The sequence below is a fragment of the Dipteris shenzhenensis genome, chromosome 32, assembly GCF_047967505.1.
Source record: "Dipteris shenzhenensis isolate YYH24624 ecotype China chromosome 32, Dip_SZ_1.0, whole genome shotgun sequence".
Lineage (NCBI taxonomy): Eukaryota > Viridiplantae > Streptophyta > Polypodiopsida > Gleicheniales > Dipteridaceae > Dipteris > Dipteris shenzhenensis.
In genome coordinates this window covers 40,246,064-40,534,421 of record NC_141627.1, presented here as the reverse complement: position 1 = coordinate 40,534,421, position 288,358 = coordinate 40,246,064, and the positions used below count along the sequence as shown (strand labels likewise).

At 43.8% G+C, this 288,358-nt stretch overlaps 4 protein-coding genes and 1 long non-coding RNA gene across 8 annotated transcripts; 2 read left to right on the top strand and 3 right to left on the bottom strand.

The window, feature by feature from the left end:
• Positions 1–24,361: 24,361 nt before the first annotated feature.
• Positions 24,362–26,721, bottom strand: LOC147880751 (GATA transcription factor 4-like). The gene is made up of 2 exons (XM_087370940.1): positions 26,223–26,721; positions 24,362–26,103 (listed from the first exon to the last, which is right to left on the bottom strand). Exons 1-2 carry the CDS (start codon positions 26,583–26,585, stop codon positions 25,210–25,212), a joined length of 1,257 nt encoding a protein of 418 aa, XP_087227066.1. The 5' UTR covers positions 26,586–26,721; the 3' UTR covers positions 24,362–25,209.
• Positions 26,722–42,104: 15,383 nt separating this feature from the next.
• On the bottom strand, positions 42,105–43,245 carry LOC147880750 (uncharacterized). Its single transcript, XR_015540606.1, has 2 exons — positions 42,730–43,245; positions 42,105–42,621 (listed from the first exon to the last, which is right to left on the bottom strand). It is a non-coding gene; the product is annotated as an uncharacterized LOC147880750 (long non-coding RNA).
• A 6,920-nt stretch (positions 43,246–50,165) lies between these two features.
• Positions 50,166–128,799, top strand: LOC147880749 (ribosomal RNA-processing 7 protein). The gene is made up of 5 exons (XM_087371135.1): positions 50,166–50,535; positions 50,625–50,792; positions 107,797–107,894; positions 108,087–108,294; positions 128,532–128,799. Exons 1-5 carry the CDS (start codon positions 50,226–50,228, stop codon positions 128,615–128,617), a joined length of 870 nt encoding a protein of 289 aa, XP_087227261.1. The 5' UTR covers positions 50,166–50,225; the 3' UTR covers positions 128,618–128,799.
• A 35,399-nt stretch (positions 128,800–164,198) lies between these two features.
• On the bottom strand, positions 164,199–250,157 carry LOC147880748 (sterile alpha motif (SAM) domain-containing protein). Its single transcript, XM_087370810.1, has 10 exons — positions 248,889–250,157; positions 241,575–241,742; positions 222,770–223,108; positions 168,528–168,591; positions 168,057–168,274; positions 167,724–167,837; positions 167,434–167,539; positions 165,837–166,048; positions 165,613–165,716; positions 164,199–165,518 (listed from the first exon to the last, which is right to left on the bottom strand). Exons 1-10 carry the CDS (start codon positions 250,155–250,157, stop codon positions 165,362–165,364), a joined length of 2,751 nt encoding a protein of 916 aa, XP_087226936.1. The 3' UTR covers positions 164,199–165,361.
• A 17,643-nt stretch (positions 250,158–267,800) lies between these two features.
• On the top strand, positions 267,801–269,067 carry LOC147880747 (asterix-like protein). Of its 4 annotated transcripts, none has more exons than XM_087371033.1 (4): positions 267,813–268,168; positions 268,422–268,522; positions 268,609–268,681; positions 268,869–269,067. In XM_087371033.1, the coding sequence occupies exons 1-3, from the start codon at positions 268,034–268,036 to the stop codon at positions 268,676–268,678; spliced, it is 306 nt and encodes a 101-aa protein (XP_087227159.1). In that variant the 5' UTR covers positions 267,813–268,033; the 3' UTR covers positions 268,679–268,681; positions 268,869–269,067. The 4 variants fall into 4 exon arrangements, with proteins under 4 accessions (XP_087227160.1, XP_087227159.1, XP_087227158.1 ...); XM_087371032.1 differs by having other exon boundaries at positions 267,817–268,168; positions 268,609–268,705; XM_087371034.1 differs by having other exon boundaries at positions 267,801–268,168; positions 268,464–268,522; positions 268,609–269,067.
• The last annotated feature ends 19,291 nt before the right edge of the window (positions 269,068–288,358 follow it).

Sequence of the window (288,358 nt, the reverse complement as noted above, 5' to 3'; positions counted from 1 at the left end):
GAGAGGCGTCCTCTTAAGGATGCTCATTGGGATCTAGAGGAGTGGTTTTGGCCCCCTCATCTTGGGCATTCTAACAGGGTGCAGGGGGGGTGGAGGAGGTGGCCTTCTTCTGTTGCACGACCAGTATAGCTTGTCTTTTGCAATTGGAGGAAGTAGCTTGGACTCCCTCGAGGGAGCGGCACTAGGCCAAGCAAGAGGTCCCTAGGGAGATCAGTCCCCGTTTCTAGTCACAACTTTGGTCTAGCTTGTGCCTACAAAATATTTCCTAGTTCCTTCTAGATGTTAGCACAAGGAGGCTTACCCATTGACCCCTGGTTGGAGAAGATGAGGGTGGATGTCAGATGTCATTGCTATCTAGATGGCATAATAGTAATGATTCCTCACTGCCTTTGGGATGCCATGCAGCACAGAGGGTATGGTCAGCATGTGTGGAAATGCTAGGAGATAAGGCCCTCATAGCTTTCATACTAACCCATTGAGATGGTGACAGTATGAGGTGATTTTGTCATTTGGTGAGGCATCCAAGGTATCGAAGAAGGAAGGATCACAATACTAATTCTTAATGTTGAAGGGGATATCAAACTGGGAACTTATTGAATTTTCACAAAACAAATAATATGAGGCCTTGATTGTAGGACTTAGGTCCAAAATACATGAATAAAGATAATTGGAAATTCTATGTTGGTCACTAAGGGATAAGTACCAAATGCTCATGCAATATTGTTGGAGAATTAGAGAAAGGCCTCACAACCACTAGCAAGGTTTTCTTGAATATTACTACCCTTGTTTGAGACAACAAAATCCATTTGAGGAATCTAAGGTGGAAAACTTGAGTAGAGATTACGAGAGAGTTCAGCCTAAACAACAAAAGCCAGTCACTTGTTCTGAGTAGAATACAACTTTGGAGTGGTAGCCAACAGTGGAAGGGGGGATCTTTCCTAGTTTATAGTAGAGAGTTTAGCTGGGTGGAGAGTACCTCTTTCTTCCCTATATCCACACCAAGTAGGGACATGGGTGATCTCTATAGGGTTCTTGAATGACAAGTGGAAACTTCATGACTCCAAAGAGAAATGGAAATTCAGGTTCTATGACATTTGGTCTCCTTCAATTCCAGACAAAATATCTACCCTGATGTGGCTCGTATTGCATAAAGCTATGTGGACCAATGTCAGAGGACTTAGGATTGGGAAGGGTAATGGTAAATGTATGAATTTCCCTCTATCAAATGAAGATATCTTCCATCTCTTTGTGGCTTGCCCTATGGCCAGAAAGGTTTGGAAAATAGTCCACCAACTGGAGATAGGGGAGCCAGTGAATTGGAAGGCCATCTTACTTGGAGACTCTGCAAGGACAAAATAGGACACCTGGTCACCCCTTAGAGCACATGCACTTCGGTTCATATGGGTAACCAAGAATAATCTTCAGTTTAATCAAGTTATTTTGCAAGCTGACTTACTGTTTGTTAACTAGTGAGTAGGACCAGAAGAAAATCATAGAACTGATTCACCGTTTCAAAGCAGAGCTGCCCTCTTCAATGCTGACTTACAAGAACACACTCAAAGCTACTTTGGAATTGATAATTCCACACCCTTTGAAGTCCCCATTGAGATCACTGAGTTTCTTAATCCACAAAGGTCAAAAAGGAACTAGACTCACCTTGTGAAGCCCAGGCAAGTGACACTGACAGCTCTAGGGACTAAGAGAGTTTCAATTACTCTGATTACTTTAATGATGACAATACAGATGACACTGAGGACTCCTATGTCCCTATCTTTTGATTTTGTTGCTACTGTTTTTATTTTACTTCAGAAATGTTTTGATGAAACTCTCCCCATGGGGACTGGTTGTTCTTTACCAAAGAACATGTAAATATTTATGATGATGATGATGATATTCTAATATAACACAAATTTTTCTACCCAAAAAAAAAATCCATTTGAGGAAAAGGAGAAAGATGATCAATCAACATGGTTGCAAACTCCTAAGAAAACTTTCATGTTTTTGAGGCATTTAACATATACTTCAAAAAATTCCATGGGCACCTTTAGTTGTTCAGTCAGTATAGACAATGTAATGTAAAAGATAGAAAAAGAGAAGTTTAAGGGAAATTTTCCTTAAAAAGTGGAAATTGTTCACAAAAAAGGTAAACTCACAATTTTCTGACATTCTTACGAAATTAATAGAATGTTAGTTGGACTAAGAAACCAACCAGGCCATGTTCTTCTTTGCACAAAAATAGGTACCTTATCTATATCTTCAAGCTTAACTAGCTATATCTTTGCAAGTGTAATATATATATCCTATGGTAATTTCTCTACCACCAACATTAAGAACCTAAGAAAGTATAACCAAGCAAGGTAAATGCTCCTATACAAGGCTATAACAACTCCAACTTCAAATGAAAGAGTTCGCAAAGGAAAGTAACTAAGGCCAAAAGCAACAAGCAAGAAGCATGGACAAAAACATTGAATATGTATGTATGTATGTATGTACGTGCATGCGTGCACCTCTCTCTCTCTCTCTCTCTCTCTCTCTCTCTCCATATATACATATATACATATACATATCTATGTACATATATACATATACATATATATGTATGTATATGTATATATATATATATATATATATATAGGTATGTATATACATATATGTATACACACACACACACACATATATATATGTATATATAAGATATATACATATATATACATATACATATACATATACATACACATACACATGCACATACACATGCACATACACACACATACACACACACATACACACACACACATACACATACATACATACATACATACATACATACATACATACATACATGCATACATGCATACATACATACATACATACATACATACATACATACATACATACATACATACATATATATATATATATATATATATATATATATATCAATCATCTATCTATATATCTACACACACACACTCATGCACGCACGCACACACACCTATAGAGAGAGAGAGAGAGAGATGTGTGTGTGTGTGTAGATAGATAGATAGATAGATAGTGTGTGTGTGTGTGTGTGTGTGTAGATAGATAGATAGATACATACATAGATAGAGAGAGAGAGAGAGAGAGAGAGCGCGATCTATTAACATGTTAGCTCTGTAGATTTCTGTTGAAGGAGGTTGAATGCTCTATCCTGAAGATTCTTACGAATGCAACTTTCCATTGTTGCATGCCGAGTTTATCGGGTACAGAAACAGGCTTTATAGAGTTGTGATGGATGTCTGTGTTCTTACTTGATCTCTGTGAATTATTGCTATGTTTAGAATGCGAGGAGTCCATTCGAAAACCATGCATTTGATTGGGATTATAGGTCATTAGAGAGAACAGAAAGAGAAAGAGTAGGTTCTAGAGTACGTGTATTCAAGTATTCCCTTGTTTAGTATGTAGGGTAAGCGATGGAGTATTTTTGAGAAGGCTATGGAGTGGCCGAAGTTGCTTGTCGATCATCTATGTTTGCCTATAAAAGTAGGGATAGGTATAGTGGAATGGTAGCTACAAATATTAGGTTGACTATTGCATAATCAAGAGTGCAAGTGCCTTCAATCGGGAGCTACAAACAAAGAGATTATTTTGCTATGGCTGGTGCTTGTGAGATGGATATGGCAAAAAGCGCAGGAGGTGACTCTGTCTTTCATCTGTTATATTTCATTTTATTGTTTTTTTGTGAAGGGAGCTACGAACTTTGAATCTTTGAATGAAGCTGTTTTGGGTAGTGTGTGGTTATAGTTTGGGCCAGATTAAAATCGAAGAGAGCAGTTTGTTCTCCAGTTTGGGTAGGATCCCATGAACGATGATAGTTGAAAGCCATAATGTTTACCCAGGCTAAGTTTTTGGCAATAAACTAGATAGGATATGTTCCTGCTCCCGGAAAGAGGACGGTAATGTTGAATTCAACCGATGTGAAGGCCTACCAAAACGTGTCTTTGTTTTTGTCTTCATGAGTTATCTCTCTGTCAAGACAAAGTGGAGCGGAGTTCTCGCCACAATAATCCAAAAAACATTCCTATGAGCTCTTACTTATATGCACAAGGTGTGTCAAGTGAAAAAAGTGAAATAATTTAAGAAATAGTATACAAGAATTACATAGACCATCCACATCATGTACAACAAATCCTTGCTCATCACAGTCAAACCACGTTGACCCGGTACGTTACTCGTATCCCATCGACCTAACCTCTAACCACGGCCTAACCTGCCACCTTGATTAATGCGTGTCAGAGTTAATTATCCCGTTGAATTGATAGCCATTGACCTGTGGCCTTAGAGCTATTCCACTAACCGTTGCTATCTCGTTATTCTGCCACCAATGTGGTAGGCCCACCCCCATGTTTGTGGTCATATTCATATCCCGTCGCCCGCCGTTGTGTTACACCTATCACACAACCATTGCTATAATTATTCTGCCGGCCTAGTTATCCCACCATCCGTCACTATTTTCTATCCCTGTGCTCGTTGCCATAAATATACTGCTGACCAGCGCATTGATCAGTATCCCATCGACCTCTTTATCTCACTGCCCATTGTCTTAAATTCATCCCTATGCCCGTAGGGATACCACTTGCATCTTATCTCACGGAACATGTGGCAAGATTTATTCCTTCGATCGTTGTGTTACACCTACTCCGTCGCCCGTCGCTATAATTATTCCACTGACTGCTGCTCTATCGTATCCTACTGCCTGGTGTGATACCCTATCCCTATGACCGTCGTCATAGAGCTATCCCTACAACTATTGGGATACCTTTGTGGTAGTATAGGTAGAACCTCAGTCTAGCCTGAATGTGCCTAGTTAAACATCTCCTACATTCACTTGAGGTCTAGGAGAATCTTATCCAGGGAACCTATGCCGGAAGATAGTGCTTCGAGCTACACCGAGCCCACCCTTTGCCCTAGCTAGGGATCCGAAAGCTCAATTCCTAGCCCCCACTCCTTAATAGGCCTCTGACAAAAAGATCTATCTAGCTCTGACGGGACGGAGAGCTTGGACGAAGTAATGTGCTGAGAGGTACATTCTCCAATATGTTTAGACGTTTAGGCCAAACAGAGTCGGCCAACATCGAGAACCCCTTCACCGGCATGTCTGCAGGAAGGGAAGGTCAGCAACATCCAACTCCTGAACCACAGGCCGAGATGGAAACCACATTTGTAGACCCATGACCCTCTGCCTATGCAAGACCTTCCCAATGGGAACACATGGATGATGAAGATCCATGGATGAAGGAATTCTGAGGGCAAGATCTCAGCCAAGGGGATGTGAGGAACTTCCAAGGAGGGGTGCCTTATGAACCCCCAATAGCCCAGGTGCCACCAACCTTCATCAACAACTATGGGGCACCATAGCTCCCACCTTATCGCCCATTGCATGGAACCAATGTTCCCATGCCCCATGACCCACCCCCTCTAGAGTCGGCCGACATGGAGAACCCCTTCACCGGCATGTCTGCAGGAAGGGAAGGTCAACAACATCCAACTCTTGAACCACAGGCCGGGATGGAAACCACCTTTGTAGACCCAGGACCCTTTGCCTATGCAAGACCTTCCCAATGGGAACACATGGATGATGAAGATCCATGGATGAAGGAATTCTAAGGGCATAATCTCAGCCAAGGGGATGTGAGGAACTTCCAAGGAGGGGCGCCTTATGAACCCCCAATAGCCCAGGTGCCATCAACCTTTGTCAACTATGGGGCACCACAGTTCCCACCTTATCACCCATTGCATGGAACCAATGTTCCCATGCCCCAGGACCCACCCCCTCCAGGAGTACGTCCCTTCCCATCCATACCTGTTGCACCGATGAACGTAGGCCAGGGCATATCCATGCCAATGCTGATACTAGCATCTACATGGATACCACCACTAGGGCTAGGCTTAAGGCTAGCCCTACGTCCCATCAAGCCCATAGCAACACCACCCCCGCCAACTGCTCAAACAATGTTAATTGATGAGGCAATGTGCATCTTGGTGAATGCCCTAGGAAGGGGGGCCACACCACCTCCACCTACCCTAGTGTTTCCCGTAGAGATTGCAAATCCCTTGAGCAGCCAACCCATAGCTATCTCCAAGTTAATGACCAAGTTCCTTGGAGAAGGAGACCGGGTCTCCCATGTGGACAAATTTGAACAAATTTGTGAAGCTTTTGGTGCTCTTGGGGACCTAGAAATGGCCAATGCGTTTGGTCTCAGCTTGGATGGCAAAGCAAGCCAATGGTATAGGGCTCTCACCCCAGAAGAGAAAATCAACTGGGAGACATTGAGAAAGGCCTTCATTGTGGGGTCGCCCCCAGCAACCATAAATGGAGCCCAATTAATCAATTGTATGAAGTAAAGAAGAATGACAAGGAATCCCTAAGGGATTACATTGCTAGGATCAAGCACCTCAATGCTCACTATGAACCGTATGGGTGGATGAGCGACGAACAACTATTGCGAATGAAAAGGAGTCAGATGAATTCTAGTATGCACCTCTTCCCGAGCCAGAATTCTCTCAAAACTGGATGCACATCTTAGCCAATATAGATGTCCTAGAGAGGATAGGGTTTCATATCACCACCCCAGAGCTCAAGGGTCTAACCCCAGTGGTTCCCCTAAGAATTTTCACATGCTCAACCCTTGAGAGGTTAGCAAAGGAAATGTAAGGGCAAAATCCAACCTCCATTGGCTAATCATACGTGGGTGCCACGACTGCTCACCATGAGTTCTCCTCCAATTGGGGAGACAAGGTGAGTAAGATAACCTCCACTATTAGCTCTATAAGTGCAATGGAAGAGCACCTTCAGGTCCGAAACTCCCAGTATCCAAAATCCTAGCTACGGCCAAAAGGACCACTGCTCCGACACAAATAAATGATGAGACTGAAGAAAAAGAGGACCTATGACAAGTACCAGTGCATTACAAGGCTTACATGATTGAGGATCGCAAGATCTTATACCAACAAGCCAAAAGGTCTCAGGAAGACGAGTGCTCCCAAGTGTATGACCCCGGTCAAGGAGGTAAACCTAGCCTCAGAAGGGCAAGAACCCCAACTCGTATTTGTCTCGCCAATGATCTCACCCCCAATGAGGAGAACACTTTAATAGCTCTCCTATGAGAATACAAAGATTCATGGCTTGGAAGTACACCAACATGAAAGGGGTCCCTGTCGAAGTAGTGCAGCACACAATCCCCATGCTAGGCTGATACGTCAACGCCCCTACCCTATGAATCTCAAATATGCACTCATAGTGAGGGAGGAAATCCAAAAACTCATAGATGCAGGATTCATCTATGAGATTGATCATATGGAGTGGGTATCACCCATCGTAATAGTCCTAAAAGAAGAATGGAAAAATTAGAGTATGCGTGGATTTGAAAAAAGTTAATGCTGCCACTAGGCATGACCACTACCCCTTGCTATTCACTGAACATGTTCTAGAAAGGGTAGCCAGAAAGGAAGCCTATAGCTTCCTAGATGGATTCTTGGGTTACAACCAAGTGTCTATCGCCCCGCAAGATCAACATAAAACCGCCTTCGCAACCGAGTGGGGTGTGTATGCAGCTAGGGTGATGATATTTAGATTAACCAATGCCCTTGCCACCTTCCAACGGATGATGATCATGGTATTCAAGGAATATCTAAGAGACTTCATGGAAGTCTTTTTGGATGACATCTACATGAACTCGACGTGGGATGACCTCTTGAAGTACCTCAGGCTTGTCCTCGAGAAGTGCCACATATTCTTGAATCCTCTTAAGTGCTAATTCTGATCAAACATGGTGTCATTCTTGGCCACATAGTGTCCCAAAATGGAATCTCTACAGACCACAATAAAATCAAACTCATCCTAGAGTTACCATCCCCTTACCAACACCAAGGGAGTCCAATGATTTATTGGCCACACAGGCTATTACAGGAGGTTCATCTTGTTCTATGCGAACATAGCCTGCCCATTATACAAACTGCTAGTATCCTTTGAGTGGACCGAGGAATGCCAAAAATCCTTTGAAACTCTCAAACTAGCTCTAGCCACTGCACCGGTGTTGCGATCACCTGACTGGAATCTAATATTCCACGTCCATATCGATGCCTCCAACTTTGCCATCGGGTGTGTGTTAGCACAACCCTAGGAGCATAATCTGGATTACCTGGTATACTTTGCGAGCCGCCAACTAAATGAGGCCGAGGTTAACTACATCACAACCAAGAGGGAAGGTCTGGCCATGGTCTATGCAGCCAAGAAGTTCAAGCACTACTTGTTGGCTAACAAGTTTGTCTTCTTCGTGGACCACCAAGCATTGTTATACTTGGTCAAAAAGCCTTGCATGACTGGATGCATCACTAGGTAGATGCTAATCCTTTTGGAGTTTGACTTCACAGTCACTGTACACATAAGGGGAAAACCCATATCCTAGCCGACCACCTGTGGAGAATCCCAAACGGTGAACTCCCAATGGGAGTCGAAGATGACCTCCCTGACGCTTCTCTCTTCTTCCTCGACATCATCCCTGAATGGGCGACTGAGATTGGTGGCCACTACCTAGTGAATGGACTACCCTTGGTCCAGGCCCTTAAGAAGGATAGAGCCCACAAACTCCTTAAGGATGTAGCACCATATCAACTGATAGCAGGCCAACTATACCGCAAGGGCAAGGATGGCATCCTGCGAAGATGTGTGTGCGAGCACAAATACATCGATGTGCTTGAAGAAGCCCACTTGGGAATCGTAGGAGGTCATTTTTCCACTGATGTTATAGCATGTAAGGTGCTACAAGCTGGTCTTTGGTGGTCGACTCTCTTCGGAGACACGGCCGAATTCATCAAATGATGCGACCCCTACCTGCGTATCCAAATCCCACACAAGGTGGACATGATGCCCTTGACCAGAATCCTTACTGATCAACCCTTAGAGAAATGGGACATCAATTTCATTGGAGTCGTAATCCCAGCAGCTAAGGGAACCGGGGACACACACATGCATCCATGGTCAGCACTAGATGATTAGGGTCAGTGCATCCAATTTTGCATTTTTTCACCATCTTGCATGCTGGCCTCACAATCAGTCCCACACCGCACAATTGGTCTCCAAGGAAACGGTTTCTTGAGGATTATTTAAAAGGTAAACACCCAAAAGATAATTTTTGCATTGATAAAGCTATCCTAGTAGTTCACCTCACAATTCTCATTTTAATCCAATGCATTTTTGTAAATATATACAAGAAAAGTTGAGAGTACTATATCCTTCCCCATAAGGTATGAAAGTGTACTCTTCCAAGTTGCCAACATCCTTTGCCACAATGTCATGCCCAAGATTCCATCTTGCAAATCCAATGGAGAGGCGTTCCAACTCACCTGGCACCATCACAGCAAAAATGCAAGTTAGAATGATACATTTTCAAGACTCATGAGTTGGCATTTAAAAGCTATTAAAATGGTTATAAAATGTTGGAGAAATTCCTAAGGGAATATAAGGAAAATCCAAGTAATACTTAAGACTCCAAAAGAAATACCATTTTTCAGAGGAATTTTTTTGGCATTTAGAGACCTTTAAAGGTTCAAAAATAGGCCCCTTAATGCCTTATACCATAAAAAGTAACTTCTTTTTTCGAGGGAATCTCCATCTTTTAACAATGTCTCAAAAGTATAGAACAATGAAAATGTCATACAAATTTTCTCTCTAGTTTTAAAGTCTCTACTCCTATGGAGAAAAGTCCAAAAGTTTCTTTAGCATTGCTCCAAAATTATCTACCTAAGAAACCTACTATGTTCACCCAACCCAAAACTTTGTACAATAGGTTTTTCATTTTAAAGCATGGCCAAAGAAAGTGCATAATACTTTCCATTGTGCAACACACAAGGGAACATTAGAGCAATGTTAGTCCACCTACTCAATCTACCTCTATAAATATTACTCTGATGAGACAACTTCTACACCAAGTCCGCTACCAAGATCATCTTCATCAAACCACATTCTAAAAACTAAACCATAGAATGCATATCTATTTCTCATTACCCAACCATAGATTGTATCATCTAGAACTCACTCTGCTAGGATTACTCATCTTAACCTCTTGCCTCCCCCTAGGGTCCCTCTGAGCCATATGTGAGTCACTAGCTAACCAAGGTTAGCCAAGAATGTAGCATTCCCCCCCCTTCAAGTATTTACATCCTTGAAAATCAATTCAAGGAAGCTTTTCTTTAAGTCAACAGCTCTCTCCCAAGTTGAATCTTCATCTAGCCTATTAATGTAAGACTTAACAATAATCCTATTGTTGAGTTGTTTTTTCCCTTATTTGGGTAAAGCTTCTAGACTTGTCTCTATCTCTCTACAATCACACACCTAATCTCTATTGTGGGCTAGAGCTAGAGAAGGAGTAGCTTATTACCCCATGGGGAAATCCTCAAGTGCGTATTCAATTAGATCTGGCTAAATATCTTCCCTATTCCTTAATCATTTACTCCAAGAATGATCAAATTTAAAGGGAGCCACCCTACTATACAAAAACTTGCCCAATTCTTACTTCCTCTATGGCCTATTTTCCCTTTAAAAAAGACTAAACAAAAGCACCTCCCCACACTTTGCTAGTTCAAAAGAAGCAATGGACTCCAAAGGCAACATCATGCCTTCAAATAGATAGACCCTAGTAAGGGGACCATAAGAACAAGAAGTGAGTTACTATTCTCTAAGAAATCTCCCAATTTGGCAAAAAAGGGTAAGATAGTCCCAAAATCACCTTTGATATCCTAGAAAGTATTGATGTAGAGACAAAGAGTGGTTTCAAGGTGTTATGAACAAAGAAGAGGACATTATAGTAGTGAAGGAGGGGTGGTCAATTAGCTTAAAGAGGACATTAACAAAGAAGATAATTGAATGAAGGAGTGTTCTGAGGAAGACTTATCTAATTACCTACTAGATGCAAAAGACTTTCTAGTGTCATCCAAAGCAGAATTTATCCTTCAAAATAAGAGAGGGAAGTTAAAGATGGGACTCTAGGTCAAGTGCTAAGTCCTACAAAAAAGGGGAATAAAAAGAATGGTAAGTTAACCTATCTCTTACTTGACCCTAAATGTTGGTGGATTAACAAATCCTAGTAGAAGTCTAGAGCTAGCCAGTTAGCTAAGAGAAAATGCAAATGTTCCCCCTTGCTTACACCTTTAAGAAGTTAAGTTAAGAATGAGCTACTGATGTAAATATAAGATTGCAAACAAAAGAAGGGAATGGTTTTGTACTAAACATGAGGAAGGAAAGGGAGGAAAAGCAATAGTTATACTCTCACACTTTGGAGATTGTGACATCACGTTTTGTTGACCCCTGGGGTAAGCAGGTGGTGCTCAATGTGACCTAAAATGTATGTAGTTTTCAAATTGCTACAACATATGCTTCCATTGGTTGTACTACAAGGAAGCAATTTCGGGTCACTCTAGCTTGTTTGGATGGTAAGGCTCAAAGAAGTTTTCACTATGGCACAATTACCCTAGGACATGTGATGCCACATGGTTGATGATCAGAGGCAGAGAGGTTTTGGAGTGGAATAGAATCAAAGAAGCTCACTAGGTAGTTGATTTTTGAACTCTTAGAATGTTTACTTGATCCACATATTGGAGTTAAGAGAAGGGAAGCCTAGTTCGACATGTTCTATCTGGTCCCCTTAAGTCAAGAACTGACACCGAGACCTTCTCCTTTTTACCACTTTTTGATCATACGCTTGCAATACTAAGGTGTGACTTTGGGAAAGGGAAAGTGACACCCTTCTGGTTTAATTAGATCCCATACTCTTTGGTCAAAAATCCACTCAAGATCAAATTTCAAATGTTTAGAGGGTGGGCCTACTCTATTTCCATGGATCAGGCAATTAGAGATACTTAGGGGGTGCTCAAAAGGGCAAGAAAAAATACATTGAAGATCAAGGCAAAGATCATGGACACTCTAAATCTCAAACTTATGGAGCTTGAAGAGAATGCAACATTAGATGATGCCCAAGTTCAGACTCAATTACTTATTGCCAAAAATGAAATGAGATTGCACGCTCAAGTCAAACGAAAATAACAAATATCTATTGTAGAAGGCAAATAGACAGACCAACCAAAGAAACTTGTCCCTTGGCACTCGGCCATTCACCACACCAATGTGACATTTGGCAGAGTTCTCTTTCTCAAATCCAAGATTTTTGCATTCTTCTTGCACGCGCATATGCCACCCATGTTGACTATTTTTGGCATTCTTTCCTACACACATACATCAGCCTTGTATAGCCTCTTGGCTATGGCTGACACTCAGTTGTTGTCATCTTCATTTTATAGGCTTGATCCTTGGTACACAATTTCTCTTCCACCATGACTTGGTTCATATTTATAGGTTTAGCATAAGCCCCCCACCGATGGCTGCTCAAGCATAAGCCCCCCAGTGGACAGCTTAGTGTTCTCATGGGTAGACACTCTCATCAGTACATGGGTAAGCCTCTTGCATAGAGCACCAAAGTGCCTCCAACATGGAGTTATCCACATCACACAGTTGATAATACACCAATCATGACTCCGAATGAGATCCGTGTGAGTGGAAAGAGAACCTTTTTTGGCCATTTATTGCCATAGGGTATGTACCAGTTATGATGCACACTCGAGCCTCATTGGTCTTGAGAGTTTGGATCAGATGCTTTGAATGTTAGCATTGATTAGCCTACAGTTTTTAATCATGCACATTTGTCGGTAAGCCCTCAGCATGAGGCACATTTGGTAGTAAGTCCTCAACATGAGGCATACTTGACGGTAAGCCCTAAGCATGAGGTAGTCCCATCTACATCAACACAGTTTGACTCTAGTGATGTACAACCATCACATTCATGCATGGATCTAACACCATTTACTATCACATTAGATGCAAACATGTAGCAGGACTTCAATTATGATCATGTAATTATTTAGCAACAAGTAAGTCCTCAGTACGAGGCACACACATCTTCATGTACATGTAAAGATAAATGCCACAATGCAACCATCTCTTCAGTGATTCCATTCCAGCATCGATCCCTAATGCTTCCACCTCTCACACGGAGCATACTTTGGGCTCAAATCCCTTCAACAATTCAAATCAACACATCAATCTTCAAGACATTCCAACATCATCTCATTTATGCCACTTTGCACCTCCCTTGCCAGTGATCACCACCTCTTTTGATGAGCAGATCATTCCTTAGCATGAGGATACCTATGCATTAGTGTGGTCTTGTCCCAGTGCAGTAGACATCATTAGGTTCAGCCATAGCACAACCTAGGGAGACTCAATGTTTCAGCATGCACTTATGGTCATAGTATAGAGTCCTTACTTGATGCAGATTAGTGGTTGGATCCAAGACTTCAGATTAGTCCTTATATTAGCATTCGGCACCTCATATACCTCAGGGACATCTTATATTTTCTTAGCGATATTTCAAGCTTCTAGGCCTTTATACCACTAGCTCCCTCTTGACGAGTCTATGGCAAATGCTACATCCCATGCCGATAGACGTTTAGCCATGCACACAGTAGATGACCTTCAGCTCATGACAATTGAGCATACAAGTTTGACACATTGGCATACCTTGTCACTTTTACGAGCCTCTTCATTAGTAGAGTGGTGTATCATACCTACACCTTCAGCCCTAGATCTTCAGCCCCTAGGTCACTCTATCCACACTGACTATGCAGTCTTCTTCGACCCCACATCATTCAATAGAGATTATAGCTCTACTGTAGCATACCTTTCACATTTCTATAAGCTCTTTTGGGTTGGTGACATTCTTATATGTCACAACCTACTGGATTCTTTCTCCATTGCTACATCGACTAGCTTCACATCCGAGTGCCTCATTTATAGAGTAGCTACACAGTCCATGGTGACTTATGACGTGTTCAGCCTTGACATGTTCAACATGCAGCCATACACACGGTTCTTCATGCAATCATCTTTTGATCGATCAATCTTTGATCCAGGTGGTCTTTACTTTATGCATATTTCCTTCCTCTTTCCTTCAGCCTATCTTTTGGGTTTTATTCCCAAAGGCAAAGGATGACCCCACAACTTCAGTTGTGGATGCTATCATATGCACCAAATGAAACACAAAAAGGTCTTGTACATGCACTCTCTTCTTACCCAGTACAATTTAAGAGGAGGTGTTGAGGATGGTGTACATTGCACCATACCTCTAGGACATTAGGGACAAACCCTAACCCTAACCCTAAGGGGTTCACATGTATATAAGCTATATCATGTGCACACTGCACTCCTCTCTCTCTTCCCCTCTCACTTCTGCTCTAAAAAACTATGGCTTCCAAATAATAGTAGCATCCAAAGTATGCACCTTCTCTATGTTCTCATGAAATTCTTTTGTTAACTTGGACCTCTATTTCATTGCCTTCCCATCTCTGAGCCTAGGGTGAATATCACTTGGGACTTTTGGGGTATTTCATGTAATCTAAGCTAGAGTTGAACCCCCCACCATGGAACTCAACACAAAACCATTTGTTTGAAGCATCTACACCTCATGTTGTTGTAAACCTATCCCCTCTTCCACTGGCCATACTCCTGGTGTGGGGCCTAGAATGCCTATCACCAAACTTTCATCAACATTCCAAGAATGAGCATTTGACACATTCCAAAAACAAATATATGCCTCCTTAATGCCTCACCCTTGAAGTAGCCTAAAATGGGCCATCATGCTCTAAACTTGGTGGAGAAAATTAGCCATAACTTTAAAAAATGCTTATTTTGATGCATGTAACTTTGTTAAATGTTGAAACAAACACAATATATGTGTAAATCATGTCTTGCCATTTGATTTGAAATGTCACATGACCCCATTTAGATTTGTTAATCAAAATATATAGGCTGTCAAATTTTTATGCTAGGACAGGCCACATCGGCACGACCTATTCTAGAAAAAAAATTTCCATTTTAATTATCTATTGTAAGTCTAAAATGGACTCACAAAAGGCACTTAGAAAGGAAAACTAGAATGCTTGGCCAGCTGCTATTTATATTGTAAGTAGCTAATAGTAGGCCAGTTGATCTAATGGCTTGGAATGTGCCACATGGCTTCGTATGATTTCAAAGTTTCATAAAACTCTCTAGTGCTGGCGAAGTAATTATTTTACCTAGAACAGGCCACACTGGCGTGCTTTTGTCCTAGGTTTAAAAAATCACCTTTTGAAGTTTCTTTTGTGAGTGCATCTCATACTTCACCAGCTTGCCAATAGAGCTATAAAACTAAAGTTTTTATGCTAGAATAGACATGTGTGGCTTGTTAGAGCATTAAAGTTTAACAAGCTATACCTTTTAATTGGAAAATCCAAATGGGTTCATGTAGCATATCAAATCAATTGGCAAGACATTGTGTACACATCTATCATGTTTGTTTCAACATTTAATAAAGTTCCATGCATAAAAATAAGCATTTAATGATTTGAAATGACACATGACCCCATTTAGATTTGTTAATCAAAATATATAGGCTGTCAATTTTTTATGCTAGGATAGGCCACACCAGCATGACCTATTCTAGCAAAAAACATTACATTTTAATTATCTACTCTAAGTCTAAAATGCACTCACAAAAGGCACTTAGAAAGGAAAACTAGAATGCTTGGCCAGCTGATAAGTATATTGTAAGTAGCTAATAATAGGCCAGTTGATCTAACGGCTTGGAATGTGCCACATGGCTTCGTATGATTTTAGAGTTTCATAAAACGTTCTAGTGCTAGCCAAGTAATTATTTTACCTAGAATAGGCCACACCGGCGTGGCTTGTCCTAGGTTTAAAAATTTACAGTGCATCTCATACTTCATCTAGCTTGCCAATAGAGCTATAAAACTAAATTTTTTATGCTAGAACAAACTACACCGGTGTGGCTTGTTAGAGCATTAAAGTTGAACAGGCTATACCTTTTGATTGGAAAATCCAAATGGGTTCATGTAGCATATCAAATCAAATGGCAAGACATTGTGTACACATCTATCATGTTTGTTTCAACATTTAATAAAGTTACATGCATAAAAATAAGCATTTAATGAGGTTATGGCTAATTTTCTCCACCAAGTTTAGAGCATGATTGCCCATTTTAGGCTTTTTATTTTTCAAGGCTGAGTTTAGTAGGATAGCCCAATTAGGCACTCCTTTTCAAAGTGGGGTCTTTGAAACATTTTCATTTTTTGAAAATATGTTGGAAAGCTACATCAAGATTGAGATGCACTCTTATAGGCTAGCCATGTGCGGCCTATTCTAGCATTAAAAATTTTAGTTTTATAGCTATAATGAAATACTAAAATGTTAATTATTGACACTCTCATGGGCACTTGGAAATGCAAATATTTTTATCTAGGTATTAAAATTTGCATTTCCAAGAGCCTGTAAGAGTACACATCAAGCTTGAGGCAGCTTGTCAACATAGATTACAAAAGAAAAATTTTAATGTTAGAACAGGATGCACCGACGTAGCCTATTCTGGCTTTTTCCTTTTTTTAGATCTGCTTGAAGACTTAAATGTCTCTTATTATCACATGCAAAATACTTTTTTTACCTAGAATAAGCCACGCCAACGTGGTTTGTTCTAGGTTTAAAAATTTGGCTTTCCAAGTGGTTTTTTTGAGTCCCATCTCAAGCTTCATCCACCTTGCCAACATAGATTAAAAAAAGAAAATTTTTATGCTAGAACAGGCCGTGCTAGCACAACCAATTTTAGCATTAAATTTTTCCTTTTTAAAAGTTTGCTTAAAGATTTAAATGTCTCTTATCATCACTTACAAAAGGCACTTGGAAAGGCAATTTTTTAAATCTAGAACTAGTTAAAAGTCTTCAAATTTAATGATGGTGATGATGCATGAGAATGCTTGTTTGGTGGGTTTTTCTCGGATTCTACTTTGCTCAAAAAATCTCACTCAGTGGTTGGGAACGGGTAGACAATGAAGGTGGTTAGAGCCAACATTTTTAAGAGAAGTAGATTACACCTTTCATACTATAAATAGCAATACACCTTCTCCATACCAAGAAGCAACATGTTAGATCAAAGAAGTGATGAAGGTGACTTAATAAGGAGGGTCAACCAAATCGGTTCTTTCAACGACCATGCAATGGCAACAACAACATAACTGGTTGAAGACATTTGGAAAAACTGGTGCTCCACATGCTCTGTATCACTACTAGTAGATGGTACATGCTACAAGTAACATGAATTAAAAAGGCTCTTCAGTAACGAAACATTACTACAATTAAAAGAAACTAGTTTAGGAACCAAGAGTGGAAGACTTACCTCAATAACTATTGATCAACTAAGCTTTACCCCCTCCAACTCGAATGTGTCAAAGAGACTATTGTTGCTCTGGTTTTTAAACTCATACACATTCTTGATTGGCAAGCAACTAACCACACAACTCTATAATCAACCAAGATTGTCCATAAGAGAGTAGCACAATATGCAAGCTAAACATCAAACCAATTGCAATTACTATAAAAAAGTCAGAAGTAAATTACTTATGGAGTACGTGATGAAGGAGCCCTTGTCATTGCTTCCAAGGTGACATGGTCCCATCTTTTCTTGTAGAATTCATGCTACACATCTTTGCAGGATCTTCTTATTATTTTCATTTTTAATGTAAATTGATCAAAATTATCTACAATGGCCCTAATGCTACTGATAATAGTGGCTTGTTCCCCGTAAACTCTACAAAATCTTGGACAAATGAACATATACTTTTATTCTTTTAGAACATTGTGAACTCCTAGTTACATATATAAGCTCATTTTTTGCTTTCAAGCTTTTCTTGAATGTGCATAATTTTCTGACTTAATTTTACTTCAGCATTAAGTGGTCTTTCATCCAACTTGTTTTGGTCCAGGATGGTGGTATATGGCCCAACTTGTTCCCAAAGTATATCAAAAAATATGAAGACTTAACTAAAAAGTGAGCTAGATCAACTAACCATTGACTTTCAAGGGGGTGGACTAGCTCCACCACCTTGGATGCATCATAGAGAGAAAGATGTTGTTTTTTATAATGTTAAAAAGTATAAGTCTTCTTTAAAAGATTTCATGTTTGAATTTAAAGATGTTTTTTCATCTGATTTACCTGATGGTTTACCTCCTGAGAGAAGTGGATCATAAAATAGATTTAATTCCTGGATCTACCCTTGTTTGTAAACCCCCATATAGGCTTAGTCAAATGGAGGAACATGAGGTCGAAAGACAGTTAATGGAATATCTTAGAAAGGGCCAAATCCAAACAAGTATTCACCTTGGTCCTGCACCAGTTTAACTGGTAAAGAAAAAGGATGGTACGGTAATCTGTACTGCATGGGAGCTGGTAGAAAACCTGCATGCTCGCTCACGCAAGCCTACACCAAGGGGCAAAATACTTTACTAAAATTGATTTAAGATCAGGTTATCATCAAGTACGAATTAGGGAAGAAGATGTCCCTAAGACATCATTTCGTACTAGGTATGGGCATAATCAATTTAAAGTAATGCCATTTGGATTAACAAATGATCAGATTCCGACGATGTGAGGGATTTAGACTCCAATGGTGCAATTCTAGTAAACCAGGGAAGAAGAACACACACTCCACATTGGGGCAATCAATCTTGCCAATTCAATCAAAATAATGCTCCTCAAAGCTGGTCCTTTTGTAGATAGGCTAGCAACTGACAAGTTCCAAGGTGTGAGCCATAACGTAAGCATCACAATGAGCGAGAGATCCCAATTTTAGATTATCAAAATCAACCTCAATAACAGAATCATCCCCCGCACCTCAAGCCAATGCCATGTTGGTGCAGCTCGAGAAAGAGTGTTTGCAACTTTCATGACACTTATGAATAGTGTCTTAAGGCCATATCTAGGGAAATTTGCTGTAGTATTTCTAGACGATATCCTTATTTATAGTAAAACCAGAAAAAAACATTTGGAACATTTGCAAAAAGTGTTCCAACTGCTTAGAGATAATTCACTCTTTGCAAAAGAATCCAAATGTGAATTCTTTGCAAAAGAAGTGAAATACTTGGGACATATAATATCCCAAGAAGGGGTTCGTATGGACCCTGACAAAGTAAGGGCCATATTGGAATGGCCACATCCTACAAATCTAGAAGAATTACATATATTCTTAGGTTTGTCAGGATTCTATAGGAGATTCATCCAAGATTATGCTAAGATTGCTGTTCCGATGACGGACCAGCTTAAGGGGAAGGGAAGCACCTTCATATGGGATGAACCTCAAAAGAGAAGTTTTGAAAATTTAAAGGCAGCTATAGCGGCAGCTCCTGTCTTAAAAGTAGTGGATCCCAATGAACCATTCGTGGTTGAGACAGATGCTAGTGATTTTGCTGTTGGGGCAGTACTTATACAAAAAGGTCGACCAGTGGCTTTTGAAAGCAAAAAGCTAGATCGTGCCCAACGGAATTACTCGACATATGAGAAGGAACTATATGCTATAGTCTATGCTTTAAAGAAGTGGAGGCACTATTTATATGGTGCAAAATTTGAGATCATCTTTGATCAAGAAAGCATTAAATGGATTTGTAATCAGCCAGAGCTTAAAGGTAGAAAAGCTAGATGGGCTGAGTTAATGCAAGAGTTTGATATACAATTGACATATAGGAAAGGGAAGTTTAATGTGGTATCAGACTGTCTTAGCCGAATGCCAATCGTTAATGAATTGAGTTTTACTCAATTTCAGAATGATTTCCTAGAGTCCTTAAAAGGGAAATGTGAATTGAGCAATTAAAAACAGGGATCCAACTAATCAAGAGGCTTTCACTGAGGAGTCGCATGGAAATGGCGACACACCACAGGTTGGTGATAAAGGACTCAAGTGGAGAAAATATACTATTGAAGATGGCTACCTACTCTACAAGGGTAGAGTATGTGTCCCACATGATAATGACATTAGGCGCCAAATCCTTTTTGAATGTCATGATAGTCCGAGTGCTGGACACCCGGGAATTCAGAAGACATTTACTTTTGAAAAGACAATTCTTTTGGCCTGGAATAGGTAAGGACGTCCAAGATTATGTATTGAAGTGCCAAAAATGCCAGGTCAATAAGGCTGAACGCCTTAAGGTAGGAGGTCTCCTACACCCATTGGAGATTCCATCTGGCAGATGGGAAAGCATCTCCATGGATTTCATTGTGGGACTACCTAGGACACAGAGGGGGTACAACTCTGTGTGGGTAATTGTGGATCGATTGACCAAGATGGCTCATTTTATTCCTGTCAATGAAGATGTTAAAACTCTAGAATTAGCTAGGCTATTTGTGGAGCATATCTATAGACTGTATGGGCTACTCGCCGGTATTGTTAATGACCGGGATAGCAAATTTAACAGCCATTTTTGGAGGGCTATGTTTAAGAGGTTGGAAACTTCATTGAATATGAGCACCGCGGATCATCCACAAAGTGATGGTCAAACTGAACGGGTCAATCAAATCATTGAGGATATGCTTCGAGCATATGTAAGTAAACGACAAACTAATTGGGAGCAGTATTTGCCCATATTAGAATTTGCATATAACAGTGCCAAACATTCAGCTATAGGTTTCAGTCCATTCATGATGATGTATGGATTTCAACCTAGAGCCCCAATGACAGTGGGACTTGATAAAGAGAAGGTTCAAGCGGCCCAAGACTTTCTTGAGGATATGAATCAAATGCTTAATTTAGCTAAAGATAGCATAAGAAGAGCTCAAGATAGAGCACGAAGTTATGCAAACCCCCACCGTAGAAAGTTGGAGTTTGAAGTAAATGAGAAAGTCTACCTTAAGGTACCTGAATCTTCAAAATCTCTAAAAACATGTAAATGTCCAAAGTTGTCTCCTAGGTATTGTGGACCATTCACAATACTTAAGAGGATTGGAGAACTTGCTTACAAATTAGCCTTACCTGAGGGATGTAGAGTACATCTAGTTTTTCATGTTAGTAGGCTAAAAAGAAAATTAGGAGATGATGATAATCTCATTGGAAATGAAGTCCTAGAACTTATTGAACCCGCATCTTTACCACATGAACCAGAAAAAATTTTAGATACACAAGAAAAAAGAACGCGACATGCTATATGCAAAGAATGTCTGGTTAAGTGGAAAGATAGATCTGAAGAGAGTTCAACATGGGAAAAGGTAAGCAGTCTCCAGAGGAAGTTTCCCAATTTTGTTTTCGAGGATGTAAACAATTCTTAAGGGGAAGGGAATGTTACGTCAACTATAATACCGTGTGACCACGGTATAAGGTGGGAAGCCAGAGGGCTTGACAACACTTGCATTAATAGGGCCCTGGGCCTAAAGGGCTTAGATCTAGGGTCACGCCTAGGTCTAGGCATTTATGAGGTGGTGCATAAGGAGTCCTAGAGAGGGCTATAAAGAGAGGAGTCCCTTGTGGGACATGTGGCACCAAAGTTGGAGGCCAAGTGGCAAGTGTCGGGCTAGGAGGGAGGATTCTAGAGGGAGCCAAAAAAAGAAAGGAGGTTTAGGGGGCTCCAAGAGAAGGGAATCCGTGGTCAGGTGGATTATTATGACAGCAGAAGCCCTTGAGGTTTGAGGACTCGCAACAAAATAAGAGGGGAGCCACTGGGCACCCCTACCAAATACAATAAATCAAATTCAAACAACCCACAATCCCACTGCTAAGGCAAAGAATAGCCGACGTGTTGCCAAACAACATAGCCACCATTCTAGTAAACACATCCCCAAACCCGAGTCTCTTCGAGACAATCAAGATTACTCCCAACATTCACCCCAACATACATGGTCATAAGCCTTGTCTAGGTCTATCCAAAAAGCATGCATTTTGGTTTAGTTACTAGTAGGAGAGGCATAATCTAACATGGAGATAAGATTCAGAATATTTTCAAATATTATCATCGCCCTTAACAAAACCGGTTTACTCTTTGTCCACAATCTTCATCATACAAACCTCTCGAATTTTGAGGGCCAAAGCTTTGGCAACAACTTTATATAAGATATTAAGCATGGTAATAGGGTGCCAATCTCCCACTTGCAATCGACTTTGACTCTTAGGAAATAACTTGTTCAAACCAGTATTAACATCCTATGAGAGGGTGCACTTCAAAGATGAGGCATTTGTGATCTCAATGAGATCTTTGCCCAAAACATCCCAAATACAAATAAAAAATTATGTTGTGAGACCATCTGAGCTCGGGGCCTTGCTTTTTATCATTTTAGACACGGCCTCCTAGAGCTCCTCTAGCGAAAACTATGAGGCTCCTCTAAGATTCAGATACTCGGGGTTCAAGGCCCTCAAGAGACTTAGAATCGGCCTTCAACTAATCATTGTCTTGCACTGTTCACATGAGACCCAACTAGGCCATTTAGATGCTTTATAAATATACTAGCTAGCGAGAAGTCTGTTTCAATCTTACCATCTTGATCTAGGACTCTGTCAATAATAGCTTCACGTTGATGTTTCCTTATGACAGATTGAAAAAAGAACTTTGTAGGGCAATCACGCAACTTTAGCCAGTTTTGCTTATTGTACATATTCTTTGGCTTGTGTTCAATCTGGGTTAACAGGGTGGATATAATAAGGTCTCCTGGAGACAAGATCAAGCACGGTCCTAAGGCATTCCTAATGACCGACAAATCCTTCAATTTCCAATTCTTAGCCCTATCGCTCTTTTTCCAAGATTATTTCCTTCTCCTTAGTCATATTCGGTTCTTTTTTCACATGCTCTTTAGCCGTATTTGGTTCTTTTTTTTTTAGCAATTGGCAACTTCAAGGGCTATACTCAGAGTTTTCTCTGTATAGTGGAGATAATTAAGTTGACTAGGGCATCACGCACTATGGCTTTGATGGCTTGCTTCCATCTGCAATAACAAGGATCTTCAAGATGATTGTTTCACTTTCTTCCAAATCGTTCGAATACAACTTGCTATTAAATTTATATGGTACATCATGAGATTTGTCCACCTTAGGAGGAATACATAAGGACCAAAAGAGAGGAACATGATCGGATAGACAAGCGTGAGTATTCTTCTTTCATTCAAGCATGCATCCCCTGACACATAGATCCTGTCGAGCTTCCTGGCCTTTAAATTCATCACCAATCCTCCTATTGCTCTATGAAAAATGCTAGTATTAGATCTTGAAGATATAGGTGAGCTTGGGATAAGCTTTTTTGGCATGATAGACTTGGTTGAAGATGCAACCCTTGATGTAAATATGTCTTCTTCATTACCTATCGTGAAGAAATATTTTGATCCTTTGTTGTTCAATAGGTACTTGCATTATGACATTCATTTCTTGATTTGATTGTGATTATACAAAGATATTTTAATCTCAAATTTGGTGTGGATATGCTTCCTATTTTAATTCTTGAAATTATATAAAATCAAGATAAAATCATTTTTTGAGTTATTAGAAATCACTTTCTGTAATTGTAGGCAAGCTATTGCTCATATGGCCTTACTATCCATATGGCTTTCTATTGAACATGCTCGACAACATGTCCATCCAAGTGCACGTTAGGTAGGGTGCAAGGAAATGTCCATATGGCTTTCTGTGGAACATGCTCAACGACATGTCCATCCAAGTGCACATTAGGTAGGGTGCAAGGAAATGCCATTGACTTACCATAAGCATGGAGCATTTGCAACCTAACTTAACCCAACGTAGGCAACTACTAAGGCAAATGGTCTCTAGAACCACAAGCTTGAAACATGTACTCTCCATTAGAAATTTAATCATAGGACTAGGTCTTTTGACAATCGATAATGCATGGGAGGAAGGGAAGGCAAAATGCAAGAGGAATTTCAACCTTAGTGTCCATATGGCACATACTCCCAACTACATGTGTTGTTCAAGTGGAGCACTAGGAAAGGTTACGGTCTTACGATGGCCATGCAAGCTAACTTAACCAAAGTATAAGTCTTGGTAACTTAGAGGGTGTTCCCACTAGTTTTCCACAATGAATCTTAAGCATTTGTGAGCAAAACTTGGTGATGGTTCCCATGGGTCCTTATGAAAAAAGCTAACTTAACCAAAGTATAAGTCTTAGTAACTTAGAGGGTGTTCCCACTAGTTTTCCACAATGAATCTTAAGCATTTGTGAGCAAAACTTGGTGATGGTTCCCATGGGTCCTTATGAAAAATGCAACAAGAGATCCCATCTGTGACGAAAACTAGGCAATTACATCCATCTCTGATGGAAAGCATGCAATGCGATTGGATGAAAGATGATCAAATGCCTTGGCCACCAAAATGTCCGAGTGGAGACACATATTCCCATCCCATGCGAGGCGATGCAAGGCTAGTGCCGAGCAAGTTGGCAAATAAAGCAGTTGAGCAAGAAAAGGCAAATTGGGTCTCTAGAAGAACAAGTACTATGAGCAGAAAATTCCACCATCTTTTGACAACCCATAAAGCGTGGAAGGAATTGCGGTGGGTGGTAGTGGCTGGGTCAACACGCTGGCACGATGCAACTTCCTTGTGATCACCTAAACCCACCATTTTCGTCTTTTCTTCACACCTTTCGCACCAAGATTTCTGGCAGTGCCTATGGTAATTGCTATTTCTTGCATGCTTCCCACAATCTCCGCATGGCTCCCTGGGTGGGGCTTTTACGTCACACCGTTTGAGATCCAAAGTCCTCGACATCAATAGATGCCTATTTTCGTTCGCACGGCCGATCATCCTGTGCATGCCGTGCTTGCTTTCGGCGCTACTATTGGACACGCTTGTAATAGTTCATGATAAAGAAACGGCTTTTGCCTGGCGTAGTTGCTTTTGCTCAGAACAGCAAAATTTACTCACTTTTCCAAATGCATTTCACGTGAACACATATATTGTTGCGCAGACCAACAACCCTGCTCATACAACGTTTAAAGAACTATACAGCTGCAAGCCAACAATTTCTTCAGTTAATTCACACCATATGACTCAAAGGTGTGAACTCTTTACTACCTAGAGGCTAGTACTAACAGATGCAAATTACAAGAACCCATGGATGTTAATACGCCACCTTACAACGTGTGCAGCGTGCAATTCCTACCTGTCCCTGACTCTCCTAATCTACTTGTGTAAAATGGGTTCGCCTGTACTTGAATGCCCGATACAATGTATCTATGTGGAAAGACTGTGGGACAAAATTCGACTCGTTCCTTGGGAATTTTACAATTTACAGACTGCGCAGACCGTCCATTCTGTTTATTCATCGACGCTGTTTATGGTTTCTTCCTTCCTCTCTCCTTTCCTCTGTTCTTCCTTCGTCAAAATATTTGCGACTTCACAAAGCTCGGTTTGTGAATGACAATCTTCCTCGAGAATTTTTTGGACCACCTCTGTTGCAGCAATGTCGTGCCTTGCGTGAAGACTCTGCTCGTCTCCTTCGCTCCTCTGTGGCACTGCGTTGAAATCTTCCTGCTCTTCGAATTCTTTTAGCTTCCTCATCTCTAAGATTCTCTTGTGAGAATTGGAATGAACTTCGCTCACAAAACTAGGACTGCCGGCGGGCCTGTACTCGGGCAATAGTCTACCAGACTTGTAGCGTACCCCGCAAGCGTTACACAACGTCTTAGGACCCATAGGACCGGCTCTCCACTGGGGCGTTTTCTGGACTAAGCAGTGAGAGCACCTGCGAGGCTGGGAAGGTTCCAAACTTCTGCCTTCCAACGCAACTCTTTTTGTCTTCTTGGACGGCCGTAATGAGAGGTCACCTTCTTGCTCTGAAGAGCGCAGCTCACTCTCTCCTGAGCAGTCTATGAAGACCGTGTCTCGAGCTCCGAGGTTGTTCTCCACCAGAGTGGGTATTAACCTATCAAGAGACCAAACTCGGCCCCCAGTTCGGGACCTTTTACTTCTCGTTCGGCTAGGAACAACGAAGGATGGACTCAAACAGCACAACCTTCCACCTTGCTCCAATACGGATATCGGACTTGGACTCTGAAACTTGTCGCTAGCCTTGTGGGCGCCTCTGCTGCTACCCTTGGAACCGTTTAAATCACCAGAGCTTAAAAGTGGAGTAAGCGTTGTATCAGCGGAGTAAGAACTGTCCTCGACGAAACTAGAGAGCCACTCCAATTGGTCCGCTAACTCGTCAGACTGTCAAAGCAAGCGAAGACGAAGCACATGTAAGAACAAGGCAATTCAATACTCGCGCTGCGTGTCACATAACCACTCCACAAAATGTGCATGTAAAGCTTCGAGGCTTGGTGGCATACCGGGATGCAAAGCCCGCTAGAAGGCTGGCCAACGTCGTCGTGTGTCATGCCGCGAGAGCAAATTTTATCGGTGGGCGAGGTGGAGGCGAGGGCAGCAGCCGCAGTGTCGGGAACCAACGAGGCGTTGGAGGGGAGAGAGAGGCTGGAGGAAGAGGAGGAGGGGGGGGGGTGAGGGGAGGTGGGAGAGAGGAGGTCGTCGTCGTTGGGGAAGTCGAGGAGGTCATCGACGCGAAAGGCATCGGGGGGAGGGGGGAAGGAGGGGGAATCGGGGAGGAGGAGGGATTTGGAGAGGCGAAGGAGGGGGTGGGAGGGAGGGAGAAAGGAGGAGCAGGGAGGAGGGAAGGCGAGGGGGATGGAGTCCATGGCTATGGCGATGGAGCAGGAGGAGCAACAACAAGGTCACAAGAAGAATTAAGGCAAGGTAAGGTGGAACAAGGAAAGCTGTAAAGACGACGACGAGGAAGACGCAGCACAAAGCTTGTGAGCGTGAGTTGGTGCCGTCGCCATCTACGGATCCCCTCGCTATCTATCCCCCTATTTATGCCCCCTAGCTTTTTTATCCACCTTCTTCTTTCCCATCTCTTATTTCCTTTCCAATTTAGAGGTTAATTTTCTTTTTAAGCGGCGGAGTTTGCATTGTAATACTCATTTCGGGATGGTGTTTCCTTATTTTCAGAAAATGTTGTTTTCCTTTTTGGACAGCCTATATTCTACCCTTTTTTGGCAAAAAGTGGCGGAAATTACAGCCCGCCAGCTTTGACCATTCCGCCTGGCGGGCGACTTGCGTAAAAAGGCAAGGTTACTCAAACTGCCGGCCACCCTTACAAAGTGGCCAGCCAATGGCAGCTATGGGCCGGTGTTGCGAACAATTTTTTAAATTTAGCATCCCCGCTAATTTTAATACTTTGAAGTTTGCAGTGTGCACCCTTCTTTAGCTTATCTCTCAATCATCGATGGATTAATCTCCCGTCGCTATCTGGCTAACCCAAAATTATTCGTTTATTCCTGGATTTTTCTCTGACCATTTAATTTCTGTTCGTCTTTCAAAGTTCAAAATTCATACGTTCCGCACCCTACACTTCTAAGCGAACCTACTCTCGTTGGTTGCACGTGGAAAACCGCCGCGAGAATGCGGTGGATCATTTCAAACAAGCGGCGCATATTTCTGTATTCCTTGCATCGCCCATTCCCGTATATCGACAAGCACATACGTGGCTGCGGAATCGATGTTCACAGTGACGGTTTCCAAACCGCAAAGAATGCGATCTTCGAGGAGCCAAGCTGTACAGGGTAGCCTGTAGCACCCACCTAGCTGATGCAAATTCGAAAATGACGCTACTGATCCGGAAAGTCTCTGTTCAATGTTCACAGTTTATCTCAAAACTCTGCAGGCCGAAGTGCTACGGAAATAACAATGTCCAATCCCGATTCCCCGCAATAAACTAAAAATTTTCCAAACAAAAAACGAGGAACGTGATCGAAGCCGCTAAAAGCGGATATACGTTACAGAGAAGTTTTAATCCAGTAGGCGCTCTAGGCGCTCTTAATCTCTCACGCAAACTCAGGTCATAATAGCACTCCTTATTACCTTAGTCCCTGACCGTTTCGTGTGCCGGCATGTCTGCCGGCCGGCTCTCTGTCCTCCCACGCGCTTCAAACAATTTCACCAATCCAAATTCTTAACACTTTTCAAGCACGGCCACGGACCACGGTGCCACCATTCAAATTCAAGACGATAGAACCCTCGTCGAAGCTTCGTAGTAAGGTCTCTTCAAATGGAATACAACCGTGAGTAGACTTGATACTGAAGGACAAAATCTGACAGTGGCCTTCAAAAGTAAGGAAATAGGGGTAAAGACGTGTATTTATATGCAAAAATTTGAAACCTTGTTCAATTGTTGGCCTTCATTTGCAAGACGAATTTTTTTATTGGCCTTCCTTAGAGTCTCTAAAGGCCTTTGAAGCCCATTGAAGGCTTCAAATTTCAGGGCCGTGACCACGTCCGGCGCGCCCTACTGGCCACCTCATCTTTTACTTATTTTTATTTTCATTTGCCCTACTATCACCAATTTTTACTTGCTCCTTCTAGCATTAAACCTGACGCTAAGAGCCACTCCACACGAGAGGAAGATCTGCAACTCGTGCCATTCAATGGTTTAGTTCATAGGCCCAAATTGTCAACTAGTATGAAGGATTTATTACAGGTTTGACTAAGGTCTAAGTACTTGCATGTCTGCATCTAAGAGCTGGCATTTTCGTTTGGCCTCATCTGTACTAGCTTGTGCACTACAGCCAAACGCTAGATCCAAATGGCAGCGGTCTATTGGTTGCGGAAAGAATGGTGATTTGGTGCTAGAAATGGCACCCTAAAAATGGAGGTGCAAATTTGAGCAGCAATGGTGCTTTAAGTTGGTCTTGAAATATGTTCCAACCTCAAAAAACCACCACCAACCTCACATTTTGAGCAACGTGTGCATTGGCTCTAAGGGCCTGTTTCCACGATTGAGCGATGCGACGGTCGTTTGAGCATAGGTGGGCAGTAGACAGAGCAACTGTGTGGACAACTGCAGAGGATAGAGCAACTTTCATGTCTCTATCGAAGACTCATTGGATCGATCTACGGGTTTTGGAAATGCTAGATGCGCCACCTGAGAACGCAACCAACATCGCCATCCTTTCATCTTTTTCAAGTGTAACCTAAATAGGGGACGCATCGCGCACACGAGTCCATGCATTTGCGCTCCATGGAAATAGACCCTAAGTACCCTAAATTTTGCAATCATCCACCCACGGCATTTGAAACTAAAGCCTTATCTCAAAGTAGGCACGTAGTTTCTTAAATTGTTAATCTTTTACAACACATGTTGATTGCATGTGTCTTTATGTACAAGATTGTGCAAAGGTTGTAAATCAATTAGCTGTAACAATGGGCTTTAAAGTCTCTTCATTTCTTTTTTGAACAAAAGAATACACCACTCGAGCAATATCCATCAGGACTCGAACCACTACAAGTATAGAGTGAGGCTCACCTTTATTGTTAATTTGTATAAGCAAAGTTTTCTGTCGAAGCCATCTAATCTATACTAGAAGTCTAATGTTTCATGCCCCCTCTCCCAAGGCTTTTGAAATGTAGTACTACTATGTAATTCCATCCACCCTATTTTGAAATGTAGTGCTACTATTTAATTCCATCCATCCTCCCACCCATGTGTAGGATGCATGCTTCACTTCTCTCTCTCTCTCTCTCTCTCTCTCTCTCTCTCTCTCTCACACACACACACAAACACACAAAACACTCAATAACCCACCCCACATGTTAGCCACCCATGTTCCAAGCATCTCCTTCTATTCCTTCTTACCTTTTACCCTTTTCATCATCTTAGCACATGGGTCCGCTTTTCTCAAAGTGAATACATGTATTCTACTTCATAATACATGCAACTAGCAAATTGTCTTTCCACTTTTCACTTGAAGTTTATTTAAACCCACATCCTTACAATCGATTTCAATGATGCTTTTGTGTCTTTGCCTTATGTGTCACACAAAACCACTACGAAGTGTTATAATATGTGAGTGATAAATATTACTCTTTAAAACAAAAGTAGTACATCTAGCTAGTTGGCATCAAGGGCATGACACTATTGTACATTTTAAAATTTTCATCTAGAGATATAAATGGACTAGCGAAAAACCAATTGATGGCAAATGATAGCCTTCTAATGACCTCATTCCCTTGAGAGTATGCAATATTTTGTAGCTCTCATTTTTTACAAGGATGGAGTTGCGATGTTTACATTGTTATAGTTTAGGGGGTATCAAAGGTGTACGCATAATACATCTCATCATACATATCATCTTTTAAATGCTAAGAGTTTTCACTATTCATAGATATCCTAGGATAGTTTGAAGAAATTATCAATATAATGATACTTGACCTAACTTTTGTCCATGTGGATTCAATGTTTTAACCCTCCCACTCAATGTTCATGTGGATTCAATGTTCTAACCCTCTCACTCAATGTCCACAAGTAGATATGAAAAAAGGTGATGATTCGTCATCTAAATTGTCAACAAGGTTACTTGTCTTCAGGATCCCACCCAAGACTATTGCCTTTTGAATCCTCCTCCAAGATATCTACAAGTTTACCTATCACATCTGAATCCAACTCAATACTTGTACATTCCAGATCTTAGTTTAAGCTTCATAATTCATCTTAAATTACCCATTCATATTTCGGATTCACTCTGAAGATCAAATACAAATCATCGCTTGCCTCTTCGTCCTCCTCATTTGAGGACTCACATGTGAATTACTAATCTCCACACACATGCCCCCTTCTCAATGACTCAATGTGGGCTTACACCTAGTCAGATGCTCCATGTGTGTGTGTGTGTGTGTGTGTGAACATAGGCATGCATGTGCATGCACGCACACGCAAACAAGTGCAGACACGTGTCCACTTGTTTGCATGTGTGCACATGTGAATGTGTTTGTGCACATGTGTGTGTGTGTGTGCACATGTAGCATGCATCAGTGCATTTGTGTGTGCTCTTCCTAAAGATAGATAGATATACATAAGCCATCACATATAAATAGACAAATATATAAAAAAATAAATAAATAAGATAAATTCATCTTCCTTTAAGGAAATATGGCACAATGTTCACTTGAGAATGGTAGAAATATTGTCAATATATCACATACATGTAACTCGTGTGTTTCTTAAAGTGTTGCAAAAACGTTTGTATCCAAATTGATCTAGGCAATCCACACTTTATTGTAAGACCAAAAGTATTATCGCTACTTTAAATTTGTTGAATGTAAGTGTTGTCTTGCAAGTCATGTAATCTTTATTATGTATTACATTAGAATCTATGCCCACACAATAGAGCTACTTTATTTGCCTACATAGAAAATACATATTTATTGGAAGCCCAACTATAAGGACCACCAGTATTCCTCCACTTACATGGATCACCCTATATACCTCATGAAGGAAAGGTTAAGTCCTCTTGATTAAGCATAAGAGAAACACATAGAGATCATAATCTACATTTAAGAAAATGATTGTTTTAGTTGACATTCTTTTCTTCTTCTTCTTTTTTGTTAAATAAAGCCAAATTTGTTAATGCGGGGGATGATCAGTCCCCTAGAAGGACTGATCAAAAGGAGATGTGATCCCTAGGCCTATGCTGTGCACATCCATACATGCTCACATCAGCCCTGCTACCACTGCAGTGATCTACTAACCAGGGGGTCTTTGAGGTGCAAATTCTAGCTGAAGTCTCTAAGATTTGCCTTAGCGAATTTTGAGATGAAGGATACCTCCCCCCTTACCATGATGTCTCTTTGAAATACAACACTCCCAAACTCATAAAAAACTATGGCCCTAACATGCAGCCAGGATGCTCTTAATGTAGATGGGAGCCCACAAGGCACCATTTGGACATCAAGCCTTACTACCTGATAGCTGCTTGCACTACTTTACTCCACACACCTCTAGTGATCGGGAAGTGCCAAAAAAAATGACAACTATTTAAGATCACACTACCACACAAGGGGCACACAGATGAGACTGGCATAACTTGTGACAGCTTACCTTTCAAGGGGAGCCACTAATGCGTGCTCTTCCAAAGGAGGAAAGAAGACTTACCCGATTTACATTATTTTAAGGTTTCTTTGAATCTACATTTCCACCACCTCAGGCCCCTACAAAGGCCCCATTTTTTATTTAGTACCAATACAGTCGAGGGATCCTACAACAGCTACCAACAGACTAGGTTGGCCGAAATCTTCTTAAGCATTGTTTTGCCCCGGCACCATTAACTTGCTCTATCAGTCTTCGACACCAAATAGTTGGAAGGCCACGGCTCTAGAATTCTCTTCATTACTGCTTGCAACAGGTCTGCCTCCCCTTGCATCTGGGAATGCCTTTCTTGGAGGATCTCCAACAGCACCCGATTGGCCCTTGTTGAGTCCCAAATATCTTGCCAAGATTGGAGTCCTTCTTGAATGCCCCCGCACTCTGGGTAAGTCATGTAAGGCAAATGAGTTGTTTGCCTTTCTCATGGTTGCGCTCCACCATAGGTCTTCTAATAAGCTTGCATCCCCTCCAAGATCGAGTCTGCCTTTCCATGCAAGCATCCCCACCATCAATTTCCATGCCTCAACCAACTTGATGATCATCTGTAATAGAAATCCTACTCTGAGCTTGTCACACCACATCAACCCTACCAAGACCCCGCACCTCTGCCTTTCCCTTTATCGTGATAAAGGCCCTAGTGATAACTTTCCAGGGTGCCATCCTGCAGAACAATTTTGGAAGTCATTTAAAGAGGAGGGCATCATTTTTTAGGCTGATGTCAGGGTGACCGACAACTTTGCTTTCATCTTGTCTCGAAACCAAAGAAACCGTTGTCTCAAAGAGATGTTTATCCCCAACGAGGCCCCAAGATACTTTATTACCTTCCCATGTTGAATTATATGTGCGTGCAAACTTCGGATCCATATGGGCAGGGGCTGCCAATCTATCCTCAACAAGAATGATTTGTGCATGCACCTTGGTCTAAGGGGACGATCACGCATGTACCTTGGTTCCCGAATTTGATGCGAGTGAGCGAACCAGGCAGGCTGGGTTACTTCGGGTGGAACTCAGGTGCAATGCAGTCACACGTCCTTATTCCAAAGCTCAACGGCTCCTTTAAAGCAGTGGGGGCTGAAGGCACATGGGGGCCTTGGGCAAGGCTAGCCGGTGGCTCTATGTGCACATCCACCACCCATGTGTCATTCCCTCATGTCTCTCCATGCCACTGCATTTTACCCCTTTTCACCCACATACTCTCCTTTTGCCACCCTACAAAACGTATTGGCCCCCTTCAACCTCTCATTTCTCACATCTACTCCACACACTCTCAAGCTTCTTTGCACATGCCTCCTCCCAATGGCTTGCCCTCCACTGCCTTGGTGACAACCCTCATTCTTGCCATGCTTGTAGCCCTTCAAGCCATGTTTCTTTGCCGCCATGCATCCTTAGCTACCCTTTCATGTGCCTCTTCCTCTCGTTTACATGCACCGCAACGTAGAGCCCCTCCCCACAACTTTGCAAACCCAATTCCTCTCTTGTTGACCATTATTCACAATCAAATGAGGGTGCAACTCATGGACCTCGTCACGCAAGGTGGTGCTATTTGCACTACATGAAGCCAAGGAGCTTGGAATGGTGGAATCACTACATTGCATTCACACGCAGTGATGATGTGCGATTTCATGAGATCTTTCGCTTGCCCATCTCTTGACAAAATATGAAGAAGAAGAGTGGAGATGAGGAGAGAGGGCACAGCTAGAGAGCACACCACAAATGACTAACTGTACACTAGATTTAGTTGAAAATGTAGAATATATACAAACCCATTTAGGGTTAGGGTTAGGGGATCTAACCCTTTTCTTTATAGCACTCTATTGGGTTAGTGCTATGCACATATGATCACATGATGGTGCTATCCGCACATGATCACATGATGTTGAGAGTGAACTCTCAACACCTTCCCTCAAGATCAACATCATGAAGTAGGCCTTCCCTCAAGATGATGATTCTAGGGAATCGAAGAAGGACTGAGCATAACATTCCATCACACCCCTTTAATGGGAATGTCCTTGCTCTGCATCAAACCAAGAGCTAGTCGGTGTTTCTCGAATAGTTCTTTACCGAGTGGTTTGGTAAAGATGTCTGCAACATTCTCTTTGCTATCACAATGCTGCAGTGTAATGTCACCAAGTAACACTCTTTCTCTGATGAAGTGCTCTTTGACATCAATGTGCTTTGTCCTGGAGTGATATACTGGATTCCAATGCTTGAGCCGATTGATTATCGAAGTATATTGTTGTTGGCTTTGACTCATCAAAGTAATCTATTTCTAACAATAGTCTTTTGAGCCATATAGCCTCACATGCACCTGTAGTGAGTGCTCTATATTCTGCTTTAGGCGAAGACAAAGAAACAGTTGGTTGTTTGTTTGACAACCATGATATAGTACCTTGACCAAGGAAAAATGCATATCCCTGTGTGGATCTCCTGGTCTCATGATCTCCAACATAGTCACTGTCACAGTATCCATGCAACCGTGGATGACTTCCTCTGTATTATATCCCAAACTGTCTTATATCTTTGATGTATCTCAAGACTCTTTTGGCTGCATTCCAGTGAGACTGTTTTGGATTTGCCATAAACTGTGCTGAACTTACTGCCTAATAGATATCTAGCCAAGTGATAGTCAGATATATAAGAGATTCGATGAGCTGCCTGTAGTATCTATCATTGACTGTAGTCTTTTCTGAATCTTTAGTAAGTTTCAAACTTTGTTCCATGGGAGTGGCTGCAATCTTGCAATCTGCCATATGAATCTTCTTCAGGAGACTGTCAACATACTTGAGTTGACTCATGAATGTGCTATCCGAATCTCTCCAGAACTCAATTCCAAGACAATAGTGCATAAGTCCAAGATCTTTCATGTCAAACTTTGCAGATAAGTCTTGTTTTAGTTTTCTAATGAAGCTATCCTTGCTTCCTGTCACAATCAAATCATCTACATACAAAAGCGCAATAGTAATGTCTTCCCCTTGAACTTTGTAATAGAGAGTATGATCTGCATTGGACTTCATGTATCCCAGATCAACAAAATACTTGTCGATTCTATTGTACCAACTTCTGGGTGCTTGCTTTAAGCCGTAGAGACTTTTGAGATGGGGCAAACCTTATTCTCTTTTCCTGGTTCAACATAACCTACTGGTTGTTACATGTAGACTTCCTCGTCTAGGTAACCATTGAGAAATGAATTCTTGACATCGAGCTAGTACACATTCCATCTACTGAGTGTCGCTAGTGATATCAAGAACCATATGGAATCCATCTTTGCTACTGGAGCATAAGTCTTATCATAGTCTTGACCATATTGCTGTGCAAATCCTTTTGCAACTAGTCTGGCTTTGTATCTTTGAATACTTCCATCTAGATTGTACTTCACTTTGTATACCCATTTGTTTGCTATGGCCTTTTTTCCTGGTGGAAGGTCGCATAATTCCCAAGTATTATTCTTATACAAAGCATCCATTTCTTCATTCATAGCAGTTTGCCATTCTAGCTTGTCTACTGCATCTTTGAAGTACACTGGCTCTTCTATAGCCATGATGGTAGTGGATTGCGTTGCCTTTCTGAGCATATGTCAATTTGGCTGGAGGTCTGCTTTCCCTAATAGAGCGTCCGAGCTATTGTGGCTCAGCTTGGGGTGTTTCTGGCAATTCTTGCTCTTCTTCATCAACCTGTTCTATAGATGACTGTGAAGTCGATGCTTCCATCTCCTATATATTTGAGGTTTTCCATTCTAATTCCTCATCAAAGATTACATCTCTGGAGATAATGACCTTGCAGATCATACAACTTGTATGCTTTGCTTGCTTCACTATAGCCAACCATGATGCATTTGCGTGACTTCGCATCTAATTTCTATGATGATCATCATGTTTGGGGGCATATGCTATGAAACCAAATATGCGGAGATGCCCAATGTGTGGCTTATGTCCAGTGAACGCTTCATAAGGAGTCATACCCTGTATCAGTTCGGTCGGTAAGCAAGTAGTTCGCAGTGGCTATTGCTTTTGCCCAATACTGATTCGAAAGATGTTTTTCACTAAGCATTGCCATAGCACTATCTGCTAAAGTCCCATTCTTCCTTTCAGCTCTTGCATTTTGCTGAGGAGTATTTGCACATGTGAATTGTCTTCGAATGCCGTGACTTCTACAAAAGTTCATGAATGCTAAAGACATGTATTCACCTCCTCTATCTAATCTCATGACTTTGATCTTTCTTCCTGTCTGGTTTTCTACCATGGCTTTGAATTCTTGAAATCTGGAAAACGCTTCAGATTTCTCTTTCAGAAAGTAGACCCAACAATATATGTTATAGTCGTCAATGAAAGTCAAGTAGTAAAGTGAACCATTCATGCTGCGGGTCTGGGCATAAGCCCATACATCTGTATGAATCAAATCAAGAATACCTCGTGCACAAGAGGTACTTCTACCAAAATTGGTTCACTTTAGTTTACCGAAGCAGCATGCTTCGTAAACTTTTCCAAGAAACTATAGCTTAGGAATCCCAATTGCCATATTCTGATTCCTAAGATCTAACAAGTACTTGAAATTGACATGACCATATCTTTTGTGCCATTTTACAGATAGTGGCATATGTTGCAGTTGAGCTGACATGGCATGTTTATTTGGTACTATAGCTAGCATTCTGTATAATCGTCCTTCCTTGACACCTTTTGCTACTAGCTGACATCTTCTAGATTTATCTCTAATAGTGCATTCATCTCTGTCGAAGATGACTCAGTAGTTGTGTTCCGTCATTTGACCTAATGACAAGAGGTTCTTACTAAGCTTTGGAATAGAGTACATCTTTCATCAATCCTTTTGTACTAGGGAAATTGTTCATATGGATAACACCTGTCTCTTGAACTAGATCTGGTGTATTATCTGTTGTGTAAATGACATTTTTCTAACCTTCTAATGGTTTCATCTCTGTGAACCATTCCTCATGATTTGTCATGTGAGATGATGCGCCGCTGTCGATATACCAAGGATCCTATCTTGCTTGGTCGACTTGATAGCTAAAATCCTCTTTTGGATTGAAATCAGTGTCTAGGTACACTCTAGGTACACTATATCAGTTTGCTGCATTTCCTCATTTGCAAGAAACATATTCTCATGTTCATTTGCAAAATGATTGTGACTAGATTGTCCACCACGATGATTTCCTCTACCGTGGAAATTCACTTGATTACTGCTGGATTGACCGCCTTGGTCGTACTGCTTCTTATGGCAATCTCTTTCATAGTGTCCAAACTTGTGACAGTAGTTGCACGAAATGTTTGACACGTTGGTGGATGCATTCCCTCGTCCTTGGAATCTTCCTCGATTGGAATGATTTCCTCTTTAGTGATTCTAATGTTGCTAAGGATGATGCTGATGCTGACTTTGATTTTGTTGTTGACGATGTCCACGTCTCTGGAATGATCTACCTCTGTCTCTGCTTCTGTCTGAAGCTATGAATGACTGATCATTAGAACGATCTTTTTGTGCTTGGATGGCTTGCATTCTGAGTTCTTCACCAAGCAATACTAACTAAAGCTCTTCCAGTGTTGAAATTTGTCGTTGAATGGCAATACTCTGGACTAGATTCTCGTATCCCTCTCCTAGTCCATTCAGGATGACTTGAACCATTTCTGCTAAATTCATGGTCTCTCCTTCTGTTGCGAGTTGATTGTTGTAGTCTTTTATCCAGAGTACATAAGCATGACCGGTTTCGATGCTGTTGCGAAAACTCTGGTTGATTTGATTTCTCAATGTGAGAATCCTGGATGTGTTCTTGGACTCGTAGAGAATTGCAAACATATCCCATGCTTCTTTTGATGTCTTGACTGTGTTGAGCTGTCCTAGCATGACATCTTGCACATTCGGCTTGATCAGCTGATATGCATACTTGTCTTTCTTATCCCATTCTGCCTGAGCTCGAGCAATGGCAAGATCTGCTACAGGTGTGAAAACTATTTGTGTAGCTGTAGATCCCGTTGCTGGTACTATGACAACAGGTGGAGTAGAGCTATTGCTGGCTAGATCATCCAATGGTCTAGGTGTAGATCCATCGCCATACTCCCATTTGTCATGAAGTACAAGAATGGTCTCCATTAGGTATTTCCATGTGCCGTAATTGGAGTTGTCTAGCTTAGCAGATGCCTCCAAATTGAGGTTGCTAATCGTAGACATGGTGCAAGAAAAATGTACTCAAAGTGTCGTGAAGATCTCTGTATGAATCAACTGCAAAACACTGACTGTGGCAAGTGAAATCTCTGAATTGCTGTCGATGAAGATAGAACTGCAATATATAAACTCTGATCTGAATTACAAGGCTTGTGGCAAATGATGCCAGGAATAGCCAATAGGCTTTACAAGGCTGAAATGATGTGTACAATGCCGTGAAATATAGTCAAATAGGCTTTACAATGATGGCATGTGTGTGAAATCAAATCATGTGCTATTTGCCCACTAAACAATCGACAATGCCTCTGAACACTCTAAAGTCTGCTCATTGAACTGATGAATGTCAGGTTTCAGGTAATGTGATGATGTGAAACCGTATGTGAGCATATGGCCAAACTCCGAGTAGGTACTAGTTGGGAATTTCGGGCATGGCTTAGATTGGCAACTTGAGGAGATTCAAAGCGTCCCCTCTATGGTGATCTAGTCTACTCTCATCTAGATCTATACCAACCGTCGATCGATGAAAGAACAACAAATAATTCCTTTTCTTTGTTCTTTTTAAGTGCTAGGTCAGCTTCCCTTTTTGGAGTGCCCTCAAATTCTTCCTGGATCAAGAGATACAACTTGATCTAGGTGGAGGCGAAAAAGGAGTGCAAACGTGCTCAATGATGATGTGTCACTGTGGGTCACATGCAATGATGATGTGGCATTGTTCCTAGCAGGGATGTGCTAGTGGAGCCCTGTGACTAGGTGGCAAGAGTGGTCACATGAAGTGCCTATGAAGAGACACAGGTGCCCAGCTAACACTGATGAGGTGTCATTGGTGATGTGACAGTGATGATGTCAGCTGTGCTGACATGGTAGTTGAGGTGGTAGATGACATGGATGCCATGTGTCAAGGTGACATGGCAGTTGTGTCATTGTGTTGATGTGGTAGTCAGTGCCATGTGTCAGTCGATGGTGATGTGGCACTGGGGACCATGGTGTTGACATGGCACTTACTAAGGTGGCAGATAGGGTGCAACATGGCACCTTTCTGACCAAGTCTTAGATTGTGGTGACTCTAAGGATAAGATGACTAGGGTTTGCCCCGTGTCAATCTTAGCTACACCGAAATCTTCTAGATTCTGTTTCCTATGACACTTAAACATTGCCTTGTTTTGCAATGTAATCTGTGGCCAGATGGTGCATGAAAAGTGCTCTTTAGACGTGAAGCACTGGCTAGCATTGGAGGTGTTGTTTGCAGTTGTGGACTCTGAGTCACTTGTCAATGGAGGGTTTGAGCCAACGGGCTGTAGGAGTGTGGCCTGGTTGGACGTTGTCGATAGTCAAGGTAGCCGCTTGGTCGCAGAAGATGGTGCTTTGGAGTTTGACAGTCGGTTGTGCAGCTGCTATTGCGAGCTTGGCTCTTTCCAATGACGGGTTGAAGAACCCACTAGCAAGCTCGAAAGGGTCCTACCAGGAGGTCGTAGAGCTGAGAGTATGGAGGCGGCTGTGTGCAGAGCGTATGGACAGCCGTGGAGATCCGATCGTTGTGCATGTAGCGGCCTAGAGCATGGAGCCACGGATGGAGCCAACTGTGAAATAGAGTTCAAAGCTTCCTCCACAGAAGTACCCTATCTCGTCGTCAGGTATATAAACGGACCAGTTACGTATGGAGCAGAGCTTGTGGCGGGACTGTTGGCTAGAGCGTGGCCAAGGCTACGCTATCGCTGCTGTCGATTGGGAGAACCACCTTAAGCTGTGAGGTCGTATTGCATTGTTGGAGTCCGGCGGCTGTGGATCTCGGTTGCTGTGCCGTTTGTATGGCTGCAGACTAGTGGAGCGAGCCTTTGGATGCCTAAAGATGAAGTGGCAATACCTCAACAAGAAGATCCTGAATCCGAAGCGAAGGCTTGTGGTAAAGAGTATGGTCGCTTGTTGCATTTTGTACAACATGCTACTCAACGGAGATGAGGACATGGATGGCGAGGATAATGGAGATAATCCTCCCACATAGGTTGAGCAACCATCTTTGGCCCCTATGCAGCAACAACCTCGTGGTGCTACTGCTACAGCTCGGAGAGAGGCTTTGGCTAATTATGTGGCATAGCCACACTTTTGCATTGCCATTGTGGTGTTTTGTGGCTTCATGTACTCTCGAGCTCTCCTTGAGGCACCTCATGTTGGTGTCATGAACTACTTTTCATGTTAGTAATATGAACTCAACTTCCATTGTTCCTTTTCATTTTCATTTGTTCACTTCATGCTAGTGCAAGTGTGCATTTTTATTCATCTTATTATTCAATGTGCATAAGTATGAGAAAGTGCAAAGAAGGTCATGACATCTATAAGTATGTGACCGCATTTGATAATTTCATGTAACTATTACTTGCACTAAACCCAAATGTGGGATGACTTGAAACGTGGGATCATCTTACCCTTGCACCCATCAAAATGTGGGATCATTTGATAAGTTCATCTCACCTATACACCCACCAAATTGTGGGATCATTTGATAAGTTCATCTCACCCATACACCCACTAAGTTGTGGGATCATTTGATAAGTTCATCTCACCCATACACCCAACAAATTGTGGGATCACTTGATAAGTTCATGTATCCTAAACTTGAATGCGGCAACCATAGTGGCATCATTCGTTCACCTTCATGTCACCAATTCCTTGCACTAACCCCAAATGTAATTATTCCTTGCAGTAACCCAAATGTGGGTTGACCTGAAACATGGGATCATCTTACCTATACACCCATCAAAATGTGGGATCATTTCATAAGTTCATCTCACCCATACACCCACCAATTGTGGGATCATTTGATAAGTTTATCACACCCAAACACTCACCAAATTGTGGGATCATTTGATAAGTTCATCTCACCCATACACCCACCAAATTGTGGGATCATTTGATAAGTTCATCTCACCCATACACCCACCAAATTGTGGGATCATTTGACAAGTTCATCTCACCCATACACCCACCAAATTATGGGATCATTTGATAAGTTCATGTATCCTAAACTTGCATGCGGCAACCGTAGTGGCATCATTTGTTCACCCTTCATGTCAATGAGTCAATGCCCCTAATTTTCCTTGTAAAGACCTACCATAGTGGATCATTTGAGGAGTTCATGTATCTCTTCCATGCATGCTACCACCATGGCAGGATCATTTGGTAAGTTCATGCATAGACCCAACAAAATGTAGCATCAAACTTGCATGCATTCTCCTATTCATTCTATACAAAGTACGACATATGTATTGTAATAAAATCAATGAAAAGATATGTTTTGCATAAATGGCTACTTGTGGTGACAAACATAGTTTGGTGATAAACACTTGTTGAAAAGTAATGCAGATCAGGAGGATGCACATGAGATCAGGAGGATGCATCATGCGCAGTACCTTTCATTGCAAGTCTTGCTTGTGTTTACGAAAAGTGAATGAGAAAGTATTGGCATCATGTGTATTTTGTTATGTTTTCCTCCTACCATTTGGAAAGAGCAAACATGGATACCTATTTGAGGAAACACATGCACACCCAACATTAAGTAGAAGTCTCTATCTATGATCCTTCTATGTCCCCCAAACCTCACATGTACATTGACCCATGACATTGCAAGAGAGGTAGCAACAAATAAGCATCTGAAAAGTCTCTGACCTAAAACAAAAGTCTTATTTCTGAAGCATGGAAAACAGTATAGTCTCATATGCTAGTCATTTGGACAAAAGGACATCAAATACCCCTACATATGCATTCTAAATCTAAGATTGCAGAGGATTGGGCAGCCAACAAAGGATTTCATTCCCATGTGAGAAGAATAATTACAAAAAAGTAAGCAACCGCTTAGCTTATGCGTCCACCAACATGACCCAAAAATCTTTCCAAAAGTGTGCAACAACATTATGACAAAGGTTTAAACATTACAACGAAGTCTCCAACATTTTAAAAAAAGACTCCCACAGTGCTTCAAAATTCACTAACATATCAATTGTAGGAGTAGTGGCAAAAGCGAGTATCATTGCATAATCATAGGTGTCAACATTGAAAGGTTCCAACGTGTCTCCTTAAGTAATAACCATTACATTAAACTTCTGCAAAAGTCTTCAACATAGCAACACAAGTCTCCAACTTCACATCATAGATGAGCATCACAATTTTGCAACATAACTTGAAAGGCACATCCTACCACTAGTGGCTGCAAAGGTGTTTTATGGCAGAGGCAATCTCAAACAACACAGCATTGCTCTCACACTCTATGGCTATACGATCACGATGGAAACGCACACTCTCTAAGAACTCCTCCCTTGAAATTTCGACGAGATCTTTATCATGGACTAGCCTCTCCTTCTCCATTGCAGCCCGCGCTCCATCCATGCTAGCAAAGCATTCAATGAGCTGTCGAGAAGTCTCCTAGAACTCCTTTTTTACAATGGACAGGCGACCTTGCTTGCGGCGATGTCTCCCAGAGGTGTGTTATGCCACAGAAACCGCATCAATGTCATCGTCATCGTCACTCTCAAGCACCACAGAAGATCTCGATTGTTCTACAGATGGCTCGTGGGTAGGTTGCTCATCACAAGGTGCTGCATTCAAAAGGGATGGGACAAGCAAACCTGTGAGAAAGATTGTCTGCTGCAAAGTTCGAACGAAGGCACACTCAAACTTTAGGAAAGAAAAGACAAAATTGCAACCTATGAACTCAGCTGCTGTATTAATTAAAATGTCGCCAGGAGTGATAGCCCGTTGGCTGCCAAAGCGTGCCTCCATAGCCTTGAAAAGCTCCTTGTCAAAGGATCCTAGAAGACCAGGGGAGACAACCTTATCATCCTTCACAGCCCAGTACAAGTCATGGCTAGATGGAATCGATCTCTCGTAGTCCGAAATTGCCTTGAATGGCTTCCAAATGCAATTCCAACGGTTCTCGCACTCCAATGGAGTTTAGATCAGGTCTCCCATTTAGCTAGCTTTCTATGATCACCTCATGAGGGCACCGGAGTTCATATGAGCCAACACCAGATTCTGCGCGTCAAGCAAGGCAATCCTCTGCCCTTGACCAATTCTGTGTCAACACCCTATCCGAGTTTGCAATGTCTTGTGCAAGGGTGGAGATGTCATCAGCTGCAGTAGGGGTGACCTTGACGGGTGAAGCAACGACCTCGTTCATAATAGCTATCACCGTCCTCCCTTGGAACCCTCGGTGATAGTAGTAGGGGGGGCATTGTGCCCCTCTACACCCCCCCTTCGTAGAGTGGGTATAAACATGCATGGGTCTAAAGCATGGCTAAAAACAACCTCTTAAAAAAGATCAAGCTCCACATACAATATTTTCTCCATTCTTCCTCATTTCATAGTGCAGGAAGTTGTGACTTTCTTCTGAAGAATGAATCTTGATGGAAACCATTGGTCTAGCTCGAGAGGCTCACATGGTAATGACCTCAACTCCCCAAGCTATCAAGTTTCTTGTCTCTCTGGAGGATAAACACCAGGTGAAGAAAGCCATACAATCACTTTAGGATCGGGCATTAGCACGTAGGATAGTTGGCTTCATGCCCACCAGGAGCCAGGTACATGATTGGTTGTGGGCGCGCTTAGCATTGGTCACATACAAGAGTTTACCATCTATGGCAAAGGGTTTTTCCTTCTCCATTTGTTTGTTGATACCACATAGGCTCTGGTGGAGCGAGACCAATAGCTTTTGGGCCCGTGCCTTATTTACTTTATCCCTTGGTACCATGGTTTCATGGTTGATGATATGGAGCTAAACTATCATACACCTCACTTTCTAGTCATGATTAGGTTCTTGGGGCTCCCCAAAAAGTACAGGTCCATTCTCCACTCCATTGGTAGAGCCTTCATCATGGTGTTGAGCTACCACCACAAACGGCCATGCCTGCGTTGCAAATGATGGAGTCCCAAACTCAGATTGATTGTGGAGAGCCCAAAGACTCTTTCAGAGATCTTTTTAGAGACACTAGATGGTGGCAAGTTTAGACAGTGTGTTGAGATTTCTAGGCTTTCCATGGCAGTGCTTATAGTGTAGGCAAATGGGATGTTTTTTGTGGGTGCAGAACACCCTAATCTTCTTTTTCATTCATTTATATATGTGTTTGAGTATTGTACATAACCGAGGTAAAGGCACAGTGACCTTTAACCCCCACAACCTCCCGCTTAAAGGACAATGTGCCTTTAAGGGAGAACAACCAGTGAGCATACTATCCAATGCCCATCAATACATGACAATACTCAAACCACTGACTAGGTAGACTCCTCGTCAGCATATCTACAGGGTTATCATCTGTATGAACCTTGACAAGATCTATGCGCTTGTCCTCAAGTACCTCCCTGATGAAATGGTACCTGACCTCAATGTATTTGGTCTTTGCATGAAAGACCGGATTCCGTGCTAGGTAAATAGCACTCATGGAATCACTATGCAATGTCGGCACACCTGTATGAATCCCCAAATCTCCCACTAGCCGATCAAGCCATATAGCCTCCTTGCAACCCTGTGCGGCTGCAACATACTCAGCCTCTATGGTAGACAAAGCAACGCACTTCTATGCGCGAGACATCCACGACATTGCACCACCTACAAAGGTGAACACATAACCAGAAGTGGATCTCCTACTATCCACATGCCCTGCATAGTCTGAATCTGTGTACTCAAGTACACGCATGTCTCCTCTACCAAAGCAGATGCACATCTCCTTGGTACTCTTCATGTACCTCATGATGTACTTAACTGCCTCCCAATGCCTGTTTCCTGAATTAGCCATATACCGGCTAACAACTCCCACTGCAAATGCAATGTCTGGTCTAGTAGCTATCATAGCATACATAAGACTATACATAAGACTCCCAACCGCTGATGCATAAGGAACCTTGGCCATCATGGCCCTCTCCTCATCTGATTTGGGACTATCTGTATGACTCAATTTCACATATGTAGGCAATGGAGTACTCACTGCCTTCCCCTCCTCCATATTGAAATGTTGCAATACTTTTGTAACATACTCCCTCTGTGAAAGCCAAAGGAGTTTCCTACTCCGATCACGCATGATGCGCATACCAAGAATATGACTTGCAAGTCCCAAATCCTTCATATCAAAGGCCTCATGCAACTTGGCCTTTAATGCATCTAGCTCATAAGTATTCTTGCTAGCCAATAGCATATCATCCACATATAATGCCAGGAGTATCAGGCTATTATCCTTAGCCCCTTTAGTGTAGAGGCAGTGATCAATTTCACTCAACCCTAGGACCGAATGAAAGCATCAAACTTCTGATACCATTCTCTAGGCGCTTGCTTAAGACCATAGAGACTCTTCTTCAGCTTGCAAACTAAATGCTCTTTGCCCTTTTCTTCAAAGCCTTCTGGTTGCACCATGTAAATTTCCTCATGCAGATCCCCATGCAAGAAAGCTGTCTTGACATCCATTTGCATAAGCTCCATATTCTCTACTGCCACTAGTCCAAGCATGCATCTAAGTGTGCTCATCTTCACAACCAGAGAGAATATCTCATCAAAGTCCACACCCTTCTCTTGCTTGAACCCTTTAGTGACCAAACGGGCCTTGTACCTAGGCACATCATCACTTGTGACCTTCATCTTGTAGACCCATTTACATGGCAATGCTTTCTTTCCATGTGGCGAAGAAAACAAGTCCCAAGTCTTATTCTTCATAAGTGAACTCATCTCTGATTGCATAGCATACTCCTACTTGCGTTGATCCTCACGCATCATAGCCTCTCTGTAGCAAGAAGGCTCCCCACAATCAATAAGCATCACATAGTCTACCCCTTGAACAAACCTATCAGGCGGTCTAGACACTCTAGATGATCTTCTCAAGGGCATTTCAGCTTGCTATCCCACCTGCATATCAGCCACATTTGGATCATCATTTCCACCAATAGATGATCCATCATCTACCCTTGATTATATACCTGTGGGAGTACTTGGTGGTACCATTTCTTGTACATTTGGTGCATGGACAGCTTGCTGTCTATCAACATATGCAAGTGGATTCACATCCTGGAAAGTGATTCTCCTCATTTCCACATCCCTCATGGGTGCCTTATGCATCTTCTTCTCATTGAAGGCTACATCATGGCTGCGTATGATCTTCTTTGCTTCTGGATCCCAGAGACGATAGCCCATCTCTCCACTTTCACCATAACCTAGAAAGATGCATTTCCTAGACTTAGGATCTAGCTTCTTTCGAAGCTCTCTTGACACATGTGCATATGCCTCACACCCAAATATATGCAAATGAGAGTAAGAGGGCTTCTTGCCACTTCATGCCTCTTCAGGAATACCACCATCCAAACTCTTACTAGGTGATCTATTGATCACGTGCATTGCAGTCTTCATTGCCTCAGCCCAAAAACCACCAGAAAGACTTGCATTGGAAAGCATGCATTGCAACCTTTCTTGAATGGTACAGTTCATCTTTTTTGTAACTAGATTTTGCTTTGGAGTACGAGGGGATGTGAGCTCCCTCTTAATCCCACGTGTATCATAGAAATGCTGAAAGTCATGAGAGAGATACTCTCCACCATTGTCAGTCCGTAGGCATTAAAGCGTTCTACCTGACTGATTCTCAACCAAGGCCAGCCATTTCTGAAATACCTGGAACACATCACTTTTCCGAGCTATAGCATAAGCCCACACTTTCCTAGTTGCATCATCAATGAATGTCACATAGTATTCAGCCCCACCTAATGACCGTGTAGGCAGGGGACCACATACGTCTGAATGCACCAAATCAAGCTTTTTAAACTCTTTCTTTCCCCTTCTTTTATGGGCTGATTTAGTATGCTTCCCATAGAGACAGTGCTCACAAAATTCAAAATCAGAGAAACTCAAATGCAGGACATAACCCAAATGACATAAGAGTTTCATCCCATTTTAGCTCATATGGCCCAACTGGCAATGCCATAAAGAAGTGCTTGGCTACTCGATTATTGCAACAACATGATCAAACACCCCTGATACATGTAAGGGATACAAAGTCCCACACGTGGCACCCCTGGCCAAAAGCATAGAGCCCTGCTGAATTTTTCAACTCCCAGAACCAAAGGTGGTTTGAAAACCAGCATCATCTAGCTGACCTGTTGAAATGAGACTCTTGATCAACTTAGGCACATGTCTCACATTTTTCAAAATAAATGCAGACCCATTTGCAAAAGAAAACTTTATGTCACGTACTCCCACTATGTCACATGCATAGTCATTTCCAAGATGCACACAACCTGTCTTTCCACTGTCATAAGTGGAGAACCATTCCCTATGGGGAGTAACATGGAATGAAGCACCAGAATCCAAAATCCAATCCTGGGAATATGCATCATCTGAAGTGGTAAGCAACTATGCAGATAAGTTAGACATGAAGAGAATGTCATTGTCACTATCATGTGTGATTGCATTGATCTCCTCGATCTTCACTTTTCCTTTGTCCTCCCTTGGACTCTCTTTCCTCTGATTTGCACCCCAATTTGCATTCTTTTTCTTATCCTTTTGCTCTCTTTTAAGCTTGTAGCAATGCTCTCTTTTAAGCTTATAGCAATCCTTTTTCATGTGGCCCTTCTTGCGACAATAATGACACTCAATGTTCCGTGCCCTAGACTTGCTACGGGACTTCCCTCTTTCTTGAAACTTCCCCTTGGACTGTGATCTGCCCCTTTGCACATTTAAGGTTGGATCCTGCTTGTTGCCTTCCATTGACTTCCATCTAATCTCCTTGGCCAACAAGCTACCAACCACATCATCAAAGTTCAATACTCCACCAGGTGCAGAGTTACTAATAGCAGTATGGAAAGTATCCCATGAGGATGGTAATGAGCATAAGAGAAATATTGCCCTCATTTCTGCATCGAAATTCAGCCTTTGATCTTGAAGCTGATTGAAAATGATATGAAATTCATTCAAATGCAAAGCTACGGATACTCCCTCCTTCATGTGCAGCTCAAACAATCTCTTCATGAGATAGACTTTGTTTGAGGCAGTCTCTTTCTCATATGTAGCACACAACTTTTTCCATAAAGCTTCCGTAGTCTTTTCAGTGACTACTGTGAAATAAACTGTCTCCCCAAGATGAAGTCTAATGGTAGACTTTGCCAATGCATCCAACTCATTCCATTCATTTGTGGACATAGTTGCAGGCTTAACTGCAATCCCTTGCAAGGGTTTTATCTGCTTCTTTTGAATAAGCACATCCCTTATCTGTTCTTTTCACAAAGAAAAGTTTGTCCCATCAAACTTTTTAATGCTGAAAAATTCCTCTTCAGACATGGAAGAGGATGCCATGATGCAAATAAAGCAAAATCCCAAATGCTAGTGCCTGCAAGAGAGAATCACACCAAATGCCAGGTGCACCCAAATGTGTATGCCACAATAGAGTGAAATATCACCAAAACTCAAAGCGCAAAGCATCAAAAGATACAGCTGACTCATGTGCATGTACTATGCATCCATATGAGCAAATCTGGCCCAAAAGAAAATGCCAACTGCAATGGCAATCCAAAATGCCAATAAGTGCTAAATGGCTCAAGCATAAACACCGTCCATGGGCATATGCATCAACAATATTTCATCCAAGAGAGCATAACACTATCAGTGCATCAACTGCAATGTGTCAAAGCTGTCCCTCAGCATAAAATAGCATCCATGTGCAAAGCATCCATTAAAAATAGCATCCCACAAGGCAATCTGGGCCTATCAGTGCATCCAATATGGATCACAATGCATCCAAATGGCCTATAAATCATCCACTACAACCCGATGCCCACCATGAATGAGCGCACATGGCTCAAACTGCAACCAGAGTGATCTGCATAAGGTATGCTCAAGAAATAAAGGTCCCACTGCAATGATCGCTACTGAAAATAGAACCTGAGATGCCTCAAAACATGGGCGCCATTGTATAATCGGACTCAGCAAGACAATCTACAAATCTCTCTCTTTTGCTGGAACTCCAAAATCCCAACCGATGAGTGAGAAGTGGGAGTCAACACTTATCCACAGCCATATGGCATAAATCTAAGGTTTCAAAACCTTAGAATGAAAAATGCATAACAGAGAGATGATATCAAATACAAAGAGATCTATAACTCTAAAAATGCTCCACCAAATCGTGCAAGAACTGATAGGTAGGGGTCTTTAGACATCCGAAACGCAATGGGATACACGGTTTTGGAAACCGTGGTCCCAATCACTAGGTCCAACACACGGACTAAAAAAAGTTTTTGGAAACTGAATTGTTTGTAAACTCCACTGGAGTGCGAATGATGAGCAACATAGAAATTTTAGGACCTCCTGAGTCCACCGGAACTAATAGATCTACAAATGGTTGCTCCAAACTTGAGTTCCAACACCCGGGCAGAAAAACGTTAAAACTAACACAGTGAGTCAGAAATCCAATGAAATGATCCTAAATTCAAGAATGAAGGTGTTTCCAAGCTCTTGAAGTGAAATGGACACCAAAAGCAGGCAATGGTTGCCTCTACAAGTCAATATGGAGTCTCTGTCATCGAACAGAATAGGAAAAAGCTTTTAAAAAATGACTTTTTCTTTGAAAACACTTAACAGGCTCTCAAAACCACTTCGCAAAACCAAAGTGACTTTTCCAAAGGTTCCTTCTAGGTCTCTGCGCACTCGGATGCAAGTAAAATTACCCACAAAGCTTCCGACAGAGCTTCTCCTTCCTCCCACACAGCTGCTGAGCTTCCAGGCATTCACGCACGCTCAGCTAGATCACCCGGGCTCTGATACCAGTTGAGAGTGCTCTCAACGGAAGCAAAACGGAAGAGGGAGAGAGAGAAACAAAGAGCCACACAAGTTTTTAATGGGTGCAGAACACCCTAATCTTCTTTTTCATTCATTTATATATGTGTTTGAGTATTGTAGATAACCGGGGTAAAGGCACAATGACCTTTAACCCCCACATTTTGCTGGTGGTAGATAAACCATTTTGTATAAAAAATACCTCGAAAGTTTTATTAAAGACCACTTAAGAATGTAATTTCCATTTTAAGGTTAAAAGAACTTAAAAGAACTTAAAAGAACTAGTTATGTTAAGCTCACTAAATACCGTATCTCGTCCTTGGAGGGTTTAAGAGGGGTTTAGGATTTATCACACGAAGCTCTAAGGCAGCTCAGGCATACAGTCTGTCTTGTGGGAGGTTGGCCATGGCTGTGCCTGCTCAGCTCAAAGCCTTCAAGCTCAAGAAGAAGCGAAAAAAAGATGCCAAGAGACAGGCTGACGCTTCTCAAGCACCTCAGACTTGCCTTGTGGACATAGAAGCAAGTCCTCAGGCTTTGTTGAAACGCAGATCGAAGAAAAGAAAGGAAACCAAAATGGTCAAACTTGCAGAAACTCGCCATTTCGACAGCTGTCGAGCGCAGGAATCTCCTGTAGGGAACACTCAGCCGGACAAGAAGCAAAGGTCTGCAGATGAGGAAGAGGAAGTAGAACCGTCTTCGTCGTTAGGGGAAAAAAGTACATGTTCTAAGCCTTACCGTTATTTATAGACATCGCATTCGCTATCTTCTCTCTTTCTTTAAACGTTGCGCTGGGCGCACTTGCAGAGGGCAGAAAAGCAAAAAGAAATCAAGTAGAACCATTGGTGAACCGCAAGGCAAAGCGCAAGGCGACGGGTGACCCTTTGGGAGATAGCAACACTGTGGTGAATCTGCAAAGGAAGCCTCCTATAGAGGTTCAGTCAAGCAAAGACGGCCCTTTGAGGGGAATGAAAAGTATGTGAAGTCTCCTTATGTAGTTTTGAGTTCTTTTGCTTTGTAAGGTACGTAATGCTTCCTTTGGAAAGGGATATGCACATGTATGTCCATTCGATTCTCTGTTTGTTGGCTGCTGCTTTGGGAAAAGTGATATCACTTTTAAAAAATAATTCTAACGGCGAGAGGTTAAGAAGCCACCATCCCTACAAATAGATCCATGTTGCCTAGAGATTGCAGGAGCAAATGTTAGATACAGAAGCAATTAGACACCCAACAAAACCAATTGCCGCAATTCATTCGGGACCTCAGTTTGGGTCCGGGAGCATAAGTATAGTGTTTTAATTGGCTCCATCACCTCTGAAGATAAATAATAACAACAGAGTCAAAGGTGCAGTAGCTAGGCTTCGCCTTCAAAAACGACTACGAAGAAGAGTAGCCAGGGAGCTTGGTCGCTTAGGTCTGAGAGGAAAGCCAATAAAGAATAGTGCGCTGATATCCTAAACTGCCGTGTGGCATCACCCTAGCAGCCTAGAGTACAAAGTACAAAGTAGAAGTCAAATAAAAAACCACTGAACTAACCCCCTTGCACCAGTGTGATCTTGAACTCGATGTCAATAGAGGTGAAAAGAAAATGAAAAACAACAGAGAATGCCGGAGATGCACTTGTGCAATCTCAAACTCTCTGCATCTAAGCACCTCATTAAAAAATCACATGAGATCTGCACAAGAAACTAGCTCTGACACGAATGCAATAAAAATAATTTCTAGACTTGGCAAAATACCTAGATAGTCATTTGGGTGAGATTGAACAAGGTTTAGCATATGTGTTAGAAGATCAATGTCCCCCCCGGTTGTAAGGCCCCCAAATGAGGAGAGCCAGGAGGAGGACAGGGCTCTTGGGGAAGGAAAGGGAGGAGAAGAGAGGGGGGCAAGCTAGAGCCACCCCTAGCCAATGTTGGTCAGCCAGTCGTCCAGTTGTTACAGTCCTCCCCACCCAAAAAAGAATTTATCCTCAAATTCTGAGAAGTCACTGGAACAATAGAGGAAAACAGTGAGAAGGATCATGTCTAAGCACAATTATGATTAGTGCATTGGCTGAGTAATATGGGTAGTGCCACAATAGATGAGGGCTGCCAAGAGGATTCATATCCCGGGAGGCCCCTCCATTTGATGTAGTTTACCACATAGGATTTATTCCTGAGTACATGGTTCTTGAAACCAATGATTTTCTCTGGAATGTACTGAATCTGTCCCTCATCATCCATTGGAGGTAATTCCTCAATTGTTTGTTCAGAAAGACCCAAGTACTTTTTCAAGAGCGAGACATGGAATACATTATGAATTTGGAAGATGGGGGCAGTTCCATCTGGTAAGCCACTTCACCAACTCTCTCTAGCACTTTGTAAGAGCCATAATATCTAGGAGCAAGCTTAGTATCGGTGTTTCCCTTCAGAGATGCATATTTGGACTTGTGGAGCCTGAGAAACACATAATCTCCCTTCTCGAAACAGAGTTCTCTTCGATTCTGATCTGCATATGGTTTCATATGGGCTTGGGCCTTATTCATGCTATCCTTGCATTACTGTGGGCCAGATCATCCCTTGCTTGTTGGTCGGCCATTGCACTATCAACAATTGTGGAAGGCACATGAACTTCACAGCCATACATAGCTTCAAATGGGCTTATCCTAATGAAGCTATGTTTGGTACTATTATAGCAGAATTCAGCCAGATGAAGCCACTTGTCCCAAGTTGTCTGCAGGCCGGTTTCACACCCATCTGCCCAAAAATGGACAGACAGGGTGACGCCCAATCAGAAGCTGCGCCCGTGAGGAAGTGACTTCACATTTGTCCTACCGCTCACATTTGTCCTACCGCGCGCTGCAAAAAGGTGACTTGGAATCCAAGTCTCACCCGAAAACTAAGAAAAACTTCGGCTGCCTTTATGCAGCACCCAAGGGAGTGTCCGCCGTCGACGTACCAATCAGTAATTGTGTCAAGGATTGAACCTGGGACCCACAGTCAGAAAGGCAGAGAACCTTACCAACTGCCCTAGCAATACTTGGTGTGAGAAGATCGTGGTATTTAATATTTAGCCTTAACTATCCGCCCTATTGTGAAAGGGGTTGGGGCAGGCGCGGCTTTTGATCAATATAAATTGTCGGACAAGCGATTTGGGGGTCTCCCTTGCGGACGGGTGTGAAACCCCCCTGAGTTTCAAAACAGAAATGTCTGAGATATTCTCCCAGCCATCTATTAACTCTTTCTGTGTGGCCATCAGTTTGGGATGATCAAAGCCTCTAATTATTGTTGCAGATACACTTTGCAGCCTCTGCTCCATTCTCTGATTGTTGAACTTGATTTCATTAGTCAATTCCCTAAGGAGTATAGGGCCCAACAACCTCTAATTAGCTGCTTCTGGCTTGATTGCAACTGATCTGGTTGGATAGCTTGCATGACAATCTGACTATTTCCCTCAGGCTCTTAACTTTGAGTTGAAGCTTCGGCCTGCTCTGCTGCAACTGAATCCAATCCAAAGTTTCCAATGTCAGCAAGGGCTTCTCTCTCCATCCTAGGGTCTGATTCCAACAGTACTTGCTTTCTAGCCTGATAAAAGGGTTCTTTGAAGGCATTTCAGGAAAAACAGAGAACTCTAGAATTCAATATCCCCAATGTTTTGATCCAAAATTAAAAAATTTCTCCAATCTTAGAACATTTTCTTTATTCAGTGGAGCTTAGTCAGAAAATAGAATAGTATATTTGTAGAATTGCTGGAGATCAACAGGATTTGAAGAATCTGAAGATTGTGCATGGTAGAACGAGAATGTGTTCCTAAATTGGGGAAAGTCAAATTTAATTGAAATAATACTTAGCACAACCCCTCCATACAAAATTGCGATTCAGTTGGGCTTGTCAAAACAGCGGCAGTTTCTTGAAAATTCAAAATTCAGCTTCTGGGCCCAGATTCCGCTCCAATTCGAAATTTCTCCAAGCTTAGTACATGCATTGGATCCAATTGAGCATCAGCAGAGGAAAAAGTAGAGAAATCCCAGGATTGCAGAAAATTAGTTAGAATTAGGCACATCTGTCTATTGCACCTGGCAAGACATCTTGTTCCAAAATTGGGGAAAATGACCTCTGATTGCAGAAATGCTTTGCACATCCCTTTCAACAAAGTTTGCCATTTGGATCTCGAATAGGTGGGTACACTTATGTAATTACTTTGGTTATTACCACCAAACGGTAGAAATAGAGTACAAGATTTTGGAGCTATGAGCTTTTTACGTCTTCCATGGGTCTAATAGGATTAGGTTTGCAGGACAAGGATTCTTTCAAAACTATGTGGTGTGAATGGAGGATTTTATCCTGCATTGGCTACTCCAGCCTATCCAGTGCCTAGTGCTGCTCTAGTGATCCAGCTAAAGCTCTTCTGTCGCACAGCTTCATACTGCATATTGTGGGTCAATTAGGTGGTTATTTAATAATAGTTTGGCAGGTTTACTGTCTTATTTAATATTAAGTAGTTGATAATGTGAAGACTTTGCATTAGATTCCATGTCATGGTTGGTTAGAAATGGGTATCGTAAGGGTTAGACACTTGAGACACCTTAGAAACGACATGCATAAGATCTTTCTTTTTTTTTGGGTGGAGTTAACTTAAAAAAAAATTTCAAAATCAAACATGTCTGCTAGTTTTTTAGTGTGAACATCGGTTGTTTACTTGTGTAATGGTTCTCCCTCTCAATTTAGCATTTGATCATTTGATTCTTTGTATTGGCTAGGCTATTATTTGTGAAAAGGAGTCATATTCATCTGAGGTATATTGCTTCTCATGGCGCAATGCAAGCAGCCCAAACTTCTGCCTTGGGCCACACATTGGAGTCTCTCAGCCTTAGGTCAAGTCAAAAATTGAGTCCTTGTTCACTAGTACCCATTGGAGAACAGTAGGTTAGTGTTTCCGTTTTAGGGTTCTAGATAGGTCTAGGTCTTAGCCTAGGTTAGGAGCCCAGAAGGGCCTCAAAAGGGCTGGACCAAGTGAGCTCCCCATCAAGGAAGAATGGGCTGTGGAAGGGCTGCCTTTAAAGGCTTCCCTGTGCCCCTCCCTAGGCAGCTAAGGGGTTGGGAAGTGAGCCCAACCAGCCGGCCAACCAGCCAGTTGGCTGGTTGGGCTGGTTGGCTCACTCCCTACCAGCCCCATAGGGCCCTATATAAAGGGGGGGCTACTGCCTTCATTTCTCATCCGGTTCCCCTGCAAAAGCCTTCAGTTTTCCAGCCCGGTGCAGCCCTCAGCCCTTCCAGATGTCCCCTGCAAGACGACAATCAGTTCAGCAGTCCCTAAGGGTGATCCAGGAAGGTGTCGATGCAGCACCATAGCCTGGCTTGGAGTTGAGGTTTGGGGTTCCTCACTCAGCAGCTTTCTTTTACAGTTTTCAGCTCTTTTCTCAGTTTTTTCACAGCTCTTTTTAGCTCGCTATTTCTCAGCTTTCATATAGATCTCTCAAGTTCCGTAGCTTAGATTCCCGTCTTCCCTTCATCCAAACACAAACGCCTTCTGGCCCAACTTGAAGAAACTTCATGGTAGTTGGGCGAAAAAGACAAGTAGCTGGAGGAAACGCAGAACTAGCTCGAAGAAAAGAAACTATAGAGGACAAACTTGAAGAAGGTATGGGACTGTTAGAATTTGAAAAACTGCTCTTGCTGATGCACGAGGAGCGTAAACAAGAGGTAGCACTTCGGCGTGACGACATGGCCCAAGCCGAGAAGCAGCACCGACTGGACGGGGAAGCCATGTTGCTCCCGCACAAATAGATGTTAGCTACTATGCAGGCTAGCATGAGCACTACTTCCTCCTCGGGTTCGACTACACTAAAGAATACTCCACTCCCCCAGTCCACTCCGAATTTCACGAAAGATGACCGTAAGTGCGACCACTCAGCCATTTTGCAGTTTATTTATCAATTTGTAGTATTCAAGACGAACAAAACAAAATCCACCTGGGGGCCTAGTGGCAGCACTGGTCTAAAACTTATACGAATCTGACCACTCAAGTCACAAGTTTTAAGTGGGGTACGTGTGTGACCGACCTCAAAGCTCAGTTTATGCCGCCTGAGTACTTGATGAATCTGGAAGACGAGTTTTCTTGTCTAGCCCAAAATGGTCTATTGGTATTAACCTTTAGTAATAAGGTTAATCCCTTCTAGTTCCTGCTATGGGTGATGGAGTTTATGGTTTTCAATCTTATGAGTGACTATCGTGAGATTGAAACTACACTATGTTGTGTTTTTAGAGGATGAGTTTGGGAATGTTCATGGAATCATCTAGGTATATATAGTAATAAGGTGATTACCTTGGCCCAGCAATTAGGCATGTTGGACACCAACAAGCTCAAGTAGTTCATTAGGGGGTTGGAACATTTGATTCCCTGTGTGGAATTTCGACCCAGAATTAGGAAATGATGCTGAATGAGGGAAAGCCTAAGCAGGGCCAACCAGGAGTTAAAGGCCCGCAGCAGTCCACAACCCCAACGGGTAAAGGCCCTCAGCCAAAGGACAATAGCTTTCAAAAGAAGGACAACCATCAATTAGCTGGCCAGAAAAAAGAGTCTAAGTCCAAGATGTCTCTAAATGAAAAAGCTAAGGCAGACATTACGGGAGGATACTTACAGCCAGACAAACAGAAGCGGTACCGTGCTGAGCATCGTTGTTTCCATTGCCACCACATTGTTGGGCATGGAAAGGACGATTGCTCCAACTGGTTGGCCGAGAAGGCTGCAATAGCGCCAACTTCTACCATTGCCACTCTTTTGGCACTCCCAGCTTCACCTATCACAATGACGAACGTAGTTCTACTTGCTTTGAATGGCGTACCCTTAGAGGATAAGGAGGGGGGCACGCTCGACGAGCAAAATAAAGCCCTCATCAGAGCCTTTGGCATGGCTAAAGGACAATGATTTGTTGTCTTATTTGACATGGGGAGTTCAGAAGACGCTATCTCCCCTTAGCTTGCCAAAAAGATAGGGTGCACTTTAGTGCCTCCTGAGTTTGCGGTGGACGGGTTCACACCCGGGCTATAGACTCAAATCACACACAAGGCCAAAAAATTTTATTTCTCAGTTCAAAAGGCCTCTTTTCAGCGTGACTTCATCCTCACACCTCTTGTAGGTTGCGACATGATACAGGGTATCCAGTGGTTCCGAGAATTTTCACTTGTGTCCGATTGGCGGCAGGATTCCTTCACCATTCTCGAAGGACTACTTGAGCCAGCCATCATCCACAGGGATAGAAGCATTCCTGGCATCCCACTGATCTCCCACATCCAAGCAGCTCGTGCTGTTTGCAAAGGTGCCATATGCGCATTGGTGTATGTTCGCTATCAGCTCAATTCCGTGCAGCCAACTCCTCCTTTGGGGCAGGCCATGCGATCTTATCCAGGAGTTCCAAGATATTATGCTCCAAGATGATCTTCCACCACAGCTTCGGCGTCTCATGGACTCAAGGACCATTGGATTGAATTAGTCCCAGACTCAACGCCTCCCAGTAAGTTTCCTTACCGATTATCTAAGACTATGGAGGCAGAGTTAGAACAGCAATGCATGTAGCTATTACGTTGGGTTTATCCCATCACCTTTTGCGGCTCCAATTCTATTGGTCCAGAAAAAGGATAAGATGGCACAATTATGTGTCAACTATAGGGAACTCAACAAAATCACCATAGAAAAGGCCACTGTATCAGAGATTGAAGGGAAGGATCTTGACTCTATGAAAACAGAGTACGTGGACTCTTCAGAGTTTGGCACTCAATATCAGTTTGCCTTAACTCTTCCGCCTGGCCATTATTCAATGCAAGATGGATGGTTATTCTATAAGCAAAGACTTTATGTGCTCAAAGACAAGTGGCAAGCTCTACTACTTGACGCCCATGATTTCCTCACAGGTGACCATCGCGGCATCAATAGTACACTGGAGAAGGTAGAGTGCTATTTTTCTTGGCTTAAACTGCGGAAGGATGTATATAGCTATATGCAAAGATGCCAAAAGGTAAAGGTGTCCCATTAGAAGGCGGCAAGATTGCTTCAGTCCTTATTGATCTCCGAAGGTCCTTTCCAGGATATGACAATGGATTTTATGAGACCCCTTCCCGCATCTGCAGGTACGCAAAATACACAATGTCTAACCATTGTTGATTGTTTTAGTAAATTTTGTATGCTTATTCCGTGCAAGCAGATAGCCAATGCAGAAGACGTAGGCCGCTTATATATCAAGTATTGGTATCTGATTGGAGGATCGCCACAAACCATTACCATGGACAGAGATTCCAAATTCACCTCACATCTATGGAGGGCTCTGTTTGAAAACTTTGGCACCAAGCTCCAAATGTCCAGCGCATTTCATCTGCAAACTGACAGGCAATCAGAGGTATACAATCAATTGGCTTTTAATGTACTAAGTGTCATGATGCACAGTCCAAGTGGGAGTAGTACCTTGCATTAGTGCAGACCATATTGAACGATACCTATTCTTCAAGTATTGGGCGTACCTTGTATGAAGCGGCTTTCAGTTGGAGGTTCTCTTCACTCCTCACTAGGATGATATCACCGTCCCTCGAAGCCTACAAAACTACAGAATCCATGGCCGAAATCACGGAGTCAGTTAAAGATCGCCTCGCCAAAGCTCAAGCAACATACACGCGGCAATTAATAAGTCCCGACGAGATGTCAATTATAAAGTGGGTGATTGGGCTTGTCTGAGTATTATAAAGCAAAGGCTAAAAGAGGTGGACAAGCGATGCCCTAAGTTATTCCTTAGAAGTTTTGGACCATTCCCCATGATTAAGAAGATCAACGATGTCTCTATGAAGCTATGGTTACGAGAAAGTCGGATGATGCATAATGTCTTTCATGTGGCATGGTTGAAGCCATATATTGGGACAGCACTCAGCGATATCTCTAATGAGTCGCAATCCAAGGTGATCTACAGGCAGAAGTCATTGAGCCGGAGCAGGTTCTCCTCCACATATGGAAGCATGGGTTAGGACACCGGATCTGCGAATTTTGCATGAAGTTTCGAGATTGAGGAATCCATGAAGCGATGTGGCTAGACGCCAAGAGTTCCACAGATATTGGAGGCCATGCAATTACCACCAAAGTAAGTAGGGAATGCCACATGCACCCTTGCACTTGGGTGCAAGGTGACAACTGGCTTCATAGACAAGGTGCAAATAGTTTCTATGATAGGATATTTGGTCGTATGCTGTGACCCCATTGTAAGCGCTTGTCCAGGGATAATTAGACACGAGCTACGTAGGTCAGTCTCTCAGCCTTAGGCCAAGTCAAAAATTGAGTCCTTGTTCACTAGTACCCACCGGAGAATAGTTGGTTAGTGTTTGTGTCTGAGCGTTCTAGATAGGTCTAGGTCTCAGTAGCCTAGGAGTCCAGAAGGGCCTCCAAAGGGTTGGACCAAGTGAGCTCCCCATCAAGGGAGAATGGGCTGGGGAAGGGCTGCCGGCTGGTTGGGCTGGTTGGCTCACGCCCTCCAGCCCCACAGCCCCCTATATAAGGGGGGGCTGCTGCCTTCATTTCTCATCCAGCTCCCCAGCAAAAGCCTTCAGTTCTCCAGCCCGGTGCAGCCCTCAGCCCTTCCAGACGTCCCCTGCAAGACAGCAATTAGTTCAGTTCTCCAGCCCAGTGCAGCCCTCAGCTCTTCCAGACGGCCCTTGCAAGCCAACAATCAGTTCAGCAGTCCCTATGGGTGATCTAGGAAGGTGTCCACGCAGCACCATAGCTCGGCTGAAAGTTGAGGTTTGGGGTTCCTGTTTCAGCCGCTTTCTTTTACAGTTTTCAGCTCTTTTCTCAGTTCTTTCACAGCTCTCTTGAGCTCCATCCAGCTTTCATATTGATCTCTCAAGCTCTGTAGCTCAGATTTCCGTCTTCCCTTCAGCTCTCATACTCACACAGCTCCACTGCATACCCAGGGACAGCACAAGCCTCTCAATAGCCTTGCATGGTGGTTCACATCTTCCGTGGGGCAGCGTTGTCTTGGTCGATATTTGGGTTGCTTCTCAAGCATTTGTGGGTCAGCTCTCCGTATCGAAGGGTCATCCTCAGAGTTGTCTCCCGAGCTCTTTGAAGGAGTGCCCAAGCTGGTGTCAGCTACATTCTTTCTCTAACGCTTATCTCAGTCTCTCTCTTATGGCCTTATATAGGGAGCTGGAAGGCCCCCAAACTGGCAGACTTTTCCAGTTGGTTTGGGGCCTGCTGACCTGCCAGTCGATCTTCTCATGCCTTAAAGTATAACATGCAACGGTTAATGATCGTGTAATGCGCAGCGAGACGTTCTTTAAACCTTTGTGCAGGGCGTATGTGTATGCAGGCCCCTTGCCCCCCTCATTTCTCATCAGCCACAAAGCCATTGAAGCCTACAAGTGTGACATGCAATGGTAATTCAATCGTGTAATTCACAGCAAGACCTTCTTTAAACCTTTAGCGAGGAATTAGCGTTGTTTACCATAGAGAGAGAAAGGAGATGAGGGTAGAGAGAGTAGAGTCGACAACCAGTTGGGTCCCTGTACCCACTGAGGGTCCCCTCCCCCAATCAGGGGAGATTTTGCTTTATACTTGGAGAACTGAGAAATACAAAGAACACTGTTCGAGAGAGCACGGAACGCGCTTCTGAAGGGCTCACTGTGCACACGTATAGCAGACCCAAAGACCTAAGAGGCAATGCCGACCAATACCGAGACCTTGATGCTGTCCACACTGACGATGTAGGATGCTTCTGCAAGGCAAGGAAGAGGCTTGTGCTGTCCACCGGAATGCAGGGTTACTGCGTGGGTGAGAGAGTGAAAGCTAGGAGTGATAGATCCTATGAGAGCTGAGAGATGACTGAAATAAAGAGCTGAGAATGAGCTGTGAAACTGTAAGAGATAACTGAAAAGAGCTGCTGAAACAGACCCCAAACCTTACTCCGTTCGCTGTCCCGACTCCCCGTCTGATGTGCTGCGTGAACACCTTCCCGGAGGGCTGAACTGATGCCAAAGGCTGAGGCTGGTCAGAGGGCCATTGGGGCTGAGTGTCAAGCTGTTCAGAGGGGGCTGAGGAGGAGCTGTAGGAGCCTGAAGTGCTGGGAGAACTGAATGAGGAAAGAGGGCCTGGAGGCCCCCTATTTATAGGGCTTTTGGGGCTGGTTGGCTGGTCCCATAAATGGCAGCCCTAGGCCCCATAAATGCCTGGTCCCATAAATGGCAGCCCTAGGCCCCATAAAGCCAGCCCTAGGTCCCATAAATGGCAGCCTAGGGAGGGGTGCAAGGTATCCTATAAAGGCAGCCCTTCCCTTGTCATTCTCTTCACTTGTTCCAGCCCTGAGGGGCCCCAGAAGGGCTCTTAGACCTAAACCTATTTCTAAACCTAAGACGGAAACACTACCCTACAGTTCTCCAATGGGTACTAGTGAACAAGGACTGATCTTTTGACTTGACCTAAGGCTGAGAGATTGACTACATAGCTTGTGCCTGACTGTCCTTGGACAAGGGCTCACAAAGGGGTCACAACATATGAAAAATCTCCTATTAGGGAACTATTACGCACTTGTCAATGTAGCTAGTGTGTCACTTTGCACCCAAGTGCAGGGGTGCATGTGACATTCCCTCCTCCTTAACTTGGTAGTAGGTTCATTGCTTCCAAGTAGTCCGCCAATATCTGGGGAAACTCTAGGAAAAAATCTTCGTCCAACCACACTGCTTCATGGGTATCTCGATCACGGAACTTCGTGTAAAACTCATGGATCCTGCGTTCTGACCCATGCTTGAATTTATGAAGAAGGAGCTGTTTTGGCTGCAAAACTTCGGCTTCATCAAGAACTTCAGGTTGTTGCTCGTCAGAAATCTCTGAAAGAGGAGGTCCAAAATATGGCTTCAACCAAGCTACATGGTGTGCATAGTCTAAGTGTTTGGTAGGTGTAACTTCATTGAGACATCGTTAATCTTTTGAATAATAGGGAATGGTCCGAAGCTCCTGAAGGACAGCTTAGGGCATTGCTTGCCCACCTGCTTCAATCTTTGCTTGATAATGTGTAAATACACCCATTGACCCTCTTTATACTGGACATCTCACTGGACATCTCGTCTGGATTTGTTAGCCTGGCGCGTATACGATGCTTGAGCTTTAGCGATGCGGCTTTTCACGGACTTCGTAATCTCTGCCATTGATTCGGTGGTTTTGTTGGCTTGAGACACCATTCGGGTGAGGAGTGAGGTAAACCGCCGTCCAAACGCCGCTTCATAAGGTGTGCGACCGATACTTGAAGAATAGGTATTGTTCAGAATGGCTTGCACAAGCGGAAGAAACTGTTCCCACTTTCCCTGAGCATCATGACAATATGATTTCAAAATATCAAATGCCATACCATTATACTTTTTCGTCTCGCCGTTCGATTGTGGATGGAAAGCGTTGGACATCTGTAGCTTAGTACCAAAATTATCAAACAAGGCTCGCCAAAAGTTAGACGTAAACTTGGAGTCCCTATCGGATGTGATGGTCTTTGGCAACCCTCCAATGGGATACCAATCCTTGATAAACAAACGAGCTATCTCTTCAGCGCTGGCCGTTTGTTTGCAGGGAATAAGCATACAATATTTACTAAAGCGACAAACAATAGTAAGACATTGAGTATTACGTGTACCTGCGAATGCTAGAAGTGGCCCCACAAAATCCATACCTATGTCCTGAAAAGGATCGTCGGGGATTGGCAATGGCATAAGTAAGCTTGCCGCTTTCTTGTGGGAAGCCTTGACCTTTTGGCATATCTGACAATTCTGAACATAGCCGTATATGTCCTTTTGCATCTTTGGCCAATAGAAATAGCGCTCAACTTCTCCAAAGTCGCGTTGATACCTTTGTGACCACTGGTAAGGGCATCATGGGCATCATGAAGAAGCACTTGCTGTTTGTCTTTGAGTACACAATCTTTTCTTATAGAAAAGCCATCCGTCCTCTAATGAGTAATGGCTTGGAGCAAGCGTTGTGGCTAACTGGAACTGCGTGCTAAATTCTGTTAACTCCGCGTACTGTGCCTTTATGCTATCAAGATCCTTTCCTTTGATTTTGAGCACAGTGGTCTGCTCAATGGTCTAGATGAAACCTTTCCGACTGAGAGCGTCTGCAACCGGGTTGTTTTTGCTTGGAATGTACTCGATCATTCCCCCAAACTGCTGGAATATCTAGCTCCACCGTTGTTGCCGATCGCTGCATTATGCACTAGGCATTGTCTGAAGCCACTTAAGGGCTTGGTGATCTGTCTTAATTGTGAAAGTCCGTCCGTATAGGAAATGCTTCCAACGTTTGAATGCTTGGATGACACCGAGGAGCTCTCTATCATAAACGGAATAGTTCTTTTCGGCATCGTTAAGCTTTTTGCTGTAATATCTATAGGAGGTTCATCCAAGATTATGCTAAGATTGTTGTTTCGATGAGACGGACCAACTTAAGGGGAAGGGAAGCATCTTCAGATGGGATGAATCTCAAAAGAGGATTTTTGAAAAAGTAAATATATATATAGCATCAGCTCCTGTCTTAAAGGTAGTGGATCCCAATGAACCATTCGTGGTTGAGATAGATGCAAGTCATTTTGCTGTTGGGGCGGTACTTTTACAAAAGGGTCGACCAGTGGCTTTTGAAACCAAGAAGTTAGACCATGCCCAACGGTATTACTCGGCATATGAGAAGGAACTGTATGCTATATTCTATGCTTCGAAGAAATGGAGACACTATTTGTATGGTGCCAAATTTGAGATCATTTTTTATCAAGAAAGCATTCCTCTTGTTGTAAAACTGCCCCGATGGCGACATTGCTAGCGTATGTGATAACCAGAAATGGATCATCCCAAGAGGCGATCTTCATAACTAGTGCTGTCGTGGCCAGTTGTTGCAAGTGATGGAAGGCCTGCAAAGCTTTGCCTGTGACTTGAACTTTTTGTCTGCGTGTCTTAACCCCTTTGAGTAAATCTGTAAGCGGGCTGCGTATGTTGAGAAACCGGCCATATGCGATCTGTATGCTTGACACAAACCCACAAAGGATCGGATCTCCTGGGCCGTTGTGGGGACATGCCAACTTGTGATAGCTTGGATCTTCTCAGGGTCCAATCGAATCCCTTGAGCACTTATGATGTAGCCCATATATTGAATTTCCAGCAATCCGAATTCACTTTTCTTTGCATTGAGATATAGCTGGTTATCACGTAATAACTATAGAGCACATCACAAATCCTTAATGTGCTGCTCGGCTGTAGTGGAAAAGATAAGGATATCATCGAGAAAGATGAACATGCACTTCCCAATATACTCTGCAAATACCCTTGACATCATCTTGTTGAATGTTAGTGGCGCATTCTTCAGACCAAAGGGCATGACGACGAACTCGTAATGAGCTCGCTCTGTTCGAAAAGCTATCTTTGGGATGTCCGCTTCAAAAATATGGACTTGATGGTAGCCACTCTTGAGGTCAATCTTTGAAAAAAATCTTGCATCATTGAGTCTTTCCAAGATGTACTCGATGCGGGACATAGGAAACTTGTTGCTTACCGTAAGCTTGTTGAGTGCTCTGTAGTCGACACATAGTCGTGCGAACTTATCCTTCTTTGCCACAAATAGAATGGGTGCAGCAAAAGGCGAAGAAGGTCTAATAAACCCTGCGCGCAGTAATTGAGACAACTGTTGCTCTAAATAAGGGAACTTAGTGTCGAGTCCGGAAGTAGATCAATGCGATGGTCTAATATACCCTGCGTGCAGTAATTGAGACAATTGCTGCTTTAAATAAGGAAACTTACTTGGAGGTGTCGAGTCTGGAAGCAGATCAATGCGATGATCTTCCGGTCGGTTGGGAGGTAGCTGGGGTGGCAGATCATCCCGGAGCATGATGTCTTGGAACTCTTGGAGTAGATCCACCATTGCTTGCCCCATCAGAGGAGCGGCTTGAACTGCAGTGATTTGGCACTGGACGTAGACAAGTGCACACATGGCACCCTTGCGGGTGGCGCGACCTGCTTGAATATGCGAGATTAACGAAATCCTTGGTATGCTCCGATCGTCGCTTATCACGGCAGGCTTAAGTAAACCTTCCACAATAGTGAAGGTGTCCTGCCGCCACACCTAGTCAATGCCATTTCACCCTCACCTAGGACCTTGGTAGTTACTTCTCTTGACCATTTCATTTAAATCAAGGGTCGGTACATGCTCACAGAACCATTGAATCCCGAGGATCATGTCGCACTATCAAAGGAGTCAAAATAAAATCCTGCATAAACATGGCCTTCTGAACTGAAAAAGTGAAATGGATGGCCTTATGCGTGATGTGTGCGCAAGCCGAGCGTGAACCCGTCCACTGCAAGCTTGTGAGGCACCAAGGTGCACCCCATTGTCTTGGCAAGTTGAGGGGAGATGGCATCTTTAGAACTCCCCATATTGAACAGGACAATAAACTGATGCCTGTTAGTTGTGCCGTACGCTCGAATGAGCGCCTTCTTTTGAGCTGAGAAATTGCCCTCCTTCTTACCTTGAAAGACCATCGTGGGAACAGCGTTCAACGTAGGGAAGACGGCATTCGTAGCTGAGGATGGAGGCGGGGTTGGAAGAGCCAATACATTGGCGACGGACAAAGTAGGTGCTTTCGCAGCCTTTTAGGCAAGTTACTTCGGACAATCCTTCTTTCCGTGCCCAACGATGTGGTGGCAATGAAAGCAGCGATGTTCTTGGTGGTACCGCTTCTGCTCGTCGGGCTGTAGATAGCCTCCCGTAATGCCCGCTTTAGCCTTCTCATCCGGAGTCATCGTGAGCTTGGACTCCTTCTTTTGACCAAAACCCTAGCTGTCTTTCTTTTGGAACTGGTTGTCCTTCTTTAGATCCTTACCTGTTGTGTTGTTTGATTGCTGCGGGGCTTTCTGGACCTGCTTGGGCTTTCCCGCGTTCAGCATCATCTCTTGATTCTGTGCGAGAGTTAGCGCCCGCTCGTAATCCGACGGGTCGAAGTTCCGAATGGTATAACGGATGTTCGTGTCCAATTCTCGAATGAATTGCTTCATCTCTCTTCATCACACCTAACTGTTGCGCTAGCATGATGACATTGTTGCTGTATGTCAACACAGGCAAACCATACTGGGAAAGAGGAGAGAACTCATCCTCTAGGTTAAGCATATATTGGGGTGGGAGAAAACGAGCTTTGAGGTCAGCCACAAACGTTGCCCAAACGAAATTCGTCTTAAACGTTGTTGGGTTAGTATGCTTACTAGACCAATGTTGCCACTAGGTCACCGCTTCACCCGTAAGATGAGGGGCTGCGAGGTGGACTTTATCTTGCTCATCTTGAATCCGCGCTAACGGAAAATGAGCTACAAACTGATGAATAAATTGCGGAATGGTCACACTTAACATCATACTTAATAAAATTGGGAGTGGACCGAGTGAGTGGTGTTACCTTTGTCGATGATGAAGCTGTGGCGGTGACGGCTGCTACGCTCAAACTTGCTTGCATAGCGGCTAACATCTGTTTGTGCTGGAGAAGCATCGCCTCTCGGTCTAGCTTTTGTTGCCTCTCAGCCCCTCCGCCTCCCTAGCCCTCCCGCAACCCCCCTGCTGTCGCGCCCCCCCCTGGTCTGCCATCCTCTGCTGCCCTGCTCGTCATCTTTGCTGCCGCGCCTGCTGCTTCATGTGGGTGGGACTCTAGGCCTGCCGTAGGCCTCTAGGCTTGGCCTTACAACAGCTGAGCTGCTGCCTTAGGCCACGAGCAGCCGCGCCTGCTGCTCAGCAGCCCTCAAGTCTGCTGCTAGCCTTGGGCTAGTGCTGGGTACCCCCGCAGCCCATTGGTCCTACTCGAGGCTCCAACAGGCCCTCATGGCCTAGCTCCACAGCTCCGCATCAGCTACAGGTGACCTGCAAACACACCAAGATCAAGAAAGGCCCGCAATCAAGGGGAAAAGGGGAGGGATCCTGTGCAAGAATGTAAGATCACTATTTCTCTACAAGGGTTTTTCTTCACGATGGTGTGTGGAGGACATTTGGGGAAAACAAGCCTTGGAATCTGCTTTGACAGCCCTCTTGAATGGGACAGCCCACAAAGGTACCACTGAAGTGCTCACATGCCTCAACAAAATATGTCTCGTGCTAATTGAGAAAATAGACAGCCCGCTGAAAAATCCCATGTTGACAAGGTCCTTGCTGAGTTTAAAAAGCAGGGAGGGAAAATACAAGAAGAATGGAGGAAAGAAAAGGCCAAGAAAGAGGATTGGGAACAAGAAAACAGGATGGATTAATGAGAAGGTAAAGCTCCAAGACAAGATGCATTCACTGGGTGTTGAATTACAGCAAATAAGGATATGCACATGCCTTTAGAGGGGAGTTGTAAAGCCATGGAAATACTCTAAACAGAGAATGCAGCTCTCAAAAAAGAGATGGCGGCCATGCAGGCCATGATGATTGGGAAACATGCTGAGATCACACAACAACTCAATAAAGGGAAATAAGAAATGCTTGAATGGACAGCAGTGGTTAAAAAGGGATCAGTTGCACCCAAGAACGAGTTTATCTCTGAGACTCTAGAGGAAGAGAAAAGGAGATCCAGCAAGGTCTTGAATGTGCTTGTAAGGGGCTCGACGGTGGGAGATACCCCAATGGCAGATGCCCAAGTTTTGTTCACTAAAATGGAGGTTAATCTCACATGCGAGACAGCCTGGAGAGTAGGTAAAGCTGAAACACCAATGAGACCCTTAGTACTGAAATTCTGGAATGCCATGGATAGGTCCACCATTATGAGAATGAGGGCAGCATTGAAAGGGACCAAGATATATTTGGATGATGATCTAACCCTCCTACAGCAGGAGCACAGAAGGGAGGGAATAGTACGGGTAATGGCAGCAAGGGAGGCAGGAAAATGGGCTGTATATAGAGATGGTAAAGTCATTATCCGCGAGAGACCAGCCAGGGAAGAGAATAGTAGTACAGTGGATTACCTACTCGGTCTCCTATTTTTCACCTCACGGGTACACGACTTCATTGTGCCTCCTCCCCGCTAGGTGCCGAACACTCATACCTATCCTTCAGTATCTCCACCACTACGCCAGTCACATGGAGAGCCCCCCCCACTCCCACTTGTGTACGGGTCCACTTTGACCGGACCCTTGACCCCGTTTACGTGAGCCATTTGGCATAGGAGCTCCTAGGTTTACTACTTGGGAATGAGGTAGACCTCATCCATGCATCAGACACCCTTGCCACAGTGGTCACAGACACAGCTATCAGATCTTTCCCTATGACTCGGTTTGGGCGCGTTTCAGTGGGAAAGATGCCTCAAAACCCCTGGTATGATGATGAGTGCAGAGAGATGATAGCTCACCTCACACATGAGCAAGCCCTTGGCCACTTGACACCACTTGAGGCACAGAGGATCTCATGACGGTTGACACGCCGCAAGCGGCGGGCTTTTCTCACCCATAGGATGGATGAGGTGATTAGTTCGTTCAGAGGAAGGGATCCTTCTATCGGATGGGGTTCCTATCGGAGAGGAAGCCACCTATCCCCATCACAGACCCGGGTGTTTGGCACACATACGCATGCTCTCTCTATGATGTTTAGATGCAGGCAGCACCTGATATGTCCGCTATGCCCAGACGTGCCACTTGTCACTTGCTCATTGCACAGAATGTGCGGGCGGCACCCCGTTGACTACATAACCGGAGAGCACATGATCATGAGGGGCTACGGACGGAGCATTTTGCACACGGGCACGAGGTTTTGGCCCCGATCCTAGCACATATGTTCAACCATGCCATATGCTACGGCTTTCCACCCTCTTGGAGCACTGCCACCATTGTCCCAATATACAAGGTAGGTGACCCCATGGACACTGGGAACTACCGCACTCTCATGATTGGCCACACTTTGGCAAAGCTCTATGGATCTGTACTAGAGAGAGAGATCGGCAGTCACAAAGAGGCACATGGGCAGCGTGCTCTAGGACAAGTAGGATTTCGGAGACAGCATTCCATCCAAGACCACATCTTCACACTGAGGGCTATCATTGAGGAGGCGAGGTCGAGGCGTCAGAAGTCTATGCCTGCTTTGTAGACTTTCGGAAGGCTTTCGATACTGTCCCACGACCTGCATGATCAGGAGACTCCAGGGGATGCAGATCCTAGAGGTTCTGATTTGGGGGGTGATGAGCCTACATGAGTCCGTCAGGGGACGTGTTCGTGCCCCAAGAGGCCTATCAGGTTAGGTGGAGAGCACGATTGGGGTGAAATAGGGATGCCCCCTCTCACCGACTCTCTTTGGCCTCTACATTGATGAGATCACATCCTTCATAGACCGCGTGGGAGGCGAGGAGTCACTGCTGGCTGATCTGTTGGTACCGATACTACTATATGCGGATGACATAGTCCTCCTGTCGTACTCAGCAGAGGGATTACAAAGACATCTGGAGGCCCTCGAGGAGTTCCGCACAGAGAGCTGACAGTTAACCTCAGGAAGACCAAGGTTATGATCTTCAACACCTCATACCCAGTGCTCCATCGACATAGCTTCACTTACCGAGATCAGCCAGTAGAGATTGTGCAGTCCTACACATACTTGGGTGCAATTTTCACTGTGCCAGTTTTCACGATGATCCATGCAGCTCAAGCACGCCTCACACGAGGATATGGTGCTTTGGCCCGGCTAGAGCGACAGTGTTTCCAGGCGCACTTCCAAGACCCACCGACGAAGTGCTGGCTTTTCGACACCCTAGTGAGACCAACTGCCATGTATGCAGCACTGTTTTGGGGGTGGCTCAAGTCCTTCTATCCAAGCCAAAGAAAGTATCTCTGATTCGGTATAGTTCAAACACCTAGATTGGTTGGCTGCTAAAAAAGGAGCGGATGGTCGTTGGAGTACGTAGAGCTGGACGTTGTGTTTGCTGCTACGACAGGGCTACTTTGCATGTTGCGCCCAGAACAGATATTCACAGAGAGTGGGTGTAGAAGGAATTGCCAGGAGTTTGTAATTCAAGGAAGCACCGAAGACAAGACGCAGGTCGTGCCATTCGAGCAGGTGTCAATTGATCGCCTTTCGTTGTTGCTGCTTCGCCCTTTTCGTGATCATCGTACTTGTCGAATAGGAAGTAGAAACCACTGCGCTTTTGAAAGCATAAGAAGCCAACTGGATGCACAATGCCTTCCCTTCAACATTCTTGAAGGAGTTCACGTTGTGAAGACTGTCATAGTGGTCTTTACGAACGAAATAGCTGGCTGGCTACATTTGTTTTTAGCTACCGAATTGCTAACTCCAGTGCAAAGCGATTTTGATAGAAGGTTGTTGTGATGTATATTGACATCAACGAATCCTTATGATATACAGATTTTGTTCTGGTGTGCGCAAGGGCAAGCTGCTACTTATCACCACTCTGCGACCACAAAACAGGGACAAGTTAATCTCTTCATACATCAGAAATATGACCAGGGAGCTTTCTATGTCTTTTAAGTTTTGTTGGGGTATATGCTAGTTTATTTGCCTTTGGTATTTGAGGTTTCTGAGATTGCAGGAGTTTCCCTAGCATAGGGAAAAGTGGTTTTGGTTGCAGTTTGATATATGCCTGGTTAGTTGTAAATTTGAAGTTGGGCTTTCGATTGTGGATACAATTTAGGTGTGTTTAAAAGAAGGAAAAAAAAAAAACCCAACAAACTCACACACACACTCATCGATCTAAATGGAAGTAGAAGAAGAAGCTTCTAGGGTGGATTCTGTAAAGTTGGGAGTCCGGCCGACCCCGCAGGTGTTGCGTCCAGCAGGCCATACACTATCTGGTAGAATTGCATTATTGGAGGATGCCTTGCAATAAATTTTAGCGCAACAGTTACAAGCAAATGTAGGGCAAGCTGAGCTTAGGAAAATGGTTCATAGTATGTCTACCAGACCATCTCGTGAAGAGAAAGATAAAGCTCCAATGGAGCCTGAATCCAGTGTTCATACAGTCGAGCCTAGGAGGGCTAAGGTGCCTAATATTGCCAAATATAGGCCAAAAAAGTATTCTGGTCGGATGTCTGACCGTAGTTCCGATATCATAGAGACTTGGTTACACAAATGGGACGAGGCCTCCGCCATTTGTGAAATCAAGAATGATATGAAGAAAATCCGCGAGGCCACCCATATGTTTAATGAGGCAGCGGATAGGTGGTGGATAAAACAACAGAAAGATGGAGTGGCATCCACTACTTGGGAGGGGTTTAAAAAAGAATTTAGAAAACAATTCTTACCTCCTAACGAAGCATCCCGAGCTTGGGATCAGTATCGAAACCTTCGTCAAAGAAATTTATCAGTGGCGAAATACACTGATAAGTTCAGAGAAAGTGTAATGAAAGTTTATGAACGTCTACCTTGTTGGGGTAAAGGCATATTGCCAACCCTTCATTAAAGATAGGACACCTATGACTGTCTTAAGACAGTCATAGGGTAAATCTTATCCTAATAAAACAAATGAGTTTGTGGTGTGGCTCATCACTTCACACCCACACACCTTGAGTCTTCTCTCTCTCTCACTCTCTCCCTCTGGCTCTTCTTCCCCCTTCAGTCCCTTTCAACTGGTATCAGAGCAAGGTTTTCCTTCTACCCTTGGCCTCTCCCCTTCGACCTCTACAGTGCCGTACGGACGTACGACGTCCGTACAGCCGTACGGACGGACTTCGTACGGATCTGATCAGGGCGCGTGGGCACGGGATCGTCGCGGGCGCGGTCGCGGGTTGTGGCGAGGACACGGGAGCAGAGCGGGTGCGGGCGCAGGCGCGGTCATCGAGCGGGCGCGGGCGCGGTCATCGAGCGGGCGCGGGCGGGCGCGGGCCTTTTTGCATAGCAGCTGCTAGCTGCAGCACAGCACCGCCGCATTACGCCAGCAGCCAGCAGCTGCATAGCAGCTGCTGCTAGCTGTTTCGAGGCGTCGCACAGGCCACACCGTACGGACTGTCGTACAGTCGTACGGACTGCCGTACAACTGTACGGACGACGCCGCCACACCTTTCGACATTTTCTGTTTTTTTTTCCTTCCGGGATTCCGTACAGGAGCCGTACATCTGTACGGATCTCCACAGCGCAGGTACAGGGAGCTGCTTCCTATTTTTGCAGCAGGGAGTACATTTTCTTTGTTTGGGGAAGGAAAAGAGGTGAAAGCGCATTCTGCTCTTCATTCCTCTTGATTCAGGGTCTTTTTTCAGTTCACCAAACTGTGTTATCTTGACAGTACAGCAAGTACTTTCATTCATCTCGTGCTTGAGGTGAAGAGAACCACAGTGTGTGGTTGATTGCACAGTTATTTTGTTCTGGGAAGGTAATGCCTTGATTTTGCAAGAGGACATATGCTTTTACTGGGTTTGAATCTCAGTTTACAGGTGAGCAGATCATAGGGCTTTTGCCCGGAAGGTGATGCATTGTATGCCTTGAGGCAGTGTGGTGCCAGAGAGCACACATTTGTCTTGATTTCCGCAGTGTCGAGGTGACATTTTCTTGCAGGTCACATTTCTTGTGCAACACTTAGAGAACCTCAGTTGAGCCACGCTTGGCCAGGGCGCATCGAGTTTACTCGGTCCCTAACTGTCCATCGTTGACAGTGCTCAAAAGGTCCCTCATTGAGTGTTTGTACGTTGGTATCTGTGTATGTCATTTCTACACAGGGCAGTATATGCATTACATTGGTGGATGATTTTGTCAGAGAGATTTTCATATTGCATGCTACCTCAGTGTTGAGGTGTTCTCCACTTGATTCAGGTGTCAGATCAAGGGGCTTTTGCCCAGACTTTGTTTGATAGCACTTGGGTTACCGACAGAGATCTTCAGATGCATTTTCTCCCCTTGGTATAAGGGTGATTGCTTGGGATTTATCCCATTTTCTGTTGTAGGCTGTGTGACAGGCTGAAGTGTCATTTTTTTTGGGTGTTTGCCAAGTGGTTTATGCATATTAACTCAGTGCAATACCTCATCTGAGGTGGGAGAAGTGATCAGTACAGTCAGTACATCAGGGTTTACAGCAGTGTTTGTGCTTTGTCAGATGATTATGCACTGTTAAGCACTTGTTGAGCAACTGCAGCAGTCTGAAATTACTGTTTTTATGCCTCTTTGAGCACGGTACAGTGTGTTAGAAGGTACAGTATTTGCAGGGTCATTTACTGTTTTGCTGCAGATTTTCCTGACAGTAAAAAACAGCACCATTGAGAGTGCTTCTGGCTCTTGAATAGAGCAAGTTTTTTTTTTATCTGAGAAATCAGGGGGAAGTGATTCTTCGACTCTGAACATAAAGAAACTGGAAGGAGCACACAACTATGCATTATGGGCAGAACAGTGCTTGAATGTACTTCTGTTAAAGAAGATTGCTAAGCCCATAAGGGTGAAGGGTGTCAAGCCATCTGACATGGCAGCTGATGACTGGGAAGAGCTTGATTTGTCCGCAAGGGCAGCTATCATGCTCACTATTTCAGACACTCTTGTGTTCAATGTTCAGGCTGAAAAGACCTCTTATGGTCTATGGCAAAGACTAGAAGAATTGTATGCCCAAAAGAGCTCAGCCAGTAAGGTTTATTGGCTGAAGAAGCTGGTTGATCTTCGCATGAAGGAAGGTACAGCTATGACCTCACACTTGAGTGAGTTCAATGCCATCTTTACACAGCTGATTGCACAGGGGTTGAATCTTGATGAGGAGTTCAAGGCTACTTTCTTGTTGTGTACCCTCCCTGAGAGTTGGGACACTTTCAAGACCACCCTGTCTAATTCAAATGTCACTCTTATATATGCTGATGTAGAGAGCTCTCTCCTTATGGAGGAGATGAGCAGGAAGAATAATGCGGGCAGCAAGTCTTCAAATGCTTTGCAGGTACAGGATAGAGGCAGGACTCAGCAGAAGGGGAGATCTGCTAGTAAGTCCAAATCCCGCAGTCAGTCCCGTGGCAAAAAGGAAATTGAATGCTTTTATTGTGGCAAGAAGGGACATGTGAAGTCTAAGTGCTTCAAGTTCATACGGGATCAGAAAGCCAAGAAGGCTGAAACAAAGGATGCAGGAAATGCAAGAAATGCAAGCAAAGGCAAAGGCAAGGCCAAGGCAGATGACTTGGATGCAGTGAATGTTGCAGCAGAGGACAGTGACAGTGACATACATGATGTTTTATGCTCTTCTGCTGTAATAGCACATGCCTTGGTTATTCATGGTCACGACATGCACACCTGGCTCTTGGATTCAGGTGCCTCTTTTCATGTTACTCCTCATAGGGAGTGGTTTACTTCCTACACAGGTACTCATGGAGTTGTTCATCTTGGGAACAACTATGCATGTCAGATTGCAGGGATTGGCAGTATACAGATAGTATTTCCTGATGGACGCATATTCATGCTTGATGGTGTCCGCCATGTGCCGCAAATCAAGAAAAATCTGATTAGCACTGGCTTACTGGATGACAGTGGTTACCACACCACATTTGGGGATTCCAAATGGGTGATTACTGATGGCCAGACTGTAGTGGCTGAGGGTTTTAAGAGTGATACCTTGTACCCTCTTTATGTTTCCAGTGTGGGTAATCATGTTGTTGCCATAACCGAGCTGCCAAAGGTTTCATTGTGGCATAGCCGGTTGGGACACATGTCTGTTAAAGGAATGCAAGAACTGTCACGTTTGGGTTATCTGCCGCCTCTTTCTTTTTCAGATTTGCCTACTTGTGATCATTGTATATTTGGCAAGCATTCTGTGACTCCTCATAAGAGGAGAACTCCCCAGAATAGAGCACCACTTGATCTAGTGCACACTGATTTGTGTGAGATGCCACAGTTATCACTAGGGGGTGCAAGATATTTTATTACTTTCATTGATGATGCCACACTCAAAGTGTGGGTCTATTTCTTGAAGCATAAGGGCGATGCCTTAGATGCTTTCAAGAAGTTTGTCGCTCAGGTTGAGAATCGGACAGGTCGCAGGCTGAAATGCCTCAGATCCGATAATGGGGGTGAGTATTTGTCACATGCTTTTGTGCAGTTTTGCCAAGCTAACGGCATCAAACAGGAACTCACAGCTCCTCATAATGCATCTCAAAATGGTGCAAGTGAGCGTATGAATCGAACTATTCAGGAGAAGGTTCGATGTATGTTGTCTTATGCTGCATTACCCCATGGCTTTTGGGCAGAAGCCGTGCAAACAGCAGTTCACATTATTAACAGGTCGCCAAACAAGGCTTTGGAGTTGAAAGTGCCAGAAGAGGTGTGGTCTGGCAAGCCACCTTCATATAAGCACTTACGTGTATTTGGCTGCGAGTGCTTTGCTCATGTACGCAAAGAACTGCGCACCAAACTGGATCCAAAGTCTATCAGATGCATCTTTATGGGTTATGGTGACGAAGGTGAAATGGGGTATAGGTTATGGGATCCCGTTAAACGGAAGATTATACGCAGCAATGATGTCATCTTTAAAGAGGATAGTGTGTACACAAGGAACCCGTGCAACCTGTGGAATACAGGAGGGTTATTTATGATGATGTTGGACAGCAAAGAATGCCCATTTATATGCAGCAGCAGGCTGCTGCAGATCACCCTGTTCAAGAGGGTATACAGGCTGAAAATCAGCCAGATAATTTTGCCAATGATGCACCACTGGATGTGCCAGCAGATGGGGCTGTAGAACAGCCAGATATAGTGGTACAGCCACGTGTCATGCATGAAGAACAGGCTGGACAGCAGCCTAATCCGGAATATTTTGTTAGGAGGAGCACCCGTGCACAACGGCCTCCTGCCAGGTTTGTTCCAGGAGCCAATAATGTGGCTGATTTTATCATGCTGACAGATTGTGGTGAGCCTTCCAGCTTCAAGGAAGCTATGGAAAGAACGGAGAAAAAGAAGTGGGAGAAAGCCATGCAGTCAGAAATGGACTCCCTACTTCAGAATGATACATGGGACTTGGTGTAGTTACCTGCAGGCAGAAAGGTTTTGCCATGCAAGTGGGTTTACAAAGTCAAAGTGGATTCAAATGCTTTACCTAGGTATAAGGCCAGATTGGTTGCCAAGGGATTTAAGCAGGAGAAGGGCATTGACTTTGATGAGATCTTTTCCCCTGTAGTCAAGATGACTACTTTGAGAGCAGTGTTAGCTCTTGTTGCTCATGATGACATGGATTTATGTCAGATCGATGTGAAGACAGCTTTTCTTCACGGAGATCTCCATGATGAGATCTATATGAGTCAGCCAGAGGGATATGCTGTTAAAGGGAAAGAGCAGCTTGTGTGTAAGCTCAAGAGGAGCTTGTATGGACTCAAGCAGGCGCCAAGAGAATGGTACAAGAAGTTTGATGCCTTCATGCAGTCCCAAGGGTATCATAGGTGTGAGACCGATCATTGCTTGTACACCAAACGGGCAAAGGATGGCAGTTTGATGCTACTCATTCTATATGTGGATGACATGCTTATTGCCAGTAAATCTCAGCATGAGATTAGTACTTTGAAGAAACAACTGCGTAAGTCTTTTGACATGAAAGACTTGGGTGATGCAAATCATATTCTTGGCATGCGGATTACTCGTGACAGGTCCAAGGGACTTTTGTTTCTGTCACAGAAAGAGTATATTGACAAAGTACTGCAGCGCTTTAAAATGGAGGGGGGGAAGTCTATTAGTACCCCGTTGCCTCCACATTTAAAACTCAGCAGTAAGGACAGCCCCAGATCAGATGATGATAAGGCTGAAATGGCCAAGGTTCCGTATGCATCTGCAGTTGGATCTTTGATGTATGCCATGGTTGCCACTCGTCCGGATATTGCTTTTGCAGTGGGAGTCATCAGCAGGTATATGGCAAATCCAGGCAAGCGGCACTGGGAAGCAATGAAAGGTGTCTTGAGGTATCTCAAGGGTACCAAAGACTTGTGCATATGCTATGGTAGGCAGGATGCATTGGTGCATGGTTTTACAGATTCAGACTATGCAGGGAATGCAGATAACCGGAAGTCTACTACCGGTTATATTTTCACATTTGCAGGAGGTGCTATATCATGGGTGTCTCGGTTGCAGAAATGCGTTGCACTGTCAACCACTGAAGCTGAATATGTTGCAGCCACTGAGGCCTGCAAGGAAGCAATATGGCTTACTCGGCTGGTGGGAGATTTGGGCATTACAGGAGATATGCCAGTTTTGCATTGTGATCATGTTGGCAAAGAATCCGGTCTTTCATCAGAAGACCAAGCACATTGAAGTGAAATATCATTTCATCAGGGAGGTACTGGAAGACAAGCGACTTGAGCTTGTGAAAGTGCATACTGATGATAATCCTGCAGATTTGCTCACTAAGAGCTTGCCTACAGAGCGGTTTGCACATTGCCGCCACATCATGGGATTAGGATGAGACCATTCTTATTTTATGGTCTTGTATACAGTAACTGTATATTGCTGTAATTTTTTATTCTTTTCTCCCCTTTAGGCACATTGGCCTTTAGGTGGGAGGTTGTTGGGGTAAAGGCACATTGCCAACCCTTCATTAAAGATAGGACACCTATGACTGTCTTAAGACAGTCATAGGGTAAACCTAATCCTAATAAAACAAATGAGTTTGTGGTGTGGCTCATCACTTCACACCCACACACCTTGAGTCTTCTCTCTCTCTCACTCTCTCTCCCTCTGGCTCTTCTTCCCCCTTCAGTCCCTTTCATACCTCAGTCAATCCAGGTAAAAGATTTTATCTTTGGATTGAATAATCGGATCAAGATGGAAGTTCGGGCTAAGTATGTGAACACGCTTGATGAAGCAATTGCCATAGCCCTGAACTATGAAGATGCCAAAAGGAACAAACCACGTGGATTTGTGCAAGTTGGGACTCGGTATGAGTACCCGAAGAAAACTGGGTTTAAGAAGAAGTGGATTAGCAAAGGGAGTGCCTCACAGCCTAGTGGTCAAGCCAAGCAGGCAAAGCCAGTTGAGACTACTAAACCAAGTACCACCATTGGAATGAAAAGAAAAGTAACACCAATGGCAGCCCGGGCTTGGTCGAAGTCTTCTTTGAACCCAGAGCAAAGAGAAAAAGCGAGGAGAGAAGGCTTATGTTTTGGATGCTGTCACGAGGATGTGAAAAGTGATGTAAAGTATCTTGGTAACTCAACCTACGCTTAACCCAAGGTTAACCATGGTTAAGTGTTGTAATGGTTTGGCCGTAGGAGGTGCACACTTCCTAGAAGTTCCTAAGGGCAAAGTCTAGGTGTACCACTAGGTCCTAGGGGCAAGGCAAAGGCTTTAAAAGAGGGGTCTAAAAGTTGGGCCCAAGGACAACCAATGTTGTCCTTGGTATGGGGGTTAGGACTTTAATGAAGGGGCAAATGGCAAGGAGGAGATGCCATTTGTCATGCATGTGTATGCATGCCCTTCCCCCACCTTCCATCTCTCTCCCCTCACTCTCCCAGAGGTGTCGGACGTTTTCAGTTGTTCTTGTGCAGTTTTTGAGCTGTTTCAAGCCTGTTTTCAGCCGTTTTAAGCCGTTTTAACTCTGTTGTGACTGATCCAAGGCTAGTACGCACTTTCAAGAAGTGCCAGAAGTCATTTTTGAACTTTGCAGACGTCCGTACGGACTATATGGAATCCGTACAGACGTGTTCAGCTGCCTCCAGCAGGTGCCTGGGGTTGTCTTTTGCTGTGCTGGACCTTTGTACACATGTTTTTGGCTGCGTGGTGGCTTCTGGAGCTGTTTTGGACCAATGCGGACTAGAGGAGGAACTTTCTTTGCTGCTTTTGGCACCCTCTCTGAAACGAACTTCTTCTGATTCTCTCTCTTGGTTTCGTCAATCACAGGCAAGCAAATTCTCAGGCGATGGCATCACGAATTTCCACCCAGCCAACTTCATGGATGGCATGTTACTTAAGATAAGTAATTTTTCTCTCATGTTTATCCACAAACCCACAACTCCCTAGATGGTTCCCCCTGCCACATGTCATCATTTTAGACCTTTTTACTTGGTACACCAATTACCCCTCTTGGGGCACAATTTAGAACATTTGCTCCTTGGCATTATTACACATTTAGGTGCACCTAGGCCATAGCACTCAGAACCACCTAGTCAATGCCATTACACCCTCACCTAGGACCTTGGCAGTTACTTCTCTTGACCATTTTATTTACGCACATAAAATATTACAAAAGTCGGTCATCTAAGAGAAAATGCCCACCTATCTTTTCGAGGTCATGCTATCTCGGCTAGAGCATAACATTCCTTCCCTCTTCAAGCATCAACGTCCTCGATGATGAAATCTGGGAACACTCTCCGTAACTGGTATATGGATTCCCAGGTATCTTCCAATAGAGGTAGACCATGCCATGCAACCAACACCGTGGGGATCTTCCGATTGCGCACTTGCATTGTTCCTCGGTCTAGGATTCTTGTTGGTTTGCGTATTGCATTATCCTCTATCTCCTGAAACAAAAGAACACCTTCGATTAGTGAGTCACCTATATGCAAAATTTTTTTTAAATGAGAAACATGAAACACTCGGTGCACCTTACACCCCTATGGCAATTCTAATGTATAGGCTACCTTGCCTATTCTCTTTAGAATTAACCACGGCCCACAGTATCGAGGTGATAACTTAGCACACTCTCCTGAAGTTAACGACTTCGAGTGCGAAGGAACTCTGAGAAAAACTTTTTCTCCTTCCTTAAATACTCTTATAGACCGGTTTTCATCCGCATACACCTTGGCTCTATCCATAGCCTGGCGGATATTAGCTCTCGCAAGTGCTAGCATCTCCCGCATCTGAACCACAAAGTTCGCGGCACTAGGCACTCTTTGAGGTACTCCAGCTATAGTTGGATTTGCTGGTCTATAACCATAGTTCAGCTCAAACGGACTGAACTCGGTAGAGGAATGTTTTCTGTCATTGTAGGCAAATTCTAACAATGGCAACCACTTGTCCCATGTATGTTGCCTCAATGACACATATGTCCTCAGCATATCCTCTAAAGTCTGGTTGACTCTCTCCGTCTGACCATCCGTCTCAGGATGATCCCCACTACTCATTCCCAACTCAGTCCTCAGTGTCTCAAATACGGCTGTCCAAAAATGACCGGTAAATCTGACATCTTTATCTGACACTATAGATCTAGGCAATCCATGCAGACGAAATATATGTCTAATGAACAAATTCGCCACTTGTGGGGCACTAACAGACTCTCTAGTCGGAATGAAGTGAGCCATCTTGGTTAGACGATCAACCACCACAAGGATAGAATCATATCCTCCTTATGTTGTAGGCAACCCTACAATAAAGTCCATGGAAATGCTCTCCTACTTACTTAGTGGTATTTCCAAGGGCTGTAAAAGTCCGGGTGGCTTCACCCGCTCAGCCTTACTTACCTGACACGAGAAACACCGTGTCACATATTCATGAATATGCTTTTTCATCTTTGGCCAAAAGAAATCTCGCTTCACGAGATCATATGTCTTCTCGACCCCTGGATGTCCCGCACACGGGCTATCATGGCACTGTCGAACGACTCTCTGCTTGAGATCATTTTGACTAGGTACTACTACCTTGCCATTTCTTTTCAGCATACCATCCCTTATGGTATATCTTGCATAAGTTTGGCCTTTTCTGAATGCGAGGTCATCCTTTTCGTTTTCCCCGGGTTTAAACACATGAGCTTTAGGCCATAGACTCTAGACAAACTCGTCCACCTTTTGAGTTTCTCTGATCTCGGTCATTAGAGCACTCTCTAATACCGTGAAACTCATATTGTGCATAATGCGAGACAACGCATCAGCAACCTTATTATCTTTTGCTCTTCGGTACCGAATCGTTAAATTAAACTCCTGCATAAGCTCTGCCCACCTAGCTTGGCGGCCCCTCAAGTCAGGCTGTTTACAAAAATGTTTCAGAGTATCATGATATACATCCACATAAAACTCTGAACCATACAAATAATGCCTCCATGTTTTCAAAGCATGGATAACAGCATACAACTCCAATTCATGAGTTGGCCAATTCCTTTGAGAGGGAGAAAGCTTCTTGCTTTGAAAGGCTATTGGCCTTCCCTCTTGAAGGAGAACTGCTCCTACCGCAATGCCACTTGCATCGGTTTCCAGGAACAACGGTTTCTGGGGATCAACTATTTTAAACACCGATCCTGTGACCACCGCTTGTTTTATGGTGTTAAAACTTTCTTGTTGATTCTGTGCCCATATAAAAGGTACTTTATCTGAGGTCAGATCAGTCAATGGCGATACTATTTCGGAATATCCTTTGATATGCTTCCTATAAAATTGGACAAATCCCAAGAATGATCGCAACGCGGTCAGACTCTGAGGGATTGGCCAAGTTAGTATCGCAGCCACTTTCTTCGGATCCATTTCTACCCCCTCTGGAGTAATTATGAATCCTAAATATTCAAGCCTAACCATACACAGTATAGTTTTCTTTTTATTTACATAAAGACTGGCTTTCCTCAAAGTACTGAACACTATTCTTAAGTGTTCACGATGCTCAGTAATACTTTTATAGAATACTAGAATATCGTTAATAAAATGTACTACAAACTTTCCGATATACGGACGTAGTAAATCGTTCATAAGCATGATGAATGTCGCTGGAGTATTGGTAAGTCCAAAGGGCATTACCAAAAACCCATAATGACCAAACCTGCTTCTGAAAGCGGTTTTATGCACATCCTGGGCTCTAATCTGGATCTGATGGTAGCCACACTTAAGATCTATCTTACTGAAAATTACGGCTCCATGTAATGCATCTAGCCAATCATCAATCCGAGCCATCGGATACCTGTGCTTAACAGTGATATTATTTAATGCTCTGTAATCTATACAGAGGCGAAACATATCATCCTTTTTCTTCTTTAATATCACTGGCGAAGCAAAAGGTGAAACTTGGTTGAATCTGCCCCAACTTGAGGTATTCTTCCAGTTGTCTACGCACCTCCGCCTCTTCAGTAAAGCTCATTCTATAGGGCGGTCTATTTACAGGTTCTGCCCCCGGGTTCAGTTCAATCTTATGCTAAACATTCCGCTCTGGAGGTAACCCATAAGGTAGTTCATCCCTAGAACATTCAGAGAACTTCTCTGATATCTCTTTAGCCAACTCGGCCATTTTTCCATCTTGGGTAGCCTCAGTGCTAGTCGATGCATCATCAATCGACTCTACCGATGCTATACACAGACACAGAAACTCTTTCGGAGTCTTCGGAATTTCCATGGCTGAAATCAATGGTCCTCGAGGTAAATCCTTTTCACCTCGCAAGACATATTCTACTCCGTTCATCTTGAACTGGTAGATATGGAAAAAATATTCTACTCCGTTCATCTTGAACTGGTAGATATGGTTTTTCCAATCAATGGCTGGATTTTTCAAAAAATGCCAAGCCATGCCTAGGGCTATATCTACGTGAGCGAGTCTGGTCAGTTCAAAGTCCAGCTTCTCAACATAGTCCTGAATTCGAAGTTCCAACTAGGTAACCCTTTGGTCCCATACTTCAGTTGAACTTCCGTTCGCCATCCTGACCGTATAAGCATAGTCAGACGGATTAGTTTTCAACTTGAGCCTCTTAATAAGCTTCGAGTTGATTACATTGTGTGTTGACGCTGAGTCAAACAACACAATCACATCATGACTGGCTACTTGCCCTTTCGTTTTAATTAACTTGGGCTCATCGAAAACCGTATATCCCATTGCTGTGGGCTTTGAAAGGATGTTATCAGGTGCACCGCTTACTAACTTAGTAACAGACACACTTAACAACATAGGTACTAACCTCTGAGAAGGTCCCGCCAATTGCATCTGCATATGTACCGCATTGGGACTCTCCTGCATTTTCGGGTCGCATTCAGATATTATCATATTGGCCGTGCGACGGTCTTTATTCAGTGGACAATCCTTCCACTGATGTTGCTGAAGGTAGCCGAAGCACAATCCTTCTTTTCTAGCTTTCTCTTTTTGCTCAGGGGTCAAGGAGGACTTTGACCAAGCCCGGGCTGCCATTGGAGTTATTTTCCTTTTCACCCCAACGGTGGTACTTGTTTTTGCTGGTCCCTCAACCGGCTTCACCTGCTTGGTTTGGCCACTTGGCTGCGAGACACTTGTCTTTGAAGTCCATTTCCTCTGAAATCCCCCTTTTCTCGGGTACTCATGCTGAGTCCGTGCCTGCACAAACCCACTAGGCCTGCCTCTGGCATGCTCATAGTTCAGGGCTACTGCAATAGATTCATCTAATGTAGTCACATATTTAGCCCGAACTTCCATTTTAATCTTGTCGTTCAGTCCATAGATATAGTCTTTTAAGTGAACCGACATAGGGAGAGGGTCTATTATCTTCATAACACATTCTTTGAACTTGTCAGTGTACTGTGCCACCGACAAATTCCTCTGGCGAAGCTTTCTGTAAGCATCCCAAGCTCGGGACTCTTGGTCAGGTGGAAGAAAGTGCTTCTTAAATTCAGCTTTAAACCCTTCCCAGGTGGTAGGGGCAACTTGATCTTTGTGTTGCTTTATCCACCATCTATCCGCTGCCTCAATAAACAGGTGAGTGGTCTCACGGATTTTCTTTAGATCAGATCTGATTTCACAAATGGCGAAGGCTTCTTCCCACTTGTGTAACCAAACCTCGATCACATCAGAACTGCGCTCGGTCATCCGACCAGTGTACTTCTCCGGTCTATAGTTGGCAATATTAGGCACCTTGACCTTCGCACGCTCTGATGAGTGTATACTGGGCTCTGGCTCTGCTGGAGCTTTGCCCTTGTCAATTCTAGATGGCCTAGCCGACAAGGCTTGCACCATCTCCCTAATTTCATTTTGACCAGCGTTCACTTGAAGCTGCTGGTTCATGATTTGCTGTAAAGCATCTTCTAATACGGAAATCCTACCCACCAGAGTAGGTGTTGTGTGATGGGACATTTGTTGTGTAGACCGTGCTCTAGATTCACTAGGATTCACCCTGGAGTCTTGTCCCTCTGCCTCCATAGTTTCAAAAGGGAAAATAGATTTTATTTATTATTATTATTATTATTTTTTTCAGATTCCCCTTTTGTTATACAGGAGTAATAAACTGCAACCTCTGCTGTACAGGAATAAATTGCCTGCAACTGGAAACTAAAATTTGATGTAGAAGAAAAGAAAATTTGCTCCCTGGAGTAAATCGTCGGAGACGATGCTGAGACCCAGAATCACTCATCACTCCTCCTGTCGAACCTTGTTACGCTGGTTTTGGACCATAGGTACAAGTCACAATGCTTAGAGTTCCTTCGGCCTGTCTGGTAACTGTAACGTCGAGGCAGCCCACGTGACGGAACTTACTATCGCCACCTCCACACAGGCGCACATCGCTGCTTAGCAAACTCGTATATCGTCGGACCACTCGGGAGGTCCAGGCCCTGCGACTCTTTCACTTGCAGAATACCTGCAAGAGCTTAGCTTCTGGCATCAACCACAACCACGCAAGGCTTGTCCGTCAAATACTCGAAGGTGCGCCATGCCATCACAGCTCATCGCCAGCCTGCCCCGCTACTTTCGCCCTCGTCAAACTTGCACGCTTTGTTCAGAAGTTCGCCTCCCCTCTTCAATCCCAAGCTAATTGCGTAGGCGAGGAGAGCATTGATGCTGAGACTCAAATATTCGCCCGTCAAGCAACCTTGAAGAACTGCTCGATGGCCCAAATCGTCACAACGGCTTCGGCTCTGATACCAAATGAAACGAACTTCTTCTGATTCTCTCTCTTGGTTTCGTCAATCACAGGCAAGCAAATTCTCAGGCGATGGCATCACGAATTTCCACCCAGCCAACTTCATGGATGGCATGTTACTCAAGATATGTAATTTTTCTCTCATGCCTATCCACAAACCCACAACTCCCTAGATGGTTCCCTCTGCCACATGTCATCATTTTAGACCTTTTTACTTGGTACACCAATTACCCCTCTCTTGGGGCACAATTTAGAACATTTGCCCCTTGGCATTATTACACATTTAGGTGCACCTAGGCCATAGCACTCAGAACCACCTAGTCAATGCCATTACACCCTCACCTAGGACCTTGGCAGTTACTTCTCTTGACCATTTTATTTACGCACATAAAATATTACAAAAGTCGGTCATCTAAGAGAAAATGCCCACCGATCTTTCCGAGGTCATGCTATCTTGGCTAGAGCATAACACTCTCTTAGGAGGACTCAGGCACAGATCCCGAGGCAGTCATTTCATTTTGGGACAGATCTGTGGACCATCTTTCCTCTACAGCTCTTTCTTGTTCACCCTCCGCTCTCTACCTTCATTTCTCTCTTCTCGTGATTGTTGGAAGACACCTGCATCTTGCGGGGAGCCTGGACAGAGGATAGGTGTGAGGAAGGAGCTCGCCCCTCTGCCATAGACAACGGGAGTTTGGTTTTTCCTTGTTCTTTCTTGCTTTGCAGCTTTTTGCAGTGCATGTGTGTTGTGTGCAGTCCTTTCAGGACTCCTACAGGGTCTAGCAAGCACCCAAAGGCAAGGGTGATCCTGTGGAAGGCCTAAGGACAGTGTGGATGCATGTGATAGCCTTGAGGCTGCCTTGAGCTCACTTTGCCAATGGTTTGGATGCCTAAATGCCTCTAAGTTGTGTCTGATCAAAAGTAAATGCTTGAGTATGCCTTGCCAGTGGGAATTTTAGTGGTGCAATGGGATTAGATCCCTTGAAGACAAGTAGAGGATTTGCAGAGAGGAACAGTGTAGGGTTGAACCCTTGTTGTAAAGCATTTCCATTCAGAAGCACTAAATAAATACTGTAAGGGGCGCCAAGGCATTTGGGCCAGTGGGTGCACTGTGTACTATTTTCATTGAGCAGGGGCATTCTAGCCTCACCTTTGTTGTTGTTGAAGCTTGTTTCTAAGTTGTGCTAAGTGATTGAAGTGACTGAAGCTTGCATTGTGGCTATTTATGAAGTTTATGACTGAGTAGAAGATCAGTGCCCTTTTGTTTATCGAAGGCCGGTTTCAGTGGTTCCATTGCGGGGAGCGTCACCATCTTCCTACAGAGGTGGGCCCTGGTAGTGTTGGGTGGAGGACACCTTCAGTGCAATTGTTGCTATAGCCATGGCATGTCACACCGTGAGAGGTCATTGACCATTTCAAAGCAGGAGGGGCAGGACGAAGACAAAGCATCAGAGAGCTTTGAAGAGGAGCACAGTACCAGCGGGGGTGATGACCACTAGGACAGTGGGGCTCATGTAGTCTCTCCTGAGCATGCCACGGAGGACTCATAGGATGAGGTAGATGAGGCAGAGGAGCTTGATCCCAATGCACTTTTTCAGCTACGAGTGCAAAGTGTAGCAGGAGCCCTGTCGCAGTTGCAACATGCTGTCACGGAGATTAGCAAGCTCCTCCCCTATTGTTGCTCCCTTGGAAGCAAAAAGTGATCTCAGAAGAAACATAAGAAGCATAAGAAGACCCCTAGGCATGTTTCTTTCGGTGGACAACCGTCAGAGATGCCCTCGATCACCCTTGTAGCGGGTAATGCCAATAACTTCCATTCAGTCAATCAGGGACAGCAAGCCCTTCCTCAGCCCACAATGCATCCAGGATATTTCGGAGGGGGATGAATTTTTCAGGCACGGAATGCCAGGTAGCTTTATGGGCAGCACGCAGCCGGGAATGCAGAATTTCCAGGAACCTATGATGGGTGGAATGCCCCTTGCAAATGCCAATATGATGTACTCAAACATTGGGATGCAGCCTAGAATGCAGACAGGAATGCCTGGGACAATGGGCAATACTTGGAATATGCCACAGATGTAGGGAGTGGGACTTGGAATGCCAAACCCCACCATGGGTACGGTTGGAATGGCTCAGAATGTGGGAGCAGTGATACCCCCACCGTTTTTACAGGCCCCCGTTTATGACAATCTCCCCCCTAAAGGCAAATTGAAAGATTACAAGGAGGGGCAACTGTCAAGTTTGAGACTTTCATTGGGATGCAGGACAGATTGAAGGCTTTGACATTCGTGCAACAGTTTGATGCTGCCTACTCAGGTGGACACTTCACAGAATCCTCCAAAGTCCGAAAGGCAGCCACCTTTTTGAAGGGCAATGCACTCCAATGGTGGACCAACCTCCTCTTGCAAGGCAGAGCACCTACCACTTGGGTAAATAAAAAGCAGGTCTTCTCAGCAACATGGATCACTACCACTTTTGTCGTGGATATCATGACCGCTTGGTACAGGTTGGATGCTGCAAATTGCAGAAATTTGGAGGACTACAATAAGAAGTTTTGGGAAGCCCTACTGCTAGTGAATTCTTACAGACATGTACCCCTGTTCAAGCAAGTTGAAAGATATTGCTGCGGGTTGCCAAAGGAGATTCGGGACTACTGCACGAAGACAAGGCTTTATGTCTCAGTTGGTTGAGAATGCCACTACAGCTTATGCACTAATGCAAGGGAAAGTTTTTGGGTTCAAAGGAAGCTCACAGGAGACATCAAGGTCAAAGGGCAGCAAGACGGAATCCCCTAAGAAGTTCAGAAAGTTTTCGCAGCCCATAAAGGCAAAGTTTGTTGGAGGACAGAGGCAAGTACCGACCCACATGTCTGATGAGGAAAAGCAAATTCTCTATGATGCCAACAAGTGTTATATTTGCAAGAAGGAAGGCCACAGGGATTTTGAATGCCCACATAAGAAGTGGAAGCTCCCTCCTTCTGAGCAGGGTGAGCACAAGGAGGAAAAGAGGACTGATCAGAAGAATAAAAAGCCCAAGCCCACTGCTGGTCTTTTGCTAGACCTGATTGGGGCTGTTCAGAATACAGATGCTACAGAGTTATGCCGGGCATGGGGCAAGATAAGAGACCAGACAGCTCTGATGTTTTTCGATCCGGGAGCCAAGGCCAATTTCGTCTCTCCAGAGCTGGCTGGAAAGTTAGGAATAAGGGCAGAAGAGATGGGTCCTTTGTGTGATGCAGATATGGCTTGTTGTCCGGGACTCAGCCAGTCAGTTACTCCGGTGATAGGCAAGCTGCGGATGCATATTGAGAGCTACGTGGACACAGAAGAGTTCTATATTATGCCGGTGAATGGTTGTGATGTGTTACTGGGGATACCTTGGCACTTTCGTGTTGGGGCTGTTTTGGATACAAAGAATAAAACAATCACAATCACTCACCATGGCAAGACCCACGTTCTGGATGCTAAATTGAAGGGAGAATCCATCCCTATTGTATCTGCTTCTGCCATTGGCAACATAATGAAAAAGCATCTTTCAGCGTACTTAGTGTTTGCATCTGAAAAGAAGTGAGTAGAAGAAGAGTCTCATTTTTCTAAGCTGGAAAAACAGCGGACAGATTTTCTTTTTCAGTTTAGGGACTGTTTTTCTGACTCACTTCCACAGGAGTTGCCCCCTGAAAGGCGAGAAGACCACACGATAGATATAATCCCTGGTAGCAGTCCTCCTAACCGACCTCCTTACAGGGTTAGTGCAGCCCAGCAAGAGGAAATTATGAACCAGGTCAAGGACCTGCTGGAGAAGGGGCTGATTCAGCCCAGCTCTTCACCTTACTGCTCACCCGTGTTCTTGGTCCAGAAGAAGGATGGATCCTGGCGGATGTGCATTGACTATAGCGCCCTCAATAAGATTACCATTAAGAACAGATTCCCTATACCTCGGATAGATGATATTTTGAATAGGTTACAGGGGTCTGGAATGTTCAGCCGCATTGATCTGAAGAGTGGTTATCACCAGATCAGAATTCAGCCAGAGGATGTTCACAAAACAGCATTTCGTACCACATTTGGTCTGTACGAGTTTCTTGTCATGCCATTTGGTGTCACCTAAATTCTCTAATCTAGCCTCTACTGCAGATCACGGGAGTAGCACCATGATTCTCCTCCCAGCCAATTCATGCTAAGGCACAAAGCGAGGCAGAGAGCTACGTTCCAAAAATCTACATGAATCCAATCCTTCTCTTCTCTCTCTAGCCTTAGCAAACCCCAAATCCCTAGATAGATCTAGATGCCACATGTCATCCATATAGGGCCTTCCTAATGCAACATTTCACCCCTCTCTTGGGATGCATTTAATTCCTTGCCCCTAGGCACAATCTTAGCACTAGGCCCTTGGTCTCAGGCCCTTGGTCTCAGATCTATCTAGTCTCGTGCTATCAGCCCTCACCTAGGACCTTGACATTAAATCCCTCCCGATCATTTTCATGAAGCGCAAGCACATATATTACAGAGATAGATCCTTTAAGGGAAATGTCGACTGATTCTTCCGAGGTCATGCTACCTCGGCTAGAGCGTAACATTCCTTCCCTCTTCAAACATCAGCGTCCTCGATGATAAAGTCTGGGAACACTCTCCGCAACTGATATATGGATTCCCAGGTAGCTTCGGATAGAGGCTGACCATGCCATGCAACCAACACCGTGGGTATCTTTCGATTTCGTATTTGCATTGTTCCTCGGTCCAGGATTCTTGTTGGTTTGCGCCTTGCAATATCCTCTATCTCCTGAAACAAAACCACACCTTCGATTAGTGAGTCACCTGTATGTAAAAATTTCTTTAAACGTGAAACATGAAAAACCGGGTGCACCTTACACCCCTGTGGCAATTCTAATTTATAGGCTACACTGCCTATTCTCTTTAGAATTAACCACGGCCCACAGTATCGAGGTGATAACTTAGCACACTCTCCTGAAGTCAACGACTTCGAGTGCGAAGGAATTCTGAGAAAAACTTTTTCTCCTTCTTCAAATACTCTTATAGACCGATTTTCATTTGCATACACCTTGGCTCTATCCATAGCCTGGCGGATATTAGCTCTCGCAAGTGCTAGCATCTCCCGCATCTGAACTACAAAGTTCGCGGCACTAGGCACTTTCTGAGGTACTCCAACTATAGTCGGATTGGCTGGTCTATAACCATAGTTCAACTCAAACGGACTGAACCCAGTAGGTGAATGTTTCCTATCATTGTAGGCAAACTCCAACAATGGCAACCACTTGTCCCACGTATGTTGCCTCAATGACACATATGCCCTCAGCATATCCTCTAAAGTCTGGTTGACTCTCTCCGTCTGACCATCCGTCTCAGGATGATCCCCACTACTCATTCCTAACTCAGTCCTCAGTGTCTCAAATACCGCTGTCCAAAAATGACCGGTAAATCTGACATCTCGGTCTGACACTATGGATCTAGGTAATCCATGTAGACGAAATATATGTCTAATGAACAAATCCGCTACTTGCTACTTGCGGGGCACTAACAGACTCTCTAGTCGGAATGAAGTGAGCCATCTTGGTTAGACGATCAACCACCACAAGGATAGAATTATACACTCCTTGTGTTGCAGGTAGCCCTACAATAAAATCCATGGAAATGCTCTCCCACTTACTTAGTGGTATTTCCAAGGGCTGTAAAAGTCCGGGTGGCTTCACCCGCTCGGCCTTACTTACCTGACACGAGAAACACCGTGTCACATATTCATGAATATGCTTTTTCATCTTTGGCCAAAAGAAATCTCGCTTCACGAGATCATATGTCTTCTCGACTCCTGGATGTCCCGCACACGGGCTATCATGGCATTGTCGAATGACTCTCTGCCTGAGATCATTCTGACCAGGTACTACCACCTTGCCATTTCTAACTAGCATACCATCCCTTATGGTATATCTTGCATAAGTTTGGCCTTTTCTGGATGCCAGGTCATCCTTTTCACTTTCCCCGGGTTTTAACACATGAGCTTTAGGCCATAAGCTCTGGACAAACTCGTCCACCTTTTGAGTTTCTCTGATCTCGATCATTAGAGCACTCTCTAATACCGTGAAACTCAGGTTGTGCATAATGCGAGACAACGCATCAGCTACCTTATTGTCTTTTCCTCTTCGGTAGCGAATCGTTAGATTAAACTCCTGCATGAGCTCTGCCCACCTAGCTTGGCGGCCCCTCAAGTCAGGCTGTTTACAAAAATGTTTCAGAGTATCATGATCCACATCCACAGAAAACTCTGAACCATACAGATAATGCCTCCATGTTTTCAAAGCATGGATAACAGCATACAACTCCAATTCATGAGTTGGCCAATTCCTTTGAGAGGGAGAAAGCTTCTTGCTTTCGAAGGCTACTGGCCTTCCCTCTTGAAGGAGGACTGCTCCTACCGCAATGCCACTTGCATCGGTTTCTAGGAACAACGGTTTCTGGGGATCAACTATTTTTAACACCGGTCCTGAGACCACAGCTTGTTTTATGGTGTTAAAACTTTCCTGTTGATTCTGTCCCCAAACAAAAGGTACTTTATCTGAGGTCAGATCAGTCAACGGCGATACTATTCCGGAATATCCTTTGATATGCCTTCTATAAAACTGGACAAATCCCAAGAATGATCGCAACGCGGTCAGACTCTGAGGGATTGGCCAAGTTAGTATCGCAGCCACTTTCTTCGGATGCATTTCTACCCCCTGTGGAGTAATTATGAACCCTAAGTACTCAAGCCTAACCATACATAGTATAGTTTTCTTTTTATTCACGTAAAGACTGGCTTTCCTTAAGTGTTCACAATGCTCAGTAACACTTTTACTGAATATCAAGATATCGTCAATAAAATGTACTACGAACTTTCCGATATACGGACGTAGTAAATCTTTCATAAGCATGACGAAGGTCGCTGGAGCATTGGTAAGTCCGAAGGGAATTACCAAAAACTCATAATGACCAAACCTGCTTCTAAAAGCGGTTTTATGCACATCCTCGGCTCTAATCCGGATCTGATGGTAGCCGCACTTAAGATCTATTTTGCTGAAAATCACGGCTCCATGTAATGCATCTAGCAAATCATCAATCCGAGCCATCGGATACCTGTGCTTAACAGTGATATTATTCAATGCTCTGTAATCTATACAGAGGCGAAACGTATCATCGTTTTTCCTCTTTAATATCACTGGTGAAGCAAAAGGTGAGAAACTTGGTTGAATCTGCCCCAACTTGAGGTATTCTTCCAGTTGCCTACGCACCTCCGCTTCTTCAGTAAAACTCATTCTATAGGGAGGTCTATTTATAGGTTCTGCCCCCGTTGCTGCGGGCTTTGACAGGACATTATCAGGTGCACTAGTTACTAGCTTAGCAATAGACACACATAACAAAATAGATACTGACCTTTGATAAGATCCCGCTAGCTGAATCTGCATCTGTTCTGCTCTGGGACTTCCCTCCATTTCCACGTCACATTCTGAGATCACCATCTCAACCATTCGACGATCCTTGTTTCGTGGACTGATGAGGTTGAAGGCGTCTGAAACCGGCCTTCGATAAACAAAATGACAGTGATCTTCTTCTACTCAATCATAAACTTCATAAATAGCCACAATGCAAGCTTCAGTCACTTCAATCACTTAGCACAACTTAGAAACAAGCTTCAACAACAACAAAGGTGAGGCTAGAATGCCCCTGCTCAATGAAAATAGTACATATTGCACCCACTGGCCCCAAATGCCTTGGCACCCCTTACAGTATTTATTAAGTGCTTCTGAATGGAAATGCTTTACAACAAGGGTTCAACCCTGCACAGTTCCTCTCTGCAAATCCTCTACTTGTCTTCAAGGCATCTAATCCCAGTGCACCACTGAAATTCCCACTAGCAAGGCATACTCACGCATTCACTTCTGATCTGACACAACTTAGAGGCATTTAGGCATCCAAACCACTGGCAAACTAAGCTCAAGGCAGCCTCAAGGCTATCACATGCATCCACACTGTCCTTAGGCCTTCCACAAGATCACCCTTGCCTTTGGGTGCTTGCTAGAACCTGTAGGAGTCCTGAAAGGACTGCACACGACACGCATGCACTGCAAAAAGCTGCAAAGCAAGAAAGAACAAGAAAAAACCGAACCTGGAACCAACTCCTGCTGTCTGTGGCAGAGGGGCGAGCTCCTTCCTCGCACCTATCCTTTGTCCAAGCTCCCCGCAAGATGCAGGTGTCTTCCAACAATCAGGAGAAGAGAGAAATGAAGGTAGAGAGCGGAGGGTGAACAAGAAAGAGCTGTAGAGGAAAGATGGTCCACAGATCTCCCCCGAAATGACTGCCTCGAGGTTTGTGCCTGAGTCCTCCTAAGAGAGGGTGCCAAAAGCAGCAGGGAAAGTTCCTCCTGCAGCCTGCACTGGTCCAAAACAGCTCCAGAAGCCACCACGCAGCCAAAAACATGCGGACAAAGGTCCAGCACAACAAAGACAACCCTAGGCACCTATTGGAGGCAGCTGAACACGTCCGTACAGTCCGTACGAAAATTTTCAGAAAGTTCAAAAATGACTTCTGGCACTTCCTGGAAGTGCGTGCTAGCCTTGGAATAGTCACAACAGAGTTAAAATGGCTTAAAACGGTTGAAAACAAGCTTGAAACAGCTCAAACAGCTCAAAAACTGCACAAGAACAACTGAAAACGTCCAACACCTCTGGGAGAGTGAGGGGAAAGAGATGGAAGGTGGGGAAAGGGCATGCATACACATGCATGACAAATGGCATCTCCTCCTTGCCATTTGCCCCTTCATTAAAGTCCTAACTCCCATACCAAGGACAACGTTGGTTGTCCTTGGGCCCAACTTTTAGACCCCTCTTAAAGCCTTTGCCTTGTCCCTAGGACCTAGTGGTGCACCTAGACTTTGCCCTTAGGAACTTCTAGGAAGTGTGCACTTCCTCTAGCCAGTCCCTCACGACCAAACCATTACAACACTTAACTATGGTTAACCTTAGGTTAAGGTAGGTTGAGTTACGAAGATACTTTACATCACTTTTCACGTCCTCATGACATACCCTCCTCTTAAAACAGCAAACTACCTAGGTTGCTACTGAAAAAGTACAAATAGGCAGAAATAGCCCATACCAGAATATACATCATCTTCTGTAAGATACAACCTGCAATGATAATATGGGCTAGGAGAGCTCGAGAGTCCATCCATACATCAATGCATCCTCTATGTCAAGTGTCGTGAACACCCATCATGGAGACCTCATGACAAAAATACTGTCAGCAAGCAGCATCTCGGATGAGACAATCAGTGCCACCAAGCGATCTCCAGATATATGAGCAGTCTGAATCAAGGAAGGAGAGGTGCTACCCTCCTCTTGAGCACCAGGCAATGCTCCAAATCTCTGCTCTGCTGAACCTGTAGGAGCCTGTACCGTAGTTGACGCAAGCTGAAACGCGTCGACGTAGAGCTGCAAAACCTGAGGTGAGTCTGCCCAGTCACCCTCCTCCATCCATCTCGCATCCAGTGCAAGATAATACCTGAACTTCACCAGGTAGCGACGGGAAACTCTACCTTTCACTTTTCTTTCCATATGTGCCAAAATCTGTTCCAGAACCAAGATTTCATCCAACTCTTCCACCTCGGGCTGATCCTCATGCAGCTGGTCAGCAGGCACATCACTCTAGAAAGGCTTCAATAAACTCACATGAAAGGCATTGTGTATGGTCCAAGTGGCAGGTAGCTTCAGCTTGTAAGCTACATCATTAATGCGTTCAAACATAATGCCACATCTTCAGCTTTGTGTACACTTTTGTCTTGCCTTTCATCTTCGTAAGTCGTGCTTTTTGAAAACGCAGCAGCACCCAATCGTCCTCTTTCAAGAGCAACTCGCGGCGATGCTTATCGGCTGCCCGTTTGTGCTTCTCTTGGCTTTTCTAGAGGGCTGTTTTGACCTTTTGGTAAGCAACATCCAAACTTTCCACAAATCTGTCCGCTTCAACAATCTTCTCTTTCGTATGCAGAATGGGAGGTACCTTCCGTTCTCCTACCACAATTTGAAAGGGGGCTTTCCCCGTGGATGAGTGTACAGTGTTGTTGTACGCGAACTCAACAAGTGGCAAAAATTGCTCCCATTTCGATTGCTGATCCAAAACATAGCATTTAAGAAGATCAAGGGCAGTGGAATTGGCTTCTTCGGACTGCCCATCAGATTCAGGATGGAAAGAGGATGAGAAATTCAGCGTGGTACCCATATTCTCAAAGATACCTCTCCAGAAAAGACTTGTCATCCGCGGGTCTCTATCACTGACACTTGATTGAGGCATCCCGTGATGTTTAAACACATGAGACATAAAGAGTCTCGCCATCTGGTCTGCTGTAATTTTCTTTCTGATGGGAATGAAGAGGGCCTGCTTGCTGAATCTGCAAATAATGGTCCATATCCCATCATGTCCAGATGGTGTACGAGGAAGATCAAAGATAAAATCCATGGCAATGCTCTGCCAAGGTCGATCAGGAATAGGTAGAGGCCGCAGCAGTCCAGCCAGCTTTTGCCTATCATATTTCACCTTTTGGCAAGTGATGCATGTCCTGACATATGCCTCGACATCTTTCCTCAATGATGGCCAAAAGAAATAGTGCTCCACAGCTTTGATGGTGGCATCAATGCCTCTGTGTCGTGCATAGGGTGGAGCATGACTCTCTATCAACACTTTGGGCCTCAACTGTTTCGTGACACACAATCTGCTCATGCCTCTCTCCATCAACCAACTGATCATAAATCCGTGAAAAATCAGCATCATTGGCATATTGATCCTTCATGGCATCAAGCTCATCATGATATGCGATGGTCACTGCTGAAACTTGTGGCTTAACAGACACTGCATTTGGAGTGGGCTTGCGTGACAATACATCTGCAACAACATTCTTCTTCCCAGGCACATGCACAATCTGAAAATGAAACATAGAAAGAAAATTTGCCCACCTCATATGCTTCTCAGACAACTTTCTCTGTTGAAGGTGGCAGGTGCATTAGTTAACCCAAATGTTACGCTCTAGCCAAGGTAGCATGACCTCGGAAGAATCAGTCGACATTTCCCTTAAAGGATCTATCTCTGTAATATATGTGCTTGCGCTTCATGAAAATGATCGGGAGGGATTTAATGTCAAGGTCCTAGGTGAGGGCTGATAGCACCAGACTAGATAGATCTGAGACCAAGGGCCTAGTGCTAAGATTGTGCCTAGGGGCAAGGAATTAAATGCATCCCAAGAGAGGGGTGAAATGTTGCATTAGGAAGGCCCTATATGGATGACATGTGGCATCTAGATCTATCTAGGGATTTGGGGTTTGCTAAGGCTAGAGAGAGAAGAGAAGGATTGGATTCATGTAGATTTTTGGAACGTAGCTCTCTGCCTCGCTTTGTGCCTTAGCATGAATTGGCTGGGAGGAGAATCATGGTGCTACTCCCGTGATCTGCAGTAGAGGCTAGATTAGAGAATTTAGGTGACAAATTGGTATCAGAGCCTTGTGTGAGAAGAAGGGACGGGTGACGTCCTGAAGAGGCGTGGGATCGTCGAGATGCCGGGGTGCTGTGATGACGAATGGCGGGAGTCTGTGATAGAAGACGCTCCCGTAAGGCTACTCGACGTGGATTGGACGTGAAAAAAAGCAACAGCTCCGCTGTACGTCAGATTGGCGTCGGTGGAGGTCCAGCGCTGCCGACGTTGTTTGTGAAGGGCCTGCGAGAGGATTTGGATCCCTGTAACGACGTGAGGGGCCTACAAATTGGTGGAGCGCAGAGGAACACGGGCGGCCGTCTGGTCACGTTGTGCAGCGCGTTGACATGTGGATGGGCTTACACAAGTGATTTGACGAGGAGCGCAAAAATTGAATGGGACATGAAGCGTAGACTGTTCGTGAACGACCCGTGACGACGGTCGATAGGCTGGAGAGAGCAAAATTGCGGCAGGTTTTAACGTGGTACGTAAGCTGGGCGACGCACAAGACCTTCACCCGACGGGCTGACCTGACGAAAGACGAAGAAAGGATCGATTCCTTTGGTAGACCGACGTACGCAAGTGGCTCGTGAACGGGAAGGTCTGCAACGTCATAGGTGATTACTGGTATATCTCCAAGGAGCAGCAGCAGCTCGTGAGCGGTGTGCAGGAGCAAATTGCTCGGGTGAGCACGTAGTCAGGATTTGGCGCACCGAACACGAAGGCATAGAACCCACGGGCTTCGGGATATCTGGCTGCCTCGACCCGTGCAAGTTTTCGCTTCCTTTAGACAGATTTGGATCGGAGTTCATAGACCAGGGAGCTCTCTGTCACTTCTGTCAATGCTGTGTTTTCTTCTCTTGTTTTAGTTTGGTGATGCTCCGCTTACTTGAGCAGGATCTCGTAAGTGATAAGTATGCCTGTGCAGATGCCTGTATACTTGAGTCTGAGTTAAGCTGCGAAATTTCCCTAGTATAGGGAAAAGCGGGATTTGAATATATGCCTGTATTAAATGCTTGATCAGTGTGAATGTGGGATTGCAGGAATTCCCTAGTATAGGGAATTGTGTTCAGAGTGTCAGTACACTGAATTGTGTCAGCTTGTGATTACGGTGTTCTAAGGGTGTTATTTAAAAATAAAATAAAATTAAAAAAAAAGGGACCCCAAAACAAAACACCTACTGAACTAAATGGAAGCAGAAGAAGGGGCTTCCAGGAGGGACCCTGGTGAATCAGGAGTCCGGCCGACCCAGCAGGGATCGCGCCCAGTAGCTCACACTTTATCTGGCAGGATTGCATTGCTGAAGGATGCCTTGCAACAGTTGTTAGCGCAGCAATTACAAGCCAACGCAGGGCAGAAGGGTAAGGCTCCAATGGAACTGGAGTCTAGTGTCCATACGGTCGAGCCTAGGAAGGCTAAAGTGCCGAATATTGCGAATTACAGACCGGAAAAGTATTCTGGTCGGATGAATGACCGTAGCTCTGATGTCATTGAGACCTGGCTACACAAATGGGACGAGGCGTTCGCCATTTGTGAGATCAGAAATGACATCAAAAAGATCCGCGAGGCCACCCATATGTTTAGTGAGGCAGCGGATCGGTGGTGGATTAAACAACAAAAAGATGGCATAGCATCCACTACCTGGGAGGGGTTTAAAAGAGAGTTCAGGAAACACTTCTTACCTCCTGACGAAGCATCCCGAGCTTGGGATCAATATAGGAACCTTCGTCAGAGAAATTTATCAGTGGCAGAATACACTGATACGTTTCGAGAGAGTGTAATGAAGGTTGACGAACCCCTGCCTCAATCAATCCAAGTGAAAGATTTCATATTTGGATTGAATGATCGAATAAAAATGGAAGTTCGGGCTAAGTACGCGAACACGCTAGATGATGCAATAGCTATAGCCTTGAACTACGAGGATGCCAAGGGCAGCAAGCCAAGTGGGTTTGCACAGGTCGGAACCCAGTATGGGTATCCGAAGAAGTCTGGGTTTAAGAAGAAGTGGGCTAGTAGAGGGAGTGGTTCACAGCCGAGTGGTCAAGCCAAGCAGGCGAGACCGGCTGAAACTCCTAAACCAAGTACCACCATTGGAGTCAAGAGGAAAGTAACTCCAATGGCAGCCCGGGCTTGGTCTAAATCTCCCTTGAACCCAGAACAGCGGGAAAAAGCGAGGAGAGAAGGCTTATGCTTTGGTTGCCTTCAACCTCATCAGTGGAGAGATTGTCCACGTAATAAAGATCGTCGGATGGCTGAGATGGTGATCTCAGAGTGCGACGTGGAGATGCAGGGAAGTCCCAGAGCGAAGTCCCAGAGCGGAGGAGATGCAGATTCAGCTAGCGGGATCTTCTCAGAGGTTAGTACCTTGTTTGTTCTGTGTGTCTGTTACTAAGTTAGTGACGAGTGCACCTGATAACATCCTATCTAAGCCCGCAGCAACGGGGTATACAGCCTTCAATGATACGGAGTTAATCAAAATGAAAGGGCAAGTGGCCAGTCATGATGTCATTGTGTTGTTTGACTCAGCGTCAACTCACAATGTGATTAATTCCAAGCTCGTGAAGAGGCTGAAATTAAAAACAAGTCCATCTGACTATGCGTATACAGTCAGGATGGCCGATGGAAGTTCAACTGAAGTATGGGACCAAAGGGTTACCCAGTTGGAGCTTCGGATTCAGGACTATGCTGAGAAGCTTGATTTTGAAATGACCAAGCTTGCTCATGCGGATATAGCCCTGGGAATAGCGTGGCATTCTAGGAAGAATCCAGCCATTGATTGGAAAAAGCACGTATATCAATTCAAGATGAATGATGTGCTTTATGTCTTGCGAGGTGAAAGAGATATACCTCAGGGACCGTTGGTTTCCGTGATGGAAATCAGAAAGGCTCAAGTAGAGTTTTTGTACCTTTGCACAGCATCGGTAGAGTCGGTGGATGATTCTTCGACTAGCACTGATGTTATGCAAAGTGGTGAGATGGCCAAGCTGGCTAATCTTATAACAGAGGAGTTCTCTGAATGTTTTAGGGATGAACTACCTTATGGGTTACCTCCAGAGCGAAAAGTTCAGCATAAGATTGAACTGATCCCGGGGTATATAGCCTTTAATGATACGGAGTTAATTCAGATGAAAGGGCAAGTAGCCAATCATGATGTCATTGTGTTGTTTGACTTAGCATGAACACACAATGTAATTAACTCCAAGCTTGTAAAGAGGCTGAAATTAAAGACTAGCTGTTTTAGACACTAAGGACTGAGTTGGGAATGAGTAGTGGGGATCATCCAGAAACGGATGGTCAGACGGAAAGAGTCAACCAGACTTTAGAGGATATGCTTAGAGCATATGTGTCATTGAGGCAACGTACATGGGATAAGTGGTTGCCATTGTTAGAATTTGCCTACAATAGGGTTCAGTCCGTTTGAGCTGAACTATGGTTATAGACCGGCGAATCCAACTACAGTTGGAGTATCTCGGAAAGTGCCTAGTGCCGCGAACTTTGTAGTTCAGATGCGGGAGATGCTAGCACTTGTGAGAGCTAACATCCGCCAAGCTATGGATAGAGCTAAGGCGTATGTGGATGAAAACAGATCCGTTAGAGAATTTAAGGAAGGAGAAAAAGTTTTTTTCAGAGTTGCTTCGCACTCTAAGTCTTTGACTGCAGGAGAGTGTGCTAAATTATCACCCCAATATTGTGGGCCGTGGTTAATTCTAAAAAGAATAGCCAAGGTAGCCTATAAATTAGAATTACCACAGGGTTATAAGGTGCACCCAGTGTTTTCATGTTTCTCGTTTAAAGAAATTTTTGCATATAGGTGACTCACTGATCGAGGGTGTTATTTTGTTTTAGGAGATAGAGAATAATGCAAGACGCAAACCAACAAGAATCTTGGACCGAGGAATAATGCAAGTACGCAATCGAAAGATACCCACGGTGTTGGTTGCATGGCATGGTTTACCTCTATCAGAAGCTACCTGGAAATCCATATACCAATTACGAAGAGTGTTCCCAGACTTTATCATCGAGGACGCTGATGCCTGAAGAGGGAACTTTATCATCGAGGACGCTGATGCCTGAAGAGGGAAGGAATGTTACGCTCAAGTTGAGGCAACATGATCTCGGAAGGATCAGTCGACATTTTCCTTTAAAGGATCAATGTTTGTATTATATTTGTTTGAGCTTCACGTAAATGATAAAAAAGGAATCAAGGTCAAGGTCTTTGGTGAGGGTGACATGACACAAGACTAGGTGGATCTAAGGCTAAGGGGTCTAAATGCATTAAATGTGCCAAGGGGTAAATGATTTCAATGATATCCCAAGAGAGGGGTAAATGATGCATTTAGGAAGTAACCTAGAATGAAGACATGTAGCATACTAGATCCATCTAGGAAATTGGGGCTCGGTGGAACTTTGCAAACAGGAGCTTTGGTATTCTGAGTTTTTGCAACCACCGAGGTTGGCTGGGAGGATATTGTGTGTGCCTATGCCCGTGATTTACAAGAGAAAAGTTAGGTGTAACAGTTTAATCGTAATAGTATGTGTCCTGCCTACTACGAGATCCGAGGGCGCTACCATTGCCTTTTTCAGGAGGGACACAGCTTTGGCCTACTCTCACGACTGATCCACTTCCAGGATCAGGTCTGCATTGGGCTCTACCTGATGGAGATGCAAAGACACAGAGAGACACTACTGTGACGGATCAGAGAGCAGCAGGATGCGACCACCACGTCACATGACACTGAGGTGGATCGAGCGTAGAGGCAGGTCACTGACTTCTATGCATTTGAGTGAGCTCTAGGGCACTCGGGAGTAGAGCAGGAGGAGCTAGCTGACATGAGAGATAGATGGGTCAGTAGAGGGAGTCGACACGACACCACTACTAGACGAGGGACACAGGGATCTCACATGCGACAAGAGACTAGAGCGCACACAATTGAGGTTCGACCTATCTCAACTCTCCTCAGAGGCGACCGATAGAGACGTGGCATTACACTTGACATAGCCCATCGGATTCAGAGATCGAGGAGACCACGCCCTCCACCACAGCGCTAGACAGCTCGACAGATGCAGATATGTGAGCTCTTTGTGTCACACTAGAGAGCTATCACAGAGCGTGGATACAAGGAGTTAGATCATGTTCTTGCAGCATTAGCCCTGAGCACCTGACATGCCTCACTCATGTTACACACTATTTGGCTTCTCTGGCCTGACTTGATATGATGTACTACATCAGTATTTCAGCTTATGTGTTTTCTAGTACTCAGCGAGGGCCTTAGTGAGCCCTTCGCCCCAGCCCACAGTGGCTTGTATGAGTTTACTTTGTTTCTACTTTTGTCCCATACGCCCGCGAGGCCTCCCATGGACGTTAATATATTTGATATCTTTCTTTCTTTCTTTCTTTCTTTTTGCCTGGGCGAGCTCTGCGCGGCGCAGTGCCTCCTCATTTTTGCGTTTCTCACGCATTAACAAGAGCAGTTTTTCGAAATCTGTGGTTCCTCCTTCTTCCAGCGGCTTTTCTGCTTCTTTTTCCTCTAGATGTTGTTTTGTCTGGTCCAGCTGTCTTTTGCTTTCTTCCAGCTGGGATGAATGTTCTTCAAGTTGCTGTAGGAGGATACGATTCTGCTTTGCCGTCACTTCTTGAGCACTTGGAGGAAGCGTATCTTGTTGGTAGTCTTTCTCCTCTTCAAAGTCTTCGAGGTTGAAATCTTTTCCTGACCCTTCCATGGCGCTTGATTGTGTGTCCTCTCCGGATCTCAACACAACCATACACTCGCGGTAGTCAAGCTCGATACAGACCGAAGCGTTGATACCAATGTAACATGCAACGGTAATCTAATTGTGTAATTCACAGCAAGACCTTCTTTAAACCTTGAGCGAGGAATTAGCGTTGTTTACCATAGAGAGAGAAAGGAGATGAGGGTAGAGAGAGAGTAGAGTCGATAACTAATTGGGTCCTTGTACCCACTGAGGGCCCCCTCCCCCAATCAGGGGAGAATTTACTTTATACTTGGAGAACTGAGAAATACAAGGAACACTCTTCGAGAGAGTACGGAACACGCTTCTGAAGAGCTCATTGTGCACACGTATAGCAGACCCAAAGACTTGAGAGGCAACGCCGACCAATACCGAGACCTTGATGCTGTCCACATTGACAATGTAGGATGCTTCTGCGAGGCAAGGAAGAGGCTTGTGCTGTCCACCGGAATGCAGGGTTACTGTGTGAGTGAGAGAGTGAAAGCTAGGAGTGATAGATCCTATGAGAGCTGAGAGATGACTGAAATAAAGAGCTGAGAATGAGCTGTGTAAAACTGTAAGAGATAATTGAAAAGAGCTGCTGAAACAGACCCCAAACCTTACTCTGTACACTGTCCCGACTCCCCGTCTGATGTGCTGCGTGAACACCTTCCCAGAGGGCTGAACTGATGCCAAAGGCTGAGGCTGGTCAGAGGGCCACTAGGGATGAATGTCAAGCTGTTTAGAGGGGGCTGAGAAGGAGCTGTAGAAGGCTGAGGTGCTGGGAGAACTGAATGAGGAAAGAGGGCCTGGAGGCCCCCTATTTATAGGGCTTTTGGGGCTGGTTGGCTGGCCCCATAAATGGCAGCCCTAGGCCCCATAAATGGCAGCCCTAGGCCCCATAAATGGCAGCCCTAAACCCCATAAATGCCAGCCCTGGGCCCCATAAAGGCAGCCCTAAGGCCCATAAATGGAAGCCTAGGGAGGGGTGCAGGGTAGGCTATAAAAGCAGCCCTTCCCCTGCCATTCTCTTCACTTGTTCCAACCCTAAGGGAGCCCGGAAGGGCTCCTATCCTAGGCTGGACCTAAACCTATCCCTAAACCTAAGATGGAAACACTATCCCCTACGGTTCTCCAGTGGGTACTAGTGAACAAGGATTGATGTTCTAACTTGACCTAAGGTTGAGAGATTGACTTACGTAGCTTGTGCCTGACTGTCCCTGGAAAAGGCCTCACGAAGGGGTCACAGCATACAACAAAATCTCCTATTAGGGAACTATTACGCACGTGTCAATGTAGCCAGTGTGTCACTTTGCACCCAAGTGCAGGGGTGCATGTGACAACAAGAGGCCGAGCGGAGCAGTAGTAGTCAAATAGGAGAGTTTCAAAATATGGCCAGCCCCTTTGCTGGATATCTTGTGCTCAATCTGAGCTTGGTTTTGCCCACTATTTGGTGGAGGAATACATATGAGTTCTCTCTCTTGTATATGCTATCTATACTCTATCATTTGAGTGAGGTTCTATTGCCTGGTTTGCATCATTGAGCGTGTGAGATGGAGCTGTTCCTATTCCGCATAGAGGTTGTGAGGTTCGAGTGATTCTATCCTTCTTTTCCAACTGGTATTAGAGCATGGTTCTTAGCTCTAGATGCTCTCACATCGAAGGAAGGAGTTCTTATTTTCAAAAGAGACTCCGATTTGAATTACGTTTGCAGAGTTCCATTTCATCTTCCGCAAGCTTTGTTCGGAGATTCTTTACTATTGGTGGATGAATTTAGTGAGATGACTTGGATATGGCTGGCCAAGAAGTCTCAGGCATTTGAGAAATTTAAAGAATGGAAGGCCAAGATAGAGAAGGAAACAAGTATGTCAAAGCTTTCCGCACTGATTGAGGGGGGGGAGTTCACCTCCAGAGAGTTTAATACTTTTTGCAAGAAGCATGGGATCAAAGCGTCAGCTTACTTGTGCTTGCACATCTCAACAAAATGGGGTTACTGAGCGAAAGCACTAAACAAATTACAAAGAAAGAGGGATCTCTCGGAAGCTTACTAGGGTGAAGTAGTCAATACTGCAGCTCACATCCTCAACAGGACCAAGACCAAGGCCATTGCAGATATGACGCCCTATGAAGCATACTATGGTAAGAAGTCCACTATCACTCATTTGAGGATTTTTGGTTGTGATGCATTCGTATATGTGCATATGGCATGTCAAAGCTGAATTCCAAGAGCAAGAAGTGTCTTTATTGGGTACACTGAAGAATCTAAGGCGTACCCCATCTTCGACTCAGTGAAGAAACAGATATTGATGAGTAGGGACTTGGTCTTTGAGGAAGCAGCGTCCTAGGCAGAAGAAGAAGTCATTAAAGTTCACAAAGTTTTGACACCCAAGTTGACCATTACAGAGGCAGAGACAACTGAAGATCTCGAGGAACTAGAGGAACCAAAGGAACTAGGGGAAGAGCTAGATGCACCAGAGCCACACCAGAAGTTAACTTTCAGTGACAGTAAGTTATCGACATTGTATCTAAAGACCTTGCAGGATTCTTGGGTCACAGAGATTCTCGAGTTGGGTTTTGGAGTTCGACGGGCACGACGCAATGTGTCTACACCCTCAACCAACTTCACCATGGTGGCTCAGCTCGACGAGCCGTGGACCTTTGAGGAGGTGAAAGATATTCCGAAGTCATGAAGGCAGAGATGGACGCCATTTGGAAATATGACACCTGGGACTTGGTGGAGAGACCCTACAAGCGAAAGGTAATCGGTACCAAGTGAGTGTACAAGCTAAAGTTCAAGTCTGATGGGAGCTTGCACAGATATAAAGCAAGATTGGTGGTGAAAGGCTATGCTCAGTCAGAGGGACTTGACTTCAACGAGACATTTGCCCCCACAGCCTGGATGATCACTATTTGGACGGTGATCGCTTTGGCTGCCCATCATGGTTGGTCCATATTTCAGATGGAACTAAAGTCGGCATAATTGAACAACACCTTGGAGGAGGAGGTATATGTGGATCAATCCCCTGGTTTTGAGGTTTCAGGGTCTGCTTCAAAGGTATGCAGATCGTAGTCACCAGAAATGTTTCGAAACGTTGAAACGTGAAACGTTTCTAAACGTTTCAAAAAAAAAGCAGAAGTTTTGAAACGCCTGATTGTACTTTTTAGTGCAAAAAATGTCTAAAATATGTCCCACATATACATGGCTTGTTCAAATGACGCCTAACATGTAGAATTTCCAGTAATACTATCCTTGGCCACGTTTCTTTGGGATAGAAACGTGAGAAACGTTTCAAAACGTTTCTTTCCCAAAGAAACGCGTTTTGTTGTGACTATGATGCAGATTGAAGAAGGGTCAAACAGGTCTCAAGAGCATGGTACCAGTGCCTTGATATGTTCTTCTTGAAGATCGGGTTAAATTGAAGCCCATCGGATGCAAGCCTCTATCTATTTTCAAAGGGGGACAAAGGTTGGTTCTGATCCTATACGTGGACGATCTGATCCTTACTGATGACCATACTAGGAAGATCTCTCAGGTCCAGAAGCTGCTCATGAAGGAATTCGAGGTGACAGACTTGGGATCCCTACACTACTTACTTGGGATCGGGGTCAAGCAGAACAAGGACAACATTTTCTTCTTGCAGGAGAAATACTGTCGGGAGATACTAAAGCGGTTCGAGATAGAGGACTGCAAGGAGGGTGTGACATCGATGGAGGTCGGGCAGCGGTTGAACATTCATGACTCTTCAGATCTGGTAGATGCCAGCAGGTATCGACGGTTGGTGGGCAGTTTGCTTTGTCTAAACAACACCAGGTTGGGACAGCTCCTTTGTCGTTGGGCTATTGTGTCAGTTTTCTGCGAAACCCATGGAGAATCACTAAAGGTAGGTCTCGGGGTGTTGAGGTATTTGAAGGGTACTTGCACATACTACACCACAGGGATCGAGTCAGGCGGATTCTGTGACTCAGATTGGGCAGGTGACAGCGACACCAGTCGTTCGACTACACGGTACTGTTTTGTGCTTGCATCAGGGCCCATTTCTTGGCTGAGCAAGAAACAACCCTCAATTGCCCTTCTGCAGAGGTGGAGTACTGAGCTGCGTGCACTGCGGCATGTAAGATGTTGTAGCTCAGGTGGATACTTGAGGATATGGACATTATTCAGGAGGACTCGACGGTGGTCATTTGCGACAACCCGAGTTGCATAGCCATCGCGAAGAACCCAGTGTTTCCTGCACAGACGAAGCACATCGTCCATTACTACTTCGTAGGGGAGCTCATCATTGACGACGTCATGAAGCTGATGTACTGTCCGGCCCCTGACAACCTTTCCGATGTCTTCAGGAAGGTTCTCCCACGGGAGCAAATGGAACACCTCATTCGACGCATGGGGATCGGTGCACAGTGGCGTCATTGAGAGGGGATGTTGGAAGTCAATGTCCCCATTGTGAGCCCCCGTATGAGGACATGGGGGGCATATGGCTGTGAGGGGGAGGGATAATGGGGACCTTTTTTGGGTGCAGGAAAGCAGCAGAAAAGGGGTAGAAGGAAGGCCACATATTGGCAGGGCAGCAAGCCCTAGTGAACCCCCTGGCAGCCCCTTCTAGGCTGCCCAGGGGGGGCTCTTTGAAGCAGGAGAAGACCGACTGGCAGGTTGGCCTGCCAGCCCCAAACCGACTGGAAAAGTCGGCATTTGGGGGCCTCCCAGCGCCCAATATAAGGGGCCCCTTGCCCCCCTCAGTTCTCATCAGCAATGAAGCCACTGAAGCCTACAAGAGGCAGTCTAATAGGAGAGTTCCAGAATTTGGCCAGCTCCTTTGCTGGATATCTTGTGCCCACTCTGAGCTTGGTTTTTCCCACTATTTTGGTGGAGGAATACATCTGAGTTCTCTGTCATATTCTCTCTCTTAGATATGTTGTCTATATCATTTGAGTGAGGTTCTCTTGCGTGGTCTGCATCATTTGAGTGTATGAGACGGAGCTGTTCCTATACCGCATAGAGGTTGTGAGGTTAGAGTGATTCTATCCTTCATTTCCAACAATAGTATTGTAACAGATGTGATTTCATAGATGCTTGTGTAGTATCTATGTTTTTGAGAGGTAATTTATCTCATTAGTTCATTTCACCAAAAGTCTACTTGGTAAGATTAAATATATTCTAGGCTTATCAATGGGTGTGGGTGTGGGTGTGTGTGTGTCTCTATCTATCTATCTATATCTATATCTCTATATCTATCTATCTCTCTCTCTCTCTCTCTCTATATATATATATATATATGTATGTATATATGTATACATATATGTGTATATACATATATGTATACATATATATGTATATGTATATGTATATATATATGTATACAAAAGCTCAGTGTTCAATTAGAATAATGATTATGCTAAACAGGATGTTGTGAGGGTCATCCCTCAAATCAAAAAATTAAGTAAAAAAGAACATGCACGCATGTGCACACACACAGATAACAATCACTGCATGGGTGCATGTATAAACTGTCTTCTCTGTATGGCCCTCCTTTGATACTCAAGGTTCACTATTTCTTTGTCCTTGACCTGAGGGATGAATACAATTTCAATTTATTGTTTTAATCTGACAGCATTTCTTATTCAGATCCAGAAAGGGATGAAGATTATGTGGATTTAAAGCGGTAGACCCAAGTATTTTCCAGCTTGATATGATTGGCTTTGAATGCTCTCATCCAGTCATAACAACATGGTGGTGATAGGCCTTTTTTGCTTTCTGAGCCCTCTTTCTGGGACAAAGGCTTATTTTTATTTAGCATTTCATAAAATGATAAATTTTAACTTTTCTGTAAGAATGTTATCCTAGCTGTCCACAGTTTTTCGAGGATAAATTTTGGATCAGCCTAACTTAATATCTTATGATCAATAAAGTTTGGGCTTATTGTAAAGTGTTTTAAGCTGATACACACTGGTTATAAGTCTGGTTCCTTTTGTTACACTTGGTCTCTTCTTTATATTATCGACCAAGGAATTTGTTGACTTGGTTATCTGAGCGGATTTTTTTTAATGAATAGGTGACTGTATATGCTTATTTATCATTTGTTCACCTTTTTGTTGGGCTGGAATAGAGTGGCTTGCTGATTATCACAACAAAAGACCAGGTTTTCGGGTGTTACAGCAACAAATAGATGAGTTTATAGCAGATTTTGAGGATCGTGAAGAAAAGGTTCTTTATCTATTCACACTAATTTTCTTTTAGCAATCCAGCTGTTTTAGTGCAGCCAGAGTCACAATGAAAGTATTATCTCATATGCATCAGCATTTTAAGTACATCATGATTGTGTTACTTTTTTGGGGGGGGTATATTGTTTTTGGTGGTCCATTATCGTATTCAGCAGCATTGTTCAACTTGATACAGGATAGAAAGGAGAGGGAGGCTGCGGCTGCTGAGGAAGGTTGGACAGTTGTGGAACACCATAAAGGCAGGAAGAAGACAGCTGATTTGGAGAGTGGAATCAGAGTAGGTGGTGTAGCCTCAGCTACAGCGGAGAAAAGTTTGAAGTTGAAAAATAAGGACACAGCTCTTGATTTCTACCGATTTCAGCATCGTGAAGCTCGCAGAAATGGTACTTTCTTATCTATGTTTGTTTGTGTCAGCAACTTGGGTGATGGGTATGTATACTTTAGAACTTGTCACCATCCTATTTGCTTCTGCTCACTTCTCTATTAATTAATTTCTCCCGCGCCCACCCCCCCTCCCAACTCGCAATTAACCTAAGACTGCGTTGATTAATTGACAATCCTACCTGATAGTTCTTTCTTATGGGTATGTTTTGGATAGTTCTTTCTTTTGGGTATGTTTTGGTGTACAAACCATTTTTGGCCAGAACTCCTGTTACTACATCATTGTAGCAAGAGAAAATCACAATTTTGTTGGGAACATGGGCTTGACACCTGTGGGTGACAAGTGACAGGTGCCACACGGGCATAAGAAGCTGAGGTCTGCCACGTGGGCAGCATACTGTCTGCCACGTGGCAGTAGGTCTGCAATTAGGGCTAGTGCATGAGGAGGATGCACAGCGATGTGGACTGCTAGAAAGCCCAGCAGTAGTGACAGGCATGAACCCATGGGTGGGGCAGATTGTAAGCCCAGCAAAGGGGCAAGTGAATGGAGGGCTGGGGGGGTTATAGCCCCACAGAGGTTTGCCCCTGCAACAGAGAGCCACCTTTGGAAGGTCAGAGTATCCTTCACTGTCCCATGGTAGATTGTGTATGGCTTGGGCAGTTACTCGGAGAATCTTTGTGTGTGTTAGTAGAACACCCACGACCATTCTCACTGACTGTCTGAGTGCCATGGATGTGGCAAGGAATTCAGTTTTTCATGCTGATCTGTTCACCAAGGCATATCGAGAGAAAAGTTTGAAGCTTTCCCAAAGCTTTATGCTTATTTTCTTTTGGTGATTGATCCAATGTCTATACATGTTCATACTGTCACTACAGGGAGGTTTGTTACATTACAAGTAGTGTGGTGTGAATGATGTAACCGGCCTTCAGTTTCCTAAAGGCCAGTAGACCATAACTTGCATTGCATATTCATTATTCACAGCCACATTGCATCATTTCCAACCACTTAACTTTAAACAATACCACTTAGAAACAACTTGAGAAATAATTGGATGGAGGCTAGAGTGCCCCTGCTCAATGAAACCAAGTACAAGACACCACACTGGCCCCAAACACTTGGTGCCCCTTCTGGTATTTATTTATTTCTTTAGGAATGAAATTGGTACATACAACAAGGGCTCACATTTGTGCTCTGCCCCACGGGCTATTCCACTGTCCAAGCCAACCCTTGGCTATAACCTGCATTCCATCCTGTGCACACACTAGTACCCAAGTGCCAAGGCAAAGCTAAGGCATTCACCATTTGTCCATGACCAACTGTAAAGGTATCCAAGCATTTCACAAAGACTGTAACCAACTGTTAGTGACAAGGCATCCAAACACTCCCCGAAATGCTCAAGCAGCCCCAAGGATTCCAAATGCAATACACTGCCCCTTTGGCACTGTCCCAACAACAAGCTTCCAAAAATCACCAAATGCAATCACATGAAAGGGATAGCGACAAGAGAACTCAAACCAGCTTCAACTGACTTCAATCCAGCTCCGCAAACACCTCCAGGGGCAGCAGATCCAGAGTGGAGGCTAGCAGGGCAAAAGGGCAGCTAGAAGAATGAAAGAGAGAGAGTTCTGGAGGTAGAAGGGGGGGGGAAGAGAGCAAGCAAGTCTCAGGCAGGAGATGAGAAACGATCAACCAGCATAGAGAGCCACCAATCGTGCAAGAGGATCGTACGGTCAGCCGTACAACTTGGAAAACTGCACGTACATTAATCAATGCACCTTGTACTGCAGGTTTCGTACATCAGCAATTAAGGCCTTGGGAATTGCGCAGCAGCCTGTACACTTGCAGCCAGCCTCGATCCACGTGCAAAGCAGTCATAAAAGCCCCGTACAGCTAATCTTGGGAAGCGTGACAGCAGCAAAAGACAAACGTACAAATGTGCAAAGGCCCCTCCAGCAGTACGGCTGCTTCAAATCACCACCAACAGGTCCGTACAGCCGTACGATGACCTCGAAGAGCGTGTAGTAGCCGTACAACCTGCAGCGCGCATAGGAGTCCGTACAGCAGATGATCAAAGCGCATTGGGATTCGTGCCAAAAATGTGAGCAAAGGAACAGCCTCGAAAATCGTGCAACCGTAGGTAATGTGGGGAAATCTCGAAATGCATGACGAAAAAAGCAGCCAAGAAAAAACATCACGTAGCCTTGAAAGGAGAGGTAGTGCATGAGGGAATGCCATGTGGCCCCCTCATTAAAGCTCTAACCCTTGCAAACCAATGGAACATTGGTTTGCCCCTCACATTAAAATCCTAACCCCTTCTAACCAATGAAACATTGGTTTCCTTGGGCCTAACTATAAGACCCCTCTAAACCTTGCCTTGCCCCTAGCAAGTAGGCCTAGTGTGTGCACCTAGGGACTTTTGGGAAGTGTCGCTTCCCCTAGGCTAGCCCCCTAAGCCAAAAGTTAGTCATGGTTTATAACTTCACGTCCCCGTGACAACACAACCTTGGGGCACTTTTTCCTTTACTTAGGAGGGTTCCCCCCCTAGAGTTAGTATTAGGGTTAGTTTCTTGGTAGAGGATATATTCACCATTTTTTGTCATTCTTTGTAGCACAGCTCTTGCATCCATGTTTTGATGTTCTCCTCTCAGCCCCATTCCCAACAGTTTTTGGGGGAATAAAGGGATAAAAGGAGCCCCGAGGGGCTCGAAATGACAGCCGTGAGGGCTAAAAAGAATAACCTTGAGGAGGGAGGGCCGGTTCTGGGTCTGCCCACAGTCCGTTGCCCACAGCCCAACAAGGTCTACAAGCCAGCCCTAGGTCGGGCAAAATTAACAAGAGTGGAGGAGGAAAGCAGTGATGATGGAGGAAGGGGCAAGGTAGTGGAAGTGGCAAAGAGTCAAAATGGCCGTAGTAGGCAGCACAAAGGGGAAGCAAGGCCTAACTGAATCCTAAACGGACTGAAAAGTCAACAACATCTGGCAAAAACGGGCAAGTAACCTCACCCTTTCTCTCCTGCTACCGTTGTGCTCCTCCCTTCCTAGCTTCCTCCCACCAATCTCCCCCCCCCCCTTCTTGCGCTCCTGGTGGCAACCTTCGACCCCAGTCCTTCATGCGAGCCAGCCCCTAGGTTGTGTGAAGTCCTACGAGGGGCTTGCAGCCTCTAGGCGTGCCTATACCGCGGGTGCGCGGGCTTCAGCCCCCCCTTCTTGGTGTTGTGAAGCATGAAGCCCTGTGAGGGGCCTTCAGCCTCCAGGCGTCCCTTCCGCAGGTGCGCGGGCTTCAACCTCCCCGCTTGGTGTGGTGGTACAGCCAGTAGCTACTGTGTAGTAGTTGCGTATCTGCCTGTGCTTCCCCCGAGTGTGGCATAGCCTCGAGCTGCCCCTTGGACCTCCCTCCGAGGGCCCAAGCACTCCGAAGCAAGGACTATCCTCAAGCGGACAGTTTGGTGCAAGTAGCCCCTTCCCTTGTGGTCGTTTTGGGGAGTGGGGGTCTTGCCTCTGGTTTTAGTTTATTGCCCTTTCAGTTTGAAGAGTTTGAATCCAGTTGAAGACTTCTTTTGGAGCTTTCACTCTTAGTTTTCACTTTTTTGGGATAGATTTCCCACAGCCTGCCGTCTTCTTTAGCCTTTTGCTTACTTTTCGTGAAGTCCTGCGCGGAAGCTGAATATATTGCAGCCACAGAGGCATGCAAGGAGGTCTTATGGCTATCTCGGCTAGTGGGAGACTTGGGCATTACAGGTGATATTCCATTGTTGCATTGTGACAGTCAGAGTGCTATTCACTTGGCACACAATCCTGTCTTTCATGCAAAGACAAAGCACATTGATGTGAAGTATCACTTCATCAGAGAGGTGATAGATGATAAGCTGATTCAGCTTGTCAAGATTCACACAGATGACAATCCAGCAAATTTGTTGACAAAAGGCTTGCCTGCAGAGTGGTTTGCACACTGCCGACAGTTGATCTCATTTATTTTTACTTGAGGGCATATTGCCTTTAAGTGGGAGGTTGTTGGGGTAAAGGCATTATGGCCACCCCAGTACAGTTAGTACTTTTATTGCTAAGTACACTAAGTACGGTGTACTTAGTGTTGTAACCTTATCCATTGATATAAAAGGTTGACTGTGTGCTTGGGGAGGTACACACATACTTCATTATCCCCACACTCTCGTGTCTATTGTGTGTGTCGGTGTGCTCTCTCTTTCTCTCTCACTCCCACGTCTCACTCCTTGGGGGGCCCTGGGAATTGGAGTGACACCGAGAAGCAAGGTACGTGATTCACCGACTCCATATCATCAACCATGAGCCAAGTGTACCAAGGGATAAGGTAAACCACATGAGGGCTCAAAAGAATTAGGTTGCGCTCCACCGGTGATCGGGTAGTGTCGAGGGCGCTCAGATGGAGAAGGAAAACCCCTCTGTCATAAATTGTAACCTCTTGAATGTGGTCCCCATCCGAAACTAAGCTCGCCTAGATCCAATCACGCACCTGGATCCTGGTTGGCATGAGGGCAACTATCCTGCCTATCACATACCCTGTCCTGTAGTAATTGTATAGATTTCTTCACCTGGTGTCTCTCCTCTAGAGAGAGAAGAGCCTTAACGGCTTGGGGAGTCGAGGGTGCTACCAACGGTCGCCGCTAAGATTCGCACTTCAGAGGAAAAGACACAACCGCTGCGCTAAAAGAAGAGGAGAGAGGAAAAAAACAGCAAAGGAACAAGGGCAAGCCCCGTGGTAGACAAGGCTATGCACTGCTGCATCCTTGATACCCATGACACTGCACCTCCAGTGGAATGTATAAACTTAACCGGTAGTAGACTTCCGGTTATCTGGATGACCAGCATAATCTGAATCCACATAACCATGCACCTTTGCATCCTGCTTGCCAAAGCATATGCACAACTCCTGTGTGCCCTTCAGGTATCTCATGATACCTTTCACTGCATCCCAATGCTTCTTGCCTGGATTTGCCATATACTTGCTAACCACTCCCACTGCAAACGCAATATCAGGTCTGGTAGCAACCATGGCATACATGAGACTGCCACAAGCTGAAGCATATGGAATCTTGGCCATTTCAGCCCTATCAGCATCTGACTGTGGGCTATCCATTGCACTGAGTTTCACATATGGAGGCAATGGAGAACTAAGGGTCTTCCCCCCCTCCATATGAAACCTTTGCAATACTTTGCCAATATACGCGGTCTGAGACAAATACAACAAACGCTGTCCCCTGTCTCTCCGTATCCGCATGCCCAGTATGTGATTTGCATCACCAAGGTCCTTCATATCAAAGGCCTCATGCAATCTCTTCTTAAGGTCATCAATCTCCTTACGAGCCTTACCAGCAATAAGCATGTCATTTACATATAAAATGAGAATGATTAAGCTGCCATTTGCAGCCCTTTTGGTATATAAGCAGTGATCGACATCACTTCTCCTGAAACCTTGGGACTTCATGAAGGTATCAAATTTCTTATACCATTCCCTTGGTGCCTGTTTCAGCCCATAAAGGCTCTTCTTAAGCTTGCATACAAGTGACTCCTTGCCCTTGACTGCAAATCCCTCTGGCTGCTGCATGTAGATCTCCTCATGAAGATCATCGTGAAGAAAAGCTGTCTTCACATCCATTTGGCATAATTCCAAATCCTCACATGCAACCAAAGCAAGTACAGTCCTGAGTGTGGTCATCTTAACCACTGGAGAAAAGATCTCATCAAAGTCGACACCATACTCCTGCTTAAAGCCCTTGGCAACCAACCTGGCTTTATACCTTGGCTTAGCTCCAAGTGTGACTTTCAATCTATACACCCACTTGCATGGCAGTACTTTCATGCCCTTAGGCAACTGCACCAATTCCCAAGTACCATTTTTATGGAGACTGTCCATTTCAGACTTCATGGCTAGTTCCCATAGCCTTTTATCATGCATTTGCACGGCTTCCTTGTAACAGGAAGGTTCTCCACAGTCTGTAAGCATAATAAAATCTGCCCCTGGAACAAATCTGTCTGGCTGCCTCGTTTGTCGAGTGGACCTTCGGACCCATTGGTCTTGCTGTCCAGCCTGCTGTTCACCTAAAACAGGTGGCTGTTCCAGTAGATCAGGCTGCAGAATTATGCCTGGGAGATCTTCCAAAGGTGGTATATCCTGTAGGACATCTTCTGCCACTGCGGGCTGTCCATTTGGACCTGCTGCAGCATCATGCATTGGCTGATTACGCTGCTGTTGTGGCTGATTTGCAGCCTGCCTGAATTGTACAGGATGTCCCGAGTCATCAATGTCAACCTCTGAAGCATCAGAAGGCTTATCTACTGCCTTAAACATACATGACTCATCAAATAAGACATCATTGCTGCGTATAAGCTTCTTATTCACAGGATCGCATAGGCGGTAACCCATCTCACCACTGTCACCATATCCAAGAAAAATGCATTTCAGAGACTTAGGATCAAGCTTGCTGCGATCTTCTCTGCGTATGTGCACGTACGCAGTGCAGCCAAAGACCCTCAAGTGCTTATAGAAAGGAGGTTTTCTAGTCCAAAACTACCAAGTGACTCAACAAGAGTGAATCTTCCCTCTATCAAAAGAATGGAATAGGTATCGATATATGTGACATGAATACCAATGACAGGTTTTGTAGGGGCTAATACCAGTCCTGAACTAATCAGGAATTTTTGGGTATGGCTTTAGTTGGCTTGTTTTGGAGTTCTCTCCTCTAAGGTAGCTAGTCCTATAACTAGACTACTACTATTAACTAGAAAAGAAATCAAGGCATGAGGCTAGATGCTAGGCATGGCGACACTCGTCGAGGGCCATAGAAGAAAATGGAACATGAGGGGAGAAGCGTTAACATGGGTGGGGAAAAGGGATTAAGAGGGGTGGTAATGAAGAGGGGGACTATGGCACAAGGGGGAAGGAAGAGGGAGAAGAGGAGCATGTACAGGATGGGAGGTGGAATGTAGAGATGGAAACATCAAGGTAAGAGAGTCATGCTTTATTTGAAAGGAAGAATGGGGGGGGAAATCATAGTACTAGCTAGGTGTCTTTACAAGAATGAGCATGTCCCATCAAGGAATAGCCCCGGTCTCTCCCAATAAATGCATCCTCCCACATGCATGGTGTGTGTGGAGGAATCTCCCATGTGGGCTAGGTGGGTAAGCACCCTCAATTGTATGCGACAACGCTTTGCCTCATTTTCCCACATAAATCAAACCCCATATCCCAAGTCTAAGATACTCCCTTGGTCTCTTCCCAATTTTATAATACGTTCAAACATCTAGGAGGACAAGTGGAGGGTTGGCACAAGGAGTCTTGCCACCTCATTCTACTTTCCCCATCATTTAACTTGCACTCTTGGACTATCTACAACCCCCCCCACATGGGCCTATCCTACATGGAGGAAATAATCCAATATAATATCCATCTCCACCTATTTTATATTACTTCTCCCATGGTCCTTGGGCCATGTCTCACTAAATGCAGGCCTAGGTGGAGAGGTGGCACATGGAGGAACCATGCCACCTTAACATTTTGTAATATTACTACCATGGATTATGTACAACACACCTTATGGGTCCTCTTACATGGAAGGGTGGCACATGGTCATGCCCTGCCACCTCAACCCTGGGCCCTATGCACACCATATTTTATTATACTATTGCCACACATACAAGCACACACACATATTTATGCCTTTTACCTTGGTCAAATTTACCCATAATAGTTCCCCCCCCCAAGTAGGGAATGCATAGCATTTCCATGCTTGGGACCATCACGCACAAAGAAGGGCTTGAGATAACGCTTGTTGATCACCTTCTTGCCATATGGCTCATGCAGCTTCTGAACCTGTACAGACCCATTGCTACGTTCCTTGATGACTTTGTATGGACCGGTCCACAGCGGAAGAAACTTTTTATCCATTTGGTGATTCAATCTGTTATCAAAGCATAGCACAACATCCCCCTCAGAAAAATGTCTTTCCCATCCCTTACAAATCCTTGCATCCAAGTGGGCCTTTTGTCGATTCTTTTGGATCTTTGTTTGATGTAGTGCAAGGCGTCGGGTTTCATCTAACTTCTCAAGTTGTACCAACCCGGCCTCTACATGTTCATCTTCTGTCATCCTCTGTTCTCGTGCCAATCTCAAGGCCAGAATCTCTATCTCTAGTGGTAAAACTTCCTCAATACTGTACACCAATTCAAAAGGAGTGTGACCTATAGACATTTTATGGGTGATGTTGTACCTATAGACATTTTATGGGTGATGTTGTAACCCACACGGATTCAGTGACCTTCTGATTCCACTGGCTCCTATTCCTTATGGCCATTTTTCCCATGGATTTGCAAAGGAGGCCGTTGGTCCGCTCCGTTTGTCCCATGGATGCTGGATAATCGATGTTAGAAGTGCGATGATCAATACCCATGCGATCCATGAGCAACTCCACTACTTCATTTAAGAATGGACTCCCATGGTCAGATACTATTTCCATGGGTGTCCCAAACCTTGTGCAGATACATTCAAATATGAAATTTGAAACTGCCTTACCATTTGCAGTGGGGAGGGCGATAGCTTCAGCCCACTTAGTGACATACTGAGTGGCTACCAAAAGATACTTCTTTTTGTGGGCAGTCATGGGCAGGGGCCCAACAAAATCTATTCCCCACTTCTGAAACGGATGGATGGACATCACTAGATGATGTTGCCCAGGATGCAAATCCTTCCTACCAAAGAATTGACGTGGTTCATAAGTTTTGCAATACATAGTGACATCCTTGAACAAGGCCGGCCAATAGTACCTAGCATGTAAAATCTTCTTAGGTGTATAGTCACCGGCATAATGGCCTCCAGAAAATCCATCATGATAATGCTTCAACACCTTACATACTTTATTTGCATCAATGGCCTGTCTTAGTACCCCATCCGTGCCTTGATGGTACAATACCCCATCAAAGAGAGTGTAGCGCCTACTATCTTCATGGATCTTTGTTCTCTCATAGCTAGTACTTTCTGGAGGAAAGGAGAAAGCAGTCACCACCATACCATGGATCCCTAACTTCTATGGCTGGTACAAGGGTACATCGAGGCACTCCTCAATCAATCAAAGCATTCTTCAAGTTGGAACAACCCCCTTTACAATTTTGAAAGAAAAATCATATTCTTGTAAAACTGCCAACCATTTGGCCAACCGGCCCATGGGATTTGGTGATTGAAGAACTTGCTTTGCAAAACCATTGATGAACTGATCCTCCCCTTGTTGGAGAAGAATACCCGCCAGGGTGTACTCACCAAACCCAGGATTACTATAGAAAGTCTTTGACCAATCAGGATTGCGTAGAATGGGTTCTGAAGCCAGAGCACTCTTGATTTGTACAAACCCATGATCACAATCCTCATCCCAAGAGAAATCAACCCCATCTTTTAATAGTGTTGTCATAAGTCACATCAAAGCAGCATATTGATTAATGAAGCGGTGATAGTATCCTACTAGATTGACAAATGAGCGTACCTGACGTTTGGTTGTTGGTGGGGAGAGCTTGAGGATAGCTTCTACATTCTTGGGGTCAGGCTTGACACCCTCGAATGAGACAATATGTCTTGCTAACCTCCCTTGAGTGGCTCCAACTCCTCTGGCACTCTGCCATCCAGTCTCTTATTTGGTGACCTATTGATGAGGTGTACTGCTGTTTTTACAGCCTCAGCCCAAAATCCATAAGATAAAGCAGCATGTGGCATCATAGAGCGGACCTTTTCCTGTATGGTTCTGTTCATACGCTCTGCAGTGCCATTCTGCGGAAGACATCACTCTTCAATCGAAGAGGATACACCCACACCTTCCGTGTGGAATCATCTATAAATGTGACAAAGTACCGTGTGTTGGGGTAAAGGCACATTGCCACCCTTTTATTAAAGATATGACATCTATGACTGTCTTAAGACAGTCATAGGATGAAAAACCTAATCCTAATAAAACCTATGAGTTTGTGGTGTGGCTCAACACTTCACACCCACATCTTTTGTGTCTCCCTTCTCTCTCTCTCTCTCCCCGTTGTTCTTCTCCCTCGCTCTCTTTCCCTCTCAACTGGTATCAGAGCCACTCACTCCCACTCCGGTCTACCCCTTCCTCCCCCCTCGGGCCTCGTGCCCTCAGCAGCGCGAGCGAGCAGAGCAGCAGTAGCGCGAGCAAGGGCGGCAGCGCGAGCAGAGCAGTTGCTCACGCAGCTAAAGCTGCAGCAGCAGCTAGCTGCGCAGGCGCAGCCAGTGCGTGCATCGCACAGCACCGGGCCGCGCATAGCCAGAGCGCGCAGCGTGCGCCCATCGACTGCCTACAGCGACAGGTACGGCCATCCGTACCGGCCGTACGGACACCGTACAGGAGCCGTACCGTACGAACGCTGTCGTACGGATGTCGCGACGAGCAGGAGGACAGAAATTTTTTTTGGGGGATTCGTGCACTTCGCAGGTACAGGAAGTACAGCAGGACTGCGCAGGTACAGGAAGTACAGCAGGCACAGAAATTTTTTTTTGGGAGAAGCAGGAAAAGAGAGAGCACTCTGCTCTTCATTCCCGTTTTTTTAGTTTTCAAAACTGTGTGTTTGAGGTACAGCAAGTACACTCTTGTCCCTCGTGCTTGAGGTGACTAGTGCCACAGTGTGTGGTGGTGCACAGTTATTTTGTTTCGGGAAGGTCAAATGCCTTGATTTTGCAGAGGGCTTTTATGCTTTTGCTGAGTGCAAATCTCAGCTTTTGGGTGACATTTTCAAAGGGCTTTTGCCTGGAAGCTTATGCAGTGTATGCCTTGAGGCAGTGTGGAGCCAGGGTGCTCACATTGGTCTTGTTTCCGCAGTGTATTGTGATATTTCTTGCAGGTCTCATAAGAGGAGAACTCCCCAAAATAGAGCACCGCTTGATCTAGTGCATACTGATTTGTGTGAGATGCCACAACTATCACTAGGGGGTGCAAAGTATTTCATTACTTTTATTGATGATGCCACACGCACAGTGTGGGTCTATTTCTTGAAGCATAAAAGCGATGCCTTAGATGCTTTCAAGAAGTTTGTCGCTCAAGTTGAGAATCGGACAGATCGCAGGCTGAAATGCCTCAGATCCGATAATGGGGGTGAGTATGTGTCACATGCTTTTGTACAGTTTTGCGAAGCTAAGGGCATTAAACAGGAACTCATAGCCCCTCATAATGCATCTCAAAATGGTGTGAGTGAGGGGATGAATCGAACTATTCAGGAGAAGGTTCGATGTATGTTGTCTTATGCTGCATTGCCCCATGGCTTTTGGGCAGAAGCCGTGCAAACAGCAGTTCACATAATTAACAGGTCGCCGAACAAGGCTTTGGAGTTGAAAGTGCCAGAGGAGGTGTGGTCTGGCAAGCCACCTTCATATAAGCACTTACGTGTGTTTGGCTGCGAGTGCTTTGCTCATATACGCAAAGAACTGCGCACCAAACTGGAGCCACAGTCTTCCAGATGCATCTTTATGGGTTATGGTGACGAAGGTGAAATGGGGTACAGGTTATGGGATCCCGTTAAACGGAAGATTATACGCAGCAAGTCATCTTTAAAGAGGATAGTGTACACAAAGAACCCGTGCAACCTGTGGAATACAGGAGGGTTATTTATGATGATGTCAGACAGCAAAGAATGCCCATTTATATGCAGCAGCAGGCTGCTGCAGATAACCCTGTTCAAGAGGGTATACAGGCTGAAAATCAGCCAGATAATTTTGCCAATGATGCACCACTGGATATGCCAGCAAATGGGGCTGTAGAACAGCCAAAGATGGTGGTACAGCCACCCGTCATGCATGACGAACAGGCTAGACAGCAGCCTAATCCGGAACATTTTGTTAGGAGGAGCACCCGTGTACAACGGCCTCCTGACAGGTTTGTTCCAGGAGCCAATAATGTGGCTGATTATATCATGCTGACAGATTGTGGTGAGCCTTCCAGCTTCAAGGAAGCTATGGGAAGAACAGAGAAAAGGAAGTGGGAGAAAGCCATGCAATCTGAAATGGACTCCCTACTTCAAAATGATACATGGGACTTGGTCCAGCTACCTGCAGGCAGAAAGGTTTTGCCATGCAAGTGGGTTTACAAAGTCAAAGTGGATTCAAATGCTTTACCGAGGTTTAAGGCCAGATTGGTTGCCAAGGGATTTAAGCAGGAGAAGGGCATTGACTTTGATGAGATCTTTTCCCCTGTAGTCAAGATGACTACTTTGAGAGCAGTGTTAGCTCTTGTTGCTCATGAGGACATGGATTTATGTCAGATGGATGTGAAGACTGCTTTTCTTCACGGAGATCTCCATGATGAGATCTATATGAGTCAGCCAGAGGGATATGCTGTTAAAGGGAAAGAGCAGCTTGTGTGTAAGCTCAAGAGGAGCTTGTATGGACTCAAGCATGCGCCAAGAGAATGGTACAAGAAGTTTGATGCCTTCATGCAGTCCCAAGGGTATCATAGGTGTGAGACCGATCATTGCTTGTACACCAAACGGGCAAAGGATGGCAGTTTGATGCTACTCATTCTATATGTGGATGACGTGCTGATTGCCAGTAAATCTCAGCAGGAGATTAGTGCTTTGAAGAAACAACTGCATAAGTCTTTTGACATGAAAGATTTGGGTGATGCAAACCATATTCTTGGCATGCGGATTACTCGTGACAGGTCCAAGGGACTTTTGTTTCTGTCACAGAAGGAGTACATTGACAAAGTACTGCCTAGGTTTAAAATGGAGGGGGGGAAGTCTATTAGTACCCTAAAACTCAGCAGTATGGACAGCCCCAGATCAGATGATGATAAGGCTGAAATGGCCAAGGTTCCGTATGCATCTGCAATTGGTTCTTTGATGTATGCCATGGTTGCCACTCGTCCGGATATTGCTTTTGCGGTGGGAGTCATCAGCAGGTATATGGCAAATCCAGGCAAGCGGCACTGGGAAGCAGTGAAAGGTGTCTTGAGGTATCTCAAGGGTACCAAAGACTTGTGCATATGCTATGGTAGGCAGGATGCATTGGTGCATGGTTTTACAGATTCAGACTATGCAGGGAATGCAGATAACTGGAAGTCTACTACCGGTTATATTTTCACATTTGCAGGAGGTGCTATATCATGGGTGTCTCGGTTGCAGAAATGCGTTGCACTGTCAACTACTGAAGCTGAATATGTTGCAGCCACTGAGGCTTGCAAGGAAGCAATATGGCTTACTCGGCTGGTGGGAGATTTGGGCATTACAGGATATATGCCAGTTTTGCATTGTGATAGTCAGAGTGCTATCATGTTGGCAAAGAATCCAGTCTTTCATCAAAAGACCAAGCACATAGATGTGAAATACCATTTCATCAGGGAGGTACTGGAAGACAAGCGACTTGAGCTTGTGAAGGTGCTCCTACCTTTTCCCCTTTCCTGGGATTCGCCTCTTTGCTGACTTCTCCCCCGTGCATTCAAGGCATTGTTAGGCTTTACTGCATCTTGATCTTTCAGTTTCTGCTCTTCTTGCAAAATCAGCCCTGTGATATCTGCAAAACTTATGAAAGTGTTTGCATTTGTCACAGCTGTGGTGAACGTATCCCAACTCTCAGGAAGAGAGATCAAGAGTGCCATACCCTTGGTTTCCTCATCCATCATGTACTTCTGATTCGCAAGCTGAGTAACAATTGAATTAAACTCATTGAGATGTGCATCCATGGAGGTCCCTTCCTTCATCTTCAGATTGAAGAACTTGTGCAACCAATATATCTTTGTGGCTGCACTTTGCTGCTCATATGTGTCCTGTAGCTTTTTCCACACACCCCATGCTGTAGTTTCACCGTCCACATTCCAAACAACACTCTCATGGAGTGACAATTCAATTATGGACTTTGCCGACAGATCGGCCAGTGCCCAAGCATCATCAGATATGCCAGTGGGCTTCACACCTTTGTGTACAATAGGAGCATGAAACTGCCTGAGGATTAGCACATTCAGGACCATCTTTTTCCACATGGGGTAGTTAGCAGCACCCTGCAACTTCTTAATATTAAGAAGAGAGGACTCCGAGGATGAAGCCATTACAACCAGCAAGAAATATAACCCACACTTGGGTGCCTGACTCCCTGCAAACCAAGTGCACACAGGCACTTGAACTGTGCTCAAAAAATTTAATTCCTGCAGCGGAACAACGGGAACTGCACCTGCAACTGTTTCTCCCACTTAAACAGAGAATTATAACTGTTTACTGCTTGCTGCAGTTTCCGAACAGCAACTCTGTTTGCATCATTAAATGCACTGTTGTACAATCAGCAGTACTGTGATATTAAAACAGCATCTGCCCTGCAATTACAGTGAAAAACAGCAGTGTATTTTGCACTCTGTACTTCTGTACAGTGACTGTAATCAGCCCCACAGTTGACACAGAACAGTACCTGACTGTACCAGAAAGTACAGAATCAGTAAATGACTGTTTGACTGTTCAAACCTGTCAACTTCAAGCTTCCAGATACCACTAAAACTGTATAACACAGGTTAGAGTAGGATTTAGGCAAAAGCCCCTTGACTGGAGGCAAAATTCTCAGAATTTGAGTGCATTTACCGCTTCACTGACCACTGTAAGGCATTTAATTGCTTCCCCCAGCACTGATATGCATCCAATTGCAAAACCCCCAATTTGACTGGCACATTCAGTGCTCAAGTCTACAATGTAGTGCTCAATGCATCTTCCAGTGTCCCGTAGGTCAACAAATGCATACGAATCCTGCAAGAATCAACTCCAAACAGGAGGATAAACGCAATGCGTGCGTATACAAGCCAATACTTGGCACTGGCTACAAAAGCCCCTTGATTCTGCAATCCAATGTTGAGGATTTCCTCACACAGTAGGCATAGACTGTATATCCGCTTACTGTACTTGCATTTGACCAGTAATGCTCACAATGAGCTCGAAGACTGCACCTGTACCTGCAAGTACACGAGTGCTATAGGAAGACGGAGCGTACCGTAAGAAATCTGAGGGATGGGGGGCGACTGATTTCGTTGCAATAGCAACTGAAACCAAATCTGGTACCCCCCAAGGGGCACCTGTGCCTGTATCGCTGCCGGAGCAGTTGGCGAGCTCCTGGCGGGCTGCTAGCGGGTTGCTCGCCTGTGTGGCGAGCTGATGGCGGGCTACTGTAGGCGTCGCCTGGCTGGCGACCTGGCAGCGCTGCTAGCTGGCGTCGCCTGGCTGGGCGACGCTGGTGGCGCTGCTGGCACTGGTAGCGCTGGCTGCTGTCGGCCCTGCTAAAGCAGCAGCTCGCTGCTGCTGGCGGCAAAATGCAGCAGCTTAGGCTGCTGCTGCTGTTGCTTGAAGACGCTGCTGCTGGCGAGCTCCACAACACAATGCTGCTGCTGCTAGTCCTCAAATCGCTGCTGCGGCTGGACAAATGCTGAGACCCACGTTTGGGCAAGTGTTGCAAACAGAAAACATGCTGCAGCTGAGAGGACGAGTGGGAGGGAGATGTGCAAGCTCAAGCTCTGATACCAGTTGAGACGTGGGAGTGAGAGAGAAAGAGAGAGCACACCGACACACACAGTAGACACGAGAGTGTGGGGATAATGAAGTATGTGTGTACCTCCCAAAGCACACAGTCAACCTTTTATATCAATGGATAAGGTTACAACACTAAGTACACCGTACTTAGTGTACTTAGTGTACTTAGCAATAAAAGTACTAACTGTACTGGGGTGGCCATAATGCCTTTACCCCAACAAGGAGTATATGTCCATTCTCCACTCCATTAGGGGAGCCTTTGGCACGTGTTGGAGCCGCCTCCTCAGACGATCGCTTCAGTGGTTGCCGATGATGGGGTTTCCCAGATCAGGAGTGTCCGAAGGCTCTCCCAGAGGAGATTTTTCTAGAGACACTGGATGGTGGTGAGTTCAGACAGTGGATAGAGATTTTTGGCTTGCCAAGGCAGTGTTTATGTTGCAGATAGATGGGACACCTGGCCAGGGATTGCAGGAGAAAGGATGCTCCTCAGCTGCGCCCCGAGTAGTGGATGGCTCGCCCAGAGGGAGTACAGCACGGGACATGTCAGCGGATGGAGCCCCAAACTCTCTAGGTAGAGTCTTCTGGAGGGGCCTGACCAAGGTGAAGCGGAAGAAAACCAATAGAAATGGCCTAAAGTAGAGAAGACATCGCAGGAGCGCAAGGAGGCATAGCGTGAGGCCACTCCTTAGTTGCAAGGGAAGCAGGCCCCTCCTCAGCCAAAGGGGAAGCAGGCATAGGTGACAGGAGTGAGCCACCCCATTGTGCAAGAGACAGGGATTCCAGCAGCCCAGGCAGTTCCATTAGCTCGAGCAGGTTAGGGCCCACGGGAGTCGACTGGACAGCAAGATCAGAGTGCTTCAGCAGTGCGGTGTTAGTCAGGATCCTCTTCCTTCGCTACCCTGACGGCTGTGACAGTGACATCTCCCCCTTCCCCCCTGTAGCCTCCCCCCCTCCTTTCTCCCCCTGCCCCCCTCCACCACCTCCTCCCCCCCACTGTTGTTGTCACCCTCACAACCCGTCCTCCAGTTGTCAACCCTTTCTCTCACCCCACTCCCCCTTTTGCTAAGGCAAGGAAACGATCTCTTCTTCGTCGTCGCGTCCCCTCCTTGCCCCAGACCTGAAGCCTTCGAGGCCCCCCCTCTTCTGAGGCTGCAACTTCTGCAGTGCAGTCTAAGTCGTCCGCTCCTCTGCATGACACAACCTCGTCACAGAAGGCCTCTCTAGGAGACTTATCTCAGCTTTCAGGACCAATGCCTCACCTAGGGAAGCCTTTGCCTAGGGACTTTTGGAGGATAGGTCCTTGGAACTACCTGGAGGTGGTGACAATTATGATATTGCAGCCCCACAAAGGGGCTCGATTGGGATGGTCGGTTCCCTCACTCGTCCTTTTCGAGGGTTCGACTTGGCTGCAACTGGTAAAGAAAGATGGACCTCTGCTTTGTCCAATCAGAAGATGCAGGATCATATTCGCACCTTTGGCTCAATCATGGTAGCACGGCCACTTTTCAGCTTGGTTCCCCCCCTGAGAGACCTTGGCATAGGTTATGCCATAGGCATCATCCGCCTCGGATCAGCCTCGGATCAGAGATGCATTACCCACAGGCCACGCATTGGTCCTTACACTAGTGTGCAGCCAAATTGGGGATTGAGGTGTCCTTCATGATGCAGTGGGCCCTCACGATTGGTGTGGAACCTTTTATGCCTTGACGGCGCATGGATGCAGACTACTCTCCATCTAAACTCCTTTCAACATCTCAGACACCAGATACATCCATGGAGGCTCCTTCTCACAAGAGAGCTCTGTTTTCTCAAGCCTCTTCTCTGTGAGCTGGACACTACTGAGTTGAATCGTGCACGGATTCCATGCCATGCATGTCAGCAACCACAGTATTTGATCCCTCGCCAGGAGCTTTAGAGAGCAATGGTTGGGAGGTCAGTGGATTTCCTCCTGATTAGTGATTTTACAGCTTGAGCAGCCCTAGTGAGGGCTCCCCTAGAAAGGGATCCGCATATCTGACTCATTGCTGCAAGAGCGGGGAGTGCAGGAGACAGTCACAGAGATTTGGAGACAGTGGGATGAGAGTCCAAAGGACGGATGGGCTAGGCCTTGCATCGTCGAGGCTACTACTGGCATGGGAGAGAGCCTTGAGACAAGACTTAGCCTCCATTGAGCGGCTCATAGAATAGGACCCGGGATTGCAGTGGTTGGCAGATAGATATGAGTGTGCACACTTGGACCTCTAGGATACAGAGTTATGTCAGGCAGAGTTCTCCTCGATATCCCGTTGGGTACAACAAGGTGAAAGGATGACCAGGGGCTTCTTTCAGAGTGTAGGCCCTCGATCTGCAGGGACTTAGTTGCAGCGGCTGAGAGGCTTGCATGGCACTATACATTTGGATCCTTAGGAGACCTAGAGATGTCCAGTGAATTCTACCAGAGACCGGTTCAAGCGGTAGAGTCGTCCCCCCAGGTGGTGGCCGCTAGGGAGACTTTCTAGAACCACATCCCATCAGTGGTTTAGCAGAGCATGAGTAGGCAGCTAAAGATGTCGTTTACCGATCAATAGCTTTCGAAGGCTCTGCAAGCACTCCCTCTTCATAAGTGTATGGGGGAGGATGGATTGACCGCTGACTTTCTTCAAGTGCCTCTGGGAGCACATTGATACTTCCCTCCAGCGGGTCTTTCAGGAGATCTTCGACCCCAACCTTCTTCCTTAGTCCTTGAGGGATGTATTTGTTTGATCTGGAAAGGGAGCGACAGAGCAGACCTGCACTAGTGGAGGCCGATTATCCTATTGGACACAGCCTTCAAGATCCTAGCTAAGGTCTTGAGTCTAATTGCGGCCTCATCTGGTGGACATCATTCACGACACTCAGGCAGGAATCGTCCAAGAATGTAGCATCTTGGACAACATCTTCACTTTTTGGGAGGACCTTGATTGGGCCCAGGGGCCTCTTGCTGTTCTACTTTTGGATTTCGAGAAGGCATATGACAAGGTGGAGTGGCCTTTCTTGGAGGGCACTATGCAGTGGCTAGGCTTTTCCAAGGATCCGAGGAGTCTCGGCCTTGTATGCGGGCAGTCCAGTTAGATGCTTATTGGTGGGCACACAAGCGATGCCTTTCCTCTCTCCCGTTCAATTTAACAAGAGTGTCCACTTGCCACAGCGGCCAAACTGGCAAAGATAGATGCGACGATACCGAGCACGACTTCACATTGTTGGTCTGGGCAATTCTTACGAACTGGAGTGCCTCTCAGGGTGCAATTCCTCAAGCAAACACTTAGCCGCTCCCAGCGCAAGTTCTTCAAAGTAGGGGAGGGAGGCTTTTTAGTAGCAGAGTTGGATAGTGATCAGAGTGATGAGGATGCTATGGATGGGCTTACTTGGCAGAGGATCAAGATTGTGGGATGGCTGGGCAAGAACTGGACCATTGACCCGGATAGTAGGTCCCCAGGGAGATCATTCCCCGGGCCTCTGGTTCAGCTTGCGCCTACGGAAGATTTCCTACTTTTGGATGGTAGCACACGGGGGCTTACCCATTGGCTCCATGGTTGGAGCAGATGAGGGTGGATGGCAGATGCCATTGCTGTACAGAGGGCGCAGTGTCACAAGAAATGTTTCATCCGTTTCACCATTTCGAAAGGTTTTGTTTTGTTTCGTTTCGTTTTTCAGAAGAAACGAATAGGTTTCGAAATGATACTTAGTATATACAAGGATAGTGGCAAATTAAGATATGTTATACTCAAGTTTAGAGTGAACAAAGAGAAATACAAGTCAAGACACCTAAAAAGGAGAGGCAATGCCTGCCACCTGGGGACCAGGCGCTAGTCAGTGGTTGGCTGTGTTAAGGATCTTTGTTCCATGAATATTGATTATTCCATATTAATCATTTATCTATCCTTTATTATTTGTGCATATGTATACTGATCATGTGTGTGTTTTCTTTAACAAGACTTCAGTTACAGAGAGAACTGTTTCCACAAATTTACTTGCCAATCCAGATATAATGGTGGCACCTTTTGCCAAGGATACATCTATATTCTAGAATCCATATGCTTTTCAATCCATAAAGATTGATTTATCTAAGTTGAAACTTGAGAATCGAGATTGAAAGCTTGAAATACATTTGAATTGTTGGGCTTCCAGCCGACATCGCTGGGTACACTTTGCTGCTCATGTGGGAGCCAGATTTGAAATAGATCTGCTTCCCACATGGCAGCCCCTTTGCCGCCCCTTGTGGTATCCTACGATGCTCCAGATGGGCCCATGTGGCATGCTGTACTTCTGCCCCAATGGCAGATCACTTGCTACCTCCTTTTGCAGTTGTTGCTCATTGTTTCTCTCGTGAGGGCTCACATGGGGAGTTGACACATGTTTAAGTTCTGATTCCAATTTGTCTTCTCTTTTTTGTCAATCCTCTCCACACCTTTGAGGTAGAGTAGTATATATTAGTTGAGAGTCTGCTTGAGTCAGTTCCAAAATTTCCTCTGCCCAGAGTATTTATTGCAGCCTCACAAAATAGAAACTTCTGCAGTAGCACCTATTTCAGCGCTCCGAAAGGCTTTGTGTTCAAATCCCATTTGGGGAGAGAGAGAGAGAGAGAGAGAGAGAGAGAGAGAGAGGCAATGCATTGCGACTGTTATCTGGTAGCAAGTTCTGGATGTTTCTTTTTAGGCGGTACCCCTATGTCCTTACAAGTGGTGATAACCTTTTTTTATCGCAGAGATACAGGAGCTGCAACATCGATTTGAAGAGGACAAGAAGAAGGTAGCAGCTTTAAGGGCTGCTCGTAAGTTTCGGCCTTTTTAAGGCAGTCGTGTGTTTGTAAGCAGCTTCGTGGCCCTGTATTTGTGAGCCTTCATCAGGGATTGATCTGCTTCATTACTTAATGAGGCGATGTAAAGTTAGCATATGCTGGAGCATGCGTGATATTGTATGTTACCTGCTTTTTACTGGACATCAATTGAGGTGGATAGGATGTTATCTGTATTTCTCATTCTTTGTTCCTCGTGTCAGAATTCTGCAAGCTGTGAAGTTATCAAGATTACTCCTCGTAGTGCTTGAGAACATTGTGATTGCTGTATATATAGAAAGCTAGGATATTGATATCACGGTGGAAGGACAAGGAATGAGGTAAACATTGAAAGCGCTTGAATACAGTAGAATGATGGAACCACTCGAATGCCCATCTATTAAATAAGGAGAAGCCATTTATTTTTAATTTCAGCTTTAACTAAAAGACTAGTCCCACACATGCCCTTCTTATCACATTCTGATGTCGTTTCTTCATTCGTGTTGGTGTGTGGGTATGATCAATGTGTGGATGTTTGATTCATGTGTGTATTGCCTCATTTCTTTGAAAAAGATTTCTTTCTTGTTAGTTGGCCCATAGTTTGGAAGCATACTTCTCCAATTTATGGTATGTTATGCATCATAGCTTACTTTATCTGCTACTCAACATGCACAATTTTTACTCTCCAAAAAATTTCAATTCAGTTATGTCTTGAGTTCTACTTGTGACCACCGTAACAACATTTAAGAAACCTATAGTTTTGTTATTCTTGTGAAGTTCAATTGGCAGATTGCACGTATGCATGAATATCAAGTAAACATGATTATATAAAACTAAATCAAACTTATTCTAAGCATTTCATGTGCATCCCAAGAATATGCTATAAATATTATTAATAGCATATTATGTTCAAGTATAAATGGATGCTCTTATGTATAGGTGTATTTTTGTATTATTTTTGTCTACAACGAGAGAGAGAGAGAGATTGTATTATTGCAAATCGTTGCAATAGATGGTAGTTGCTTCCTAGCCATTTGCTTTGGTGAAGAAGCTTCCATGGTGTGTTGGAAACAATAGAGGGTGGAGGTTGTATGTTGGGTGAATATGGATAGAAAGTGAATTATGATGGGTTATGTGGGCTACAATTATATAGCCTTTGTTGTAAGGTCGGTACTCAGTCGGTGGCCCCCATCAATCTTAGAATCAGGTAACTTAGGTATGTCATTGCATAAACTATCGTCCCCTTACTAATCAACCCATACATCGGGTTGAAAAGCTCATACCTCGGGTCCTAGCTAATGCTTGCACCTTTTGTTTTCGATTGGTATTAGGATGTTCCCTACACGCTATAGGGAAGTGTACCAATTTGTGATTAGTCATTTGTCGATTAGTTCCACTCCATATTTATTGACCCTAGGCAAATGGATTGCCTTTGCACACATTTCTTCTATAGCCACAAATAGCTTCAACTCAACCTAAGCACTATTACTAGACTCCTTAGTTTTGGCATAACGTTCTTCTTGTCTCTGCAATCGCCTTTCCACACTCATTTAAATGTGGTTGCTTGTGTTGCACTAGAAGCATTTAATTTCCTCATCCTCTTATTCTTTGACGAAGAGGGGTTACTACAGTCTTTACACTTTCCTTTCGTCGATCTTGTAGAGAAAGCTCAATCGTTACCTTGCCTAGCCTTTTGTCTTTGACCATGAGGCCACTCGGCCTCCATTTAACATCTAAATTGTGGACCTGCAAGGCATTTATGCTACTCATTATAAAGGGGGGCTTACAAAGTAGAGCTAGTTGAAAGTGGAGCATTGATTTCGAAAAAATTTTAACATGTCAGTTGTTAATTTTTGTCCATGTTGTAGCTTGTCGATATTGCAATAAATGCTTTGTATCATAAGTGGCATTGCCTTATCAACTAGACTTTTGAAGGTTTTTTTTCTTAGAAATGCTCATGGAAGAGACGAAATAATATTCACAAGCAATTGTAGCTTGAACGAAGAGAACGTGGATTTCTGTTTTTGATTAGGCTTCTTCTTTAGTACTAGCCTTTGTCACATCGCTAGTTTTCCCTTCATCATTAGAGTGATAAAATATGTTTGGATGCTCAAGTTTGTGTGCATGTGTGGATATGTATGTGTGAAATCATATGTTTATACTATGGTCTACACCCACAATTGCATGCTAATGATGTTAGTGGAGATGTCACAATGGAGCTTATGGTTTTCAACCTTGAGAGTGGCTATCATGAGATTGGAATTGCATTATGTGTTGTGCTTTTAGACAATGAGTTCAGGCATGTTCCTAGATTCATCTAGATATATATTATTATTATTAGCACATAGGTTGTGTGTTATACATACATGTACTATGTTGAAAGTCAATAATGTGTTATAAAATCAACATAATAAGATTTGAATCCAAGCTATGATATATCTCAAAAGATTCGATCACAAGCATATAGATGGGTTCCAAAAGGAATTTAGAGCTTTGGAGATAGTACAATGATGTGCCATACAATGGTCAAATTATGAAGATTGATTTGATCACTAACTTTGCAATAAAAAGAATCCCATGGATGCACACTTTCAAGAAGGTAAAAATTCTCAATTAACATGTCTTTAGGTGGGACTGAAGGCACTTCTTGTGCACACAAATTTTGTACATTATTTTTTGAAAGGTGAAAGTTAAAATGGGGAGTTATCTAAGATTGAGAAGTCACTATATAAGTATATTTGTATGTAAGATTGAAAGTGTAAATGAAAAAATTGTTTTTCTAGATATTCTAAATGGGCTGTACACATATGTGCATTTACCAAATGTGGGCTAAAGAAACATCTTATTAGGATATCCCACTTGTAAAGTTCAATACATAGATTTTGGTGAAGTAAACATTGGACAATGGACGCACTTAGGAAAATAATGGGGTCTTGTCAATCCTCACTCTTGGCATGCCCATGAGGTCCCAATAGACAAGAATCTTAGACTTAAAAAATAAATTATCAAAGTGGGATTGAGAAATTTTATCCTTAGAGCCTAGAAAACATTTTCCATAGCTTACATCAATTCATTCCATAGAATAAGCATGTGTCAAACGAGAGAATCTAGTAACACCATATGCATACATATCCAATCTTTGGACATCCTTAATGAAATCGCCGTAGAATGATAGTATGGTTATAGAGGAAAAAAATGCAATCCCCTAAACAAATGAATGGTAAATGCAGTAAATGCATGGAAAATTGATGGTTTTCTTGTCCAATTAAAATCTTAAACAAGACTCAAATAGCCATCAACATTCATTCATAAAAGAGCTTGAATTATGTGGAATATAGTTTTGATATCATCCATGGATGGAGAAATTCTTGGTGAAAATTTTGAAGCTGAACTATCCAAAAGTCAAATAGACATCTGTATAAGGAAGAGATGAGTCCTTGGATTCTCCAGGGTCACCATATCCTCAAGTTTTGCCCACTCTACTTATTACCAACGAGGCAATGAGGATACTAGTTCAAGCACTAGGAAGGGGGGCCACGCCTCCAACATTTAGAACCAGAGACCAAATCCTTCTAGAAGTAAACCCATCACGATCTCCAAGCTAATCATCGAGATCTTAGGGGAAGGAGACCCAGTCTCCCATGGTGAGCATTTTGAACAGATCTTTGAGACATTTGGTGATATCGAGGATCTAAACAAGGTCAATGCTTTTGGCTTAAGCCTTGATGGAAAAGTTGGATAATGGTTTAGAGCACTCAGTCCTTCATAGTGGGGTTTAGGCCCCAGTGGTCCCAGGTGGAGCCCCAAGTAGAAAGACACCGAGTCTCTACATGATTATATTATTAGAATCAAAGATTTGAACTCCTATTGTGAACCTCATGAGAGAAGGAGTGATGCAGAAGTATTGTGAACCTCATGAGAGAATGAGTCATGCAGAACTATTGCCATGCTTCCTCATAGGTTTGTGGGACTATAAGCTTCATGACCATCTTTTTGCCATGAAACCCATGTCATTTGAGCTATGCAACAAGATTGTCGTGTGCTTTGATGAGACAACATGAAAGAAAAGGCCCAAGGAGGAAGGACCAAATCCGCCTCCTCAAAAGTATCCCAGACCTTGAAGGCCACTACTTCATGTGAAGTTGAGGAGACAATCCCGCCCAGTAAGGGTTTGAAAATGGAGGAACTAGCTACTAATTTATTAAATTAGTTAAGCCAACAATTGGAGGGAGGAATGGCCAAGGAAGCCCCTAGTAATCCCAACATATTACCAAGGCATGACAACATATGGTGTGGGATATTTATCGAGAACCATCCCACCAATGAGTGCCCTTGCATTCGGGAATGGCCGGCACTCTATTGTGACCATTGTGTACAAACCGGGGTAACCATGATACACCTTAGTGTCATTATCCCAGGGTCATCCCCCAACCGATGTACCACCAAAGGCCACCTGTTACCGTACTTGTACCACTAAATCCATCCACGAGGGACAATTAGTAGGACAAAGAAACACTCTAGCCATCCCAGGGCAATTTAGGGCTCAAAACTTCCATTACCCCCACCCTCAACCACCTCCACCGTGAATCACTCCTACGAACCAAGTCTTAATGAACCGGATCACTCCCTTGGTGGGAGTACTTATTCTCAATCCGGTAATACTATGAGTCAGTCCAACTATATAATTCATTATGTTAGGTAGGACAACCAATATATCCCAAACTACCAATGGCTTTTGTCTCTCAAAATGCGAGAGATATTTTTTCTTGTCTATCTAAAATTCTTTCTAGTTCATGTGGTAAAGTAGCAGGCTCAATGAGTTCAAATAGGACTTCGTTTCCAATGAGATTATCATCATATTCTAACTTTCTTTTTAGCCTACTCACATGAAAAACTGGATGCACTCTACATCCCTGGGGTAAGGCTAATTTGTAAGCAAGTTCTCCAGTCCTCTTAAGTATCGTGAATGGTCCACAACACCTAGGAGACAACTTTGGACATTTACCTTTCTTGAGGGATTCTAAAGATTTAGGTACCCTGAGATAGACTTTCTCATTTACATCAAAATCCAACCTTCTATGGTAGGAGTTTGCATAACTTCTTGCTCTATCTTGAGCCCTTCTAATGCTATCTTTAGCTAACTACATTTGATTCATATCCCCAAGAGAGTCTTTGGCCGCTTGAACCTTTGCTTTTTCAAGTCCCACTGCAACCGAGGCTCTAGGTTGAAATCCATACATCTTCATGAATGGACTAAAACCTCTAGTAGCTAAATGTTTGGCACTGTTACATGAAAATTCTAATATGGGAAAATATTGTTCCCAATTAGTTTTCCATCTACTTACATATGCTCAAGCATATCCTCAATGAATTGATATGGGTTTGGATGCTAAAATAATTTGCATGGCTATCCTCAAGTTTCCCTTCATTTTGGTGTATAAATACCACTGCTTGTATTTGAGCAAGAGTAACTTGATTCCCAAAATGGTTCTGAAGGAGGAATGGAGCTCGATAGATTTTGAAACTATTTGATAACATTCTTAAAGTGATATGCTGCTACTCCCTGCTCCCAAAGCTGATTTGCCATAGCCTCCCCTCCATCACATCCAGCCCGCCTCCGCCTCCCTCGCCCACCCCCCTTGACTCCTCCCCCTCCTGTCGTGCTTCTCTACCCTCCCGCACTGGCCACCAGAGCAAAAGTCTCCTGATAATCTTTTCCGTCTTCTTGTGCATACCCCTTGGCAACTAAACGGGCTTTGTACTTCTCAACTGTATCATCTCCTTGATACTTTATTTTGTAGATCCATTTATCGCCAACCACATTCTTGCCAATGAGCGCATCAACCAACTCCCATGTAGCATTCTTTTGAATGGATCTAATCTCAACTTCCATGGCTTTTTGCCATGCCGGATTGCCTTAAGCATCCTCAAAGCATTGAGGCTCAGTTTCAGCTTCCATCACTTGGGTCATGAGAGCAAAGTTCACTTGCTTCTTAGCATTTTGAGTGCCGGCCCTGGGTCTCCTCAATATAGGTTGATCTTTAGCTTGTGCAAGTGTCAACCTAGCCCATCTAGGAACTAAATTTTCACCTATCCTGCTGGGAATAGAATCTGGAGTAACATCCTTTGCACGGCGCTGATAATGCTTCCAAATATTGGGTTGTCCCTCCCCATGATCTGGCTGCAAATCTGAAACATTTGAGGGAAAAGGACCCTCAACGTGTGGCAACCCTGTTGGAGTCTGAGAGGTAGAGAGAAAATCAATTGGAGAACCCAAATCAGCATCATCCTCAAATTGAATGATGTCCAGAGGTGTATCATCATATGGAGGCAACTCCTCACTGATGGATTGCATGTTATCATGCTTTGCAAACAAAACATCCCTGCTTATGATTGCTTTCCTAGTGGTTGGATCATAAAGCCTAAAGCCTCAACTTTTAATGCTATATCCCACAAAGATGCATTTAATGCTTTTATCATCAAGCTTGGATCAATTTTCAGCTACTATGCAAGAGACCCAAACACTTTGAAGTGACTTACCTTGGGGTTGTACCCATAAAAGGCCTCAAAAGGCATCCTAGCAACCAATGCTTGTGTAGGGAAGCGATTCTGAATGTATATGGCTGTAATAATTGCTTCACCCCAAAATGCTTTTGACATTCTCTTAAATTTCAGCATACACCGTGTCATCTCCATGAGAGTCCTATCATTCCTCTCTACAATCAGATTATGTTGAGGCATGTATGTCACTATTTTGTGATGCCTTATCCCATGCTCTTTCACGTATCCCTCAAAAGCATGTGAAGTATACTCTCCCCCATTGTCAGAATTAAGTGTTCCAATTCTAGAATTGGCTTGGTTCTCAACCAATGCTTTGAACTCCTTAAACCAATTGAGCACTTCAGATTTGCTATTCATGAGAAAGAGCCAAGTGGACGTAGAATAATCATCAATGAATGTGACAAAATATCGATACCCTCTATGGGTTGTGACATTCATTGTTCCACAACATCACTATGTAGAATCTGCAAGACCGTTTGTGCTCTTACTAAACCTGGACCATCCTTTTAGAATGGGAGGTGATGCAACTTTCCAAGAGCACAAGCTTCACACACCTCTTGAGCGGGCTGCTGTAATTTTTGCACCTTCAACCATATTTTGATTATACAAATATGCCAAAGCTCTATGATGTGTATGACCAAACCTAGCATGCCATAAACCACCTAGAGTAGAAGAAGACAGCCATAGCATGCTGAATATAGGGCTGCGCATCAAGCTTGTAAGGACCCATGCTGGCCTCTTAAGAACCTATAGCCACAATCTCACAACCTTTCTTTGGATCCTTGATCCTGCATTGATCATCTTGGAATTCCACAAGAATGTGCTGATCATGAGCCATGGATGGATGGAACAGAAACAAGATTTTTCCTGAAGTCAGGAACATTCTAGACATCATAGATATACTTTTTATTTCTTGAATCCAGAGGGATGGGAGCATCTCCCACTCCTGTGATGAGCAACCCATGGTTATCAATCAATAGACTCTGGTGCTATTTGTCTAACGCGACATGCTTGGTTTAGTGGCATCATTGGCACAAGTAACCTGTCTGCCACCATGAACATGTTTAATTTTTTCAAACCACTCTATGCACCACTATCTAGATACCAAGTATCTATGGCAGCAAATGAAGAGTCACCAGATCAAGCATGAGAAGCATCATATGCAACTTAATCCCCCTAGCACCATAGCTATCCTAAAATGCAGTAAATACAAAATCATTTCCCTCTTGTGTAAAATTTGCATGGGATGGTGAAGCATTGCATTCTTAGCTGGTCCAACATATTTACTATTTGCACATTGCCTCTTTTTGTCATTGGCAATCCTTTTCTAGCACTCTACAATGTAATGACGAGGCTTCTTGCAATAATTACATCTGTCTTTCTTCACCTTTGCACCTTTATCTACATTCCCTGAATTTGTGTTTGCATTCCCCTCCTTTCTGGGCTGATAAGCATGGCTAGACTTTTTTTGAAATTTACCCTTCTCATGAGTGGCAAGTACTTGCTCACTCTGACCAGAGGAATAAGCTCAATTGGAAGTCCGCATTTCTTCCTATAAGAGCAAGCCAACTAACTCCTGAAAATTGAGTGGAGAAGCCCTGAGCATAATGGTCAACAAAGGAAGTAACAAATGTATCATATGAGGGTGCTAGACTATTGAGGGTGATAGAGACCAATTTCTTGTCTTCTATATCAGAGGTGAGGCCTATGATTGCTAAGAGAATTCAGCCAAGAGGTTGTGTTGTGAAAACACAAGATGTGCCAAAGTATATGCCTCATGAGGAACAGCTAAAGACAGAGGAACATGACGAGATCTTGATTCAAAAATAGTTATTCGCACACCATGGTAGAGTTTCCTTGTCGCTATTTGCATGTGATGTGGATTGGAGGAGGGTGAACTCCTCAGTTGATGCAACTCTACTTTTTCAGTTTGAGCTGACTTCGATTGTGGCTTTCAGGCTTAGCAAAGCGTTGGTCTAGAGCATTGCCTGATGCTAAAGAGGGGGCTAGCACCTCCACTCCCTTGGTACATAATGCTTCGGCTATCTAGAGGTCGCTTGGTGACACTGTATGTCTCACCCCATATACTGCTTCTTGATGGTATATCTGCCATGGGACTTCTAGATCAGTGTATTGCAGTCTCACACATGATAGTTCATCAAAGGGTGTATCCCTAAATTGGAGATAGGATAGCATATTACGGTCATTGCAATCATTGAGAAGCACGATGGCCTACCTGCTAGAACAAACCAGGTTGTGGTAAACTATGGTCATTGCCACATAATTCTGATGGCACTTGATGCCAAACTAGTTGGTTCACTTTTTATGATATTCTTATGAATATGTATGGTTTGGATTGTGAACTTGTGTGATATGTTCCTAATATACCACAGATTATGGATAGTTTCTTTCTTGCCATGACTCTTTTAGAGCTGTCAGGATAGATTTGGACAGTTCCATATAAGATGAAGTGGGTAAATACTTGAAAGAAACATGTGTGAAGAGTGTGTGTTTGCATGCATGAAGTGTTTTTGTGTGTACTCATGATGTACCACTAGTTGTGGGTCTTGAGGGATGGCCATATGAAAGTGGGTAGTACATCGAGAGAAATATATATGTGTCCTGCGAAATGGCCATTAAAAAAAAAAAAAGTACACATTGACTGTATGTTTGCATGCATTAAGTGCTTGCATATGCTCTTGATGTACCTCGTGCTCTCGGTCCTATGGGATGTCCATGAGAGGATAAATCATCTATGTGGATCCTACAGGATGGCCATATGGAGCATCTTGTGTGTTTGAGAATGTATGTCTGACCTTTACGAAAGGATGTTGGTTGTGTTTTTTAACTAACTGATGTTTTGAGCTCCTACTTGCTTTGAGACTTTTGCTACAAGTTCTGATGAAACAAAACAAAAAGTTCAGTGCAAATGGGGACATTTGCAATGTTTCAAGAGTCGGGTTTGTCACGGCGGGGAAATGAATTTCCAAGCTTTAGGAATTTACAGTCACTGCCCTAGCCTCCAACTGATTAGAATAGTTCAAAGGACACTTCAGTGCAATTAATTTAATTGGCCAAGGCAAGGGACTGAAGGTTAGAGAAGGGTAAAATCTCCTTCAACTAAAAATAGCTCTGGGTGCCACGTTTGGCAAGCTTGCTTGTGGGACAAGGCAAAAAAAGTTGAAATTTGCTTCGAGGCTAGTTTCTCGACCATGGAAGAACAAGGAGAGGCAAGTCACAGGCTAGGAAAGTGCTCAAGGGCTATTCTATCACATCACCTTGCTGAGTTTTGACTACCAAGGCAGTTAGTGGGCTATTGGTGGGTTGTCGGAAGCTCAAAGTTGAAATTCGTTTTTGTGCCAGGAGCCTCCAAATCAGTTCGTTTTTGCTATATGCCTACTGTTCATGCCTTCCCAGAGACCGAAATCTGATTTGCACAACCTTTAGATCCTTTTACTTTGCGCAGCTGGCCTTTCTGTTTCCGAAGAACATCTAGGTATGGTTGTTTTGCTGGCCTCTGTCTTGCTATGACTCCTGTGATGGGTATTCAGAGCTACTCAGATCGATTGGGCTGATTTCTCTCCTACGAGGATTTCCCTAGTGGGGTATCAGAGCTACCAGGTTCGAACCCTCAGCCAAATTCAAAAGAAGAGCTGCCATGGAATGTTGCACTGGACTGGGATGCCTTTTCTATGATTGCATAGCAAGACGGAAGTGCTTGTAATCGGATTATTCAGTTGGATGTTTGTGGCTGATGCACTGCGGTGCTATTATTGTATTTGCAAGCCTTCTAAACAAAAGATAAAGATATACCGAAAGGGGCACTAAGTTTAGGGCCAATCTCGTGTCCGGTGCAAGATGGGGGCAATCTAGCTCCGTGTCTTTATTCTTTGATTATTGTTGGCTATTATTATTTTGGGTTGGCTGTACTAATTCTCTAAGCGGTTGAAATTATGGTATTCACTAGTTATATTGTCTATTCACTGCCCTTTGGAGTTCCCAAAGGATCGTTACAGTGATTTCGTTGCCGAAACATCACCAAATTTCGCAAGTGGGTGAGACTTGTGATTGTTCAGGATGATGCTGGGATCAAAGATATACCATCTCTCTCAAGAGGTGAGGCCTGTGGTTGCTAAGAGAATTCAACCAAGAGGTTGTACTGTGAAAGCATGCTAAAGTATATGCCTCATGAGGAGCAGCCAAAGACAAAGGAACAGGACGAGATCTTGATTCAAGAACAATTTGGCACACCATGGTAGAGTTTCCTCGTTTGCTATTTGGATGTGATGTGGATTAACTGCTACATTCACCTCAGTTGATGCAACTCTTTGAGCTAACTTCGGCTATGGCTTTTAGGCTCAACAAAGCGTTCGTCTAGAGCATTTCCTCATGCTCAAGAGGGAATAGCACCTCCCCTCCCTTGGTAGAAAATGCTTTGGATATCTAGAGGTCACTTCGTGACACTGTATGTCTCACCTGAGGTACCACTTGGTGATGGTATATTTGCCGCAGGACTTCTAGATTGGTATACTAGTCACTGTGAGACTATTTGTACATAGTATATGAGTTGGTTACTTGCAGCTCTACCAAATCATATATTGCATGTATATAGGGTTTATCTTGTAATCTTGAATATACAGGTACATGTAAGAAAATGGCAGAGTTTGCTAACTCTGTTGAGATCAGTTTGAGGTTGGATATGGTTTGTTATCCATGGCTCTGCAAATTATATATGCAAACTCAAGTCTTGTTATGCATGTGGCACATTCTTGTATTCGCAGTATATGCCACTCTTACATGATAGTTCATTAGAAGGAGTATCCCTAAATCCGAGACAGGATAGCATACTGTGGTCACTGCTATCGTCGAGAAGCACGATGGCCTTCGTGCTAGAACAAAATAGGAATTGGTAAACTACGGTCACTGCCACATAATTCTAATGGATGGCACTTGATGCCAAACTAGTTGGTTCACTTTCTATGATATTCTTGTGAATATGTGTGGTTTGGATTGTGAACTTGTGTGATATGTTCCTAATATACCATAGATTATGGACAGTTTCTTTCCTACCAGGACTCTTTCAGGATAGATTTGGATAGTCCCATATAGCCATAAGATGAAGTGGGCAAATAGTTGAAAGGAACATGTGTGAAAAGTATATGTCTGCATGCATGAAGTGCTTTTGTGTGTACTCATGATGTACCACTAGTTGTGGGTCTTGAGGGATGGCCATATGAAAGTGGGTAGTACATTGAGAGAAACATATATGGGGTCCTACGGGATGGCCATTTTAAAAAAAAAAAACACATTGACTGTATGTTTGCATGCATTGTGTGCTTGCATATGCTCTTGATGTACCTCGTGCTCTGGGTCTTACGAGATGTCCATGAGAGCATAAATCATCTATAGGATCCTATGAGATGGCTATATGGAGCATCTTGTCTCTCTGAGCATGTATGTCTGATGTTTGTGGAAGGATGCCTGGTTGTGTTTTTTATCTAACTGAGGCTTTGAGCTTCTAGTTGCTTTGAGACTTTCGCTACAAGTTTTGACTGAACAAAGCAAAATTTGCAATGTTTCAAAAAGGGTGTCTGTCATGGGGACGTGAATTTCAAAGCTTTAGGAATTTATAGTGGTTGCCCTAGTTCAAAGGACACTTCAATGCAATTAATTCCATGGGCCAAGGTAAGGGACTGAAGGTTAGAGAGGGGTAAAAATCCCTTCAGCTCTAAAAATAGCTCTAGGTGCCACATTTGCCAAGCTGGCTTGTGGGACAAGGGAAAAAAAGTCAAAATTTTCTTAGAGACTTGTTTGTGGATCACAGAGATCAAGGAGAGGCAAGTCACACGTTGAAAAGGTGCTCTAGGGCTATGCTATCACATTGCCTTACTGTTTTTTGAATACTAGGGCAATCTGTGGACTAAAACAAAATTTGTTTTCGTGCCAGGAGCCTCCAAATCAATTCGTTTTTGCTGCATGCCTACTTTTTATGCCTTCTCAGAGGTTGAAATCTGATTCACACTTCTTTCAGGAGCTTTTTAGGCCAGGTGCTTATCAAAATCACACTTTGCCAAGTAGTTTGGAGCTTCCACGCAACTCGATTTTCTTCCAAACTTGGCGATTCTCTTCCTGCAGGTTTTCTAGGGTTGCTTTTGTTGATTTTCACCTACCAAGGTGCCAGGGAATTTCGTTTTTCCATGCTTGCTGATTTTTCCCAGGGTTTCTTGAGCTTTTATATCACTTAATTGCATTCCAAGAGCTTTCTTACTGCCTCACAACCTTTAGATTTCTTTGTTTTGCGTAGCTGGCCTTTTTGTTTGCCAGAAATAGCTAGGTGTGGTTGTTTTGGTGGCCTCTATCTTGCTAGGAATCCTTTGGCATGTATTCAGAGCTACGAAGATGGATTCGGCTGATTTCTCTCCCGCGAGGACTCCCCTTGGGTATCAGAGCTACCAAGTTAAAACCCTCAGCCAGATTCGAAAGAAGGGCTACCATGGAATGTTGCACTGGACTGGGATGCCTTTTCTGTGATTGCATAGCAAGACGGAAGTGCTTGTGTTCAAATTATTCAATTAGCTATTTGTGGGCTGATGCACTACGGTGCTATTCTTGTATTTACAAGACTTCTAAATAAAAGATAAAGAAATACTGAAAGGGGCGCTAAGTTAAGGGCCAATCTCGTGTCCGGTGCAAGACACAGGGGAAATTGTGTTTATTTAGTGATTGTTTATTGGCTGTAATAATTCTCTAAGAGGCTGAAATTATGTTATTCGTAGTTATACTATCTATTCACTGTCATTTGGAGTTCCCGGAGTTCCTAAAGGCTGGTATTACATTTGCTTGTGGATTGATCACCAAGTGAGGCAAGAGTGGCTTCCTTATTACGACAGTCCATCTCAATGAGTAGAGCCACCATATCATCGAATGTGGTAGTGGCAAGGCATAGTACTTCAAGAGGTTGCTTAAAGCGGGATATCCCGTGCATACTCTTCATAAGGACAACCGTCTTATCTTCATCATCAGGCACACTTTTCAAACTTGAAAGTTATTGAACAACAGATTGATACCTCACTATTTGATCACTCAACTCATGACTCTCTTCCATTTTCAAATCATAGAACTTGAGCTTCCAAAAGACTTTGGAGTTGGTGATTTTATTACCAAATAATGTCTCAAGGTGATCCCAAATCTCCTTAGCTATTGACTTGAAGTCCACATGATGGATGAGAGAGTTGGCCAAACAAAGACCAATGAGGGCAGTGACAGCATCACAAAATTTTGTAGATTCGCAAAGTAACTTTGCCAAATCCAAATTTGGGTTATCCCATTGGTTGGGCCATCACTCTCAAGAAGCAAATGCAATGGGTCACTGAGAAGTTGAAATACAAATTAGACTACGAGAAGCTATCTACTTGGCCTTTGCATGTGAGACCAAAATTGCAACCAATCATGGCCTATGTACAATTCCATATGATGCCTTCATGTCTACAGCCAAGGAGTTATTATGAAAATCTCATATAGACTGTAAAGCATTGAGATTATTGGAGGTAGATCTCGTTTGCTCACCAAAGATGAGTGGAGGTTTAAATATTTTGAACGTACATTATCATATGTTGGCACACAATGCTACCTTTTTTACTAACATCTTTTGAGCAAAAACACCTTGGACAATCATGTTGGGTGATGACAGTGAGCATGAGCATTGGATTACAAACCATTGGGAAGTCATTATAGAACAATTTTCAAGGGAAAACTCCAAGCTGTTAGTATTCTACCAAATTGATTCAAGGCTGTAGACTACCAGCTCAGGGTAATTCCATGTGTCAAGAAAGTATTCATTGGAATGCCATTTTTGAGGAACCTTTGGCTGTTCAAAAACCAGCTAAGGTTTACAATTTGCTCAAACTGGTGGCAATGATGAGGGATAAAGAGGGTAGAAATGGGAGTGACAAGGGATGAGTGTGGCAATGACCATGATGCCCTTGTATAGAACTTTCTAAGTAAGTTGCCCTACTGAAAATACTATATTGAAAATAGCATTTTTGGGCTGTTTTAAGAGCCAGAAAAAAATGATAAATTCATGGAATTTTTTTTGGGTTGCTTAACACGGTACGTTCCGTATGTACGCATCCATGTATCATACAGGAAAACGTATGGAAGTACGTAAAATACTTCCCCTTGCATGTCATCATGTATTCTAGGCTGCATTGTGCCAAGCATATTCCTCTAAAGCCTTACATAGCAATCTGAAAACCAGCAGCATAGTTCCCTTGCAACAAGACTACCCATAGCATTTCTAGCCATAGCCTGGAACGCTTAAACAAAACATTGATGATAGCATTGACCATTACTGTTGTATTATCACATTGATCCATGTGAAACTTTCTACTACACCTAATATGTTAATTGTAAAGCTTTTTTGACATTTACTTACTTTATGATCCAAGAATAAGAGGAAAAATACAACACCTAACAAGAAGCGCTCACTTGATGATTCATTATCAACAACTTATATATGACTTGCATTAAAGGTAAAGCTTTATTTCTCCGTGCTTATTAATCCTTTATGTGCTTTTCTTGAGCTTTTCAATGCATCAGGGCAATGCTAAGCACCTGCAGTGCCTCTTGTTTTTTATATTATATATATATATATATATATATATATCTATCTATCTTCAAGAAATGATGGTATAACAACTACATGCCTCTCTAAATCTCATCTGTGTCATCAAAGGGTTCGAAGCAAAAGCGCCAGTTTTCCTTTTCTTGGCTGGTTGTTGAGATGGTAGCGCTCATGAGGTGAATTGAAAAGAACAATTTAGCTCCTTATGCAATGTGTAACTGGCCTTTGACTGACAAAGGGCAGTGTAACTGACACTATTATCTCACAAATCTAAAATACAGCCAACATAAACCATTGCCATTGCCCACAAGCAATACTTGGAGCATATATCTTCACGGCATAGCATCATTGAACCATTTAAAACAAGGGAGGCTAGAATGCCCCTACTCAAAAGCATGCAAAGTGACTCTTGTTGGCCCCAACACTTGGCACCCCTTGCGGTATTTATTTAATTACTGGTTAGCTCAAATACAAGGGACTCCCTTCAAGAGCTCACCCGCAAGTGCAACCCAGTACAATGCCAACCGTGGCTATGCCCGTGACCAACTCCCAATGCTATTCTCTTGGTTCCCTTCAATAGCCATGTATAACACAAGTAGAACAACCCGACAACATGCCAAGCAATGCATCCACATAGATCAGAGCCATTACTGAGCCCAAGGCTTGCCACTGCACCTCCAAGAAGAGAGTATCACAACCAATGTCCCAATCCTCTCCCGGGCTAACAACAGGGCATCCAACCTCGCAGAACTCAGCAAGAATGACAATAGCATGAACCAGAAGGAGAAGATAAGAATTCGGCCAACAGAAAGAGCCTGTTTCAGCCCGAAACAGCCCCAGAAGTGGGTTGAACAGTAAACATTAGACTCTCATAGGAGGGAGCTGTCCTTGACGAACTTCTAGCACCGGCAAAGCTCAAAAGAAAGAGCATCCAACAAGCTGTAGCAAATCTGCCACGATTGCGTCCACCAGAATGAAGATTCTAGCCCACAAACACCTCAGATCTTAGTGCACCTTGCACCAGGCAGGAGCTAGGAGTGAGGCATCCAAGAATATGGCCTCAAAAGCAGGAAAGGAGGACTTTTGTCGCGAAGAGAGTCAAGAAAACCTCTAGAAAAGGCCCAAAATGGAGGTGTCCAAGTCTAGGAAGCATGCCAGCAACTAGAAACACCAAGGGGAGGAGAACTGTCGCAAACAAAACTTCAAAAACACTTCAACCAACAAGAGAGGAGCAGCAAAAATCCACCATCTTCAGAATGAGAGACCTTTGGTAGGGGAGAAGACTCAAAACAAAAGGGAAAGGAAGGCCTCTAAGGCCTTCCAAGTGCTTCTAGAGGTGCCACAAGGCAAGCAAAGAGGCCACATAGGCTTCACACATAGACACATGGCAATTGATGCCCCTAGGGGTTCAGTTGGCAAACCATGACCCTAATGCTTGGAACCAATGGCCCTAGTTAGTAGGGCATCTAGGGGGTCAATTTTTAAAGGATGACCCCACTGAACCAAACCAATGACCTTAGAAATTGGAACCACTCTAATAGCACTAGGAGTTGCACTTATTGCACATGAAATCATAGGTACCTTTTGGGAATTAACTAAGGCCCCCAGCCTAGCACCCCTTGGCTAAACTCAGTGTTAGTTTAGACACTTCACAATCACCATCACGTCCCCATGACATACCCCTCCCCATGACATACCCCTCTCTTGAAATAGTAAACTATCTTGTTTGTTGTCCCAAAGTTACATCAAATAGAAAAGGGTATTCGAATAGGCATAAACAGCCCATAATCCATAGTACAACATCAAATGAAGTACCAAAAATACAATGTACATATAGCAGGACTACAAATCCATCTGTATGGTAGTGTATCAACCGTCTAGAGTGTCATGATCACTCATAATAGAAGTCTCACATCAGGAACACTATCAGCATCAGTGCCTCGGGTGAAATCGCAATGTCACCAAGCGACCTTTAGATATCCTGTGAGCCTGTCTGCACTATGGATGCAAAGGTGCTAACCCCCCCCCCCCCCCATGAGCATCCGGTAATGCTCTAGACATGTGCTCTGCTGAACCAGAATGAGCCCCTACCGCAGTAGGCTCGAGACCAAAATATGTTGTGAATCTACCAATTCATTCTCTTGCATCCAGATCGCATCGTTTGCAGAATAATTCTTGCACTTTGCTCGATAGAGTCTGGTAGCTTTACCATTAACTTTTCGATCCTTATGTGCCACAATCTGCTCAGGAATCAAGACCTCATCTTGCTCATCAACTTCAGGTTGCTCTTCAACTGGCATATCTTGTGGCACTTCTCCATGAAAAGGCTTCAACAAGCTAACATGGAAAGCATTGTGGATTGTCCACGTCTCAGGTAACTTCAGCCTATAAGATACATCATTGATCTTCTCAAGAACTTGAAAGGGCCCATAGTACCTCATATTCAGCTTGGCGTACAGCTTTACCTTCCCTTTCTTGCTCCTGAGGCATGCCTTAAGAAAACGCAGGAACACCCAATCACCTTATGTGAAGACCAAGTTCCTGCGATGCTTATCTGCAGCTCTTTTCTGCTTATCCTGACTGCGTTGAAGGACATACTTAACCTTTTCATATGCTGCCTGCAAGTCTTCCACATACTCATTAGCCACAAATATCTTCCCTTTTGTATGCAAAATAGGAGGAACCTTTCTTGCTCCTTCCACTATTTCAAACGGTGTCTTATCCGTGGAAGAGTACGCTATATTGTTGTATGCATACTCAATCAACGGCAAATACTGTTCTCATTTTACTTTGTGCTCAGACACATAACAATGCAGCAAATCCAAAGCTATAGAAAAAATAGCAGTGAGATATTGATGTTATCAAATAAACCTCTCCAGAACATGCTGGTCATCCATGGATCTCTATCGCTCACGATAGACTCAAGCATCCCGTGATACTTGAAAACAAACTTCAAGAATTCCTTTGCCATCTGCTCGTCTGTAATCTTCTTCCTTACTGGAATGAAGTGAGCTAACTTGCTAAATCCACAAATTATGGTCCATATGCCATCATGACCACAAGGAGTGCGAGGGAGATAAAAAACAAAATCCATAGCGATGCTCTGCCATGGTCTATCAATAGATCTGCCAAGTATGAAGGGAACTCAATTTATGCACCTTGACAATGATATAGGCAAAGGTTGAAGTAAACCGGGCTATTTTTGTAATACACTGACTATCTATTCCTACTGCAGATCACGGGAGCAGCACCATTACTTTCCTCCCAGCCAACCTTGCTGAAGCTTTCAAGCAGACAGAGAATTACAAATCAAAAACATACGTGAATCCCAACTTCTCTTCTCTCTCTAGCTTCAACAAGCCCCATCTCCTTAGATGGATCTAGATGCCACATGTCATCATCACAGGGCCTTCCTAATGCAACATTTCACCCCTCTCTTGGGATGCATTAAAATCCTTTGCCCCTAGGCACATTCCTTGCATTAGGCCCTTAGCCTTAGATCCACCTAGTCTGGTGCTATCAACCCTCACCTAGGACCTTGACATTAATTCCCTCCCGATCATTTATATGAAGTGCAAATAAATAATTACAAACATAGATCCTTTAAGGGAAATGTCGACTAATTCTTCCGAGGTCATGCTACCTCGGCTAGAGCGTAACATTCCTTCCCTCTTCAGACATCAGCGTCCTCGATGATGAAGTCTGGGAACACTCTTCGCAACTGGTACACGGATTCCTAGGTAGCTTCGGATAGAGACTGACCATGCCATGCAACCAACACTGTGTGTATCTTCCGATTTCGTATTTGCATTGTTCCTCGGTCCAGGATTCTTGTTGGTTTGCGTCTCGCATTATCCTCTATCTCTTGAAACAAAACCACACCTTCGATTAGTGAGTCACCTGTATGTAAAAATTTCTTTAAGTGCGAAACATGAAAAACCGGGTGCACCTTACACCCCTGTGGCAATTCTAATTTATAGGCTACCTTGCCTATTCTCTTTAGAATTAACCACAGCCCATAGTATCGAGGTGATAACTTAGCACACTCTCCTGAAGTCAACGACTTCGAGTGCGAAGGAACTCTGAGAAAAACTTTTTCTCCTTCCTTAAATACTCTTATAGACCGGTTTTCATCCGCATATACCTTGGCTCTAGCCTGGCGGATATTAGCTCTCGCAAGTGCTAGCATCTCCCGCATCTGAACCACAAAGTTCGCGGCATTAGGCACTTTCTGAGGTACTCCAACTATAGTTTGATTTGCTGGTCTATAACCATAGTTCAGTTCAAACAGACTGAACCCCGTAGAGGAATGTTTTCTATCATTGTAGGCAAACTCCAACAATGGCAACCACTTGTCCCATGTATGTTGCCTCAATGACACATATGCCCTCAGCATATCCTCTAAAGTCTGATTGACTCTCTCCATCTGACCATCCGTCTTAGCATGATCCCCACTACTCATTCCCAACTCAATCCTTAGTGTCTCAAATACTGCTGTCCAAAAATGACCGATAAATCTGACATCTCTGTCTGACACTATGGATCTAGGTAATCCATGCAGACGAAATATATGTCTAATAAACAAATCCGCCACTTGCGGGGCACTAACAGACTCTCTAGTCGGAATGAAGTGAGCCATCTTGGTTAGATGATCAACCACCACAAGGATAGAATCATATCCTCCTTGTGTCGTAGGGAGCCCTACAATAAAGTCCATGGAAATGCTCTCCCACTTACTCAGTGGTATTTCCAAGGGCTGTAAAAGTCCGGGTGGCTTCACCCGCTCGGCCTTACTTACCTGACACGAGAAACACCGTGTCACATATTCATGAATATGCTTTTTCATCTTTGGCCAAAAGAAATCTCGCTTCATGAGATCATATGTCTTCTCGACCCCTGGATGTCCCGCACACGGGCTATCATGGCACTGTCGAATGACTCTCTGCATGAGATTATTCTGACTAGGTACTACAACCTTGCCATTTCTTTTCAGCATACCATCCCTTATGGTATATCTCGCATAAGTTTGGCCTTTTTTGGATGCCAGGTCATCCTTTTCATTTTCCCCGGGTTTTAACACATGAGCCTTAGGCCATAAGCTCTGGACAAACTCGTCCACCTTTTGAGTTTCTCTAATGTCGGTCATTAGAGCACTCTCTAATACTGTGAAACTCAGATTGTGCATAATGCGAGACAACGCATCAGCAACCTTATTATCTTTTCCTCTTCGATAGCGAATCGTTAAATTAAACTCCTGCATGAGCTGTGCCCACCTAGCTTGGTGGCTCCTCAAGTCAGGTTGTATACAAAAATGTTTCAGAGATCATGATCCACATCCACATAAAACTCTGAACCATATAAATAATGCCTCCATGTTTTCAAAGCATGGATAACATCATACAACTCCAATTCATGAGTTGGCCAATTCCTTTGAGAGGGAGAAAGCTTTTTGCTTTCAAAGGCTATTGGCCTTCCCTCTTGAAGGAGGACTGCTCCTACTGCAATGCCACTTGCATCGGTTTCTAGGAACAACGGTTTCTGGGGATCAACTATTTTTAACACCGGTCCTATGACCACAGCTTGTTTTATGGTGTTAAAAATTTCTTGTTGATTCTGTCCCCATATAAAAGGTACTTTATCTGAGGTCAGATCAGTCAATGGCGATACTATTTCGAAATATCCTTTGATATGCCTTCTATAAAATTGGACAAATCCCAAGAATGATCGACGCGGTCAGACTCTGAGGGATTGGCCAAGTTAGTATCGCAGCCACTTTCTTCGGATCCATTTCTACCCCCTGTGGAGAAATTATGAATCCTAAATATTCAAGCCTAACCATACACAGTATAGTTTTCTTTTTATTTACATAAAGACTCGCTTTCCTCAAAGTACTGAACACTATTCTTAAGTGTTCACAATGCTCAGTAATACTTTTACTGAATATCAGGATATCGTCAATAAAATGTACTACAAACTTTCCGATATACGGACGTAGTAAATCGTTCATAAGCATGACGAATGTAGCCGGAGCATTGGTAAGTCCGAAGGGCATTACCAAAAACTCATAATGACCAAACCTGCTTCTGAAAGCGGTTTTATGCACATCCTCGGCTCTAATCCAGATCTGATGGTAGCCACACTTAAGATCTATCTTGCTGAAAATCGCGGCTCCATGTAATGCATCCAGTAAATCATCAATCCGAGCCATCGGATACCTGTGCTTAACCGTGATATTATTCAATGCTCTGTAATCTATATAGAGGCGAAACGTATCATCCTTTTTCTTCTTTAATATCACTGGCGAAGCAAAAGGTGAGAAACTTGGTTGAATCTGCCCCAACTTGAGGTATTCTTCCAGTTGTCTATGCACCTCCGCCTCTTCAATAAAACTCATTCTATAGGGAGGTCTATTTACAGGTTCTGCCCCCGGAATCAGTTCAATCTTATGCTGAACATTCCGCACTGGAGGTAACCCATAAGGTAGTTCATCCCTAAAACATTCAGAGAACTCCTCTGTTATAAGATTAGCTAGCTTGACCATCTCACCACTTTGCATAACATCAGTGCTAGCCGAAGAATCATCAACCGGCTCTACTGATACTATGCAAAGGAATAAAAACTCTTCTTGAGCTTTTTGGATTTCCATCACGGAAACCAACGGTCCCTGAGGTATATCTTTTTCACCTCGCAAGACATAAAGCACATCATTCATCTTGAATTGATATACGTGCTTTTTCCAATCAATGGCTGGATTCTTCCTAGAATGCCACGCCATACCCAGGGCTATATCCGCATGAGCAAGCTTGGTCATTTCAAAATCAAGCTTCTCAGCATAGTCCTGAATCCGAAGCTCCAACTGGGTAACCCTTTGGTCCCATACTTCAGTTGAACTTCCATCTACCATTCTGACTGTATACGCATAATCAGATGGACTTGTCTTTAATTTCAGCCTCTTCACGAGCTTGGAGTTAATCACATTGTGAGTTGACGCCGAGTCAAACAACACAATGACTTTATGATTGGCCACTTGCCCTTTCATTTTAATTAACTCCGTATCATTAAAGGCTGTATACCCCGTTGCTGCGGGCTTAGATAGGATGTTATCAGGTGCACTCGTCACTAGCTTAGCAACAGACACACATAACAAACAAGGTACTAACCTCTGAGAAGATCCCGCTAGCTGAATCTGCATCTCTTCCGCTCTGGGACTTCCTTCCATCTCCACGTCGCATTCTGAGATCACCATCTCAGCCATCCGACGATCTTTGTTACGTGGACAATCCTTCCACTGATGAGGCTGAAGGCATCCAAAACATAAGCCTTCTCTCCTCGCTTTTTCCCTTTGTTCTGGGTTTAAGGGAGACTTAGACCAAGCCCAGGCTGCCATTGGGGTTACTTTCCTCTTCACTCCAATGGTGGTACTTGGTTTAGGAGTTTCAGCCGGTCTCGCCTGCTTGGCTTGACCACTCGGCTGCGAACCACTCCCTCTACTAGCCCACTTCTTCTTAAACCCAGACTTCTTCGGATACCCATACTGGGTTCCGACCTGTGCAAACCCACTTGGCTTGCTGCCCTTGGCATCCTCGTAGTTCAAGGCTATAGCTATTGCATCATCTAGCGTGTTCGCGTACTTAGCCCGAACTTCCATTTTTATTCGATCATTCAATCCAAATATGAAATCTTTCACTTGGATTGATTGAGGCAGGGGTTCATCAACCTTCATTACACTCTCTCGAAACTTATCAGTGTATTCTGCCACCGATAAATTTCTCTGACGAAGGTTCCTATATTGATCCCAAGCTCGGGATGCTTCGTCAGGAGGTAAGAAGTGTTTCTTGAACTCTCTTTTAAACCCCTCCCAGGTAGTGGATGCTATACCATCTTTTTGTTGTTTAATCCACCACCGATCCGCTGCCTCACTAAACATGTGAGTGGCCTCACGGATCTTCTTGATGTCACTTCTGATTTCACAAATGGCGAACGCCTCGTCCCATTTGTGTAACCAGGTCTCAATGACATCGAAGCTACGGTCGTTCATCTGACCAGAATACTTTTCTGGCCTATAATTGGCAATATTTGGCACTTTAGCCTTCCTAGGCTCGATCGTATGGACACTAGACTCCGGTTCCATTGGAGCCTTTTCCTTCTCCTCTTGAGAAGGTCTGGCAGACATACTGTGTATCGCTCTCCTAAGTTCAGACTACCCTGCATTGGCCTGTAACTGCTGTACTAACAACTATTGCAAGGCATCCTCAAGCAATGCAATCCTGCCAGATAAAGTGTGAGCTACTGGGCACGACACCTGCTGGGTCAGCCGGACTCCTAACTCACCAGGGTCCCTCCTGGAAGCCCCTTCTTCTACTTCCATTCAGTTCAATGGGTGTTTTGTTTTGTTTTGTTTTTCTTTTTGTTTTTTTTTTAAATAAACACCGCTAGAAAACTGTATTTACAAACTGACGCAATTCAGCGTACTGCAAACTAACTCTGACTGTAGCACATAGGCATAACCTCAAGCATAATCTATCTCTGCTACAACATCCAAGCCTCATGCAAGCTGATCACTCACAAGATCCTGTCTATGAAAGTAGAGCATCAACCGACTAAATCGAGAAGAAAAAAAAAACACGAAACTGATGGAGGTCAAAGAAAGCTCCCTGGTCATCAACGATTTCGTCACAGCCTTCTTGGTTCCATCAAATCCCGCCAACAGTCTCCCGCACTGTTCAAGCCCCAACGCTCCTGCGACCAATCTGTAGTCACAGCTTACGTGCTCACTATCCAAATTCTAAATACGGGGCTAGCTGCTCATCGACTAGCGCTCCACGCTGTTCTGCGTCACCATCGCCGAATCATCGGAAGGCCTATCGTCTGCTCTAGAATTCAGTGATCACGCATCGCGTTATAGGCCTCCCTCATATCCTTTGCTTCCATCGTAGACTACGAGCAGCGCCAACCTTCCGTTGTAATCACGGCAGTGCCAACAGCCAGCCTTCCGTAGTAGATCACGGTAGCGCCAACCTTCCGCTCCACACCTGCTGTCCGTCGTCACGGGCAGTCCCCTCCAATTTTGTCGTAGATCAGTGTCGATCCCGTCAGGGAATTAGCCGTACGTCGTCAGCCACTAGGGCGGTCCAAGCCTGCAACTCGAGCTCAGCCACCACGAAGGTCGTCATCACATCGCAGCGCCGATACAGTTTGTCTGTCGCATGGAGGTTATGAGCAGCCGAATCGCTCCACGCTCCTAGTACCTTCCGTTGGGCTCTCCATTGATCTCGCGTCAGTCACAGGCTATCTACGTCGAAGGGTCTCCCCGTTCACGAATCGCTTCCACCATAGACCATTGCTGGTTCCGTCGTAAACCACGATCCCTCTCTGACTCCTAGCCTTGGGCTCTGATACCAAATATAATACACTGACTATCTATTCCTACTGCAGATCGCGGGAGCAGCACCATTACTTTCCTCCCAGCCAACCTTGCTAAAGCTTTCAAGCAGACAGAGAATTACAAATCAAAAACATACGTGAATCCCAACTTCTCTTCTCTCTCTAGCTTTAACAAGCCCCATCTCCCTAGATGGATCTAGATGCCACATGTCATCATCACAGGGCCTTCCTAATGCAACATTTCACCCCTCTCTTGGGATGCATTAAAATCTTTTGCCCCTAGGCACATTCCTTGCATTAGGCCCTTAGCCTTAGATCCACCTAGTCTGGTGCTATAAACCCTCACCTAGGACCTTGACATTAATTCCCTCCCGATCATTTACATGAAGCGCAAACAAATAATTACAAACATAGATCCTTTAAGGGAAATGTCGACTGATTCTTCCGAGGTCATGCTACCTCGGCTAGAGCGTAACAGTTTCTGCCTGTCATACTTCACCTTTTGACAAGTGATGCACGTCCTGACATAAGCCTCAACATCCTTCTGAAGAGAAGGCCAATAAAAGTAGTGCTCCATTGCTTTGATTGTAGCCTCAATACCCCTATGCGAGAAATCCAAAACAGTCTCTGTGGAATGCAGCCAAAAGAGTCTTGAGATACATCAAAGGTACAAGATAGTTTGGGATAGAATACAAAGGAAGTCATCCACGGTTGCACAGATACTATGACAGTGACTATGCCAGAGATCATGAGACCACGAGATCGATGCAGGGATATGCATTTTTCCTTGGTCAAGGTGCTATATCATGGTTGTCAAACAAACAGCCAACTGTTTCTTTGTCTTTGACTGAATCAGAATATAGAGCGCTCACTACAAGTGCTTGTGAGGCTATATGGCTCAGAAGACTATTGTCAGAAACAGATTACTTTGATGAGACAAAGCCAACAACAATATACTGTGATAATCAATCGGCTCAAGCATTAGCCAAGAGAGAATGAAAGAGAGAAAAGAGAGAAGAAAGAGGAAAAGAGAGGAAAAAATAGAGGGGAAAAGAGAAGGGAAAAGAGGAAAAGAGAGAAAGCACCTTATGCCTCAATGGCTGCATTACACATAGCTTACCATGCATCATCATGAATCCCTCCTTGAGTGTATAATGATCATGCCGATTGCCCTCCATAAGCTTATCATAAAGACCAAGAAAAATTAGCAAATGCTTTCTCTACCCAAGCTACCCAAGGACTCCTCTGGATGTTTTAATGAGGGTCCCCGCAACGGAACCACTATAATTGGCCTTTGACTGACAAAGGGCAATGTAACTGACACTATTATCTCACAAATCTAAAATATAGCCAACATAAACCATTGCCATTTCCCATAAGCAATACTCAGAGCATATATCTTCATGGCATAGCATCACTGAACCATTTAAAACAAGGGAGGCTAGAATGCCCCTACCCAAAAGCATGCAAAGTGACTCCTATTGGCCCCGATACTTGGTGCCCCTTGCGGTATTTATTTAATTACTGGTTAGCTCAAATACAAGGGACTCCCTCCAAGAGCTCACCCACAGGTGCAATCCAATACAATGTCAACCCGTGGCTGTGCCCGTGACCAACTCCCAGTGCTATTCTCTTGGTTCCCTTCAATAGCCATGCATAACACAAGTAGAACAACCCGACAACATGCCAAGCAATGCATCCGCATAGATCAGAGCCATTACTAAGCCCAAGGCTTGCCACTACACCTCTAGGAAGAGAGTATCACAACCAGTGCCCCAAAATTCGGCCAGCCTGTTTCAGCCTGAAACAGCCCCAGAAGTAGGTTGAACAACAGACATCAGACTCTGGTAGGAGGGAGCTGCCCTTGACTGACTTCCACCACCATTAGAGCTCAAAAGAAAGAGCGTCCAACAAGCTGTAGCAAATCCGCCATGATTGCATCGACTAGAATGAAGATTCCAGCCCACAAACACCTTAGATCTTAGTGCACCAGGCAGGACCTAGGAGTGAGGCATCCAAGAATATGGCCTCAAAAGCAAGAAAGGAGGACTTCTGTCACAAAGAAAACCTCCCAAAATGGAGGCATCCAGGTCCAGGAAGCATGCCAACAGCTGGAAACACCAAGGGGAGGAGAATTGATGCAAAGAAAGCTTCAAAATCCACTTCATCCAGCAAGAGAGGAGCAGCAAAAATCCGCCATCTTTAAAATGAGAGACCTCTACTAGGGGAGAAGACTCAAAACAACAAGGAAGGGAAAGGAAGGGCTCTAAGGCCTTCCAGGTGCTTCCAGATGTGACACCGAGGTGCCATAAGGCAAGCAGAGAGGCCACACAAGGCCCACACACAGACAGATGGCAAATGGGGCATGGGAATTTAATGCCCCTAGGGGGGTCAGTTGGCAAACCATGACCCTAATGCTTGGAACCAATGGCCCTAGCTACTAGGTCCTCTAGGGGGTCAATTTTTAAAGGATGACCCCACTGAACCAAACCAATGACCTTAGAAATTGGAACCACTCTAATAGCACTAGGAGTTGCAATTATTGCACATGGAATCATAGGTACCTTTTGGGCATTAACTAAGGCCCCTAGCCTGGCACCCCTAGGCTAAATTCAATGACACTTAGTTTAGACACTTCACCATCACCATCATGTCCCCTTGACACAATGTACTTGAATAAACACTTACTCTGAATGGTAAGGGATGACAATTATGCAAACAGATTGCAATATGTGAACCACTTCGCAAGCTAATCCACGATTGGTGCTTGTTGGCAAACAGCGATGGCACTGGAGCAGCCCCTCGTGGAGGTGGGGGGTGGGGCATTGCCTATACGTCATACCTTAATTTTTAACCAACAATAAAAGCCCCTAAAAAAATAAAAAAATAAATGCAAGAGAGTTTAGAAACACAAGAAAATGAAGCCACAAACAATAAATAAATAATAATAATTGGAATAAATGTAAGAGACTTAAAACACACAAGAAAATGAAGGAGAGCCTAACTAACATTGGCAGAGAAGAGATCCAAACTGACGCAGGAACAAAGGGATAGCGTTGCTGGACTAAAAATGGGCTAATGAGTTTTACGGCCATGGTCAGCGAACTACCGATGAAGGGTTACTAGTGAAAGAAAAAACTAGATGCCTAGTAGGCGGCCTGCATGCTAATGCACTGCGTAGTTGTATATGCTAGTGTCTTCGTCTCGCTGAGATGGCACATACCAAAGATGTTAATGGTGGTACCAAAGACAATGCTGCTAACATTGAGGTCTCGTAGGGACACTGTTTGCCGAGCAAGAGAGAACTGGTTATCAGCTCTTGAGCATGGTATGGGCTATAGCCAAATCTATGTAGCCCATGGAGAGAGGTGCCATTCATAAAATCTGTCCCTACATTAGCCTAGTTAGATAACTAAGCCTGGATGTGTGGGAGAAACTCTCCTCTAAGCCAAATGAGCCTCATGCAGATATCCAATACGAATGCCTTGAGAGGGAAAGAATTCTACGGGATGCTACTGAAGAGGTCGCTGGTAAAAAATAGAAACTGATTAGATTCGTTACTTTCAAAGAACAGCATGAAGATCAAAGAAGGAACACAAGCATGCACACAAGCAGGCGAAAGATGGGGGCAATCTAGCTCCGTGTGTTTATTTTGTGACTATTGTTGGCTGTTATTATTTTCGAGTTAGCTGTAATAATTCTCTAAGCGGCTGAAATTATAATATTCGCTGGTTATATTATTTGTTCACCGCCTTGTGGAGTTCCCGAAGGCTAGTTACAGTGATTCCGTTGCCGTGACATCACCAAATTTCGCAAGGGGGTGAGACTTGTGATTGTTCTGAATGATGCTGGGATCAGGTATATACCATCTCTCTCAAGAGGTGAGGCCTTTGGTTACTAAGATAATTCAACCAAGAGGTTGTGCTATGAAAGCACGCCAAAGTATATGCCTCATGAGGAACAGCCAAAGACAAAGGAACAAGATGAGATCTTGATTCAAGAACAGTTATTGACACACCATGGTAGAGTCGCTATTTGGATGTGATGTGGATTGGAGGAGGGTGAACTGGTAGATTCACCTCAATTGATGCAATTCTACTTTTTCAGTTTGAGCCGACTTCGGTTGTGGCTTTTAGGCTTCGCAAAGCGTTGGTCTAGAGCATTTCTTGATGCTCAAGAGGGGGTAGTACCTCCCCTCGCTTGGTACAGAATGCTTAGGATATCTAGAGATCACTTCATGACACTGTATGTCTCACCCCCAAGGTACCACTTGGTGACGATATCTCTGTCGTGGGACTTCTAGATCATTGTACTAGTCACTCTGAGACTATCTGTACATGGTATATGAGTTGGTTACCTATAGCTCTACCAAATCATATATTGCATGTATATAGGGTTTATCTTATAATCTACTCTGTTGAGATCAGTTTGTGGTTGGATATGGTTTGCTATCTATGGCTCTACAAATTATATATGCAACTCCAGTCTTGTTATGCATGTGGCACATTTTTGTAATCATAGTATATGCCACTTACATGACAGTTCATCAGAGGAAGTATCCATAAATCTGAGAAAGGATAGAATATTGCGGTCACTACTATCGTCGAGAAGCACGATAGGCCTACCTGCTAGAACAAAAATAGGAAGTATTTAACTACGATCACCGCCACATAATTCTGATGGCACTTGATGCCAATCTGGTTGGTTCACTTTCTATGATATTCTTGTGAATGTGTGGTTTGGATTGTGAACTTGTGTGATATGTTCCTAATATACCACAGATTATGGACAGTTTCTTTCCTGCCATGACTCTTTTAGGGCTGTCAGGATAGATTTGGACAGTCCCATATAGCCATAAGATGAAGTGGGCAAATAGTTGAAAGAAACATGTGTGAAAAGTATGTGTCTGCATGCATGAAGTGCTTTTGTGTGTACTCATGATGTACCACTGGTTGTGGGTCTTGAGGGATGGCCATATGAAAGTGGGTAGTACATCGAGAGAAACATATATGGGTCCTGAGGAATGGCCATTAAAAAAAAAAAAGAGGTACACATTGATTGTATGTTTGCATGCATTGAGTGCTTGCATATGCTCTTGATGTACCTCGTGCTCTGGGTCCTACGCAATGTTCATGAGAGGATAAATCATGTATGTGGATCCTATGGGATGGCCATACGGAGCATCTTGTTTGTCTGAGCATGTATGTCTGACACTTGTGTAAGGATGCATGGTTATATTTTTGAACTAATTGAGGCTTTGAGCTTCTAGTTGCTTTGAGACTTTTGCTACAAGTTCTGAGAGAACAAAGCAAAAAGGGAGTTCATTGGTTGAGACAATCCAACCCCACCGAAATGGTTGGACTTAATCTGCAAAAGAGCATCGTATTTTATTTATACAGCTCCGTGTGGACCGCACCTAAATGCACGAATTCAGGGTGCGTGGAAACATGACCTAAGAACTCTCCATCCAACAATCGCCGACCTTGAGAATTATCGGCCCTACAAAGGGTCTTAGGAATGAGTGGATTTTTGGGAGGTGGGTTGGGAAAGTGGGGGTTTGTGAGTAGTTGGTCATGTTGACCGGGTCAATGGGGACTAGGGTTAGGTGTTAGGTTAATGATGTAGTTAGGAATGTTTGACCCAAATAGGAACTAAATTTGTTTGACCCAAATAGGAATGTTTGACTCAAATCGGAACTAACCCAGATCTTACTAAATTTGTTTTAGCAAGTTCTTTTATTGGAAGTATTTCCCCCTTAGCCTTGCACAACAAGCAGTAGAAGAGCAACAGGAGCAACAGTAGTAGATGGTGAGTGATGCAGGCGAAGGTTCCAAGCAGGCCTTGAAAGGTATCGCCACCTTGTTTACTTTGAATTCCAACCGAAAAGTACAAGAGGATCCCTCATCATCCACAAAATCTAGTTAGACGAGAAGAATGCAACCTCCCTACAAAACGTATCATAGCCTTTAGTTTCTTGAGCATCCGGCATCAGCTTTCTAAAGATCGTCAGGCATCCCTTTTGCTTGACTCGACACCTTCCTTATTCCAATCCGGTCCGCCCGATCCGAGCCTGCCTAGTGTGCCAGACCCTTGTACGGATCATTAAGGAAATCGAAACGTTTGTCCCTGCCAGAACTCGCCGACCTTGCTACATGCTTGATCCTTCGTAAAAAGCTGCGCTGGGTCGCTTTACCACCCGAATCACCTCATCGTTCTTGCCCCAGTGCTCTCTTCTTATGGTATGCTTCAAGTAATTCCATGGAGTTGCTCTGCGAGACCCGTCTCATGCTCAGGAGGCAAGCAATTATAAGACCCACCAGCTCGACAGCTAGACGACTCTGAGGTTTCTCCTTGAGCGGGCTCAGGAAGCACTCTCGTTGGATTATGATCGAGATCTTCGCGACCACCTGTCAGCTTTCCCTCTAAAGGATCCTCTCGTCCTCCTCGACCTCTGCGTTCTCGTCATCCTTGACACTTGGCTGAGGGGAGGTCTCGCAGACATTTGTTCTCCGGAAGTTTCGTAGGTGCCTCTTCCTCTCGATGCTTCCGCCACTTCCGCTCGATGCTTTGACGTCTCCTCTGCCGTACATGACCTCGCAAAGTGTCCTGTCTTTCTGCATATGAAATACGGCCCAACCAGCTCATGGAGAGAGGTATCAGTCATAAAGATGTTAACTGTGGTACCAAAGACAACAACGCTGCCACCATTGAGGTCTCGTAGGACGATGTCACCATTGAGGTCTCGTAGGACGATGTCAGTTGCGGAGCAAGAGATAACTGCCAAAGCCACGGGAATTATCCTAGCTCTTGAGCATGGTGTGGGCCATAGCAAATCTAAGTAGCCCGTCGAGAGAGGTATCAATCACAAAAATTATCCCTACATTAGCCTCGCTACATGTGTGGGAGAAACTCCCCTCTAAGCCACATGAGCCTCACCAAGATATCCAATACGAATGCCCTTTCCTATGAGGGAAAGAATTCTACGGGATGCTACTAAAGAGGTTGGTGGTAGTGGAAAATCCTTCCCCTGCCCGCAACCAGCTTGGACACCATCACCATCATCGTGGATATGGTAATCTTATTTCGATCTTCAATCTTCATGCCGTTTTTTGAAAGTAACAAATCTAATCGGTTTTTACTTTTTACCAGCAACCTCTTCAGCAGCATCCCATAGAATTCTTTCCCTCTCAGGGCATTCGTATTGGATATCTATGTGAGGCTCATCTAGCTTAGAGGGGAGTTTCTCCCACACATCCAGGCTTGGTTATCTAACTAGGCTAATGTAGGGATAATTTTTATGAGTGATACCTCTCTCCCTGGGCTACATAGATTTGGCCCATCTCTAGATAGTCATAACAAAGTTTTGGTGGATGACTCTCCATGTAAATGTTGTATGAATAGTGCAAAAAATTGTGTATTTCTAGAGACATTTGATGGGTGGAGTGAGGAAGACAAAATGATGTACTTCTACCTTACCTAGGAGAAACACTTCATTTGATGAGTGGAGTGAGGAAGACAAAATGATGTACTTTTACCTTATCTAGGAGAAAATCATGTTATGAATGTGTTTCACTAAGCCCACTTGCAATCAATTTCCTTCTTATCATAAGGTTAAGGCAACAAATCCCAAGTGTGGTTTGCATCTAAGCTACCATCTCTTGATCCATGAATGCATCCCGCTACAACCTCAAAACATTTAGGCTTATATTTTCTTATCACCTTAACCATGTATGCCTGATGAAGGGCTGCATAACCAAATATTTCACCCTATGAACAAGGTATTTCACTTGTGTGGACCTACGCAACACTAGCTCATGTTAAGTGTTTATAAAATATTCCTACTTTGCCTTGCACCTGGAGTAACAAAAAAAGGAGTCCCAAGTTCCACATTGAGGCTTTGTTCTGAACCACTAAACTCTCCATCCACATGAGAGTGACCTACAAAAAAACTACAATTTGATCCACCTTTATCTTTTCCTTGTGTGATACATGCGTACCACTATTTGGACTACCATGTGAAGATCCATCTAGTGCATGCATTGGATGCATCTGCTTGAGGACTCTTCAAGCCCACACTCAAAATCTATGACTATTGCTCTGTATATCTTACAAGATCACCACTTCTAACATCCACAATTCTAATTTTCTTAATGGTGCATACCAACAACTCATTTCATTAAAAACATCTTTACTTACTTGCAATTTGTGAGTGGAAGGGTTATAGCATTTATACCCTTTCTCATGTAAACGACACCCAATGAAGATGCACTTCTTAACCTTTGAATCCAACTTTCTTCTTCTCATTAGGGACATGAACATATTCAACACAACTATATACTTTAAAGCGAGCAATATCTAGTTTTTTACTTATAAATTTACATCGATATCTTGATTCACCCTAGCATGGAAAATTTTGAAAATGTGCAACTTGTGAATATGCAAGGATCTTTTAATAAATCCAACACTCCTTACAATTTTACATTGCTTCTGTTCTTCATGCAATTCCTTGCTATATCACTCGTAAGTATGTCAAAGGTCATTGCATTTCACAATAGATAACGTCAAATCCGATAACGTGCCTTTTTTGCCTATTTGTATTTTGAAGCATTTCATGCCACATTGCGCTTGCATGGTGACAACCAGTATATCCAATTTTACTAGCATATATCGCCAAAGGGGAGAAACCCATTAAGGAGCATTTGAACATAAAAAAAGCCCTATGAGAAATGGATTAAAAGCACTAGTGAGACATGTATATACACAAACACACTCTCACATTCTTTTGGGTAAAATGAGGAGATTCAAATATATATAAATTATCATAGGATAGTAACATGAATAGGCTTGGATGGCTTCTTGGTTATGGTCAAAGTGTGGGGACCACAAGGTGTCAAGTTCAACACCTAGGGATGGCGCGACACGTGGAGGATGCCCTCCTTGCAATTAATGCTTTTAGGGAGTATATAGGAGAAAGGTGAGCGAGTCTAAATGGGCACATGTGCCAAATGATGTGGCAATGAGGTGACTTCTTTTCACCTCTTTTGGCACGCCTTCCTCACCTACATACTTATAAATGCACTCCCCCCTTTACTCCCTCCATAAGTTCACCCATGGACACTTGTCAAGCATGGGGATACCCTTCCAAAATTTTGTACTCTTTTTCCTCAAGTTTTTTTGAATTGAAACCTCTCATCCTCTATACCAATTTCCCATAAGAAAAATTAATGTTGAAGGGGGAGCTCCACTACCACGAGGTACAAGTCATAGACCAAATGCAATTTGCATGAGCAAAAACCCAAATTGATGGTGGCAAAACCTTATACAACTTATGCAACTATGACATTAGTCAACAACAACGAACGACAAGCAAGCACAATCCTTGAGGTAGTATGTAATCTAAAGAGGCATTGGCTGAAAGTCATTAAGCATTGTGACAAGTGCCAGAGGGATTATCCTAAGTTGAACTGTGTAACTATTCAAGGATAGAAAACACAATACCACCATCATTAAACACACATCCCACAAGTTGTATATCTTTAGAACAAATTAAATAAGAGAAATCAAGCTCCTCCAAGGCCAATGCATGTGCAAACATCATTGACGCAAAGAGTTTCCATCAAGAACACACATGCCATTCTATTTAAGATGAGAGGGTTTTTGCTTCCAATCGCAAAAAGCACACAAGTCACAAAAGGGCATCCCTGGTTGATCACCTTGCACAAATTGTGAAGCATCACTTTCCCCTTCTATACTAGAACATGCAAACAAATATTTAAACCCCCATGCATTTTTAGTGAGCAAAGATGATCCACAAAAATTAACATGAGGGCTTAACATCTATGATGTGACTACCAAAAAAGATCCATAATAGTAGACATGAAACGTGTGATATCCTGCTTAGCAAACATTATCAAGGACAAATAAACTTGAATATAGGCAATCAAGATTGATTGGACTATGCAAAAATGGACATGTAATTGCTAGGTACTACCCGATATTTGAATTTCTTGTTCAACTTGGAGAGTAAACAGTCTATTGTTGGCAAAGAGTAGTTAACTATCCACCTCAAAGGGTAACCAAGATGACCGCATAAGCTGCAAAGTAAAACAATTTTCCCAAGCCATTAATTATGATACCAACCTTTCACATGTGAAAGAAGCTTAGACTTTCAGAAATTCACTTATAAGCTGCCAAACCAATAAAGATTGTCGGATAAAAGCTACCAAACCATATAAAGATAAAGCACGCATGAGGCACAAAAGATCTCTCTCTATTTTGAGGCATGAAAAAGTCATCAACGATAGCTACTAAGTGATCCATCACAACATGTTCGAACTGTTTAGCATAGTGACTAACATGCCTGAGCACGTTGGGCCCTTGAATTTGTCTAGGTACCATCCACATTTTCAACCCGGCAAATATTCACTTTGCCTTTTATAATGCAAGCCTTTTTTAAAAATCTTGAACTAACCCTTATCAATAAAAGCTCTCTGCCCAGCCCTAGTTTCCCACTTCTCAACCTTCCTAGAGTCATTACATTGTAAAAAATGTCTAGTCTAACATAGGCAAGCAGTCTCAGCATGAGATAGATCTTGAAATTGACTGATTTCTGTCAAGCCCTGACAAGTTCTTTTAGTCTTGACAATATCCTCCCCTAAGAGTATGCATGTAGTTCTTGCCATACTTACGAATTACATACAGCATACGAGTAACAAAGGCAATCCTTCCAGAGTCAACATTAATGTGGCTGTGTGTCCAAAGAGAACCCATGGCATCACACACCATGTCCTTGTATGTTTCATGCTACAAGTAATTATAACTTAAAATAAGCAACCTTTTATCCGACAAGCTATCTTTCTGCACTTCAAAAGAAGACAACTTCCACCGAAGTAGAGCATGATTTGAAGACACTGGCGGCAGAACTGCCTGCAAGCTGATGGTGGGCTTGGTCAGACCCCAAGGCTGAAGGAGGCGCTTGGAGGGCCTGCAGCAGCAGGAACGCTTGCCTCTCTCTCTCTCTCTCTCTCTCTCTCTCTCTCTCTCTCTCTCTCTCTCTCTCATGCACACACAAAGAGAGAGAGAGAGAGAGAGAGAGAGAGAGAGAGAGAGGGATTTTAACGTCAGTGGAAGGCCAACAACAACCATTGAGACCAAGTAAAATGAGAGGGCACTCCCCATGGCGGAAACTGGTGGGGCTGCCTATTACATCTCCCAAGAAAATACTAATGAAAAGAAATAGAGCTAGGAACAACATGAGTGAAGAAACTCGAAGTGTCGACACTAGCTCTCTGTCATGTCCATTATTATCATAATTAGTCCAAGTTCCATGTGGGCCTGATCGACGTCCCATAGTAAATTTTGGTGTCTTTGGAATACGGATGGCATCTACTGCTGGCATCCTTGACTCCTCTTTGTAGGGCACGACATGAGGTAGCCTAGTGTTGAGATCCCAATATGATGGTGGCTCGCATGGGACAGGTGCTTACAAGACTTATGTCAAGGTCTTGGTCCTACAACAACCATGCCAGATCTCTCCTATAGGTCTGTGATCCACTATGTAGTGGCAATGACCCATGGCAATCTCACGAGTCTAGTCTCTTTCTTACTGGCATCCAGATAGCTTCCTTCATAACAAGCACTCCACAATAAAGGAAGCACGTTGCTTAACGCAGGGTTACTACAAACTCCCCTTCACCTGTGCACAGTGTAGCAGCTTCTCACAGGCATTGCAGCTGAGAGTGGGCTTCAAAATTTTCCTTCTTAATAAACTGCTGAAACTGGCAGTACCAGGTCAGGGTCAATATTCTGCACGAGAATCCGCACAGACCAGGCAGTAGCCATCTCTCCTTCACCAATGGCAGCCATACTGCTATCACAAAATGACTGAAAGCCCATATAATAATTGGATGCTGAAGATAGACACCAGCTGCATTGCAGCTCTTCTAGATTTGGATGCAAGTTCCCCTAAAAATACTCTCCAATGAAAATAGAAGGCTAATACTGGAATCATGAAAACTGCCTTAAGACGAGGTTCCAATTATTACACCAAGCCACCCATGGATATCGAGAATACACAGTTTACACTGGGGGACAAAGAGCGGGCGATTTCTTTTTTCAACTGCAGATTGAAATGCCCAGCAGAGCATTTGGACAGCATGAACTGTTTCGATCAAGCTCAGCTTACCAACCCTAGCTAGCAAGCATCGTCATTTACTAATAGAGCAACCATGGCATCTGCTGCCTCAGAAGTGTTGTTATGCACACTTGGTACAATATTTGTAGGAGTGATGAATTTCACAAAATCCTGCAGTTCCTTGAAGCTGCAGTGTTCACTATAAGGAACCTCATACCTGCAAAATCAATGTCATCAGCCTGTAACTTGATTAAGTAAATTTAGCTTCTTAAAGAATTTGGAAGGAAAAGGCAGGTATCGCATCAACTCACCGGATGATAGTTCCCTGTTGCCATCTTCGACCAGGAGTCCTTTTTTTCCCTCTTCCAAAACTCCATCCGGTGGGGGAGAACGAGACAATGCAATTATATTTCCCCTAAAAATTTGTAGACAATGTTTATTATTTTTCAGAAGGCACAAAAGTTTTAACATGGCAGTGAGACAGCTTTCAAGGCCTTGATACTGTTACTTTAATTCAAAAGTTTATGAAACCTACATGATATTGCCTTGAAACGAAGGCCATTCTTTTGAAGCTTGCAATAGTCCAGAGAGGCACTACATGAATATGGCTGTCTTGATCATTGGTTGTCAGCCATTGCATATCCTCGTCAGAAAACTGCATACACTTTAGAAGGCGCAATTTTGTTGCACTAATGTAGACCTTCTTTTGAAGAACCCTAGCAACCTCGAGAAAGATCCTTTCTTTGCCTGTAAAAGTTATAAATGTGATTCAAACATTTCGTACTACAGCCAAATGATAAAACACAGTGATAATTTTGGAGCTTCTACTGAAGTCTTTGTACCAAAGAAAACAAGACATGATTGTTAACAAAAGCAGCCATATAGAATCATCACAGTTAGAAAGACAAGGTATGCATGCATGCTTGTAAAATGTGCCTTGTACCTAACAAGAATGACTAACTGTTGCTCTTCCTTTAGTCTTGCTTTTGTAAATTTGCATGGTTTAGCGGCGAAAGAGACTTTGTATCAAAGAAAACAAAATATGATTGTTAATAAAAGCATTCATAAAGAATCATTACACAATTAGAAAGAGAAGGTGTCATCCAAGTCCTGCTGTTGTAAATCTGCATGTTTTAGCATCGAACAGTCCCTCAGTGATCATAGAATTTAGAATCTACTAAGAGACACCACATAGATGATTACAATACTAAACAAAGCTTAGAAAGGACCTAGCCTAATGAATCCCAAGGCCAAGTCATAGGGCAACTGCATATTGAATGCCTATCACTGTGCCATTTCTGAGGCGATACTATATTCACGAGACAATTACACAAATGCTGCACCAGCTCTAGCTTGCTCAATCCTTGAGCTCTCAAAAGGTTAGTTGTGGACGCTGTTTCTGATCACAAATACTGAGCATGAATGTATAAGTTTTTAGGTGTGTAGCATTTGAGGCACCATATGTGTTAATTTTGGAAGAATTTTATTTACGAAAATTCAAGGTGCGAGCTTCGAAAAATAATTATTTTTAAAAAATTTTAAAAAGAGAGAAGATCGAAAATATTCACATGACATGTAAAGAAGCATAGGACATTCATAGATGACTTGCAACATCCACATACAAAAATAGTCATCAAGAGCAAAGAAACCGTGAGAGAATCTTATAACACAAGGGCTAAGAAATAAAGGGGGGGCTCAAAGGGCCTTTGAGGGTGAATGAGGGAAAGAGGTTTAGATATGTCTAAAAGGGCATAGATGTTGTGAGAGGGCTGAGAAAAGACAAGTTGGTAAAGATAGCGCTGACAGGGGGTGAGAGGGCTGCTAGAGGTTTGAGGCGCAGAAGGAGATGGCAAAAGCCATGCAGAATGAGTTGTGGCAATGTCAGGTAAGTTTTTGGGGTCTTTTAAAGAAAATGTGCTTGGTGAAAGCACCTTACAATTAGATGCATTCCAAAAATCATGAACACTTGGAACAGCACCTTACGATAAGATGCGAGCTTTGAATCAAGCATGCTACTGTTATGAATTGCTCGAAGACACATTCGGGTCTCTAAAGCATAGTAGACACATACGTTGAGTGTCAACGGATTCAGAAAAAAAGAAATTAATGCACTTTAAAAAAATAGGACTCACCAATGGTATAGGTGCCGATAAGAAATAATGTACTTGGATTGAACGCTTCTGCTTGAATGGCATCAATTATAAATTGAACCACTACTTCCTGATTGGGAAAGTCGTACTGGAATAGAAATTACATTAGCAAGAAAGCTGCAACAGAAATGAAAGTTCAGCTCTAAATCTTTAAATTCGCATCCTGCCTAGATTTTTCCGTGAGCAAAGTGAAGAGAAATAAAGACACAAAGTCAATGAAATCACATGATTTCTTTAGCAGCATTACAACTGTGGAAATCAAGAACAAAAACCTGGGAATTGCAATAAGTTGTATCCAGAATGAGGGTATGAACATTGCAGGCTTGAAGGACAGGGTTATGAACCATCGCTTCACAAAAGCGAAAATCGCCAGTGTGCAAGACAGCCTACAAAGGGACAAACCAGTATGCATATTAATGTCTTCACTACTTTTTCTTCTAGTTGGTATCCATCTGGGTGTAAAAACCTATGAATTGTAAATTTTCACTACCTAAAATCTATGAATTATAAAATTTCACTACCTTTCCTTCTAGTCGATATCCATACAGGTGTATAAATTTACATATCTATGAATTATATGCATACTTCTGTTGATAGAGACTCACCTTACCATGTCGAGGCTCAAAAAGAATCATCACAGAACCAGGGCAGTGATTGGCATCGATAAAGGTCACATTCACTCCATCAATGTTAACCTTCTCATTCAGAGGCAGACATTTGAGGCGTTCCCATGGAACACCAATCCTTGTATTAATCAATTGCGCTGTGATAGATGAGCAATATACATGACCATATCTGAATCCTCGGGTAAGACCCTGATAATCTGCAAAGAATACATGAAGATCATCCTAGCTATTTTCAAATAACCTGTTTCTCTGAATTAATCAATCAGTTTTATATGGATTATCCACACGTTTGTATAGCGTAAACATCATGCACTGTCCTCTTTTTAGGTGTGTAAATGCAGGTATTAAATGGCTATGGATGCTGGGATTCAGTTGACCTATTGCAACCAATGAGTGGGAATGATTGTGCAAATTCTGTGTGCCTTGTGTTTTTTAGGCTCAATATCTTACGATCGGTATGGAAATGTGTAAGAAACCAATGAGAGCAATCTCCTGAAAGATGTTGGAAAGCATCCTGTTTCACAAAAGAAATCAAGATCAGCGCAGCTGGGATGGCAATATGAGATGCTTCACTCTGTTAGCTTTCTCACAGATCCGTTTAAACCATAGTTATACCCCATGCGTAGCTTCCAAACAGATATGACATTTTTAAGCAGCTAGAAAACTTTCCATAAAAACTTTACCCTGAAAAGAAACCCCAAAAGTATTTATTAGTCTTTTACATGCCATCCTTCTGAAATAGCTATTTCTTATTAGGCGAAGAAGCACCATACAACTCTAGATTGATAGAGGCTCCAAATCAAGAATGTTCTTTCAGAAGGAAAAAATAAAACCAACAATATGGTGCCACAGTAGCCTCACTCCACACCCACTAGCATAAAGGATGTTTGCTTGAACAAGGGCAGATTTCTCCAAACCCCCTACCCACCACCTAGCCACTCACCCACACGTGCACAAACTCCCTTTGGCCCGAAAATAGATACATGCACACACACTTTTTTTTGGGGTGAAAACCAGTTGTCATTATATTACAAAAGCTGTCCTGAAGAAAGGGACTATCTACTACAAGTTTCGGAAGAAGTCATTATATGACAAGAAAGCAGGATAATCTTAAGTCTCTTGCATGTAGACCATCCTCAAATGATTGTCGTATAGATGCACGGAAGACCTGATGTTTGACAAGAGAGGGATCGATGAGACCCTATGATTGCGGTCCTTCCCCATAAGGTTCATAGTGCCTAGTAACAAACCCAATAAAAGAGAAGACATATCCTTATGTAAAAGAAACCTTTCATTAAGAAGAATGAGGTTGGTGAAGACAATGTGGTGCAAGTCATCACCAACAATGGCTCCAACTTTCGGAGACTGGGAAGTCTCCTTCAGGAGAAGTATCCCAAGATTGTATGGACTCCTTGTGCTTCACACTCCCTCAACTTGATGATGGAGGATATTGGAAAGCTACCATGGGTGTCTATTTGGGTCGAAAAAGCGATGCACTTAGTGACTTACATCACTCGTAAGCCACATGCACTGGCCCTACTTAGAAGGGAGTGCAAGTGGGAGCTTGTGAGACCCTCCAAGACACGCTTTGGCTATATTTTCCTGGTGCTTAGCAAGTATGTAATTCTCTCTTTTACTCACAGTCTGGCTCTTAAATATGTTTGTAATTCTCTCTTGAAATTTCTTCTTCACCAAGGGCTCACAAAGGGGTTTATTTTCATAGGTTGGTTAAAACCAAAGAGAGTCTTCGTCGAATGATGACCAGTGATTCAAGATTGCCTGCTGAACAGAATGTAGAGGGGATTGTCTTCGACAAAATTTTTTGGCAAGAAGCCCTTTCCATTCAGATGTCCATAGAGCCCTTGTACTTTGTGCTTCAACTTTTCGACCATGAGGGTTGTACTATGGGCTTGCTTTATGAGTTCATGTTGAAGCTTCGAAAAGCCACGAAGGATTGCCACATCCTCGAGCAAAGTAAGTAAATACTAAAAATACAAGTCTTGTAACTTGCCCTTAATTTAACTTTCAAGTCATTACTCATGATTCCTCTAATGTCTTAGCTCTAAGTTCTAACTTGATTTCTTTTGGTAAACATCAATTTTTCAGAAAACATGATATCTTAGCGATATGGAGAAAGAGATGGGATTGGTTTCATAGGCCAATCCACACTGTCGCACATATGCTCCATCCCTTGTGGAAGGAGCCTACTAAATGGAATGATCGCGTGCTTGTGAGCAGATGGACCCAATACTTGGACAAAGTATGCGAGACATCGGTCCAGAATAGGTGAGCCTTGAGATGATTTCAGAATCTAGATTCAAGATTGGCAATTTAGTTGCAAGCTGCTAGCATGCGACATGGCTTGCAACTGATTTATCTAATTGTTTTTGTATTGCAAATTGCAATAGAATTGAAAAGGATATAGCGGAGTTCCACAATGACATGGATCATTTCTCCCGTGTACTTGCCAACGAAAGAGACAACATGCTATTGGCTCTTACTTGGTGCGAGAAATTCGGGATTCTAAATCCCTCATTGCAGACCCTAGCTATTCGCATCCTCTCACAAGATTGCACATCAGGTCCAACTGAGAGGTTATGGAGTATATGTAGAGACATACACACCAAGAAGAGAAACAAGTAAGTTCTAAGTAGTAGATTCCAAGTTATAATTTATATTTTAAAAAATAGCTTCAGCATTCAATTGACTTCTCTGTCCTTTATAAATTATGTCAAGTTGAGCATGGAGAAGCTCAACAGATTGGTCTATGTAAATGCCAACCTACATCTGCTAGAGACATACAAGTCTACAGATGGTACTGGCAACCTTGAGTGGAAGCCGAAACAAGTTAATCCCGACAAGATAAAACAGAACGACGATGTCTACAACTTCTTCTGACAGGATACACTTCGATTCCGATGTCAGATACGCTCACAGGCTTGAGCTCGTGCACTGCGAGTACTAGCTGCAGCTACTAGAGAGGATGCAGAGACACTTGCCACAGCCTCGGGATCATCACAAGCTTTTGAGCTTCACGAATATTAGGGTCAAGCACGAGTCTCACGAGAGGGATCACATGTATCTGTTCCTGCATCCTCATCCCGAGGACGTCGACGTGACACAGGAGGAGGAGGAAGAGGCATTGGCAAACACCACAAGCACAGACTCATAGGACTCAAATCAGTGGCGAGCCACAAGTTGGTTCAAGGGTGAGACTTCCTCTTCCTCTCCAGAGGATGCAGATTCATCCTCAGAGGATAGTGAGTAGGCAGCACATCTTGGAGAGGAGCCAAAGCCCTAGGCTCCCCTAGCTCTCGAGGCTAGATGGTAGAGTGTAGGGTATTACAGTTTACACGTAGGCTGTATAGCTAGCTTGTAGCCTGCCGCATCTAGGCCTTCGAGGCTTGGACCATGGGTTTGTAGATGATGGATTCTGGATTTTGGATTATGTAGACAATTCTGTGTTTATCATTTGACATTATGAGTCATGACATCAAACATGTTACATGTATTACATTTTGTTATCTTTTGTATCGAATCTCAATTGACGATGATTAAAACTGGCCATGCCATTGGCATGGACGGTGGACCATCTTTCACAATTGTCAATGTTTCTTCAAAGTTTGAAGTTTAAACTTTAAATAGGCATTAAAGTTTAAAATTTGAAATTTGAAATTCAAACTTTAAACTTTTATCTTTATACGTGAACTTTTAAGTTGAATGAATAATCATTAAATTTAAAGGTTGTGCTTAAATTTTAAAAGTTACTGCTTCTGTAGGGTGTAGCCTGTAAGCTTGTGACCATTGACTTCTGCAATGTCACTTCAAACTTCTAGGCTGCTCAGTGCCACTAGGTGACGTGTCACCTGGGTCTTGTAGGCTGTATGCTCGCAGTTCCTGACTATTAGCATCTTCAATGTTGTCTCTTAATTTTTTAGAGTGCCCACTGTGTTTATGTAACATACATACATACATATATATATATACACACACTTTTTCTTTTAGTGAAGTCTTATATTTCTGTGTGGGAAACCTCAAAAAGAGGTAAAAAACCCACCAATAAGTACAAGAAAAAAATTTACAAGTAAAGCCTCAGAGCAAAAGTCATGAGGCAGCCAAGTAAAAAGTTACATATCAAGCTGGAGCAGGATCAAACACAACATCCTCCAACTTCAAATTACCTCTCTGTAAAAACTGATGCAGTGATGAAACCACACCATCAATAAAAACTAGCTGTTTTTTGCCCTTGTGATTCTTCTTAATATAGGCTGGTACCCGAAATTTCTGAATCACAGGGTCAAAAACCTATTGTAACATGGGATAAAAAGATTTCAGTAAAAAAGGCACTTCTGCATCCCGAACAGAAGAAGACTCTGGCACAAGCATCAAAGGCAAAGGAGCTAGATCAACATCTATATCCTCCGACGAAAGAGCTACATCTGATAAAGCAAGACTCGGCATTTTAGCTTCACTTCGAGGATCAACCTGAGAAAGAGCATGTGCAGCATCCTGTATGATCCCCACTGCAAGGAGCACATCCATATCTAGAGGAGAAGGAGGCTGATGATGCTCAACGGGAGTTGGATCCTGAACTTCTTCAACAAGAGAAAGATTAACCTGTGATTTTTCTACCTTCCTCCAATAATGCTTCGGATCAGTAAAAGAAGGCTTATCCAATAAAGCCTTAGCAAAAACCGGAGAAGAAAGAGTAAACTTTACTGTTGAAGAAGGAGCAGGAGGAGTGGTCATGGAAGCCGAAGAGCAAGCACGTGCAAAATGACCAATTTGCCGGCACCAATAACATGCTGTAGGAAAAGAGGCAAAATGCAGCCTGATGCGCATCGGATCAGCAAATCCCAGATCAAGATCTAGAGTAGAGGGCACGAGCTGCATCATATCCCATAAAAAAGGCGAACATCCTGAGTAGCCTGCAAAAACTCCCGTCTCGGAACATGTAGAGGCCTCCCCAAAAAAGCTGCAAGAGTAGGAAGATGCTCAAGAAGAGGCAGAGGCAACGCTTTGAGGGTAATCCCAAACCGGACAGTGAGTCAGAAGAGAGGCAAACGGATCAAATAGTGGATCCCAACCCATCACATAAGCAAAGAAACCAGCCCCATGAATACCAGCACGACTGACAACTCGCTCGCATAATAAAAACCTTTGCCAAGAAAGACAAAGGAGGAAAGGCGATTGTGACCCACTGCAACTTCAGCCCAACGACGAAGTTGAGCTGCAGATAAAACCCTGCCCATAAAGTAGAGACAGACCCCAAACTGCTGAGCCTGTCGAAGACTGGAAACCAGAAGGGCAGAGTCCAAAGAACAAACAAGCTGTGAACCCGATGAAGGAACATCTGTGACAGAAGCAAAACACATCTAGCAAAGAAGGTCCAGTTGAAGGGAAGACGAAGGACCATCCGCGATATCCAACTTTGCCGATTTAACCAGGGTGGAAGGAGGCAAACCACCACGCTTCTGCCGAAAGAAGACACCAGGGGGGGTTGAAGCAGAGAAAACGAAAGAGCCATCTGTCGGAGCAACAGAAAGAGGGGAGGAAGAGACATCAAGAAAAGATTGTACAAGACCCGACATGGCTGTATGAACATTGGAGCACATACAGAAGAAGGAAAAGGACGGGTAAAGGAACCTGTACGAAGGGGGGAGCCTATATGGAAGACTGTACAGCAACTACGGCCTGCGCAAGGGCAAAGGAAGGGACAAGTATGAAAGGTACAGATGGGGACGGGCTGTGCAGAGGCTGCTACGTAAAGGGTATGGGCAACAGCGGGTCTGTGACAAGTGCAGACGGAAGATGTACAGGGGCTGACAAATGGGGTACGGATGCAGACACAGCAGCAATAGCAGGCTGCGGAGTTGCATCAGATAAATCATGAGTCAACATGTCAGCTTCAGTCGGGATATCAACCTGAGAGAGAGCATGTGAAGCATCATGTATGATCCCCTCTGCAAGGGGCACATCCATTCCTAAGGAGAAGAAGGTTGATGGTGCACAACAGGAGTACAATCCTGAGCTTCTTTAGCAAGAGAAAGCTTGACCTGAGATTTATCTACCTTCCTCCAGTAGTGCTTCGGAGCAGTAGAAGAAGGCTTCTCCAATGAAGCCATAGCAAAAACCAGAGAAGAAGGGAGAGTAACCTTGACAGCTGAAGAAGGAGCAGGAGGAGTCTTGGATGTAGAAGGACAATCACGTGCAAAATGACCAACCTGTCGGCACCGATAACATGCAGTGGGAAAAGATGCAAAGTGCAACCTAATGCGCATCGGATGGGCGAATCCCAAATCAAGATCTAAAGTAGATGGCACGGGCTGCATCATATCCCACAAAACGCAAAGGCGAACATCACAGGAAGTTGCAAGAACTCCTATCGCGGAACATGAAGAGGCCTCCCCAAAAGTGTTGCAAGAGTAGGAAGATGCTGAAGAAGAGGCACAGGCAGTGCTTTGAGAGTAATCCAGACCGGACAGTGTGTCAAAAGAGTAGCAGATGGATCGAAAAGTGGATCCCAGGGCATCACATAAGCAAAGAAACCAGCCCCAGGAACACCAGCACGACTGAGAAGTCGCTCCACCACATCAGTTGAAGAACAGTGAGCATAATAAAAACCTTTGCCCAAAAAGACAAAGGAGGAAATACAATCCGAACCCACTACTGCTTTAGCCCTCCGACGAAGATGAGCTGCAGAAAGAACTCTACCCATAAAGTAGAGACAGACCCCAAACTGTTGAGCCTATTGAAGACCTGAAACCAGAAGGGAAGAATCCAAACACAAACAAAGGGGGAACCCAATGAAGGAGCATCTGTAATAGAGGCTGAACATAACTGGCGTAGAAGATCCAGCTGAAGGGAAGAAGAAGGGCCATCTGCGAGATCAAGCTTCGCATGAAGGAGCCAAAACACCTCGCTTCCGTCGAACAAAGACACGTGCAGGATGAGAAGAGGCAAAAGGAGGAGCTGAAACGGAGAAGACAAAAGGAGAATCGGTTGAAGCAACATCAAGGAAAGACCGGGAAGAAGTTGGCTGCTGCAGAGAAAGGACCGGCTGTACAAAAGAAATATCCAAAAGCTGTACGGGCAAAGGTTTTTGCACTAGGAAAGGCGAAACATCAGCGTGAAGAGGTACGGTCGTCCGTACAGCCTGTACAGAAGACCGTACAGACTATACGGACGGCTGTGCAGGTCATCCAGCATGGAGGCAAGGTACGGATGAAGGCAGAGAAAGAAGAGGCTTAGACGAGGTATAAACAGGGTGCTGCAAAAATGGTACAGTAGGTTGCAAAACAGGTACGGGAGGCTGCAAGATCTGTACAAGAGGTTGCAACTTGGAGCGGGCTGGGTATAGAGAGATTTGCAGAGGGTACAGGGGTGTACGGACAGGGTACAGCAACAGACTGAGGGACAGACGCAGATACAGGCAGGGAGGAGGGAGGAGACGAGCTCTCCATGGCTGCTACCACACACCTACACACCACACACTGTCTCACACACACATAGACACACAGACACACACACACATGTATATATATGTATGTATATTTATATATTTATATGTATGTATATATACATATATACATATACATCTATACGTACATATAAACATATTTATATATTTGTATGTATGTATATGTATATATGCATACATATAAATATATAAATATACATACATATGTGTGTGTGTGTGTGTGTGTGTGTGTGTGTGAGAGAGAGAGAGTGTGTGTAGGTGTGCGTGTGTGTCTGTGAGAGAGAGCGTGAGAGAGTGCAGCCTCTACTGTTCAGCCTCGCCAAGGATCCTGTACAGCCTCCCTTCCTGTCCGTACACCTGTACGGTCGCTGTAAGCTGTTCGTACGACCGTACGAACAGCTAGGTGAGGTCTGACTCACCTCCGCGCAGCTCTGAGCAGTCTCATACATGTCTGCATCGCCATCGCCGTACTTTTTCCTGAAGACCCTTCCGTACGTCCGTACAGCCCCGTCCATTTCCGTACAGTCCAGTCTTCTCCGTGCCCCGTCAGCATCTCCGTACAGTCCAGTTTTCCGTACAGTCTCGTTTGTATATCTGTACAGTCCAGTCTTGCCCGTACAATCCAGTACCTTTTCCGTACAATCCTGAGTCGTGCTCATGTACTTTTCCGTACAGTCCTGTGTCTCGCTTGTTAGATTCTATACTTCTCCATACAGTCCCTCTTGCCTTGTCGTATTTCAATTATGGCTTTAGGTTCGGATGTTTGTACATATGCTCGAAAGAAAGACCCGCAAATGCTAAGCGCCGCCCTTCACAGCCTGCAACACAAGATGATGAACTTACTATGGAAGCTCAATACGTGTTTGATACACTGAAGGATGACTTTCAGCAGTCACGACAGAAATGGGGCAAACCAGTTCCAGAGGTCAGTGGTTAATTCTAAAGAGAATAGGCAAGGTAGCCTATAAATTAGAATTGCCACAGGGGTGTAAGGTGCACCCGGTTTTTCATGTTTCACGCTTAAAGAAATTTTTACATACAAGTGACTCACTAATCGAAGGTGTGGTTTTGTTTCAGGAGATAGAGGATATTGCGAGGCGCAAACCAACAAGAATCCTGGACCGAGGAACAATGCAAATACGAAATCGAAAGATACCCACGGTGTTGGTTGCATGGCATGGTCAGCCTCTATCCGAAGCTACCTGGGAATCCGTATACCAGTTGCGGAGAGTGCTCCCAAATTTTATCATCGAGGACACTGATGTCTCAAGAGGGAAGGAATGTTACGCTCTAGCCGAGGTAGCATGACCTCCGAGGAATCAGTCGACATTTCCCTTAAAGGATCTATGTTTGTAATTATTTGTTTGCGCTTCATGTAAAAGATCGGGAGGGAATTAATGTCAAGGTCCTAGGTGAGGGTTGATAGCACCAGACTAGGTGGATCTAAGGCTAAGGGCCTAGTGCAAAGAATGTGCCTAGGGGCAAAGGATTTAATGCATCCCAAGAGAGGGGTGAAATGTTGCATTAGGAAGGCCCTATATGGATGACATGTGGCATCTAGATCTATCTAGGGAGATGGGGCTTATTGAAGCTAGAGAGAGAAGAGAAGGTGGATTTTCACGTTTGTTTTGATTTGGAATTCTCTGTAGCTCTCATACTTCAGCAGGATTGGCTGGGTGGAATAACTGGGTGCTTCTCCCGTGATCCGAAGTAGGAATAGTTGTTTAATTGTGTTACACATACTTTGGATGATTTTGGCATAGCTGCTGGCCTGCATATCAACTTTCAGAAATCGAACCTTCTAGCTTTGAAAGAAGCTGATTGGCATGCACTTCTGTGGCCAGGCCACATTATTTCTTCCCATACCATTATGAGGCATTTAGGGTATCCCATTGGCTGGAATATTACCCCTCAACAACAGCTTCAAAAGATTAACAAGAAGCTGGAATATTGGCACTTGTCAAGTCAACTTGGCCTTTACATGTTCGACTTCGGATAGTGCAGTATATCATTATGGCATATGTGCAATTTTATTTGCCTCTTCTTCACTGGTCTTTTAAGCACTTGGCTTCCTATATGTCCCAGGCTATGGAGATATTTTGGAAAAGTAAATCTCACAAGAAGGCTTTGCGACTACTTCCCATGCAGTCTGTTTGTTCTCCTAAGACTCATGGGGGACTGAATATTCTCAATCTTCGGTTTCATATGTTGGCAAGAGAGAGCACTATGATTGCTGATTTTTTTCAGCAAAAACAGCCATGGGCTATTATGTTAGCAGCTATGTGTGGAAACATGAAGTCTCACGCATATGGGCATTGGATTACAGATCACTGGGAAGCAGTAATGACTACATTTCAAGGGAAAATTCCTGGCTGTCCTGTTTCTACTTCTTTTATTCATGATTGGAAGAGAATTCTCTCTTATGCTAAATGGTCAGGTGCTTCCTCCCATCATGGAAATTCTCTTCGTTTGGAAAGTATCCATTGGAACAAGGCGTTTTTGATTCGCCACTTGCTTTACAGGCACCTATTAAAGCATATAATCTTATGAAATTGGGCATAAGATTTGTCGGAGATGTGGTGGATCAACATGGTTATGTGCTTTCATTTCCACAAGCTTGCAGGACATTCCCCTTGGGTTTGCATCATAGGCCCATTTGGAGGCTACTTACATCTATGTTGCAGCCTTTTGTTCCTGTTCCTCTGTTGTTTGTACATGACAGATTACTGGACTGGAATCTGACTTCCTTGTCTCCTGCTACCAGTTCACTTTCAATGCATAAGTTGACATCTTCGATGGTCTACAGATTTCTTCTTCCACCGCCATGGATTGATAAGCATGCCAACACTCTTTGGAATTTGGATAGGCCTTTATCTTGGTGGCAATCAAAACTCAAGAAATTTTGGAAAGCTAAATTGCCATTGAAACAAAGGCTTTTCTTTTGGAGATGTATAGTGAGAGCTTTTTCCATTGGGGTGAAATTGGAAGCACATCGTATTGCTTCCTCTTCCTGCCCCCGTTGCTCTCATCATCGTGAGACAGTTCCCCATCTGTTATGGTCTTGCCCGCACTCTCGGATATTGATCACTCATGTCTCTCATTTGCTGTGGCTTCGGTTTCCCTCTATCAGATTCGGAAAAGTCTTCTGGATGTTTGGATGCTTCTCATCTCAGATGTCTCCATTCCTCCTTTTCTTTCACTGGGCTCGTTTTTGGGTACTATGGACTATTTGGACACAGAGATGGCATTTTAGGATGGGACAACAGTTCCCTCAGGCATATGCTTTCTTCAGAATATCCCTCAAGCAATCTTTATATGATAGTTATGCTGTGCGGGGTTTGGATGCTACTAGCCTTGAAGTGTTTTCTCACTGCTTTTGAGTGCTTCCATTAGGCTCTCTTTTGGAGTATAATGTCATGTACATTGATTTTATGTTAATTTTATAGTCACTGGTTTCACACAAAAAAAGTGTGTGTGTGTGTGTGTATAAGAAGATGTGTGTGGTGAAGGAGATGGAGACCTCCTCCGCCCTGCCAGCCTCGTCCTCCTGCGTGCTTCCGTCCATACCGTCCCCCTTCACGTCCCTACAGCCTGCTTTGTCCTCCGTACAATTGACGTCAGCTGTACAGCCTTCCGTAACGTTGCCCGTACAGACTCCCGTACGGAGTTCCTTGCAGCTCCCATGCCCTGTGGACCTCCCGGTACAGATTTTCGAGCTTGCTGTACGGCCTTCCGTACGAGCTGTACGGTCGTCCGTACAGCCTGTACGGAAGACCGTACTGCCTGTACCGTCAACTTTGCAACCTCTTTCCTCATTCGTTTTCTCCGCCTCGACGCCTACTTCTGCCACTGTTCCTCCCACTCGTGTCTTTCTTCGGCGGAAGCATGGTGGTTTGTCTGCCTCCCCTTTATCAAATCGGCAAAGCTGGATGTTTCTGATGGCCCGTCTTCTTCACTCTTCTTCACCAGTTGTGCTCTGCCTCTTCACAGAAGTTCCTTCATCGAGTTTCCCGCTTGTTTGTTCCTTGGACTCTGCCCTTTTGGTCTCTGGTCTTCGACAGGCTCAACAATTTGGAATCTCCCTCTATTTCATGGGCAGGGTTTTATCTTCAGCTCAGCTCCGTCAATGAGCTGATGTTGCAATGGGTCGGGATTGTATTTCTTCCTTTGTTTTTCTCGACAAAGGATTTTACTATGCCCACTCCTCTTCGACTGAGGTGGTAGAGCGCCTTGTCAGTGATGCTGGTGTTCTTGGAGCTGGTTTTTTTGCTTATGTTATGCCCTGGGACCCGCTTTTCGATCCTTCCGCAACCCTTCTGACTCACTGTCCGGTTTGGATTACTCTTGAAGCGCTGCCTGTGCCTCTTCTTCAACATCTTCCAACTCTTGCAGCTTTTTTGGGAAGGCCTCTTCATGTTCCAAGACAGGAGTTCTTGCAAGCCTCCCGTGATGTTCATCTCTGCATTTTGTGGGATATGATGCAGCCTGTGCCATCTACTCTGGATCTTGATTTGGGATTTGCTCATCCAATGCGCATCAGGCTCCATTTTGCATCTTTTCCCACTGCATGTTATCGGTGCAGACAGGTTGGTCATTTTGCATGTGCTTGCCCTTCTACTTCCAGGCCCATACCTCCTGCTCCTTCTTCAGCTGTCAAGGTTACTCTCCCTTCTCCTCGAGTTTCTGCTATGGCTTCTTTGGCGAAGCCCTCTACTGCTCCAAAGCACTACTGGAGGAAGGCTGATAAATCACAGGCAGATCTTCCTCTTGCTGAAGAAGCTCAGCATTGCACCCTTGTTGAGCACCATCAGTTTCCTTTTACTCAGGATATGGATGTACCCCTTGCAGAGGGCGATTTATAGGATGACATGCATGCTCTCTCTCAGAATACTGCCCCTACTCTTACTCAGTCTGATCCTCCGAATGAAGCTCCAATGCTAAACCATGCTTCATCAGATGCAGCTTTTTCATCGGAAGATACAAATGTTGATTTAGAGAGGCCTTTGATGCCTGTGCGAGAGTCTTCTTCTGTCAGGGATGCAGAAGTACCGTTTCTATTGGAATCTTTTCATCCCATGTTACAACAGGTTTTTGACCCTCTGATTCAAAATTTTAGGGTACCCGCCTATATCAAGAAGAATCACAAGGGCAAAAAACAGCTTGTTTTTATTGATGGTGTGGTTTCATTACTGCATCAATTTTTACAGCAGAACAATTTGAAGCTGGAGGATGCTGTGTTTGACTCTCCTCCAGCTTGATATGACTCCGAGGTTTTACTTGTAAAAACTTTTTTCTTGTACTTATTGGTGGGTTTTTACCTCTTTTGAGGTTTCCCACACAGAAATATAAAGATTTCACAAAAAAAAAATGTGTGTGTGTGTGTGTGTCATCTTTTCTTCGTTTGGGTTCGCTACTAGGCACTATGGACTTTATGGACATATAGGAATTGTAAAGTCTTTGGTGATCCTACTTTCTCTCTGTTTGGCTTTTTTAGGCGTTCTCTGCAGCAATCTTTCTTTGATTGCTTGCACACCCGCTGCATAGATCATGAGGTCTTTTTGACATATACTGAAATTTTCAGTTGATGTAATTGTAGAACCTTTCTTTGAGGTTACTACTCATATAATATAATCAATCAATGATTTCACCCAAAAAAAAAAAAAAGTGTGTGTGTGTGTGTGTGTGTGTGTGTGTGTGTGTGTGTGTGTGTGTGTAAAATACAGATTTATAGGCGTTTCTAGATGAAATGCCTGTTAAATTCTAGAAAAGTTTATTGCAACACTGATATATACCACGTACTTCTACTTCATTTGGTTGAACATTTTAGTTGGAGTTCACTTGTGTTCACTTCTTGTTCTCTTGTGTTCACAATCAATCTCCATTCTTGTTCCTACATGTGGTATTAGAGCTAGTCGTTCCAGCCTTGTTGCTTGCTCCCCGTATTCTCGCGTGCTCCAGTCGCACTTCTGTCGCGGAGAACAAGCTCCTCTTGCTGGTTGGCTACTCTCTAGTTCACCCACAGCCACCCAAAACAGTCCATCAGCTGTTTCTAAAATTTCAGAGGTCCGATTTTGACGTTTTCTGAAATTTTTGAGATCCCTGCACACAAAGAAGACTGAGATTCGCCATTTCCGCACAACAATATAGACCCTGTACGGACCTGTATAGATAGGTCCGAGCCATCGCCAGGAACCCGCAGAATTTTTCAGAATTCGATTTAGAGCTGCTTTCGGCGTTTTTTGGACCTTTTTCAATCATCCGGGTCTCCTACAACTGCTCCCTAGACCATACGCCTCTCCAGTTCGCCCATTGCCTCTCCATCTCACCCATTGCCTCTCCAAAGCGGCATTTTCCTCTCTAGCTCCGGATTCAGCTTCCTAGCTCAGCTCTTTCTTTTGTTCCAGCTCTTGATCTTTGTCTGAGCTCATTTTCAGCCTCTCCCAATTGGCTTTTGCAGATAGCATTGCGCAAGTGTCTTTCAGATTGCATTGCACAACTGTCAATGCATTTAGGTCAGTTTTGGGCTGCACATTGAGTGCAAATCATTGCTCAGGTGTTGTGCATTTTGAAGCCAAGTGTTGGTTCTGAGCTGATACACGTTTGGATGCCTATTCAGCAAGAGTTTGCTATCGCATTGTGAGCCATTGTTTGGTTGAGATCCAAGCTGATTTCTTGGGGCAGAAGTACATTGCATTTGAGCCAGTGTTTGACTATGGTTAAGGACAACTTTTTGGGACAAAAAAATAGTGCTTGATTGCATTTTGTATCCCGGAAGGAATTGAGGTTTGGGCAAGGATTTTGGAGCAAATTTACTGCTATTTCGGAGCAGCCACTGTCAATGAATGCCATTGCAATGATTGCATTGCAATCAATGGTCTTTCAGTTGTCCAGTTGTTGTCTTTTCCTTTACAGGTACACTTGCATTTATCCTTGAGATTGCAATCATGTCTCTCAATGAGAATTTTGATACCATGACTGAGGCAAATAAGTTGGATGGACCCTACTATGCTTTGTCGTCGTTTACACTCAAGAATATCTTGGTTGGAAAGGGCTTATGGGACATCGTGAATGGTGATGAGGCTAGACTTGCTGAATCTAGCACGAGTGCATCTTCCACTTCTAGCACTACCACTCAGGCTTTTACTACCGCTCCCACAAAAGATCAAAAGAGGTTTGATCGCACGGATGCCCAAGCCTTGTCTTTGATTGCATTGTCTGTGAAGACACACATTAAGTCCACTATCAAGTCTTGCAAGAGTTCAAAGGCAACTTGGGATAAATTGAGAAGTATGTGGACTGTGAAGAATGAAGCAACAAACGTTGCTTTGACTTATAAGCTCAATGACCTGTCCATGCTGGATCATATTGCAAAGATTACTGACATTCGGGATGAGCTCGCAGCTATTGATGAGGATATAGAAGACAAGAGATTGGTCTCTATCACCCTCAATAGTCTAGCTCCCTCATACGATACGTTTGTTACTTCTTTGACAATTATGCTCAGGGCTGCTCCACTCAATTTTGAGTTAGTTGACTTGCTTTTATAAGAAGAAACCAATTCAGCACGCTCATCTAGTCAGAGTGAGCAAGCACTTGCCACTCATGGAAAGGGTAAATTTTAAAAAAAGACCAACCATGCTTATCAGCCCAGGAAGGAGGGGAATGCAAACACAAATGCAAGGAATGCAGATAAAGATGCAGAGGTAAAGAAAGACAAATGCTACATGTGACTTGGTTATGCACCCACTAGCAAGGATGTAGTTGGCACCAAATGGATCTACAAGATAAAGTATCATGCAGATGGTACAGTTGAGAAGTACAAAGCCCGTTTAGTTGCCAAGGGGTATGCACAAGAAGAGGGGATAGATTATGAGGAGACCTTTGCTCCGGTGGTCAAGATGACTATCATTCGCTCTCTCATCTCTCTTGCTGAGATTTTACGGTTGGTCTATGTACCAAATGGATGTCACGGCCGCCTTCCTCAATGGGGATCTCAAGGAGGAGGTATATGTGCATCAACCCCAAGGTTTTGTTGTCAAGGAGAAGAGCACAAGGTATGCAAGCTCAAGAAAGCCTTGTATGGGCTGAAGCAAACGTTTCATGCGTGGTATCATAAGATACATCAGTTCTTCTTGTCCCACAGCTTTGTCAACACTCATAAAGAGCCAAATTTATATGTTCTGCAACAAAAATCAGATTTGGTCATGCTTGTCATTTATGTCGATGACATCATACTTGCAATAATTTGCAGCAAATCACAGCAATGCAATCCGTCTTGTGTCAGAGTTTTGAATGACAAATTTGGGCCTCTTACACTATTGTCCTGGCATTGAATTTTGGCAAACTGAAGGGAGAATTTCTATGTCACAGACAAAATATTCGAAGGGGTTGTGATAGCTAAACCGACAAGGAGCAGTGCATATAGAGCACAAACGTTCCACACAAAATCACGAGAGAAACTAACTTATCAAACTCCCCCTCTCACATACGATATGAACACGAAATATTCCACAACTACTAACGACAATCTCAGTACAATATCATGCAAAAGTCTGCTCACAATAGATCAAGAGTTCTTTATTTTTTCGACTCAAAAACTGAGATGACGACCAAGCCTCATCGCTACTGCGCTTGTCGGCTTTACAACTAATCTAGATGAACGACTCAAAGAAACTATGGACCCTATTGACTCTACTAACAGCTGCTAGAGCTCACGAAGAGCTAGACTAAATACACAGACTCAAGGCCTTCGACAAAGAGAGATGTAAACAGCTGCTGTGACGTCCTTCGTAGAAGACCACCGCCATGCATACCGCCTGACACCGCCACGAGCAATGGTCGACTCCATAAGTAAAACCGCCACAACTCCTATCTTCTGGTAAGGTCGACCGCCATGCTACTACGTGGCTTATATGCCATGCAAGTGACCAATCAAAAGTTCACCTCATGCATGGTCCAATTGCAAACATTGAACCAAACCACTTGACCAAAGGAGGTGATCATAACCTCCTCTCTCAAACCTTTTGTCACCCCATGAGGATGAACACTAATCTCCAACATTTCCCCCCTCCGTCGAAATAGGGAGAGAATAACCAGCATCAAAAACAAACCTGTAACTCACAAAGAGCTTACAAACCAACCATAAGATACTAATGCTCACAAAGAGCTACGACACAGTAGCAGAAAGATAACTTGCTCACAAAGAGCATCACGTAAACTGAAACTTTTTTATTCACAAAGAATAGTGTGTTTGCTCACAAAGAGTTCATTGAAGACCCGCTCACAAAGAGCACGCAAATACCAGTGTCCACAAAGGAAACACAATGTATCACTCTGACAACAAATGCTACAAAGAGCCCCGAAACTCGAGTACCAAAGATAAACCCACACAGGGCCCAAACCCAGAAACATCAGACGAGAAAATAATCACCCACACAAGGCACGACCCAAAGTAAAAAGTCCGATAGAATCTGAAAACTTGCACGCTCAAAGCTCCTTCGATGATCACAATTGCATAAACCTTCAAGCTCCATTCCAGTGAAAAAATTCATTGGAAGGAAGCCTAGCTCCATGTGTATGGTTTGTGCCTCAAATAGAAAGAATCGCTCGAGAAGCTTGAGCTCAAATAGAAAAACTGTGATCAATAGCTGAACTAATTCTCACGGCCCCTTGAAGAACCCGATGATTTTAGCTTTCCACCAACTTGCCAAAGATTCTTACGACGCTGATATATGGTTGAAAATGCCCGATACTATCCTATATCCCTCGAGGCGACCGCGGAAGATCTCCTACTTCCTTTGGCTTCTTGCCCACAAAGGTCTTCCAGTGGGGAGCTGGTTGCGGCAGGTGGGTCACGATGGACGCTGCCAGATCTGTCATGAGGACGAGGAGTCACCAAAACACTGCCTGTGCAGCTGCACTCGCGCCCAGGAAGTGTGGAGGTGGACCTTCGGGATCCTTACTCGCGCAGCATCGGAGTTAGGTATGATCACTTGGGGTGCGTTCTGCTGGTGCAGCACCGCACCTGGCTTCCATCACTTGTTCGAGGCATGTCCGCAAGACCCCACGTTCCTTATCACACAGGGGACGTGGAGGCCGCTCGAGAGCATTCCGCCGCACCTGGCAGAGGCTGACACAGGTTCTCAGGAGAGGCAGCCAGTCTGGGAGATTATTAGCAGCATCACAGAATGGCACATCTGGACCTCGCGCTGTGCGCAGATCCTCGGTGGCACCTCCCTTTCGACTGCCCAGGTCATGACTGACATCTGGAGTGAGATTATACACACCCTCAGAGGCCAGTGGGACCAGATACAGGGTGACTCCCGGGCTGGCCGGGAGAAGCGGAGACGTTTCCTCCGTGATTGGGACACACAAGGCCTCTTCTTCGAGCATACTTCGCAGGGCCTTCAGTGGCGCTATTCACCACCTCTCTGGCTGTTCATTCACACTCGCCTAATCCCTCCGTGAGAGAGAGCTTTACTTTTTGTTTCCTTTTTGGGCTGCGTCCCGTCAGTTGCAAAGCTGACCTCATGTATCTTGTTTTCGAAGTAATATAATCAGCACTGTTTTTTCGGAAAAAAAATATCCCTCGAACAAAGTGGACTCGCCAAAAAAATGCCAACGTATCAACTAAGCTTGAAACTTCTCACCTCCAAACTAGAACAAAAACACGGTCTAGGCACTTGAAGCTTGCCAAAACCATCTTTGTTCCCTTCAAACGAGGAGAGAACAAGCAACCACTATTGCATGCATAAATCAACTGCCACAAGAGGGAAATATTGGCCCAAAAATCGAAACATCAAGGTCTTCACGCAACTGCAGATCTGCTTTGGCCAAAATCTCCAAACTCATGAACTACTGACGACGAAATTCTCCATTGAACCTTGACAGACTCTTCCTCCATGTCACAGATCCCTTTGCGATGCTGCTCTGACACCACTGATAGCTAAACCGACAAGGAGCAGTGCATGTAGAGCACAAACCTTCGACACAAAATCACGAGAGAAACTAACTTATCAAACATCCCCTCTCACATATGATATGAACAAGAAATATTCCACAACTACTAACGACAATCTCAATACAATATCATGCAAAAGTATGCTCACAATAGATCAAGAGATTCTTTATTTTTTCGACTCAAAAACTGAGATGACAACCAAACCTCATCGCTACTACGCTTGTCGGCTTTACAACTGATCTAGATGACCGACTCAAAGAAACTATGGACCCTATTGACTCTACTAACAACTGCTAGAGCTCACGAAGAGCTAGACTGAATACACAGGCTTAAGGCCTTCGACAAAAAGAGATGTAAATAGCTGCTCCGACGTTCTTTGTAGAAGACCATCGCCATGCATACCGCCTAACACCGCTGGATAAACAAAAGAAGTAGAGCCTAATCCGCCTTCACAGCCACCCTCATCCACGTTTGAAACACCCGAACGACACAATCACAAGGTGAAAGGCATTCATTCAACCTCTGTGTCTCTACACACCTCTATATACATACTCATACTTTGGCCACATTTTCTCCGGAATCCTAACAACCTCAGAAAAAAAACCCAGTGAACCACAGAACATCAACACAAGCTCTCCTACTGACTGAGATCAAGCTCAAAAAACACGTAGAGGACCCATGAAACATAAAACTCCAGAAAATGACCACTTCAAGAATGCATAATTGCCATGACCACATCCTGACAACTCATGGTATAAACAACCAAATCATCACAACAAGGTCTCTTTCCATGTCTACAGCAAGCACTCGACTTGTTGCTTTTGCCAATCATGCACTACATCTTTATAAGCTATGCATGGAGCTATACACAGCCATCTATGTCGCCCTCAATCCCTTCTCTAGCTCGCAGAGCTTACAAAGCTCACGTATCCTCCAAGGTCCTCTAATTCCCTGCAAAAGCCATGGCCTCTGCGATTCTCAGAATCTGGTCGCCTGTCACGTATATCACCCTGCGTACCTTCTCCCCATCCTTCTCATGAAACTAGCCAACTTGTGTGCACGCATCATCACAAGCATCCGCCTCCAAGCAATGGTCTCCTTCACCATCTTCTCAAGAAGCAACGCCCCAGCTCTCCATAGCTCCCTTCGTTCCAACCTTCAGCTCCACTCTGCATCTGTGAACCACGGTCAGCCCTTCTGCGTTCTACTCCAGCATCAATCCTACATACGCTCCTCCACTTCAAACTACAGCTTCGCTCCAGCTATACATCTCCCGCTCAGTCCTTCTCGAAGCCTTGCATCACCTACCTCCCCTACACAGCTCACGCTTCTGTGCTCAGCTCATGCGTACGTACTGCGCCACCCACAGTCCTCCGCTCCAACATCTACGAGCCACGCTCGCTCCCTGCATACGTGCTCACGCTTCAGCCCACGGTCCTCCGCTCAGGACAGCGCTCCGCTGCCCATCTGCGTCGTACTGCGCCACCCGTATGTGCTCTGCTCAACCCAGCGCTCAGCTCTCACTTCCCTTCCTTTCCTTCCAGCAACGATCGCTCCTCCCTCCTTCTGTACTGCACTCCTTCCCTGGAAAATCTGCCACACAAAGCCCGACTTGACATCCTCTCCTGCTATCGAATCGTTCCTGCGCCACCTACAATCTTGCCATGTACACGTAACCATGCACATTCATTGACCAAAAGTTTCCCTCTTCTATTACGTAGCCACATGCATGAGCACGATGCCTCCCCGACGAATCCAGCCACCTCAGCCTAATTGGCCACCTCAGCAGTGACATTTTACCACTATCCAGACATTTCCCCAAATCACATCAAATGCACATTTTGGACCTTTAGTCACACAATTTCCACACACATTAGCATGCACATTAAAGCTTGCATGCACCCCCATACACACAATTGGAAAGCCCCTTGACATGGGTAACATCCAAGTACACATTGACTCAAGAAAATATAACAAAACCCTTCATGATTTGATTTTCATGACCCCAAAAACATTTCACTTGACCACACACAGGACACCCTTGCTCTGGAAGTCTGGTATAACCACATTGCATTTCATCATTTCCCAGAAGTCCCTGTAGAAGCCTCTACCATCTGTACATCAGTGTAGAGTCCTTTTAGGAGTGTCCAGAACTCAATACCACCACCAACTAGCTATATACATAGCTATGCACCTACCCAGCAACATGCAACAAGTAAAAAACATATTTACATTTTTGTCCACACACCGCCACGAGCAATGGCCAACTACATGAGTAAATCGCCACGACTCCTAGCTTCTAGTAAGTGAAGATGCAAGACATGGAATGGAAAGGAAAGTAGAAAAGCAAGACTAGGTAAACATAATGGAAATGAAATAATGCTAGAAAGAAATGTACAACCAAGCAAAGCACTTACATGATCAAGAAAGGCATGAGGCTTGATAGGTTTGATATGAGAAAGTACAATGCCTTTATAGGATAGGCACACACACTCTAAGTGTCAAATGTATATGGGATAAGTCCCATAGTGACACGTGGCACTCTAGGATATCAAGTAATATAGTACTACTCTAGAACACACACAAAGTCACTCAAATTGACTCCATTTCCTAATACCCTCCCATAGAGGAAAGGTGAGGGACTACTGGAATGAAACCAAGAACATGACGGTCATCAAAACTGTGCATGCCGGTCTGGAACTAGACATGGCTCCCACACAATCTCAGAGGCAAGTAAGCATGGCTCAGAGGCTAGTGAGCATAACATAGAAATCTCATCTAGCATGGCTCAGAGACTCATCATGCATGAATGCATGATCAACTCAGAGTTCTAGGAGACCAATGCACCAACAAATAGACCTATCAAAGCCAAAAACACATGGCTCCCACAGTATATCCCCTCTTGGCTCCAAAGACTAATGAGGAACATGGAGCCACACACCAAAAATAGAAAAGAAATACATCATTTAAGGAGAACTATCCAAGACAGAGTACCTTTATTAACTACACACACATGATTTATTGCATTCATTTTTTGGAAACACCCCCACGACAGAGTACCCAAATATATCATGCTTAGAAAGCAAAATCATGATCTCCATCATCCTCTAGATGTTGGAGACAGACAATAAGAGCATGATCCTGTGTCGGATGGTCATCTTCGTCTACATCATCACTATTGGCGGATGCCACCCAACTGGCATGATCCTTCGATTGTTGTTGAGCAAGCTTCTGGTAGCACCTGTCCTCAGTATGACCGAGCTTATTGCAATAAGTGCACTTGAACGACTTGAATGTCTTTCCTCGTGCTGGTGGAGTCGATGGCCTAGGTCTCCATTTACTGGTGGAGGCAAGAGCCTGTGTAGTATCCAATGAGTAGGATGGAGATTCTTTGTTGTGGCGATCCTTTTCAAGCAGAACTTTCAAGCAGAACAGAGACCAGGATGGCGGGCTGTTTGCGGGCAAAGAGGCGAGTAGAAGAGCAGCAAGATGGCGGGCTATTTCCAGGCAGAGAGGCGAGCAGAAGCAGGCAGAAATGGCGGGCTGTTTGCGGGCAGAGAGGCGACCAGAAGTAGCAGACTGTTCGCTGCTTGCTGTGGGCTGAACCACAAGCTGAATGGCGAGCAGATCCCAAGCTGAATGGCACGAGCTGACGTGACGATCTCTTGTTGGTGCTCAGGGTGGAAGAGAAGATTGAGCTCAAGATGAAATTGGAGAAGGCATTCCTCCAAAGGGAATGAGGGAGAGAGGCTTCAATGTCCTCAATCTCTTACCTCAACCTCTTGGAAGATAGCCTAGCTCTGATACCATATGAAGATGCAAGACATGGAATGGAAAGGAAAGTAGAAAAGCAAGACTAGGCAAACATAATGGAAATGAAATAATGCTAGAAAGAAAGGTACAACCAAGCAAAGTACTTACATGATCAAGAAAGGCTTGAGGCTTGATAGGTTTGATATGAGAAAGTACAATGCCTTTATAGGATAGTCAGACACACTCTAAGTGTCAAATGTATATGGGATAAGTCTCATAGTGACACGTGACACTCTAGGATATAAAGTAGTATAGTACTACTCTAGAACACACTAAAAGTCACTCAAATTGACTCCATTTCCTAATAATAAGGTCACCCGCCATGCTACTACGTGGTTTATATGCCATGCAAGTGACCAATCAGAAGTTCACCTCATGCATGGTCCAATTGCAAACGTTGAACCAAACCACGTGACCAAAGGAGGTGATCATAACCTCCCCTCTCAAACCTTTTTTCACCCCATGAGAATGAACACTAATCTCCAACAGGTGGTTGCAGAAATTTAAGATGGAGAACTATAAGCATGTGTCCTTGGAAAAGGGAATCAAGCTGAGTAAGGATGATAGAGTTAAAAATTTTGATGGCACATTGTACAGGCAATTGGTTGGGAGTTTGATCTACTTATGCTCCACACGGAGGGACATTGCCTATGCCACAGGGCTTCTTAGCCAGTTCATGCATTGTCCCACTGGCACACATTGGAATGCAACAAAGAGGGTTCTCAGATGTGTACAACGTACACTTTCCTATGGGCTGCATCATGCTCCAAATGGTGACATTTCTCTAAGTGGCTTCACTGACTCAAATTGGTCAGGGGACATCGATGATCGCAAGTCCACCTCCGGCAATTGCTTCTCGTTGGGCTCAGTGTGCATCTCATGGCTCAATAAGAAGCAAGATCGCGTCTCTCTCCTCCAGCGAAGCAGAATACAAAGCTGCAAATTCAGCCACTATGGAATGTATGTGGTTAAGGAAGCTTCTACATGACTTGCATCATGCTCAAGATGGTGACGCAACTGCGATCTTCTGTGACAACCAGAGTTGCTTTGCTATTGGGAACAATCTTGTATTTGGTGTTCACATGAAACACATAGAAAATCATTGTCATTATGTGCGGGATTGTATCATAGATCGCTCCATTGATCTCACATATTGCTCCACTGAGGACAATGTGATAGATATCTTCACTAAAAGCCTATCAATGCCTCTCTTCACACGACATCGACGTAGCTTGGGGATACGAAACATTCAAACAATGTCAAGGGGAGTTGTAACATGATATTGTTTTCTTTTGTACTCCATCGGTTGCTATATGCACATGTGGATGAATTTGTGCAACCATGGTACTGTAGATAATTCAGGTACTTCTAAGATCATTCCAGAGTACTTCAGCCATATCATTGAGGGGGGATTTGTAGAGATATATACAATGATATGGTGGTGTAGGATAGACTAGGACTTAGTCTATTTTGGAGTTTTACTGTGTTCTAGTACTAGGACTATATATACCAAGTACCCATTGCAGACAAGTGAATCCCTAACAATTAGTAAAGCTTGCCAAAGCAAGCACCGGAGAAGCGTGCCTAGAGTATTTTACAGGAAAACTAGAAGTCACGAGTCTCATGGAAATGCCAAAAAAGATGAGGCATTGACCCCCTGAAAGATAGACATCGGTGCCAAATAGCCAGAACAATATGCCCACATGCCAAAATCTGTCCAAAAAGTAAAACCCCAAGCAAAACTTGCCAATTTGGAATCCTACCTCCACCATCGAGAAGTACTGTCATAAACCAAATGTGATTTGCATAAGAAAAAATCCAAGGCGGAGGCAGCAAAGCCTTATAATTGTGACATCAACCAACAACCGGGACCGACAATTAGGATCACTTGATTGAAGGATCCAGTCTTTCAAACGGTCTATAATCTCATGACGCAGGATTGGCTGAAAATGAAAAAGCATTTGTGATAGAATATACTAGGGGCATCTATAATGCTGTCCCAACCCAAGCTTTCTGAATGCAGCAACGAGGAAAAATATCACCATGCCATTAGCATCTAACATGTCATCCATAGTGCACCTTCCTTTCAAGCAAATAAAATAAGAGCGATGGGACTCTTGTAAGGCCAAATGAAAGTGGAAAACCTTGACCAATAATGAAACTCTGGCCGCAAAGATGCAAAGTATCCTTGTCATTCCATTTAAATGGGAAAGTATATGTTTCCACTCGAAAAGATGGAGAAACAAAAGGAGAATCCTTGACCTTGCCATCAATATATACAAGGTGAAAATCCCAATGAGCAAACCAAAAGCATACATGGTCAATGCAAAAGCATATTTCTCATCATACACACCCAAGGCTGGTCACCCTGCATAAATTAAAGTATGATTGTCCCCTTATGCGTCAGAACATGCACATGAATATTCAGGGTATTCAATCCTCCATGCACCTTCGTTGATCAAATATCCTCCATGCGCCTTTAGGTGATCAAATATGCTCCACAGAAAGTAACCGGACAGCTCTACGAACATGATGTAATCTCCAGAAAGGTTCCATAATACTAGACATGAAGTTGTAGATGTCCTTCTTAGCAAACATCTGTTGGGGTAAAGGCACTAGCCACCCTATGTAAATAGTACTTTATGTTGTACTTTAGTGTAGGACACTTAAGTACGCTAAGTACACATTTGTACTTAGCTGTACTTAAGGGTTACTACCTTATCCATAATATAAAAGTGTGTACTTGGGGAGGTACCACTCACTCATTGTGATTATCCCCACAAGTGTGTGTCTACAGTGAGTCACTCCCTACTCCCTACTCTCTTCCTCTAAAACTATCAACTGGTATCAGAGCCAACGGGCTCTCCCCCCCCTCTGATCATCCTTCATCCTCACGGGCTTTTCACCGCGCCATCTCCCTCAGCCAAGTGGCTGGGACTAGCTTCGTCGCGGGATTCTCTGCGTGAGAACGGTCGCCATCTCTCAGCCTTCGACGCAGGCCTCCAAACGACGGCTGGCAGCAAAGTCTGCACGAAGATTATCAAGCAGCTGCACTCAGCTGCTGCGCGAGAAGGTGCAAGCAGGCTGTGCGTGAGAGGCGGGCGACGCGCACGCGCGAGCGACGGCAGGAAGGCGGGCGAGGAGGCTCGGGCGCGAGGCGATCTGCTGCAGCTCGCTGCCGACAGCAGTCGGCCACAAGGCCGACACCTTCGTCGGCCAAGTGCTGACACTCGGCTACCACATCGCTCTTCCGATTTCGACACTTGCGCATCCAGGGCCAAGCCGGCTGACAGGGGTTCTACGAGCTCTCCGGGCGAGCGTGTGCAAGGCGGAGAAGCGGCGGTGAAGGCGTGGGCGAACGAAGCTGCAAGGCGCAGCATCAAGAGCTAGCTGCAGCGTAAGAGCTGCAGGTGGGCGAGCTACAGCCGATCAAGGTCAGCTGCAGCCCCGCAGCTGACCACTTTCGGCCAAAGGCCTACATACGTCGGCCACATCGCCACGAACAGCAGCACAGGCAGGGTACCGTGCAAAGGTACGCAGGGTACGGGTGCATCCTGTGCAAGGGCACACATGCTGTTCTTTTCTTGCACTTCGACAGCAGATTTTTTATTTTTTGTGCTTTCCCGCACATCGAGGAGGATCTTTGAGTCTCACTGGGCTCATACATTGAGGAGAAATTCTTTTCTGTTTATTCGTTGTCCACGGGACAACATTGTACTTCGCCATTGGCATATGAGCCAATGTTGAGACAGGTGTTATTCACTTGGCCAGTGAAGGGTTACACAGCGTATGCATTGACAGATTTGCAGTGTGCATGCCTATTACTTGAGCAGAAGTCTATGCCATCTTGATGCGGTGTATGCATTGTCACTTGCAGTGTGTATGCTTATTCGTTGACAGAAACAGATGCATTAGTCCGGGGTGTTACCCACACATGCAGTAAATGCAGGCAGTCTACAAAATGTTGTAAAAAATGCCATACTAGAGCACAGCAGTACTCTAAAATTTGGGGCTTTGCACCTGCTCCAGTGTATTACTGTTTGGGGGGAAGCTAATGCTCTTCTCATTCTACATTGGAACCCGTGCATTTCTAAAATTGTGACAAAATCCCTCAAAATCCCTGTTCAAACAAGGGGCTTTTGTTGGCTTCCAATCCTATACTGTATAATTGCAGTAGAAGGACTGTTCCAAGTCAATACGGGTCACTTTACAGCAGTTTTTTTTTTTTGGGGCAACCGTGTCATAATGCAGGTCTGAATATTACATGACAGTTTTGGAACTGTTATGACAGTCAAATCAGTTCTGTAATCACTGTTATAACAGTGTCATTTGCCTCCAAAATAATCCATAAAGTTGCTGGACTGTTCGAAGGCTGTTTTATTACAGCTGTACTGTTTTATTGCAGCAAGGGGGAAGAGTGGTTTATGCCACAAAAACAGAGTTCTTTTCATTGAAGCTTCCGCTTGCGGGAGAGATCTTTTATTTGTGCTTCACTGCACATACATTCAAGGAGTCAGGCAGTTCCATTGAGGAACAAACTCTTCTTTCTTTACCATGAGTTCCAGCAGCGACGTGTCGTCCTTGTTCCAGATAAAGAAGCTCGAAGGAGCTAAAAACTACGACATATGGAGGACACAGTGCTACAATGTGTTGATGCAAAAGGACCAGTACAAACCTATAAAGGAGAAGGGTGTTAAGCCCTCCAACGTTACTGATGAGCAGTGGGAGAAGATGGACAACTTGGCCATGTCTACCATTATGCTTACAGTTGTTGATTCACTGGTCGTAGGCATCAGGGATGAACCTACTGCGTGGAAGATGTGGAAACGCCTTGAGGATACTTATGCCAAGAAAAGTGCCACGGGAAAAGCTTACTGGCTGAAAAAGCTTGTTGGTCTTCAAAGGAAGGAGGGGACACCTATGTCCACTCATATTATTGAGTTTAACAGCATATTCAGCCAGGTGATCAACCAGGGGTTGAAGCTCGATGATGAGCTGAAAGCTACACTCATCCTATGTTCTCTACCTGAGTCATGGGACACATTCAGGACTTCTACCAGCAACTCAAATGCCATTCTGTTATTTGCAGATGTGGAGAGTGCTCTTCTACAGGAAGAGATGAATAGAAAGAACAATTCTATTGGGAAGTCAAATGCTTTGAATGCACGCAGCAGGTCCAAAACACGTGGAAAAGACAAAGAAAGAGAAAGGAGCAAGTCCCGCTCTAAAAGTGATCTTGTATGCAACTATTGCGGCAAGAAGGGACATATTGAGAAAAAGTGTTTTAAAAAGAAGAACGACCTAAGAGCCAAAGAAGGCAAGTCTAAGAGCAAGGAAAAAGAGGAGCTGCATGTTACTTATGTTAGTGACAGTGACAGTGGACGTGAGATATGTTTCACCTCTACACTGGAGGCTCATACACTTCATGCTGGTGATGGATCAGATATGCTTTCCTGGATTATAGATTCAGGTGCTTCCTTTCATGTTACACCCTACAGAGATCTGTTTGTCAGATATGCAGGAGGGCAGAAGGGAGTTGTCTTTCTTGGTGATAACCATGCATGTTCGATCATTGGCATAGGTGATGTCAGGCTTGTTCTTGAAAATGGCCAACAGTTAATGCTCAAAGGAGTCAGGCATGTCCCTGAAGTGAAGAAGAACTTGATTTCCACAGGTTTATTGGATGACGATGGTTATCAGACCACCTTTGGCAGTCAGAAATGGAAAATCAGCAAAGGGGCAATGGCTATTGCCAGGGGTCCTAAGGTTGATACTTTGTACTCACTTCATGCTGGACATTGTACGCATTCCGATGTAAATGCCGCCGAGCTGCCAAAGATTTCATTGTGGCATAGCCGGCTTGGCCATATGAGTATTAAGGGAATGGAGCAATTGGCTCATTTTGGTTACTTGCCGAGTCTAAAATTTTCAGATTTAAAGAAATGTGAATTTTGTCTCTACGGTCGTCAAGTACAAATACCTCATAAGAGAAGGTCAAATCAGAAATTACAGCTCTTGGAGCTTGTACATACAGATGTGTGTGAGATGCCTACACTCTCTTTAGGAGGTTCTAAGTACATATTGTCATTCATAGATGACGCCACCCGCAAAGTGTGGGTTTACACTCTCAAAAAGAAGAGTGACACGTTCAAGGCTTTCACTAAGTTTGTTGCAACTGAAAGCTTTACGATCTGACAATGGTGGAGAATATTTGTCCAAAGAGTTTCAGGAATTCTATGAGGCAAAGGGTATTCAAAGGGTGTTGTCTGCACCATATGATCCTCCACAGAATGGTACCGCTGAAAAAATGTTCAGGACCATTCAAGAGAAAGTCAGATCCATGTTGTCACATGCTGCACTGCCCCACACATTTTGGGCTGAAGCTGTAAAGACAGCTGTGCACCTTATTAATAGGTCACCAAACAAGAGACTATGTGGCGGTGTTCCTGAACAAGCATGGACGGGTAAGCCTCCGTCTTACAAACACCTACGGGTCTTTGGTTGTGTCGCGTATGTGCATGTACGCAGGGAGGACAGAACTAAACTGGATCCAAAGTCTCTTAAATGCATATTCCTAGGTTACGGTGACAAAGGTGAGATGGGCTACAGGATTTGGGATCCCAAGAACAGAAAACTTATACGCAGCAATGATGTCGTGTTTGATGAAACCATCATGTTCAAGGAACCTGTTGTACAGCAGGGACCTTTAAAAGTAACTATTGATGATGACAGGCATCATGGGCAACACAAACAGGCTGTAAATCAGCCACAACAGCAGCATAACCAGCCATTAAATGATGCTGCAGCAGGTCCTAATGGACAGCCAGGTATGGCAGAAGACATCCAAATGGATGAAGCACAGTTAGGTGATCTTCCTGACATGCAAATGCAGCCAAGAGACATGGGACAGCCACCTTATCTGGGTGATGAACAGGCTGGACAGCCAGCTCAAGACGATGGTCATTGGGTTAGAAGGTCAACCAGACCGACGCGGCAGCCAGAAAGATTTGTTCCAGGCATTGATTATTTGATGCTCACTGATTGTGGAGAGCCTTCATGCTACAGAGAGGCTAGGCAGAGGGCAGACAAGGTTCAATGGGATCTTGCTATGAAGGCTGAAATGGACAGCCTTCACAAGAATGGCACTTGGGAATTGGTATCCTTGCCTACTGGTAAGAAAGTACTGCCATGCAAATGGGTTTATCGACTTAAGGTCACACCTGGTGAAAAGCCAAGGCATAAAGCCAGACTGGTTGCCAAGGGGTTCAAGCAGGAATATGGTGTTGACTTTGACGAGATATTCTCTCCTGTTGTTAAGATGACAACACTCAGAACTGTATTAGCATTGGTTGCACATGCAGATATGGACTTGGTCCAAATGGATGTCAAGACAGCATTTCTTCATGGTGATTTACATGAGGAAATTTTTATGCAGCAGCCAGAGGGTTTTACAGTGAAGGGCAAAGAGAAGCTTGTATGCAGACTGAAGAAAAGTCTTTATGGTCTAAAGCAAGCACCCAGGGAATGGTATCATAAGTTTGATACATTCATGCGAACCCAGGGTTACAGGAGAAGTGACATTGATCACTGCTTATATACCAAGAAAGCTTCAGATGGGAGTTTACTGATCCTCATCTTGTATGTGGATGACATGTTAATTGCTGGAAAATCTCATAAGGAGATGAATGCCTTAAAAAAGCGATTGCACCAAACCTTTGATATGAAAGATCTTGGTGATGCCAACCATATATTGGGTATGCGGATACTTCGGGATAACGAAAAGCGGATGCTATACTTGTCCCAGAAGGAATACATTGGCAAGGTCTTGCAGAGATTTCACATGGAGGGGGGGAAGAGTATTGGTACTCCATTGCCTCCTTATGTGAAAATCAGTGCTTTGGACAGCCCTCAGACAGATGCTGAGAGAGCTGAGATGTCAAAGATCCCGTATGCATCAGCGTGTGGCAGTCTCATGTATGCTATGGTTGCAACCAGGCCCGATATTGCGTTTGCAGTGGGAGTGGTCAGTAGATACATGGCAAACCCCGGCAAGAAGCATTGGAATGCAGTGAAAGGTATCATGAGATACCTGAAGGATACACAAGATTTGTGTATATGTTTCGGCAGTCAAGATGCAAAAGTGCAAGGTTATACAGACTCTGATTATGCCGGTCACCCTGATACCCGGAAGTCTACTACCGGATACGTTTTCACTTTCACTGGAGGTGCAGTGTCGTGGGTATCTAGAATGCAGCAATGCGTTGCATTGTCTACCACAGAAGCTGAATATATTGCAGCCACTGAGGCATGCAAGGAGGCTATATGGCTATCTCGGTTAGTGGCAGATTTGGGTTATCCACCATTGGAGATTCCATTGTTGCATTGTGACAGTCAGAGTGCCATACAGTTGGCATGTAATCCTGTCTTTCATGCAAAGACGAAGCACATAGATGTGAAATATCACTTCATCAGGGAGGTGCTTGAAAACAAGCAAATTCAGCTTGTTAAGGTGCATACAGATGACAATCCGGCAGATCTGTTAACCAAAGGGTTAGCTGCAGAGAGGTTTGCACACTGCAGATCTCTTATGGGTATTGGTTGAGGCCAATATTCTTTCTCTCCTTGAGGGCACACTGCCTTTAAGTGGGAGGTTGTTGGGGTAAAGGCACTGGCCACCCTATGTAAATAGTACTTTATGTTGTACTTTAGTGTAGGACACTTAAGTACGCTAAGTACACATTTGTACTTAGCTGTACTTAAGGGTTACTACCTTATCCATAATATAAAAGTGTGTACTTGGGGAGGTACCACTCACTCATTGTGATTATCCCCACAAGTGTGTGTCTACAGTGAGTCACTCCCTACTCCCTACTCTCTCCCTCTAAAACTATCAACATCATTAAAGAGAAATAAAACTGTGTATAGGCAACCAAGATAGATTGGACAATATGGAAGCAGACATTCAGTGGCCAAGTAGCCAATTTTGATACTCCAATTTCTTTTTTAGCTTTGTGAGCACCCAATCCATTTGTTGAGTGTCCAACCCAAGGGGTAACCAAGACGACACACCAACCACGTAGGTAATGTAGGAACAAAGTGGAGACAGGTTGTGAACACAAGTGAGCAAGAGTGCACACACAAGAAAGCTCCAATAGAAATGTTCTAATGAAATAATACAAGTACTTGGTATATATAGTACCCAAGTACTACTGGTCAACCATAGGGTTGACTTTATGCCTACAACACCATATCTTTGTAATCTCTTATAAATCCCCCCTCAAAGACATGGCTGAAAGTACCCTGGAAACGTCTCAAGTATACCCTGCAGTACCTAAAGTACCATGGTTGCACAAATTCATCCAGATGGATATGCAACCTATGGGAGTACATGAAAACAATGTCATTGTGAATCACTTTACAACCCCCCTTGACATTGTGAGAATGTCTCTGATCCCCAAGCCATGTCGATGTCGTAAGAAAATATCTGTTGACAAGACTTTGGTGAAGATATCCGCCACATTGTCCTCAGATGGACAATAGATGAAATCAGTGAAGCCATCAAAAATACAATCCTGTACATAATGATAATGATTTTCAATGTGTTTCATGCGAGCATGAAAGACAGGATTGTTGGCTATGGCAATGCAACTCTGGCTATCACAGAAGATAGAGTTTGCTTCGCCATCATGTGCATGATGCAAGTCATGCAAAAGCTTCCTTAACCACATTAACTCCGTAGTGGCTAAATTTGCAACTTTGTACTCTGCTTCATTGGAGGAAAGAGAGATTCGCTCTTGCTTCTTACTGAGCCATGAGATAGAGGCTGAACCCAATGAGAAGCAATAGCCAGTAGTGGACCGTCTGTCGTCAATGTCCCTTGACCAATCTGAGTCGGTGAAACCACTCAGGTCTAGATCACAATTTGAAGCATAATGCAAGCCAGGAGAGAGAGTGCCATGGACGTATCTAAGAATCCTCTTTGCCGCATTCCAATGTGTGATCGTGAGACAATGCAGAACTGGCTCAAAAGCCCTGTCGCGTAGGCAAATATCAGGCCATGTGGAGCATAGATATATCAAACTGCCAACCAACTGCCTGTACAAAGTGCCATCAAACTTTTCAACAACATCATGCTTACTCAGCTTGAGTCCCTTTTCCAACGGAGTAGCCATAGGCTTACAGTTCTCCATCTTAAATTTCTGCAACAACCCCTTCGAATACTTTTTCTATGACATAGAAATCCCCTCATGGGTCTGCCAAAACTTTATGCCAAGACAATAATGCAATAGGCCTAAATCTGTCATGTCAAAGTTGTGACATTAATCTGCTGCAAATCACTGCCAATGAGTATGATGTCATCCACATATAGTACCAACATGACCAATTCTGATTTTTGCTGTAGAACATATAGATTTGGCTCTGTATGAGTGTCAACCAACCTGAGAATTGGGAAGTTGTATCGCAAGGTGTTACAGATGAATCTTTGTTTGAATGTTCGGAGTCTGATACACACTGCTTTCATTGTCAACTCCATAGTAAAGATTCATCCGGCTATTCTGATGATGACCAAAATGTATATAGTTTCATGAATTATCCACAACATCGAGGCTCTCGCATCGACATTGATATCACTTCTGCCTCGGATGATGAAGATGGTCCTAAAGAAGCTGAAGCATATATTGGTCGCCACTCCGCTCACGGTCGTGCTAGAGGCAAAGGCTTCCGACGAAGTTTTCATACTAGGGATCTTGAAACTTCTGAGCAATTGTCTGATTCCTCCCGCGCTCCTTCCAATCTGTACAGATTACCTCCCACAAGTCAATACTCTAGTCCTTCTGTATTTCGTCCCCCTCATCTTGAAAGTTCTGAGGAATTGTCTGATTCCTCCCGCGCTTCTTCCAATCTGTATAGATTACCTCCCACAAGTCAATACTCTGGTCCTTCTATATTTTTTCCCCCTCACAGTTTTCATGACTCTTCCAGTTTCCTCCCTTCTCCATTTTGGTGTACCCCTGTCCATACCCTTTCTGCTCCTCCTCCAACTCTCCATTCAACTGCTGAAGATACTCCTTCTCGCCCTCCTTGTTTTGACCAATTTGCGAGTTTAGGAATTAGCATAGAAGGCCTCCGCACACATCTGAAGCTTATTATAGATAATTGCCAAAAGCTTCAGACCTCCATAGATTCCCTTGACCGCAAGGTCAGCGAACGTCTAACCCAATGCTCTCTGTACACTACACCCATCCTTCTGTTTTCTCTTTCCGTGACTTCTTCCAACAACCTGCTCCTCCCGTTCGAAATCCAATGAAGACTTGGTTAGTCAGAGTCCAGATTAGACCTGAAGGCATTGTACCATACTTCCTCATTGCCCTTGTTGATACAGGTTCTGGATTCAATGTTTGTAAATATCATGCTCTCCCTTCCTTTTACTGGCAAACTCTTGAGTCGCATGAACAAATGAAAGGATCTACTATGGGTGGTGGCATCGTTGCATGTAAAAGGTTTGCCTCTGGCATTCCTATCTCTCTAGCTTATCATCCCACAGTTATTGATTTCTTTAAGTTATGGTTATAACAATTGGTGATGCATTGGTACATATTCCTGCAAGAGAGAAACTCAAGAAGGTCTTAAAACTTTTGGATGAAGACCTTCAGATTGTCAGTAAATGTGCTCCTTCTTCTCCATTAACTGAGCCACCCTCAGAGTTTGTTTCAACACCCGACTCTTCTCCTCTCTCAGCAACAATTGGGTTCAGTCCTCCAGATGCACAACAACCTATGCAAGGTACTGAACTTGATGAATATATTCGGTACTACTCCACTCTGAAGAACAGAAGAGCTTAAGGCAACATGCCCACACTCTGCATATGTGTTCCTCCTTACAACAAATGCAAGAACGCTTTGTTAATGATTGCAGTAGTGAATCTCCTCTTGCTTCAAGCATGTTTTTCAGCATCAGGTTTCTCTTCCACTTAAAGAAGGGTCTAAACCTTTTAAAGAAAGTCCCTATGGTTTCACTCAACAGGACAGGATACTCTCTAATCAGGAATTGCCGAACTCTTGGAAATGGGCATCATCTCCGAATCCAGACCTGAATGGGCTGCAACCGCCTTCTACGTCAACAAGCATTCCGAGCAGAAAAGAGGCAAAAAGCATCTTGTCATCAATTATAAGCCTCTGAATAAATGTTTGGTCTCTCTATCGCATCCCATTCCAAATAAAGAGTATCTCATGCAGAAGATCATTGGTGCCACGATCTTCTCCAAATTTGATCTCAAAGCCGAATTTTGGCAAGTGGGCCTTCTACCTGCAGATCATCATAAAACGAAATTTGTTGTTCGACAAGGTTTTTATCAATGGAATGTACTCCCCTTCAGATTAAAGACAGCACCAGTGGAATTTCAAAAATTTATGGATTCCGTCTTTAGTCCTTATCATTCATTTTGCCTTGTATATATAGATGACATCTTAGTGTACAGCAAAGATGTGTCTTCTCATCTAAAGCACTTGCAGATTATTTATGACCTCTTGAAATCCAAGGGTCTAGCTCTTTCTACAAGAAAGATTATGATTGGTTAAGAAACCATTGAGTTTCTTGGTGTACAGATTCATAAGGGTGCACTCCAAATGCAAGATCATGTGCTTAAGGCACTATTAGCATTTCCAGATGAAATCAGAGACCGCACTCAGCTTCAACGATTCCTTGGCTGCCTCAACCACATCTCCCCATTTTATGAACAGTTAGCCAAGGACCGATTCCATCTCCAGCTCTGTCTCCGAAAAGATGGTCCCTCTTGGAGTGAAGTACAAACCGAAGCTGTTAAAAGGATCAAAGAGAAAATTTAGAAGCCACCCAGCCTTAATATCCCTTCTGCCAATGGTACCCTAATAATTGAGACTGATGCATCTGACTAGTTTTGGGGTGCTGTATTATTAGAAAAAGCTCCCTCACAAGAAATCATTTGTGCCTTCCGATCTGGTAAGTTTCAAGGTGCCGAGTTAAATTATCATTCTATTGAAAAGAAAATCCTTGCCGTCAAACGCGCCATCCAGAAGTTAGAAATCTTCATCCTCAACAAAGAGTTCATTGTCCGCACAGATAATCAGAACTTCAAGACCTGTACCAGGCGTACTGACAAACAGATTGGTCTACACAAAAATTCTTTACGATGTACGATTTCACTGTTGAGTGGAAGAAAGGAAGCACCAATGCCATCCCTGACATTTACTCTTATCATCAAGCTTTGTCCGATGTGCATCTAGAACCAAAGCATATGCCACTGAGCTGAAAACTCTGAAATGACTAACCTTTAGCTTAAACCCATACAAAGCCTTGAATTTCAGCATGCCTCATGTTATCTCCATGAGAGTACGATTCTTCCTCTCAGAGAGTGGATTATGCTATGGTGTGTAAGGGCATGTCAAGTGATGTTTAATCTCATGCTGCTTCAAAAATCCTTGGAATGCATGTGACATGTACTCTCCCCCTCTCTCTGAGTTGAGTGTTCCAATTCTAGAATTGGTTTGGTTCTCAACCATAGCTTTGAACTCTTGAAACCAATAGAACACCTCATATTTTTCCTTCATGAGAAAAAGCCATGTGAACCTGGAGAAGTCATCTATAAAGGTCACAAAGTACCTTGCTTCCCTATGCGTGGGAACAGTCATGGGGCCACATACATCACTATGCACTATCTGCAACACTCTGGTTGCCTTGACCCAATTCTTGCCATGTTTATTCCCTGAGTCATATTATTGTTGTACAAGTAAGACAATGCCCTGTGATGGACATGTCCAAACCTGACATGCCAGAAATCAGCCTAGTCCCATAGCATCGACGGAGGAGCAGAAGAAGTTTGACCGCCGCAATGCCCAAGCAATGTTTTTGATTCCCACAAATGTGAAGAGGCACATTCTGACGACTATCAAGTCCTGCAAGGATGCAAATGCAACATGGGGAAGATTGGCAAACATGTATCATGTTGAGAATGAGGCAAGGGCCATTGCCTTGACAAATCAGCTCAAGAATCTCAACATGCAGGAAGGCCAGGCCATCACTGATCATATTGCCATGATCACTAATTTATGTGATCGCCTCGCAAGTATTGATGTGGAAATAGAAGACAAGAAGCTCGTCTCTATTACTCTCAATAGCTTAGCGCCCTCATATGGCACATTCGTCACTTCATTGATCATTGTTCTCAGGGTAGCCTCACTCTCATTCGATGAGTTAGTTGGGCTTTTGTTGCAAGAAGAGGAGAGATGCTTAAATTTTGCCCAAGCCTCTCGTTAGGGTGAGCAAGCGCTTGCCATGGGTGGAAAGGGCAAATTTCAAAAAAAGTTTGAGCCAAAACACAGCCATATAATTCAGCCCAAGGAGGGGAATGCAAGCAGTTCAAGCAAAAATCAGAAAAAGGGCAAATGCAACTATTGCAAGAAGCCAGGACATTACATCATAGAGTGTCAGAAAAGGATTGCCAATGAAAAGAAAAGACAAAAGGACAGCTCTGCCAGTAATTTTGTTGCCCCCACTGAAACTCGTGCTTCAGATGTACATGGTGAAGCTCATCTTGCCCAAGGTGATAGAGATTTTGTGTTTGCTGCATTTAATGAGAAGATGGATGCTAGGGGGGATTTGAATACTGAAAATCAATCAAGGGATGTTTCCCTTGTTGCAAGTGATACATGGTATATCGAGAGTGGTGCTACTAAGCACATGACTCCTTGCCAAGAGTGGTTTGAGAGCATCACACCTGTTCATGGCAGACAGGTTACACATGCCAATGATGCTTCTCAAGACATCACCCATTCAGCTTGATAATGGGAAAGTTAAGTATATCCGAGATGTTTGATATGTTCCAAATTTAAGGCAAAAAATCTGATTTCAGTTTCAAACATTACCTATGATCAACATATGTTGGTCGAATTTCATGATAACCAATGCAAGATCAAGGATCCAAAGAAAGGATATGAGGTTGTAGCAATAAGCACATATGACAGAGGCTTATACAAGGTTGATGCTCAACCTTATGATCAGATGGTATTGGATGTAGCAAACACTTCCCAGGCAAGAGAAGCTGTAGCAAACTGATGTCTGCCTGTAGTCTGACCCGAAGAAGTTGTACTGGATGTAGATGAGTCTGCTGGCCTCACCTCATCCCCACTAACAATATCCCACAAGCCCTTACCAACCAAGATGTTCTTAAGCATGAATGACCACAAGGCATAGTTTGGTCCATCCAGCTTGTCACCCTCGGACAAATTACCAAAGCTATTTGAAAGAGTCGACATGATGCAAAATGGGATACCCACAAGCTACAAATGTACATGCAAAAAGAACTGTAAGTCCCAAAAGTGCAACTGGCTGCAAATGTGCCTGCAAATCCCAAACTGATGCTTGCTGCAAATGCAAAGTACGAGTGGCTACTCTAAAATGCCACTGACTGCACTATGCAATCACTACAAAAATGGCATAAACCAATCACTGCACTCTGCTGCAATCTAAAGTGTAATCCCAAACTAAAAATGCACAACCCAAATCTGAAATAGCACACCCACAAGTGCTCAAATGCATCCAACGGAGCTCAAAGACATCCACAACTATAAAGTAATTGCAAATGCACCCAACAATGCAGAGTATCTGCAAATGCACCTAAGAGTGCAAGAGTATGGACTGCAAAAACAGTCCCGAAGCGAAATACACAGCTCAAAACACTTACTGAAAGCGCAGCTTGGCCGGAACCACTTGCAAAACAGTCCAATGACTGTGTGGGCAAGCTGGAGATGACAAAGGAGCTAAAGTGAGCTGCTTGGAGCTGAATGAAGCTGTCGGGAGTACTTTTGAACACAATACATGTGTAGGGAAGAGTCTCGAGAAGTATGGAGATGCCTGGAGCTACTGGAACACACCTGGGAGAGGCTGGAGCTGAAAAGAGTCCAGATCTGGGCAAAAACGCCGAAAACTACTCGAAATCACCTTCCGACAAGTTGTACGGACTCCCAGCACTGTCGCACAACTGTACGAACTGATCCGTACGAACAAAAAATCAAAATATTTTTTCCCAACTAAAATGGTACGGGACAGGTTTGTTTATATGAGGACAACTCAAAAATTTCTGGCGACGAAATGAGGCACCGGACTGAACTAGAGAAGGAGCTGAATGCTAGAGCTACCTCAAATGAAAGCTAGAGAGCTGAATGTGAGAACCAGGAACCCGCACTAGAGACAAAAGCGCTCTGATACCAAATGTAGGAACAAAGTGGAGACAGGTTGTGAACACAAGTGAGCAAGACTACACACACAAGAAAGCTCCAATAGAAATGTTCTAATGAAACAATACAAGTACTTGGTATATATAGTACCCAAGTACTACTGGTCAACCATAGGGTTGACTTTATGCCTACAACACCATATCTTTGTAATATCTTACAGGTAAGACAATCTCCCCATGCCATTAGATATACTGCCAATGTGTCACATGGACTAGGAGAAGCTTAGACTTCTAGAAATTAACATGTAGACCAACAGCCAAACCATATAAAGACAAAGCATATAAGGCATGAAAGATCCCTCTTAGTATTTTGAGGGGTAAAGAAGGAATCCTCAACATAAGCTTGTGCAATCAGTGGCCTTCCAAATATTTGCAGACCATGCAGAGCACCTATAGCTCCTAAATGATTCATATATTGAAGCATTGGATGAGCAACTATAGCATATAGAAAAGCACTAAGAGGAAAGCCTTAACATATAGAAAGAAAGAAAGAAAGTCTATTAACGTCCACTGAAGAATCCTAATAGAATGGCTACAGCTTTGCTCTCGTAATATAGCCAGTAGATAATATGTTGCATTGTATCCCCAAATCTTGATGCCTTCATGGTCTGCGAGATGAAATCCCATTGTACCATATCAAAAGCTTTAGCAATATCCAATTGCAATAAGAGTTCAATATACTTAGCATATCAGTTCACAAATACGTATTGGCAATATTGTCTGTAGGATGTTTGTGGGAATAAACCCATAGTGGGCAAGGTGTAGACCCTCATGCAAGAAACCTTTTGATACGACTCACTATCATTTTGGCAACCAATTTATAAACAAAAGGCATGAGAGTTGTGGGCATCCAATATGTAACATGTCTAACCTAAATGCTTCTTCGGGAATAATTCAATCAGTCCTTTCTTCCAAGAAGTTGAGATTTCCAAGCATGATGTATCATCTTTTAAAGTGCCGAGGAAATGGCATCCCAATATTGTAGAAAAAATTCCATCATAAGGCCATCCCAACCCGGTTATTTCCATTTGCCACATGAACGAATTGCCTATTTCAATTCATTATACTTAAAAGGAGCCTCTAGCATGATGAAGACACAATATGGGACTGACATGAAGGAGAAGTTCATGTCTTGCAGCCATAAGAGCATTGAGCAGGGATACAACTACCCCAGACTATGTTGCATAATGAGTAACACATGCTTGAGCAAGCCGTGCCATTCGTCCAAATCCCATCTGAATTTTCAACCTGGCAAATATATTCACTTTGCCCATTATAATGCAAGCTTCTGAAAAATCCTTGGAGGAGCAACCCTTTTCAGTGAAAGCCCTTTGCCTCGCCCTAGTTCCCACTTTTGAATGTCATTGCTTTGCAACAAATGCCTAGCTTGACACAATGAAGTGTTTCAGCATGACAAAAATCCGTGAAATGACTAATTTCAGTCAAGGCTCCTGCCTGAGAGCATGCAAGTAGTTCTTACCATATTCGCAGATAACATGCTCCATATGGGTAACAAAAGCAACCCGAGCATAATCAATATCAATGTGGCAATGTGCCCTAAGAGGAGTAATGGCATCATGCACCATATCTTTGTAAGCATCATGCTGTAGATAACGATTACATTATAAGCATCCTCTTGTCTGGCAGGCTATCATTTTGCACATCATAAAAAGCAAGTTTTAACCGTAATGAGGCATGGTCAGAATGCAGGAATGTGTCGTTAGCCCACATATCACAAGTCAATGCATCATATCGATGTGCATTTAGCAAATACCAACGATCCAAGCGAGCAAGATAAGCTGACTGCGCATTATGCTGAAAAGTATAACCAAAAACTACAGTGCATGTCTCTTTCCAAAGGTCAACTAGACCATACTAGAGTCCATTGCACACACTCCAAAGCAAGCATATGCGTACGAACAAATGTATATCTCCTAGATGCGGAGCATTATTAAAATCCCCACAAAGAAAGGCATTTTTCCGTCAAGGATACTATTGCATAGCTTGCCAAACTAATGATGAGGCAGCGTCATCTTCTGGGAAAAGAGTATGACTCGCAGTAACTAGAACCCAAGTAATATACCAATTCCAAAATTTTCAGTTGGGGTATGGCCATTTGAAGAAGCACCTATCCATGTACGAGGTGGAAGGGCCCTCCTAGCTATTAAAAATTTCCTTTGGGTTGGCCAACCTTCAGTTGAGGATTTGTCCTTAGCCTTTGCTTCAGAAGTAGAAGGCATTGTACCATTACCATTGGACCAGGAGTAATCTTGGCCTTTCCTTTATCTTGAACAACTAGGACTGGTTTATTAATCTTAATTTTAGGTGCACAAGTCCCAGGCGCATCCTTATTTTACACACAGCTTTCGAAGGCATCTTGTGTAAAGCCAAAGGACATTGTAATGCCATATGCCCAAACTTTCTACATTCAATGCATGCACCTGCAAAAAGACCCCATTTAAGTATAGAATAAGCACTACCAATTGCAACATTGTTCACAATGACAGGATAGGAATCCGGCATGGGTACATCCGTGTTCCACATTACACAAGATCTGTTAGAGTTGCCATTTGACCAAATACAATGCAATTTTGGACAAGACTTCGGCAAACATTGTAGAAAGTCCACAACCTCAACCCACACCGAGCAATGATGCTTGGATAACCTGTTAGAAAAATGAAATCCCATCAGAGGGTATCCCATAGCAGAAGACTGATAGATAGAATGCGGAGCTGTTTCACTATGGAATCAAGCTTCATCAAGTATGTACTTCACAACCATTCATGTGTGTGCAAACTAGCAAATAGACTGTGCTTAGAGACAATATACAAGCAACTTTTTATATATTTATGTATGTCCACAAACTGGACAAGATTGTATGCCTGGCACCTCTAGATCTCTGAGCCTGCGTGCTCCCTCTAAGCTTATGTAGACTCTCTTTCTAGTGATCCCTCTACCTTGCTGTCTGGAACCTCAACCTTGGTGGGCAACCCTTCTCCCACCCAGTTGCTCCCTCCGCCTCTCCCACCCAACTGCTCCCGCCACCCCACCCAGCTGCCTCCCCTGCCTGTAGCCTCTACCTCCATCTGTTGCTTGCCGGTAGCTCTTGCGCTCGGCTGCTCCCCTTGCAACTTTGCCTTCTACTGCCCTACCGTCGCAACTCTCCCGCCCTCGCCTGCAGCTCCCCGCTCGACAACCCCCACCTTCGCCTACAGCTACCCCCCTCTCCACCGCCACCATACGGCACCCCTACAACCTACACGCCACCCACCACTCCTCTAGCCTATCACACCACCCCTCCTACCCCAACACCCATCAGCCCCCCTTTGCTCAACCCCTTTCTACTCAGCCTCATCACCCTGCCACTCTCCTTTGCGCCCAGCCTCCTCACCCACTTACTTCGAACAACCTTGCCCCCTCACCCTTGGTCATTTTCCTCTCCACTCTCTTGCTCTCAACCAACCCCCTTACCATATACCCCACTAACTGGCCTAACCCCCTTCTCTCCACTCACTCAACCTCTCCTCTCATCTCACTCAGTTCCTCTCTCAGCCCTAGTCACTGCTTCACCCCCCTCGCTCATGCTGCCAAGCTGATGCTACCTTTAGGGGTTGGCAGGCCCTCATGAGGGATCACAGCCCCTAGATGGTACTGCTTCGCATACTTGCAAAAAAAGAAAGATTTTAAAATCAGCATCAAAGCATGGGAAAAGAAGAGCGGGAGAATCACAAAGACAAAGGGAGAAACAAGAAAGAGAACAAGATTCCAAAGCAATCGAATATAGAGGACATGAATACACGCGTCAACAGAAGCGGGGACAGCAAAGCAATAGCGAAGAACGCTACATCATCCATCTCGGCGGTATCGTCATCATTCTCATCAACATTCACCTCGAGGTCGTCTACTTCAACTTCGACATCCACATTGATCGCTACATCAACTACAATTGTTACACCACGTTCACCACCTTCTTTGCAATCTCTGAATATCCATATTGGCCTACAGTACTCTTTCTCTTCCCTCTCACCCCTCCCTCTCACTCAAGAACAGGTGCATATTATACAACAACAGGCTAGTCTCATTCAAGATCTGAAGCAAGACATCGTAGAGCTCAAGAAGGAGGTTTCTTCTTTGAGCACGGCCTCAGGGGACACACCAACAGCAACAGCAGTGGAGGCCCAGATAGCCACCATGCAGTCGGCCATGGAAGAGACACCCAAATGGGTAGATGTGGTGAAGCGGGAGCCTTCAAAGGAACCGTTTCGGCTACCCTTTTGGAGCAACAGCAAAGGGCCACTAAGGCTCTCAACATCAGAGTTTGCACGATCCCACATATAGAGGTCACACCAATGGACGACGTCACCACCTTTGTAGCGTCCACACTACGGGATCCTGATCATCCTATTGTGGGAGCATGGCGAGTGGGGAGAGACGCGAACAGAGAGCAACCTCTCACTATATGGTTCAGAGACACCAAGCATGCTTAGCAGCTTTGCGACGTAGATCGTCCTTACGTGGATATCCATGGATGAGGACGTGACACATTTGCAAATAGAGGAGCGACGTGCTGTCTTACAACAGCGCGACGCGACCCGCAAGGAGGGAAAATGGGCTACTAGTAATGCGGGACAGACGTCTCATCACCAAGCCCCACCGGACACCTAACTGCCCTCCCACATAGGGAGGTCGGGGCTATGAGACGTAGGATATGAAGACCCTTGCTTGCACTATTTGGAACTAAAATGGTAACCTATGGTCAGAGCCTAGGACGAGACATAGTTTTCTATACAGAGACACATTAGAGCCCAAAGCGTCTCTTACCGATAGTTACTGGATACACTTGGGAGTCGGCCTACAAGGAGGAGACAAGCGAGACATGTGGAGTACGCGGTTCAAAAGAGTGGCAGTCTTACATAGATCATCTCTCATTGGGGCAATCTAAGTTGAGAGGAGCGACCCACACTCTAGGTTCCTTTGGATCCGATTACAACGCACGACTAGTCAAGATCCCTTCATAGCTAACTGCTACTTCCCATCAGAGACATCACACTTCGCCAAGGCAGTGCGGAAGGAGGTTGAGACATCACCATACACACCTCTCCACCAAGATATCATGGATTTCTCGAGCCGCTAAGATGTTCTCCTGGTTGGAGACTTGAACACGAGGACGGGAGTACGTCATGTGCCGGTGCCAAATATTCAAGAGGATGCAATTCTATTTCCTGACATAGATCTCGTCGACGTTGGCATATCACAAGTGTCCGCTGATCGGCGGGTAACCTCCTATGGACATGCACTTCTTGATCTAGGTACGGCACATGATCTCATTCTCTATAATGGTCTTGAGCTATGGCTGGTGGCTTCACCTGTTTTTCACATGGAGGAGGGTCTAGCGTGGTTGATTTCATGTTGGGATCCCCTGCCTTCACATCACATATCACGGACTTCTCTGTTTCACCACCTTTACCTAGGCTGATCATACATATTTTTCTTTAGCATCACCACTCCTCTTCTTCCCACACCACCCATTTACACTAAAGATAACAACATACATTTTGATCACAACCTCTCACCAAGATACTCTACACGTTACTCACCAATATTGACCGAATACCTCTTCTAGAGAACCGTGCCGCTTTGATTAGTCGATCACTACACGAGGCTATCTTCACGCCTTCCCATACACCACACGCTCCCACCGCCCCTGGGGTCCGTGCCATGCAATAGCTGGTACGATGACGAATGTAAGGCTCTTTGTCGACAACTCCGATTCGAATCCAAACATGGCCTCTCGAGCAAACCGGACACGATACGTGAGTATCATCGTCTAGTACATCGAAAGAAACGAAACTTTGCTCGTCGAAACAAGAAGGAATTCTTGAATATTCTGTTTAGTAATAACTCAAGGGACCTTTTGCGGAGGTTCATTGAACGGCGGTCCCCCCCACCACTCACCGATACTTAGGTTTGGCACACCTACGCCAGCACATTACATGACATTCCCAATCAGCCCACTCCAATGGCCGAGCGAAAGATCATGAGGATTTATGCACCGACTTTGTTGCATTACGAGATTGATATCCTAGCTCCTATCCTAGCAAAGCTATTTAATGAAGCAATTTGCCTCGGTTTTCCACGCACATGGACCCTCAACACCATCACACCAACTATTCACAAGGCAAGGGATCCCATGAGTCCAAAAAACTACAGGCATGTCATGTCCAAGATATATGCCTCAACACTTGACATGGAGATCAACCGCCGCTGTGCAGAGACGCAGGGACTCAAAGCAGATGGCCGACTGGCTGCATCCTTGCTGGCCGACTTGGTTGGCGGCCCAACTGACTTGGTTGGCTCAGCCCAACCAGCCCTATATAAGGGCAAGGGCCCAGGCCCCTTGTGCTGTTGCCAAGGCCCCTCCAAAAATTCCATTGAGGCGCCTTTTTAGGCCATATCCCTGCCCAGCCATGGAACATCCGTTCCCTGAAGACCGCCCTGATCTGGGCCTCTGCCAATTCCGTACAATCCGTGTGCCTGCTGCTGCTGCTGATGTCAGTACTACGTCATTGCAGATCTACCATATGGCATTGAGCCTTCTTAAATATGCAACACGTGCCTGCTGCTCTACACAGCGAGGTATGCTAAGAGGTGTGCAGCCCACATGGCAGCGTGTTTGCTGCCCATTTGGCAAACCCACAATTATCTCTCTTATTGTATGAATGGTGCCCACATGGCAGCCACAATTCTGCCCTTGTGGCACTCTCTCCAACCCTAGGTTCACCCCCCCATGCTCTCGGGTGACCAATCATATTCAAACATAATCTCGGGTGGGAGACCAAGGCAAGACATGAACCAACTTCTTCCCATAATAAAGCGGAGAGTGCTCTAAAAGCATTTGCTTATGCTGCTCTATGCCATGATAACTTCAAAAAAACCCTTAGCTGAATAATGCATCTTTTGCACAAAACAACCACCCAAAGCCCAGGTCAACCAATTGCCCACATCTGCCACAGCAAGCATTTGGCCTGGGGGAAAAAAAATAAAACAGCATTTTTGGCGTATTCCCCATCCACCTCAATAGAAATGCCCACCTAGGGATAGGTTCCTCCCAATCTTTGCTAGTATCTTCGAAACCCTCATGCATAACTTCAAAGACCAACTACGCTTAATGTGAGGCATGAACAAGGTCATCTTGAACCATTTGATAGCTTCTCTACTTGATTGGCAGCCTTGAAGTCAACAAGGTGAAAGCAAGGCTATGTACAAACAGTCCAAGGAATTCAGCACAGAAAACTGTATAAATAAGCAACACACAGCTATGAATGTTGCCCCAAAAAGGAGAGGTTTGCAAGATTGCAAAGCAAAAGAGGATGGAAATATAGACAGTAAAGAAGAATGCCCTAACGGAGGAGTATTTGCAGAGTTGCAAACAGTGAAAGGAGAGCCTATAAACAGGGTGAAAAGACACAGCAAGAGCAGCTCACTACACTCATGCACACAATCCCCACACACACGCTGTGAGAAGGGGGAAAAAGCAGGGAAAAGGGGCGGCGAAACGAGATAAAGGTGAATAAGAGCAAAAATCAAGCGATGAGACCGGTCGCGACAACAGCAAGAAGGGATTATGGAAGGTTGCAAGCAGGTCGTAGAAGCGCTAGGGGGAAAGAATTCATTGCAAAAGTGATGTGCATTCATAGCTGCCCCAAAAAGGAGCAACTACTACTCAAGAACTAGAAACAACAATAAACACTTCCACTTGGACCAGAGGAAGATCTCCAAGAAACTGATCATCTTGGAGAGATTTGATGTAAAGAAGCACGAAAGAAAGCATAAACATCCACCAAAGAAGTGCCCATACAGCTGAATGTTACTGGCATGATATAACGACAACATAGCCCAGTAACGACACCAGTAAAAGAATCAATCAAAATCCAACATGGAGGCATATCTACCAAACAACTAGAAACGCCTCCCAAAAGAAATCCTCAGAAAACAGGCATCAAGAAATGTTGCCATTGAAACCTTCAGGCTAATAAAAATGCAGCTTCGTACTCGTTTCGCAGCACTTGTACCAATTCGCAATACATAATCAACTCCGACTTGATGCTTGAAACTCAAAGAAAACCGCACCGAGAGTTCAATGGTAGGGCTAGAAGTGAAATCATAGGTGCAGCAAGGAGTGAAAGAGAAAAACAAGGCGCCACACTAGGGGCTAGAAATAAAGTCCTTATTGTAATAGAAAACTGTTTACAACTGGCTCACAAAGGAGCAAGAAGCTTATACAACTAGAATTCTGATTCTAAGAACTTAGAAGCTCCCTTATTTATAAAACTAGGAGGAGCCATGGTTATTTGGCTTTGTCCCTAAAAGCTGGGAACTTTTCAACCAAGAAAAGTTGGCTGAATGGATCTTTTAAGGAAAAGACGCCCATCAAGCTAGATTTGGCACTTTTTCCATGTGGGCCCTTCCCTAAAAGCTGGTCATCCACCTTGGTGTACTTTTGCCCTTAGAACTGCACCTTTCTCCCACTCTTCCCCTTAAAACGTGGGCCACATTTAGAACAATATCCAATACGCTTCAACCCCTTAAAGGTTAGCAAATGCATGCATTCTAGCTCTATTGGGACTTTCCTTGTGGCTATCCCATTAAAGGATTTACTAATCCTAGTCCGGGTGTCCCAGGATGCACATTAACCAATTGCAAAGCAAAGGACAAAGAAATTTGCTCTAGTTGACTAAAGTCAACTTTCTTTGACGAGAGTCAATACCAAAAAGATCTCTCTTTCTATTTTGGGATAAGTACAATTTCGTTGGCTTTTAATCTTTTATCGTCAACCGGAAAGCTATAGACACATACAATGATGGTATAGAATAGACTAGGACTTGGTCTATTTTGGTATGTACTACTTGGGTACTATATATACCAAGTACTTGTACTTCATTTCATTGAGCATTCTATTGGAACTTCTGTGTGACCACTTCTTGCTCACTTGTGTTCACAAAACTTTCTCCATTTGTTCCTTGATCGGCTGCAAAAATCTCATCCTTGGTCCTTAGAATAGGCAGAAAATCCTTTCCATGAGACTTGTAGATGGTATTATTATAGGCAAATCCCACAAGAGGAAGATACTTTTCACATTCAACTTTTTGGTCGGACAGATAGCACTTTAAGAGATCTAGCACCGTGAAATTGGCAATCTCGCTTTGATCTTTTGACTGGGGTGAAAAGAAGATGAGAAATCTAAGTTTATCCGCAAGTTATCAAATAGTACTCTCCAAAACCAACTTGGTCATCCTCGGATCTCAGACATTGGCACCCCATGCTGCTTGAAAACTAAAAACCTTGCCATATGGTCCACCTTCACAGTCTTCCTAACTAGAATAATGTGACCTTGCTTGCTAAACCAATCAATTATGGTCCAAATCCCATTATTTTCATTCTTTGATCGTGATAAACTCCATTGTTATACTCTCCATAGGCTTGGGGTATAGGAAGCGACATCATAAGTCTAAGAGTCTTTTGTCTATCGTACTTCACTTTTTGGCAAGTGAGGCATTCTTCATGACCTCCCCAAAATTTGGGTTCTGTAGATAGTGCCCTTTCATGTTGTCAAGGTCTCTATGATAGGCTATTGTGACATTGTTCACGTGAGGCCTTCTAGATAAGGCATTTGCCACCACTGTACAATCTGAAAATGGAACATGGATAGAAAATTTGCCCATCTCATATGCTTATCTAAGAGTTTAGTTTGGGTCAAGAAATACCTGAGACTTTGATGATCTGTCTTGACCATGAAGTCAGCTCCCAAAAGATAGTGCTTCCAAATGGTTGAGGCAGAAATTATAGCAAAAAATTCTCTCACAAACTTGCATATGCCTTTCAGTATCACGCAATCTCCAACTTTCATAGGCTACCACATGACCATCTTGATGAAGAACAGCTCCAAAACACACTCCGCTTGCATCGCAATCCACATCAAATGGCTTGTGCAAGTCAATAACGATAAGGATTGACTCCATGGTTAAATTTTCCTTGAGAGTGTTAAATGTTGTCTTTTGCCGCTCTCCCCATTTGAAAACTGCATATTTCTTTATGAGAGTCTTTAATGTTGTCTTTTGCCGCCCTCCCCCTGAAAACTGCATATTTCTTGGTCAAGTCATGCAGCGAGGTAGCGATATCTCCAAAATGCTTAATAAACCTCCTGTCGTAAGATCAAAGTTGCAAAAAAGTTGTGTACTTCATGCACCGTTCTCAACTCAAGCCATTTTTGGATGGCTTTGATCTTTGTGGGATCCGCTTGCACTCCATTCTTTGAAATTGCATGACCAAGATAGTGAATTTCATCCAAAAAGAATCGCTTTTCTTACCATTTATGTAGAGCTTATTATCCCCCCATTCTTGAAACACAATAGCAAAATGTCTCCTCATCACCTAATTGAAAATCTCTCATTATAAAATCATCATTGAATGGGAATTCGATATCACGATAGGTTAGAAGGAGCCACTATTTTCAACAGGATTGATTTGAAGAGTGGCTATCTATAAGATAAGGATCCATCCCCAGGATATCCACTAGACAATCTTTCGAATGACCTTAAAGCTGTACAAGTTCTTGGTCATGCCTTTTGGTTTAACGAATGCTCCTACCACCTTCGATAAGATCATGGACGGGATCTTCAAACCTCATAGGCACTTCACAGGTACTTTTTTTCATGACATTCTTGTGTTTTTTATGTCAAAAGAGGAGCATACGCTTAGCTTCTTGAAGGATCTATAATCAGCATGCATACAATAGGACCCATATTTCTTTTGAACCAATAACACTGGAGAATCAAAGGGAGAAGAACTAGGTCAAATAATCCCTTTGGAGAGCCAATCATGTACGTGAGCCGTGATCTCCTCGTTCTGGGTTGCACTCACCCGATAGAGCGACTCGTTGGGAGGCTCACTTCCTTAGAATAAGTTCGATGGTATGATCCTCGCTTAGGTGGTAGCTTCCCTAGCAAAGACTCTAAGAAGCAATCTTTAAAGGATTCTAGAAATGAAGAATTCTCTTTTCTTTCGGATTTCACTCAGCTTTTGGATCGTCAATTGTAAGCCTAAGAAAATTCATGTACACGAAATGGAAGACGTTATTGCTTTTCCAACTAACACACCACTGTTTGGTCACCCCTTGACTGAGGCTGAGACTCTTCCTTTTCAACTCATTGTGGCACAAAAGGCTTTCTTCTCGAATCCTCCTAGCACTATGCTCTTCTATTTTGATCCCCCTTTCTTCCCTTTCTCAAAGGAAGGGTGATCATTCGTATACATGAGAACTAGAACCAATGTTGAGTGCATAAGATCCCAAATCTTTGTGTTAGGCAGGATATTTACAAAAGCTCGTACTTTGGGTACTAATCTTGCCCGATACTTCCGAAGCTGATCCGTGTTTGCAATTTCTTGGAAGAGTGAACCTACAAATATGTATCTCACAACCTATCTGAATAAACAGTACTGCCATTACGGATCACATATTACCCAAGACATCTAAATGCAAGGTGCTCCTCCCTCTCAACCTCTTGCATATCACATAAAGTGTAGATCCGTCTCTCACACAGAATGCCCTCTTCCCATCCTGTCTCAATACATAGCTGGTTTAACAAAATACTTAGAACTGCCTACTCGAGATCCTCAATGCATGCAGAAGAGGATACATTAAACCCTCCTCCAAGATCTATAAGCAATGATCTCTATAGAGCTCAGTTTTATTGAAAGCTCTTGTACATGTGAATTTGTAGGAGGTCTTCTCTAATGACCTGGTTCACCTCATGATAGGTGAGTGGAGTGGGTAGATTCCCAAAGACATATAGAACGGTAGCAATCTGTCCATATGGAGTCCCAATCCTAAAATGCACTTGCGTGTCCAAGCGTACCAACTCCTATGATCAAGGTCAACCACGGCAACCTGCATCGTCTGGATGTCATGGTACCAAAGCCCTTGCCTTTGTGAAGATATGTGACCATGTGAAAGGCTGCATCAAGTTACAGAGGCGGTAGGGCCGCATATAGTGAAATCGAGATATGAGAACTAACTAAAGGTGAGCTTGCTCCACCCTTGTGTTGTGATGAAGGACTCAAGCCCATCAATTTATAGGTCAAACAAATTCGGTGATAAAGGACAACCTTGTTTGACCCCATCGTGCTCACAATCTCCTCTGTCTACTTAGTCAACATCCTGACTCTGCATGACACCTACTCATATAATATTCGAACTGCCCATATGATGTCTCAACTTTACCTATGGTACTGTGTCAATAGCTTTGCGGAAATCCACAAAAGCAACACTAGACTCCCGCTTCTATGCTCAAGGCTCCGCAATGACAAGACAAATCTCAACGTGAAAATGTGGTCCAACATATTGCTAAAAAAAAGGCCTGCCCCATAGCTCTAAATCCCCAACACTCCATAAACTGACTAACATTAGTGTCAAGTGCTGATGCATAAATCTTGGACATGACATGTCTAGATCATAATAGTCCTATAGATTTCCATGCTTATGGAATCCCTGCCTTTTGGATTGGGACAATGGTGTTAAGGGTCCACGTGTGGGGGAATCCAATACAAACCGCCTTGGTAAATAGCTTTGCCAAGATCGAGGCTAAAGATACTAAGCCCATGTGCAATGTACTCGATGCATAACCCCCATGATCTTTGGCTTGTCCATTGTGTAACTTGAGAGTTGTGTGTTTGATATCAGTGATAGTAAAGAGTGAACAATAGGTAGGGCGAGGAAGATGTGGAAGGTCTAATCCTGGCGTATTGAGGATGTGCGCGTGCGTAAGTGTGCTAGATGGTAGGAAATGTGAGAGGGAATGTGTACCTCCGCTCAAGAAACTTTATTAGAATTATAGCTAAACAGAATGTTTAGTAGTTTTTCCTCATTTTGGCAAATGAAGTCCCACTTTCGATGGACTAGATGATGATACTTACGTTTGGTCTTCGTCTCAATCAAAAGGTGATGCTTGGTCTTGAATCTGAGTTGATGGCACAAGGCCACCATCATACGACTATTCACGGGACTGATCCAATTGGTGGTGGGCGGGTGGATCTAGTGGTGTGGGAAAGATTAGAGGACATCATCATGACGGGAGCAAGTGGTACAGGCGGCTCTATCCTCTGGTAGGAGGGTATCATCAATATCAACAAGCATAGTAGAAAGGCAAGCAGCATATGCAGGTATTGTGTATGTGTGGTGGGATGTGCTCAGTGATGTGAGTGGGATGGACAAGCTAAGAGATAGTTAAGTACGGGAGAGGCAAAGACATGAAATCCCAGAGGTAAGCAACAAGTGACCCGCCGGAAGAAGGCCACTACACTGAAACCTCCTCCATGTGGAAAACAAGTGACCTTTCCAAACCATTGTAGATAATAAGATTATGCATCCTGCCCGTGTCTATGAAGGTGTGTGCACCCATATGAGGTGACTCGGGCTCGTGATTTGCAGAAACATGTGAAATACCTGCCTCATCTAAATGTCAGACAACGTGATTGAGTCGTGCTGAAAATCAATGATCAGCTCTCTGCAGAAAAAACGCAACGAGGGGCTGCTGCTCGATCTTGGACAACATCATTCCTCTTTTGCTGAGCGATAGCATTTTTGCAGAGAGTTTTTTGCCATTTGAAAACGTCCGCCCCTTGTCACATTTAAAACGGGCAGTTGAAGCGGCCTTCTAGAGGGATGGGTTTAGCTTTTGAACAGGGATCGGGCGAATACGAAACCCAACACAAACACAACACCATAAGCACCAACACCACCATCATCTTCTGAGCACCAAGAAGCAAAACCAGGAGGACGAGGAGGAGAAAGAGCAGCAGCAGGAGGAGAAGAAGGAGCAGCAGCAGCAGGAGCAGTAAAAGGAGGAGACGGAGGAGCAGCAGCAGCATCACAGGAGAGATTTTTGGCCTTGTGAGAGCGCTTTTGCTTGATTCGGTGCCAGGCATCCTTTCTTCCCCTTTTGAGGAGGAGGAAGAGGAACTTTCAGAGGATTTCGAGTCCATTTGATGTTTGTGAGGAAGCGAAGACGCCATCCACATCGACTTCGAAGATGAGCGATGGCGCGACTTTGATTTGGAGAGGGAGAGAGACAGAGCGCGCGCGCTCGCAAAGAGTGAGCAGTTACGCTTTTGTGCCATTTCGCTCTTGCTCCCACCTGATTCTCTGCTTTGCTCTTGTTTCTTCAAGTTGCTCTTCGTTTCAAAACTGCATGCCGCATTCCTGCATGCTCCGCATCACAGCAATTTGCTGCCTTTTCGGGCATCGCTCCTCTTGCCAATCTCGACCTCTGTCTCATTCCTCCTTACTCTGCTTCTTTCTGTGTCCTTGTAGGTCTTCCGCCCGATCCCTGTTCAAAAGCTAAACCCATGCCTCTAGAAGGCCGCTTCAACTGCCCTGTCTCATTCTTCCAGACAGCAAGCTTGTTCTTGCTCAGGATCTTCAAGGTCCTCCCCCTTCCCTTCCCTCCTTCGCAATCCCTCTCCTTTTTCTCCTTGCAACGGCTCCTCTCTTTCAGGCTGGTGGCAACGAAGGACAACAATGCCACTCCAGAGGAAGTTGAGGTGCACGTTACATTCCCTCTAGACATTGTGCAGTTGATTGATGCAGCAGAGAAGGGCTTTCGTCAAACGCAGCTCAGCGGATTCTCTTGAGTAGAGGCCAGCAGCTTCATGGCTGGGCGTACCCCAACATGCCACTGTGTATCACAGTGACTACTGCTTGGTAGTGGTTAATTCTCATTTGGTTTGCAGACCGCGGAGCGGACATACAAAGTCTTGGCTAATACACATTCGGCCATGGTAGAAACGCTTTCTCATAACCACCTCGGGACCCAGACAGAGTATACTTTGGATCCTTTTTTTAAGGCTCTTTGACGAGATCAGTTTGTGCCGTAGGGCAAGCACCTAGCTAATTTCGCAGGTACGGTGATTCCTTCTACAGGTACCAGATTGTCTGGCTATGACTCTCAAGAGGACAACATCCACCAAGGTGAGGCTCATTTTGGAGTTTCCATTGACTCAACCCTACAGTGATCACATACTTCATTGGCGATGGATCCCAAGTACAGCAAAGGGTTGCAAATGAGGGCCTTCAAGACCAGTGTCAAATGAGGGCCTTCAAGACCAGTGTCGCTTCTATCGGAGAAGAGGGCCTTCACTAAGGATTGGCCCTTGCGTACAGTGATCACATACTCAAATCGCGATGGATCTCCCATGCAGCAAAGAGTTACATATGAGGGCCTTCCAGACCATTGTCTCTTCTGTCAGATAAGAGGGGGATTGTCTAAGTAGACTCCCTCACACCCACCAGATGGCTACTTCTACTGGTCACCCTCTTGGTACTCGTGTGTCCACACCCCCAAAGCTCTTGAGTGTACACAGCCTCCTCTTCCACCTCCATCTTATGTACCTCGTGTGCCTCCTGACCCTTTACACCTTCACTACCTCCTGTACTTCATGTTCCTCCTGCTAGAAGCCCTTAGAAAAACCTAAGACTTTAATCTAGCTCCTTCTAAAAAGATCCCATACGCTCCCTGCAAATGGAGCTAAAACTCAAAGCCTATCAAGGCAAGAGATCTATGAGATCATTTGGTCAATGTAGTAGATCCAAACCTAGAAACTATTTATAGGAGGCTTTTAAAAGTTAAAAAGACGAGCTGCTTTTTTCTTTTGTGTCACTTTTTCCAGGACTCATAGGATAATGCGGACTGCTTGTAATATATGCATGTAAATATTTTATTTGTTATGATGAGTCATGTTGTTTAAGGATCAGATCACAAGGGGGGGCATGTCCACACATTGATTAGGGCGTTACACCTGCAAAGGAAGATTGAAAATCTTAATAATACTGAAAAGAGTATAATATCAAGAAGCAAAGTGTCAATAGCTCTAAGGTTAAGAATGGGGAAACCTAAGCAAGAAGAAATCAGTTATTTTGCCACATGTATCTTTCCACTCATATGCCATGATACATTGTTTTTAAAATAGGACAAACATTTCTTTTTTCTTTTTTTAAGGAAATTGGTGACGGGTGGAGGGCACGTGAGGGCATAATAGCAAAATAAACTGAGCAAAAATGAAGATAATGTTAGGCATAGCAAGCAGGGAAGAGGATGTGCTTCTGCATAATATACCACTCGGAACTTGGTGCCGGGGATGCTCATCCAGGGAGGAATGCCACGTATGCATGCAATCCTTTTTTGAACGACAACCCTAGTGGAACCTCTATTACAAGAGGCTGGAACAGGATCAGGACACATTTTTCTTCCCACTTTCTGGGGAAGTGTGAAAAAATCAGTAATCAAGTGTTTGCCTGAAGTATCCACTTCCACCTGATTGATGGGAACTCCATCATTGTTTACCTCGCTAGAATTTCCTGTTACCATTTCAGCAATTCCCTTCTGTATCTGTTGCAATGAAGAAAGTATTTTTCTTCTCGGACCAAGTGCTGTGATCCCTAAAGCACTGAGATCCTGTCACACAAGCAACAGCATGAATTATACTTCAGAATTAAGAAAAGCAATGTATTCAATAGGGGTTTTGTCATACATCCAGGGAGAAATAAAAGCATTCAAAGGGAATTTTAAAAACTAACTCTCACCCCTTTTAGGTTGGAAATATGCATCATGAATCTAAGAGGCATACTTTGACACAATGAGCATGTTGTGAAGCACATTTGGCACCCCTTTATCTATCGTTAAACAAAATGGACACTCCACAGTATGCATACTACACCAAGCCACTTGCAAGAGCAAGTATCCGTAATATTCTGCTTTTAAAAATTATTTGTAATATCTTGTGAGATTGAAAGCACCCTCTCAAATTTACAGAATCCCACCATAGACAGAAAATTAAAAAGTGATTTGCAAAGTGCCGTAAAGCATCATCAAGCACCCAGTAGCTCCATTATTGGACATATTGAAGTTACCTATCTTTTTCCCCTTCAAAAAGTAATTGCTATTGTACACTTCCAAAAACAATATAAAAAACAGCCACCAGTGTGAAGCACTAATAAAAGAAAAGACTAGCTGTCTTACATCCTCCTTTGTTGGGTTCCAACTCTCTGACTATGATAAGACGAGAGCACGTGCAAACAACAAGCAAAATATACAGTTGGTGGACATATATCTAGATGAATCCAGGAGCATGCCCAAACTCATCCTCAAATATATACAGTTGGTGGACAGCTTATTGATATACAGTTGGTGGACAGACTATTGATATACAGTTTGGTGGACATGACTTCCATTAATTATGAACAAAACCCCAAGGCAGTAATACATAATGCTATGCATGAGAAAAAGTGCTACTTAGAAAGAGGTGGAAAGCAACCAAGTTTGAGGCTGAAAATGCCATCTCAACCCTGCAGTAGACTCAGAGAAAAGGGGGGGGGGGGGGCCTCCATTCTCTAAAAAACATAGCCCTCCTAGCAAAAAGCTGGCTGAGAGGATCCCTGCATGACCCAAATGGCCATGGGTGTATGTATAGTGTCTGTCCATATACTGGCCATAGTGTGAGAAGGGTGAACCTGACACCCATCCAATGCCTCTATCATCTAGCTCTCCAAATATGCCACTCTGCAATACTCGCTAGCATCTCCCAAGAAGAATCCTCAAAGATATGCATTGGTATAAAAGGTAAGTCCGGAACATCATCCAAAGGGCATATCTCAAGTAAGTAGCATCGAATCAATAAGCCCAAAAAGAGTCATGTCTCTCATAAAAGACCTAAGGCCCTGAAAGAGGAAGCCAAGCGACTGAGCTCCAAGTCTTGAAGAAGGGGCAATGGATAAAGGTACTGAAGATCCTAGCTATCCACCTCCACATAATTCTCGCATGTCTACAATCCCATAAGTAATGCTAAACTGACTCCACAACAAAAATGCAACGAGGACAAGTAGGGTCGGCTCCGAGCCTAGATCTCCACAGGTTCACTGCAATCCCACCATGAATAGAAAGCCAAAAGAAAAGAGTGATTTTTCTGATCCTGTGGGATTTCCAAGGTCTCTTCTAAAAATTCTCATGCATGTCGGTCAGTTGAGATCTCAAACCCCTCCCAATGGGGGAGCTCTGGATGGTCTCCAACCTCTACAATTCAGCTGAAACCTCCTGGCATTAGTAACTGTGTAATGAAAGAAGGGCACGCTCTTTTCTTTCATCAATTCATTCCCACTCCTCAGGAGCCCACCACAAGAACTTTATGTCCGAAGGTAATAAGACGCGGGTAAGGGTCTATGTACCACTCTAAGTCTGAACCATGATCCACAAGACCAACAACCCTGACAAGCTGAAATGCAACCACTAATAAACATCATTCGCTATAATGAAGGGAAGAAAGAGGCCAAGTTAGAGGCCCTTTAGGTGAAAAATGTGGAGGGACTATATAAGTCTCCATCCACCCCCTACTATGTACTTTTTTTTATGTGACATCTAGTCCTATCTACTCTCCCTCCTCCTTCCTACTTCCTGCTGCCTACGCTCACACTCTGTCTCTCCTCCCTCTCTCTATCTCTCAATCCCCTCATCCTTCTCTCTCTTCCTCTCTCTTTTCCCCTCTCCTCTCTTCTCCTTCCTTCTTTCCGCTATCCTCTCCCCATCTCCAAATCTGTCCCTTCCCCCCTTCTCTACATTGGTATCAGAGCCCCAACCCTGGCACCATTCATCCTTCATCCTAGTTACGGGAGATGCTGGCGCCAACGCCAACGACTCAATGCTTGCAGTTGAACCTGCGTTCAACCAACATCAAACCTTGAACGTCATAAAAACATAGCAGAACAACTCATGTATCTTAATGAACTTTCAGCTCTCAAAAATGCTGCAAGCTCCAATATGTGCAACAGACCAATAGGCATTGACTTCAACGACTAGCCTGCCCAAGCAATCACGAACAACAGCCAGACTTGGATCATCGTTCGTCGCAAACAGCAACTGGTTTTGGATCATCGGTAGTCGTCCATTGAAACCAGTACCAGGAGGCGCTTCATCCATAAAACCACTCAGTTGCTCAAGTCCTCAGCCACTCGGTCGCTCCAATCGAGTCCTTAATCCACTCAGTCGCTCAAGCCCTCAAGCACTAAGTCGCTCAGGCCCTCAAGCACTAACTTTCCTTTTGATCCTAGTAGTGCTACTGCACATGACACTCATGCTTCGCATTCGTATGAGATTCTGCCCGTTGGTGACATGAGAGGCCGTAGGCCCACACTCTTTTATGTGGAGCATCACGATGCGATACCTTTTTATGCACGTGAAGATGCAGGTGGTAATGCTCCTGTGAACAAGGTGGAGGTTTATTGGGATGCCCGGCCAACACTTTATACTATTTCCATGCATGCCTTGATGGGTGCCAAAAGTGCTGATACTATTAGATTAACAAGGATGATTAATGACAGGATTGTGCATGTGTTGGTGGACAACGGTAGCACCCACAGTTTTGTTAACTGCAAGACCTTACAGAGGCTGGGCCTGATTGCTACTGAGATAGACCATGGGCTGAGAGTAGAAGTGGCCAATGGACAGCATATGATCAGTAGATCTTGTTGCCAAGATGCAAGGATTAAGTTCTTTGATGACTAAACATTTGCAAGTGATCTCTTGGCACTTGACATGGGCCCAATAGATGTTGTCTTGGGCTGTGATTGGTTGCAATCACTAGGCAAAATCAGCATGGATTTCAATGCCTTAACACTCAGCTTTGTCCACAAGGATGGATCAGTTACATTGCATGGTATTGCAGCTCCTAAATTGCATTAAATGTGTCAGTAACTAAGGAGGGTGGCACTCCCCGTGTTGATGATTTCCAGGCAAGCAAGCAACGCTAGAAATACGTCGATGAACCAATCGGGAACTGCAGGAATCAAACGGGCGGGAAGGAAGGACGAAAGGTTGTGATGATGCTGGTGAGATCGTAAACAAGAGGTGAGAGGTTTGGAATCTGTGAAAAGGAAGCATGGAAGCGGTGTCAAGGGTAGGGTGATGGGAGGGATACAGCAACAGAAATTAAGCAATCGGAGGATGATCAAGCGGTGTCAAGGGTAGGGTGATCAAAGGGATACGGCAAGTCAAGAGGACTGCTTTGATCATGTTTGCTGAAGAGTATCATAAATGGGACAATTCGATGGATAGTGATGAGGTGTTGGATTGATCACAGTGACGAAAACGGTCGGATTGATACACAAGGAGAGTGATTTGTAGGAGCTCCAAGCCGTAGGTAGGAACGAAGCGGAATGTAATGAAGGGGGAAAAGAGGCCAAGTTAGAGGCCCTTTAGGTGGAAAATGTGGAGGCACTATATAAGTCTCCATCCACCCACTCCTATGCACTTTTTGATGTGACATCTAATCCTATCTACTCTCCCTTCCTCCTTCCTGCCTACGCTCACTCACTCTCTCTCTCTCTTCCCTACTCCCTCTCAATCTCTTCCTCTTCCTACCTCATTCTCTCTCTCCTACCCTTCCTCTCCCTCTTCCCCTCTCTCTCTCCCCCTTCTGCTCCTCTATCCCCCTTTCTCCAAATCTGTCCCTACTCCTTCTCTACCCTGGCACCATTGTTTTTCCCATTCACTTTCATTCCAGACTCCAAAAGTAGACCAACGCAAGAGTTAGGAGTTGTATCCATCGTGTACGACCAACGTGAGAGTCTGACGTCCAACAATAAGTGGTGCTCAATCTCGACTCCAACGTCAACGACAAATGCTTGCTTAGCCTGAATCGTTCGTCACGCCTCATGCAACCCAACACATACTACAACGAGTGAATCCTGTCGTCGCTATTCTCCAACCTGCGTCGCCCGCTCCTCTCCAGCCGTCGCTACTACTGTCAGCCCTTCAACCAAGCCCTACGTAGCCCATCGCTGTTGCTTGTGTCGCCGTCGTGCCACCCCCCGCCCATCTACACACCTCACCACCCGTTCCGCGCCAATCTACGCCCATGCGCCGCCATCCACGGCCACCTGTAACCTTAGCCTCTAAGGTTCCTGACTACAGTGGATTAGTGGGATTTGCTAGTTGGTTAGGTTAGTTTAGGTTTGGTTAGGTCTAGCTAGCTAGTGGGTTAAGTTACCTTGTTTAGGTTTAATTAGTTTGGTCTGGTTAGGTTGGGTCAAACTAACTAGGGTTGAGTTCCTCATTCGTTGGTTAGGTTAGACTAACCAACAGTCCTAACTGCCTTAGGAGTCTTAGGTTATTGCTGTACTAACTGTCCTAGGTGACTTACGGACCCCTCCCCAAAAAACCCAAAAAGAAAAAAAAGAGGGTAAACAGTTCACTTTCAACCTCTTTTTAGGCACCTTTCAGAGCCCGTTTGGAGCCATTTTGACTCCGTTTTGAAGCTTCTTCGACGACCTTTCTTCTAAGCCTCTCCATCGACATTTTCGTGTTTTCCACACACTATCTCAGGGGCTCATTACAACAGGGTTTTTTTTGTTATCCATTTCTCCTTGCCTACATTCAAGCTCCTCTCTCCAAGGCCAGCCACCTCTTTTTCTTCATTGACAAGTTGGGCTGCGTAAGGAAAGTGTCCTATGATCTGTCTTAACCTTGATTTTACTACCGACAAGTTGGGCTGAGTCGGTATGGGGCCTTATTGATTGGCTTACTTCCAGGTTCCAAGACTATGGCATGATCTAAATCTCTTCTCAGAGGCAACTGTGATGGCAAATCAGCACACATCTACAAACTCTGAGAGCAATCGCTGCATATCACAATCATCAACACGGGGAGTGCCACCCTCTTTAGTTACTGACACATTTAATGCATATATGGCACTGCCTCTCTTGAGCTCTCTGGCCAACTGCCTTGCTGAAATGACTTGCAATTTAGGAGCTGCAATACCATGCAATGTAACTATTGGATGAACTCAAGGGTGCTCAGTTTTTCACTAAGATTGATTTGAGGTCCGGCTATCATCAAATTAGAATGAAAGCTGGGGATGAGCACAAGACAGCCTTTCGCACAGAGAGGGGACTGTATGAATTGAAGGTGATGCCTTTTGGATTGACCAATGCACCAGCTACCTTCCAGGCACTCATGAACAAGATTTTGCAGCCTCTCCTTTTCAAATATGTGCTGATATTTTTTTATGACATCCTCATTTACACCAAGGATAAGCATGAGCACATCAAACATGTCAAGCAAGTGCTGGAAATTTTGAGATTGCATCAGCTTTATGCTAAGGCCAGCAAATGCACTTTTATGGCACAAGAGGTTGAGTATCTTGGTCACATTGTGAGCAAGGATGGCATTCGAGTGGATCTTGCAAAGGTGAAATGCATTGTGGATTGGCCGCAGCCACGTAACCCTACTCAGTTGAGGGGATTTCTAGGTCTTGCTTCCTTCTACAGGGGCTTTATTCGCAAGTTTGTCAAGCGGGCAACCCCTCTGACAGACCTTTTGGAGAAGGATGTTTTTATGTGGTCTACAAATGCACAGCGCAGCTTTGAAGACGTGAAATTCGCCCTCACTCATGCTCCTATGTTGGTATGCCCTGATTTTCCACGTACTTTCATTGTGAAGGCAGATGCCAATGGCAAAGGATTAGGGGTTGTGCTAATACAGGAACACGGGGTAATTGCTTTTGAAAGCAGGAAATTGGATGCCAAGGAACTAGCTATCCTCCATGCTTTCAAAAAATGGCACCACTACTTGTACGGTAGCAAAATCAAGGTTAACACAAATCATAGGATACTCAGGTATTTCCTTACGCAGCCCAACTTGTCAAAGAAGCAGAAGAGGTGGCTGGCTAAGGTTCAGTCTTATGATTTTGACATCGAGTACAGGAAGGGGAAAGAAAACGTGGTACAAATGCCTTATCCCGTATGTGGGGCTTGCAGTTTGTCTGCCATTTCTACCATCTACCAGGAGTGGATTCATGGTATTCAAGAAGAATACATGCAGGATTCTAAGGCAGCCTCCATATTTGTGGAGTTACAAAGGCCATCGAGCCAGGGGCATGCTGAATTTAAGCTGCATAATGGGCTGTTGTGGTGCAAGGACAGAATTTATTGGTGCCAAATTAAAAGAACCGACTGCTGGTCTTACAGGAAATGCACTCATCTCCTATGGCAGGACATGCGGGTATTACTAAGACATATGAAAAGGTTAAACAAAGCTTTATTTGGGATGGCTTGTGGCGGGATGTAGTTAAATTTGTCAGTGAATGATAAAGTGGACAGCCGGTTACCCGCGGGTCTCTTGCAGCAGCCATTACCTATTCCAGAAGGCAAATGGACTCACATTGCTATGGATTTCATCACAGGGTTGCCTTCCACAGAGCGAGGATGGGATAGCATTTTTGTGGTGGTTGACAAAATGACAAAGCAGGCCCATTTCATACCCACTAAGACCCGTTATTCAGCATCACAGGTTGCTTGGCAGTTCATCGAGCATGTTCTTAAGCATCATGGCTTCCCTCGAGAGATTGTCAACGACAGAGATGCAAAATTTATGGGTCACTTTTGGCAGGAGTTATTCACAGCAGTGGGTACTTCTCTTACACCTAGCACTGCTTACCACCCTGAGACAGATAGACAGTCAGAAAGGGTGAACAAATGGCTAGAGGAGTATTTTAGGCATTTATGTCATGACACACAGAAGTCTTGGGATAAGTGGTTGGCACTTGCTCAATTTTGTTACAACAGTACAAAGCACATCTCTATCGGCATGAGCCCATTCGAGGCTATGTATGGATGCACAGTGGGTATGCCATCTTTAGTTGCAGACATGGCTATGAAAAATCAGCAAGCAAGAAATGACTTGGAGAGTATGGATGCCCTTCTGCAATTGGCTAAAAAGAATCTGCAAGATGCCCAAGCCAAGCAGAAGAAGTATGCAGAGGAACACAGGAGGTATCTATCTTTTGAAGTAGGGGATTATGTGCACTTACACCTCCATAAGAACCGTTATGCCTCGCTGAAAGGTAACACCAACACGAATCTTGCTCACAATCCTACAGGATCATCCGCAAAGTTGGCGAGGTGGCGTATGAGTTGGAGCTACCCAGGACCTCCAAGATTCATAATGTTTTCCATGTGTCCTTGCTGAAGCCACATGTCGGACAGCATGTCCAAGTCCTTCCTAAGCTACCACCTATGGATGAGGAGGGCCACATACTCTATGTTCTGGAGCGCATCATGGGTTTCAGGGATCACGTACTCCGAAACAAAGTCTACACCGAGTATCTTTATCAAGTGGCAAGGACTCCCCGCCGAGGATGAGAACTCATGGTAGCCAGAGAGCATTGTCCAGGACACAAACCCTATCTCCTACCAGGCTGACTATTATTTGCTGTTTGCTGCACCTATTTAACAGCCCGCATATGAAATTTTGAGGGCAAAATTCTATGGAAAGGGATGGCTATAATGAAGGGGGAAAAGAGGCCAAGTTAGAGGCCCTTTATGTGGAAAATGTGGAGGAACTATGTAAGTCTCCATCCACCCCCTACTATGTACTTTTTTTGATGTGATATCTAATCCTATCTATTCTCCCTCCTCCTTCATGCTTCCTGTTGCCTACGCTCACACTCTCTCTCTCCTCCCTCTCTCTATCTCTCAATCCCCTCATCCTTCTCTCTCTTCCTCTCTCTTTCCCCCTCTTCTCTCTTCTCCTTCCTTCCTTCCGCTATCCTTTCCCCATCTCCAAATCTATCCCTTCCCCCCTTCTCTACATTCGCGATCCTTCACCAAGAAAGAAATAAACAGCCATATAGCATGTCTAGCGCCATCTCTGGCCTGTGTATGAGGATCTGCTGTGAGAACGGCGGCATAAAAATTTGTATAGCCATGACAGCATTCAGATCTGTCTGTAAAGCCCTGTCAGAGTCAATAAGCTCAGTGACACTCTCTACTGTCTCGGGCCATGAGTAGCAAAGAAATGCTTATTGACTCTATCACCCATCTGAATCCAAAAGCATTCTCATGCATGAAAGGCATACTCTGTGTCACATGCACGCCTACACTTGGATGCAATGTGGCACACTGGCTACATCGACAAGTGCATTATAGTGCCCTAATAGGAGATTTTTTTGTATGTGGTGACTCCTTTGTGAGCCCTTGTCCAAGGACAATCAAGCATAGGCTACGTAGGTCAATCTCTCAGCTCTAGGTCAAGTCAGAAGATCAGTCCTTGTTCACTAGTACCCACTGGAGAACAATAGGTTAGTGTTTCCATGCTAGGATTCTAGGTAGGTCTAGGTCTCAGCCTAGGATAGGAGCCCTTCTGGGGCCCCTCAGGGCTGAAACAATAAGGAAGAATGGGCTGGGAAGGGCTGCCTATAAGGCAGCCCTGCACCCCTCCCTAGGCAGGTGTTTATGGGGCAAAAGGCCTAAGTAGCCAGCCAAACCAGCCAACTGAAAGTCCGCCAGTTTGGGCTGGTTGGCTCAATCCCCAACCCCCTATATAAAGGGGGGCTCCTTGCCTTCATTTCTCACTCAGCTTCCCAGCCTTCAGCCACTCCTACAGCTCCACTCCAGCCCCGTTGTGCAAGCCTAAACACTTTCAGAGATTGGCCCTGATCAGCATAAGCTCTTGGCCCTCAGTTCAGCCTTTCTAGAAGGTGTCTACACATCACAACAGTCAGGGATTTGGACCAGCAAACGGAGTAAGGGTTGGTTACTGTTTCAGCAGCTCTTTGAAGTTCTCTTTTGCAATCTGCACAGCTCACTTCTCAGCACTATATCTCAATCATATCTCATCTCTCTTAGATTATATTACTCCTAGCTTTCACTCTCTCACTCATGCAATAACCCTGCATACTAGACAGCACAAGCCTCTTCCTTGCCTTGCAAAAGTGCCCCACATTGTCAGTGTGGACAGCATCAAGGTCTCAGTATTGGTTGGAGTTGACTCACAAGTCGTTGGGTCTGCAACACATCTGCACAGTGTACTCTTCAAAAGCGCATTTCCGTGCTCTTTCGAAGAGTGTTATTTGTATCTTTCAGTTCTCCAAGTATTAAAGGGAGATTTCCAAGTATTAAAGCGAAACCTCCCCTGATTGGGGAAGGGGGCCCTCAGTGAGTACAAGGACCCAATCAGTTGTCATCTCTATTCTCTCTCTACCCTCATCTCCTTTCTCTATGGTGCATAACGCTAATTCCTCGCTAAAGGTTTAAAGAAGGTCTTACTGTGATTACACGATCAGATTAGCGTTGCATGTTACACTGTGCTCTCTGATCTAACAATATCTGTTGTTGAGCCCTTGCTGGCACCAAGGCGCTCCTGGATCCAAGCATCTGTACGCCATTTCTGCTCTTCCCTCTGAAGGGCTGCCAACTAATGGTGAAGAGCAATCACTTGTTTGAGAATCTCATGCCTTTTGATATTTGCGACCAAATGATAGTAGTCACTAGTATCAAAGAGGCCAATTTCCACATGTGAAGGGTATGGCATCATACCCTACGTATGAGACACCCAAATCTGCAAAACTACCTCAATGAGGTCCTCCTCTGCATAAAAAGGCATCAGGAATCCTGATACTGGCAAAGCGACCTCTCCTACAAGAATCAAAAATCATCAAAACCACCGGAAAGTGGTCCAAGGTAGAAACCTCGGGAGCAATGCATACAGACCCACCTCTGTCCATGGCCCAATCATCAACATACAATCTATCAATGCGTGTATGAATAAGCATATGAGGTCTATTGTTAGACCATGAGAAGTGGAGTGACTGAGACGGAGTGTGAAAGACATCATCCAACCAAGCATCTCTGCCACTTAACTAAAACAAGAAGGCATCCCAGGCTACTCTCCAAAGAGTGAACACGTCCTTCTCTGTCCCCCTTCTTATCTGAAGGAAACTCCACCATGTTAAAGTCACCTCCAATAAACCATGAATATGCAATAGGGTCCTAAGAGAGAAGTTCCTTCCGAACTGTGCCTCCTCGATTATTACAGCCATAGAGGTTGAGAAGACCAACCTTACTCACCCCAATCAAAAGAATGTCCCACTATAATCTGCACATTAAAATGACACCATGTCCAACAACTTAGGTGAGAATAGAATCTGAAACTGCAATGCAAGTCCCACCCCTAGTGCCCAAAGCAGGTGACCAAAACGTATGACCTGAGAGAAAATTTACTTGACTTTGCACAATCTCTGACATCCAACTTGTGTTCTTGAATAGCAAGAATATCAATAGCAACTCTTATAACACCTTGATGAAGTTGCAAATGAATGATCGGCCTGCGGTGGCAATGAGGCACACCACCGAGGCCTTGTATGTCCCAGCTAACAATCCTGATCTATAGGAGAAAGTAGCATGGAACACCTTACCCAAAACAAAACCCTCTATGGGGAAAGACCTCCTACTCAAAGGACGAGGGAGAAAGAAAGAAAGAAAGAAAGTTTATTAAAGTCTTCGGAAGACTGATGGGTCTATGAGACTGTAAAAATCCTGATACAACGAGCTGTGGTAGTGGAGCTACTAAATGAGCGTCCATACCAATGCAAAATGCAAAATGCAAAAAATGCAAAAATGCAGAATTGCAGTACTAAGTCCTAAGTACAAACATAGTCATGTCGATGGTATCAATCTCAGCATCATCATCAATATCATCATCATCCCCAGCAACAGCAAGATATCAGGATGGATGAGGCCGTGGAGGCATGAAGTCGGCAATAAAGTGCAGTCAGCCACTCAGAGGTGCGGTCCTGGCACGTCTCCTGGTCGTAGCTCTACGTCTAACCAGGGCTACTGTGACCCCCGTCGATCGGGCTCCGACTCTAAACAAGGAGGGGATGTCTCCAAGGAGAGAACCAAGTGGAGGAAAATCCACAGGAGAAAGAACCTGTCCACCTGAATAGGAAGACACCCCATCAAAAGGAATATTGATCACTGCATCCCCATGGTGAAGGATACAAAACCTTCCTCCGGGTAATCCGCAAGCTCTACCAAAGCTGAAAAGGAGTTCGTGACGATCAGGCTTGGTGCAAGGGTTCGTAGAATCTACGAAAAGGAGTTTTTGACGATTAGGCGTGGCACAGGGGATTGAGAGTCACTAGTCACCACTAGAAAAGGAATGTTCGAGGCCCTGACCACAATTGGGACTGGACAAGTGGGGGCCCCTCTTGATTTGCAAAAGGTAAAGGAGCACAGACACTAACCGGAACAGAGTGAAGGACAACGGGTGCGACGGGTGCCGATCATGTAGCACTGTCAAAAATGAGGGCGGTGCTACTGATATTGGAGAAGCACTCAATCGAGGACGACGAGGAGCTATACTAGAAGGCTTTTTAGGCCTCTTCTTCTTTCTTGGGCAATTCCTGGTGAAATGCCCATATGTCCTACAAACCGTGCAAAAGCATTGGCGTCCCCAATGGTCTTCTTGAAACCCTTTGTACCTTGCTCCCAAAGTGCAGACAAACCATACATGATGTCGAGCAATATGTTGATTAAACTCGCAGTAGTAGCTCAGTTCTATTGCCTCCGTGCCATTAAGGCTACACGTGCTACTGAAGTATTTCAAGACGTAATGCTAGCAAACATCTTTGACCTGGAGGAGTGGCCTCGTGGTTCTTCTCGCATGTAGTTGATTTCCCACTCATTAGTTATATAGGGGATTCCATCTCTATGGGGAAAGAAAGCTAGGCTATCATCCCCCAAGAGAGTACTTCTTGAATGCAACTCACCTGCGAAATGATTCTACCTAAGCATTGTCAATTCCCTTGCACCAAAGGGCAACTCCATACACAATTGGAGATTATCTCCTAAACCTCTATCATGTGATAGTGACAAGTCAACCTCCTGATCTGCTTCACCCACGAGCCACTGGGAGTTTTAACATGCGGCACTAGGCCGAAGACCAATACATAGCCATGACCAAAATCTAGCGAGGACCTAGTATAGTAATTGTTGCTTGAGCTGATGCCTCTCATGTGATGGGGATTAAAGAGTGGCCACTATTGAGCATGTCAAAAACACTCGCCTAGCTCCCATTACACGTCTCTTGATGGGCTGGTCCTCCTAAATCCAGGGCCGCCTGTTATGGAACTTAGCTTCCATTATTATTTTCTTACATAGGATATTGATAGTTATATAGCCTTGTCCATATGAAACCCACAGTGGGGGATTATGGCAAATTGATTGGTGGAAAATGCATTTTGTGAGGTTTAGTTAGGGACACTTGATTAAATCTATGTTTTACCAAACTAGCTTTCTACATATTGTGGAATGATTTCCAATTAATACGAACTAGAATTCAAATATTCATACTTATATAGTGTTGCCTGTATGAGGCCCATAGTGGGACACTATGTTAGGAAAATCATTTGAAATCCAAGTGTGTGCTTCGTGGTTAGGGTCTACTAACTGGCAGATGTGGGTTAGTGGGCATGTGGCATTTTTTCATGCAGAAGTTGATGACTTTCTCAGCTACCTTTGTGGTTCAGCTACTTGATTTTGGAGATTTGACGATTTTGGCGCAGCTTCTATAATTGTGCATTAACTGCAGGATTCTACCAGGTCTTCGGCTATGTATTGATTTGTGTATTCGTATTGAGCTATGGCTCATTGTTGTGAGTAGTTAAGTAGAGGATCATGTAGTTCTCCAACAAGACCCGTAGGTCTAAGGCGATGTATAATGTTGCTTTCATCAGTTTCTTATTGGAATATATTACAGCCTTAGTTTCTTTTTACATGTCGACTCTTATTCCAACTATATGTTTCATCTACTGTGTCATTTCATTTAATGCATAGATTTTGAGTTTTCCCCAACATACTATGGCAAAGAGATCCATGAAGGATGCAATTTGTGAGGTTTAGTTAGGACACTTGCTTAATTTGACAAGCAACCTACTCCACATTGTGGATCATTATGTTAGTGTGACTAGTGTATTGTGCAACTTGGTAAATAGCCAAACTGCTTAATGTCCTTTCGGGTGACTTTGATTAATATTGATGTTGCGAGATTATTGGTGGTTGTGTGTTTGATGGTTGTATTGTCAAGCATGGTTGTGTTACGTGAATAATTTATTCATTGTTACTAACATTATTGGTAGTTTGAGTACAAATGATGGTTTGGATGACAAGAAATGATGGTTTGGATGACAAGTACTAACCTTTCCTTAACTATTTTGAGCTCATAGAGCTATGTTTCAGAGCCACCAGCAAGGACTTGCTAAGAGATTACGACCACCAAGGATTTCCCAAGGGGGAGTCAAGAAGTTCGTTAAGGCCAAATTGACCACCAACAAGTAAATGACCCACCACACCACTGTAAAGACACATTCTACAATGGCCATCATAAGAAAGAGAGGGACTATTCCTTGACTCGCTGTCTTGTTTCATCACACTTTAGTCATTGCTGTGCCCTTTATACAACATGTTTCCTTAATCGAATGAAAGGCAAATTGAAGGAAAAGAGGTAATGATGATCTTGAAATAAAAATGAACACACCATGTAATCCCTTCATAATTAGAGAAATTTTTGAATTGCAAACTCAACCATCTAAGTACCACAACTGAAAGATGAAAGAGAAAGACAACACAGATGGAAAATGGACTTAAATATGGAATTAACAAGTCATTGATCGGGGTTTGACCATCTAGAATAGCCATGGAAAGCTAGGCCCAGATATCATCACGCTAGCTTGTTTTGATGTTGTCTTGTAGCAAAAGGTGGCATGCAATAAAACAATTCGTGATAACATCCACCAATTTAATCATAAGGGGAAGAAGCTTATCATTAGAGATGATCTAATTCTAGCAAAATCTTACCTTATCAATGCAAACATTAATGAGATAAGTAGTAACTACTCTTAACTCATTCTCTTTGCAAATACTATTCATGCAAGAAAAAACAATGGATTTACCAAACCTATGCACATAGTAGATGCTATGAAAAGACTACAACACAAATCATGTCTAAGTAATAAACCTAGGTACAAGAGACATTTAGTTAAGAAAATTGAAACAAATTACACACTATTCCTCGATGAAGATATGATCAAACCTAAACTTCACCTTTTGATGGGTCATTTAGAATGTGTGTAGATTACCCATGAAGTGACAAGATATTTGTTACGCATAGATGGCACAAGCTTAGAATTGATGTGGATCTGGAAATGAGAGTGAAACGATTATACTCGACTCTAGTGAGTGCATCGTATCCCTTGCTCAATCAAGCATGTATCGCTAGTTGCATCGTGAAAATTGGACCCAAAAAAAAGATCTCGCAAGTATGTGTAGAATGTGACAACCTCCATCGGTGATCCGTCCAACATGAACAACATCTCTGTGGATGGCTGCTCGAGATGTGTTGAAGATCATGACCCTCGTTTTGTCAACGTTGACCTTCAAATTATGTGTCTCACAAAATGTGTGGAGTGCATCCAAGTGTCATTGGAGGCCTCCGCTGAAGATGAGAGTAAGGCCACATCGTCTGCATCTAGAAGGATCTAGATCAAGGACCCAACGAGAGCAACATGCCCTCTCCTAACTCTCATTGAGCCTGCTTCCCCTCCGTCCTTCCCCACTTGCCTCCTCCAACCCCCTCCTAAACCCTAAACCATGCCAAACCTGCTCCCCCTCTCCCAGTTCTATCAGAGCACACTCTATTGAGGTTCGATCTATTACAGCTCTCCTCAGGGGGGGCCGACAAAGACGAGGTGTCACCCTAGACATAGCCCAGAGAGTTCAAAGATCGAGGAGACTGCGCCCCCCACCACAGTGTGAGACGGCTCGACAGACGTAGATACGAGATATTTTCACAACTCACCAGAGAGCCATCACTGTGCCGGGCTTCGGTTTCTGAGCCCTAGTTCCGAGGTCGACTTGATTCAACTTATACTTGACTAGTGTTTGACTGATTATGATTTTGCTAGCATAGATTAGTACTTAGCAAGGACCCTAGCGCGCCCTTTGCTCCAACCCCATTGAGGCTTGTATGAGTTTACTTTTTACTTTTTTTGCACACTTTGTCCCATAGGCCCGTGAGGCCTCCCACGGACTATGTTGTACTTAGGACTTAGTACTGTTATTCTGCATTTTTGCATTTTGCATTGGTATGGATGCTCGTTTAGTAGCCCCACTACCACAGCTTGTTGTATCAGGATTTTCACAATCTCATAGACCCATCGGTCTTCCGAAGACTTTAATAAACTCTCTCTCTCTCTCTCTCTCTCTCTCTCTCTCTCTGAGCTCTCTCTCTCTCTCAGAGGTTAATACTGTTAGAAAAGACCCAACAGAGGGTACACGCAGCGGAAATAATGCCCAGGAGCTCACACAGTGTGCAGTGTGGGTGTGGAATCACAAACTTCTTTACTTATGTGCATACAATAGGTGTGCAGACTCATTAACCACCAAATAATATATTTCCGTCCACAACTATGGACACAATACAAGAGAGACAGATCCAGAGTCCCACCAATGGTGTGGTCCTCTGATCTTACCACAAGGTCCTTCTCCTATCTGCTGGCTACCTCTAGTGGCTACCTCTAGTGGCTACCTCTAGACTAGAGTCCGCGTGCTCCACCTCGAGCGCAAGTAAACTTTGCGTCTAGGATGATCCTCTCCACCTTGCTATCTGGGAACCAGCCTAGGTGGGCAGCTTCCTGGCTAAGTCTGCAGCTCTGCTAGCACCTCTCTATCCTCCTGAATGTAGGTCCAGAGGGTGGCTACCTGCTGCTCCTTTCTGCTCTGGATCTGCTGCTGCAAGTGATAATGAAATGAGGCCTGAATGGCCTCTTTATATAGGCCCTAGGGGGGGGCTGATAAAAACCGACCAGCCTGGTACAGACTGGCTGACCAGACTGGCCGACCAGTCTGTGGCTGGTCCAGCCCTATAAGGCACACAACCCAGGGTTTTCTGGCCCATACTTCCAAGGCCCTTTGGCCCTCCTTTCAAGGCATATCTCCAGCCTATAAAAGGCCTGTTACCTGCCCACTGACAGCCACTTATCCTGCTGCAGATCTGGGCCTGCACTCCCTGCAATGTCTGTGCCTCTGCCAGACCCTCTTCCCGGCCACGTGTCCTGCGCCGTACGGGTTCCTTGTGCTGGCTACTGCTTCGCCTTTTGCTACTGCAGATCCATCCTAGCTCCAGGTACCCACCATCTCTATGATTCTTGCCCACATGGCATCCAATCAGATGCCCATGTGACAGACATTCAAACCCTAGGTTCACCCCCCCCATGCTCTCCTCATTTGGGGGCTTACAGATGGGGAGGTGACCTTTCCAACAAATACAACTTTCTTTCTTTCTCTCAGAGGTTAATACAACTTTCTCTCTCTCTTAGAGGTTGATACAACTCTCTCTCTCTCTCTCTCTCTCTCTCTCTCTCTCTCTCTCTCTCAGGTTAATACAACTTTCTTTCTTTCTTTCTTTCTTTCTTTCTTTCTTTCGTCTTTGAGGTGTTCCAAAGAGCATCTTCATCGATGGATTGGGATCGGCCAATGTGGGTCGGTGAGAGCGGGTGTTGGAATAGAGTAGGTCACCTCCCCACTTGTGAGCCCCCCATATGAGGAGTGCATCGGGGGGGTGGACCATAAGGTAGTAATCGGCATGGGGCTGCCACATGGGCAGCACATGAGCTGTCATGTGGGCAGTAGGGAGAATGTGATAGTACCTGGCAGAGGAGATGCACCATGGAGGGCAGATCTAGATCCAGATGCTGCCTATACATGGAGAGGGCAGAAATGCACAGGGAAAACAGGCAGGTTTGGGGCAAAGGATAAAGGGTGGGACTGCCTGCACCAATGGCTGGAAGCCGTGTGGCCAGGCAAGGCCAACCAAATCAAGCAAATGAACTTTGGGGCCCTATTTCTAGTCCTAGCCCCCCCCCCACCCCCTCCCCCAAAGTCGGCTGGTAGGGGCAAGGCTGGGGTTCCAGCCCTATAAAAGGTGGCCTAGGGGCCTCATTACCTCATCACTGGGATCAACAATCCGAGAGCAGGACGGAGCAGCAACAGGACCATCCTTGGGCTATACACAAGAGGTGAAGGTGACCTACAGAGGGCTGAAGATTTAGCTCTAGGAGCTGCTCACCTAGGCTGAGTTTCCAGACAGCAAGGTGGAAGGGATCCTTCGGGTGGAGAGTCTACATAAGCTCATTGGAGCATGCGAGCTCAGAGATCTAGAGGTGCCAAGCATATAGTAGGAGAACCTTTTTGGTATGTTATCTTGTTCAATTTGTGAACAAACGGAAATATTTAAGAGTTGCTTCTATATTGTCTTGAGCACAGTCTATTCCCTAGTTTGCACACACTTGAATGGTTGTGAAGTACACACATGGTTATGAGCTTGATTCCATAGTGAAACACTTCCGCATGTAATTCCCAGGCTAATCTATCAGTCTTCCGCTGCTGCGGGGTACCTCTAGTGGGATTTCATTCTCTAACATATGGCATCTAGGAAGTACCTCCGGATTCCCAACTTTGGTAAATGGAACCAACTATCCTATTTAAAAGTAGAAGGTCAAACTTTGTTTATGTCACGAAAACTTGGAAGGCCAATGATGCAATGGATCCAAATTCGGTGGATGTCAAGAGCTCTATAGGACCACCAGAAGTTACCCCCGAATCCTGATTCCAAACTTTGGTAGATGGAAATTGGATGGAACCAACTATCCTATTTCAAAGTTGAAGGTCAAACTTTGTTTGTGTCATAAAAACTTTGGAAGGTCAAGGATGTAATGGGTCCAAAGTCAGTGGATGTCAAGAGCTCTATAGGACCACCAAAGGCAGTTCCAATGAGGTTTCAAATAACATGCTGGCCACAACGGAGCTTGGGCAACTCTCAAAAGTTCAATAAATCCAAACCGAGTACTGAATTATCAAAATCAATTACTCACTCTGAAGTTAGGACAAGTTGAGCCTGCGTCAAACTTTTGGCAAAGCTGAAGATTTTCCATGACATGTTTATGCTAGCCAAACCTCTCACTTTTTAGAAGTTGATCCTTATGGTGTTACAGGAGGAACTTAGAAAAGAAAGTATAATATCATCAAACTGGCATTACCTCATCAGTTAGCGATATGAGAGTATCCCAATCAATCTCCTCACGAATAAAAATGCTTGCATATCTAGAGAGGTTTAGTGCTTCGAGCCATTGAAGAACAGCAGTACCATCAAATGAAGAAGCTGCTTGTACAGCTTCAGCCATTACTGTTTTGCCCTGAGTTTCAGCCTGCAAGACAAAGATCAAATAAATAACGATCATTCTGCGATGGATGCCCTTCAGCAGAAATGTACAAGAACCTATGCAGTACTACTCCACAGAAATTATAAAATGGCTTATAACCTCCATAAATCCCACTTATAATATAGCCATTGCCAGAAATAAGTGACATTGTAATATACAATGTATATTTAACAGCCTTGTCCAACCTTCTATTTTCAACTATGTTGACAGCCTTTAATCGCTTCTAAGTGCGTGCATAAAAACATAAACACAATTAATTTTTGCAAAGATGATGATGTGCCCAATATCCATGTCTACTTACAGAGGAATTTAAAGCAGCTGCATTCGATAGACATGTAAACCACAAGCTTTAACTATGAAACAAATCGCATGAATATATGAAACAAAACAGAGAGCTTGAAGTCCATGGCTAATACGACAAAGCTACAAGCATGTCCTCTATGAAAGGTAGTGCCTTCTTAAGGACGTCACTCTGGCCAAATGCTCTCAAGGTTTCAAAACGAAGGTACTAGGTTTACTGAATAAAGAACATGCAGAGTAGTTTTTTGGATGTCGTATATAAACATTTTAAATACTCCACAAAGGTCAACCAAGCAATGAACAACCTTAATAAATAGAAAAGGGAAGGAAGAGAGACAATGATTGGAACAACCACCTGGTAGGATCCTAAATCCACCATGCGTTTTCCATAAAAGTTTTTGTTTACCTCTTTTCTTCTCTTTCATTTTCTCTTTAATTTTCTGTGTAGATTTTTGGTCTTGGGAACAACAAAAAATATAAATTTGTATGATTGGACATATTCTAGTCTCACAAAAGTATATCTCTTAATCAATCAGCAGATTCTAAGAACACTTTACTTTGGACAAAGCCTGATATCCTTATGTTTACCATCTGGTTGACCCCCCCACACTCTCCTCATATGGGGGCGTATAGGTGAGGAGGTGGCCAACCCTATTCCAACACCCTCCTCTCACCGACACATCTTGTGGCCCAATGCGAACCTGTCAATGAAGATGTTCAAGTAGCTCCCATGTCGTAGCTCTTTGGATCATTGCGGTGTCGATGTGGCTTAGTCGCTTTGTCGCTTTTCATCCAATTGCTCTTGCTTCACCAGGTCCGGTTCCGCATAAGCACACATTCTTGGTACACATGTCCATCTTTGGTAGCACCAGATGGCACCACCTCCTTCAATCACCTAGCTGCCTTTGAACTTGAGCAGTCCAAGTACCAGCATCCTCCAACTGTCAAATGTCCCCCTCATGATGGGTGAACAGCCTGAAGTCCTCCAGGCACCATGCTCTCAAAGTCTCTTTCAATCCGTCCTCCATCTGGCAAGGTCTGCAAACAAATAACATACTCAAGAAATCAAATCCCAAGCATAACTCCAGATTACCTAGACCAAATTCCCCCTCTATGTCAATAATACTAGCCAAGGATCCGGATGGCTCCAAGCACTCATCACTATACTTCACCTTTACAAAGGTTTTTGACTCCTCTTCTGACCATCTCTCAATGTCAAACATCCTGACTGTAACACCGACATCTGCATACTTTACCTCAACAAACTTTACCTCAACAACACCAAGAGATGTCACCAAGAAAAGCTCCTCTATGACCACCACATTGGCTTTTGACTCCTCTAACTTTTAGCTGGCCCCCTTCTTCTTCTAATCAGCCTTCTTCTTGCTGCAATCCTTAGAAAAATATTATGGCTCGTTACAATAGAAGCATTTCTTTTCGTTCTTCCTCTTCTTCTTGTTTTCTTCATCTAAAGAGTCCGCTTCTTCATCAGATTTGTCCTTCTTGGGCATCCCTTTGCCAAGCTTACCCTTACCCTTGCCTTTGCTCTTGTCCTAAGCTACTAGGGCTTTATCATCATTTCCATCATATTTCCTCTTTCGAGCTTCTTGCTGCAAAAGGAATGGAGCCAACTTCTCGAACGTCACTGGGGCCACCCTCTACCCTACAATCATCGTAGTCACAAAACTATTGTAGCTCCTGGGAAGCATTCCCAGCAAACCAGTATTAGCTTACCCAAGATATGGCTTTACCAGCTAGTGTAGCTTCTCTTGCGAGAAAGGCTTCTACAAAAACAGGCCCATCTAATGCAAGACAGTCTAGAGCAGCTAGTGCAAGCCCACCTAGACCTAAGTGTCTATCTTGCCGAGTTCCAATGGAAAGGATTATGATGAATAAGACCCACAAATGCACAAGTTTGAGTCAAAAAAACACTTTGAATACCATTCCATTGGATTAACAAAATACTTGTGATACTTCTTCTTCCATGAAACTTCTTGTGGATTCAACAATCATCATGGCCCCTACAGCTCAAACAATGGCCCCAACGGTCTATGATTAGGGCGAGCTTATCCTAGGATGGGCAGTTTGGATAGGAGTTAGGATGGGAGAGTCGAGGATTGGGATCTTGAACATGTATGCCCCAACGTGCAAACGGCACCGTCCGGCCTTTTGGAGGAGGCAAACAAAGTGTCTTTTGAATGTTGACTCCTGAATCGTTGGAGGAGACTTCAACAACCTGGAGTTTGGAGAGGACAAGCAAGGCGGTGCTTGATTCTCTGAGATGCCAACAACAAAGCAGAGCACCTGGGAGCAGTTCATCTTCATGATCAGTTGTCAGAGACCCGTGGCGAGAGCTAAAGTTCAACAAGATACCTCGAAGCCTCCTCTTCTCTTTCGGCCAGAGGAGACATGATGGACTGCTTCAAAGACTGGACTGTTTCTACGTTGGGGACTGCACACTACAAGCACCACGATGTCAGACCACTCTCCAACAGAGTTGACCACCGGTTTTTACAGTCAGCTCTTTCAGACGGAGAGGATGACTCCAGCTTGTCTTGTGGCCCGTGAGGTAGATTGGAACCACATTCCGACAGTAGTCTCGCAAGATTTGTGCAAGAGTCTGGAGGAGCCTTTCACGGATGAGGAGCTTTGGGAAGCCCTCAAGGCTCTCCTGACCAGAAGTGTCCTGGTGAGGATGGCTTGACTCTGGCCTTCTTCCGAAACTTCTAGGAAAACCCCTTTTTGCCTATCTTGCCAGGAGTCTTCAACACGAGCTCCCTTCCTCAATCCCTGAGCAAGGGGTGGATTTGTTTGATCCTGAAAGGGAGAGATAGGTCAAACATCCGACAGTGGACACTTGCTTGAACCTGCATACAAGATCCTCCCCAAGGTCTTGAGTTTGTGCCATGTGGTTACAGCCCCATCTCACTAACATCATCCACAACACACAGACCAAGTTCGTTCAGCAACGCATCATCCTGGACAACATCTGCACGTTTTGGGAGGCAGTGGATTGGGCGAAGGAGGAGTCAAAGCCGTTGGCCGTCCTTCCCTTGGATTTTGAGAAGGCTTACGACAGGGTAGAGTGGTCTTTCCTGGAGGGTACCATGCAGAGGTTGGTTTTCTCAGACAAATGGATCAGAGGAGTTATGCGCTTTATGCGGGGAGCTCTAGTCAGATGCTTGTCAGTGGACACACGAGCGAGGCCTTTTCTCTCTCTGACTCCATCCACCAAGGCTGTCCCCTCGCTCCCTTTCTCTTCTTGTGATCACAGGTGGTGGGCCTCATAGGATTGAGGCTCCAAATCAGACAAGAGGAGGAGCTGCTAGACTCTGAGTTTGCAAATGACACGGCCTTGTACATAGAGGGCGGGGAGCGACTTTGGCTTCCACTGGATACCGCGGAGCCAAACAACGAGATACCTCAGATTGCACGTGGGTTGATATTACAGCAAAGCAATAGATCGCCCTGGTCCTTGAGAGTGTTTGGCGCAAACTTCTCCACTAGAGCTCGGCCAAACTCTCCCTAGCGGGCCGTGCCTTAGTGGCAGCTCCTTGCCACAGCTTGGTATATCACCTCCTACAGGTGTTTTCACAGAGGGTGCATTGGGCAGCTCCGACGGTTGGTTCGGAACTTCCTTTGGGCAGGATAGGATGGCACAAGGAATGATAGAGCCCGGGTCGCTTGGCAGACGGTGATCATGCCACAAGCATTGGGAGGCTTGGATATCATTGATCCAGAGATGCAGAGCAAAGCCCTCTTGAGCAAGTTGGTTGTCCACAGCCTCACCCCAAGTGTAGAGCCTTAGAAGCTTCTCTTACAGCGAGGGCTTCTCAAGAACACCCCACGCACTGGGGGGTAGTGGCAACATTCACACACATGGATCTTCTCAAAGGCCCCCCTTACGGAGAAGGGTTCCCCCCTGATGAGGAGCCTCCATAGGGTCTGGCAAAGATTAGCAAGGGGCCTCATTCGTGCTCAGCCCCGCTGCAAAGAGGAGTTCGAACGTGAACCCCTCGTTTGGTACCCGGAGATCACGGACCAAGATGGGTGTATGCTTGGGCAACGGACTCACATTGGTTGGGCACAATGGAACAGTGGACCGGCCAGCGCCTTTGGCAAATGGAACAAATTACCCATGGAGACAGAGGCGAGGCTTGGCGCCTTAGTGCATTTGGGAGGGGCAGGGTAGCATATGAGGGGGATTGACCTAGCCATCCCTGAGTCTGGATGGACAACAGATGGTTGGGTCAGTTTTCTTGGATCCCCTTGAGGATGATGATGCAACGAGGCAGCACGCAACCTGGTTTTTTCCGTGTAGGATCTAGAGGACTACTTCAGGCACTCACTAAGAGAGACCCAAAGATGGATGGGAGTCTGGATGGGATTCACTAGCAAATGATCAAAGTGGTGGGACGATTGGGGAAGGAGTGGCACATTGATCCTCCCGGTATTCCAGAGCAGGATGCCCCCAGATGGCACCTCTGACTTTGGGAGGGTAGGCCCTTGAGGAAGGTCCAATGGGATCCGGGAGAGTGGTTTTGGTCCTCTAAGAGCGACCTTGCCGAGCAGGTGGACGAGGTGCCCTTCTTTTCCTACACCATACGGATTGGCAAGAGGCTTCAGATGGACTCTTCGATTTGGACCCCTTCAATGGAGAGGCACTGGGTGGCCCAAAAAGTGCCCCAAGAGGGTCCATTCCAAGTTTTGGACACGATTATGGTCCAATTTGCGGCCACGAAAGATCTCCTACCACTTCTAGCTGGCCGCCCACGGAGGCTTGCCCATTGACCCGTGGTTGGAGCAAATGCGGGTGGAGGGGTAGTGTCATTGTTGCTCTGTGGGATTTCTGAAGACGATCCCTCACTACCTTTGGAGCTGTCGTAGCACAGCAAGGATTTGGATGGGAGCCCTTAGGATTATGGCCCATATGCAGAGCCTTCAAAGGGACTACACATGGGGGATGGTGGCTTGGTTGACTGAGGGAGGACACGCGTTCCAAATTGATGAGATCTCCCCAACTTACCGGATACAAGGTCAAAGCATTCACAGGATAGAGCTCCAAGAGGCGGTCCCTCCTAATAGCCCCGATACTCTTCTCCTACGGAGGACAACGTATGGGAGGTAGTAGCTAGTATCGCAGCGTGGAACATTTGGGTTGCTCGCTGCAGTCTGGTGATGGGTGAGCATCCCTGATTCCACCCTCGGCTACCTTGGTCGCCGTCTAGCAGGAGAACATCTACACACTCCGTTCCATCTGGGAGCGTGGGACCCCAAGCTCTAGGGCGACTGTCGTGAGGCGCGCTCGTTTTTACAAGGCTTGGCCTGCAGGAATTTTTTACATATTCACTCCGCGAGGGATTCCCTGGTTGTATAGTCCTCCCACTTGGCTGTTAGCCCCTGTACCAAAGATCCCCTAGCCAATGAGCTGGGTTTCTCTTAAACAGGCCGGTTTTTTCTTCTTTCAGCCTTTTTCCAGTTTTTCCATACTAACACTTTCGGGGCTGCTGTTTTGTATGAAGGCTTTCAAGCATTAATAGAAGGTAAGAAAAAAAAAGATCAAACGTCATTGCAACACGAGCCTTTTGAACAGACTGCAATACACTCTAGACAAATACTAGATGCCACATGTCATGTAGAATAATCCTCCTCCAGCACTGGTAGAAATTGGGTTAGGAATTGCTAGAAATTGGTAAAGCCTAACGTTGGTAACCTAGAACTGAGAAGGAGAGCTTGGAAGAGATGAAACTCTGAAAGCAACTAGCATAAAGAGCCTAAAAGCAGCTCGCAATCATGTGGGCAACAGTGCAAGCGCCTGAAACATGTGCTAGCAAGTGGAGATAAAATTCAATGCCAAATCAACAACAGGATGCCTTAGAGCAAATCGCAATAAAAGAAGAAGCCAGAGGGAGCTCTAAGCATGCATGGGCTATGGCCAAAAGAAGAAGCCAAAAGTGAAGGTAGCTGGCTGCTTTCGCTAAAGAAGTCTTAATGGTTACACTGAACATGCAAGAATGAACAAGAAAGCAGGCACTAGGGATGCAAAAATAGCTAGAAAACTATAAAAAGCTAAGAAAAGCAATTGAAGAGCTAAAAACAGTTTTAGTTTGATTAAACTGATATATGTTAATCCAGCAACTATTTATAACCTGATAAGCTAGGAATAAAATACAATAATGTAATCAAATGATATTTTTAGCTACTTTTATATAAACCCTAGGAGTGCGTACGAAAACCATATGGATGGGCAGAGCATCCGATCTTGTGAGGCATACTGCATGGTGGAGGGTGATCCAGTAAGTAAAATAATATTCTTACAAACCTGGACAAACCTACGGGTCGTCCATATGATGCAAAGTCTACCCCATGCATGGCATGCCCATGCCCTAGCTCCCAACATCCTATCCCAGAATGTGACTAGTTGTACACTGTAAGAAGTATCAATAGTGGCTACCCTAACAAAACATGCCACCACCTTAGTAAGATGGGTGCAATCTCATCGCGGATAAACTCTGGAAAGAATGAACTCATGATGGAAAGAGTGATATGACCTATGTCTAAGCATCATGAGCTTCCTCAAAAGATTCAGTGACAAAGGTGTGAGTCACCTTGGGCTACAGCAATGGACAAGATACTCACGCCCAGCACAACTTTGAGCAACTTAAGACAAAACTGCACGCATACCCACTCACACTGAACGTACGTTTTCCGGATATAGATGTATATGTGTATATATCATGTAGATTGTATATGGTCCTTCTCCAAACAAACATGCATTTCACACATAATGATCCCCTTGCTGCAAAGGTTCTGATTACGAAAGGAACTCACCTGATCCTGTCCAACGTTGTCAAGGCATGCATTTGTATGGACTTCTCTCTGTTCGTGAGACATGCTAGTAATACAGCTTCCACAAATAGGGCACTCAAATGTTAGGCCGCATTGTTCACTCTCAGACTTACTGCAGAAAGCCTTGCGTTCCTCGTCTGTGAGGGTTCCAAGGCTTGAACCACCTTGGATCAGCCGTAGCCCATTGGACTCTGTTTGAAGATCTATGCAGATATTCTGTTTGGTAGATTGATGCGTTGACGGTGTGTCCTCGTGTTTTTTTGGCGAAGAATCTTCTAGGTTTTTCGGCTCTGCTTCCTGATTTAGCTGTAAATTGTCAGATGAATAGTGATTTTCGATTATTACAGATACTTTCCTCCGCTGTGTCATTAGACTCGTGACGTCCTCTTGCTCTTCAGAACTCTCATTGACTGCAGCACATTTGGTAACGAATGACTCACGTTTGGGGGTGGCCATAGGGCTACCATGTGCCTCAAGATCCTCGCTTGCAACATCAACGCAAAGCCTCAGAAGAGCGCTGAATTGACTCACGGAACCAGCCCTTAGGGATTCAGTTAATTGGGATCGCCCTGTCTGTCTTCGGGGATCCATTTCTTTCTGTCTACTGTCTGATGTCATAACATCAGCCTCCCTAGTGGACCCCAATCCTAACGTATTGGCCAGAGGCTCTTCCTCTTCAGATAATGATACTACTTCTTCCATCCGTTGCCCTTCCTCCTGAAACAATGCCAATCCCACCATTCCAAATCCTTTAACATCTGAATAAAGAAAACATCCATCCCCCAGGGGGGGATCCTCTCTACACATCTTTTCCGACGGAGAATGAAGCCCATTCGATACTGCGGGGCTGGAGATCCTAGAAAATTCGTTCCGGCCATGAGCTGACTTTTGCAATGATGCGTTCACCTGCCCATCTTCCAACGGCCTGCGACAATTTCTGCCCAACTTCAAGTCCACACTCTTCAAACCATCCTTGTGGTCGCTCTGATTCTCCTTGCCTCGCTTCTCAACCTTCTGAGTCTTTTTCTCTCGCTGGGCACCATTGTGAAGCGGTTTCAGAACGTCATTGTTGTTGTGATCCCGTTTCTGCCGCTTGGAGCAGTGGGTGCGGCGGTTATCAGAGCAGCTCTTCAAGATGGAGAGCTGATCGGTGTGGGAGGAGCTCTGGAAGTCGTCATCCTGGCTGCTACTGACGCTGTTCTCGGCGAGAGCGAGGGCGAGGGCGAGGTCCGAATCCGTGGAAAGCTCCATTCTGTTCCTACAACAAAGCTACCGAACATTAGGCAGCTTTGAGCATCTTGAATTTGAATTTTGCTTGGCGGCCGAATTTGAATGCTAAAACCCTTCTCCAAGAATATTAAATTTTTGTCGATTTTTCGAATTACCCTTCAACTTAGACTAATTTTTGTGGAGCAATCGCATCACAATTGGTAGGGCGCCTGCCTATAGGAAGAGCACTAGGTCCGCATTCAATCCTTGTTGCATACACACGTCCTCGGCAAGGTGCCCCGTGATGGGACCAAAAAGGGTGGGTGAGTTTTTTTTCTTTAAAGAAAACTTGAGTAATTTTTTGTACATTCAAAAGCCTTTTCCACCCACACTTAGGTTATATTAGTGAGCTTAACCTAATCGATGTTGTTAAGTTAAATATAACCTTAGCAACGGAATTACATTCCCATTGCTACCTATTATGTTATGCACTAAATGGTCTTGACTAAAACTTTTGGAGGCTTTTTTCCTACAAAATGGTCAAATTACCTTCACATGTGTAAACCCATAAGTAATGCTAAATGGACTCCTCAACAGAAAGGCAGCAAGGGCAACTAGGGGATGATCCAAACCTAGACCTCGATAGGTTCACTGAAATCCGTCCACAAATAGAAAGCGAAACCTAGACCTCGATAGGTTCACTGAAACCTAGACCTCAATAGGTTCATTGAAATCCATCCACAAATAGAAAGCGAAAGGAAAATATTGATTTTTCTATTCATAAGGAACTCGCAAAGTCTTCTCCAAATAGATTTTTGCAAGCCTATAGAAATCTAAAAATTCTTCCAATGAAGAGTTCCAGCCCTGAAGACTGAGCTAGGACCTCCTCGCATTGCTAACCATGTCGTGGAAGAAAGATCAATCCACTCCCATTCCCTAGGGTCCCACTACAAATACTTTATGGGGACACCTCCATGGACCAAAGGGTATGTGAATTGGGCTTGGGTCTAGGTACCAACTTGTTTATTAGAAACACTAACCAAGTTGAAGTGAAAAAACATTGGTACACATGACCCATAACTCTAACAGGCTCAGAAAGCACATCCACAAGGATCTCCTCATCCCTGAACCTGGATAACCTACCTCGAGCGTGAACATCAAAAATCAAGGCATCCCCATATGAACCTTGTCCAAGTCCTATTACTTGAAGTGGGATACCTGATCTCATTCCCATATTGAGCAATATGTTGTATGCCTTCCATTTGTGAGAACCTAGTCTAAGGGTAAGGTGGCATCAATCTACTCAATTCTTCTTTACTTCCTCTAAGGTGACTAACCAACTGGATCTTACGATCATTCGAAAGGTTTTTGAAATCCTTCCATGAGCCCAGAGAGGAATGGGGTCCTCCCTTCCATCTAGACTAAAATGTAACCAATATCTGATCATCGAGTATGAGGTCATTCCACATGATCATCAAGTATGACGTCATTCCACATGACAGGCTCCCTATCAATCTCTTATTCAGAAGAGGACAAGATTCTCCAAAGGTTAATCTTGAAGCTGCCCCAAGCTTTTAGGATAGCAGCCATAAGAGGGAAGGAAAGAATCCTAAGATGCACCGATGTAAAGATCCACCTAGTACCATCCATCCAATCATGACATGAGGAGGGAGAATAGGATTGTATGCAATGAATGAAGAAACCTTCCAAGCCCTCTATCTTTGCAAAAGTCATGTGACCACAATCTTGCAATGCAAGGGAGCAAAAAGTGTGACTAGAAAGCAATTTTATCATGCTTTGCACAGCCTTTATCATCTAGCTTGTGCTCTTGAATAAAGAGAACATCAATGTGACAGCTTGATGAAGCTGTTTATGAATCAATTGCCTTCAGCAGAGCAGCAATGAGGAGCACCACCAAAGACATGAATATTCCAACTAATAATTCTCATCAACACGAAGAAGTAGCCTAAAAAACCTTACCCAACCTAGTGGCAAAAAACACCTCCCTCCTATGTGGAGGCAAGGAAATTCCACAAGGGAAAGCACCTCCACACTTGTGGAAGTGGATGCCCTATTGGTAGGATCTAGAACAATAGCTTCAAGAAAGGTGGAGGGCACAAAATTTGCCTCTCGATAATCAAGCAAAGGGTAGGAAAAGATCCTCTTGAATCAATGGAGTCCATAAGATCATTGCTTGGACCAAAGCTGCAGACCTAGGGGTACACCCATCACCCTTCCCTCGTGCAAGAAGAGGTATGTGCAGCATTGAAGGGGAAGGGGGGTTCTTGAAGGAAAAGGAGGACTAGGATTTGAAAGAGGGGGGGGTGGCATGCGGTGAGAAGGAGCTCTTGGTCAATGAAGAAGGATTTGAAGGACATAACCAAGATCAGGTAAGATAGAGGCTTAAGAACAAGAGAAGGGGCCTCCTAGTTGGAAGACGATGGAGGAAGACCAACTCTAACTACACAGCAATAGCAAGGGAAATACATGTCGAATGTGGAGGAGGTGCACAAGGAACACTCTATCTAGAAGGGGCTGCACTACAAGGCTTCCTTGGCCTTTTCTTCTTACTTGGGAAATCTCTAGCAAAGTGCCCAAAGATCATGCAAATACGACATGCACTACAAGGCTTCCTTGGCCTTTTCTTCTTACTTGGAAAATCTCTAGCAAAGTGCCCAAAGATCATGCAAATACGACATTGGTCTTGCCTACCTACAACCTCAACTCTCCACCAAACAAGAGAGCCATTCAAATGCTAGAGCATCATATGGTAATTGGATATATTAGGGTCAATCACGATGATCCTAACACTAAGGACCCCATCAAACCTAATAGCCTCTGCTACAAAGAGGGTAAACTACGGAGAGGGGTGATCTCTATGACCAAACCAAAGGAAGCTCTAATCTTGGTAAGGAGCTTGTGGTAGAGACTTGAGGCTGACCAAAGAAACATTATAAAAATTGAAGTGACCCATCTATCCTACTCCACTAGGTCGAAACCCAATGAGAAATGTGCAAGGAAAGATTTCGTAAAAGCAAGTGTGAATGGACTAGCCATGAGCATTGTACGAGAATCAAAAACCACTTGAAAGAAACCCCACCCTAATAAACAAACATCTAAAAGGTGTTGGTCATCCAATCCCTATTTTGAGTTCTAAATGGGCAGGACTGATAGATGCATGCGAAGAGGGTGGTGGAGCTCTCAAACTCCATATCCCTTTGAAGCTATAGCACCTCATCTTTAGAAAAAGTACAAGTTCTAATAGTTGATGGAAGATGACGAGGATTGGCTTTCCAATCAAAGATGGAAGGGCAACTTAAATAAATTTAAGATCCACCCATCACAGGATAAAGAAGACTAGGGTAAAGGTAGAGGGTGGGAGGGGGGCAAGGCAACATAGAGGAAGGGGGGGTAGCAAAGTGGAGAAAGAAAGGAGGGAAGAGCATCTATGGAGGGGGGTAGAAGGTGAGGGGCAAGGGGAGGTAGGCAACCAACAGCAAGGGGATGTGGTAGAGGGGAGGGGGGGGAGGTAGGGAGTAAGGGAATGCATTAACCAAGAGGAGGAATGTAGTAGGGGACTGGTGGGGTAGGGGCAGCCAAGTAGAAGGGAAAGTGTGGGGAGGGAGGCAATACAGCAGAAGGGGAGGGACATGTATGGGCAACAATGATGAGGAGGGAGGTGACAAGGAGTAGGAGTTGCAACTTTAGAATGTGACAAGCCATTGTAGGGAGGTGACAAGGAGTAGGAGTTGCAACTTTAGAATGTGACAAGCCATTGTAGGGCTAACTGCCACGTATGGACTCCTAGCCACCCTCTTCCCTTCTCTCAAAAGGTCCACTTGAGGGATAGAATGAGAGACGGGGCTCTTGCCATTAAATGCTTGTGCAACCTTAGTGCACTATGGTATGTGGGATTATCCCACAAGGGACCTTGCCACATGGTAGTCTCATATCCTTTTCACCATTTGACTCTATGAGCTTGGATTGCCCATTAACCTCACATTTGAGTATCTAGCACTCCCCCTTCAATTTGATCCTTGCTGTTCCACTTCAAAACTGATGAGTGGACCCTATTTTCAAATCCACTCATTAGATTCAAATTTTGGAGGGGATCCCTAGTGGTTAGACTATGCATTCTTAGGCGAGGACCCTATATCCAAAGTACATATAATCTTTGGTTTAGGATCAGACAAAACTTGCTTACCCTCTCCTTTTCCAACTTGAGAATGGGTTAAGCATATACCTTAAACTCCCGATTGAGTGCTATGGGTTCATAGACCACAAATTATATTGTGGCCGAATTTAAGATTGATGTAAATTTGTCACCCCTCTTCTTGCCTTTCTACATCAATTGAACTAGTTGTGTATTCAAGGAGACACTTACACTCAATGGTTGAGTGGTGTTAGTTCGATCCTAGTACATTTGTACAAACTTTGATTCTTTGAACCTTCGTTGACATAATCATCCAGTTCATTATAGGGCCAACATATCATTTTCACATTCAGGATGTTTGGCCCTCAAAAACTAGTGTGGTTGTGCACTTTTTCTAACACATTGACATTCATAGCTTCAGATATAAACCTCTCATCCAATGTGTGGTGGAAGTCAATAATCATATGATTGACCTTCCTAATGAATTTGTGAATGTATCCTTGGGTATGATAGCCAAGGACATTGAGTTTTAGGGCCGGTCAATGTGTAGCCAATTGCGAAACAATTTTAGGGGCAGTATTGGGGCTGCAACGCGATGCGTTGGTGGGCAATATTTTGAAATTCGATCGGACTCATGCTTTTACTGGATGTGTTCCCAGTGTAATAATGAGACACACTCTATCAAACTTACTGTTCTAAACACCCCAGAGCTCGACACATGTCACAAGGCGAGCAGTTCTACCCTCCTTTATGCTGCATCTTTATGCATCAGGATATCCATAGCCTGTCATGTCATCTACTGGTAGCTTGCCACTTGTCATCTACGCACAACTCTCCCATGCTTGTCTAGATTCGTGACCACCGCATTGACATTGGCTTGGTGCGACCACCGTGCTACTCCTAATTAAACCAAAGAAAATGTATTTACGTTAATTGGCTTGAGACCTACGTTGAAGTCCCACAATTGATCATATATTTTGCATTGAGTTTAAAACAAGTGGTTAGAAGTTAATCCTAATGTATTTCCTTGCAATCACTGCGCTAGTTCTATTTTAGTGCAGTGATTGCACAAAGTTTGCCTCTTGCACTAGAGGTGCTTTTTCAAAGCTGACTCTTGATTGTCTGCCGAAGTAGCATGCTTTGCAAACTTTCCAAGAAATTGAAGTTTTGAAATGCTAATGACCATATTCTTAGGTGACTCACCTTGGATTTCTTGTCATGCCAAGCCTGAAACGGTGTGATTGTTTTCAAGGCTTTGGTTTGGCATGTGTTCAAAACGTGTGTAGCACACATAATGGCTTCACCTAGAATCTATCGGTAGCTTTCTACCCTTTAACATACACTTGGCCATCTTCATTATAGATCTATTCTTCTACTAAGAAACCACATTTTGCTAAGGTATGCATGGCGGTGGGTAATGCCTTTTTCTTGCAAATATGCCATAAAGGCATTTGGCATGTGCTTCCCCATTTATCTATTCTCTATTTCTACACCCTGTGACCTATCTAGATTTTGACCATGGCAACAAGCTATTGGAAACACATAAAGACTTTAGACTTCTCCTGCAAAGGATGGATCCATGTCTACACCTTGTAGTCTATCTAGATTTTGACCATGGCAGCAAGTTATTGAAAATGCATAAATACTTTATACTTCTCCTTAAAAGTTAGACCCATGTGGATCAGGAAAAGTCATCTATAAATGTCACAAAATACAAATACTTTCCTATGGATGGTGTCTTGATGGGACCACACACATCAATATGTATTAGTAGCTATAATTCTCTGAAAACTTGAATAGATCCATCCCTTGGAAAGGCATTCCTATGCATATTTCTCAAAATGTGTCCTGAACATACATATCAAGAAGTCTAACATTTCAAAGGAAGCTTGGGATATAATTTCAAAAATGTTGTATGTGGAGCGTAATCTTCCAAATCCATTTCACAAGATAAGAAGAATTGTTGGCACCTAATACACAAAATTGCATTTGAAGTGTCACTCACACTGAGTGAACTATCCTCTAGATTGGGATCCAAAGTTGCAACTAAGAAAAGATCCACATAGTTTGTTGAAGCATTATCTTGGTAGGCATTGAAGCATTGGAAATTGAGATAGACATTCCAAATCCCATATTATTCCCTTCTTCAATCTCCTCATGCATTCATTGAAATGATGACCTAGCTTCTTATAGAATGGTATCTTCCCTTCTTCTTTGATTTTCCTATTGCATCCTTTTGCTTGTTACATGGCTTTCCAAAGGTAGCTTTCAACTACAAGGTTTGCATTTACTCCTCTCACACACTACATTTGCTCAATCATTGTTGCTATGGCAATTGGAAAATATGGCTCAAGGGACCTAACCCTAAATGAGCATATATAAATGCCATTTTCTCATTCATAATTCAGTCTTGTATAGTTAGATAAGTTGTGTGTGCACTCCTCCCTCCCTTCCCCTCTCTCTCTCTCTCTCTCTCTCTCTCTCTCTCTCTCTCCCCACCCTCTCTCTCTCTCTCATTCACACACACACACACACACTTCCTTTTCATTTTTTCCTTTACAGTTACTTTACATTTTTTCCTCTACCCCCCCCCCCTTCTTTTTCCTTCTTATTTCCTAAATTCCTCTCCCCCCTTACATTTACACTCTTAGTCCTTTCTCTCTCATTTACACTCCCTAATTTCCCTATTCCCCCCCTCCCTAATTTTCCAACCCCTATTAATTTTTCTCTATTTTCCTATCTTTTCTATTTCTCTAATTTGCCGTATTTTCCTATTTTCCTATTCCCCTATTCTCCCTAATTTCCTAATTTTCCCATTTTTCTAATTTCCCTATTTTTCCTATTCTCGTAATTTCCCTACTTTCTTATTTATCCCTATTTTTCTTTTTCCCTATGCTCCCCTAATTTTCCCCTAATTCCTCTCCCCCCTATTATTCCCTATTTTTCCTACGTTCCTTATCATCCTCTATTCCCCCTATTCCCCCTACTCCTCCCTAGTTATTACTTTCTAAACCCCTCTAATCCTCGTACGAGCCGCCATAGTTTTTAACAATGAAACCCCCCTCTCCTTTGTTTTCTTTTTTGTTTATCTCATTTAGACCCCCTCTCTCCCTTCCCCCTACCACCCTATGTCTTTATTTAACTCTATATGTACAGTACACGTCTCCCCCTTCTATGTTTTTACCTTTAAACTTTCCCTCCCCCCTTTTAAAAAAAAATCCCCCCCTTCTTTTCTTTTTACTAAAATTTTCCCCTTCTATTTTAATAATCTCCCCTTCTATATAAATACATCTATTCCCCCCCCTTCTTTCTTTATACATTAAATTCCCCCTCTTTTTTTACATTAACCTTTCTCTTTATAACTAAAGACTCCTCACCTTGTGCCTCTCTACCTCTTTTCTTTCCATGGCACCTTAATGTTTCATTAATTTCTTTAGGTTTTTCTATACTCCCTCATAAGACCCCCTACTTTAAAACCCTCTCTCTCTCTTTGCCTCTCTTTACAACAACCCCTCCTTTTTTCTCTCTTTTTTCTGCTCCCAATTCTTCCCTCTTGCTTACACTTTTTTCTTTTCCTCACTCCCTCAAGCCACCCCCATCTTATCAAATTCCCTTTAATTAAACCCTTTCTCTCTCACTTTTTTCAATTTGCACTAACTTTTAAATATAAATGTGTATTATTTTTTCTTCATAAACCTTTGGCTGATAGTGCTAAGCATTGCCCCAGGGGGTCCACTAGGGTTTATCGTATGGTACCACGTGAGTGTAAGGGAGGGGGGTTATATAAGGAAAGGAAGGTATATTTTATAAGGTAAGGTCCCGTAAATAGGGGGTAGATTAGGGAAATTTTGATATATTTATTGCACGCAGGTGACGTCTCCTTATTATTACTAGTGAATCCCCCGTGAGCATTGCTCCTTATTTAACCAATACTTTTTTACAAAAATTCATTACCTTCTCTACTTAAGCTTGATAAGTGTGTAGGCAAAAGCATGGATTTTTATTATGACTCCAATAACAAGGGAGGGGTGTTGATGACACTTGTCTTCCCAACCAAAGTTAAAACTAGTTCTCACATTTTGCTTGTTGGATGGTGGCAGGTAGGCAGACTCCCCTCTTCAATAAAAGTGATGTTGCCAACAACTTATCAAAGCTCTAGTGCACGCTTTTTCTCTTTTGAAAAGATTGTTCATCCTTTAATGATGCTACTTTGTTTTTTGTGGATATTTATTGCAAAGTATTTATGTTAAACATTTCTCTTTTCCACTCCAAATTTGTCTACTCTTCACTATGGAAAGGGGTGTTGTAAATGTCTACCACACACACACACACACACACACACACACACACACACACACACACACACACAACAAACAATTTCTAGTAGTTTATTTTGTGTATCTATCTATGCTTGTTGCATCTATTGCTTGCTATGTGTCCTAGCTAGGGGTGCTTTGTTTACTCTTGTTGTGTGTGTGTATTGTGTTTTTTTTTTTCTTGCTATTGTGGTTGTGGGTGTGAGGGAACTGATGATAATATATGTGCGTGTGTGATGTCTCTGTGTTGTATTTATCATCACATGCACGAGGACGTGCATGGGTGAGTGTTGCAATCAAGTGCATAGTTTTTACTATGGTTGACTTGTGTAAACTTTGCACTATATGTTGGTAATAGTGCTTCTTGTATGAATGGATTGTGTTGTGGTGTGTGCCATGGCTATTTGTTTGCTTCTATAGAGTGGGTATGCACTTGTTTTTGTATGCGCTATGTGTGCCTTACCTATGTTAGCTTGTTGTTTGTTGTGTGTGACGTCCTATGGTCACAAGTGTGTGTGACATGTTGTGGTCATAGGTGTTTTATGATCATAGGGGTGTGTGTGTGTTTGCGCGTGTGTGTGCATTGCATCTAGGTCATGAGCTATGGAACTAATGACTTTTCTTGCATCCTCATGTCCTATCTTGGTTTCCAATCCAAGTAGCCATAGCATCTTGGTTCCCAATATGAGTAGCTAGTAGCATCTCGAACAACAAGCCCTCCTTTTTCAAGTAGCACCCCAAATTTGTTTCAGGCTTAAGAGGATCCTTAGCCATGGAAGCACATTTCTCCATCAAATATGATCCTCTACTAATCTAAAAAACCAAGAGCTCAACTAGCCTAGAGAGAATTAGAGGTGAAGGCTACCATAATGCCAATTTTGCAGCCTTTAGAATAGCTTTGGGGACTGCCCAAGTTTTACCCCTAGGCAAATACAATAAGAATGATATTAAAGAAGCCTACTCTAGCTCTCTATAATGAGGACTGCTTAATCTACACCTAGAGCATTAAAAATATGTGTATATCATATTTAAATGATATCAAGATTGTTCTCCAGCGCTCCAGGACAAGGGTTGCTTAATCTATACCTATAGTGTTAAAAATATGTGAGCTTGAGACTTTACTTCATGGAAAAGAGTCTTTGGGTGTTGTTGCAGGTACTGAGAAGAAACCTACTGGCAAGGTAGCTCAAGAGAATCAAGAGAACCTCAGCACATGGGAGACTAAGAATGAGCGTGCTCTTGGAATTTTGGGACGAGCCTTAGGTGCCAAGTTTCATCACCATAGAATATCAATATATTTTTGCATGTGAATCTAATGAATTGGAAGATGTACTCCCATATTATGTGAACAAGAAATATAGGTAGCCGACAAACATGCATACCAAGTAAATCCCAACTATATTAAAAGGGAAAAGGAAGAGTTAAGCAACTTATATGAGGCAATTCGTTGGGGATTTATTGACAATATAGATCATAATGAATGGTTGTTTCCCATTATCATGGTGCAAAGCTTAATGCAAAACAACACCTAGCCATTATCTATACCTTATATTTATGGAGCTATTGATCAAGTGGCTATATACAAATAAATCTAGACGTATGAAAGTTGAGAAAGTGGAGCACTATGGCATTCCACATGCAATCAAACACTTGTGACTTCAAATGATGTTAGGATCATTTCTTTGGATATGTTGTTCCAAATATCAAAGCCTTATATCAATACATATTCCAAAACGAAATTCAAGGAAATTTTTCTTAGTGTTGTTGATTCCAAGTATTGGAGACGTATCTCTAAATTTTAGATGGAAAATACAACAAGTATGCCTATTGGTGTTGAGTTTGGCATTGGCAAATAAAGGATCACAAGAGAAAGAACACCTAACAAAGAGGCAATAATTGAAGTCCATGATAGTGATAAAATAGATGATGATATTCCTAGAAACCTAGATGATTATATTCCATTGTGTACTTGCAAAAAATAAAAAGCTATAAAAATGTCTCATGAATTGGCTATTTCATACTCTCATGACTCTTGTTAATACAACATTTTTGAAGAACGCTTCATTTGTTATGTTTTTAGACAATGTCAAAGAATTGTTTTCATTACATGTCAATTTTCTTTTCAAATTTAATCTCTCTATTGTTTATTTCATACTCAATTAAAGTTATATAGATAGAGATATGATTTTGTAAGGATTGGGGTTCTAAAAACTGTAAATAATCCAAAATTAATGAGGGTAAACTCTTTGCAATTCCTCTTCCACCAACATCTTCATGTAGCCTCGTTGGAAGACCATGTTGGTTAAGGATGTCCTAAGTTTAACTCCCCCTTTGCATTAGATTCAAAGCTATGTAGTTTTCCTTAGCTTAATTAGCTATCTCCACCCGTTGACCTAACAAATAAATTGAATCGCTCTATTGAAAAACAATGACCTTTTCATTTATGTTTCTCCCCAATTGAATTGCTACATTAAAAAACAAAGTCCTTTCAATTATCTTTCTCCTTAGATTAAGTTATAAGAATAGAATAATTTGATTAAGGGCTTTTTAGAATGAGTACATGGGAAGTATAGATGATAAAATTAATGGTGAACTAGGTGAGAGACATTAGGCCCCCTATATGACTATAGCTAGCTTATATCATTACAAGCTCATAATAGTGATTGGACATGAGAGACAACTTCTCCCAATTTTTTTTTTGCATTGAGCATTATTATTGTTCACACCCACATTCTTGCAATACCAATCCATTAGCAAGTATCAATCCTTAGCTTGATATCCATGTGTTGGCAAAGTAGATGTCCGCCTTCATTTTTTGCCTCCAGCATCTCCAAAACCTTGCGGTGTCCTAGTTCACATACATCACAATATTGATATATTATCAAGCATGTGGAAAATTTCCTAAATGAGTAGGTTAAAGGAGGAAGGAGTGAGTGCTCTTTGTCATGGTCTAAGAGCTAAGGTAGCCACTTCAACAAGGGGGATAGGTCATGAATGCATAGAGGAATCACATTTTTTGTTATACCTATAGGTTTCTCTTGGAGTACCTTGGACTCCTACTTGGGTGGTTGCTCCTTGTTGGATGTTGCTCGACACTAGGAGATCCTAGGGGGAAACCAAATGAATCCATCATGACTAGCAAATGCAATGCATTGAGAGGATCATTTACAATAGCTGCTTCAAGAGCAAGGTGATGTTGGAGTTGTGAGGTCAAGCATTGTAAGGTAAAAGTAGTAGATGTTGTTCCTAGGCTAAGTGGGAAGAGATTGGTTGGGGAGATCCTCTGAGTCCACCTAGCCCTCTTTGATGTCAAGTTCTTGGTTATAGGATGTGGATCTATAAGAGCTTGTCATGGTTAGAGGGGATGATGGTAGGAGTTGCAAAGGCCACACAGGTGAAGGAGACAAAGGGAAGTTATATGCATGCATAAGGAGAAAAAGATAGAGGAGAAAAGGGTGGATATAAGCAATCCTTCAGTAACCATATAAAAAGTAGATTTTGTCAAAATGCAAATCAAACAAATGAACAACCACCAAGCATACAATCTTTAGCAATCTCCTCATGAAGTGAGCACATAGTTGGGACAAGAATCAAAGGGATACAAATGAGAGGGAGGAAGTAGATCCATCGTTACCAGTAACAAGGAAAAACAAAATTTTAAGCCTTATGTTTCTTTACAAAAATCACATGCTCTATCTCTTCTCTATCTTTGAGAATGTATCTTACTCAAGCACACATTGGAAGCACCTGTAGGGGGCAAATAAGCAAAAACAATTCAAATAATAGGACAAAGCATAAGATGAAGGATGATAATTTGGGAGATAGCAAGCTTGTGGTAAGATGCCAAGGAAGCAACCTATAGATGTTCAACCAAGTAAAAATTTAAAAAAAAGTTAGTGTAAAGGGACTTAGCAGTTTACATTTTAGATGATCTTTGCTTGGGACTTTATAACCTTTATGTTGATCCATTTAGTTCTCACAATTGTCATCACTCTACTATAGGCTTGATCCTTGGCACACAATTGTTCTTCCATCACATGACTCGGTTCAGAGTTTAATAGATTCAACGTAAGCCCCTAGCAATAGCTTGAACATAAGATCCTAGTGGCAGCTCTCATACAATGATCAAACACTCTCATCGATACACTAGTAAGCCTCTAGCACAGAGGACCACACTGCCTCTAGCATGGAGTTATCAAAATCACACAGTTGATCATACACCAATCATGACTCTTGGTGAGATCCATGAGTGGAAAGAGAATCTCCTTTGACCATTCATTGCCATAGGGTATGTACCAGTTAATGATGCAGACTCGAGCCTCATTGGTCTTGAGAGATCAAACACATATTTAGCACATGTTAGTATGGATTAGCCCACACTTTCTGATCATACATATTACTCGATAAGCCCTCAACATGAGGCACATTTGATAGTATGCCCTTAGCACGAGGCAGTCCCATCTACATTAGCATAGTCTGATTCCAATGATGTACATCCATCACGTTCATGTGTGGATTCGACTCCATATACTGTCACTTCAGATGCAAATACACATCATGAATTCACTTATGATCATACAGTTTTATAGTAGGTAAGTCCTCAATATAAGGCACTCACATCTCTAGTGGCATGCACAGATACATGCCACAACACATTCAACTCTTCAAGTGATTCCATTCTAGCATCCATGGATGCCTCTTCTATAGAGCAAATGCATAGTGTCCACATTGAATTATGATATGTTCAACAGGCAGCCATACATGCAGTCATTCATGTAGTCATCTTTCAATTGACCAGTTCTTTGATCTAGGTGGACTTTACTTTCTACATATTTCTTCCTCTTCCCTTTGGCTTATCTTTTGGGTTTCATTCCCAAAGGAGAAGGATGATCCACAACTTAAGAGGTGGAAATGCATATTTATATACATGATCATAAGTTGTCCTCATTGTACAAGCTTCCATTATGTAGTCGCTATGCTCACACATGCAATATTACTTTGATTTTTTCTATGCACCAAATAAAATCCACAAAAAGATCTTGTACATGAACCCTCTACTTACCCAGTGCAATTTAAGAGCAGGTCTTGAGGATGGTGTAAATTGCACCATACCTTAAGGGCATTAAGGGCTAACCCTAACCCTAAAGGGTTCTCATCTATATATTCATGATTATGTTCAATACAACATAGTGTACAGGTAGCTATATCGTGTGCACTCCTCTCTCTCTCTCTCTCTCTCTCTCTCTCTCTCACACACACACACACACACACACACACACATAAAACTTACTTGCAATGGTGCACCAATTAGGTTCACCTACATTCTTCATCATATTCTCAGTAGAGCACAACAGTCGAGCGGCTATGGGAACCATTGCTTGCATGTTTGCATGAATTGTGAAATAGTAATACAACTATTTGCCCATCTAGAGGCCCACTAGAAATATGCAACTTGTTTCAATATCTCACACGGTGGCACTTGCCCAATACTATGTCCACAGATTCTAGGTGATGAAACAATTTTTACAAAAGGACTCTTCCATTATGGGGAAACTTCTCAACTACTTCTTTGTCACTAAATTCCAAGAGAGAGGTGGTCAACATGACCATGGTTTGTTATGGATCAAGGAACAAAAAATGATGTTGTCAAATTCATTGATCGATACATAACGATGGACATACCATTGTTGCAATTAGGGAACAAGGATCTCCAAATTCATTAACACAAAAAAAATGCTGCAAAAGAAAAAAATATTGTAGATTTGGTTTTCCCAGGTGCCAATGTGAGAAACACAAATCATCCTACCATTGGAGGACCTACAAATATAGTGACACTTGACGAGAAAGCAAATGAATTCGACCGATACGTAACGATGGACATCTCATTGTTGCAATTAGGTAACAAGGATCTCCAAACTCGTAAACACAAAAAAACATGTTGAAAAAGAAAAAAACATTGTAGATTTAGTTTTCCCAGGTGCCAATGTGAGAAACACAAATCATCCTACGATTGGAGGACCTACAAATATAGTGACACTTGTAGAGAAAGCAAATAAAATTTTAACAATCTTGGATGATCCATCGGTAATGACACTTGAATTTGACTCTTTCTTACATCACATTCAAATGACCAAAGAAGAGTTCATCATGACTTTAAGATCTATAATAGTGCAACCATTGTTTATATGAAAAGACAACCCACAGACATATACACAAACAACTTCAATGCAACACTATCAAAGTCTATGGGGAGCCAATACCGATATCTAGTTCATATTGAACCCGCACGAAGTAGCAACTTATTGCACATCTTACATTGCAAAGGTAGATAAAGTGATGACTCAGATTGTTCAACATGCTTTAGAAGAGTGTCTATGAGTAAAAGCACCAGCAAACAAATACATTTGAAAGGTGGGAAATGTAACCCTAACACCAACATATAAGTGCACACCAGGCTGTATATCTTTCCTTATCATTGCCACTAAGCAACACTTGAGAGTTCATATACATCAACACAAGTCTTGTTGAACAATGTATGAAAGATAGAGCGACTAAGGAGGGAGAGAGCAGCTAGTGAGAGCTCTGAGTAGTGAGGCAGACGACAACCACGATGGAGGGAGGTGATTGCAAATTAGCTTAGGTTAATTGGGAAAAGGGGGGTAACAGAGCGCGGTAGATTAATTTATTATAGGTTTTAGGTGCGAGCATTTTCTTATCAATGACTTCCCAACATGGCATGATATGTACAATGAAAACAAATACAAAATTGAGGATAACAAAGAACAGTTTAAAAAATCCATACTTCCATTACATCAAACTCAAAGCATTGATAGTGCAATTGCGACAACATTAGACACCATGACAAGACACTATGAACACGAACAATTTGACATAGGAAGAGAGAGGCCAAGCACCACCAAAACACAATCGGTTCACCGAAACCACCATTGCCACATATCAAACAATGCCAAATCATTAATATCACACCCTCTTTAGAAAATTAAACAATGAATAGCGTATAATTGTAGAGGACATCCTCTTGAAAAAAACAAAGAATCCAAAAAATCCATTCAAGCTCTTCTTATATGGAAATCAGTTATAGGAAAAAACCTTCACATTGCTTCTCCTGGTACAAAAGCTGCCTCGCCATTAGTCGCATGAATAAACTTTTGATGTCGATCCTTGAGCACTACTCCTAGCAGACATGGGAAAAGTAGCGCACAACATCGAAGGATCCATGATACATTCCACACTACAATTGCCTTTAATGATATCAAAATCCACAAGCCTAGCACTAGAAAAGCTATAGAGTCTAACAACACTATATGCAAACTTGGAGTCGATGCGGTTTCCTTAATAGGGCAAAACATATTTGCCGAAACTATCATGCAGAGGTGTGAAATTAAGCATAACCACTTAGAACCTTTTGAGGGAGTCGATGTCCTTCTATATGGAGACTTGTGTCAAGCAAGCCTACAAAAGATTGTCGGATATTCTCAAGAAAAAAATGATGCTACTATGAACTAAAGCAATGATGCAAAAGAGTAGGATGTTCATTAACATCCTCAATAGGTTGCGAGTGGAGAACATTTTGAAGGAGATTTACACATCTTAAACTCATTATATCAATGCCTACTACCATAAATATAATTTGTCGCTCATCTCTTTTACACAAATTCTTTAAAAGATAAACAGAACAATTATGTATTTAACCTCCTACAAAGTGCACTGCATGTGCTAGAGGCAATAGACAAAAGACATGAGACTTGTGGCAAAATAATCCAAATATCACATGACCCAAAGTGTATGACAGATTGCATGCGGAACTATGTCTAAAGGTGGGAATGATTGTTGAGATTTGCTTAGGCAACTTGGATGTTATGGATGGTCTGGTTAATGGTGCAGATGGTTTATTCATGGGCTCAGACATGAAAAAGCATCCACCCACAATGTAAATATAATTCAATGATGATAGAACATGAAGACGTGTACGCTCCCATGACAAAAGCTCTTTATGCACATGATACTCCAAAAACATGGAGCCAATACTTCAAACTCAACGTGAATTTCAAGTGGGGAAAAACCACTTGAAAACAATGACACGAACACAATTTCCTATTCAACCTACGTCTGTACGAATGGTACACGAATGGTACACTGATCACAAGGACTTTCCATGGACTCCTTAGTGTTTGATCGTTCTAACTAAAAATCACGTGGTCTCATATGTACGGCACTATCAAGAATTTGGGACCCCGACTGTCGATTCCTACTCAACAAAATGGAACTAAACACATCAAAGTTGACAACACTATGCTAAAGGGCATTGATAGACTTAGAATCAGCATGGGCCTTTGAGCAAATTGACTACTCTAGACTAGAAGCACAAATATTTAACATTTAATCATCAAACACAAGATCCCGAATCGGTCACAAAAAAGATATTCTAGCGTGCTTTAGCATGATGGCAGTAATAATCATATGCTTCCAAGAAACTCACACAAGAAACAATGCTTCATATGATATCGATGGGTTTCACCACATTCATAAAGAAGGACTTGACATTGTGACATATTTTTACCAACTTCAATAGGAGACATACTACTTTGAACAAGGAGCACAATGCTTATGCACCATTTTGAAAACGAAATCACTTCAAACATTAATGTCTACAAGCCCCCGAGAAAATCACCATTAGTTCGCATTTACGATAATTCATGCATATTAGGAGACTTCAACATAGACTTCAAGGATAACTTGCAAGCCATCTCGCATCTACAATAATTCATGCATAAACACAACATGCAACAACTCATCACATCAATAACAACAATACATGGATCAACACTTGGACAAACAAATTTGCTCAAAAAAAACATAAGTGGTAGTAACTTTGTTTATTGGTTGGACCATTCATTCACTTATACTACAATCCCAAAAATACATCGAAAGCAAATACAAAAATTCACCATGGGCCAAGCCCAATGAAATGTTTGAAAGCAAATACAGAAAGTCACCATGGGGCAAGCCCAATGAAATGTTTTTTGGCCTGCCCCATGGAAAGTCTAATTGGAGGTTCCACTTTGAGAAGTTGATTGGGCCATCTTTGTCTTCGCTTTCTCTCTTTTTCTTCTTCTTCTCTCTCTTTTAAATCATTGCATCTCGCTGTGTCTCTCTCTCCTCTTTTGCTTCTTCTTTTTCTTTCTCGTGTCTCTCTCACACTTTCAATTAGCCCTTTTTTGAGCACCATCTCATGAATGAAATTCACCTTGTTTTTACCCAAAAACAAGGTAAGGAAAAATTGTTTAGAGAATAGGGCACTCCTAGCCAGCCGGCGTTCAATGTACCATGGGCTGTAAACAAGGAAAGTAACCAACACACATATAGACACTCCTCGGTTTTAGAGAGTTTGAGCACATGCCTGTGTGAGTTGCTGCCGTTGTTTGGAGATGGCGTCGTCGGATCCAAGACAACCTTCTGCTGCAAGGCCCTATGTGCCGCCTCCTCTCAACCCCCAGGACCTCCCCCCCGACTATTCCAGCTTCCTCGCCATTCTCTTCGGCATCGCCGGTGTCATGCTCAGGGTTTGGCTTCTGATTTTGAATCTTTTCTTTTAGAAATTCCATGGAAAGGAGGTGCATGGGGGTGAGCAGGAGTATCTCATCTTTCATTGAACGTGCTACTGAGCATGCGATATAGAGTCGAGAAAGCAGGGATGGCGTTATATTTTTCTAGCAGAATGGGGTGTGTTTGTGTATGTTGGATGCAATCTCTTAGACAGATGTCGATTGCCATCTTCAGAACACGATCTGATCTGTCTTATGGCTTTTGGTGTAGTATAAGCTGGGCTCGTGGTTAGCACTGATATGCTGTGCGCAGTCTCTTGCCAATATGAAAAATGTAGAGAATGACCTAAAGCAAATCATAATGGCGATGACGTAAGTCTTGATCTCACAGTCTACAGGTAAATCGTTTATCGTGCTAAAGTGGTATTTACTTCTGAAGACGGAGTTCTTGTTTACAGGTTTGCCGTTATGGGGATAGTGACCAACTACCTCGGACCCTCCAGACAAGCAGTTCGCCCGAACTCATGATCGGTGCAGCCCCTTACTCCGATTCAGGTTTTCCATAGCTTTGAATCGATTTTTGCAAATTTTACTCAGGAGAAGCCTTTTTGCCGGATCCTTTGATTTGATCTATATCAATCCGACATACGTTTTCTTTCCCGAAATACCTTCTCCCATGTTAGTGGAAGCTAACATTGGATCCTTGAATAAACCTCAGGACGCTGATGCTTCTAGAAGTGTCATTGAAGAGTTGAAAAGACAGCGACTAAATTCCTAGCCTTGAAACGTAGTGTTTACAGTCAATCTGTTAATTTCAAGCAGCCTGTAAGCAGCATATTTTGAAAGATGTGTTATGTACCGAAGATAGTTTACAATGTTTTGCTTGAATGCTTCACACTGATGGCCACTCTGCAAGTTTAGTCATGAATGCTTTCTGGTGGAGTGTACGTCGATTATATATTGCAGTTGCAATTTGAAATCGTATATGTGTTAACATAATGTGTTCATCCAACGTAACCGCCCAAAAACCCCACCCCCTCCTTTGAACTGGTAATTTTTAAAAATCAATCTCTGTTACTGAGATTGAACAGAAGAGGATATTGCTGTGGCAAACAATGCGCTCTCTCATTGTTCATTCAGTTTGTAATATATGCCAAATGTTTAACTAGCTTGTAATATATGCCAAATGTTTAACTAGCCATAATTTTTCCTAGGGGTATCGAAGCAAGGAGGACTGCTATCGGATGGACTATCTGTCAAGCAAGCGACATACAGTTGTGAGGCTAGCTAGTGTTACGTCGGGTGAACTTTATTGACATTGGTGGTGGCGCCAATTGTCTTTTCCCTTTTGAAGGTTGCAGATCAGGGTGAGGTGATTTGAGAAAAGCCTGAATTGCAAATTCAGGCGGTAAACAGTAAATGAAGCTTCCACAGCAGGTCTGAGCCCAGAACTGGCCCAAGTTTAGGACCTAGACAATCTTAATGCAAGTGCTGAGCTGAGACTGCCAGTTTTGGGACGCTTTCGCAAAGTCAATCTGCTTGTGTAATAGGAACAGTTGGTAGCTTGTGTATTGGCCAGTTGGGATGAGGTAGCACATCATTTCATGATATGATTTGGTAGTGGTAGATTGGAGTACATCTCATGAAGTTCTGACATTCTGGTTGTAGATGGAGTTAGTAAGTCGAGCTACTCTAAATGGGTGGAAAGTAGATGTTGTAGTCTGTAGATGAGTTTGGTTGGTTCCCCTGCAGCCTTGCAGTTGGTTCTCTTTGTAGCATGGCACTTTTGAGTTGCATGCAGAGATTGTGGGCTTCACAGCTCTCATGCAATACGTTCACTCAGCGTTCAATCCATCTAGTTATAAGCCTAGTCTAATTGTGGAATATCAAGGTGTAAGAACCCTCAAAGGAGAGCACCTCTCCTTGAAGGAGCACCTCCAATACCTTGAATCCACTTTGTGGCACCCTCAATACACGGCTCCACCACATTGAAGTTGCCACATTGTCAAAAATATCAACATGGTATTGGAGCCTACCTTTAATTGTGCATGGAAAAAAGAGTTGAAGGAGACCCTACCACGTGGTAGTGAGATACTTGGAAAATAAAGGCACTTTCAAAGAAAATTTTAGTGATGTGGAAAGCCAACAAAGGATGAGCAAACTCACAATCAAAGAGTTTGGCCAAGTAGACCATGTGGCAAGAGGAGACTACCAAACACATGGTAAGAGCTGATTGGCTAACCCCAAATGAAAGCTGCAATAGACTCAAATGTGCAAGGGTAGAAGGAGTCGAGGTGGTACATTGAAGACATGGTGTGGCATGGCACAACAACCAAGAAGTGCAACATAGACCTTGAGAAGATGAGAGTAGCCAACAAAGAAGCTAGAGGAGATGATGTAATAGCGCAGGACAGGCAGAGCAGGTGTTGAGAAGGTTTGAAGTATTGGAAGTAGACAAGACTGACTACATAAGTGCTAGGCTAAGCTGGAGCATAGACCAAAAGAGACACATGTGATGTGTGGACAATAAGACTTGCAACAACCAACAACACCTTATTAGGCTAACGGTGTGAAAAAAACTTCAACCAGGTTGTAGCAAGCAAGAAGGATATTAGAAGGCTCTGACAAGCCAACAAAGGAAAATGATTCTTTGCAAGAAGTTGATGTGGCACACATACAAAGCTAACTAGTAGATTCTTATAGTAGCGGTGGCAGAATCAAGAAACCTAGGCAGAGATATGGCAGGAATAGATGCACAGAGTAGCACAACTGATGGTTGGATAAGTACACAAAAATTGTGACAGGGAGACATAAAGATTGCACAAACCAAAGCATGACATGTGTAGGGCTAGATGATAAAAACTTGTGGATGAGCATGTGGAAGATTAGTACAAATTAAAATTCATCGGCAAATAAAAAATTGAAGGATGTACAAAAAAGAGAAATTAGCTCCTCTAAAGACCTCAAATTCCCAAGGCTAAAAATCAGACAACGAAAGTGGCGGAAAAAAAAAAGTCCTCCAAGAAGCGAGTGACCATGCAAGGATAAAGTGCCAAATTTTGATGGACATGCAATGTAAGATTTGCTAAGGTGGAAGTTGAAGGGCAAAGACAACACACTAGAAGATACTAACTATGTTCAAGCAAAAGCCATAGTGTAAAGAAGCTAGTTACAAATTGAACGCAAATATCGCAAAGGAATATGGTGAGGAAGAAGTTGACATGGCAAGTAAAGCCAAATCATGGTTGAGGGGGGCTATTGAAATGTGCAATCATGAGTGCATGAGTAGGAGAAAGGATAGGGCTAAATAGAACCTCACCTAGGATTAACCTCTAGGAAATGTGTGAAGGGCTTAATCCACATACAAAGTGGGTGACCAAATATCAAGGATAGGAATTCTTGAAGGAGAAGACCTCCAATACCACGGATCCATTTTGAGGGGTCAAGTTCCTTGAAGTGGCTAGGTGGATGAGGGGTTGGGGCACCCTAAGTACCTAACTCCACCACATTGAAATCGCTACATTGTTAAAAACATCAACATATGCAAGCACATGAGTATATTCTTGAAAAGAAAAAGTTCCTTGAAGTGGCTAGGTGGTTGAGGGTTTGGGGCACCTTGAGTACCTAGCTCCACCACATTGAAATCACTACATTGTTAAAAACATCAACATGTGCAAGCACATGAGTATATTCTTGAAAAGAAAAACTAGCTACTTTCACTATTCAAATTGAGAAAATACAAGAATTGTGGACTTGTTAGATTTTTCTCAAATTACTTTTTGAAAATTTTCAATTTTTTATAAAATTGCCATTTAGGGAATGCAAATGCTCTAAGAACAACTCAATCTACTTGTGCTTATTGCATTAAATTTTGGGGCACAAAAGTATTAAGAATTATAACTCGAGTTCAAGATTTTGAACTCAAGTTTGATATCAAGTTGCATGAAGTGGCTAGTATGAAGGGGGATCATCACAACAAGTGAATAGGTGGCCTAAAAGTCTCACAAATAGGATGGAGCTACCTAGTAACCACCTAAATACTCTAGGGTATCACAAGGCTACCACAATCCCCATCAGAATCCACTATTTGAGCTTTAATAGCAAGATTTGAACTCGAGTGATAAAGCTTTAAACTCGAGTTATAAGACTTAAAAGAAGCACCTAGTGACCTATTCCCTTTACACAAGGCCTTGAGTGCCATTAACATGCCTGAACTGTATATACATGCAAATGATAGACCACAAATCTCAAAAAAATATTTGAAATTGAGTTACAAGACCTAAAAGAAGCATATAGTGACTTACTCCTTTTACACAAGGCCTTGAGTGCCATTACCATGCCGAAAGTGTATATCTCCTTACCTGACACCATTCCCATACCACACAAAGCTCACTTCCAAGAGTAGTTAAAATAATGCATGAGATGAAGAATGCTTGGATAGGGAAACTAACTCACCTCAAGGAGAATTTGAAACTTGATCAAGAACAATGGATAATGCTTACCTCAAACAACGAAGAAAAAGAAGTGCACATGTTCAGGCAAGAAGATCAAGGGACCCAAGAAAATGCTAGACAAAAAGTAAAATCTATTGCAAGAACTTACATCATCCACATGCATTGAAAAGATAACATATAAGGCATCCACTCAACAAAAAGGAGGGCAACTTTAAGACCAAGCAATAGGGATGCTCAAAGAAGAAAAATAAGGGATCTACTTGTTAATGAACCATAAAGAAGTGATGACTAAAAAGTAATTCAAGCACTTAGCAATTGATATAAAAGATAATACTACAAAGTGGAACAATGTAAAGCACTATGCTAAAAAAAATGGGTACCAAAGAAAGAATCCACCAATTTCCACCCAAGCAATATCAAGAATGGACACAGGATTATTGTTGGGATTTGCATGCATGTAGAGTATGGAAGAGACAATCTTAAGATTATGACCCAAAATATTAAAGGAAGGAAGAGTCGAGATAGTAATCACACAAAACACTAATATTTTATTACTCAAAATGGATCAGAAGACCACCACTTATCCCTATGGGGCTTGTCATGGTGGTTTACAATGTAAAGATCCCACACAGAAAGCTGCACAAGCTAGCTACTGCATAAAAGGATAAGATATGACACACAATTGTGGAGAGAAACCACCACATAGGCTTGTTTGCATGATCACCATGACACACATAGCTGAGAGCTTAATAAGAAGAATCACACCACTAAGAAGATCATCACGCAAGGTTGCCAGCACCAAGATGAGCACAACCATCAATCCAAGACTGTTGCCAGTGCCACTAGCCAGTAGGTGAGCTTGTTGTTGTGAGCCATGAGATGCCTCCTGGCCACTGCTTAGAGATCCAACCTCCAACCTTCATGGAACCAACCTGAGAAACCTTGAAGAGATCCTAGGAGATTCCGCCTAGAACAAAACTGCCAGGAGAGACCATGTAGACGTGCTAAGTGTCAAGTGGCCAAACCTACACTTGAGCCTTAGTCCTATTATCGTTTATGCCAACTATCCCCCCATAAAAACTAAGTAGGGGGGAGAGGAAACTATCACTACAAAAAAGAGAAACCGAGAAAAAAAAATTATCTGCTTAAAAGGCATAATCTTCTTGTAGGTTGCTCACTAGAGGTCCTCCTTGCACTAGTCCGACAACATGTCCTTCTTGTTCATCTTCATTGATCTTGGAGCTGCTACGTGCACCATTTCTATCATCAAATGCCTTCTTGTAGCAATTTTTCTCCTTGTTTCCTTCATGACCATAGTATTTGCAAATGAGCTTTCTGCCATTATCCTTCATCTTAACTTTTACTTTGACTGCATAGACGTGTTCATTTCTACCTATTGTATTCATTTCTACTCTTCGTTCTTCAATGAGAGGCACAATTTCTATCATCAAATGCCTTCTTGTGGTAGTTTTTCTCCTCGTTGCCTTCACGACCACAATATTTGCAAATGACCTTTTTGCCATTATCCTTCATCTGACCTGTCCTTTGAGTGCATAGACATGTTCATCTATACCTACTGTGCTCATTTCTACTCTTCGTTCTTCATTGAGAAGCATTGCAATGACATCTCAAAATGTTAATGCATCGGAATTGACTCTCAAAATTGTGACCATTTCATTATACCTGGAAGGGAGACTGGTTAACAATATGGCTTTAGCATCGTCATCCTCTACACATACTCCCAAAGCTTGAAGCTGCTTAATTATGGCTTACATTTGATTCAAGTGAGTTTCTAGATGATATCCATCTCCCAGTTTTAGACCAAATAATTCTTGATTGAGCATGATCTTAGAGTTTTTCACCCTCTATCCAAATAGTTCTTTGAGCATGCTCCAATTTTGTGCTACTATAGTCTTTGAAATATCTATATGATGGAAGAAATTCATCCCAAGAGCTCATCCCAAGAGACCAAGGGCATTCTCATTCTTGAGGTCCCAAGCATTCATCTTCTCAAGACCTTGATTACAGGTGGGCCTCTTCTCGATCTAGAGACTACCCCCCACAAGCCCTTCTCCATAAGAAGCAAGTGCACAAAGGGTTGCCAAGAAGGGAAGTTTCGGCCATCAAACTTTACAAGAGAGGCTTTAGGAAGACCTAACTTGGTAGAACAGACCTTGGACCAACTATCTATGTCTATTGCAACTGTGAGAGAGTTTGGTTACACACTTCAAAAAGAATGTCTAGAGCTAGGATCTTCCTTCTTTGAGAACTACGAGGTCTTTTGACAAACTTTGGTGCTCCAAAAATATCGAACTTGGGCAACCTCCTCCAAATTTTTTGCCCTTGAGTTCTTAAGAACATTTAGGCACATGCAACACCTACTCTTATACCACTTGTTGGGATTTGCATATGCATGTAGCATATGGAAGAGACAATCTTAAGGTCATGAGGCTGTGAATAGTAAAGGAAGAGTCCACACAGTAATCACACAAACCATTAATCTTTTATTACTCAAAATGGATCAAAAGGCCACCACTCATTCGTATGGGGCTTGTCTTGGTGGTTTACAATGTAAAGATCCCACACTCAAAGCCACACAAGCTAGCTACTACTGCATAAAATGATAAGATATGACACATTGTCATGGAGAGAAACTGCCACATAGGACTCTTTGCATGATTACCATGACCAACATAGCTGAGACATTAAGAAGAAGAATAAAACCACCAAGAAGATCATCACTGACAGTTGCCGACACCAAGGTGATCAAAGCCACCAATCCAAGACTGCTGCTAGTGCCACTAGCCAGTAGGTGAGCTTGTTGTGAGCCATGAGCTCCTCCTACCACTTCTAAGAGATCCAACCTCTGACCTTCATGGAACAGACTCAAGAAGCCTGGAAAAGATCCTAAGAGATGCTGCCTAGAACAAAACCACTAGGAGAGATGCATGCAGATGTGCCAAGTGTCAAGTGGCCAAACCTACACTAGAACCTTATGACCTACAATACTTTATGCCAACAATTAAGGTGGACACGGATATCTAATCCTTATATTAATAGTCAAAGATTCCATTAGTAACCCTTGTAGGTCTAGGAGAAAAAAAGGTGTACACATTAGATGACCAACAGATGTCAATGTAAAGATGATGGGAAAAAGCATTTGGATCCCAAAGATGTAATAAGTATAGCAAAGGATGAGAAAAGAGTTATCCTATCGCAAACAACCTGCTACATAGAAACCTCAGCAAGTATGGTTTCTCTCTTCAAAATCAAATAAGATGGATATAAAAATGGAAGAAACCAAGGGGAACAAAAGTTGGAAAAGAGCAAACCAAAGGACAATGGGGCAAAAACTTCAACCAAAACCCAAATAGTCAAAGATGGAAGTATGGTTTCTCTCTTCAAAATCAAATAAGATGGATATAAAAATGGAAGAAACCAAGGGGAACAAAAGTTGGAAAAGAGCAAACCAAAGGACAATGGGGCAAAAACTTCAACCGAAACCCAAATAGTCAAAGATGGCTTCATGTAGGTGAGATTCTTGTTAGAAGACATTACTTCCTGCCACAACTACTAGCACATCTACCATGTCATTCAGTGCAATTGGTATGCAATTCGAAATTAGTGTGGGGAGAGCATGGAGATCAAATAAGATAGAATTTTCTTAATCTCAACTTAGTCTAGTTCAATTAGATTGAAAAAATGTCTTAGGATTATGATTGGCGGTATTCAATCAAAGTTATGGTTAAAAATATTCATAAAAACATATCATTGGAGATCCCAACTTAGTCTAGTTGGATAATATATTGAAGGAGCATCTTAGGAATATGATTGACATTGTTTAATAAAAGTCATGATCAATATGCTCATAAAAGTGAATCATTGAAGGTCACCTTCAATAAATTCCAAATAAATTAATCAATAAATTCCAAATACTCTTATTGAAGGTCACCTTCAATAAAAAAAAAAAAAATCCAAATTCTCTAATTGAAGGTCTTATTGAACGTCACCTTCAAAGCTTTAATCAATAAATTCCAAATATTCTTATTAAAGATCTTATTGAAGGCCACCTTCAAATAAATTCCAAATACTTTTATGTATGCAATATATTCACTCCAAGAAAAAGGAAAAAAGAAGAGGGGAAAAAGGAAGATGAAAATAAAAGAAAGGATCTGGAGGATAAAACTGAGTGTTTGGAACTTCTAGATACATTAATCCAATAAGTCTACACAACCACATGTGTCTACATAACCACATGCTTTTGATCATGTATGCCTAGTAAAATGTTGGAAAACTGAAGGAAAAGAGTAGAGTGGACACAAACTCAGAAGACTTGCATTACTTCCATTGTAGAATGAAGAAGAGTGAGGTCCTTAAGTAGGCACCTCATACATGCTCACTGACATCACTGATGACCTCAAAGCTCCACAATCATCTCCTCAATCTGCTCCTAGATTCTCTCAATCATCCTATGTGGCTCTCCACCACCTAACTGTGCTTGTGGGCACCTAACTGTGCCTCTAGCACTCACACATAGAAACATAAGGTGTGCCTGAGGCATACACCTTGAGATATCCCAACAAACCCCCCCTCAAGGAAATGCCTCAAGCTATGTCAAGGATACATCTAGTCTCATAGTTTCTCATGCCATCTCATGGTGGTCAAGGATAAATCTATGGCTAGGTTCTCATGCTAGCAAGGGTTCCCTTGGGTGTAAGGTAAACAAAAGGGATACAAAAAGACCTTCCAATGGTTATCTCCCCTGCATGTACATGCACACAATGTCTGCAAGAGGTACCATGGAACAAAACATACACATGGCCTACATCATAAGGTGACCAGAGGTGTTTACAAAACACACAAAACACATTAGTTTATTTTCATTCATTTTGGAGGACTATCCAGGCTGAGTACCTTGACATAAAAAGAGAGATGTGGAGCATACATAGAGATGATTTAAAATGCATAATCTTCAAAGGATGCCTCATCTTGTGGAGGCTCATTAACTGTAAGTGCATTTTCTGTCTTTGCTTTGTTTCTGTAAAACTTCTCATTATGGTTGTTCTTGCCACAGTGCTTGCATGGATTAATTTTGAAGCAGTCCTTTGAAAGGTGATTTGTCTTTCCACAGTGATTGCAAGGGGTATACTTGCCCTTCTGGAATTTTACAGCATAATCAGTGTCATTGCCTGTCCTAGTGTCATTGCCTTTCCTGAGCTCCATATGCCTTTCTTCTTCTTGGAGAGCAGAGATAATACCTTCAAGATTAGGATTAGGAAGATTTTTCAAAGTGGTAACTATGTGATCATAATCTTCAGGCATGCTCTTAAGTAACACTGCCATAGCATCATCTGGAGAAATAGGAGAGTTGATAGAAGCTAATTGAGTCATAAGACTCCACATATAGTTGACATGAGTTGATAAAGTAGTACCACTAGTCATCTTCAATTCAAAGAAAGAGATTTTAAGTGATAGTTTAGAGATGTGAGAGCTACCACCAAAAATCATGTCAAGCTTCTGCCAAGCTTCTGAAGGAGACTCCAAGTCAGAGATATGGTGAACATGATCATCTCCTAAAGCAAGAGCAATGATACCGTATGCTTTTTCTTCTCTAGCTGGATCCCTTGCCGGTCGTGTCGGAGTTGAGGATTCTCCAACATTGGAGGCCGTAGAAGTAGCGGTAGGAGTAGGTTTGACAAGTCCCCATAAGTTCTCCCTCATCAATGCAAATTTCACCTTCATCTGCCATGTATGGAAGCCCTTTCCATTGAACTTCTCTAGATTCAATAGGGTAGCCATGAGAGGGTCTAACCCAGATATTGGGCAGTGTCTATCTCTCTTACAAGGCCAAAAAAAAAAAAAAAAACTGAAAGACTTCCAAAATATGAGCACTTGATGTAGCAAAGACTAGTGACCAATATTCAAACAATGATGCTTCTTCTTACATGCTTCACAGAGGTGGCTTAAAATGAGAACTTTCCAATCAAAACCAGGTCTAGTAATTCAAAACAAAATTGAAGCCACACTTGTACTGAAGTTATTGAAAGCTTCAAAAGACCAGAAATGCTAGAGTAGCATTTTATGTAGCATCATCTTCAAAAGCTTGTCAAAACTGTCAAAACTAAAGAGCTGAACTTGGAGGGCTTATAGCTCACTCTTCAAAGCAAAAGAAAGGGGGCTTTCTGAGGCAAAAGAAAGCTGGTATACCACAGTAGATCCTCTAGGAAGAAGAGGTGCAAAAACGGTCCTTCTACAAAGTCGACTGGTTTTTCTCTGTTTTCTCCTTCAATATGCAGCCATTGCTACTTAGATTTTAGCACAAGGTAGCCCAAGGTATGGAGAAGCTTCCCCTGAAAGGAATTAGAGAAAGAAGGAGCAGGTGCAAAGAAAACGCAGGAAGAGAAATCGACGAAAACCGTGTAATGGCGACCAGCAGAGATGGACGTTCTTCAATTTCTTGCAGCCGGAAGTTCGCCCCTTCAAGGTGGATCTTCAGCAGGAAGGGCGTGGGAAATGGTTGAGAACCTGAGGAGAACAGGCTTAAGCAAATTTTGGGAAGAAGAGGGAGAGATGGTGAAGAAGAAGAAGAAGAAGAAGATGATGATGATGTGGCAGAAATGGGCTCAAGGGGGATCAAATGGGCTCTGATACCATGTTGGAAAACTGAAGGAAAAGAGTAGAGTGGACACAAACTCAGAATACTTGCATTACTTCCATTGTAGAATGAAGAAGAGTGAGGTCCTTAAGTAGGCACCTCATACATGCTCACTGACATCACTGATGACCTTAGAGCTCCACAATCATCTCCTCAATCTGCTCCTAGATTCTCTCAATCATCCTATGTGGCTCTCCACCACCTAACTGTGCTTGTGGGCACCTAATTGTGCCTCTAGCACTCACACATAGAAACATAAGGTGCCTGAGGCATACACCTTGAGATATCCCAACATAAAATGCATAAAAATAAGACACCCATTGAGTGTGCCAAGACAACTAAATGCCAAACATCAAATTAGGGGTTAATATGGATGAAAGTCTAAGACAATATGTCATTAGAATGTAACATTTCCTTTAAGTAGCACTAGCCATCATAGAAATCCAACTACATAAACACAATCCCTAAGTGAGAAGAAAAGGAATCTGCAAGTGAAACACAATCCCTAAGTGAAAATAGGAATTTGCAAGAGAAGAAAAGGTACATGGAGGTCTTAGACCTCCACATACAAGATAACTTGCGTAACTTTTTCAAATTGATCAATACTATCCATGCTTCTTACGAATCGTTCCTACTTTTCTAGCCCTTCGTTGATCATTAATATCAATAAACCATCGTCAGGAATGTGTAATGATTTTTTGGGTAATTTTCTGAGTTCCCCTATCATTTTTAGAAATAGGAATGACACGATGCTTGGGCGTAATAAATTCCAACATCATAGGAAGGTTATCCATGCAGAAATTAAATGGAGTCTCTTGTGCTTGTGATAGCGAGCAAAGGGTGAACTTCCATGGATAACCTCACCCCTTATGCCTCTTTATAGCATATATCAAAGGGATGGGCATAAAAATATAATAGGGCATAGCAATATAAAAGGGATGGGCATAACAATATAAAAGGGATGTATAATATAATAGGTGCTTTGGGAGCAATAAAAGTGGCAATAGAATAGATTCCAATTATAGATCTGGAGGACTAAAATTTGTGTGTTACCTATCACTATCATGGAATAGGAGATAGCACTAGTGCAGTGCCTTCAGACCCCTTTCTTGTAGAATTTCTCATCTAACTTTAGATTTAGGCCTATTTTGATGGAAAAATTTATGGAATACGAAAAAATATTCATGGCCTTTCCATTTGTTATTTTAAATTTGGTTTCAAATTTTTAATTTTGTTGATCCTAGTTGATGTTGCAATTAATAGTCAAAAAATCACCTTTGATGGTGGTCAAGATGAAGGAATCTCACTTCAACACAGAAGACAAAATTGATTTGCATGGGATTTTATGCAAGAAGACATCATTTCCCACTGTAGTGTGAATTTGGGCCTCCAAAGGGTGTTCAAAGATCCAAATTCACACCATATAAGAAATGATGTTTCCTTACATTTGGTGCAAAACACAATTTGTGGTGACTTTGACTGCTCAGAGCATATTCCAACTCGATCAACTTTGTCTTCTATGCTAAACTAAGATTCCTTCTACATTTTCTTGAAATTGAGGCTGGAGTCTTAAGAATTGGTTAATAGTTGCATTAGACAATGTGTTAGGTTCACAATAATCCCACTTTATTTATTCTATATTTAATTAGAGACATTATGTGCAAGTTCTCAATGTTAGTATCTCCATGTAGTTTTTAGAATTTGGTTTTGAATGTTTGTCTATGTTGATCCTAATCTATTTTGCAATTTCAAACAAGAATCCAATTTTCATGGTCAAGTTGAAAAACTTCACTTTGACACAGAAGGCCAAGTGCCCCTGACATTTGCCAGCTACATAGCCCCACAAGCTCCACCTTACTGTCCAATGCAAGGAACCTCCATGCAGATGCCCAATGACCCGCTTCCTCTTGGAGTCCGACAGTTCACTCCTGCTACTGCTACTGCTCCAGTGTATGGGGGAGTAGGATTTTCAGCCCTAATGCTAGCACATGTCACTCAGTGGACCACCTCTATGAACCATCAGGCCCACAACGATGCCACCTCCAACAGCTTCCCAAATGGTGCTATTGGATGAGGCGATGTGCATCCAGGTGAATGAACTAGGAAGGGGGGCTGCACCACCCTCGGCTGCACCTGTATTTCCAGCAGGGATCACCAATCCCTCTAGGAGTTGAATAGCCATCTCCAAGTTGATGACTAAATTCCTTGGGGAAGGAGATTCGGTCTCCCACATGAAGCGATTCAAGAAAATATATGAAGCCTTTACTGCTCCCGGAGATCTAGAAATGGTTAATGCATTTGGACTTCGTCTAGATGGCAAGGCAGGCCAATGGCATAGAGCCCTCAACCCGAAAGAGAAAGTCAACTGGGAGGCATTATGGAAAGCATTCATTGTAGGGTTCACCCCTAGTGGACATAAATGAATCCCGATTAACCAATCATATGGGGTGAAATAGAAGTACAAGGAATCCCTCTGGGATAACATCGCCAGGATCAAACACCTCAATTTTTGTTTGCAAACCATATGAGAGGATGAGCGATGAATGATTGTTGCCACACTTCCTTATTGGTTTGGAAGACCCAAAGCTGCATGACCACTTAATGGTTATGAATCCTGCTTCCTTCAAACTTTGCGGCAAGGTGGCTATCCGTATAAGTGATAATATGATGGATAAGGTTGTCCAAGAAAAAACTACAATCCCATCAGAGGTATCACAATCGGTAAGGTCTTCTAGTGTAGAGCCTAGTAAGAAGGAGAACAACGAGCCCAAGGGCTTAGATATGAGCAGTTGGCCTCAAACTTGCTAAATTAGGTGGGCCAACAGTGGAAGCCAAGGACCTCCAAGGAGACACCTAGTAACCCCCATTTGTTTTCGAGGAGAGACAATATGTGGTGCAGGATATGCAACGGCAATCATCCCTCCAATAAGTGCCCCTACCGATTCTCGAGGGTCCTTCCCCAACCGATTTATCAAGCAAAGACCCCCCTTAGCCCTGATGGACCCACCCAACCTTATGAATGCACAAGTTGCCCCTTTAGCCAATTCAGGGTAGAATAGGGCACAATAGGCTCCCCTACCACCACTCAAACTGGGTCCGCAACCTCTCCAACCTTGTATAACTCCAATCAATCAAGTGTTGGTGGAGGAACTACCCAATGATTGAGAGAAGCCATCAAAACAGGACCACGGTCACCTCGAATATTACCCTTGCAAAAGGAGGGAAGTGGCACCATAATTCACTACCTCCTGCATGAGGATCAAGAGGTCCTAGTGTTCTAGAAAGCTCTCATGGTGGCCGAAGGGCAAGAGACATGAACTCCGTAACACAAAGGCTCCCGATCTAATGTTATACTTGCTAAGGTCCGCATAGGGCAATTGAATGCCCATATAAGGGCTCAACGAACTCTCTGGTGTCATGCTTTAAATGCCAAGGGCCACATTTTTAAAAGGACCACCCCTATAGGGATCTTACCTCGGTAGTTCCACCCACGACAGACCCTACACCCTTGTGTGCTGGTTGCAAAGTAGAGCATTTATTCAAGGATTGCCCCTGAGAAGACCAGCAACTCTGGCCACCCTGCCCAAGAGCACTAGCATTATTTTGCTGAGTATTGAATAGGGTCAAGTAGCAAAAGTACCCTTAAAGGTCATCACAAGGATGCAAGCTAGAGCCATAGGTAGGGAAATGAAGAAGTAGGAAAGGAAGGACAAAGCACCCCTATCGCAAAACCCCGAGGTGCCCCAACCCCCACAAACTAGGTCCAAGAAGGCCACCCGAGTAGGCAAAGGAGCGGACCAAGTGCTCATCCAAGACGGTCCTGATGAGGAGATAGCCACCCTTTCCACCTCTCCCTGGATGACCTGAGTATGCGTCCATACTCAGATGCAAACAAGCTAGTGCAGGCCTAAGGCCTCACATCTCCACCTCAATAGAAGGGAACCTGTCTGGACCCAGCCATGGAAGAACAACACATAATAAATGCTCAAAACTTTGTATGGGAATGCTAGGAGAAGTTTGAGCATAGGATCAAGGCTAGTAGAGGGTCAAATACTATCCACTCGGACCACCTGACCACTCATAGAGAAGAAAAGGTACTTAGGGTTCCTGAAAGGGTGGAAGAAGAGGAACAATCTAGCTCTGGTAAATCAAAGGCTCCACACTTAATGCAAAGAATGTTTCAAAAAGGACTCGATATTATACAACCTACAAGAGGAAGGAGACATTTACGGTCTTGAGGATCTGCTATCAGTAGGTAGGGAGACCTCTCAGGACAATGCCAAGTTGGCAGCCTTCCTCTCCACTGAGGTTAATATGCCAATCATGTCCTTTGTTAAGAGGAAATTGTACCCTCTTGCGAGACTTGTCAAACTGGATGAATGGACAACTCATTCCCCTAGGACCTACTAGCCCTAAAAGAGGAGGAAAGCAGCTAGGCCAATATTTGAAGGTGATGATACTAATGCGGCTATCCCCATAACCTACCAAAACCAAAAGGTTGATGCCATCATGGACGGGGGAGTAGGTGTGAGTGTCTGGACCAAGGGATGCTTAGAGAAGTGGGGAAACTTTCTCTTGAGCAAACCCACTTGGTAGTGAAGCTAGCTAAGGGCAGAACTGCTGAACCCTTGGGAGTCCTCATAGGCATTAACATTAAGGTGTTCGGCTTCACATACCCCATTAGATTTGTAGTCATGGACTTTATCCAGAAGCCTGGATATGAAGCCATCCTAGGTAGGCCCTTCTTGTGAATGTTCGGACTTGTACATGATTGGTGCACTGACAACATCTATTTACGCCATGAGGAGCAAATGTGCGAGTGGCCTTGCATACATACAAGACCCATCCATTGTCAGGACAACTATTTGCCGTAGAATCTGACACAACCGATAGGACTGTGTCCCTAAAACTATTCCAAACTTGTGGGAAAGAAGAGGACAAGAGGGAGGCAAATGAATTTTGGTATGCCCCTCTCCCCAAGCCAGAGTTCTCTTAGAATTGGATGCACATTATGGCAAACATTGACATCCCAAAGAGAATAGGGTTCTTTAAGCAAATATCCATGGAGATCCAATGCATTTATCTGTGGAGATTTTAACAATTCTCCTCTGCTGAGAGTAACACCACTTCAAGATCTCATATGCTTTCATCGGAAAGACATAAATGGGATAGCATGCTTTTTTCTGTGTAGGCTGAAGATTTATGGCTGCTTCTACAAGGGTCAGCGCCCGGATATACTTTTCATCATCAGACTCCACGAGTTGAGCAAGGGGATAGTAAGGGTCAAATCAAACCTCCACTGGCTAACATGTGTGGGGGCTACTACTGCTCACCATGAGTTCTCCTCCGATTGGGAAGCATGGTTGAGCAAGGTCACCTCCCTAGTCTGCTCCATAAACTTCCATGAAGGAGCCCCCCTTAGGTCCAAAGCTCCAAACCTCCAAAAGTCCAAAGGCTCCCGCCAGGGCCAAGGGGAATACCACCCAAGGGGGAGTGGAGGAGGAGGATGAAGAGAAGGAGGATCTACAACACGTACCTGCCTATTACAAGGCCTACACAATTGAGGATCGCAAGATCTTATACCAGCAAGCCAAGAGAACTCAAGAAAAAGGGTGCTTCCAAGGATATGATGGCCCAGCTAAGGTTAAGGAGGTAAACCTAGTGTCGGAAGGGGAAGACCCCCAACCAATATTCATCACAGATGATCTCACCCCCAACAAGGAGAGTGCTTTAATTGCCCTCCTTCGAGAGTACAAGGATTGGCCTGGAAATACACAGATATGAAGGGTGTGCCCGTTGAAGTCATGCATCACATGATACCCATGCTTGATGATGCTAGGCTAGTGCGTTAGATTGCCTACCCCATGAATCCCAAATATGCACTCATAGTGAGAGAGGAGATCCAAAAACTCATAGATGTGGGATTCATCTATGAGATAGAGCATACAAACTGGGTGTCACCCATTGTGATAGTCCTAAAGAAGAATGGAAAGATTTGAGTATGCATGGATCTAGAAAAAGTCAATGCTACCACCAGGCATGACCACTATCCCTTGCTATTCATGGAACATGTTCTGGAAAGAGTGGCCGAAAGGAAGCTTATAAATTCCTAGATAGATTCTCAGGATACAATCAGGTGTCCATCGCCCCACAAGATCAACATAAAACTGCCTTTGCAACTGAGTGGGGTGTGTATGTAGCCAAGGTAATGATATTTGGGCTTACCAATGTGCCCGCCACCTTCCAACGGTTGATGATCACCATCTTCAAGGAGTACCTAAGGGACTTTGTGGAAGTATTCCAGGATGACGTGTGCGTAAGAAGCTCGACATGGGATGATCACTTGAGATACCTAAAACTGGTTTTGGAAAGGTGCAGGCTGTACCGTATATCCTTGAATCCCCTCAAGTGCCACATAGTGTCCAAGAATGGTATCTCCATGGATTACAACAAGATCAAGCTCATTCTAGAATTACCTCCCCCCACAAATGCCAAGGGCGTGCATCAGTTTACATGCCATACGGGCTACTATCAAAGGTTCATTCTGTTCTATGCAGACATAGCTCGGCCATTGTACAAGCTATTAGTAGTCTTTGAGTGGATTGAGTAATGCTAGAAATCCTTTGAAACCCTGAAGCTAGCTCTAGCCACAACACCGATATTACGGGCCCCAAACTGGAATCTAATATTCCACGTTCACATAGATGCCTCCAATTTTGCTATTGGGTGTGTGTTAGCCCAACCAGGGGAGTATAACTTGGACTACCCTGTGTACTTTTCTAGCCGGCAATTAAATGATGCCGAGGTCAATTACATGACAACAAAGTGGGAAGGCCTAGCCATGGTCTATGCAGTTAAAAAGTTCAGGCATTACTTGTTAGCCAATAAGTTCATTTTTTATGTGGATCATCAAGCATTACTATATTTGGTTAACAAGCCCTGCATGACGGAATGCATCACAAGGTGGGTGCTAATCCTTCTGGAATTTGACTTCACAGTCGCAATGTGTAAGGGAAAGACCCATGTCCTAGCCGACCACCTCTCAAGGATCCCCAATGGAGAAACTCTGACGAGAGTCAAGGATGATCTCCCGAATGCTCCCCTATTCCTCATTGACATCATTCCTGAATGGGCAGCCAAAATAGGCCACTACTTGGCCAACGGGGTGCCTCTAGACAAAGCCCTTAAGAAGGATAGATCCTACAAACTCATTGAGGATGCAACACCATTTCAATTAATTGCATGCCAGCTATACCGCATGGGCAAGGATGGCATCATGCACAGATGCATGTGTGAGCACAAATACATCGACATGCCCAAAGAAGCACACTTTAGGATAGCAGGCGATCACTTCGACGTTACGGCATGTAAGGTGCTGCAAGCTGGCCTTTGGTGGCCGACTCTCTTCAGAGATACAGCTGGATTTATCAAGCGATGCGACCCCTACCAATGAGTGCAAATCCCTCATAAAGCAGACATGATGCCCCTGATGGGATTATTAAACTATCAGCCCTTTGAGAAATGGGGCATAGATTTGATTGGATCGATAAGCCCAACAGCTAAAGGAACATGGGCTAGATACATTATCTTGGCCACATATTATTTCACTAATGGGTGGAAGGGAGAGTCACAAGAAAAGTTGATGCACAATCCACCACTAAGTTTTTATATGAGTAAGTCATTGCATGGTTCCGATGTCCCTTAGAATTGGTAAGTGACCGAGGAACTCATTTCCTCAACGAAACTATAGCGACCCTGACTAGTGAATTCATGATTAAACATAGAAAGTTGATGCCATACTACCCCAGGGCAAATGGCCTGGCTGAGAGCTCAAATAAAATGTGTTGCAAGATCATAACATTGCATTGTCAAAGCCAGTCATACAGACTAGGAACACAAGCTCATCGCAGCCTTGTGGGCCTACTGAACATCTTATAAAGTGGCCACAAACTGCACCCCTTTTAGCCTAGCCTTAGGGTGGAAGCAATTATGCCAATGGAATATGTAGTGCCTAGCCTTTGCATTACAGTCAAGGAAAGGCTCACCAAAAATGCCTTGGCGGAGCACTTAATCTATCTTGAATGGCTAGAAGAGATAAGATTGCGTGCAACCTACTGCCTCTGGGTGGAGAAGGCATGACGTAAAAAATGGTTCAACTGCAGCCTCAAAAAGAAGGACCTCAAGGAAGGAGATCTCGCACTCCTCTATGGCATCTACAACACCAAACATAAGCTTAAATATAGGGGCATGGGTCCTACCACATGGTGGACATTACTCTGCAAGGGGCATGTCGAATAGCTACCCTGGATGGAGTAGAAATGGATGGCTACCACAACGGGAGTAAATTGAAAAGATACAATGGCCCCTCACCCTGGAGATCCTCCAGGCCATCCATAGGGAAAAGGAGCTTAGGGCCGAGGTGGCCCAAATGAAACGTCAGGCCATCAAAGAAGCCAAGGCACATAACGCCGAGATCAAACAACGTAAGCAAATGGCCTTGCTTAAGTCAACACTCGAACATCCAGGAAATTGATGAACTAACACTAGAATTAGCTAGTTGAATGTAAAATTGGAGGGTCCGAGCTTACACGTCCAGGGACTCATGGATCTGGGAGAGAGCCGTAACTTCATCTCGCACAAAGTATGGGAAAAGCTACAAGTACCCCTAAAACTTTCTGTGGCTTCAGGCCATGCCATTAACGGTCATCTCTTAAGCACATTAGGATATGTGGACTTGGAACTAATGGTTGTTCGCCAGGAAGTAGATATTTGTTTTTATGTTCTCCCCACACTGACAAACATATGATATTGGCAAGGACCTGGTGCTACGGTGTGAACTACCAAATCAATTGGAGGGCTAGAACATCTCCTCTCACGAATGGGGGGAGGACTATAGTAATTCCGCTCTGTGAACTTCATCCCATTCCCCAGTTTTAAATGAAGGCAATTCCAAGGCCCCAACAACCTCCAGTACTCCTGGTCCTGACCCTTGGAAGGAAGTCCAAACCTGAACAGTACGAAGTCCTAATCATAGTGATGGTAGAGTCGCGCTGCAAGTTACTCCGCCACCCCTACCGCCCAACCAAAAATGCCATGAAC

Bases quoted from the DNA above. Each gene is read 5' to 3' on its own strand.
- LOC147880749 (XM_087371135.1), top strand. From the start codon at position 50,226: ATGGCTGTGCCTGCTCAGCTCAAAGCCTTCAAGCTCAAGAAGAAGCGA. The intron at 50,536-50,624 runs GTACATGTTCTA...GCGCACTTGCAG, and splicing joins TTCGTCGTTAGGGGAAAAAA to AGGGCAGAAAAGCAAAAAGA. The intron at 107,895-108,086 runs GTTCTTTATCTA...AACTTGATACAG, and splicing joins TTGAGGATCGTGAAGAAAAG to GATAGAAAGGAGAGGGAGGC.
- LOC147880751 (XM_087370940.1), bottom strand. From the start codon at position 26,585: ATGGACTCCATCCCCCTCGCCTTCCCTCCTCCCTGCTCCTCCTTTCTC. The intron at 26,104-26,222 runs GTATGCCACCAA...TTGCTTTGACAG, and splicing joins CTAGCGGGCTTTGCATCCCG to TCTGACGAGTTAGCGGACCA.
- LOC147880747 (XM_087371033.1), top strand. From the start codon at position 268,034: ATGGCGTCGTCGGATCCAAGACAACCTTCTGCTGCAAGGCCCTATGTG. The intron at 268,169-268,421 runs GTTTGGCTTCTG...CTTTTGGTGTAG, and splicing joins TCGCCGGTGTCATGCTCAGG to TATAAGCTGGGCTCGTGGTT. The intron at 268,523-268,608 runs GTAAGTCTTGAT...TCTTGTTTACAG, and splicing joins CAAATCATAATGGCGATGAC to GTTTGCCGTTATGGGGATAG.
- LOC147880748 (XM_087370810.1), bottom strand. From the start codon at position 250,157: ATGGAGCTTTCCACGGATTCGGACCTCGCCCTCGCCCTCGCTCTCGCC. The intron at 241,743-248,888 runs GTGAGTTCCTTT...TTTGTCTTGCAG, and splicing joins ACAACGTTGGACAGGATCAG to GCTGAAACTCAGGGCAAAAC. The intron at 168,592-222,769 runs GTATATTATGCA...TTTGTGAAACAG, and splicing joins CCGGCACCAAGTTCCGAGTG to GATGCTTTCCAACATCTTTC.